Here is a 273,713-nt window from a genome sequence, read left to right on the forward strand (position 1 = left end):
GCTTGCAGGGAGCTGTGTGTCCCCAGGGCAGCGGCAGGGGAAGGGCAGCAAGTGGCAGCATGTTGCGGAGCCGTACGTGTCGCCCCACCATGCTTCCATCTCCCTGCTCTCTTTCGTCTTCACCCACACACTCACACCATCTTCACACTGCTGATTCAGAGGAAAGAGAAGTTGATGTTTTCTGCTTGGACTGGGCACCACAAACTGTTTTTTCATAAGCAGGAGGAAAAAACACCCCTCCCGCCAACCGCCTCAATTTCTCCCCCATCTTCTCTCCTCCCTTCCTCTCTTGTGCGACCCCATGGGCTGTGTGACACAGAGGGCACGAAAGGGTGCTGAGAAGTTTCCCCCCCCCCCAGGGAACATCACGAATGGTGTGGTTGTGCCAGGTTGCCATACACTGACCCCATTCCTCAGAAGACCAAAGAGCCGCGTGTGATAACAAAGAGCCGTCACCACAACAGGGAGCTGCTGAAGTGAGGCACATGGTTTGGTCTCTTTTATCCTCCACCCAGCTGAGGGAAGCTAGAGAGTGAGCAAGGATCCTTCAGCAGCAAAGCGGCCACACTGAGTCACCTCCCTTCCCTCACCCCCTGGAAAAGCCCCAGCCCGGCCCTCGGGGACGAGCAGCTGAGGGGCTTGGGTGTCTGACACCTGTCACAAAAGGTTGATTAAGCCTGAAAGAGTCAGAGCCAGTGGGTTGCTGGAAAGTGTGAGCCACAGCAATGGGGGTTCTCAGGCAAAAGGGGCCCCGAGATGAGGCATAGGAGTGGAAACATACTAGCCTGTGCAAAGCCCGGTTGTGAGCTAGGTGGGAGCTAGAACAAGCCCCCTCACTGCACAAGTTCAGGTGGGTTTTCCCCAAATCCACTGGAGGAGAAGGATCTCCTCCTCCCACCCCTCGCAGTGTCACAGCATGCAGCCCCTCCTTGATGGTGTTGACTTCTCCTGCATGCTCCCACCATGGTCACTTACATGTGGATGACCCTACCCTGTCTTCTCAGACCACCTCAGCTCCATCAGCCCCCTAGGCTCTGGGCTGATGAGTGGCATGTAAATCACCATAGACCCTTCCCTGATGCTGCCTGCAAACTGACCAACAAGAAAAAGCCAAGAAATCAGCACATCTGTGGGATGAAAGAGAGCAGAGAAGGGAGGAAACCACTAGAAAAAAAAAAAAAAAAAAAAAAAGACAAAAAAAAAAAGAAAAGACCAACATGTGCTGAAAAGCCCTGAAACAATTAGAGAGAAGCTGTGAGAGGCGGAAAGATCAAACCAAAAAAGGTAAGAGATAAAAGAAAAACATGAAGGGCACTTGCTGGGAAGTGCCTTCTACACTTTTTCCACTGTCTGTGTAGAAGCAAAACTTGTAAGAAAAACAACAGCGACCAAAAGAATTTCCACTAAAAGATGCTTAGAGCAGTGTCTCTGGTCCCTCCCTCCCCTTTCTCACTGGCTTTATCTCTGCCTTCACGTGCCTCAGACTTGCACTGGTTTCTTAGTCGTGACGCATCTTCTTAGTGATACAAGGAAGTTAGCTGCCCACTCGCAATATAAGGGCATCTAGGGAAATACCTTGATCAGAAAGAGACGGAGATCACAAGAGCAAGCAAGCCCAGCTGCCCCCCACTCGGTTCATCCGCCCACGCCAGCACCTCGCCATTTGTCCATGCCTCGTTTTTTGCTGACCCCTTAAAGCTTCGGACCCCATCGAGCACGGATCTGAGGGGGAAGACGTTGCCTCTCGCCTCTCCTGGGGGCCATCATGAGGCTGGTGTCCCTGGTGCTGCTCCTCACCTTCACCCTGCTGGTTTTCAGTGGTAAGAGGGGCTGAAGGTAGAAGGGAGGGCAGAGTAGCTGGGTGAGCTCAGTCTGGATGTTTGTCCCTGACACACCTGTATTTTTTATCCTTTATATTTATTTATTTATTTATTTATTTCTACGCCCACCGTCGATGGTTGGATATCACCCCCTGCTCCGTGCCTGCCACCCTTTGCTCAGACCTCCTGTCTCGTTACAGCTGGCAACATCCTCCCAGGAGCAGCGGCCGGGGAGCAGAAGGTGTGGGCCAGAGAGGGGAGCTCGGCCGTGCTGCCTTGCTACCTGAGCCCCAGGAAGCAGGGGAGGATCTGGAAACAGCCATCTGACTGGACATCGGTGCTGTGGAAGCGCCACGGGGGAAGGTAAAAACTCATCGTGGGGACTGGGGAGGGTGGGAGCCCCTCTGAGCCTCCTTGCGCTGCCTCCACATCCCCTCAGCTGGCCTTCGACCCTCTGGTCCCTCTTGCAGCGCCCACCAGGAGCCGCACGTGGTGCTGGAGGTGGAGTACACTGGCCTCAGGAAGACGGCGCTGCCCATGAGGCCCCGGGTTTCGGTCCAGGACTCTGCCTTACGCAGCGGCAACTTCTCGCTGCGGATCGACCCCGTCAGGAGCGGGGACGCCGGCCTCTACGAGGCACAGGTGGCGTACAGCACAGAGGTCCAGAGCTGCCAGGTGGAGCTGGGGATTGTTACAGGTAGGAGAAGATGGAAACCACGGAGAACCTTGGTTTTAGTACCAGGGAGGCTGTAAGGGAGGGGGTTAAAATACGGGCAGCAGCCCCCCTAAAGCACACAGTGTCCTGCTGTCTGCTCTTGGCTCTGGAGAGAGGGACAACGCTAGGACAGGAGGGGCACCAAAGAAGGCTTGGTGGCCCTCTTCTGATCAGTTTCCACCTCCTCCTTTCTCTTTGTTGAAGTAACCCTCAGTCCACCCGGCCCTGTGGTGGAAGGTGAGCCTCTCCTGATGAGCTGCAACTCCAGCCACCGGGCCCGCCTGGTGGAGACACGCTGGTTCCACAACGGGCGCCCGGTCCCCACCACCAAGAATTTCTACTCCTTGCAAGGGGCCCTCTCCATCCTCCAGCCCTCCATGAGTGACTCAGGGTCCTGGCACTGCCAGCTCAGATACTCCGATAATGTGGTCGTCTCTGCCACGCACGACCTGCAAATTCTAGGTAAGCTTAGCCTCGACGTTGCAACTCCAGCATCCCCAGGTTGCTTCCTCTGGTGTGGCCACTGGCCAACACCAGCAGCTTCAGCTTGCCAGCTCTCATCCTGCCCTCGTTTCATAGGTGGAGCTCTTTCCAACCACCACTGGAAAGAGCATTTCAGCATTGTGGTCTTTCTCACTCAGGTTTCGATGGCCCTGCCAACCCTGTGGTTTATGCTGCAGCTGGCTCTGCAGCCGATCTGCCATGCACCCTGAGCTACCTGCCCAGTGCTTTTGGGATCAACGTGGTGGCAGCTCACTGGAGCCACCTCGCAGGAGGACACTTACAAGACTGGGTCATCTCCCAGAACCAGAGCAGCAGAAGCTTCCCCCTTCATCTCCCTGCAGTGGGGCCAGACGATGCAGGGCGGTACAGTTGTGCAGTCCCTGTTGGCAGCAAGACAATGAGGAGGGATGTGACCTTGGCAGTGGTTAGAGGTGAGAAGAGAGACAGGGGTGTGCATCATCTCTCTGGGGTCCTTCTCTGATAAGTCTTCCTGTGCATCAGTGCTCTGAGTGTGGGTTGTTCCTGCTCGTGGGTTCCAGCCCCAGGGTGGCTAAGAAGGGCATTGCATTGCACTGCACTCTGCTGAAAGCAGGTGTGTTTTTTTTTTGTTGTTGTTTTGTTTTGGTTTGGTTTGGTTTGTTTGTTTTTTTTTTGTTTGTTTGTTTTGTTTTGTTTTGTTTTGTTTTTTTCCTGGGTAACTCCATTATTCTTCTCGAAGACTGAGGAAGAAAAAGAAAATAAATTAGAAGAGGTAATGAAGGAGGGTTGTAATAGGAGGAATGAGGAAGACAAGTGGACCTGCCTGCTGCCTTTCCTGACAGTAGCTTTTTCCTTTTCTGCAGTTACCCCAAGTATCCCTGGACCAATTTCTGAGGGGTCTCACTTGCTGGTCATGTGCGGTGTCACACACCTCCAGGGGCATGAACGTTTCCAGTGGGAGCTCCTCAGCTCAGCCCCTACTAACAAGAAGGGGGTTACATTCACCTCCCACAACCTGAAGGACCACAGATCCCAAACTGGCCCCACCTTGGACATACCCCAGGTGTCACAAAAAGATGTGGGCATCTGGGAATGCAGTGTGTATGGCCCAGAAGGCAGACTGGGAGCAGTGGAATATGGGCTGCAGATCACAGGTACCACCTCCTGCACATCTGTAACCAATCCCTTCTTCTCACCCTGTTCAACTGCCTTGTCATTTCTTCTCTCTGTCTCACCCCATCCTTCTCCCCTTTGGCTGCTTATATCCCATCTTAGTGTCATCCTATCTATCTCTCAGTTCCTCCTGCTGCTCCTTCCATTTCCTTGCATCCTTTTCCATTTTGCCTCTCTTTGTGCAGTCCCAGTCTTGCTCCGGTGAAAAATCAACCTTTCCCTCCTTCCTAACTGTGCTTCCTCCTCATAGGTGCCCAGGTCTCCAGCCCTCCCACCATCTTCAGTGGGCAAGTTACTTTTGGGCTCACAGTCACCCTCTTCTTCCTGCTTATGGTCTGTATTCTGGCTCTGGCCCTACAGAAAAGGGTAAGTGTTCATCATCCCATTTCTGTTACTTTTTCTGTATATCACCCCTTGGTTGACCTTCCCCTGGGTACTCTAGAGCCAGCGATGGAGCGTCTTAAGGACAAGACAGCAGGAGGATCAATTGGGAAATGTAGAAGGAATGGGACTCGGGCAGCCTGCTGAGCATGCATGGATGTGTGGTTGTATCCTGTGCATCACCAGATCTGGCTAATCCCAGGGTTCGTGTGGTGCGGGTTAGGTACCTCTGAGGAGTGGTAGGAGCCCAGCCTCAAAAAGCTCCTTGTTTACTCTTGCAGAGATGAAGCCACACTGTAACAAAGAAGGGCTAATTTCCAGGCTTTCGTAGGTGTCCTCTCTCTTGTTCTTTGTCTGGATGCTTTGATGCAGCAGTCTCCTGACCCATACAAATGCCTGCTGGTACCCAGACGCTGATTCGACGCAGGTCTGTTGTTGCTGGCTCAGCACTTCTCAGCTGTGCGCTTCCGGCAACTTACTGCCCTTCATTTGTTCAGCTTGTTCCAGTTCTCCTCTTCAGAAAACTGCCCTGCCTTTATTGACCAGTCCAGAACTGATACCTTCCCTGCACACGACTGAAAAAAAAAAAAATGTGCAAACAAATCATGCAGTTTCTCTGCATTTTTCATGCTGTTTCTCTGCAAATGAATTATATGGCAAATTCTCACATCTGTGTTTCCCTTTGCTGACGAGGAACACCTCTTGTGAGCAGCTGTGATGTAGCTGCCTTTCACCTAGCTTCTTGGAAAGGGCCCACTGTGAAAATCCCCTTCCAGTGCTGAGGGAAGCCCAGGGCTCGGAGCAATCTCAAGTGGGGGCGCTCGCCCCAGTGAGGAGGCTGGGTGACTCGAGCCTGCCCCAAGCTAGAGGAGGGACATAACAGCAGTGACGCAGATTTCCAGCAAATCCCTGTGGCTGGAAGCTGAAGCATGCAGCATCAGAACAGAAGCAAGATGGGCTTTGAAAAAACACCACGAGCAGTGCCAGCGCGACTCGTGACTGGTTCTTTGTCACCCATTCTTAATCAGCACTGATGTTAAAGGGGAGTCTGAGGGAGAAATCCAGTTTCTGCAGGTCCCTGGGTGACTCTTTAGACTGTGCAAGGTGGGACAAGATGATCAAAACCCCTCTTTCTGGCCTAAAACCTTGGACAGGAACCTTTTTACAGTGTAAATGTAAATCCTCAGCCAGCAGAAAATAGGATACCTGGGTGTCCAGCTCAGTTAGCTTTAACAGCTCTAATCCAGCCAGGGTATTCACTGCCTCAGAGCATTGGTACATGCCCTGATGGCCTTTCTTTGACAAGTAAGCAAGCCTTCTCTGTTGCAGCACAGGTCCTCCATCCACTGATAGCCCTCAGGCACTTCTCTGCACATACTCCCTACTCGGCTCATCCTTTGTGAGAATGCAGATAAGGTTGAGGAAAAAAAAAAAAAAAAGCTCTTATCTCTTTTTCTCCCTGTCTTTGCTGGCATCTTCTAAGGCTACATTTGCTCTTCTTGCACTGGTTGTACAGCGGTGGCTTGCAGATATGCCTTCATCAGCTTTTGCCAACACAGCAGGCATTCCTGTTCTGAGCTCCTGAGCCTACCAACACGCAGTTGGTACTGTTTCATTTCATTCACCATCATTCATCTTACTGTTGCATTCTCCTAAAATACCTGGTTTTCGGTAACATTTTCATCTTCCTTCTTCCAAATGAGGCTCCTCATCTTTGTATCATCTACAGAATTCATTATCAGTGCTTTCACACTCTCTGTGCCATTAATGATTGCTGCCACAACCAAGCTTTGAAGACCCATACTTACCATTTCTATAAAGCCTGGTAGAAACTTACCAGCAAAATCCCAGTTCCTTCCTCTTAGATGAGATAGCACCTACAATGCCATTCTTCTAATCTCATTTTCCAGTTGTATTAATTGTCTGTGTGGCACTATATACTTTATCACCACCAGGAACAAGTGGGTCTTGTAGATCCACTTGCTTTCCCATGTCTAAAAAGTCTCTTGTTAAAGCAAGATGTGAAAGAGGGTCTGTCTTAAATTGTTTCTTACCTCATTTTGCACAGACCTTCATGCCTCTAATTATTCTCTCGGAAAAGGTACTGTAAAATCAGGCTTAATGTTGAACCTGACAACAGCCAGACCATTGCCCAGATCATTCTTAGATGTCCTGCCTTTGCTATTCTGTATGCCTGTGACACCACAGAGATGATAGGATTGAGCCAGTCTTCACCAGAAGAAGCTGCATATTTTCAGAGCAGGAATGGGGCTCTTCCCTGACTCAAGGTGTGAATGGGAGCCTCGTGGGTGACAGCAGTAGGACTGTGTTTTCCATGGCAGGGGGAAGCCCAGCCTTGTGCCAATCTGTGTTCCTCCAACACCTAATATTGTCCCTTTCTTCTCTTCCAGGCACGCCTTCCCGCTTCCTACCCAGCACTGGAAGGGATAGTTGCAGTCACTGTGCCAAATAAGAAGGATGTGGAGGAGAGCCAGAAAGAGACAATCCAGCAAACTGAGTGCTGATGGGAGCAGGGACACCAGGCCTGGTCTGCATGGGAAGATGAAACTCTGTGTGCCACGCTGCAGAGAGATGAGCACCACGCAGACCTCTGAGGAGGGTCTAGGGATGGCATGAACATTGCAGGAGGCCACGGGAGCTTTGCACCTTCAGAGGGGCTGGAAGCTGCATACCAAGGCAAGATGAGAGTCACTGCTGCAGTAACGGGGCTGGCAGCACAGACGCTTTGGAGCTGTGGGAAGTATTAGAGCCAGTAGCTATCATCTGCTTCAGTTTCACTTCTCTCTCCCAGCCTTTGCTCCTCCTTCATGCCCTCTCCCACAGCATTTCACAGCTGGGACGCTCACACACAGGAGGTGGCCGGAGCCCAGATCCCTGGCAGCCAGCTGGTGTTTTCTCCCCATGCCCACTTCCTTCTCCCTCTCCCCTGCCTGCCCTGCTCCAGCATTCATTCAGCGGTAGAGGGGACCCCACAGAGGACTGTACTCGTTGCACATTTTGAGCGTTTTATTTTATTAGAAACTCATTCAGGAACATAAAATAAACGTCGGTCAAAAAACTCTCTGGGCCCTGTGTGTGCTTGTGGAGGATGCCTACTGACGGTGTGGGGCGAACCTCTGTCTGTGTGAAGCAGCTTCTAAGGACTTTGCTGCCTTCTCTTTCTCTTTCAGTTTGGCTTAACTGAAGTTGACTGTTAATTTCTGACATTTTAATGGTGGGGAAGGGGAAATTATATGCTACCGGAGAAGAAAGGATCGAAGACTCAGCCTCTCCTTTTTGCTGTGCTTCATTGCTTTGTTTTGTTCTGGTTTTCCTGTCTGACTCTCCCTGTTCATTCATTCATTTATTCCTTCTCTCAGTACTCACTTTTTCCTCATTGATGTTAGAGCTCTGTCATTCTCCTCAGGCTCAGGATGCACTTACTAACATGAGTCCACCAGATCCCATCTCCCATGTCCCTCAATATGTTTAGGTTTCATCTGATTAGAGGATTTTCCTCACCTCCAGTCTGAACGGCCACGGAGGACTGGAATATTGCTCTCGAACAGCCGTTGGATGAATGCTAACCTAGAGGAAAGGCTCACTAGCAAAAAGTTACACAAATATCTTCTCCCATATGGGTTACCCGTATGTGGTTGCTCAAGCAAGGAGGCATTGGTACAGAAATTAAGCTCTCTGCTTAGGAAAGGATTATTTTCTTGACTTGAATAGAGGACTTCACTACCAGGTCATCTTGTTGGTATTTAAGCAGTCAGCTGAGGAGGCCTTCTTGCTGTGTGCCTCACCTTCCACAGGAAGGTAAAAGTAAGCCAAAGCCTAGTTTATATTTTCCCTCCAGCTACATGACTTTGGGAGCAGTGATGCTGAATTTCATTTGCCTTCATGTTACTGACGACAACAGTTTTCTGAAGTGTCTCCAAAGCTTTTGTCATTCTCTTGTCTTCTGATGAATTTAAATAGCTTCACGTCATCTATACACTTAGCCCTTTCCTGCTTACCTCCTTAACACTAGTAAATCACACCTTAAGTCAGGAACTGCTGGCCCCCTTGCTGCCTTTGACAGCTGGGTTTGGTTACTCCTTGCTTCCCACCGCTGAGCTGGCATCAGGAGCAGAGCAGGGCTTTCTTACCTGCACCCCTGCAAGGTCAGTCCATGGCCCTGGTTAGCCCTGTGGCTCCACAGGTGAGAACTCTTCAAAGATGCAAAACTCAAGCCAAGCACTGGATTATCTACAACAACTCAGTTACTCTTGCCTCATGAATCTTCGCCGAGAACTGATGCCTGGAGCCAGTGTGACCAGATACACAATTACGTACAGTTATGTGTAATTATGTGTACATACACAGTCATACGTGGTTACGCTCCAAGACCTGAGCATGCAGTAGTCATAATAATCATTATAATCACTATAATGATTATAATACCCATCTTGCAAAGACTTTATAGTAGAGAGCAGGACTATGGTGGCTGAGATGTATAGTCTGTGTGGGTTAAGGTGACACCATCTGCAAAAGCTACAAGGCCTCAGACATGGTTGTATTTATGCCAAATATAAATTCCACCAGCTCTGGGGTGCCAACAATGACACCTGAAGCTTCACAGATGTTGCAACCTTAAGCATTACTGACAAAATACAGGTACCAACAGAAGTGACAAGTGTGGCCATTGAGCTGCTGTGTTTGACAGACCAAGGAAAAATACCCAAAAGCCAGCTGACACCAAGGCAGAAATAACTCTGTGGCCACTGGAAACTCTCCCTCCCAAATGCTGCAGTAAAAAAGATCAGTGAAACACTAGGAAGTAGGAAAATATGTCTGAATGCTGAGGGAATCAAGATGGCACAAGGCAAATTGGTACAAATGAAGCAGAAGGATCAAGTCTATAGAGGAAAGCAAACACATCTGGAAATCTGCCCCAAGCGGAGTCAAAATGCATGAGCAGCAAATAAAGCAAATGTAATATGGAAAGAAAAATGACGGCTTTCCACAAGGATATAGCTACAGGTGTACAGAAAAGTATTTTCAATGTACCAGAGGTAGAAATCTTCAGAAAAACACAGGAAATCCACTGGATTTCCTTGTAGCAGAGGGGAAAAACTAAGGAAGGCAAATAAAGTAGTATGCTTACAAATAACAGAATCACATAATCTGAAATTCGAAGGGGCTTCTGGAGATCATAAAATCCAAGCCCTCTGCTAAAAGCACTACAGTAAGTAGGTTGAGCAGGAAAGCATCCAGGCAGGTCTTGAATATCTCCAGAGAAGGAGACTCCACAATCTCTCTGGGCAGCCTGTTCCAGTGCTCTGATTAATTTGCATCTGACTCCTCCAAAAAGAATGGGTCATTAATCCCAAAATAATCTTCTCTGAGCTTTTCTGAAAAGAAAGACCAGCACTGTTAGAAACAACAACAACAACAAAACAGACAAAACAAAACAAACCAAACAAAAACAAAACAACCAAGCAAACAACAACAACAAAAAAATAGGTCCAGATGTTCTACATCCATTGTTTTTGAGATACTTCAAGTAGCAGGCTAAAAAATTGCTGGCAAATAGTACAATCTGACAAAGAAATAACTAGAAATTACAAGCAGAGCAACAATAACTGGAAACAACAAGTCCACCTTGAGAGAGGTGGTCCTGCACAAACTTCATGAAGTTCAACAAGGCCAAGTGAAAAGTCCTGCACCTGGGCTGAGGTGATCCCAAGCACAAACACAGGCTGAGTGGAGAATGGATTAAAGCAGCCCTGAGGAGAAGGACCTGGGATTGTTGGTTGATGAGAAGCTTAACATGAGCTGGCAATGTGCTCTTGAAGCCCAGAAAGCCAACTGTATCCTGGGCTGCATGAAAAGGAGCATGGCCAGCAGGGTGAGGGACGTGATACTCCCTGTTCTGTGCTCGTGAGACTGCACCAGGAGTACTGTGTTCAGCTCTGGGGCCCCCACACTAGAAGGATATGGATGTATTAAAATGAGTCCAAAGGAGGGCCACAAGGATGATCAAAGGGCTGGAGCACCTCTCCTAGGAAGACAGGCTGAGGGAGTTGGGGTTGTTCAGCCTGGAGAAGAGAAGGCTCCAGGGAGACCTTAAAGTGGCCTTCCAGTACCTACAGGGGGCCTACAGGAAAGGAGAGGAACTCTTTGTCAGGGAGTGTAATTATATGACAAGGAGTAATGGTTTTAAACAAGAAGAGATGAGAATTAAATGAGATATTAGGAAGGAATTTAATATGGGGGTGGTGAGGACAGGTTGCCCAGAGAAGCTGTGGATGCCCCATCCCTGGAGGTGTGCAAGGCCAGGCTGGATGGGGCTTTGAGCAACCTGGTATAGTGGGAGATGTCTCTGCCCATGGCAGGGGGGCTGGAACTAGATGGTCTTTAAGGTCCCTTCCAACCCAAACCGTTCAACAATTCTATGAACAAGTCCATTTTCATCTTGCTATATTCTGCACAGACTTTTAAAAACAATAAAACATTAGAATCAGATCTCAAATGGTCCATGACACTAAAGTACACCGAGTTTTATATCTGCCTGGCAAATGGGTAGAAGCAATATCAGCAGCAATTCTGCAAAAGAAAACCACGTATTGCTGCTTTGCTTGAATTTCATCAGCACTTCAGTGAAGTGGTGAATAAAGCCAAGACATCTGGGGTCATTCATGCTACCCTCCAAGGTTCCTTCAAACCAGTCTACCTACAGGAGTGCTGTTGTAACTACCTCAGCTTGTTTCTTGTGCCACACACTGATATCCAAGGCATCTGGGATGGTTGTTACATGGTTGTTAATGCTATTTCGTTGCAGAATTTCTACCCCTAGATTTCTGTTTTGATGACATGTCAGTTTGGTGCAAGTCGTTCTTCAGTTTTCAAAAGCTGCTGTACAATGTGCTATGAAATGGTCATCACTCCCACCTAAAGGAATGGGTTTTCATGGGTCTTGGTAGGAGAACATAGGACACAGGGGTGTCTATGAAAAACGACAGGGGATGCACAAGGGTTGCTTTTGGAAGCCCTTGTTATTTCTCATTATAATTGATTTTTTTTTCATGCTCCTCTTCTTTTATGAACACTGCGTGTCTTCCTCTCTTGTCACAAGATAGCACCTACCTTTTTTCCACAGAAGACAGCCCAGGTTTCCTGACCAACACAGAGACCCCTCCATCCCTCGTGCATCCCTGGGGTGTGCATCCCACGGGAGCGCCGCGCCGAGGCGGGCTGCGCTGCTCCGTGCCCAGCCCGCGCCTTCTCTCCTCTGCCGAGTTTATGCTGACATCTAGTGTCCAAAGACGGTGGGGATTTCTTCCCCTGCCTCCCACCTCTTCCCTCCCCTCTGAACGGGACTTGCACTGTACGGCTCCTTTTGTGCCGTGACCGTCGGTGGCCCAGCTGCCCAGTGACCGGTTCATTCACCCAGGTCCCTCCATCCATCTGGTTTCGGCTAAGAAAGTTAAAGCAACAATTCTCGCAGTTACTCCTCAAAAGCATGAGCGTATTGCTTACGCTGTTGAATTCAGGGTGCTCTCAGTGCAGGGTTTCAGATCCCCCCAAACTGATGAGATGCCTCCAGCTGTGCATCCATCCGATCAGCTGCTGTCACCAGCTGCTCTCCTCTTCCTCTTCCCAAATTCATTCATGAACACAGTAAGCAAGAGCAGCCCCATGCACGTCCTTAAAATCTCCCACCCCCACCTCCTTCTTGCTGGTGGTGTTTCTGGCATGTCTTTAACACCAGCTTGTTTTTGTCTAGGCTCGCTTTAGTCCCCCTCATTTTTGGTGACGCACACATTTGATAATTCTCTCACTAAAATACTGGCGACCTCTTGCTTGTGAAGAATACCTCTGGAGATCTCCTGATTTTCCACTACAATCAGCAAATTAACTTCCATACTACCTGTTTAGAGAATCTTCTCTTCCAAGCTTAAGCTTCCTCGGAGAGTCCCCAAGTGCCTGCAGACAGGGATCTCCCCACAACACAGCCCAGGAGCCTTCCTCCTTTCCTCTAGCTGTGTTGGGGCAAACTACCAGGCCTTCTTGCCAGATGGCTGGGGTGTTTTAGCTCCCCATGTCTGGTGGCAGAAAAGCCCCTCAAGGAGCTTTTCAACTCAACAAGGAGCTTTTCAACTCAACAGGTGTCAGCTATTCTGTTGCAAAGAGAAGGATGCTGGTCTTTGAAGACTGTGACATTCAGGTGTTTGAAGGTACGATTTTCACACTGTGTCCTTCCCTCTCTCCACTCACTGAGAGATCATCAATTTTCTGGTATATCTGGGTATCTGATATACTACCTGACAGAGTTACTAGGCACACTCCCAGCCCTCACTAACATGCAGGTAATTTGGCTTGTATCAATGACCACCTCTGGAGGTTTCTTGTCTTTCCTATTTCCCCTTTTCCTATTTTTGCACCTTCTTGGAGAGATTTCACATGCCTACAGACAGGGACCTCCACCTAGCATAACCTGGAGGCCTTCTCTCTCCACTGAGGTCAACGAGGATCTGTTACTCACCAACCCCAGCCTGGAAAAAATACTGCTAGAGTTGGGATTAGAACAAAGGGAGACAGCATGGGGTGGGTGGGGGGTGTCTCTGCAAAGGAGAAAATGTGGAAAATGAGAGTCACAGATCTGTCTGTGGGGGAGCAGTGTGTGGTGCTGGGTCTCTACATCCTGCTCAGCCACTGGGTCCATGTGTGATGCTGGATAGGCCCCAGTTCCCCCGTGGGTGCAGTACAGCAACTGTCCCAGTGAGGTGAGAACCAGGCTAACATGGATTAAAAAAAAAAAAAAAAAAAAAAAAAAAAAAAAAAAAAAAAGTTAAATATTTATGAGAAATATTATATTCAGAAGAAAGGCTGACTAATATTATTCATCCCTCCTGGATTCTGATGTTTAATTAATGCTTGCAAAGTGCTTTGAGATGCTTGGATGAAAGCGATACAAACACGTTGGCGCATGCTGTGACCCCCAGTCCCAGAGGCACCTGCAGGGCAGAGGAGGGCTGCTCACCGTACTGCTGCATCAGCTCTGAACTCCCCTTGCATCGAGAACAGGTCCATGTGGGGCCAGGCCTGCAGCTCTGTCACCTCATAACCACAGCCCCACTTCTCCTTGCCACCCTGCAGCAAGTTCAAGTGTGCTTTGGAAGCCTGACCCCCTCTGGGTATGCTATTACTGGCTGGTATTTGCAGTGACATAAACCAACTGCTTAAAAACAAGCTGGTGTTTCTGCATGACAGCATGCTGGAGAAACAAAATGCAAACCAGAATACGTGCGAGCTGCAGCAGCATCTCAGTGCCCCGGGATGCCCTATCCAAGCCCTGAGGTGCCACAGTCACAGCCTGGCTTTGCTGAGCTCCATTTTCCCCAGGACAGCCTTGCTCTGGCAGGTAGGCCCAGAAGGGACACATCTGGGTGTCTGAGAGCATTTGGGAGATACTGAAGTGATGTGGCAGGGTCTCGCAGGAAAGCCATGTCTCCAAATGAGGCTCTCAGATGCTCTGGGCACTGCCCAGGCTGTCACCCACCCCATCCCAGCCTGTCCCATAGTTTCGATCCAGCCTCTGGGAAGTTTCTGCCTCTTGCAGGTGGGCTTTTTCCTGAGATGGGCCAACTTTGTATTTCTCCAAAGATACGATGAATGGACCAGCTGTTGCACTTGAGGCCTGATCGGTGGTGTTCCCTTTACACCTGGTGTTACTTTGAGAACCTCAGCACTGCCCCTGCTCCTCCAGAGCCTTGGTTCTGCCTCTCAACCCCATCCTCTAGACAAAGGGGCAAGTGACGGCTTGGAGGAGAAGAGTGGGTGGCACAGAGATGAAATCTCAGCTGTGTCTGGGGCTCAGTGGGTTTCCGTCGTCTTGGCTGAGGCTGGGATTCAGAGAGATAGACACCAAATGTGGGTGGGAAACCACAAAAGCCCCCCTCCTCCACCCTACAGGGAAGGGAAACAGCTGAGATTCAGTAGTGGTATAGATTACCTAAGACAACAAAGATAAAGAAATAAAAACTCACCCCAAATCTCAGCTGTACTCCAGACGGATGACCCACACACACCCTCAAGGGGTCCCCCTTATCTCTGCCCTAACCAACCCTGGCCATTTCTAAACTGCTAGGCCTGGTGGCCAAGCCCCAGCTGGGCTGGTGGCATGGCTTTGTTATCTTTCTGAGCATCCCCTGGGGATGTGGGCCCCTGGACCACTCCTCAGACATGGTTCCTCTTAGCAGCAATGCAAGTGACAGGCCTGGAAACAGGGGTCAGCTTTCTTTCATAGGTCATTAGAGGCCTGGGTGAGGTCTGGATCCACTCAGCTAACATGTTAATCTGCAAGCTTTCTATGACAATAGAGCCGGACAGGTTTCTAACTGCTCACTTTTCAGTCTCAGCCCTGTCATGGCCTCTCACCAGTTGCCCTATGACCAATAGGCTCTCTCTGTTTTACACACTCATTCTCCCCAGGCATCGCAGTACATAGCCTTCCGTTATGGTCTGCATTATCTGCTCACACCCAGCAGCGAGATCACATGCGTTTGGAAAGTCACCATCCACCTAGAGAAGCTCACAGATGCCAGCAGAACCGGGGCTGGCGATGAGACCTTGCTGATGCTCTGGCTGAAGAGGAGGAGACAAAGGCCAACATCTGCTGAGCAGCTTGCTGAACATCAGCTTCACTCTTCTCTTCTTTCAGTTGTAGCTGCGTCAGATCACTTACGGCAGGTGACAACCAGAAGGAGACAGAAACACGCAGGCAGAGAGGGAGAAAAAGAGGTAAGGAAACTTTCTTTCTTTCTTTTTTTCTCTGAAAAGAGAGGTTGATCTGTTTTCGTTTTTTTTTATGTTGTAACAAACTTTACTATTTCACACGAGTTGCTGTTTCGGCCAGGACGAGGAAGGGATAGGTCTTGCCCCACTTAAAGTTCTGATGCAAAATCTTCTTGAACCTTTGGCTTGATAATGCTTCTGTCTGTGCAATTCTTCAAGGCCTTTTATTTTTAACTAAGAAGTGTTTTTCTGCCTGGATTTTTCCATGAAGGAGGGGGATAAAAAAAAAAAAAAAGGAGCTACGAAGAGATCAACATGCTTTGTAGACTGGGTATCTCAGAGATCTCTTACACACATGTATAGGGACAGTTCTGGGAAATGCCCTACAGAAGGGCTCATCACTGATGACCACATTGACCACATATCCCCAAGGGTTGGAAATGCACCAGGGAGCAGCCTTCCACCACCAGCTGCCACTTGCTATCACCTTCTCCATATGCCCTTCAGGAAGGTGAACTTTATTCTAAAACAAACAAACAAACAAACAAACAAACAAAAAAAAAAACCTGAAAAATAAAAGGATGCCAATATCTAGCTTACTAGGGAAGCCTGTTTAAATGTGTACGTACCAAGACGATGGAGGTCTGTTCTGATAATCTCATCTGCCTGGCTCACTGCGTAACACAGACTGCAGATGCAGCCTAATCCACTAGCTCAGGGCTGGGTGAGCAGTATCTCATGAAGAAAGAGGAGTCCTTTCAATTTAAGGACACCAGAAAAGCTTTATCCCTTCATGGGCTGCCGCACTGTTAAAAACCGGAGTTTCATTTCTGGGTAAATTTTTCATCTTTCGGATGGTGAATTCTGCTCAAGCTTTGTCAGCCACCCCAAAATATTCTGCTACTTGGTACATTGAAGTTGAGCTCAGGTTATTGCTTAATGTTCTCCACTATAAAATAAGCAGTCCTTTTAAGTCGTTACCCTCAATTCAGCTCACAAACTTTTTCCTTATCCTCCCCAGCGTTTCACAAACATGGCTGCCCAAACTGCCTGCGATGCAGCAGCACTTTTCTCACCTAAACAGGGCAAAATCACCATCCCGTTCCCACTCGCTGTTCTTAGACATGCCCTTTCTGCCACAGCCTCACACGGGGACTGTGTATTAATGGGGGAACCACGTCTCCTAGCCACCCCATGTATAAGGTGGCACATTTTTGCTCTGAAGGGGCTGGTATACGCAGCCTTGCTGCGCTGCTGTTATCAGTTTGTATATAGACCCTTTTCCAGTCCAGGCTGCACATCGAGTAGCCTGCCTGTAAGATTTCCATGTTGCTATTTCGGCAGCTGCATCAGTGCTACCTGGCCACATGCTGTGTGTGCACGTGGCTTGGGAGGGCAACGGAGGGCCTGCCTTTGGGGGATGTCTTTGTGCCGTTTGCTAGTAACGGCCTCCTTGAAAGTCACCCCTGGGCTTTAATTGTGAACTTGTGGACAAAAAACTGCATGCAAAGCCAAAAGGAGGAGGGCTAGAAGGAAAGAAAGGGGGCTAGGCAGAAGGGAAAAGCTCAGAAATTGCACGCTGAAATGTCTGTGATGTAGAGGGAGGTCTTGTTTTCCTTTCTTCTGGGCTGCAGATATGGAGCCATTTCTGGTGGTCTCCGTGTGGGCCCAGACACACAGCCAGAGCATGAGGACTTTGTGGCCAAATGAAATTTAGGTGGTTCCCACGTGGTGGCCTCGACACCCTGTCCCATCCTGGTGGTGGGACCTCTCCCTCGGGGGGTTTGGGAGGGGAGGCAGCTGATCCTGCTCGATCAAATTCTCCTAGGAGCAGCTATGAAAGGTCGCTGCTTGTCTGACATGGCAGTGCACTTGAGCAGAAATCAAGGCAGGGTCACAGCTGGTCTCATCTGTGCTGTGTGACAGCTGGGCTGGTTCATGCTCCAGGGCTTAGTGGGACCACGAATCCCATGAAATGACCTCCAATTCTGTTGTCTCTTTGCTTTCACTGGCTGTTTTTGTAGCATTTGGTCTGTTACCCTCTCTGCTGCTCACACATGCCTTAATGTTAATGAGCATTTTCAAGGGAACCACTGATTAGCAAAAGAGCCAGATCAGCTTTGCTTTAGATGTTCAAACTGAGAAGAAGTGACACGCTCCCTACTGAGCAGCTGCACCCCACAGCCCCAAATTCACACCCAACTGAGGCACGGTCGTGAGAGGCAGCTGCATCCCTCAGCCCTTGTCTGGCAGCAGCCCCAGGGGAAACGGGTTGCAGCAGCCGGGGCTGAGGTGTGGGAGCCTGGGTGCAGGCCCCTGCCCTGCTGTGGAGCTGCTGCTGCTGCTGCAAGATCAAAAGCACAGCCACAAGCAAGAGCGAGGGGAGAAAACAAGGAAACCACAAGGCTTGAAAGCAGCTCACAAACGTACCGAGGAAGAGACGGCCTACTCTGCAGGAGGAGTGGTTTCTGTTTTTTTTTCCTTTCTTTCTTTCTTTCTTTCTTTCTTTCTTTCTTTCTTTCTTTCTTTCTTTCTTTCTTTCTTTCTTTCTTTCTTTCTTTCTTTCTTTCTTTCTTTCTTTCTTTCTTTCTTTCTTTCTTTCTTTCTTTCTTTCTTTCTTTCTTTTTTTCTTTCTTTTTTTTTTTTTCTTTAATTTCAGTTTCCTACAGTGTCATGCTGGTGTCAGCCTGGGGACAGCTCTCTGCAGCCACCACCCCGTGAGGCCCTCTGGAGCAGATGTTCTTCAGGCCAGGCTTGGTCCAGCAGGCATCACTCCCTCACTGAATCCACTTGCTTCCACAGCTCTCTTTTTCCCCATCCCCTGGGGAGGCAGGGATCATTAAAAGAAGTCAAGAAGGAAATTAAAGCAGTTTAGTAAGAGGGGGAAGTTAAAATGAAATGGAAATCAATGTTCACTTGGGAGGGAGCCCTGCTCCTCCTTTCCTAGACGTGCTAATAAATCAGGTGTGTGCAGGCTGTTTCTGGCACAGAGTCTGACTAGCATGAGATGGTTTGGGCTATTAAACTCACTTAACCTCCAAAACGAACTGGCTGCGTGCCAGCTGCCTAATGGGAGTGGTGCTGGCCCATCTCAACACTTAAATGGGTCCTGGGATTTGCTTGGGAGGGATAGAGCTGTCCTGGACCAAAAATGCATCAGGAAATGTTCTAGTGATTTAACAGGGCTGGTGGGTACGTTCCAGGGCCTGGAGACGTTCCCTGACACCACTTAATTTATGACTGCCACCAGGAGATACAGCTGGGCTGCCTGTAAGGAGGCTGCAGGTCTGCTACGGGCATCAGCTAATGAGACCTGCTTGCTAAGTTGGCATAGCGGGTGTACTCGCTGAGATCTGCGAACCCCTGAGTGCCACTGCCCACACTCAGACATGGAGGGATACAGAAGGAGGTGGAAAGACAGAAAAAAAAAAAAGAGAAGTGGTGTGAATGAGAAGCCGAAGTAAACAGGGAGAGAGAAGGCATATTAAAGAAACGCTAGCTGGAGGCAACCCATTTTCCCCACTGACTCATCACATGTAGGTGGTCATCACCGTGTTGTAGATACCTGCCACAGATGAGATTAGTGTGAATGGAAAAGGAATGGATATATATATATATATGTGAAATCATCAGAAGAAACAGCAGAACGATGTATGAAAGGTGCCTCAACCTGCATCTACTGAGCTGCGCAAGGTCAGCAGTTCAGTGGTACCATGGCACGTGCTTCGGTTGTGGGGTTTTGTTCAGCAACCAGAGAGAAAGAAGGTGAAGAACAAACTGAAGCCATAAGATGACAGGAAAATGGAGATTCCCATACAACATAATATTATGATAATTTATGATACAACATAAAATGATGGCATGTGACTCAGCAATTTTGCTATTTTTTACCTGATCACCTCCAGGCTTTATATAAAGATTAATGCCTCAAAATATTTGAAACCCAGCACTGAGGCATGTTTTCCTCTGTAGATATCACTGCAGGGTGGGTTCTTGCTTCTCCTACTGGTGCCTCCCTGAGTCCAGGGTCAGGGACGTTGCCAGGAAGCTTCCCAACCTGGTTCACCCCTCTGACTATTATCCTCTTTTGATAGTCCAGGCTGGCAGTGGCGACGTTGAAAAGAGAAGCCTGAAGGCTATCAAACAGGACTTTAGGGGGCTGGGACGGTTAGTGGAGGGAGTGGGCGTACAGGTGGTGTTTTCGTCCATCCCTACGGTGGCAGGGAGGGGTACAGAGAGGACGTGGAAAGCCCACCTGATAAACACATGGCTCAGAGGCTGGTGCAAACACAGAATTTTTTTTTTTTTTGACCATGGGGTGCTTTACTCGGCACCCGGCCTGATGGCCGCAGATGGGTCCCTATCTCTAAGGGGAAAACAGATCCTAGGCCAGGAGCTGGCGGGGCTCATTGAGAGGGCTTTAAACTAGGTAAGAAGGGGGACGGGGCTGAAACAAGGCTTGTTAGAGCTGTGCCAGGGGGAACAATGGCAAGGCTGGGAGAGAAGGCAATGGCCCAACTGAAGTGCATCTACACTAATGCATGCAGCATGGGTAACAAACAGGAGGAGCTGGAAGCCATCGTGCAGCAGGCAGGCTATGACTTGGTTGCCATCACGGAGACGTGGTGGGACCACTCTCACAACTGGAGTGCTGCAATGACTGGCTATAGGCTCTTCAGAAGTGACAGGCAGCACAGAAGGGGTGGTGGTGTGGCTCTCTATATTAGAGAATCTTTTGATGTCGTGGAACTTGAGGCTGGGAATGACAAGGTTGAGTCCCTTTGGGTTAGGATCAGTGGGAAGGCCAACAAGGCTAGCGTCCTGGTCGGGGTCTGTTATAGACCACCGAACCAGGATGAGGAGACAGATGAGGAGTTCAACAGGCAGCTGACAAAAGTTGTGAAATCGTCAGCGCTTGTTCTCGTGGCAGACTTCAACTTCCCAGACATATCCTGGAAGCACAACACAGCCCAGAGAAAGCAGTCTAGGAGGTTTCTGGAGAGCGTGGAAGATAGCTTCCTGACGCAGCTGGTTAGTGAGCCTACCAGGGGCAGTGCCCCGCTAGACCTTCTCTTCACAAACAGAGAAGGACTGGTGGAGGATGTGGTGGTTGGAAGCTGTCTTGGGCAGAGTGACCACGAAATGGTGGAGTTCTCTGTTCTTGGCGAGGCCAGGAAGGGGACCAGTAAAACCGCTGGGCTGGTCCGGAGGGCTGACTTTGTGCTGCTGAGGACACTGGTTGGTAGAGTCCCTTGGGAGGCGATTCTGAAGGGCAGAGGAGTCCAGGAAGTCTGGGTGCTCTTCAAGAAGGAAATCTTAATGGCGCAGGAGCGGTCTGTCCCCACGTGCCCAAAGACGAGCCGGCGTGGAAGAAGGTGATGTGACTATTTGCAGCAAGGACTAGGTTTCCTCTATGGTCTCAGGATGATATAGCTCACGCAAATATTCCCCGGGGATGGATTTTTTTTTTTTTATGTTTATTTTATTTTACTTTGTACAAGGGAAGCTGCAAATTTTCTCTGTCTGTGCCTTTGCCCTCTATTTCTCTTCTGATGGTGTACATGGCTGCTGTCTTACTCTTGCACCTGTATTTTTTGTGTTCATCCATGTAGCTGTCAGATTGCCAGTCACCTGATCTCTGTGTAAACATTACATTGATGTTTTCATCTTCTCTTTGATAGTTTGATGTGTTCTGGTCATTCAAATTAATTTCAATATTAAATTATCCTCTACTGAAATATATTATACTTAATATTGCACATAGTACACATAAATGTAGTATTAAAAAATTATCGTTTTCTTTTCGTTCTTTCTTTCTTTCTGTCTTTCTGTCTTTTCAGCACACTTTCTTCTTCCTCTCTTCTTCTAAGGAGGGGGAGTGAGAAAATGGTTGTGGTGGAGTTTAGCTGCCCAGCAAGGTAAAACCACCACACTGCTACCAGCTATAGCTGAGTGACCTTCCCATCAGCTGTTCTGCTGAGTTCTGTGAAAACTGCTGTGATTTATTTTTTTTTTCATTATGGGTCTAGATCTCTCCTCATGTCCCCACTACATACCAGTCCTGCTTCTGGTATCTGAATTTCTCCTTTGGTAGCAGCCAGAGTGTTCTCCCATACTCCATTAAAACAGGATCTGGTTTGTTCAGGTCGCTCCCCACTGTGTGTCCTCTGAGCTTTGTCAGCTTCTGTCCAGCCCTTCATTTGAGGACACAAAGTTTTCATGTTTTGGATGCTGTAGCTCACGTAATTTGCTCATCTATATTTGTTGGATTTTCCCCAGTCTTTGTTTAAAATGTGCTTCCTTTTAATGTCAGCATACGGGTTCTGTTTTAGTATTAAGCCTCTCTTGCTTTAGATGGAGCCTGTGCTTCCTGTGCAACCCCCTGGTGCTCTCTGAGTTGCCCAGTTCCTGATTTACACTACTTCTGTACACCACTTTCTCCGTTACACTCTGCAACTCTTGCACTCTATCTGGTCCTGTCTGAGGGACCATGGATGCCAGGGACAAGTTGTTCCAGGATTTTCCACTTAAGGTTTTGTTACCGTCGATGCAATTTCTTCTTCCTGACCTCATTCCTTCCTTTGCCTCAGACCTCTTGTTGAATAGACCTGAGAATTCAAGCACGTCTTTCCAAGAACATCAGACTGGGTGGCTATCAAGATTTTTAAGGTAAGAAATAAGTAGACAAAAACAATTAAAAAACATACAAATAAGAGCCTAAAGATGGCGTTAATCATACAGCCATAAAATCACACACAAAGAGATAGATGGAAGGAGACCTCTGCATGTCTCCAGCCCAACCTCCTGCTTACATTTGGACTGACTCTAAAACTATATCACAAGGCCTGAAAATTAACCACTATTAACAGAGCATTTGGGTCTTCCAGGATAGCATTCCTTGGTACCAACAGCATCTCCAGCCCTTTGGCTTGCAGCAGGGAGCAGCATTCCCTCGAGGATGGAGCTGTGTGGTACAGCAGCGAGCAGCATGCGCGTTGTCTTCGTGCTTCTGCAGCTGGGTAAGTCCCCATCTGCTCTGGGAAAACACCCTGCTGATGCTTACAGACTTCCCACAGGCCTCACAGCATTTGGGGTGTTTTTAGGCTCCTCACAATTTGTCATCATAGGCAGGGAGGGGTGGTAGCAACCCAACATGTAGTTGGGACAACGTTGACATAAAAGACAAGACCACCAGCTGGGGAAGATGTTGTGCCATTCAAGGTTCACAGAAGCTGTATAAATGTGAAGAAATGTTTGATAAGGAATTTGTCCTCTGGGCAGAGCCATTTCCTGAGCCAAAAACAGCCCAGGTCCCACATGCTGAGCACAGGGTGCAAAACACTGCCTGGGCAAAAACTTGTGCATTTCTGATCATAGATTTGATGTTACCAGCTTGCTCAGTTTGACTGCTAATGTTACTGCAATTGGTGAACTTTTTAGTGCTCTTTTCCCCGTAATGGAAGGTGACTGAACAAGGCCAAATCTGCATTTCTAAAATACTCAGCTTTGATTCTTCTGGTAGCAGTGAAAAGTCTGAAACTCTTTTATGCACCCTAAAGCCAAAAGTATGGCAAAAGACATCAAGATACTCGTATTAATAAAGTTTATAATTTCTCCATTTTAGACCAACTAATCATTTTCCATTACCCAATGTGTGGTTACTGAAACAACTGCTATTGGCAATGCTGCAAACTATCCACGTTCTTGGGGGAACGTGTAACTTGTGGAAACCACTCACTTAAACTCATGTAAACTTTTCCTTTTACACTTTTGGGTGCTCCAGCACTAGAACAACTGAGAGACTTGCAGCCCCATGCAGGCGAGGCAGTTCTGAGAGCTCACCAGCAGTCGGGCAGGAGACCACAACCCCCTCATTTCCAGTCATAACTCTGGCAACCCCATCTCCTTCTGGCAGTCTCCTGCCAAATTTTCTTTCCAGTGAAGGAAAGGAATTGGTTCTTCCACAAAATCATTCCTAACATTTCTTCAGCCTTAGGCATCTTACTTCTTTTACTCTCACATGTCCCTCAACCCTAGAACAGGAACCTGATGTTAGACAAATCATTTTCTCTTCCTTCCTTCCTTCCTTCCTTCCTTCCTTCCTTCCTTCCTTCCTTCCTTCCTTCCTTCCTTCCTTCCTTCCTTCCTTCCTTCCTTCCTTCCTTCCTTTCTCTCTCTCTCTCTCTCTCTTTTTTCCTTCCTTTCATTTTCCTGGGCTTCCAATCTTACTCCATGTAAAAACTGGAAGAAGGGGTGACCAACTTTTCCAGCACTGCCTCATCTTGACTAGGGAATGAAGGAGAGGTGGTACATGCAGCCCTGCTTTCGCTGCCAGCATGACAACTTAATCTTGTCCAGAGGGAAACAGTTGTTTCAGTAAAACTGTTGATGTCTCAGAATTGTGAGTGTTGGTGAATCTACCATAACCACTGGCGTTTTCCCTGTTTCTAACATATGTAAAACAGAATAGCAATTAGTCAGATAAAAACCTTGAAGTGGAGCGGAGGGAAGCTATGGAGCTGAAAAGGAAAGGGGTTGGTTGATGAGATAAAGAAAGGAAAAAGTCAGAAACTGAGGGTAATCTTCTCAGTAGCTGGAAAAGGGAGGAGAGAAATCTGCATCTTCCTGGAGCAATGGGAAGTATTCACTGAACCATCCTTCAGAAAGCTAATGTATGCTAATTTCTAGGGCATATTGGCTTTCAGGTCTGACCCACATTATGGCTCATCAACAACTGATTGGGGTTGAGGGAAAGGAGGTGATCCTGAACTGTAAAAAGCATGACAAAGATGTGACCTGGAAGTACAAGAATGATGCAGGATCTTCTACTACTATTATAAAGCTTTCAGCAAGGAAGGTATTTAAAGGTAAGTCTTCCAATTCAAGACCCATTCTCCCCAGTACGTGGCTAAGAAATCTCTTCCCTTCTAAACAAGCTTATTTTTCCAAAAGGCAGAGCTCCAATGTCAGATCGATCTGAAATAAACCAGAATAGCAAGTATCTGAAGGTGTCAAACTTGAGGATCTCTGATGCTGGCACCTACATCTGTGAATATGGCTCCGACAGTGACAGCATCTCACTGCATGTCGTTAAATGTGAGTGACTGCAGGGACGGTATCCGCAAGGAGGTGAGGGGGGAGGAGACCACAAAGCCCTGAGAAACATCTCTGCTGGCATTCTTTATCCAGATGCACGTCTTCAGGTCTGGGCTATCAGAGCTCACTTCCCCTCCATTGCCAGGTCACGAAGTCTCAGTGCTCTCTTTGCTGTGACGCCTGTCCTTCACCTGCATGAGGAGGAGTTGATTCACTGCCTGGGCCTTTTCTCTTTACAGTGACCATCTCTTCAAACGGGCACTTCCTGCCAGGTGATGACCTCGAGCTGACTTTAATGCACAACTCACACAATTCTCAGCCCCGTTTTAGCATCACACTGTTTAACAGTCACAATAGCATAGTGACACCCGACGTCGTGCAAAATGAGGTCCCTCAAAAATACGTCCTGAAGGTAAATCAACTGCAGCCTACGGACAGCGGGACCTGGATATGTAACATGCGCTCAGACTCTCCATCGATTAGTGAGAACATCTCCTTTAACGTGAAAGTACTAGGTATGTGACAACAAAAATGTAACCTACATGCAGGCTCTGGAAATGGTGTTCCTTCCAGTTCCTGCGCCAAGACATCATTTTCCAGCTCTGTCCTACATTTCCTTCCATTTCCCTCTCCAGGCTTGGCCTAAAAGGTCTTCCTCTGCTTGGGATCTGTTCTCAGCTTTGGCTCTTTAAACCTATTCTCAGACACTAACTGCTTACCCTCCCTGAGATATCCTGTGGCTTTCCTCTGAGTCCTCTTTCAGCTGAGCACAGGGTGCATCTCTCCAGGCCAAGGGTGCGAATGGGGAAGGACAGCTGTGTCTTTCCTTGCCTCTGTATTCCTGTCTCTTCTGCATTCAGGATTTGAGAAGACACTCTTGGAAAGAATGTATGCAGCTGTTGACAGCACCGTGACCTTGTCATGGCATCTGAACTTCCAGAAGATCGGGTGGAAAGAATTTTTCACAGGACAACTGAATTGGAAACAGGGAAATGCAATCACTCATGAGCTACTTGATTTCAACGCCACAGCAGATGGAGAGCTGCGTGAAACTAAAAAACGTAGCCAGCCTTTGCTTGAGATACCTGAAATGAAACGTGACAGCGCTGTAAAAGTGAAAATCCTCAAAATCCAGCTGAGGCACTCTGGGGAGTACACGTGCCAGCTGCTGTACAACAGAAGATACATACAAAGCAAGACAGAGCTGGTGGTGATGCAAGGTGAGAGAAACAGAAGTGGATTAGGAGATGAGGAGATGAAGAAACCTGGAAGCCGCAAGAGTATGCATGGACCAATCTTCCCATCCTCTCACTCACCATTTTCTTATCTTTCCAGTGTCTGCTAACCCTCCTGGGCCACTCCCTAAAGGGGCTGAGATGACACTGCTCTGCCAGGTGTCCAGTCCCATCCCACCTAATGTCCACTTGCTCTGGGAACGTGTTAATGGGACTAAGATGGACAGCAAGAAGTCAAAACAGAGTGAAACAAAGGTGGAGGTGAAGGTCACTGCTGCAGGGATGTGGAACTGTCACCTGATGGAAGACAATAACATGAAACTCAGCCTTAATTACACCGTGGGTATGGAAATGAGCATCGTATCCCCACCTCCACCCAAAAGCCTTAAAGTTCTCTTTCTATCTGTCTCTGATGACTTTTCTCCCTCCACAGAAGAAGCTCCCGCTTGGATGAGCTATACAGTAATTGGAGTGATTATTGGAGCTGGTGTGTTGATGTTTGTCCTTGCATGCCTGGGCATAATGGCTGGGATGAGCTGGCAGCGGAGAAGGGTGAGTGCCCTGGTTCCTGTGAAGGATAAAGAAAGAAAAATCTCCCCAGACCATAGGAGGAATCTGATTTTCTCCCTGGAGATAGGGCAGAATAGATAAAGGGTCAATCCTTACACTGAAAGAGAATGGTTAGAGATGGGCAGTCTGCAGATAGTGGCAATGTCAGAAAGTACCTTTTCAGTGGAAAATAATTTAAGCATGAAAACATCCAATCGTTATTTATCCCTTCTCTCCTGGCAGCAACGGGCAAAAAGGATGGCACGAGCAAGACAGTACTTGCTGGAAAAGAAGACGTGTCAATGTCAGCAGTAAGTGAGGGCACCTGGAATGGGCGGACTGGTTTCAAGAGAGGGGAGACGGGAAGTCAAGTGGGGAGCAATGGAGCATAAGCTTGCTTGGTGCCTACACTACAGCTGCATTTCAGTACTCTCAGCTCTTTCTCATGTTATGTGTATGAGTTATGAGCTACATTTAATGAATTTCCTGTTATATCCCAAACCCATGGTGGTATTGTGCTGGCAAGCTTTTGAGCAGAAGTTTCACTTGAATGAGTTTGATGTTGAGACATGTTGGCCAAACCCAAGCAGGAGCTCTAGAATCCCAGTAAATCTGGGACCTGGATATCAAGGTTGTAAAGATCAAGGTGAAAGACACACAACCAACCACATGGACAAAACAAAACAAACCAAAACAAACAAACAAACAAACAAAAAGAAAAACAGAAAAAAAAAAAAAAAAGAAAAAAAACTAATTTAAAAATCCATTATGCCCATAATATGGCTCCAGTTGTGCTATCACAGTGCTGAACTGCAATCTGTGAAAATCACCAATAATCTCCTGGGAACAAGGAAAGAGAAGTTCACAGAACACTGTGAGCCATTCCCTCTCCCTAATACACTGGGTGATACGAAATACATCACCATGTCCTAGCCCTTTTCACGGGGGCAAGGACTTCTCAGCAGAGGTTTGCCCTTTTCAGGTCTTTAAACTTGTGTGATATCAGGTCTCAGAAGCAGCTGTGGAGAAACATTGGCAGCTACCTTACCACTGCAAGTGGAGAACTAAGGACAGTATAAATAATTGCATGAACCAGTTCAAGAGGTGGAAACACACAGACCTTGACTTCTGCTCGACTTTAACTGGTGACAGTGGATAACTGTGATAGTTTCACCTATGTTTTTTTTCCCCGTCACTGAGAATTCAGTGAGAATGAATAACTGGCAAATACTACTTCATAGTTAGGATGTGCATGTGATGAAAAGCTGGTTACCATAACATGTGGAAGAATTCACCTCTCTACACTGGGCAAAGGCATGGGGGCTGGCTGGCTTCAGGGTATCACCTCTGCGACATTGGTACTAATGCAATGCCTTTCTCTTGCAGCCGGATGAATAAGTAGTACCGCAGGCTGACGAAGTCTCTGACTGTCCCTAACCACCTGCCAGCCCATAGTGCTCTGTGAATCCACCTCCCCTTCTCTTATTTTGATACCATTCCTTATGCCTTCATTATTCTCCCCATATAATGCCATGGGGGGAAGTCGTCTGATGAGGAGCCAATGCACAAGACAAGAAACCCTTAAGGGTTACGACTGAGCTCTGCAAGGAGGGACACTGAATAGAAGGGTATATATATATAGATATGCTTGTATTTTGCTCATGAACTTAATTTGTCCATCTTGTGGAATTGATTTTATATGCTTCTTTTATCCACCTGAGTTACAATAAATTACTTTGGGATTGTGGTGTTGTTTTTTGTTTGTTTGTTTGTTTTTCAATCTGGACTAATTTTTTATTTTTATTTTTTTCCTGAGGGACAGTCTTCTGGCTTAAACCTGCATTTCTCCCTTTGGTCTAGGAAGTAAGTTTGGGGAAAGGGGTGACAAAGAATTTTGTGGAACAAAGGATATTTGGACTGCGTAAGCCAGCAGATGCTTTTGGGAAAGCCCTCCCTGAAATGTCTCTCTGTTGTCTCAAAGAAATGAGAAGAGGGACTGGAAAGCCCAGGAAATTGACAATGGAAGCAGAAGAAAGAAAAATGCTGTTAAAATAGGTAGACAGAAGTCTTGTCTTTGTATAAGGTAATTCTCCTTTCTGCTAGAGATGGGTCATAGAGGCCTTAAGGTCCTACAGCTGTCACTGACTGTACTCCAGGTTTGCTAATTTGCTCCAGGCTTGCTGGACAGAGGCAGAAAGAGACACAGTGCTGTCCCCACACACAACCCTCTGCGGGATTGCTGGTGCTAGAGGGGGTTTCTCTGTCACCATCATGTCAGCAGGGCACAGTTGAAAAAAGCACAGGTGGCTACAACGGCAGAGCCACCACCTGTGAGCTGGGGGAAGTCTACCAGTCACCCTCCCTGTCTGAAAGCTGCCACAGCCACTGCTGCCCCTGCAGAGGGGACACAGCTGTGGCAGCAGGTGTGGGCCAGCCCCTGAGCAGCCACCACCAGTGCCCTGCTGGCTCCTCCACCACCGTCTTCACACGACACGGTGCGAGGAAGGCACACCGATGTCTTTTTCCTTCCCATAGTCTGTGCTTGTGCACACAAAACTACACTGATTTTAGAAAAGAATAGTTCAGTTGGAAGGGACCTACAAAGGTCATCGAGTCCAACTGCTTGACCACGTCAGGGCTAAAGAAAAGCTGAAGCATCTTGTTAAGGGCATTATCCAAATGCCTCCTGAACGCTGACAGGCGTGGGGCCACCACCTCACCAGGAAGCCTGTTACGGTGTCCAGTTTTGGAAAAACCCCAGTCCACACCCTGCACACGCTCATCTTGCTCTTGTCCTGTCCCTGAACTGCCAGCTTGCCTCGGGTGCCAGCTGATGCCCATCAGTCTGCTCAGCAAGACAGGATGGGGGTTTAAGGAGAGGTCGGCTCTCAGAGCTGTAAGAAGGGAAATGAGCACAGTGTCAGGGGTGCTCAGTGTAACGATTATGCCAAAGTGCTTGGAATATTCCCCTCAGCCAAACCAACAACCTCTGTTGTCCAGACCCTTTTTCTTCTCTAACTGTCTCCCCTGCCTCCCCAATTTATTATGCCTCCCCCTTGACTGCAGTGTGAGGCCCCACTGCCTCGTGCTCCCTGCAGCAAAGCGCTCCCATCCCTCAGCATTCAGAGCCAAATGGCCCCATGTGTTTCTTTCCGTGTCCCCAAGGTCTAGAAGGGAGGACGCTGTGTGCTTAACCCTCTCCTCATTTCACTTTATCTCACTGCTGAAATCCCAACCTATTTTTGAACTTTTTTTTTTTTTTAAGTGATTTCTTGATGTTCAGATAACTCAGACATACTTAGACAAGCTAGGAGAATTGGTAGTAAAATTAATATTGTAATTCTGTGTTACAAATACGAAGCAAAGAAATCATTTTGGCTCCCTCCTGACATTATAGGTTCCCAGATTAACAGGTCAGGAACTTCTAGTTATTCTCTCCGTGTAGTGTTTGGGGATTTTAAAAAGTAGCACAATTACATTCTAAAATGACATCTTTACATCCCTTACGGACAGGAACTCACTGCCTCAGGCCAAAAGCACAGAAGGGATGAAAAAGAGGTCAGTAAAATAGAGAAGACAAGAACATAGAAAGCATGACATCAGGCAGGTTGGGCGTAGGGGAAACAGGAGGATATATACACCTCTGCCAAAGAGCATGTGGCTTTATAACCACCACATGTCTGACAAGCCTATGCTGGTACTTCCTTTTCTCAAGGAAAATATCAAGTACAAATATTTATGAATGGCAGGAAAAAATCTTTTAGAATGTGCCCACCTGAGGAAAAGCATCCAGCTGAAAACAAGCATTCACAAGTTTGAATCTTTTTTTTTTCTTTTTTTTTTTTTAATATGGCAAGCCCTTAATATTTCTGTGTTGCTCATGACCAGCATTAGACAATGTCTTCTGTCTCCCGAGCTGAGCTGTTAGCACTTGCCCATTTTGCAGATGAATTAACCGAGAAATCTCGCTAAATCTTTTCATACAGCGCTAGAAATAGAACCTAAGGTTTGGATATGATAAATCTACATTGCAGTTGCTGTCTTTTCTGGTCAAATATGCTAATGTATCTGCTTGGCTGGCTTACTGTTAGCCATTAACCACACCCTGCTCAATGAGCCAGAAAGGATGCCAGGAAACCTGCTAGCAAGCATACCCGTATCGCCTCACAAGTGGCTGTGTAAACCTTAGAGTTTGCTTTGGGGCTCTGCGCCTGGATTTAACTGAATACATGATCTGTAAGAAACATGGGAAGCTTCCCATGGTCACTAGCAAAGACACAAGGAAGAGCTGCAGACCATCAAAGCCCTGCCATTAGAAGTGGATTTGGTTATTCCATTAATGCTTCTGTTAATGCTTTTGCTTTTATGATGTTGGTGCTTGTCTCTTGTTAAAGAGATCTGTTCCTTTAGGCATAAAAGGCAACCACTGTGTACAGCATTTTCCTTGCTTTTCAGAGCTGCTGTCCGGAAAGAACTGATCTATATGCAGTGAACTTTTCCAGAAAACAATTTTACAATTTGGCATGGTAACAGCAGTGTTTCTTTGGGCCTGGACGCATTAGGATATTCTGGTAGGGTACCGAGCCTTTGGACAGCAGATCACTGGTTGGAGTCCATCCTGACTTTGTAGGCATTAGAAATCACTCCAATCTCTGTAAGTCCTTCTAGGAGATGAGTCCGGGGGGATTCACTTCTAGCATTTCTATCTTTTATTCAGAGGTGGTCAAAGCACCAAATAAAACCTATTTTCATCACAACTTGTGTATTTACACAGATTAAACCATAGAGAAATCCATTCAGATGAGATGGACAAATGGACTAGCATCTGCTTCGGAGTATGACAGCCCTAGGCTAAATGCATTCCTTACCAGAGGGTTCATACCACTTCACAGTAAATCTTCAATTTTGTGTTTCCATGCAAGCTAAGAACCCAGGCACATTTTTCAATCACCAGAAGCCCCCTTGAGAAAGCAGGACCTGTCCCCATCCAGCTTTGCTCACATCTCTCTGGGCAGGTGTAGCCCAAGCCATGAAAAGGGCTACAGGATGCTATCACCTGCAGGGAGCTGAGGCAGGAAGGCAGCGCAGAAAGTGCCAGGAGCTTGGCTTGCAGTTCCCCTGAGATAACAAGAGGATTTATTCACCCACATAGGCGGGCTTACAATTCACACTACGGAGACTCAACTTCTGAATCACGACGGTAACGTGGAAGCTATCACATTAAATAATTCATACAAATGACATTATTGGAGCTGCGCGAGTGTTTACATTTAGGGATATAGACCTTCTCCCTTCAAGGCATAAACCTGCTGCAAATGATAGGAGTTGAGAAGTGATTGAAGAGGTCGGAATGATCGTGGCTGTCCCTTCCTACACGTCTCTGGCTCCTGGTAGACCAGCTGCCGAGATGAACAACCACGGGGCTGTTCCACCGGGCTGCTCCTGCATGCCAAGGAGCAGTCACAGCAGCTAACGCAGGTCGTAGGGAGAGCACCTCTGGAACTGCCTCTCCACTGAGAGCTGGGCCTGAGCTGTCTTGCCCAAGGGTCTCTTCTCCTGCTGATGAGATTCTCTGGTACCCAAGGCTCTTGGGATGGATGCAGCCAACACTGACAGCGGTGCGTGCAATCTGACAGGGTGATCGCGCTGGGCAGGCCCTGAATCCGCTCCCTCCCTCCTTCCCTTCCCTCTTGCCGCTGCCTGCCCGCCCCCCCGGCTGCTCGGCCCCCGCCGTCGCCCCGCCCGGCGGGCGGATGGCCGGAGCCAGGGGCCGGGGCTGCTGCTTGCGGCGGCCGCTGCGGCGGTCGGGGGCGGCGGAGCTGGGCGTCGCCATGGCAGCTCCGGCAGAGGTAGGATGGGGCCCCCACCGCCACCGCGATCGGCCCCCGGCCTCGCCTCCACCGGGATGGGCCGGGCTGGGCTGGGCTGGGCTGGGCTGGGCTGGGCTCGGCCGCCCCCGGCACCCCGCGAGGTGCGGGGCAGCGCCGAGCATCGCACGCCCTGCTCCGGGGGCGCTGCGGCTGGGGAGGGCGGCGGGAGGGGGGCGGGCTGCGAGGAAATGCGGCCCCCCGGGGTTAGCGGGGAGGCCTAGCTGCAAACGTGTGACGGTGTCGTGGGGGGGGGATAGGGCTGAGAGGAGCGGGGACAGCTCCGACAAGCCACCATGGGGTGCTCTGCTGCAAGCGGGGGAAAGCCGCAGGTGGTTAGCGAGAAATCAGGGAGAGCCAAAAAGATGGGGAGGGGAGGGTGGGAGATGGGAGCAGCTCGCACGGCCTCGGGGTCTCAGGGGGACTGAGTTTGGGTCAGTTCGGGGTGAGGCCGCCGTCCCCGCAGGGCACAAGTGCGAGGTGTGTTGTGCTGCAGGGCCGCGGGGTTTCGGTGCGGTGCTGGGGTCGGGTGGGATGGGCAGGTTGGAGTCCGGAGTGCTGACAGTGAGAAGCAGGGGTGCAAAGGGTGGCATGGCAGTGGGAGCTGCACATCGGGAGCAGGGGGTGTTGGCACGGGTGTTTGGGAATGGCAGGGAGCAATGCAGATGAGGGCATTGGTTTAAAAGACGGCATTATTAATATGCTGGGTGGGGAGCCTGAGACTGGAACAGCAGGGAGAACAGGGTGTCTGAGGAGCTCGGGAAGGGCCAGAGGTATGCAGGTACCGGCACAAATCTGGGTCTTCTGTTCCCTGAAAGACACAGGAAGAGCTCTGCAAAGCCTAAGTCATGACAATGTGTTTGTGTGGGCAAGGAGAGAGATCTAGGAAGATGGTACGATCTTAAATTACTTTTTTTTTCTTTTCTCTCTTCTACAGTGAACCTCCTGCCCTGAATCTCCAAGGGAACCTTTGTAAAGGATCTTCCCCTCCCCGCCATCTCCTTATTGTTTGCTAGCTCTGCCCTGCGCTGTGCAGGGAAGCTTGAAAGAGCAGGCTGAGCCCTGGAGGACAGCAAAAAGGACAATGCAGTGAGGGTGCTGCGGGGTCTGGGCTAGGAAACTCCCTGAATCTTCTTCCTCACCCTTCACTCTCCGTCGATGGCTCTCTGACACTCTTGCCAGCACCTCTACCTAGCCACGAGTGTGGCATTTGGTCAGACAGAGGTTACACACTGTGTATACACCACCCTTACCTTTTCTGTGGGACCTTCATCTTCTCTGAAACTCTTTGCTAGTTCCTCGTTCACTAGGGCACTGGGCAACAGGCACCCACTGCTGTCAAACTGTCCGAAGTGCCAGCAGAAGGTGTCCGGGCAGCACGTGAAGTAAGGGGAGCTTTTTCTTTGGGGGAAGAGTAGAGAAAGGTAATGAAATAGATGGAGAGGAAAAGCAAAAGTGAGCATGAGAGACTGAGGGAAGAAGCACCGACAAGTGTTCATGAGAAGGAACGAAGGTGGCAGAAAGAAAGAGAACGGAAAAAACAGGTGAAAGAGTTAGAGCGAGTGAAAGAAATATAAGCAAGCAAAAGGGAAGGAGGGCACCGAAAGTGAGACAGAGCTGAAGGCTGTTACGCCTCGCAGCTGGTGACAATGCCTTGAGGAACCCCCCAGCGTGCGTGCAGCGCAGATGAGGAGGGACGTGGTTCCCCCCGTGCAGAGTCCCTTTGGCCCTCTTACAGTAACCCCGTGGCAGGGACAGGGCACAGCCTAGCAGGGGCGGCAGCATGGGGGACTCTGAATCAGAGTCCACCTTGCACAACAACTCACTGTGGTGGCTGGCATGCGGGATGCTAGCCTTGTTGGCCAACTCTTGGATTATCCTCAGCATCACAGCCAAACAGCAGAAACACAAGCCCCTGGAGCTGCTGCTCTGCTTCCTTGCTGGGACTCACATCCTTATGGCAGCGGTACCCCTCACCACCTACGCTGTGGTGCAGCTGCGGCGCGAGTCCTCCGACTATGACTGGAACGAGAGCATCTGCAAGGTCTTTGTCTCCACCTACTACACCCTGGCCCTGGCCACCTGCTTCACGGTGGCCTCCCTCTCCTACCACCGCATGTGGATGGTGAGGTGGCCAGTCAACTACCGGCTGAGCAATGCCAAGAAGCAGGCTCTGCACGCCGTCATGGGCATCTGGATGGTGTCGTTCATCCTCTCCACCCTGCCCTCCATTGGCTGGCACAACAACGGCGAGCGGTACTATGCCCGCGGCTGCCAGTTCATTGTCAGCAAGATCGGGCTGGGCTTTGGCGTCTGCTTTAGCCTCCTGCTCCTCGGAGGAATCGTCATGGGCTTGGTGTGCGTGGGGATCACCTTCTACCAGACCCTGTGGGCGCACAGAAGGCTCCAGCAGTGCCGCCATCAGAGGGCAGAGGAAGCATCGTCCTGCTCATCAGCACACAACACTTTCAACGTGCCAGCCATTGTGGTGGAGGACGTGCGGGGCAAAAGGAGGTCCTCGCTGGACGGCTCTGAGTCAGCCAAGACCTCCCTGCAGATGACCAACCTCATCAGCGCCATCGTCTTCCTGTACGACACGCTCACCGGGGTGCCGATCTTGGTAAGCAGCGAGCTCTCCCTGCCCCTTTGCAAAGCATGCAGCTAAACTAGATTTCTGTCTGTCTCAGGTTTTAGAGAAGAAGCTCTGCCTCCCGTCCACCAGCCACACAGCTGCCACATCTGAATCTTGTGTTACTCTGAGGGGGGATTTTAAAAAAGGTTGAGGTAGTTCTCTCGCCCTTCCACAGGAACATTTTCCTAAGACAGGTCCGACCCTGGGAAATACACACCACAGCCGAAAGCACTGTGGAAGTTTTAAGTGGCCAAGAAGAGACTGGAGAGGAGATTATTCTGCAAATGTACAGGAATGCACAGGGGCATCTACCCTTGTAAAAAGGATGAGGTTTCTGTCTCTCCAGTTTGCTTCTGGAGAACAGATACACCAGCTTTAACAGCTGTTGTAGAGAGTTGTCTTTTTTCCTTCTGCTAGTGTGTTTGTAGTCAGCATTCAGGTTTTGACTGGCTGGTCGATTCTCTGCAAAACTGGAGAGCTGAGGAAGTTCTTAAAATGAACTATTAAGAGAACAGAGGCTTTAATCATATATTTTTTTTTCCAGTCTCTGTGTCTTTTCTTTGTACCTATTTAGCTTCAGCTCATAATGAGCACAGGGAAGAAGGGATGGTAACACCAAGTCTCATATTAGAGAGATCACAGTGCACAATACGCTCCAGCAAACCATGAACAATTTTTCAAAGGGGCATGGGGTATTAACTTGATGAACCCTTTACTGACAGATGATATTCTACTACAGAAGTGACTCTTGTTATCCTTCTCCTTTGATCCCCATTTCTGTCTCCTTTATTGGCCTTGTCTCTCTCTCCTACCGCCAAGGTTGTGAGCTTTTTTAGCCTGCGCTATGACACGGCCCCCACCTGGATGGTCCTCGCCGTGCTCTGGTGCTCCATGGTGCAGACCCTGCTGCTCCCCTCCTTCATCTGGTCCTGCGAGCGCTACCGAGCGGATCTCCGCACCGTGTGGGAGCAGTGCGTGGCTATCATGTCTGAGGAGGACGGAGATGACGGTAAGCCCCTCACCGCCCTACAGTCACCTTTTCTTCACTAACCCCTTTCCCAAAATACTACAGTGGCCTGCCTTGGGAAAGGGACATAATGGCACTGGGAGAGATGTTGTGGGCGGCTGTATGGGATTCCTGTTAGAGTTTGGATTCAGTAAGCAGGTATTATTTAAAAAATTATTTTGAAAATTTATTCTGGAGCAGGCTCTGCCGTTCGCTTGCTGCCTTAGGACTCACTAGCATCCCAGCAAAATCAATGCAACAACCTACAGATTAGATAAAAGAGTAGAGACAATGTGTAGCTGTCAAACCACATTGAAAGAGACACACCCCCAGGCCTCAGCCCAACTTGCTGATACAAAGGTCCAAGTTCTGGCAGGGAGAGACTGCAAAGTGAGACAGAAGAAACAAGGTGGTCTTTGTATCCTTTAGCCCTGCTGGCAGCAGAAAGAAAAGGTCCTTGTTCAGCGATGAGTCTCGATGGCTGCAAGTAGTGCAGCAGAAGTCAGACAAGCGTTAGGATGGCATCAAGGTGTCCTGATAATGCTCATCTTCTGTCTGAGAAGTGTTGCCTGTCATTCTCTTTGCCAACAGATGGCGTGTGTGACGATTATGGTGATGGCAGGATCTGCAAAGTGAGATTTGATGCCAATGGTGCTGCAGCTGTGAAGCGGGACTCTCGGGATATCAAACTGCTACCCATGCACCACATGTTGTTGCCCCAGGACAAGGTGCATTATCTGCAGGTGAGCTGTCGGCTGTCGGGGCAGCCCCACGACCCACCTCCTTCCCTGTCGGTCTCCCGTATGTTTGTGTTCTGTGGACTCTCCTCTCTCGGAAGGCCTCAGATACTCCCCTTCCGTTCTGCCTCTTCTCCAAGTCTTCCATCAATCACCTGCCTCCTTCTCCATTTCCCAGGTCCCTATCTCCCGGAGAATGTCACATGATGAGACTAACATCTTCTCCACCCACCGCTCCACTCCATCCTTCCTACACAAGTGGTCTTCATCTGACGACATCCGCATTTCCACCCCCCGCAAGCCTGGAGTCCCCAGCTTCTTGCCTCCTCAGCTGCATGACTACCAGCACCGCCGGCGGCCCCCGGAAGACGAGCTGACAACCCTACGGCAGTTTTTGGAGGGGGGGCTGGTGCCGCGGGTGTCCAGCTCCAGCGCCTGCTTCTTCCGAGATGAGATCACCACCTTCATCGACGAGACGCCGCAGCCCACCCCAGCCTGCAGCCCACGGCACTCCCGTCTCCCGCTGGCATCGCGCCGCGAGCGCCGCCTCTCCCTCGGCAGCAGGGAGGAGGAGAGCGCCGACCGGCCGCGGCGCTGCTCGCTGGCCGGCAACGAGGCCTGGCATCGGCAGGACGGGGAGCAGGCGCCACGGGAAAGGACGCCTGAGGCCTGCGAGGCACAGACCTTCCAGGAGCCCAAACTCTGAGAGACAGCATCGGAAACGTGCAGTGCCATCACGATTTTTAAATGAAACTCCAGACGTCCCCCTAGTCCCGGGACCCCGAGTACTAATTCGCATTCTCATCTTTCTCGCCAGCAGGCAGGAAACGTGGCACCCCGTGGTGGTGGTGGGGTAAAAGAAGTGTGACAGACCTGCAGAACGGAGCTCTACAGACACGGACGCGGACCTGTGCCTGATCGCAGGTTACAGAGGCACCCGCCGCCGCCACAGCCACTTGGCACCCTTGCCGGTCCCGTCCCCTTGTGAACTCCACCCTCACATTCGCTCTGCCCTGAGAGACGAGGCAGGCACGGAATGGTATTAAAATTCTATATTTGGAGTGTCGATCGTGTCTGTTTTTAAAATAATATATTAGCAATAATCTTGTTTCCACGGAAACAGAATGATTGGCCCAATGCTTAACGAAGCTAAGCTGGCTTCTGGAAGGGAAAGACGCCAAACGTGCAAGGCTCCCTCCCGCAGCAGTGCGTCCGGAGGGCAGCAGATTCCCAAAAGCCTGGGGAAAGGGAAGGAGGCTTGTGTTGAGGAGTTGTGATGGGGTGACGAGATTCCATGTCAGGGGAGACTTAGGCTGCCTGTAGCTAAACGGGAGCTGCCTCTGTGGTCTTTGAGGCAACCTCTGGCTTGAAAACATGTTATCTCCGGAAAGACCCCGAGCCGTGAAGTTGTGTTTTACTATCCCCCCCCCTCCCCGGTGGCAGACAGCGGGTCGGGGCGCACCGCGCGGTGGCGTGCCGCCCCCACCGACCACCACCTCCAGCCTCGCCGCCCGCCCCGCTGGGCGTGCCCGGAGCCTCCTCCTCCTCCTCCTCTTCTTCCTCCTCGTCCTCCTGGGCGGCTCGGCCATGGCCCCGCTGCCCTGCTTCCTCCTCCTCCTCCTCGGCGCTGCCTCCGCCACGTCCCCGCCGTCTCGCCTGGCCCCCTACGACCTGCTGTACGCCGACGGGGTGCGGGCGTACTTCGCCCGCGACTGGGGGCGGGCGGCCGAGCTGCTGCAGCGCTCCCTGCACAGCTACGCGGGGCTGCGGGCCGCCCGCCGCTCCTGCCGGGCCTCCTGCCGTCGGGAGGCCGCTTTCCTCGGCGATCCGCCGGCCGCCGGGCCCTGGGAAGCGGCGCTCTTCGAGCGGGTGCTGCAGCGAGCCGACTGCCTGCAGCACTGCCTGGGCGGCCGCCTGGGCGCTGCGCCCTCCGCGCACCGCGCCAGCCTGGCCGTCCGCAGGGACTTCGAGCAGAGGGAGCCCTACAACTACCTGCAGGTCGCCTTCTTCCAGGTGGGGCGGCGAGGCCAGCCCCCTGCTCAAGGGGCTGGGGAGGGTGCGAGCGAGGCGGTGGGGAAGGGGGGTTAAGGGGCGCTGGCTTTTCCCCGCAGCTGAAGAAGCTGGATCAGGCCGTGTCGGCTGCACACACGTTCTTCGTCGCCAACCCGCAGCACCTGCAGATGCGGGAGGACATGGAGAAGTACCGGCGGATGTCGGGGGTGAAGGCGGACAACTTCCAAGACCTGGAGGCGGCTCCGCACTGGGTAAGGCTTCGGCGTAGAAGTGGGCATCAGCAGCTCGTACTACATCCTAGGGGTGGCTTGAGACGAGGTACCACACATCAGCGAAGCCACACTATAACGATTCTGACACAGAGGTTTTCCACTGACAATTACAGCAGGCTGCAGGGTCTTGGAGAAGTACATTTAACCCCAGAGGAATCACACTGTGTGGTGGGCAGGCCCCTAGGTATTAGAGGACCTATCCAGAGTCTCAGACTCAAAGTCTCAGGGAGTCCTCTCGTGTCACCCATGCTAACGAGGAGCCCGGGTCTGTCCTTTGTAGGAAGCGTATGAGGCTGGCGTGCAGCACTACAATGCAGATGAGTACCTGCAGGCTGTGGACAGACTGGAGGAGTCGCTCAGAGAGGCACTGTCAGCACTAGAAGAGTGCCGTGCCCTGTGTGAAGGGCCTTTGGAGGAAGAGGAGGAAGAGGAGGAGGAGGAGATGCAGCCTGGCCTCTATGAAGCCATTGCAGGTAGTGTTAGAGGCACAGAGGGATGGGTAGGAAGGCCGTATCTTCCTATGGTGGGCATGCCCCATTCTCCTGTGCTCATATCTGGCAGAGCTGCTGGCTTTCATTGCTTCTCTTTCTTGCAGCCCATTATATTCAGGTTTTGAAGTGCAGACAGCAGTGCGTCCTTGATATTGCCACGAAGCCAGGGCGGATTTCTGCCACAGAAGATTTCATACCCTCTCATCTTGATTTGCTACAGTTTGCCTACGACCAAGGTGAGCGCAGCTACAAACCAGTGGGTGATGCTGTGGCACCCCTAAGCTTGCCACTTGTCTCTGGACCTGGAGGGCAGAATGTCACAGGGAGAAGCAACCCACTTACCTGAGCTCTACCTCTTCCCTTCTTCTGCCCCCATCTCCCCTGCTCTGCCCAGAGCCTCTCTTCTCTTGCTCAAGCCCAAGCCTGAGTCTGTAGCTACCTTGGGAGAGGTCTCTTGTTCTCTGCTTCAGTCTAGTTGTGCAGCTTCCATAACATAAGGCTGTTTCCACTGTGTGTGTGGAAAAATCTTTCCTACAGCACTCTTTAATTCAAGTCCTCACCCCATGTCAGGCCCCCGTGTCTTATCTAGAGCATATGCATGCATCTCCTGTCAACAGTGGTGTTCCTTCCAAGTCAGCCCTGCCTGCCCTAGGTGAAATGATGGCTTCTCCTGACACTGGTCATTCTGTCACTTTTACTTGCGCCTCATCTCTTCTCTTGGACACTTCCACTCCCTTTTATACTCACCCAACTGCCTGTCATCTCCTCTGTCAGACCACTGGAAAAACTTGTATCTCAAAGAAGCCTTCAGGCTTCTTTGCCTCATCATGTCTGTTTGGTGAGGGATGTGGGATTGTCCTTCCTCATATATCTTATACATGCATGTATATATATTATATTTAAGGCATGCATTTAATAAATATATTAAATATCTATAGAAAAAATATTTATTTTAAAAATATATTTATTTCTCTGTCTCCTCTAAATGAGCTCTCACTAAATACTGAAAGTGGGCCCATTCTTTGCCTGGCTTATTCCCTGTATTCTCTGCCCATTGCTCAGCAGAGGCGCAGCAAGGCAGGGATTGGTGTGCATTCAGTGCTAGGCCTCCTACTGCCAGATCCTGACCAGGACTTTGGCTGCAGCTGGCCTATACATATTTGCTGCTAACGCCAAGTCTTTCAGAGACATACCTGTTTGTTCTGTTTTGTCCCTGCCCTAGTTGGGAACCAGGCACTGGCTGCTGAATGTGCTGCTTCCTATTTGCTCTTCTATCCCACGGATGAGCCAGTATTGGAGAAAATGAAGCAGTACCAAACAGAGCTCGGAGAGGACACAACTGTCACGGCAAGAGAGGTAGTAACAACCCCAGGTCTGTACTTTCTGGCCCTCCCCTGTCCCATACAACAGGATCCCAGGTCTAGGAGACAAAAAGGGAAATGTGTCTTAATGCAGATGTATGCCAAGCCCAAGAGTGAAGACATTGGAACCTGAGTTTGCTTTTACTCTGTACCAAGCAGAGTCCTTCTGGGACAGAAGTGGGCCCTCATAGCAAACAGCAGTGTGTGGCAGAAGGTTTCTGCCCTGGATGGGGTTCCCTTTTGTGGAGTGGTTGTTTGACAGCCTCTTTGCTTCCATAGAATATTCACCATTATGTGCAGAGATCTCTGATGGAGAAGAAGTTGATTTACTATGCAGTGGAGCATCTAGGAGGAACTTTTAATGACCCTGTAAGTAACGATACCATCTTAATCCTACTGCCCTGATTTCACCAAGACAGTAGCTTGATCTTGTTTCGGTAGCACCTGATCCAGAAGGGATCAGATGCTGTTGAGCAGGATCCCCAAGTACTTGTGAGGTGGATTTTTTAAGGCTTTTCTGCTGCTTCACAACTGAAGCTGGTTGGAAACTGCTGTAGTAAGCATATACATTAGCCCAATCTGATGGTCCTCAGCTTCAGACCAGAACCATTGGTCTGATCCCCCATGGAGAAGGGGGACAAGGAACTATCTGTTTGTCCTGATCTGCTCTGGGAGAAGTTTGCTTTGTGGTGAGCCGTCTGTATTTGTTCCTACAGGATCTTTGGACTCCAGATGAGCTGATTCCTGAAAGCCTAAAGCAGAAATACAGGTAAGGTTGGATGAGTTGACTAGGACTGAAAATGAAGTTTGGAAGTAGGGGATGGGGGCAGACTGGCAGGGGTGATATAAGGAAGAGTAATACAGAGGAATTGGCAAAGCAGGAATAGCAAGTGAAATGCTGACTGCAGAGGAGGGTTTGACATAGCTCTGTGCTGACAGCCCTGGTCTGTGTTTTTTCCCTTGCTCCCGAGAGAGGATCAAGAGAAGCAAAAGCAGGAAACTCTGGATGTAGAAGAGAGGGAGAAGAGGGGTGAGTAAAAGCATGAAGAAGGATTTGGATGCAGTCAGCTAAGCTAAATGCTGTCTTTGCTTCCATCCTCAGACATTTGAATGCTAGCGTACATGCAGACTGACTTGAATGGCTCGGCACATCTTCTCACTGTTTCTTTTCTCTATCTGTGATGCATGTGTATCTTGAAAAATCTCGCTGCATTACCTCTCTGGGATGGGAACTTAAAGAGCACTGTGGTTGGAGAAGCTGCCTGGATATTTGACGAGCCTGTGGACATGCAGATCCCTGTTCAGTGCAGCTGGTGTGGACAGGCAGGAGCGAAACCTGCACGAAACCTGGTTCAACTCCGCCACCCCATTTCAAACAGCATTTTTCTGAAGGGGACAAAGAGAAGGCAGGGGGGAATGGAAACTGGAACCAGACTATTCAGCTTGGGCAAGTCTTTCCCTGAAAAACACCATTCCAAATGTTTTGTGGCTGAATGCTAAAGGCTGCAATGCAGAGTCCTGTATTCTTGCTGGTCCTGTACTCTTGCAGGACTCTTGTCATCTTTGGTTGAAGTAGCCCCAAGCGATTCTCTTGCTGTGTCATGTGAAAGCAGGTCATTCTGAGAGCCTGAGTGCGTTGGCACTTCTTACCATTCAGAGGTGAGAGGAGGGGAGGGGGGAAGAAGACCAAAGATCAGAAGGTTAAGTTATTACCTAATAAGCATCGCTTCTCTTTGGGACTGGAGAAATTAGGAAGATGCACTGGAGGTACTTCTGTGGTAAGATGGACGATAGACAGGAGGGTTGATGGAGGTGTTTACCTGCTTCTTTTCTCCAGAGCCTCACCCCAGGAGGCTGGACCTGTTCTGCTGCTGCGATCCACAGTGCATTCAGCTGTCCCCAGCTCCCTGCTGCTCTCCCAGCAAGCCCCACGTTTCTGCTGGCTCCTGAAGCACTTGCTGTAGGCCAGCTCCCCCAGCTGATGCTCTGGTTCCCCTGAAGCATGTGAGGGGTGCAGGTGGCCCAGATCTGCGAGGAATTAGCACTTCTGGGGAAGTGTCCTGTCTTCCCAGAGAATGTATAGTGTCTCTCTACTTCCTGGTCCAGGCTGGGGGTTGGTGTCTGAGGGCTTCTTATCCAAAGCGTGCTCATCTCTGTCTGTGCTTCCTGCTCCTACAGGTCCGTTGCCTTTTGAGGGTATCACTGTCACCATGGATTCCCGACAGATGAATGGAACCCACAGGGTTGTGTTTGACAGAGTCCTGACGGAGTCTGAGTGCAAAGACCTTCTCCGGCTGACGAAGGTGAGGCCTGGATGTTGTAGGAGCTGCTGTGTATGTCCTTCCCTCCTCAGCAGGCAAGATTGTAATGTTGCTGTGAGGAGAAAAGGCAACCTAATGTGTGTCCTCTGCATTGTTCTGCTCCAGGCAGCGGCAGGAACAGGAGATGGCTACCGAGCGAGGCGGTCCCCTCATACGCCACATGAGAGATTTGAAGGGTTAACTGTGCTGAAGGCCACTCAGGTAAGTGGCTCTGTGAGTCTTCTTGATTATCCATAAAGCATGTTTACTACCCAAGCGTTTTTCTCCCTGAAGTGCTCTCTGGACAGGGTCACGGGTGTGTTATCTTCCTTACAAGAACACGTGCAGCTTCTCCTGACCCTCCACATTCACATTAAGGCACATTGTACGCGGAGGGCTTGACAAGCACCTTCTCTCTTGTGGGGCAGGATTTCGGGATTGTTATTTGTCCCCATGCAATAGTCTTAAAGACACGCATAGCTTAGAATTGTGGAATAATTTAAGGTGGAAGATTCTCTACTCTAGGCTGAAGAAATGCAGCCCTTTCAGCGTTTCTTCTAAGTCATGCGCTCCAAGCCTCCAGCCGTCTTAAGACCCTCCACTGAAGACTCACACCAGTTTTCCTGTGTCCCTCCTGTACTGGGGGACACAAAATGATGCATTCCAGATGTGTTTCATATGCTGAGTAGAGGGCAAGAATCACTGCACCATATAGGTGCACTCCTGACATGTTTTCTTGAGGAAAACAAGTTCTTTTCTTTTCTGTGTGACCACAGGACTTCATGCAGATCTGTTCTTCTGTGCTGTGTACATGTGTCATTTCTTAGAGTGTCTCTAAGTATTCTAACAGGCTTATTTTTCACTTGTAGCTGGCCCAGAATGGGGACGTGGACTGGAGAGATGCCAAATTGCTTCTGCAGGCCAGTGAGAAATCACGGAAAATCATAGAATCCTATTTCACTCCTGGAAAGAAACTGCATTTCTCATTCACACACCTTGTGTGCCGCACAGCTGTAGAAGGTAAAGAATGCTTCACCCTGATAGTCCCTTTCTCCTGGAGAGTCTCCTTCCCAGCCCCAGCCACATACTCTCAGGAGACTCTCATCCCTTTACTCTCAACGCACCCCTCACTCTATTCCTTATTCTTTCTTGAGATTTAAAATGCCCTTATTCCTTTTTGCAACTTCCCTTTTCAGAGGAGCAGGAAGGTCGCATGGATCTCAGTCATCCTGTCCATGCTGATAATTGTCTGTTGGATCCTGAGGGGAAAGAGTGCTGGAAAGAACCACCTGCCTATGTCTACAGGGATTACAGGTAAGAGAAGGGGATCATGTGGAGATCAAAATGTCTTCCTGGCTCCAAAAGAGGATGAGCTCAGCCTGTAGAAACTAGGCCATTGGTTTGGGTTGTTGGGTCAAAGCCAGCCAGGGCTGTAGCATCAGACAGAAGGCTCCATCAGTGGCTTCAGAATGAGCTGTAAAACTCCTCCTCTAGGCTGGGAAGATCTACCCTTTACACCTCCTCCCTCTCCACATCCAGCATCGGCAGAGAGCGGGTTGAGACTTGGAGGCTTCTTGGACCTAGAATCGTGATATTAAATTGTCTTGTCTACTTGTCTATCACAATACTACCATCCACTTCTAGCCCTTAAGACAAGATATTTCTTTCAATCTTGTTCTGTCTTTCACAGCCTAGTTGCTCCATTGTCCACACGTTACAGGAGAGGGAGAACCAGGCTCCTTGGATTTCCTTTGTTTGAGCTGTCATTGTATTTTGGTGGCTGTTCTCCCATTGATCTCTGAGGATTCACTGTCAGTACTTTGTGTTGGGATTCTTCATTACATGCGAGAGGCTGTTCCAGCTTGTAGCAGGTTTTGTTACACTTCTGTGAAACAAACAAACACATTTTCAAGATAATAAGTGTTGCACGCGGCAACCAGATGAGGCCAGGTCACTACAGTTCATTCTCGCTATTCAACATCTCAGGCAACCAAATATTCACCAGGCAACCAAAAATCTTACATGCCTTTTCTTTGAGTGGCATCTGAACCCAGAGCAGAATTTTTCTGTGTGCAGTCTATAGTAGGAATGTGGGACTTAGAGGTAATTCTGTTTGGTATCATTAATTCCATTTCCCTTCTTCCATGGATGTTGACTTGGTATAGTCAGATCATAAAGTTACAAGGCTCCATCTCATGACTGGTTAGCTCTCTATTTATCTTGTGAGAAGGTTATCCTGTCACCTTACTCCTCACTGGACAATACGATTCTCTGACTTGTACCACAATGCATATTAAAGTGTCTTTCTTGGAACTGTGCCACCGAGCTGTTTCTCGGAATATTCCTGCTCTCTTGCAGAGTGAAGTATGATAGACCAACCAACTCAACAAGGGCTTGAGCTCTTCAGCTGTCTTTTTAAAAGAGGCCCCTATGCACAAGACGATCAAAGAAACACTATTTTAAAACTTCCTCGATCTGTTCTGTGTATTTGTGCTATGGTCACGATAATCAAAATATTAAACAAAGTTGGGCCCAGCAGTCCAAGAGTTCCCGTAATCCTCCTCCCAGTGAACAGTACTGCTGTCAGTGCCACTTGTGCAATATTCAGTGTGTGCTGTTCACACGCTGTTCTTCACCTTCTCTGTGTTCATTAATAACTTCTTTAGTGGCAGTGCTCTGAATACTTTGTTTTAACAGAGTCCAAAACTCCTGAAACAGAGCACGTTGTCTTTCTCTGGGAAATGAACTGTTTTGTCAAAGACTGTGTAACTACCCCAGTCTGCTTTTAGTACACCCATGTTACATTTTAAAACCATTTTCCATTTACCCCTTGTCCTTCAATTACCTGTCTCCTGAGAAATGGATTTGAAAGCCCTGCAGACTGCTGAGGTCAGGCTGATGGGCCTATTTATGCTTCAGCCAATATTGCTATCCTCCTGCCCTTTTGTACAGGTGAGAGCTCTCCTTGCTTTTCTCAAGTCGTGTCACCATCCTGACTTCAGTCTTTTTAAAAACGCTGTGGGGAGAAGATCTGTAACTTTCTGGACTTCAGGGTTGGTAATCCTGTCATTGTCCTTATATCTTTAACATTTTGCTTCACCAGCCATAGTGTTGATATCTGTTTCATACACGGAGTCCATTAATGAGCCTCTTTTGTTCCTCTGGCGTTCTTTGTCAGCTTAATTGAATACCAAGAGGAACTCAGGCTTTTTTTTCTCATTTAGTTGACTGTGGTCTCACCTGCATCTCACACTTACCTTACCATTTCTCTTTTTGTCTAGTATGAGTAAAGAAATTTCTTGTTTTAATTTTCTTTTCCACATGCATCAAGCCTCTTTTTGACCATTGTTATATCACCCTTTATTCCTTAATTCTTAAGATGTAACTTTCTTTGTTAATTAATCTCCTCTTCCAGGCCTTGCATTATTCCCAATATTAAAACATAAAATCAGAACCAAGGTCCATTTAGCACAGGGCATTGTCACAACGGTGCCACAGATGCATGCAGCAGAGTATTTAAAAATAAATAAATAAATCAGGATGAGTGTGTAGAGCTAACTCCATGGAGTATGCTTCCAGCTTCTTGTGGCTTGCAGTTCAGGGACTCCCCTAAGATAGGCACTGCTGTTTTTAAATCCCCAAATGGATTCTTCTGGTAACTGGTCTAGGCACTTTTTGAACCTCTGGCATCAATCAGGTGCCATGCTTTCCTGTGACAAGTAGAGTGGGGAAACACCTCAGATAGATGTGTTTCACTGTCCATATGTCCTTTTTCTTTTCGTCCACAGTGGCATTCTCTACCTCAATGATGACTTCCAAGGTGGGGGGCTTTTCTTCACTGAAATGGACGCTGTGACTGTCACAGTAAGTCTGGGACTGGCCAAAGGAAGGAAAAAGGACTGAGGGTGATTTCTAGGCTGGGTGGGGAGGAAAACAGTTGGTTATTGGATCCCACTACTCCAAAAACAAAACAGTGCTTGTGCTGTGGGAGATTCAAATAGAGGCAGCTAAAGGCAAATTGAGGCAAATCTCAGACAGGGGAGAGATTAACTCCTTTCTAGCAGAGATATTCCAGGCTCTTCCAGTCTGTGGGAGTCTGTGACCTCTGTTTTCCCGTTGGTTTTCTCTGTCCCCCTCCTGGGCCTACTCTGCTCATATACTCTGGCAGTGGATGTCTGGAGGCTCTTTGCTGTTCCACACTCCCAGAGGCAAGATAATCTTTGTAGAAGGACAATGTACCCCAGAGCAAGGGCTTCTGGCTTCATTGTCTCTTCTCTCTCGTGGCAGGCCAAGGTGCGTCCGAAGTGTGGGAGGCTGGTAGCCTTCAGCTCTGGCAAGGAGAACCCCCACGGTGTGCGGGCAGTGAGCCGTGGTAGGCGCTGCGCCATCGCTCTCTGGTACACACACTCCCAGGAGCATGCTGAGCAGGTAAAGGACCATGCTGGAGAAATGTGTACAAGCACCTCCAGACTAGATCAAATCCTCTGGGGAATGGGTTTTGAGTCTTTCCATGGGGCAGCAGTTGTTCTCTGACAAGGTACTTGGTGGAGGGATCAGACAGTGGTGGGTCCTACAAGAGGGAAGGGCTCCAGTGGGGCTGGACGGATGTGGCAAAGACGAGGTCTGTCGTGTTAGCCCCTGCGAGCAGGTCTGAAATCCTAGCAGAGAGGGGTTCATATCGTTTCTCTCCATGGCTGCAGGAGCGTGTGAAGGCAGAGGAGCTGATGGAGCAGAGAGCCACGGAGCAGAACCAGCCTGAAGGAGAAGAGTATCAGGGCGCTGACCACAGCAGCAGGTCCTCCTCAGAGCCCCTCGCTCCCGATGGCAGAGCCGGGCCCGTGAGCCGGCGGCACAAGCCTGGCTCGGACAGGAGGCAGCAACCCAAGCAGACAAGGGCCAGAGATGAGTTCTGAGTACGCAGGGCCCCAGGGCAGGACTTGCACTCACAGGGGGCTGGCAGGTGTTGGTAGTACGAGGACCACGAAGGCCTAAAGCAGTTTATTAGCATGCTAGAGCCGTAGCGACGGGGAGGGTTGCAGCTTTCTTCTCTGTGACATCCCAGCAGCTGAAAAGCAGGAGCGGGGACGGTGTATTAAGGTTAGCAACTCCTGGATCTTTCTTTAATGCCCTGCCAACGTGTTTGTGTCACTCAGAAGAGCACAGGCTCCCCTCACCCTGCTCCTCTCAGAGCCAGCTTGGTCATACAGGGACAAAGACAAGAGCTGGAGGAGGAGCCTGGGGACATTCAGGAGCAAGGGCAGTCTCACATTCAGGAATTCAAAAAGGAGAAGCCTCTGAATTTCCTCGGTGCCTGCAAACTCCAGAACCTCGAGATTGGCATGTGACAGAGTAGATGAGGGACTGTGAATATATATGGAATAAAAGCAAAATGCCAGATACATGTGGTGGGAGCTTGAGTCTGTACACCATGAGGGGACACATGTAGACGGGATCCTGGTGAAAATTAAACAACAGAAGGAGATTGAGCCCTCAGTGAGAGAAAACAAAGTATTTGCCCAGATGCCAGATACTTCCAATAAGGGAGGGCGAGAAAGTCAGCTCTAACTGCTGCCACAACTAACCCACTGGAAAGGGGGTGAAGTACCCTTAAGAAAAAGTATTGTACACTCACATTTCACTGTAGCAAGGCCTCTCTTCCTTCTTTTTTTTTTTTTCTTCTCCATTCACCAAATTGTCCCTGAAAGCAGAAGAGATATTTTGTTTACCATTTTCTATGCTGATATAAAGACAATCTGCTGTCACTGCCCAGGGGATTAGTGTCCAGAGATGGGATTATATTGTAGCCAAACAGGAATTGAATGACGTGGATATGGGGCATCAAAATGAGCAGTGACCCTTTTCCTGGGAAGCACCAGAGCTGTGAAACAGGCCTCGATGAGAGCTATGCATGGAGACTGCAATCATGATTTGAAAGGGAAGAACTGGAGAGTCAGGGCAGGTGGTTTAAAGTGTGCATGCAGGTGTTCCCCTCATTGCTGTCGGCTCAAGGCCCCTGCCCAGTGGAAGCTGTTGTGCTCAGCCCCATCCCCGCAATGCTGGAGGAGCAGAACTGGAGCAGGGAAGCCTTTCCCCATTCTGCATCCTGGCACTTCCTTACCATGCAAGCTGGGGAAACCTGCACCAGCACCTGGTTTTGCCTTATATCCTTCACAAGACCCCAAGAGAAGGAAAATGTGATACATGCTTTTCAAATTCCCCATTCCTAGCAGAAGGTCCTAGCACTCACAGTCCCTCACGATGGTTTATCTGGGGGTGCTGGATGGCACCCGCTTGACAAGCCCCTGTTGGAGGGGTGTGGGACCAGCATCCGCAGCTCTAGGTTCGCTCTGTCCAAAGGTGGCTCGGGTGATTAGAGTGATGGCCTCCTGACGTCAGATGAGATCCGTTAAAAGGTATTTATCTCAGGCTTGGGCCAAAGCCTCGGGAGAGATTAAAAGAGATTGAGGCCAAGATAATCCCCTCGCAGCATCCCACTAAAGTGGCTGCCAAAAGGCATGCCACCAAATCTTTCGCCGCCCCTGGCCCCTGCGCCCAGTTCTGTTTTCCCCATGCAGAGTTCAGCTTGCTGCCCAGAGAGGCTGCTTTCCCACGGGGAAAATGTTGTGGGTTTTCCTTTGGCAGGGCCACCACGGGTGACACTGTCCCCTCTTCTCATCTCGCCCAGGGCATAAGTGGCACAATGTCTCTGGGAAAAAGGGAATTCCTGTGGACCACGAGGTGCAGCAAGCCCTGCCCCAGTGGTTGATAATCCTAGATGGTTCTGGCTAATCTTCGCTTTATTAGTTTGCTGCTAATCTAAACAAAGGAAGTCAAACCTGCCCGTGATGATTTCTTCCCCTCCAGGAGCAGTGTGTGACTCTCTCTTTTCACCCCTCCCCATCCACCTGCTTTGCATTATGTCCCAATCCGATTTCCCCAAGTCTCTGGTGTCTGATTTAATTTGCCTGACGCTGCTCCTGGAATCAGCCCTCCCCCAGCCCCTCCCGTCCAGAGCCTTCCAGCTCCCCATGGGGAGATAAGTCCTGGGAGAGGCTGAGGAGCGGAGAGGGAGCCAGAGGCTCGCTGGCTGGGCGGGCAGCGCTGACCAGAGACTGCAAGGGGACAAGGAGCTTCTGGCCAGCAGGGAGCTGTTCTCAGCGAGGGAGGCAGGCCGTGAGTCCCGTCCAGGTGGGACTGAAACCCATCTCGTGCTGCAGAGCCCGGTAAGGATGCCACCTTGTTATCTGTGAGGTCGCTTTGGTGGATCTGGTAGTTGGGATCCTAGGTTTCCTGGTCTGATGCTGTGGAGACTTTGTACAAGGACTGGCTCCATGTGCAAGTGTCTGAAGATGAGGGAGGAAGAGTGTGGTGTAGAAGAAGCTGGGGCTAATGCTGATGTATCTTTACAGTGATGGTAGGCTTTGCACTGGGATGGGGTTGCTCGTTCTCCCCTTGGCAGGTGAATTGCACCAGTGTCCAGACTGGAAGAGGGGGTCAACGCTTCCCCTGAGCAACCTGGCACTCGCCACCCACACGCAGTCCTGCGCTCCTGGTGGGCTCCTGCACATCTCCTTGCAGCCAGATGCTTTTCTGGAGGGAGAAGCAGCCTGCAGAAAGAGAGGAACAGAGCAGGGTAATTTTACCCTGGCCTTTGATCTCCATGACAGGAGAAGGGGATCATCTCTGCATCCGGCTCTGCAAGGAGCCTAGGGTCACCAGGGCGAGCATGCAAGGCCAGCCAGGGGATTACACAGAGACCCAGGGATGCTGTCTGCTAATATTCAGTCCTCCCTTCTGCACCTTTCCCTTTTCTATTTACAGCCCTCTCCCAGCATCCCACAGAGAGACCGCTCCCTCCTTAGTGTGGGGAAAATAAAAAAATATTATACCCAGGGCTATAAAATTAGGGGGTTCAATTCCCCTTTCTTCCCACCCACTGCTTGCACCCCCCTTCCCACGAGGAAGCGATGTAGGTGCCTTGGCAGGACAGTTCCCCACGGTGCAGCACGGGCCCCTGCTCTGACTTTGTTCAAGGGATATAGCTGCTGCCCTGCAAAGTCACGGTGAGGCAGAAAAAGGCAGGAGGAGGAAGAAGGTGGGGGCATTTGGTCTGCTGTGAGCAGGCACCCAAAGGGCTCTGGACAGGTCTGGCTGCCCACAGAAGTGCTATAGCGGGTGCCTCCAGCAAGTTTGTCAGAAAAGGCAGGAGGGAAAAGAGCTCAGTGTCATCATTGCGTTGGAGAGCAAAAGAAAGGAAACTGCTTCTTCAAAGGTACCTAACAACTTGGTTTCCACTGCTGTCTGAAGAGCTGTTACTTCCAGAAAGCAGGGAGAGTGCACCATTTGGTAGTCTGTACCCATAAAAACAGCCTGGGCAGCTGCCTGAGCCAAGCTGCAGGTCCACAAGTAACGTGCATCCCCATCAGGGCAGTAACATGCCTTGGCCAGGCTCCAACCTCCATTCCACTTTCCCTGTTCCTGCTGGACTCCATTCCCCCATTTCCTGCCCTACATTTACATGGCAAGCTGCTCTCCTGCACACCTGCTGTGGTCCTCCGGGGAGGCAGCTGCACTCGACGGGGGGCTAGGTAACTCACTGCGAACAAATTTCACTGGGACGTGATGGGTGGAAATGACAGGTAACGCTGGAGCTATTATTATCGTTTGTCTGTGGCTCCTTGTCCTTCCGAGGCTGAGAACAATTCCCAACTTCATTTAGATTGTTCCCTCCAGGGGATTTAAAGGTTCGGACGGAGTCCTGACCCCGAGCTGCACCTTCTCTATATTTAGCCCTTTTTATCCGTCCTTCACATCATGCCCCTGCCCTTTGATCTTCCTGTCAGCAACGAAAGCCCCTCATCTGGTTAAAAAAAAAAAAAAAAAAAAAAAAAAAAAAGACAGAAACAGAAGTACACAAGAAGTCCAGAAGAGTGGAAGGAGGGTGTGAGCAGGAAGAGGTGGCCCAGCAAGAAAAGGCATCCAACACTGAGGGCTGTAGAGACATGGTGCTGGGGAGGTAGGATCAGTCCTGGGGAAAACAGACAGGGAAAGGTTTGGACCGTAATGATAGAGCTGGTCTCCAAAGAGTGGCTGAAAATCCAGGTTTGCCACTTGGTGTGCTGGAAGGCAGTGACCAGAGGTGGACACAGCGTCTCGAGTTTGACTGTACTCCGAAGCTGAGGGACAAACACCAAGTTATCTTGTGGAGCCTCCTACTGAAAGCTGCAAGGCCTTCTCCAGTATCCCCCCAGTCTGCCAGTTATCTGAGAGATGGAGGGAGGTGTCCGAACCCTTCCCAAAAAAGCATATTCAGGTGGGCTTTGGGGAGCAGTGTTATTCAACCACGTCCAGCTTTGTCCCCTTTGAGAGCAACCCCATCATTGCTGTTCTGTCAAAACAAAAAATAGGAAAAAACAGTGGAAAGGGGACAGCCCAGGTGCTGATCTCTCTCTTCAGAGTAGCTGCTAGCCTCAGGCCGTCTCTGTGTTATGTGCCTCCAGGCTCTGTCAGTGCAGCCCTGGGCCTCTCTCCTGCCCCATCACCACATGCTGGAGCCAGCTGGCCACCTCCAATGTGGGGCAGGAAGGAGGCAGCAGGGCTGTAACTCCAGCCAGGCCTGCAGGCAGCCTTTCTCTGTGAGTTATTATCTCAAATAGCCTCTCTCTGGGACAAATGTATGCTTTTAGGGGAGCTGGGCGAGACAGCAAAGGGAGCAGCCTGACACAGAAGAAGCGAGGCCTTCAGGCAACAGGCCAGAGGGGCTAGAGACAGCGCGCCTCACAGGGAGTAGAAGGAGAAATTCTGCAGGTGCTGCTGGAGTCTTCTTGGCCCTGGGGCAAAGTGCCGGTTTTAATGATGAAGAACACCTGGAGCACATCTGGACACACACGCCTACCCAGGAGAAAGACTGAAGTAATAAAGAGCATATTTGTCTATAAGAGTGAAGATGCTGGGATCACTGGTGAAGTTTTAAGTACACCTAATGGAAAAGAACGAGAGAACAAAACCGAAATGCTGTGTAATCATGTGGTGTTCCTGTATCTTGAATATGAATTACAGTTCTGGTTCATTGCCTTCACTATGCAAGCACATCATCTGTGCTCTGCAAACAACTGAAAAGGGCTTAGAGAACAACGGAGGTGATGAGATGCAACAGCTCACATGGAAGGAATGACTAAGTGTGCTCCGCAGTCTGCAAAACAGATGTATGAAGATGACTATGACAAAGATCTGTAAAATACTGTGTGACACTGGGGTGAATAGAGACCAGTTATTTGCTAGTTCTTCCAACTCAAAAACTGGAAAATGCCAAGTGGAACCAGTGTCATTTGGGAGTATTAGAACCAGGAACTTCTTCACAGAGCTTGCCACTAAGCTGTGGAAGTCCTCACCATTGTCAAAGTTCGGTATCACTGAGGATATGAAACTTTGGCAAGGGCACAAAAAGTCACTGGACAAAAACGTAGAAGAAAAAAATCCATCAAGGACTTGCATACAGTAATGCTGCCTCTAGCTTTGGAAAGCAGTGAAAATCTGGGGCTAGGAAAGTAGGAGAAATACCACTTTCTGCCTATGTTATTCTTAGATCTTTCCCTAGGCATCTACTTTTTTCCTTTTCCTTTTCCTTTTCATTTTCATTTTCATTTCCTTTTCCTTTTTTAATTGTAAGCTAGAAGGGAACACTGACAGAGCACTTCAACAGACCCCAGATTTCCATGATGGATAAAAGAACTGGTGATCTCTGCCTGTTAATGCTTTACCTACAACAAAGAATAGGAAATCGGTCCCAGAGACACTGGGCTCCTCTCAAGTTTCCTCCTCCTTTAACTGAGATAGACAACTTGGACATGGACAGGTAGAGGATTCAGGGCTTTGTAAGCCCTTACACGGAGATGTCATAAATAAAGAAACGAGGGGGTAAGTGCAGCAGAACCTCAGAAAGAGGTTCTGGAGTTCTTCAGTTTCCCAGTGTTCATGTAAGCAGGACACAGTATCAAATGGACCTTTGATCAGGTCCATATGACCATCCCAAATGCAAAGGGCTTTGACCAGATACAGCACGACATTTCCAATCATTCGACCAAGAAATGGTTGCTCAGGCCTTATCAGAGGCACCTACATTTCCATGACTGAGCAGTCATATTAATGCCCTTTTCTACCTCACACCTCTCTCCTTTGATTTGTCTTCCCAGATTCAAGGTTGTCCCACGCGGAAGAGCCACCTCTAGCTCCGAAAGATGGGGGAAATGGAACAGATGAAGCAGGAGGCTGAGCAGCTGAAGAAGCAGATTGCGGTAATGCTGGCAGCAGTCGTGAAACTGCTGACAGTGTCTACTCCTTGCATCCAAGCCTCCAAGGTCCCCTCCTCAGCCTCAATTTGGAGCTGAGCTTTCTCCATGTACATCCTTGGGGCCCTCTGCAGTTCTGCACAGACCTTTAAGTGCTAAAGGAGATCTTCACAGTACAGGGGGAAGAAGGGGAGGGGAAGGGAGAGACAAGGAGACACTGTAAGGGCGAGAAGGAAGTGGACATGGGCATCATGTCTGCAGGGGTGCAGACTGTAATTCATCCCCAGGCCTCCTCTGTCTGGGAGACAGTGGGTGTTCTGCCAGGCTGAATGATCCATGAAATAATGTTGCACAGGGAACTGGGTGCTGAGCAGCTTGTGACTCACCTCTCTGTTGTTTGTTTGGTGCTGAGGAGCCCTGCTCACAGGCCAGGAGCCCAATGTGCTGGGCAGAGTTTAAACCCTGCAAAACCACAGTTCCTGCCTCTTGCATCCCCCACTCTAAATGAGCCTTTTGGGAATGTCCCTGAACTTCACTTGCTGTTGCCTTCCTCTCAAAGCTTTTTCCTGTTTCATGCTCTGTTGTCTCTTCTCCAGGATGCCCGGAAAGCTTGTGCAGACACAACACTTGCTCAGGTAAGGTTTGGGGACGTTTGGCAGGTGAGTCTACATGTGGGGAAATAGCATCACTCCAAGGGGGACTCTCTCCAGCCAGCAAGAAATCAGGAGGCAGGGATGTGGGGAGCAATCCAGCCCCTGTCAGTCCAAGATTAATCCTTTCCCTCCCCCTACTCTCTCCTCAGATCGTGGCCGGTGTGGAGGTTGTTGGTCGCATTCAGATGCGGACCCGAAGGACCCTGCGTGGGCACCTGGCCAAGATCTATGCCATGCACTGGTCGACGGACTCCAAGTGAGAGATGCTGCTGAGCTGCTGGGTGCCCAGAAGCATGTGGGAAAGAAGGCTCTGACGAGAAGAGAGCTACTAACATGCTCTTGTTCCTCTCTCACAGACTCCTGGTCAGTGCCTCACAAGACGGGAAGCTGATTGTGTGGGACACATACACAACTAACAAGGTAAGGGGCAGGTGGATGCAGCAAACTGCAGTGGGTCCCTCAGATCTAGTGCCCTCGCCCTGCTCCCCCAAATTCTCTGCTGCCAGAGACCAGACACAGCTTCTTGTCCTCCCAGGTCCACGCCATCCCTTTGCGTTCTTCCTGGGTTATGACCTGTGCCTATGCCCCCTCGGGCAATTTTGTGGCCTGCGGGGGCCTCGACAACATGTGCTCCATCTACAACCTCAAGACTCGTGAAGGCAATGTCAAAGTGAGCAGAGAGCTCTCAGCCCATACAGGTGGGTGTGCCTCCTCCTGCAGCCTGGCTGCCCTCTGCTTCCAAAGCCCACTCTTTTAGCCCCGTCCTGTTTCTCACTCTTGATTGCCCCCACTTCCCAGGTTACCTCTCCTGCTGCCGATTTCTCGATGACAACAACATTGTGACTAGCTCTGGAGATACCACATGGTGAGTGTTATCTTCTGTATCTTATAGACACAAACATTCACACTAAAAACTCACATGGATCCCCCAGCATACTGCATTTTGGGAAAACTCCACCTCAGGTGTGACCTTAGGAGCGGACACTGTGCAGCCTCTCTGGCTTCAAGAGCTCAGCACATGATGCTGTTTTCCTCTGCAGCACCCTCCTTTCCATGAGGTGTAAGGAAGAATTGTTTTACCTGGAGGCCACACAAAGCAAATTAGGAAGCCGGATACCTTCTTCCTCCCTTGGCAGAGCAGGTGCTACTTTTCCCTGCTGAGGTCAGGTCGTGATGCAGATCTACTGGTGAAGCAGCAGGGCCCATGTCCCCAGCTCTCACAAAGCACAGTGTTGTTTATCCCAGGACAAAAAGCATTTTAAATTTGCATGGAGCCTACGTTATGTGGTCCTGTTCTCAGATCCTATCCCTTTCAAAAGTAAATAGCAAAAAGCCAGTGCCTAAATCCTTTGTTTCCTGGTTCTCCAGTATCTCTGTGTTGTGACTGAGCAGTTCTGAGCCTTTACTCACCCCCACCCCATCCCAACACCCGCTTTGAAGGAACCTCTTGAACGAGGGTGAGTTGGAACGTGGCATTTCCATCAGAAAGGGACTCATTTGCCTGCCTGTGGCGTGATCCCAGTGACCGTGTCCCATGCATCCAACAAGTGTGGCAGACTTTTTTGGCTGTTTTTCTTTGGGTATCTCTTACCTCCTCTCAGCATCCCCCTTCAGCTGTTGCAGTTATGGGAACCCTGTCAGACGACACGCACCCCCTCAGCCTTAGTCTAACCCTGCTCGGGTTAAGGTATGAACAGCAACAGCTGTGAACATATTTCCTTCTGTATATTTTCGTCCATCTTCCCACGTGGCAGCCAGGTCCGTGACTTCCCTCCTCCTGTTTGTGAGTAGGACAATTCCTCATCCCAGCTAATAGAGTTGTCCTGGCTCTGAGAAGTTCTCTCCTCTGCCACAGTGCGCTCTGGGACATTGAGACGGGGCAGCAGAAGACGGTGTTCCTGGGCCACACCGGAGACTGTATGAGCTTGGCGGTCTCCCCGGACTTCAAGCTGTTCATCTCTGGGGCCTGCGATGCTACTGCCAAACTGTGGGACGTGCGGGAGGGTACCTGCCGTCAGACCTTCTCAGGGCATGAGTCTGATATCAACGCCATCTGTGTACGTATGCCATCTGTGTGGTGGGGGGGGGACGAAGAAAAGGGAGGGTGGGCCAGCATGAAATAGTGTCTCAGGTCAAAGCTGAAAGAGGCTGTCACAGCGACGTGGGGAAGACCATGAGGTTCAGACAGCCCAGTGAGCAGAATTCTGCTCTCATAGCCCTGAACCTTGCCAGACCCCATCTGAGGGATAATGGGAGGATGCCTGCCAAACCCAAGTCTAGGAGATGGGGTTAAAAAGACAATAATCCTTCCTCAAGCACTGGGACATTTTGTAATAGCTCTAGCCCCTTGATCATTGGCTTTCTTAATGTGGAAAGGGTCTACTCGCTCTGAGAAGCATCAGTTTCCAGCTTCAGGAGCCTAACATTTTGAGATCCATTGCCTTGTCTTACTGCCCAGCCAGTCTGGCTTTCTGGTGCTTAGCAGAGGGACGAAGGTGTTGAGGAAACCTGTAAGACGCAGAGGGATTAAAACGCGGTGTGCTCTCCTCAGTTCTTCCCTAACGGTGAAGCCATCTGCACCGGCTCAGACGATGCCACCTGCCGCCTCTTCGACCTGCGGGCCGACCAGGAGCTCATAGTGTACTCTCACGAGAGCATCATCTGCGGAATCACCTCCGTCGCCTTCTCCCGCAGCGGGCGCCTCTTGCTTGCCGGGTACGACGACTTCAACTGCAACATCTGGGACTCCCTGAAAGCAGAACGCGTGGGTGAGTGGCTCCTGGAGGCCCTGCTTTCGTTCTCTGCAAGGTCTCCTATCCCTTCCAAAGCAAGGAAAAGGCCCCAAAAGGCCCTTGTTTTTCTAAAAGGGACACATCCTATAATCAAAGATCTGCAGTACATCCTTGTGCTTAAAGAACACACCATAAATACTACAACTATCTTAAGAATTGTTGGCCTTAAGATTAAGCAGGTTAAGCCTTTAAAAAACATGGCTTCAAAAAGGAAATGAGTATCAATATTCCTATTAGCTAAACTACTCTCAAGCATCATTGTTTCATACTTTCTCCTATCCTCTGCTGTTTGCCTGTTCCAGCTGCTCACAGTGCCACTTGGTGGCCGGGCACCAAACTGAGCGTGGATATTTTGTGGTGCTCCTGCAAAGGATACACCCAAATACCATTTTTCTTCCAGATGTGGCTCCTAGCCTCTGCAAATTGATACCCTAGCCCACCTTTTGATCTGTAACAGCATTGCTATTTCTCAGTTTTGTAGGCCTATTTGACAGTAGCTCTAGGGTGAAGTACGTAGCAGCAATCTCTCTTGTGCTGAGGATTCAGCTAGCTGGCCCCAAAACATTGTTTTTTGGTGAGATCCCAAAGCTGTACACCTTGCACAAATGTTCTTCTGCATGTTTGTTTTATTAGCCATGTTATGCAGGGACAGACAGCCTGACACACAGAGCAGTAGGTACACAGCCTGTGGTGAGCTCGGTCAAGCCCTTCACCTCTCCCAGACCCATTTCTTCTGCTAATCTTTCTTTTTCCCCTCCTGCTAGGAATCCTCTCTGGCCACGACAACAGAGTGAGCTGCCTGGGGGTGACAGCGGATGGCATGGCTGTTGCCACTGGCTCCTGGGACAGCTTCCTCAAGATCTGGAACTGAGGATGACAGAAGAGAGGGAAAGAGCAGCGGAAGCACAGCCCATGGCAGAGAGCATCACCAGCTGAGCACAACAGAAACGCCTACTTGTCACTCCCGCTCGTCTCTACACAACTTGTAGGGGTCTCCTAGAGTGAAAGGAAGAGAGATCAGGGGGTGGGGAAGCAGGAGCACACACACTGCCTCTTCTCTCCACTTCCAAACAAGCCCAGCAGTTCCTAACCTCTTGGGGGCTTGAAGGCTGCAAAACACAACTGTTTGTTACATCTCAGGACTTCACAATGCAGTTCAGATCCCGCATCTTCCTTCAGAGACCTCTACCCATACTTGACATCCATCCCTCTGAAGACCCCTTATCCAACACCCCTGTCCTTGACTTCACCTAGCTTCTCCATGTGGTTGTCAGCTCCCCGCAGACAGCCCCAGAGACACATGGGGTTTGAGATTTATGTCATGCAGCCTCTACCAAACAGGTAGTATAAATTGGGCTCATTTCCCATTGGGAAAACTTAGCTCAAGTCCTATCTATGCATAAATGGGGGAAAGGGTAGCCCTCAGACCTGCCAGAACCAGGGAATGTTATTTATTCTTATTTATTGTTTGCTTCTTGCTGTTCCTTCTCTGTTTGCCTCATCCCTGTGTTGTGTGGTGACCCTGTCAAACCAGTAGCCATCAACCACTACTTCCAAGTCTGTTCTAGATCTTTGTAACCCAGGCTAATAAAGAAAGCTGACATAAGCACCACTGACTATGTTATTCCCAGGGTAGCAGTGAGCTACTGCAAACAAACCTCTCCTCCTGTGAATACTGCCTACTGGTCCTCTCCTGAGAGCATCCCATACCTCAGGGCATTCTTCTACCTCTAAGTCCACGGGGAAGGCGTTCACCTATGCTCTGGGTGAGAGCAATCCATTAGTTCTGATGCCTTGTCACTACTTTCAGCCCTACCATGGGTGTTACAAACAGGCAAAGCTGAGTATTAGAGCTAATGGAAGGCTGAACCATCAGTTCCTGCCTGTTGGTCCACAGATGACATGGTGCACTGGGAAAGCAGGGTGCTCCAACTGTTCTATCAAGACAGATACAGTCACAGCAAGGGTATATAAATTTATTTGCTACAGGTAAGAACTGTACAGTCAATACAGCCTACAGAGAGCCAAAGCCTGTACTGTACACAACACATGCAAAACTATGACAGAATGCTCTTTCCCTTTTCCCCCAACACAGAAAGGTAAAAAGTGACAAGTCTGGAGTTCCAGTCTGTTGCAGGATTCCTCTCCCAGGAAGATACTCAAAGCACAGAAGCAAATTACAGCGAGACCCTGGGAAAGGAAGTCTCTAGTTCTCCACAAAAGGACACTGCTGGTTCTCTTTGTTCAAGTCGCTCCAAGGACAGTTCCCAGCTTTGAGGCTCCTGCTCAGATCTGCTGCCACTATTTCCTTCTCCCCGAGGTTCTCTCCCAACACGTGCCTCTTGACCTAGAGAAGGGAGAAAGAAAACAATGTGAAACAATTGAAAGTTAACAAATCCTCAGTAAAACATATAATCCCTTTTCAGGCCATTCAGCTAGTCTGACAATGCCTGTCACTCCAATATGTGAGTGATGGACTCTTTTCCAGAGCATAGTAGAGGATGTACTGTGGTAAGACAGAAGATACAGACATTGAACAAGTGTTGAAGGGATCTAGGGACAAGATTGTCCCACAGAAAAATACTTGGAAAGTCACCAGGTTCCACAGGAGACCACAGCTCCGGTCTAGAGCCATACAAAACACAGAAAATTAAAGTTTCAGGCCATTCTCCCTCCCACAGTACAAGGCATTAAGCTTTACCTGGCGAGGGGCAGAAGCACTGGGGGAATTATCATCTTGTAGGACACTGAAGGGAGAGCGGCCATTTCCTCCAGATGTTACCAGGATTTTGTTGCCAGCCTTACGTCTTGCATACTTGCTCCCTAGTGAGGGAAGGCAACAAGTCAGTGTGGTACAAAAGAAGCTATTGGGTCCTGAATTTCAAGTGCCTCCTGACAGATGCAAACTAGTCTGCTTGCTTCCACAAATAATGTTATCCAAAATGTAGAAGGATTAATATAAGAAAAGGGCTGAGGTTGGAAGAGACCTCTGGAGGTCATCTGGAGATGACATTAGCAGACATTTTTTCTCAGAAAGAGCAGTCAGGCACTGGAACAGGTTGCCGAGGGAGGTGGTGGAGTCACCGTCCCTGGGGGTGTTCAAGGAAAGGCTGGACCTGATGTTTAGGGACATGGTTTAGGGGGTGACATTGGAGGTAGGGTGATGGCTGGACCAGATGATCTGAAGGTATTTTCCAGCCTTAGGGGCAATCTGGTCCAACCCTCCTGCTCAAGCATGACCACCTAGAACACTTCTGGTTGCCCAGGGCCACATCCAGGCAGCTTTTGGAGATCTCCAAGGAGGGAGACTCCACAACCTCTCTGGGTAACCTGTTCCAGTGACAGAACCTCTCATGCTTCAGTCTGTGCCTATTGCCTCTTATCCTTGCACTGAGGCACTAGTAAGAAGAGCTTCATCCTCTTTACACCCTCCCTTCGCGTATCAGAGAAAATCCCTGAGCATTGTCTGCTCCACACAGAAGAGTCCCAGCACTTTCAGACTCTGCTCATATGAGATGCTCAGCAGTTTTCTGAAGCATGATCTATGCTAAAGACTCACTCACAACACTTGGATGTGCTTCCTGCCTTCTACCCCCAGCGATTCCCCATGGAAAACCTGTAAGGGCCCGCTGGATAAATCACCAGAACTGCAAACCTGTCTCAGACAGGTGAAGAACACTTCTATACATTTAGATTTTAGTTCTAACTGCAGATTACAGATGCAACTTCTCAATTCCTGATGGAAATCAGTTCTGTAGGAGCACAATCCCCCAGGGAGCCTCCAGCCTAATGGTTACAGAGCAGCAAGGACAGGCTGCTGAGCTGGAAGGAAGGGACAAAGGCCAGGTGCCTGTGAGGCAGCCAGCCTTGTGCGTGCTGCAAGAGACCCCCAGGGCCCTGACTGGCAGCAGCCGGTCCCCCCCGCGGCCCGGTGCCCCCCACACCCCATCCCCGCACTCACCCGCGGCCGGGGCCGTCCCGGCGGGGCGCGCAGCCTTCGGGGTGCCCTCGTAGCACCCTGCGGGCGACGGGGGCCGCTCCGCCTCTCCCCGGGGGGCCGCGGCCGGCTCCTGGCGGGGCCGTGCAGCCACCGGCGACTCGCTCTGGGCGCCGAAGGCCTCGCTGAGCTGCTCCACCAGGCGCTGCAGGCTGTCTGCGGGGGGAGGCAGCGGTCAGAGCCCCTCCAGGCCCCCCCCGGCTAATGGGGGTGGTGGGGAGGGGCGGGGGGGCGCTGCCCCGCGGCCGCACTCACCGCTCAGCGCCTCCTTCAGGGGCGTGCGGGAGATGCCGGGCGTCGGAGACCGGGGGTCGGCGGCGGGGCCGGGCTGCGGGCTGGGGGCGGCGGGGGAGCTCAGCACCTGCAAAGGGGGGAGGGGGGGAGCAGCGTGCGGTGAGGTGAGGCGGGGCGGGAGGGCAGGAGAGGAGGGGAGCGGGGCCGTACCTCGATGGGGGTGCGCAGGATGCCGGCGCTGGGCGAGCGCGGGTCGCGGAGGTGCTCCGGGCGCCGGCCGCGGGGCGGCGCGGGGGTGGCGGGGGCGCTGCCGGCGGCGCCCATGGCGGCCCCGCGGTCGCCGCCGCCGCGATTCAAATCTCCCGCGCGCCGCCCGCCGCGCGCTCCCATTGGCTAGCGCCGGGAGCCGGGCCACGCCCCGCCGAGTCAAGCCACGCCCCCGCGCCCCGCCGGGATTGGCCGGCGCCGCGGCGGGCGCTGATTGGTCGGGGTGTGTCCGCGGGCGGGGCCGCAGAGAGCCGCTGTCATGGCGGAGCTGAGCGAGGCGCTGCTCTCCGTGCTGCCGTCCATCCGCGTGCCCAAGGCCGGCGACCGGGTCCACAAGGACGAGTGCGCCTTCTCCTTCGACACGCCGGTAAGCGCCCCCCGCCGCCGGCCCCCGCCGCTCGCCGGGCTCCCCTCCGCTCCCTCCCGCTCCCGGCCCACCCGGCCGGCGGGGGGGGGCGCCGCCCGCGCGGGGCAGCACGGGATTTGTAGTCCCGCGGCGGGCGGGGCGGCGCGCGGCCGGGCGCTGAGCGGGGCGGGGCGGGACTACGACTCCCAGCGCGCCCCGCGGCCGGCCCCGCCCGGCCGAGGCATGCCGGGAGCTGTAGTCCCGCGGCGGCGGCGGCTGTGTCATTAAGATGGCAGCGCCCGGGGGTCCGCGCCCTCACCGGGGGTGGCCCCGCGGCCGCCGCCCTTCCCCTCCCTCCCCCCCAGGAGTCGGCGGGCGGGCTGTACATCTGCATGAACACCTTCCTGGGCTTCGGCAAGCACTACGTGGAGAGGCACTTCCAGAAGACGGGCCAGCGGGTCTACCTGCACCTCAAGCGGACGCGCAAGCCGGTAAGGGGATAAAACGAACAAAATAAAAGAAACACAAGAAATAAAACCAGAGCCAGCCAGGTGCAACCCCTGCACACAGCCCTTATCCCCCCTGGGGGGCTGGGGTGCCCCCGGTCTGCAGCCCCGCTCCTGTTGGGTCCTCACAGGGGTTGCCCCGAAAGCCTCAGCCTGGCCTCGTCCCGTCCTCACGCGACTTTAACGTCAATCCCTAAGTCCTGCAGCGTGCCCGCCCCCATAACCCTGTCCCCCCGTTTCTTCTCCATGAGACAGAAGGAAGAAGATGCTAACTCCAGTGCTGGGGACCCCCCGAGGAAAAAACCGACTCGCTTGGCCATTGGTAAGGAAGCACCCGTGTGCCGTACATTGCTTCTCCTTTCGGACCAGGCCTCTGGAGCTGCCTGGCCGCGTAGCAAGACTCTTTTCCCTCTCCTCTGCTAGGCTGCTCGAAGCTAGCATCCCCAGCTGAATTCAGACTTAAGGTCTTCTAGTACGTCTCAAGTGGGCAGTGACTGCAGAACGGGTGTTGAGATTTTGTTCTGCGTTCAAAATTGCATCGTGTTTTCTGTAGATAAAAGCATTTTGGCTTCTCTCTTAACTCCGTGTGCCTGACTCAGCTGGGTGTGCACATTAGCCTTGGGGGGCTGTAGGCTAATGGGGATGTATCCAGCGTGGGTCAGAAGGGAATTGGAAAATAATGTGTAAGTGTGAAAAAAATTGGTTTGAAGTTTCCGATAGAAAAAGTATTTTTTTAAACTTCTCAAAATTTGAACTGGTGTTATTGGTATAAAAAGGGAAGAAACGACTGGCAAATGGTGTGTGACCGTTTTTGGCTAGATAGCTCTCTGAAACACGAGGCTGATACTGGAGGATGTACATGAGGACTTTAAATATTAAAAGCAAGTCCCTTTTTGGGAGGACAGTGCTGATTGCTCTTTTGCACCAACTGAAAAAGCTGTCATGGGAATCAGTGAAGATGCTTCTTATTTGGGGCAGTCTCAGCTGGTGATTTCTGAACCATTACGGAGATCTGTAAAGCAGAGAGGACAGGAACATTCTCAGCAGTAACAGGTCCTTGGCCTGGTGGAGACTGACCACTAGAGGGAAATCCAGAACCTGTACCACGTCAGTCCTGCTTCTTGCTCACTTTTTCCCTAGCTCTGCCTTGCGTAGCAGTCCTGGTGGATTTCAGCAGTCTGTTTCCCTTTGCTTAGAGTTCAGGAGCTGTGTGATGTCCTGAAGGGTTGTGTATTGCTTTACTTTGTGAAGTGATGACAGGAGATCTCTCTGGGATGTGCTGGGGAGGCGCAGAAATGGATTATTTGCATGTGTTGTTGTGTCATGCGTGTGATTTTTCAGGTATTTCTAAAGTCGTTCAGGCTTGCAGCATCTGCATTGATGTGTGGCCGTTTGTGCGTAGTCTAAACACTATAGGTGTCTGAGGGAGAGTTGCAAGAGAAATTGTGTTTTGATATTTGTTTGTTTTGCAAGAGTGATTTTTGTTTGTTTGTTTGTTTTGGGAGTACCTACAGAAATCAGAGACTGTTTCCTCCATTGCAAATGTAACTTTTGTTGATTCTTTGCAACTGGCAAATAAGCTTTTTCTGCTTGTAGGCAGGGTCTGGAGTTTCCTTCTAAGCATCTATAAAAACAGCTGGTCAAAGCAAGCCCATTCTAGGCTTTTATTTGCTTCTGTGACGTCCACACCTATGGCAGCAATTTTAGGACCCAGACAGCTTGTGGATCACTAAATCAGAGTTTTGCCTTAGTCATGCTGCCTTACTTCATGTCAGCTGTGGGCACAGAAGCCTTGCAAGCTGTTTGGTTCTGCCCATTGCCACAATGCTTTTTTCTTCCTGTAGGTGTGGAAGGTGGATTCGACATCACAGAGGAAAAGTTTGAATACGATGAAGATGTGAAAATAGTTATTTTACCAGAGCATTTGGATATTCCCCGTGATGGGCTGGAGGGGCTCCCTGACATGGTCAGAGACAGGGTGCGTTCGGGTGAAGGGCGGTGATTTCTCTTGGCGGGGAGGAGGTGAAGCATTACGGTGAAAGAACTGCTGCCCTGTAAAAGTGATCCTGCTGAGCTGCTGCGAAGTCTCAGCCTGAAGTAAGCAGGATTATTCAACACTTTTATAAAGCACTTAGGCAGTGCTTTGTCGTACAGAGTCCTGCTCTGTGGCTGAGGCTCCCAAGCACTGCCTTTCCGCAGCCGACTTGTAGTTCTGAGCCTAAATGCGGAGTGCTGTGGCACTGGAAGCTGCTCTTCTTCTGAAGAAAATGCTTTTCTTCATATTTTTCCCCCCCACACTATTCTAATTGTAGATTGCCAGTGCGGTGGAGGCCATCCTGACGGCAGACTCAGCGTCGCGGAAGCAGGAGGTGCAGGCTTGGGATGGGGAGGTTCGGCGCGTTTCCAAACACGCTTTTTCCCTGCACCAGCTTCAGAACGACGTCCGCATCCCACCATGGTGAGCGCAGCGCTGAGAGCAGCTGTACTGCTCTGTGTCCCCGATCCACCCTGATCGCCTTCTTCTCCTGTCCTGGAACTGTGGAAGATGGGATTTCTTTTGTGAGGCCTTGCCCTGTGCCTTGTCGTAGTAGATTCAGGGGAAGGGGCAAACTAAGGCATGTCAGGATGTCCAATGTTTTGAAGTAAGAGAACTGAGAGCACAGAAACCTTTGCTCATGCTATGGCCAGTGGGTAGTGACGGAGAGGGCGTGGGCAGTAGAACCCAAAGGTTTTCACCCTAACAGCTCTTCTCCTCCTTTTCTTCTCAACAGCGGCTGGAAGTGCAGCAAGTGTGACATGAGGGAGAACCTGTGGCTGAACATGACCGATGGAGCCATCCTCTGCGGCCGGCGCTACTTCGATGGCAGTGGGGGCAACAACCACGCGGTGGAGCATTACCGGGAGACTGGCTACCCGCTGGCTGTGAAGCTGGGAACCATTACTCCTGACGGGGCTGGTGAGAAGGGGGCTGCAGGGAGGGGTAGGGATGCCCACGCAGGCTGGCTGTGGGCTCTGACCAGGCGCGTAAGGGAGGATTTCCAGGTACCAGGCTGGTGTTGCCTGTGTTATGACCTGGGAAGTCTGACATGCCATGAACCATTCCCACTCTGACAGCTTCTTGTGGCAGGCAAAGAACCAGCAGATAAAACCTTGCCTTCCTCCTTCCCTCGCTTGTACTTTAAAGGATTTTAGAAATTATCCAGATTGCTCGGTGTGGTGGCATTTACCTAAATTTATCAAAGGATTTTGTGTCGAAAACCTGAGTGGAGTAGCACAGTAACCCACTTTCCTTACTCCAGGCATACATGTAACTCTATATCTTGATCAATGAGAAAGTTGTTTGTCTTGTCACATGTTCTGAAGGAATTTCAATATTCTCTCTGTTGGCTACTCTCCTGGAGGAAAAAAAAAAAAAAAAAAAAAAGAGGAAAATCCAACTGCTCACTCTGTCAAAACTCCCAGTTCTCTCCATCCAGAGTGAATTTTAGATCACAGGCCATAAGTCTTTCCTTTTCCTTTGTGTCCCTGCGTAGATGTCTACTCCTACGATGAGGATGACATGGTGTTGGATCCCAACCTGGCAGAACACCTTGCTCACTTTGGGATTGACATGCTCAAGATGCAGAAGGTGAGGGGGAGTTCCTGCGTAGGCCCAGAGTGGGAGAGAAGCAAGTCTAAGATTTCTTAGCTGGATCCCAGCTTTCTGCAGCTATGCAGAACCGTTCCATAGTGCTGGTGCATGATTTCCATGCCCCTTTTTATAGGATAGTTCGAATTTCTCTCGTGTTCCTTAGCATTCCTCCTTCTGTCCCAGATACTCAAATATTTGAAAAGAATTTTTATATCTTCCTCTTCTTCTAATTTAATCAAACAGGATTAATTCAACCTGTTAAGTTTCTCTGCTGTTGCCCTTTTCATGCCTCAGATGTTCACTTGGGTCTTCACTGAGAGTTTTTTTTTTCCTGTGACCCCCTCAACAGACAGACAAGACGATGACAGAACTGGAAATAGACATGAATCAACGCATTGGGGAGTGGGAGCTCATCCAGGAGTCTGGTGTGCAGCTCAAGCCCCTCTTTGGGCCTGGGTACACTGGCATCCGTAACCTGGGCAACAGTTGCTACCTCAATTCTGTGATGCAGGTGCTGTTCAGTATCCCAGACTTCCAGAGAAAGTAAGTGAGCTTAACCTCTCGTTTCCACTGGCCTGGGATCCCCTGGGATCAGTACAGAAGTCTCCTAGAGCTGTGAGCTTCTGGTGCAGGACTCAGACTCAGAGCTGTGTCTTTACTGGACGAGTCCGTGCGTCCTTCAGATGGCTCCGTCCTGTTTTGCAGGTACGTGGACAAGCTGGAGAAGATATTCCAAAGCGCACCTTCGGACCCCACACAGGACTTCAGCACACAAGTGTACGTAGACTTTTGGTGGGAGAAGGAAGGCCGAGGCTGCCTGGGTGCGTCTCCTCTGCTTTGCTGCAGGTTTCTCCCTCAAGCCTTGCCTCTTGGGTTCCTTTCCATCACCAGACACGCTGATCCTCAGCGATCGATAAGGATCTGAGTCAGGAACCCTCCGCTGATAGCCCTAGACGGAGAGGACAGGGGTTACCCCAGTGCTCATGAGAGGCTCTTAAATGTAGTGTGTGGGGAATGCAGTACCGTCTGCTACCACGGGGGGATTTCTCCTAGGCATATTTTGTCAGCATAACAGCAAAAAAAATGCTGGCATTCTGCAATGGGGGGCTAAGAGCAAAGAAATACATAGATTTAGAAAAATTCTCTCTCTGTGGATAACTTACATATGCTTAAGGAGGCTTCCTGCAAGAGATCTTGTGCAGACACCAGCAGGAGAATATACAGCAGAAGGAGCGCAGGATTTCAGAGGGTGTTTGATTTTAAATACGTGGATGCTCTGCTGCATCTGCTCTAAAACAGCCAAGCAGTATGTGGGGGTTTGGGATGGAGGAATGCAAGGTGGTGTTTGTGGAAGAGAGTCCAGAGGTAAGGGGAGTTTCTACATTTGGACAGTCGGGGGTGAGGTGCTCAGTTAGGAGGGAATTGAGAAAGACTTTTGCCTGGGCAAAGGGCTGAATTGGTTGGGTTTGGATCCAGACAAATGGCAACAGTGATGGGGAAGAACTGGAGTGAGGTGGAGTAAAAGGAGGGTCTGGGCATAGGAGGAAATGACTTGAACGTTGCTGCTGTCCATGCAGTGCCTCAGGCAGTTATTCTTAACCTTCCCCCTGGGAAAATGTGATCAGTCTGCTCGCAGCAATGCTATTTCTGGCTCAGGCAGTTTCAGCGTGCCCTGCTGTCTCCTGTGCAGCCTGTAAGATACACTGCTGCTGTACCCATGTCAGGCTGCGGAATCCTTTGGCTGTTGCACGGCTGCTGTAGGGCTCGGCGCTGGCTGCCCTTCTGCGGGGAAAAGGAAGCTGTTCCTTTATCCCCACGCTGCAAACAATGGCTGAGTTTCGTGTCCAGAAGTCCTAGTAACTTCCCAGTGGGGGATGTCTCGTGCAACCAGAGAGCAGACCAAGACAAGACAATCTGGGCTGGTGCAGCTGAGGAAGCTGGTTCCTGTGGCATCAGCAGTCATGTCGGTGTTACAGCTGGAGGGGTCGTTGTGGCTCCTGGAGTGTGAGGGGTCGAAGAAGATAGGTGGGTGCTAACGGTGACTTCATCATTCCAGAGCCAAGCTGGGCCACGGGCTGCTGTCTGGGGAGTATTCAAAGCCGGTTTCTGCGGAAGGGGAGCAGCAGCCTGATCAGAAGGTGAGCCCTGGGTGCGGTACCCGTGTGATGGGGGGAGAGAGGACCATTTCTAAAGGTGTGTCGTGGGGCTCTGTCACCTGAAGAGCGTGGCTAGGAGTAGAGTGTCACGTGCCATGACACAAACGCTTGGCAAACCGTGACCGCCTTCCTCTTCCACCTTGTTCTGTGCAGGGTGTGCAAAACGGCATTGCTCCCCGCATGTTTAAGTCCCTGATCGGAAAGGGACACCCGGAGTTTTCCACTAACCGACAGCAGGACGCCCAGGAATTCTTTCTGCACTTCATCAACATGGTGGAGGTAACGGCTGAGTGTGTATCGCTAATTTTGGAAAAGCCTGGCTTTGTTTTCCTGCTGTAAGAAAGGGGTGAGGTATGGAGGTGAGATGCTGGCATTTGGAGCAGAGAGAGGGAGAGAATGCAGGGAAAAGGGGCAGGTAGCACCCGTGGGAGAAGAAAGAGATGTTCAGCTGTGTTACATCTGCCCTTCTAATCTCTCCCTTGTTCAGAGGAACTGCCGCAGCTCGGAGAACCCCAATGAGGTCTTTCGTTTTCTGGTGGAGGAAAAGCTGAAGTGCCTGGCCACAGAGAAGGTGAAATACACCCAGCGTGTGGACTATATCATGCAGCTGCCTGTGCCCATGGACGCTGCACTCAACAAAGGTCAGTAATGTGCTGAGGCCGGAATAGCAGCAAACGTTATGGTTGGGTACTGTACATTTCTTACAGAGCTCCTTAAACGGGAAAGGGGCTTCCTCAGGGTAGTGCTTTGCCACTTCTGAAGCCAGATCCTTCACCTGTCTCAGTGGGATTCTGCTGATTTCTGCAGGGGTGGTACGACACAGTGATACCTCTTCAGAGCCTTTCCCTCCTACACTTCAAGCTGGGCTGTGATTTAACTAGAAGCAGCCAACTTTGTGCTGCGTTCTTTAGGACATGTTTGTAGGCCTATCCTGCCTCTGGGTGTAGCTTATACCAGTTATTTTGTTAGCACCTAGAGGTGGTCCTTGACTCCTGTGCCTTATTCTCTAGATGAACTGCTGGAATATGAGGAGAAGAAGCGGCAGGCAGAGGAGGAGAAGCAGCCACTGCCTGAGCTGGTGCGAGCCAAGGTGCCTTTCAGCTCCTGCCTAGAGGCCTATGGAGCTCCAGAACAGGTGGATGATTTCTGGAGCACAGCCTTGCAGGCCAAGTCTGTGGCTCTCAAGTGAGTGTGTGTGTATGTGTGTGTACAGCTAGCTAGGCTATGACAGCCTCGGGATCTCCTTTGTATTGTTTGGGGAAGGAGCATTACCAAAACGTTGCAGTCCTCCAAGCTCTGTATCAGTAGAGCACTGAAACAGAAGCGAACCAGTTCAGCAGTGCTGGAGTGTTTGCCCTGGAAGGATTACAGCAGGCACAACAGCCGTGCTAGTGAAACGCTGACCAGCAGATTTCAAATCCTGAGAGGCTACAAAAACACACTGATATTCCAGAAAACCGGCAGCTTTTATTCTAAATCCAGAATTTAGCTTTAAAATCAGTACAGGGGGTGGCAGCACCAGCCCTGCATGGTCTCCAGCTCTCTGTAAGGGAAGTTTTTAGCTGGTAAAGTTTGAGCAAAACACTGGGCATAATGGACACCACCTGAGTTATTTTAAAGGATGCTAGCTTAAATGCTAATAGCAGGGCTTAAAACATAGCTTTGATTTGTCTTGCTGTCAGCAGCACGTGCAGCAGTGCAAAAGTCTAACTTCACAGACTTCAGCAGCTTCCTTCTGCGATGCTACTGACTGTTCTTCTGCAATGACAGAGCAGTCCTCAAAGAATCCAGTAAATCCATACGGTGGAATGTGTTTTTACAACAAACATAATGCTATTAAGCAATAGCTACTGAAAATGAACAGTCAGTAAAACGATCACTTTGAAAAATACCATTGTTTTGCTTTTAAATAGAGAATTGTGTTCACGCACTTCGTAAGAATTACATTCTTACAACTACCATGGCTTGAGTTAATTTTACAATGTTACAATGATTCCCTGATAATAAGTATCTGTTTCTCTTACTATTGTTTCTCCCTTCGAAAACATTCTCCTCTGTTTCAGAGATGCCAAACACCCTTTCCCTCAAATTGTCTAACTAAGCATTCAATCAAATTCAGTCATTGTTAGCTTGAAATTTGCTGCTTCCACTTCGTATCTGAAGAAGCGCTCTTGCACATGAAAGGTGGTCCCTTTTTGCAGCGTTACCTGTTGGTCTAATAAAAGGTGTTATTTCCACTGCGTTCCTTAAGGATTAGACTTTAATTATTTTAATTAATAGTGAAATCTGAGGAAGCTTGTAAAATGCAGGACTGAGAGACAGAACGTGCTATTTTTTCCTTATCCCCCAAGATTTTGTAAATGCTGCATTCCATCTCGTTTGGTCGGAGCATCTGCTTTAGAAGTTGCTTTGTGCTTGAGGAGCTGTAAGCTCAGCATAGGAGAGCTGCGCGGTTTTGTTTCTCTCTGCCTTAGGGCATCCCTCCACCCCACTGACTGATTTCTTGAACCAACTAGATGTCCTCAATCAGTGCTGACAAAGCATAAAAACTAGCTGTGGTGTTAATCTCTTTCAGAACAACGCGGTTCGCCTCTTTCCCAGATTATTTGGTGATCCAGATCAAGAAATTCACTTTTGGTCTGGACTGGGTGCCCAAAAAGCTTGGTAAGAAGGACAAGAAGTACAGAGCATATAAGGTATCGGGTGTCATGTGTGGGTATTGTGGTTGTGACTGCAGAAAGGAAAGAAACTACCCCAAAAGGAGCTGCAGGCTGGCATGCTGTATCCCCAGCAGGGCAGACTTACCCTTCTAGATCTCCCAACGGGGTCTTTTCTTTGTGGCCTTACGGCAGGCTGAGCAGCGCCGTGTCTTGCAGATGTCTCCATTGAAATGCCCGAGGAGCTGGATATCTCTGCGCTGCAGGGAACGGGGCTGCAAGATGGAGAAGAAGAAATGCCAGACATCGCGCCCCCGCTGGTGACACCAGACGAGCCCAAAGGTAGCCTGGGGTTCTATGGCAACGAGGACGACGACTCCTTCTGCTCCCCTCACTTCTCCTCTCCGACATGTTAGTGATTCTCCTCCTCTTTTCCTGATGCCTGACTCGTTTCCTTGCTCTCCCTGTCTTGTCTCCAATCCTAGCGGTTTCCACTTGCTCAGACTTTCCCTGTCCCTCTGTCAGCGAACGCCGGCTGCCTCCCCTGCGTGCCTGTTATGCAAGGGAGTCTGTCGATTCCTGTACCGTGGAAGACGGGGATGTGGCACGTCTGGTGCATTTAGAGGGGGCAGAGCTGAGGTTTATATGAGGTTTAATTGGCAGAGGCACTCTGTTTCCACAAAACACAGCAGAGGGTAGGGCTTGAAGGTTAGGGAAGAGCCAGTGCTGCTGAGTTCATGCAGTAAATCCCCCTGCGAGTGAGACTGCACTTTTGAAGAAGAAAGTTCGTAAAGGATGAGGAGAGCAGAGCCAGAATTTGCATGAAACAAAGTCAGGAAATGATGGCTTGGGGGACAGTGTAGGATTGCACAAAATGGAGCAGGCAGGACTTGGGTGGGAGAGGGTGTCTCTAACCTGTGTCTTCCCACAGCCCCCATGCTGGATGAGTCGGTGATCATCCAGCTAGTGGAGATGGGCTTTCCCATGGACGCCTGCCGCAAGGCCGTGTACTACACGGGGAACAGCGGGGTCGAGGCTGCCATGAACTGGGTCATGTCCCACATGGATGATCCAGGTATGAGACCACGCGGCCACGACACAGCTTACGGCATCTGGGTCCTTGCACTTCCTGACCCACTTCAGCAGTGGAAACCTAAAGCGGTCTGAACCTCAGGCTGCCTCCCTTTTGGAGGCGTCTAACTGCTCTGTGTTCTGTTTTCCGCTGCAGACTTTGCCAACCCATTAGTTCTCCCGGGATCCAGTGGACCAGGGTCAACTATTGCTTGCCCAGACCCTCCTTCAGAAGACAGCGTGGCCACCATTGTCTCCATGGGCTTCTCCCGGGACCAGGCCATGAAAGCGCTTAGGGCAACGGTGAGAGTCAGGGGTGGCATCAGAGCGAAATGGTGCTCTCAGGATCTGCAAGCTCACAGTCTTTGCCTTTGCCTTCCAGAACAACAGCCTGGAGCGTGCTGTGGATTGGATCTTCAGTCACATTGATGACCTCGACGCGGAAGCTGCTATGGATATCTCAGAGGGGCGCTCGGCAGCAGACTCCATCTCCGAGTCTGTCCCTGTTGGTCCTAAAGTGCGTGATGGGCCTGGAAGTGAGTTCCAAGCAGTGGGAACGTCGATTTTGGGATGCAAACTCAGCATGGCCTTATCCTCCCTAATTAATGCAGTAAACCCATAGGTTTTAGCAGCAGCAGCTCCCACGGACTGAGCTGGTGGTGAGAGCTGGGAGGAATAGAAGGATGGCAAATGTAGGGCCTAACCCTTCCAGCCGGGCATTACTGGAAGCTGTAAGAGAGAGGCAAAGGAAGAGACATCTAGTGAAAGATTGTGCTTCTTTCTCCCCATCTTGCTTGGAGGCCTTTCTGATCCTCAGGCTTCTATTTTAAAAGCAAGTTCCAGTCCATTTGCCAGTGTTGCATGGCAGCTGGACACCGTAGGGAGGCGGAATCCTCACTGTTACCCATCCCACAGACCTGAGCCAAGTGAACACTTGAGAGAGAGAAGGCTGAATGGAAGCTGCCATCTCCTGTTTCCTGTCATGTTTGGCCTTGAGACCAAGCTCTCACAGTCACACTTGACAGGGTCCCATTTTTAAGACCCTTCAGGTCTCACGCATCAGGAATTCCCTAGAGGGAGGGTTGTTGGGGGTGCGAAGCCTTTCCTCTTTCTCTGATAACTCCTCTTTTCCCTCTTCCTGTCAAGAATATCAGCTGTTTGCCTTCATCAGCCACATGGGCACTTCGACTATGTGCGGCCACTACGTTTGTCACATCAAGAAAGATGGCAGGTAAGGGGGATTTTGACAGCATAAGGGAAAAGCTTTATTTAAATCATTGTCTCCGCCGTTTCCTCAGACATTTTGGGGGGAAGCGAGCAGGGACTTGCAGGGATTGCAGCAGCATCCTTGAGCTCCCCCCTTCTGCCTGTTACAGGTGGGTGATCTACAACGACCAGAAAGTCTGTGCTTCTGAGAAGCCCCCCAAGGACCTGGGCTACATCTACTTCTACCAGCGGATCCCCAGCTAGGACGGCCTCCTGCTGCCTGCGGAGAGGGGGAAAGCGGGCTGAAGGCAGAGGGGGGCAGCGGCGGGGGCAGTGAGGATCAGAGCAGGGTCCGTCTCCTCTTACCCCGCTCCTCCCTTCACGCTCTCCCCGTGGAGACCAAGGTGGAAGGAAACTGGGGGGGCCGGAGCCCCCTGGGTTGGGGACGTGAGTGAGGGGGGTTGGGAGGGAGGGGGGAGGGAGAAAATAATCAGTTTCTGTAGGAGATGCCCTCGGTGCCCCCGCCCTGTGCCACACGCCGCCATGGCGCCTCGCTGCCTGAAGGGGGGAAAAAAGGGGGGGGGGCTGCGTGTGCGGGCGGCTTGTACCCCGAGCGGCGCGGGAGGCAACGGGGGGGCCCCGCGGATTGCCAAAATACACGAGGGACGAAATAAAAAAAAGCCGAAATCAGCCCCCGCTGCTCGCCGCCTCGCTCTGTGGGGGCTGCGGGGACGGGAGCCGCCGGCCTGAGGGGGCGCTGAGGGGCTCCCCGCCCCTCCCCCTCCACCACCGCCACTAACGGCCGCTGCGCGCGCCGCCCGCCTCGCCTCAGCGGTGGGGGCGTGGCTTCGGGGAGGGGGCGTGGCCTCGGCCGCCGCCGGGCTATAAAAGGGGCGGCCGCGGGCTCGGAGCCGCCACTGACCTTCGGCTGCGCCCGGGACCCGCTGCTCGCTGCCACCTCCTCCTCATTGCTCCCCGCCATGGCGCCCAGGAAGTTCTTCGTGGGGGGCAACTGGAAGATGAACGGCGACAAGAAGAGCCTGGGCGAGCTGATCCACACGCTGAACGGCGCCAAGCTCTCGGCCGACACCGGTGAGGGCGCGGCCGCGGCCGCACGTCGCGCACGTCCCGCGCGGCAGCCCCGGGAAATGTCAGAGGGCGGCCGCGGGGGGTGGGGGGGGAGCCCTAAATATAAGTATAAATAAATGCGACCGCGCTAAAAATACCGCGACACCGGATCCCGGCCGCCTCCGGTAGTGTGGGCAGTGGGGGCGAACCGGGCCCCGTGGGGTTGGGGCTCGGGCCTCCTCCCCCGGGGCTCCCTCAGGGCGCTGAGGAGGCCCCGCCAGGCCCTGCCCCGCGGGCCCGTGGCCATCCGCAGCCCTTTTGCCCTCCTTTATCGCTCCAGGAGGCCCCCTGCAGCCCCCCTGCCCCGCTGAGGGGCGCAGAGTGCAGCACTGCAGCTGGGGTCGCTCAGGCTGTGCCCCCAGAGCGTGCTGTTATAATCCCAGGTGTAACCCGATGCTGCCCTTTTCCCCCCCGGTTCAGCATAGCCTCTGCAGCAGGGCAGGATTCCTGCCCGGTTTCTTGGTTGGGCCGTTTCCAAGGGACCCTGCGTGAACCGGCTGAGGGGCCTGCCTCTCTGCCTGGTCTCACCTATCTGGCTGCTGGAAAGGGTTTCCTCCTTGCTGTCGAGGCATCAGATAGCAGGGATATTCCTGCTTTCTGATGCTGCAGCAGGTCCCCCAAATGTCATGCATGCTGAGCCTTCCCAGCAGAGGGTAGGGAAGGAAATGATGACCTCTTAGGTCATCAGGCTCAGGGTTGGGTGCAGTTTCTGCCCTTGGCTCTTCCTGAAAGTGGCATTTTTCTCTGCCTTCCAGAGGTGGTTTGTGGAGCTCCTTCAATCTACCTTGACTTTGCCCGTCAGAAGCTTGATGCAAAGATTGGAGTTGCAGCACAGAACTGTTACAAGGTGCCAAAGGGTGCTTTCACAGGAGAGATTAGGTGAGCCCAAAGAGAAGTGCAAGGCCAGCATGGCTCTGCAGAGTTTGTTGCCTCCAGATGTGAATTAATACTCTCACCTCCTTTCTCCTCAGCCCAGCAATGATCAAAGATATTGGAGCTGCATGGGTGATCCTGGGCCACTCAGAGCGAAGGCATGTTTTTGGAGAGTCTGATGAGGTGAGAGGCCATGGGATGGAGAGATGGTACAGATCAGATAGGTCTGTGAAGGCGGGAGGGGTGAGCAGTTTGTGGGAAAGACAGGAGCACGAATAGGTGTGACTGTCACTTGCCTTTTTCTCTTCCATTGCCAGCTGATTGGGCAGAAGGTGGCTCATGCTCTAGCTGAGGGCCTTGGTGTCATTGCCTGCATTGGAGAGAAGCTGGATGAGAGAGAAGCTGGCATAACAGAGAAAGTGGTTTTTGAACAGACCAAGGCTATTGCTGGTAAGGGAAGAAAATGGGCTTTTTCCTCTTCATACACATGGGAAATGGCCGTTATGGCCTTTCTGCCTGTTCCTGGCCGTTCTGGAAGGCCTGCAGATATGTTGGTGGGAGTGCTGCCACAGTAATGATCATGTTAATGAAAGTTCTGCATGTTCCAGAAAGTTTTCCAGGTCTACCCTTCCCGACGTGAAGGACTGTGCTTACTTCTTACACCTTCTCCTTTCTCCCCAGATAACGTGAAGGACTGGAGTAAAGTGGTTCTTGCCTATGAGCCGGTTTGGGCTATTGGAACTGGTAAAACTGCAACCCCCCAGCAGGTACGAGCAAGGGAAGGGTGGCTGACAGGATGGCTGAGTGACCCTGTTCCAGAGGTCCTGCCAGATGATGGAACAAGACAGTTCCTTCTTTGGAAGGGAGCTGTACACAGGATGGTCCAGTCCTCAGTGGGGCTCCTTCTGTTCCATTGCAGGCCCAGGAAGTTCATGAGAAGCTGAGGGGATGGCTCAAAAGCCACGTATCTGATGCTGTTGCTCAATCAACTAGGATCATCTATGGAGGTAAAGGAGTCTGAAGCCCCTTCTCAGTGCAGGAAGCACTTAGATCTCTGCTTATTGCTGCAGCTGTACCTCACTGCTCTGCTAATGAGGAAATAGGAGGCTGGCAGAGTGTGAGGCCCTAACTGTTGGCGCTTCAGGCTGTCTACATCTGTTAAAAATACCACGCTCTGCTCATCTCTTAAAATCCTGTTCCCTCCTTAGGTTCAGTCACTGGCAGCAACTGTAAGGAGCTGGCCTCTCAGCATGACGTGGATGGCTTTCTTGTTGGCGGAGCTTCCCTCAAGCCAGAGTTTGTGGATATTATCAACGCCAAACACTGAAGCTCCAACAAGGAGCAGTCCCTTAACGGTTCAAAGCAAGAAACAGAAGCAAGAAGGGACCTTTCATTGCACATGTCTAAGTACAGAGGCCTCTTCTGAGGCTTTCCCCCCCAACCACGGTCATTGTTCTAGCTGTGCTGCTAACCCCCACCACCCTGTTGGAGTCCTGTTAGTGTCAGCCTGTCTCAGCAGTCTCTCAATTGGCAAAATCCTCGGTTTTCTGTTGAGCTGTTTGAGCCCACAGTCAACTTGGCCGTTGCCTCCCCCTTTGTCTGCAGTGCTACGGGTAGAGATGGCCGCTAGTACTGGGGGAGGAAGAAGGAACCACCATGTGCTGCATCCTTCAGGCCCATCAGCAAGGGGCCTGGTAGCTTAGACCTTTGTGAGACACCTTACCTCACCGATGTCCCGTATTGAACAATAAATGAAAGGGAAATTAAAAAAAGGTGTGTCTTGGATCTTATTCAGGAGTGATTAAGGACAAGGTGTGTCCAGAACTGGCATACTTGCTCCTGGTGAGCTCTCGCTCCTGGCTGCAAGAGAGTAACAGGGTTTGGGTTTTTGGTCTTGTTTGTGGCTGGTGGTTTGGGGTTTCTTTTGTTTGCTAAATTGCTCCAATAGGCATTGCACAGCTTCAACCTGTACTTTGCCATTGCAGCTCTTTGGGCATGCCCCAAAGCACCTTTCATCCTTCCCCTTGCAGCTCTCTGGGTCCGTGGTGCTCTCTCTGTGTGCACCTATTCCTCTTCGCATAGGAAATTTTCAGGCTGTGTGCTGAGACTTTGCTCACAGCCACGTGGTGGGGGATAGGAAAGGAAAGCCAGACCAGAGCTGGGAGCTTTTGGGTAACGCAAAGGGCAATGAAAATGGAAGTGCCTGGCGAGGAGGAGCTTAACCGAGGCGGCGCATCACTGGGTGTGTGGGCAGCGCGCTGCCACACAGCAGGCGTGCGGAAGGGGGACGCGGTTAATGCGTGCCTGAGGGATCCTCTCCCACCTCACGCTGTCCGCTCTGCGGTACTTGTGGGAGGAGGAGGATCCGAGGAGCTTTGCCATGCTGCAGGTCCTCCGGGGAGGGATGGGGCCGGTCCCGGAGCGCCCCCCGGTGCCCGGCCTCTGTCCGAGACACCCCCTGCAGTGATGGGAGCGGCAGGCTGAGCACGAAGGCAGTGACAGCAGCACGGAGACGGCTGCTACGTGCTCTAGGTGCCCGGAGGGGCGTGCAGAAAAGGACGTTTCAAAGGGAACAACAACAAAAAAAAAAAAAATCTTGAAATCTTGCTTCTGCAAACAAAGCGCTTCTGAGCGGCTGTTGGGGCACGGCCTCAATCTGGCCCTGCCACAATTAGAGCATTTGGGGACTTGCAGGGACAGGGACTGTGCTTGCAGGCTGCCAGCAGCCGGCGTGCCGGGGCACTCGCAGGACGAGCCTCAGGCTGCGGCTCCACTGTCAGCTCTGCTGCTGCCCAGCCCTGCCTGAAGAGCAGCTCGGCAAGAGCCCAGGAAAGTGACCTACATAGACAAAACAGATGGGAGCGGGGCAGCGCTCTCGCTGTTTTCAGGGGAACACAGGCACACAAAAACATTTAATGAGGAATAGAGCCGTGGACAATAATCTCTGCATCAGCAACAACCTCGGCTTTCTTCTTTTTGCATGCTTTCTGGCAGGAAGGACCACAGCTCTGTCGAGTGGAAATGCTGCCAGATCCTCACCCTGACTGAGAATCGTAGTAGCTGGATCTTAAATGTGATGCTGCTAGGGGGAGAGCGTACTGTGCCAGATGAGACAGCCCCAGCTCCAACCAGGGGCCAGGCTGAGCTTTCGTTCCCAGTAGGCACAAGCATGAACACACCTGTACATCACATATGTGTATATGCACATGGATGGTCACACAGGTAAAACAGAGCACTCGCATGAACCCAGGCAGTGCTGGCAGCCTTGTCCCATGCCCCTCTGGCTGAACAGGACAGGGGGCCACTAGCAAACACATCCATAGGTAGGCACCCACACGTGGACCCTGGGGCTTTCCCTGGGACAACAGCTACAAATAGCCAGGGTACCATTCTGCCTCCCCCTCCTGCTGTTGTCTCTCTGTGCTCCTTTCTGAGTGTGCAGAGGACTTTTTACTACTTAACCTAGCAGTTGCCTCCTTACTGATCAGTAGTTTGGGATTTTGTTTTATTTATTTATTTTGTATACCCTGAATAAAAATTCTCTTTTAAAGATTTCAATTTCCCTCTATAATTTGTCCTGTCTAAAAAAGGTCTTTGGTCATCTGGAAACAAGACAACTAAACCATATGTTGCTATTGTAAGACTCACGTAAAATGTGCCTACAGACACATTACTTCTTCCAGTCCATTCTTCAACATAAAGGAGAGAGGAATGGGAAGAAAAGCATGTCGTTGCTTTTCTTCCTGCACTGACTCTAAGGATTCACTGAAGAGCTCCCTAAAGCTCCTGGAAAACAAAAGCAACAGCCAGAAAGCTTTCAGTATGGTGGGTTGTTTTTGCAGGAGATATAATGGTAAAAAATAATAATAATAATGTGTGGGTTAATGCAGGTGGAGTAAGAGATCGGCACTGGGGTGTCAAGGGATGAGACAGGGGACACTGGTGGTGGTTTGCTCATGGTCCTGAGCACGGAAGAGTGCTCTGCAACAGGAACAGCAGCTGATGCATGAGCTGCAGGAGCTGAGACTCTCATGCCTGGCAGTCATGTGTTGACCACACGAGCAGCACACACTGAGCAGCAGAGCCAGCGTGGCACTGACCCTGCAGGGACTTTACCCAGGGTCTGTGAGGGAACAAAGTGCAGGAAGGGGGTAGGGCCTTGGACTTTGGCACTCGCTGCAAAACACAGGCAGCCATCAGCTGCGAGCAGAGCTCCTGGCTCTGGGGGTGCTGTGCGCCATCGGCCGGCGCTTGCTCCCCAGCCCATGGGGTGAGCATCACACACCACAACTCCGGGGCTGGATGAGTGGCCTCCAAAATTACCCTTCGACTCTCTGAATGCGCTCCTATGAGCTGTGGATGTCACTGAGCTAGGAAGGGCTGGGAGCACTGGGGAGTGTAGAGGGGGCTCTCAAAGTGATTCCAGAGAAGCCTGAGGCGTGCCCTGAGCTTTCCAGACAGGATTTACTACTAAAAGTGACAGGGCGCTGCAGTTAGGGCGGCGAGCCACGGGAATCAGGCGGGAGGGCTGTTAGCAGAAGGGTGGCGAGGAAAGAAGCCACAGGCAGCTCACATCGCCCAGCAGGGCACAGCAGCACTCCGTGGGAAGCAGGGTACTGATTCCAGGATGCACTCGCTGGGATTGTGTGGAAAATACGGGAAAATACGGGAAAATGTGGGAAAATCAGGGCCGAGGCCCGGCGCTGTCGGTCAGCACGGTTGCTATGGCGGAGGCGCGGGGCCCGCCCCGGCTCCCATGGCAGCGCAGCAGCCGCAGCTCAAGGCCAGGGGTCCGTGAAGAAAGCGGGGCGTAAAGATGGAGGAGGAGGAGCTGGGCGAGGAGGAGCACCTCCGCCAGGAGGAGGAGGAGGAGGAGGAGGAGGACCAGGAGGAGAAGGAGGAGGAGGAGGAGGCGCTGTCGGAGCAGGAGGAGGAAAAGCAGGTGAGGCAGGCCCCGTGCTGGACCTGGCGGGGGCAGCCGGCCTCGCCTCGCCTCGCCTCACCTCTGCCATTTACTGGTGCTCTGTCCCCCAGGAGCTGGTCCCGTGCCCCCTGACCGAGGAGATGCTGCAGGAGGGCCTCTCCCTCCTCTGCAAAACCGGCAACGGCCTGGCGCACGCCTACGTCAAGTTTGAGGCCAAGTACAAGTGAGTGCCCGACGTGCCGCAGGAGGAGGAGGCCTCCTCCCCGCAGCCACTGGCCATCAGTGGCTGGCCTCGAGCAGCGGGAGCATCCAGGACATGTTCACCACACTGCCCTGCTTCCAGTCTGTGCTTCTGCCCCAAGCCTGCACACAACACTGGTGTCTGAGGGGATACTGGTGTCCCCACAGTGTGAGAGGAGCCCATCCCTTGCCCTACCCTGTGGTCTCTATGGGCACCTGAGCAGGGTACCCTCTCACAGACACTTTAAGAAATACCCGCTCGAGATAACTGCTAAACTTTAAAATATGCACTTGTAAGTACGGTGCCATGGTGGCTTTGGGGCAGTTTGGAGCCTCCGCCCCATCCAAATAATCCTAGAGCTAACAGACCTCAGAAAGACCAGCCCTATAGGTGACTAGACTGGCTTTTTCCCACTAGGAAAGTCCTTACTCGCAGTCCTCGGTGTTGCCACTGCTGTCTAACAGACCCACCCCCCAGGTTTATCCTCTTTTCTGTTCTGGTTCTTCCCTCTCCTGACAGCTACAGTTCAATGGGAAGAAGTAATCCCTATGCAGGAACGCAGGTCCACTCCCTGGCATTCAGCCTTGTTTAGAGCATATCTGGCCAGTCCCTATCGCCTGCCTTTTTCCTCCTTCACGCAAGGCTTCCTAGGATAGCAGGGAAGTGGGAGAGGAGGAAGCCCTCCTTCCCAGCATGGTGAGGAGCTGGCAGCGGGGGGAGGGAATATGAGAGGTGTTTTATTCACATCCTCTCTCCCATAGGGACTTGACAGACATCAGCCTCCTCGAATGCTTCATTCACCTGCGGTATGTGGACTTGTCAGAGAACAAGCTGCAAGATTTGTCTCCACTGAGCAGCCTAACCCACCTGCTTTGGCTGAAGGTGGATGGGAATCTGCTTACCAGTGCCCGCATGCAGGAGCTGCCTTACCTCCAGATCATCAGCTTTGCTCACAACCACATCAAGGATATGGAAGGCATTACTCACCCCTGCTTAGCCAACCTCAGCCTTAAAGGTGATACAGACCACCTCTCTTTGCTCTTGTGCACATGGGAAGCTCGGTTTGAGTGGGATTAACTCTCTCTCATTGTTTCTTCCTCCTCTGCACTCAGGAAATAAAATCCGGACAGCGCTGGGCCTGAGTCAAGCGCTGTTCAGCCTGCATAACCTGGAGCTGCGAGGAAACAAGCTAGAGAGCACTGCAGGGCTCAATCTGCCCAAGCTCAAGAGCCTCTATCTGGTAAGGGAGCAGCCAGCTTGGGGAACGGGAGTGAGATGCCGCAAAGCCTGGCATCTTCAGGCAGTGGGAGGAGGGGAAACACTGTCCCCTTCAAAGCAGCATCATTTACATGCTAGCCCATTCGGTTCAGTCTTCACAGCATGAGAGGAACGGATTTCAGAGAGCTGCAGAAACAAATCTCTCTCCTTTTGGGTAGATCCTTCTATTATGTCTGCTCAAACAGTGCAAAAGAAGTAGCAGCTGACCACTAATTGCTCTGCAGAGAGCAGGGAAGTTGGCAATGTTCGGTGCATTGCGTTCTTCCTTCCCAGCTGCCTAAGGGACAGCAGTTTTCTCTTCTTGGCAGTGTTAGGCAAGGTCACACTCCATGTGCTGCAGGACCTCAGAGGTTAGCAGTGTGCTCCAGGTGGCACAGGGGGAGGTGATGCCTCTTTCTTCTCTCTGATGGGCCTAATCAAATATGAGTTTAACAACAGCACAGTGATATGATTCATCTATCTCTTCAGCTGCCAGAAAAGAAACCGATTAAACATCACAGTGAAACTAAGATAGAAGAAGCAATTTCCTTATATCATAAACAATTGCCTCAGGGAACATTCACTCCTAGAGACACAAGTGAAGCAAGTATGTTAGCTTACTCCCATATATCACACAGCACTACAACTTGCAAAGACTAGATTGGTGTCCTGAGTCATTACCTCTGAAAAAGCAATTAAAGATGATAAAGGTTTTCAAAAACTACAGGGTTTCATTTCGTCAATACTCCCTGACAGAAAGCACTGAGGAGATTGCTTGCTGAGATTGCCTTCCATTTTCCGGTGAAAAACTAGATCTTAGGGCTACAGGTGCTGGAAGAAGGGAGGAAGTGGATAAGTCACTAGATACAATATGCAATTTCTAAGTAAAAACAGTCACTTTAGTGGGTGATTGGGGGGAAGGAAAAGCAGCATTTATATTTAAAGAAATTTCCTGAGATGGCTGAGGAATTCCTGAGCTACACATCTGGGGCAGGCAAACTGTAAGACATGAGTATTAAAACTAGAACAACTGATTAATGTCTCAGGAGTCCTGTGGGCCTGAATTTGTCTCTCATGTCCACCTGCTTACCAACCTGTTTTGGAGGGGGATCTCTTCCAGTACTGCTTTGCTTCCTGTGTAAAGATTTTGGTATTACTAGGGCCATAGGTAGCTGAAGCTGATGCCGCAAGGACAGGGTTCAAGGCATCCATCCGTTAGGAATTCAAAGGTCAATTTAAAGGAACTAAATCAAATTTGGTTAATGTATGACGCAGTTACTCATGAAACTTGGAATTCACAAAGTCACAGCACTAGCTGGAAAACCAGGAGCTGAAGTGTGGTGCTTCAAACTGCATCAGCTTCCAGATCACTGCTGTCAGCAGGGCTGTGTTGCTTCCTCTTCATTGTCCAGCAGCGGTGACAAAGACTAGCTACAGCAAGGTCGGGGTACGCAAGAAGTGGAGAGGGAGCCATGGGCAACATCTTATAATAGCTTTCCCTATGAAATGGCGGCATCACATCCATGTGAGGAACTGGTATATTAGGCGAGGTGATGACGTGATCATTTAATTAAAGGTGTCGTTTGAAATGTTCTTTGATTTAAGGAAAAAAAAGGGGGAAAAATCCCTTCTTCATTGTCCTGTTAGTGCTTGCAGGGCCAGAGCCTTTGAAACTATTCACACTGGTGTAACGGAGGAAGCGAGAGTGATAGCAGGTTGCCATTCATTTCACAGCCCAGTGGTCTGTGAGCTCCCCACGCCAATTCCCACGCACACTCCTGATTTCCTCTGAAGTGAAATTTACAAATCCACCCTGGCTTTTTTTAATTTGTTCACACTACCTTCACTAAATATCAGTCTTTCCGTCTTCTCGCATCAAATTATCCTCTTTACTTGGCCCAGCAGGTCCAGAGTCTCCCTTGTCCAATTTCCACTGAAGTCCTCCTTTTGTACAAAATGTCGTTTCCCAAAGTGACCCTGTCCCACAGTGTTCTCCCATCCCACCAGTTCAGACTGTGCCGCTTTGATTGAACGTGGGCATGGACCATATCACTGCCTGGGTGTGAGAAAGGCACAGAGCACAGTGGCACTGTTGTGGTTTAGCCCAGCAGGCAGATAAGCACCACACAGCTGTTCACTCACTCCCCCTCTCTGTAGGACCGGGGGAGAAAATTGTGAGAAAAAGATTTAAACTTGTGGGCTGAGATAAAGAGGGAAGGGAAGGGAAGGGAAGGGAAGGGAAGGGAAGGGAAGGGAAGGGAAGGGAAGGGAAGGGAAGGGAAGGGAAGGGAAGGGAAGGGAAGGGAAGGGAAGGGAAGGGAAGGGAAGGGAAGGGAAGGGAAGGGAAGGGAAGACGTGGTATGGAATATCCCCTTGGCCAGTTTGGGTCAACTATCCTGGTTGTGTCCCTGCTTCTTGTGCACCCCCAGCTCCTCATTAGCAGGGCAGTAGGAGACATTAAAAAGTCCTTGACTCTGCAAGCACTGCTCAGCAACAACTAAAACATCAGTGTGTTATCAACATTATTTTCCTCCTAAATCTTAAACACGGCACCATTCCAGCCACTATGGAGAAAATGAACTCTCCCAAGACAGGTGGTACCTCTCTCCCTGTCTCCTGTTCCCGTATCTGCATCCTTAGAGACTGCAGCCCTAAGCCACAGTTGCAAGTGAAGTCTGCTCAGCTCTGGGCTGGAGTATGTGGCGGGGATGATGTAATTGCCAAGGATTTCCCAAATTTGGCTGCCCAACACCATGAGCATCCTGATCCAGCTTTGATGCTAGCACTGCTGCTGGCCCGGGGCTGGGCAGGAGGCCTCTAGTGGTCTTTTCCAGCCAAAAATGTGCACTGAAACTATTGCTGAAATTAAGAACTTTGTGTTTCCCTATCTCATAACGCAGAGCACAGTGAAGTGAATGAAGTCAATGGTGGGGAATTTTAAACTGGGAAGACAAATACTTCCTGCCATAAAATTGTCAGATTTGTTGCAAGAAGCTGTTCTTTTGGACAGCTAATAAATATTATAGTAAGAAACACTTAAATCAACCAACAGCCCCTAGATCCTCTGCCAGGATTGTGCAGCCTGCCTCTCATTCTAGAGGATTAGAAGGAGAGACTTCTTGGCAGGAGATTTTGGAACTGAGAGGGGCTGCTGATTCACACCTTAAATACACTTGTGCTGTGCTCAGGTCCTTGCTTTCCATGCAGTTGCTCCCTGAGGCCGTAGGGGCTCAGATTAGGCACTGCCATGGATGGGGGTGCTGTGCTGGCAGTAGAGCAGGTGACTCAGTGCTACATGCCCTGGTAAATCTGAATCATGGCATGTCTCTACCAGCATAAACAGAAGCTGTGTTGGGAAAAAAAGGTCTCATCTGGGGTGTTTTTTGTCTTAATCACCAAGAGATGGTATGGGAAACTCTTTTACAGCAAACTTGGTCCCTGAACCTGAATACTTAGACCTCATTCGAGCAAGGCCCTGAGCAACCTCACACAGCCTTGGAGTTAGCCTGATTCTAAGCAGGGTGTTGGACAGAGACCTCCAGAGGTCCCTTCCCATCTCACTTTCTGTGAGTCTAACAAGCAGCAAAGATCCTAAACAGAGGTGCATGCCTAGAGCTGCAGTCAAATTCTCAAGGTATTTCATCCTCTATCCCTAAAATTTCCAGTGCATTTTTTTTTCTTCCCTCCTTTGTTATGTATGTGTGATGCCCAGCTTCAGAGAAGGCTGCTCAGGAGTGGTAGGGAGCCTGAAGGCTAGAAAGAGCTTGACAGGCCAGAAATAACTGCTGTTCCCTCTCCTGTGTGGCCCTCTTTTTCCTGCTGTTTTCCTGTCTCCCTGCTGAGGCCCAGAACGCCCTGAGGAGCCTTGAGGGCCTGGAGGCGCTGGAGCAGCTGACAACCCTGCACCTGCGGGACAACCAGCTCGAAGCCCTGGATGGATTCTGTAGCAGCATGAAGTGCCTGCAGTACCTCAACCTACGGTGGGTCCTCCTTGCTTTGTGTCAGGGCTGGAGCCCCCTTCATCAGGCTGTTCTCCCGTTTAGGTCCTTAGGGTTTTCTGTTTTCTCTGGAAGCTGAATGGGTTGATCTTCACAGCCTTTAGCTAGCGTTCAGGGCTCAGCTGTCTAGCACCGTAACAGCCAGGACTCTTTCAGGCTTCTCAGAAAAGCTCTACCTCTCCAGTCACTCTCTGATCCCACATCATAACTTTTCCTTCGTGTACTGGCCCTGAGCACAAGTGCCCTTTACTTCCAGGCATTTGCTATAAAGGGAAATGGCAGTATCAGACAATTCTGTTTGGGCACAGAGAAATCCAGAGATGCTGGATTTGTCCCCCGCTTTGGGGAGCTCCAGACAGATCTAGATCTTAGATCAGAGTATCACGCTGCTAAGTTTTGCTTTGTCTTGTCAGCTTACTGCTCTGAAGAGACCTTTCTACTTACATATATCTCTACTGCACACTGTGCTGCCTTTTCTTCAGGAACAATGGGATCAGCGCCTTCGAGGAAGTGGCAAAACTGCAGGTGCTCCCCATGCTGAAGGCGCTGGTGCTGCTGGACAATCCATGCTCTGACGAACCCAATTACCGGCTGGAGGTCCTGGTCCTGCTGCCGCGCCTGGAACGCCTCGACAAGGAATTGTTCGAGCAAGATGAGCGTGCAGAGGCAAACGAAATCCGCCAGAAAAGGCAGGAAGAGGAGAAGGTAAGAACAGCACAGGGCAGGGGGTGGGGAGTAAGAAGTGTGTAAAGACAGAGGATCAGACATGCTGGTAAGCCACTCCTCTAGATTACGTGATGAAAGGGCTGAGGGAGGTCAGTCCCAAGGGCAGAGGAGCCTGCAACAGAGTGGGCTTCACAACCTGCTTGGCATTCCTGGCCCCAATAGCACCAAGGGAGAGGTGAAAGGGAAAAAGAAGTCAGGCATTTAACATCTCTTTTCCTTCTTCAGGAAACAGAGGGATCTCTCCAGGGTGATATGACTGAGTGACCCCAGGTTTTAATACCCATCTCCTGTGAAGATTTGGAGATGCCTTCCCCCACGTGTGTGGCTGGCAAAGCAAGAGCTGCAGGTGTCAGCGCTACCTTCACCTCGTTTTGCCCCTGGCGAAGGGAGCAGGGTTACCCGCCCTGGTCCCGGGCGCTGCCCTGAGTTACTGCAGTGTTTTTGCAGTCACTGCATGCATGTATGCTAAGCGGGCCCAAGAGGGAAAAGGGGAGAGTTACAAGTTGTCTGTTTTGCTTTATGGCTCCAAAAATCCCACAAGATCTCCTGATTTGAATAAAAATAATTAATGAGACCGGAGCGCCTGGCACTGTTTATCCTGCCCACCCACTCCTCTTCCCCGGCTCCCTCACCCTCGTCTGTCTGTGTCTGCGCCCTGCCTGCCTCCCTCCCTTTCCCTCTCCATCCCCTACGTGCTGTTTGCAAAGCTGTGCCGAATCCTGACTCATCGCAGCTCCGGGTCACATGCTGCCGTCCCGGCCCTATTAGGGGCGGCTCCATCCTGCTGCTGCCGCCGCTGTTGGCTCAGAGGACACAGCATCTCCCCTTGAGGTCCCGCAGCCCTCCTCGGCTCCATCCTCCCTGCCAGCACCGTCTCAGTTTCTCGTTCACCCCTGCCCTCGGGAGGTAAGTGTCTCCCCGTGGCCAGCTGCATGCACCCCGTGCCCCCCAAACCCCACAGGGACCCGGGTCCCTGCAGGGGAGGACCACGGCTGAGCAAAACTCCCCTCGCTTCCTCCCCCCTGCTCCTCCCACCGATTTCTCCTCACCCCCCACCCTTCTCACTTTGCTCTCGTATTTTAATTTCAGGTGCTCCCTCCTTCCCTATCGTTTCAGGACCGTTTCAGATGCGAATCTGGGCAAATTCGAGGGGAAAGGGGGTTGGGGGGGGGACACACCACAACCAGCAAACACAGGTGGTGCTCCCAAGGGCACTGCAGGGAGATGCTGTGGGATGGAGCTTTTCCCCTGGGGGAAGGGGCTGGCAGTGGGGAGAGGCAGAGCTCAGTTTGGGTACCGCTGGGGGAAAGGACCCCGGCTGAGAGCAGACTCCCCCCAGCCTCCCGAGGTGCTGATACCAACACAAGAGCACAGCCCTTGGTCTTCCTGGGAGAAGGAGGGAGGAGGGGAAACGTTTTCCTCTCATCCCAACCCCACACCGCACGGAGGGAGGGGGGGCAGCCGGGAGAGGAGGTGACAGGCGAGCAGGAGGGAGCTGCATCAGCCACGACACTGCAGCAGTGCGGGCTTCCTGGCAGCAGTGCCCAGCCTGGGGGAACCGCAGCAGCAGCACCAGGGGCCCCAGCAGGCAGGGCTGGTGGTGCTGGTGGCTTGGGGCAGAGGTGCAGTGCTGGCCCGCTCAGCAGGGAAGGGGGCTTCCACGAAGCAGCGCCCACGGTGCAGCAGAGCAATGCCAGGGTGCCCTCTGCTCGAGGGAGGCTGCCCTCGCCTCCTCACTGTGTCAACGGGTTCCCGGCTATGGCTCTGTCCCAATCCCTTATCCCAGCTTATCCGCCTCTGACCTCCTTTCAGGGCAGTGCAGCTGATGTCAGGGATTTTCGGGTGGCTCTGTGCACTGTTCCACAGAGGGCAAACAGCAGGGGGGACAAGGGGAGGCAGCAGAAGTGGAGAAAAGGGTATAGAGAATGGAGGGGGAAGAAGAGATGCAGCGAGTGATGGAGTGGGGCTAGCAAGGTTGTCATTTGGCTTCCTTGGAGCTGCCCCAAAATAGAGCAGGGGGATGCAGGCAGAGGGATGTGACAGGGGAAACATCATCACACAAACAGGGGCACAGCATCTGACACAGGTCTTGTCGTCAGGCCCCCGCTGTGCCAAAACTCACTTTAGCAGGGTGCTGGTCCTCCCTCCCCTGCGGAGGCTGCTGGGGCACAGCCAGGGCACTGCTGCGAAGGCAGCTCGCAGCTGCGCAGGCACGGCTCTGGAGGAAGCTCCTGTGGTGTGTGCCAGATGGCGTGAGGAGCGCTGCCAGCACGGCTGAGGGGATCCCAGCCCAGATGGACACCGTGAAGGGCCCCCGCGCAGGCTTCAGAGAGTCCTGGTTTCCCCCAACAAAACTCCCCAGCACTGCAAGCTTTGGGTGAAACTTCAAAGCAGGGTGATTTCCTTACAGCCCTCTGATTTCCATGCACCAGATGCAGAGGGATCAGGAGCTGCCCCTGCCTTCCCCATCCTGTTTCTTAGCCCCTCTCCCTGCCACGATGCCCTTTTGCAGCAGCCCCAACACACGTGCATGGGCTAAGCTCCCGTGCTGGCCATACCCCACGCACACAGACCGAGGCATGATTCTGGCTGAGATTTAAAAAAAAAACAAAACACCTGATGCCCCAGGCTTGCCCCCCCTGCACTGAGTTCATGTGGTTCCAGCTCCACTTGGTTTTAAATGAATTGTCTGGGGGTGCCAGGGGGAGAAAACCTGGTGAAGGCAGGGGGTGGCAGTGGCAGACATTTGGCAGGATCCTGCTCCCTGACATTGCACAGCCCTGCAGCTAGCTGGGGGACGTGGGGAGACGTGCAAGGCCGGTCTGGGGGGAATAGGAAGGTGGGATGGGGTGGACAGAGCTATTCTGGAGACCCTAGAGCGCAAATTCCAGCAAAAGAAGCTCTCCCAAGTGGCCATCCTCACCCACGAGCATGTTTTCCTCCTCGGGCTTCAATGAGTGCATCCAAAATGTCAGATTCCCTCACCCTCACCCCCCCACCCCTGTCAGACGGAGACACCTCCTCCATCCTGTCAGGCACGGTGGGGCCATGAGCTTTGGGCAGCCCCAGCACCTGAGCCAGCCATGTTTCCCTCCCTCTGCCCTCAGAGCTGTTCCTCCTCTGTGTCAGCACGCAAAATGGCTGCCCAGGCTGCCAGGGGATGGCGCCTTCCTGGGGCAGCTCCCCTCGCTCTGCGGAGGGGTGAGGAGAGGCAGAGGCACAGCATGGGCTCCCCTGGGCCCACTGGGGATGCTCCTCACCCCCCGTGGGGAAAAGTGAGGTGCTGGGAGCCCCGGCACCAGGCTGGGGCTGTGCCAGCTCAGCCCTCCCACTCTGCTGCCCGGGCTTCTGTGGTATTTTGTGCCTGCTGCCCTGACTCCCACTGTAAGCCCTGGGAAGGGCGGCACATACCTGCTGCACAGGGCAGGTGTGGGGTGCTCCCTGTTTGCTGTCTGGGTGGACTGAAACGGAGCATCAGCTCCTGGACAAAATACGGGCAGTTTCACATATTCTGGGCTCTGGACTGCATTTTTCACATCTCCCCTCCAGCCTAAATTTGCTTGGAGTTTGAGCTCCGGCCCCTAAGAGAGCTCTTCCCAGAGCATCCTTCTTGCTGCCCAGACATTAGGAGGGTGAGCACCAGGTCCTGAGTGCAGTCTGAGGCCTCTCAGAGCTCAGCATGTCTTCTCTCCTGCTCACAGAGTCACCATGGCGGTCGAGAGGATCCATGCCCGAGAGATCCTGGATTCCCGTGGGAACCCCACTGTTGAGGTGGACTTGTACACACACAAAGGTACGTAGGTGAGGACGAGAGGTGCAGGTAAGTCCTGCCCATGCCAGAGGGGCTGGGTCTGCACAGCAGTCTCGGCCAAGAGCAGGTGGGATCAGTGAGCTCCCAGCAGACAGCATCCCAGGAAAGAGGCAAATCTGGTGCCTGCTTGTGACTCTGTGAGACACATGCAGCTGAGTGCCGTGTGGATGGCTTGGCCCAGGTGTCTGATAGTAGCAGGGGTTGTTAGCTTCATTAGCGTAGACATAATTATATATATATTAATGTTCTATCCACGCAATGCCCTCCTGTAGCTGTGCTTTTGCTCCTGGGATACGTTACAAGTTTGGAAGTACATCCATGGCCACGCTCATGGCGTTGGGGCAAGGTTTGTCCCTGAGATCTCTGTGCAGGCATATATGTGTCTCAAATGGAAGAGCTGCAACTGCCCTGGGCCAAAAGCTAAGGTGGGCTGAGAGGTGTGAGGAGGCTGTGTGGCATCCAACTAGTCTCTTCTTTCTTCACTGAGGTAAAAATCCAGCCCCAGTCTGGCAGCTGTGTGTCAGTCTGCCTCCGGAAGGGGGCAGGTAGGGGCACCAGGACGAGGGCTGAAAAGCCAGATTTCTGCGTGTTATTTGTAGTTCTGTGAACAGCACAGACCTCTTAGTGGCTGAGATCCAGGTTTCCCAGTCTGGAAACTCGGGGTGGATTTCTTTCTGTTATGTTGGTGTTCCACCTCTGACAAGACCAGCCATATGCAGCCAGTGGGGCTGTTGGCATACATGGTTGCTGTGTCTTTTTGCCAGAAGCAGAATGCATGAGAGCTTTCTCTCTTCATCCTCTGCTCTGCTCACACAAATGTTTTGCCCTCCCTCAGGCATGTTTCGAGCAGCGGTCCCCAGCGGTGCCTCCACTGGTATCTATGAAGCGCTGGAGCTACGAGACAACGACAAGTCCCGTTTCCTTGGAAAAGGTGGGGAGGTGCCTGCTCTGCACCCTGTGTCCGGGGCTGCCTGCTCGTGGGGCTCCACCAGAGGGTACTGCTCATCCGCTAACGTAATGTGACCTCCATGGGACCTTGGAGGCACAGGCTTAGTGTCACTGAAAGATCAGGCCTTGATCCTCCCCTCGCTGTCTCCCTCTCTCAGACTCTCTACTGGTCCTCTCCCTCCCTCTCTCCATTCTCTTCTTTGCCTCACCCTCTCTCTCTCTCTTTCTTTCTCTGTCTATTCCTTTCTTTAGGGGTCCTGCAGGCCGTGGATCATATCAACAGCACTGTCGCCCCAGCTCTCGTGGGCTCTGTAAGGATTTCTCTTTGTTCTCCCTTGTTGAACGCTTACTCTGTTCCGTCTCTTTCCACCTGATCTCTGTTTCTGCCTCTCTTCATCTCACTGGGTTGACAGACACAGTGATGCTCTCTGTGAACCCGGGCACACCCCTCCTGCCCTCCATGCTTGTATGTGTCCGCAGGGATCTTTTCTCTGAGCAGAAAGGATTTAACCCTACCTGGTCCACTGCAGCATCTGTACGGCCTAACTAACGCCCTTGGCGCTCCCCGTAGAGCTCTCTCCCTCTTCCAGATGTGCTCCTCCTCAAGCACCTACTACCACCCACACGTCTGCAGCCTCACACCCTTTCTGTCCCACCTTCTTCTCCTGCAGCACTCACGGTGTGGTGGGCAATCCGGCAGCACCCCCTGCACGGCCTGCGGCCCTGCAGGGCGCTGGGTGGTGTCACATCCGTAAGCCCTTCACAAGCAAAGACCTGCAGCCTGCTCTGAAGAGAGCTGAGCTAATGCCACACATTGCACCCCGTGCAGCCTGCGAGGGGTCTGGCTGAGAGCCCAGCTCCCCTCAGCCCTGAGAAATGTGTGGCCTGGTGGAGGGCTCCCCACGTCGGGCCTCACCCTGCTCTTCACCTCCTTCCCGGGCACGGCTCCCTCCAGTTTACATTCGCTTGCTTGGGGTTGAGCATGTACTGTTTTGCCGAGCTTCTGTGTAGCCATAGCACCACAAAGCTCCCTGGAAGCTGCCAAAAGGCTGGGTAAATCCTCAAGTGAGTCCTGTGTGCTGATCTCTGTGTGGCCTCGCCTGGGCTGCTGCCGATCCTTCATCCAACGCAGGTGCACCTACAGCGCACTGCAGTAACATCATACTGGTTACCTAATCTGACTACGTGCCAAGGCACTGATATCCAGAGCTTTGTGTGTATATATTCCCCCACAAGCCAAAAAAAAAAAGTCCATGTCCCCCCAGCTTCTGCATCAACATCTCCTTCCTCACAGAGGAGAGTCAACAACTCTTCCCAACCTCCCCTTCTCAGGAGCTCCTTCTTTCTTGCAGGGCCTCTCTGTTGTAGATCAAGAGAAGATCGACAATCTGATGCTTGAGATGGATGGCACAGAGAACAAATGTAATTTTTTTATTTGTTTTGGTCTGGGAATCAAAGAGCACAGGCGGGCGGAGGGAGGGTTGGAGTGGGCGAGACCAAGGCTGGCCTGGCAAGGGGACCTGTGGGGCAGGAGGGAGGCACTAGAGAAGCTTAACTCCTAATTTTTGCCCACAGCCAAGTTTGGTGCCAATGCTATCCTGGGAGTTTCGCTGGCTGTGTGCAAGGCAGGAGCTGCAGAGAAGGATGTCCCCCTGTATCGGCATATTGCTGACCTGGCTGGCAACTCTGATCTCATCCTTCCTGTGCCAGTAAGACTCTGTCCTTGGCATCCCCATTCAGAAACTTCTAAAGAAACTTCTAAGAATGTGTTGGGAGGTAGAGAAGGAAGGGATACAGGACTGAAACATCAGCTGAATGTGTTGTCAGGAAAGCAAGCTAAAGCCTGAGATTTGTCAGGGAAGGACTCAAGAACAAAATGCCTGTTCCTGGAGTGGTGCATAAAGTTCTGCCCTCCCCATCACCCCAAGGGGAGAGGGGAACTGAAAAAGGCTCAGGAAAGGATAAGAGAGAGATCAAAGATGTGGACCAGCTTTCGTAAAGGGAAGGACTATGTAAACTAGGAGGTTTCAATATGGAAAGAGGGGCTGAGGAGGACACAGATGTTGTGGTGGAGGTTGATTGAGGATCAACCACTCCCTCTTAGCGCAAGAACCAGAGGGGCATCATGTGAACCCTCTGGGGCACAGTTCAAGACAAGGGTAGCTGCCCTGTGAAGCTCCTTCACAAAGGGTATTATAGATGCTAATTTTTTCGTTGGGCTCAAGGAGAATGAGAGGCTGATGTAGTATTGCCGAATGCACAGATAGACACATACAGCTTGGGAGAGCTCCTAGAGGGAAACTGGTGGGAAAGTCCTCTCTGGTCGTTTGCTTTGAGCCACTGTTAGAAGGAGGATCCTGGGCTGTATGTGTCTGTGGTCTGATGCTCTGCAGCTGATGTGTTGTGTTATTCTGTGGGGTATGGTATGCTATGAATGGACGTAGTTACCCATCTAAGAACCTTGCCAGGTGGTACAAAGATGGGTTGCTTCAGCTCTGATTCTCTTCTGGGCTCTTCCAGGCTTTCAATGTGATCAATGGAGGCTCCCATGCAGGCAACAAGTTGGCCATGCAGGAGTTCATGATCCTGCCTGTGGGAGCTGAAAGTTTCCGTGATGCCATGCGCATTGGGGCTGAAGTCTATCACAACCTCAAGAGTGTCATCAAGGAGAAATACGGCAAGGATGCTACCAATGTGGGTGATGAGGGAGGCTTTGCCCCCAACATCCTGGAAAACAGTGAAGGTGAGAGCCACACAGTGGTGGGGTACCCCTGCCTGCAGTGCTGTGGCCAAGGCCTTTCTACACCCAGCTCACAGCATTCCCCAAACATTGGTTCAAAGTACGATGCCTTGAGGACATGGACCTCCTCCTGTGTTAGGGGATGGCTTCTAAGCTCCTCCTCCTTGGGGTGACCTTGATCTGTTCACAGACTCTCCATACAAATCTTTCATACATGTGCAGACCTTCCCAAGGCTTCTCCGTGACTTGTCACTGAGCTGTGGTATTGTATTTTAATTCTTGCTCATCCCTTTGGATGCAGCATCCACAGCCCCGTGGCATGTTCATGCTGTGCTCTGGGCTCCTTTCTCCCTCTCCCATCACACCATCAGACCGTCATTGTTATCTGGCTCTCAGGATCTTCCTAGGGGAGGTTCCTACTGGAAGTCAGAGCTCTCTGCGTGAGCTGACTCTCCTGAATGCAACTCTCCTCCTTCCAGCTCTGGAGCTCCTCAAGGAAGCTATCGACAAGGCTGGCTACACAGACAAAATTGTCATCGGTATGGATGTGGCAGCCTCTGAGTTCTACCGGGATGGCAAATATGACCTGGACTTCAAGTCCCCAGATGACCCAAGCCGCTACATTTCTGCAGATGAGCTCGGTGACCTTTACCAAAGCTTTGTACGTGATTATCCAGGTGAGCTGCTCTGCTTGGCAGTAGGGAATCAGCACTGGTGTTGCATACGTAACAGGTGCATCCCTTTCATGTTCTGGGGATGGGAAGAGAGGTGAGTTTTGACTCTTGTCTCTTCTGTTGTCCCTTCAGTGGTGTCCATTGAGGATCCCTTTGACCAAGATGACTGGGAGGCCTGGTCCAAGTTCACAGCCAATGTTGGGATTCAGATAGTGGGAGACGACCTGACGGTGACAAACCCCAAGCGCATTGAGCGAGCTGTTGAAGAGAAGGCCTGCAACTGCCTCCTGCTCAAAGTCAACCAGATTGGATCCGTCACGGAGGCCATCCAAGCGTGAGTCCACCCTGCTGCCACTGCTGTTCTGTCAAAGGGCTGGTGGAGAACCGCAGCAGGGTGTCATGCTATTTGTTGGATGAATAGACCTGTGTCTCTAGCAGCGAGGATGCTGAGGGTGGGAGGAGAGGGTGCCTGGATCTCCCCCTACGCAGGTGGTGGGTAGAGGAGTGGGAGCTACTGATTGCCTTTCTTGTTCCTTGCAGCTGCAAGTTGGCCCAGGAGAATGGCTGGGGTGTGATGGTGAGTCACCGGTCTGGGGAGACTGAAGACACTTTCATTGCTGACCTGGTTGTAGGACTGTGCACTGGGCAGGTAGGTGAAACCCAGGCTGTGCGCAGGCTTGGAGGAAAATGAGGTGTGAAGACAGCATCCCCTGCTCCCCCCATGGGGAAACTGGTGCAAGTCCTAGGTGTGGCTTACGGTGTTTTGTTTTGGGAAATGCTTTACAGATAAAGACGGGTGCTCCCTGCAGGTCCGAACGCCTGGCTAAATACAACCAGCTCATGAGGTAAGGGGCTGCAGGGACAGAAACACAGAAGAGAGAATGGGGAATAACTAATTGGTGTGGGAGAAGCTGGAAGCTCAAGGGCAAGAGGGGGAGCTTGTGGGGGAAATGGTAAGAAGACAAGGTACAGAGGTGAAAGTAGGAACCTGGGGAGATCTCTGGAGCAGACTCCTTCCCTCTGCCTTGGCATGGTGGTGTGCTCCCCCCGTCCCCAGCAGCTGGTGGGAACAGAGCTCCTCTGCCCCATTTCAGCTTCCTGGCTGATGCACTCCACCCCTCAGACACTCTGGTGCCTCTGATGCTCCCTCACAGCAAGGGCCTGATGTTTGCTGTCTCTCTCTCCTGCAGGATTGAGGAAGAGCTTGGTGATGAAGCACGTTTTGCTGGACACAATTTTCGCAACCCAAGTGTTCTTTGAACATTGTCCCCAGGGCACAGCCACCCTGCTGCTCTTTCCCACATCACAGACTCTGAATCCCCCTTCCCTCCACCGCTTCCTTTTTTGCTCTTTCTTCCCCCTCTGTCACCTGGTTTCCTCTCACCTCAGAGCCGCATGAGTTCAGGTATCCCTGGCTAGATGTACCCAGGTGAAGGTTGAAAGAGAGGTCTGCACCTTGTCCCTTGCTTTGGGGTCATAAGCATTTCTGGATCTAGGCATTTTGTGTCCTTTATTTTTGTGCGGGGCCATGTCCGAGTCACTCTGTTCACATATTAGACTATGGGAGCGTGCTGCCCAGTGCGCTTACGTTGTACACCAAAGTATGTGCCGTGAACATACGTGCGTCGGCTGGTGTCTTTGGACAAGTGTCGCACCTGTAGCTGTGTTTGGACGAGTGTCGCCAGTGGCTCGCTCTCATCGTGCATGTGTGTAGGTGTGCGTGTACTGGCCTACAGCGTCATCGTGCCCCAGGCGTGTTTGTGCTGAGCCGTGGTGGGACCCAAGCGTCTCTCCCTTCCACTCCGAGTGCTGTGCTGTGTTGAGCTGTGCTTGCCAGCAGCTTGGTGTTGAAGTGCACCACTGTCCGTCACTGGCTGTCTGTGTGTGTGCTGTCAGTCTCCGGGCTCTGTGAGGTCTTGTGGGTCAGCGCATAGTACCGTGGGGCGATATATTAAAACACAGTCATAAAAAAAAAAAAAAAAATAATAACATGCTCTCATTTGCTTCTCTTGACCTTCTGTGTTTCCATCCCTCTTGCACTCCTTCACCCTCTCCTTCACCTCTGTCTGCTTTACCTTCTGGACAGCCCCTGCTCAGCAGAGCAACAGACTACAGAACCCTAAACTCAATTAAAATGTATTTCACACCTCAGATGCCTGGCTTGGCCTGATGTTTCTCTCTCTTATGTCACTATCTGGGGAATGGGAACATTTTGCTATCAGAGCAGAGGAGGATCATGCAGAAAGGTAACTGAAGCAAGCAGAAGGGATTGGCAAGAGAAAGGCGAGGCTCAGGCACCCCTCCCCTGCTCCTTTCACAGGGGAATATCGAGGGAAGGGCAGGTGGGAGGGTGCCAAACCCCCCCCAAACCACACTGCACGAAGAACTGCTGGGCAGGGGTTTTAACCGTGTCCTGCACTGATGCACCAGACCCCCGGGCAGGCCAGCTGCCCACTTGACACCTAGTGCTGGTAAGCTGCAACTGCAGGTTTTTGGGAGAGAAAAAGCAGTCAGCAGCCCCTCTGCGTGCTCAGCTCCTGCAAGCCTCCTCAGCGCACACCCCGAGCCCTCTGCATCGCCTTCTGGGAGCTGTAGTTCGGGCACGGCCGCTGGAAAGCTCCATTTTCACGGGGAAGTGAAATCCCCCAGGTAGCCTGCACTGCACGTTTAAACAGCCAGCACATCATGAGATATATATCGCATTCCCTTTGCCTCGGAGATTTGGTTATGGTCCCTTTGTAACAGAAATGTATAGGTGTGTGTGTGTGTATATATATATACACCCATGTAAAGGGAAACATTTCTGGGGTGGGTTTTCCTTTAACTCCCAAACCATATTCTGTTTAGATGTCGCTTTTGGAGCAGTGTCTAGCTGTTAAAGGGATAATTTAACACTACCCCCCCCCCCAAGCCTGCAGAATCGCTCTTTCAGGGGTAAATAGGTGTGCGTGCCCATCAAGGAGCTGGAAGTGGAAATGTCAGTGAATGAGGGTTGTTGTGGGGTACACAGGGAAGCCTTAATGATGGGTAGCAACTGAATTTCTCTGTGTTTTTGTTTTTGTTTTTTGTTTTTTTTTTTGTCTCTCTCCAGAACGATGGAGTGGTATTAAACCTTCGTAAACCAATGTCTTTAACGCAGGAGGCTGTCAGCGACATTTTTCTGTTAAACATTTGACAAGAGCTCTAAAAAACTGGGTGCTGGGTAGCTCCTATAATGTGCTCAGCACCTTACAGGTGAAGAAGAGTGGTCGGTTCTGTGGCTGGAAGACTAAATGCAGGCATGTAGCACAGGAGGATATCCTGAAGCTTGCTTTGCTGGGCAAAGAAGAGCTCACCGGAGCATTTTATGCCTCAGTGAGACAGCTGAACTGGGGCGATGGGTGAGGCTGCCACCCTCGCCATTCTGCACCTCCTCACTTCTAGAGGTTGCCAGAACCCCAGATGAATAAAATGAACCTCCACAGCTATCAGCTCCCTGAGCTGCAGCCCAGGGCCAATTAGCTTGATGAAATGGGAAGCTGAGGCAGGTCATTGCTCCATTTGGTGTCACCACGCCATCTCCACCGTGGGACAGCCATAGCTGGGAGGTTGTTTAGACGAGGCAATGAAGTTTATTACCTTTTTGGTGTTCCATTTACCAATAAACAGCAGCTCACAAGTATCATTTGTATGAGCTCTGGAGAACACGCCAAGAGACGCCATCTGGTGTGGCCCTAGGTGGGGTCTGTGTGACAGAAAGCCTTTCCCCAGGCCTAGCACAGGCGAGAGGGCTTGCTTGATTATTCTTCTCATCAAGGATATTACTACGTGCTGTGTGTCTGTACTGTCAAAGGGGAATTGGGGCTCTGCGTATTTTTAGAACCACAGTTTCACAGAAGGATTGAGATGGCAAGGGCTGTCTGGGCATCTCCACACCAAGCTCCTCCGTGAAGCAGGGCTGACCCCAGGGGTATATCAGGGGTATATCTCCAAGGGGAGATTCCCCAGCCCCTCTGGGCACCTGTGCCCATGCTGAAACACTCTCAGGGAGGAGGTTTGTCCTTTATCTAGTTAGAATTTTCCTTCTTGCAAATTTTTAAACCATTTCGCTGTCCATCTTGGCAGAAGATCTTGGCTCTGACTTTGCTATAACCTCCTCAGTCCCACTTCCCCCCAATAAAACAACCAAACAAAAAGCTGAAGAGAGCAATTAGTTCCCCCTTAACCTTTCTCTTCTCCAGACAGACAGAATCAGTTCCTTCAGCCTCCCCTTTCATGCCACGGGCTGCAGCACCTTAACCACCTCACTGGACTCCCTTTCACTGAAAAGCTCAGCCTCATTACTGGAGATGCTGCTTCTTGTCCACAATGAAGACCTCAGAAGTCAGGATTACACAAAATGCAAATTGTTACCCTGCTTCCAGTCTTGTTTCTCTTTTGAATCACATCCCTGATGTCATTTCATAAACTAAGATTGCAGGCATCACAGGAGACAGGCCACCACCTTTCAGCAACTTCTGGAAACAGCGCTAAACCTACTAAAATTTTCATGAGGTCTTGGGGTGTCTGCCTGTCCCCCGAAGTAAATAGGGACGCTAACATCTTGATAATGAAATTTGTTTAAACTAAAATTTTGATCTCAGGCACTGACTTAGTTATGGAAGATGATGACGTGAATACTTCCTGGGACTTGGCTTTGTGTTTAAATAAACTTGGGGTCACCAGGCTGCCTGCTGCTACTGATACAAGAAGATTATTTGGATGGAATATGGAGATGTTGAAGCAATAACAGCCATTGTTCGTCTCATTTTGTAGCTTCCACAGCAGCTTTTCCCCAGGTGACATCAGGCTACCTTAGTGATTTGGATATTTGTGTTTAGTGTCCACAAAGCAGGGATTTTGACAAGATCTTCCTCCCTTCTTGAATTATCACTTTGGCCTCTAAGGATCACACTCATTATCGGCTTGGGATGCAAGGCTGTCGAGCTCCTAAGGTGACAGTTTGAAACAGCAGTGACAATTGCAGACACGACTACCTCAACAGCAGTAATAATATTACTTCTTGTCTTCCAGAGCTCTCCTTGGTGAGACACTTCTTAGAGTAGTTAATGCTTACACCTGTGCTTGGGATCAAAAGTGTATTCTTGTCAGTGTAACACCTCTGTGACATACTCAATATGCTGAAATGTTTCAGACTGGTGACCCAAAATATATATATATATATTTTTGCAAATGTTAGCCATAGCTTTTTCAATCCTCTGTTCCACGTAGGGAAAACAGAAAGTAGCAGGGAAGAAAAGCATCCAAGGATCACTGCTGGCAGGGTGGAGGCTCTGAGCGAGGGTCAAGACAAAGAGGTAGGATGAGGAGAAGCACGGATGAAAAAATGAACGACAACTGGAGACAGGAGGCATGCTTATATTGTGCAACGGAGTGCTGTGTGCCAGTGGAGCTGGCGCTGGAGCAAGAGGCACCAAGAGCAGTGCTGTGTCCAGGATAAGTAAGAATGCCCTGCAGTGGTACAGTACCGCTGGGAAGAGGGTGTGGAACAAAAGCATAGGGAGCCATTAGCTTGTAAAGATGTTGCAGGGACATTGTTATGGATATTTTTAAAATGCTTGGGTGCAGCGGCGATTAGCAATACAGAGAAACCCACGGGGGAGATTATTACATCTGTATTCAGTGCCGGGTTTGGATGCTGTACAGTAAATAATGCTTGGAGGCACATAATGGACAATAAGAAGTATTAAATAAATGCCCGTCAAGAGAGCACCATCCAGCCTGTTTGCTGAGAGAGGCCCTGCTGAGGAAGTATTTTGTGACTGCATATTTGAAGGCTACCAGAATGCAGTAAGAGGGCTTGCCCGCGTGCATGCAAAGCCCCTCTCGTTCCAGCTGTGCGGATGCACATGCCTGCATCTTGGTTTTTGCTTATACAACCAGCCTTAGCTTTGAAATCGAAGGCAGTCGGTAAGGGCGGTGTTTAGTCGCTCCTAGCTTCTCCCCCCTGGTTCGTGCTCACCCAAAGTCTGTGCTTGGGTTGGCTCCTCTGCTAACTGGTGAACCGAACCAGCTCCCCGTCCCCTGATTCCCATCCCCAAATGACCACAACTTTTCCAAAATGGCCATTTGCATCTGGAGCCAGCCTGAACTTTGCGAACAACGGAGAGCAGTGGCGGCGGCAGCAGCCAGCCCATTTTCCTGACACAGCGAGGAGCCCACGCACGGTGGGAGGTGTGGGGGGTGAGGGGGGGGAGAGAGAAGCGAGAATTTCTCAGATTGTTAGCATTCTGGGCGAATTTAAGCCCTTTGTGGCAGCAGCTATGGCAGGGCTCCTTCGGGTCCTAAAGGCACATTTCTGCAGCAGCACCACCCGCCGGCGAAGCCCCTCCGGGAGCTCCCGCGGGGCCCACGCGTGCCCGCTCCCTCGGCACCACGCTTTATTAAAAGATATAAAAAAAAAAAAAAAAAAAATTTAAAAAAATGAGGTGCGGGGCCGTGAGGCGGCGGCCTCCCCCTGTGGCGGGGCTGCCGGTGCCTCTCGCGGCCTCCACACGAGGCTCTCCCTTTGTGCCGTTGCCTGGTAACCGGCGGGGGATGGGAGGCCGCCGGGCGGGGGGCCGCATGCTGATGGCGGCCGCCCCGCCTCGCCTCGCCCCGCCCGGGGCTGCCCGTGCTGCTGCTGCTGCTGTGTCCTCCCCCCGCTCCCCTCCACCCTTCTCGTTAATGCAGCCCCCCCCCCAAAAAAATAAAAATAAAAAAAACAACCCCGGTGCCCGGTCCGCGCTGTTGGGCGGCGGGGAGGCGGGGACGGGCTGGTTCTGGGCTGTTCGGAAATGGGAGGTGGCCGGGGGACGGAGCGGAGCGGGGCGGTGGGAGGCAGCGCCTGAGAGCGGGACGGGGGGCTCGGTGCTGCTGCTGCTGCTGCTGCTGCTGGTGGTGGTGCTGGTGGTGGAGGGGGCACCCCCTCGGAGCCGCTGCCCCAGCGCCCCAGCCGTTGTTCCGGAGGCAGGACAGAGAGAGCGCGGAGAAGGAGGAGGAGGGAGGATATAAAAAAAAAAAAAAAAAAAAAAAAAAAAAAAAAAGGGAAAAAAAAAAAAAAAAAAAGGAGGTGGTGTGTGTGTGTGTGTGTGTGTGTGTAGGGAAGGGGCGGGGGGGGGGGGGAGCAGCGTTTAAATCCCTGCCCCCCGCTCCTCTCCTCCTCCATTCCTCCCTTCATTCGACCTCCCCTCCGGAGCCGCCGGTGAGTCTCTCGCCCGCTCACGGCCACTCCCGCGCCGCTTGTCATCGCCCCCCCGCTCGCCGCGTCCCTCCGCGGGTGTCCCCGTTCCCCCCCGTACCCCCGGTCCCCCCCTTTCCTCCCCTCCCCTCCCTATGCACGGCGATTCGGGGGGCGCCCGGCACCGTCGGGGGGCGGCGGTTCCGGGGCGCCCCGGGGCGCGGTGGCTCCTTGGGGAGGGAGAGGGGGGGGGGGGCGGCGGCCGCAGCCCGCTCCCCACCGGGGCTCGCCCCTCGGACGGCGCCGGGAGCGATCGTAAATCACCGGGGGGCGCTGCCCGGCCCCGGCCCCAGCCCCAGCCCCAGCCCCAGCCCGGGGCTTGTTTGCCTTGGCCGGCCTCGCCTCCGGAGCGGCGCCGGGAGGGGAGGTGGGGGGGGGGGCTCCGTGCCCACCGCGGGGGTCCCGGGGCGGGGACGCCCCCCGCGGAGCCCCCCCTGCCCCCCGGTGCTGCCGCGGAAAGTTCGGCGGGGGCCGGGGCCGCCGCTGCCCCCCGGGGCGGTGGGTGCGGGCGGGCAGCGGGAGGAGACGGCGGAGTTTGGGGGGGGGGTTTGCGGCCCGGCACGGTGCGGGAATGAAAATGAAACAATGCTGGAAGGGAGTCAGCCCGCTCGCTGCCTCCCGGGCAGGCTCCGCTGCTGCCAGCTCCGGAGAGCCTCGGCGAAATCCCCTCCGCCCGGAGAGCCGCGTATTGTCTGGGCCCCTGCGCCCAGGTGCAGCGGGGAGCGGGCAGCGAGACCGCCTGGGCACAGTGCATTGGGGTCTGAGTGGGGAACGTGCTGTGGAGTGTGGCTGCTCCCTCCCTGATCCTTAGGATCCCCCCCAGTCACGCCATCCTCCGCCTAGGGACCCGCTGCCCTCTCCTCTGGACCTCGCACGGGGACCAGGGAGCAGGCGAGGCCCGTCCGAGCGGGTGGCATCGCAGTGGCATTTGGGATCCCTCCAGTGCGTTGAGTTGGCCCTTCAGTGGCAATTCGGGGCTCTGGGAGAAGCGTGCTGTGTTTCCCGTGCTGTCCTTCTGGCTGTGCCATTGAGCCGTCGCGCTCTGCTGGCGTCGGGAGGTTGCTGGTTTGTGGAGCTCTGGTGGCTGTTGCCCAGCTGTATTTTGCCAAGTGGCCGCTGTGCTGTTAAGAGGCAGCCATTTGGTCACTGTGGCATCACTTTGTGTGTTGCTTTTGCTTGCAGTTGAGATCTGTCGATAGCTGTGCTACATTCCCAAAGTTGCTTTTGAAAGAGGCAGTGTCTTCATTTGCATGTCTCTCAGTGCTGCGCTGTGGCTGCCATGACTTCTGCAAGGAGTTGGTTGCCAGTATGGCTACTGGCATGCGTGGCTTTTGTTTGTACAGTCTGTTTTGCAGTGCTGTGGCTCTTGGTGAACAGCATCTCCCTATCCAGCTAGCCATTCAAATCTATTTTATTACCTTTTCTGGGCTGGATTGTATGGGAAGCTCGGTGCTTTCTAGCACTGGAGAGTCATAGGCCATTACCTTAAGGTGTATAGCAAGAGAGCAGAGGAGGAGTTAGATATGTCATTTATTTCATGTCCACCTGAATGGTGGAACATGGTTATACATCCTTCATCCTATATGCATTTCAGTTCAGAGTTCAGTCCCGACTTCCCCCAAGGAACGTGTCCATGTCAGCGCATCAGCCCAATGCCTGCATGTTTACCTCAGTTGCATGAGCACAAATCCCACAGATTTTTGAGTTGAAAGCTAGACCCTCCTTACTTCTAAGCTCAAGGCTGTAGTGCATCACTACCATGCCGCACGTGCACCCTTGAGGGAGTGGAGGGGCTGAAGCTCCAAGATCATTGCCCATGGATGGGACACTTGTCAATGTGAATGGTCAGATTGTTTGTTGGAATGAATTTAATCCATCTTTCCCTGCTCTTGGCCAGGTTGTTGTTATGTTTGTTATTGGTGACTGCGTAACCAATTGTTTTTGCATTTTCCCAATTTCTTGGGAGTAGTATGGTCTTTCAAAACAGACTTTTCTCATTGTGATTCATGGTGGAGCTTTTCAAGTATGGCTGTGAAGAAGTGAATTTATGGTACCGTGTTTCTTGCTGGAAACAATAAAACCCTTTCAAACATTTGAAAATTAAATGTGCAGTGAATTCTAATGAAGGAGAGCAACAGGTATAACCTGCTGCAGTGGCCTACCTTTATGTCTTTCCATATGAATTTACCTCCTGCCCCAGATCTTGTACCCCTTGGATACTTCCGAAAGGTTCTTGTATTCTCACCTTTGCATTTGTCTAAAGAAGGAATCACAGTCAAGTTTTCATGTGGGCACACTTTTATTCCAAAATAAAACTGGGCGTGCAAGGAACTGTAGCATAGCAGAATCTGTATGCTAAAGAGCAACCTGATCAGTACATTTCTTTAAGATGGTGAGCCTTTATTTGCAGCTGGAATGGATGAGGCAGGTTTTGTTCTTCCCAGAGTTCATCCTCTGTCATTCCATATATATGCCTTCCTGGTTCCTACTTGATCTTTCTCACGTTCTTCAGCATTTTTCTGGTGGATGGAGGTGGAATCTAGGGGAGCACCCACCGTGGAATTTGGAGCTGTGTAGGGAAGGATTATTTATTTGCTGGATCTGGGTTGTAATACCTTTGCAAATGCAGTCTCTGCAATCTGTCTGAGCATTTATTCAACGCTGCCCCTCCTTAAATATCTACCTGCACGTTTACCCAATCTTTTTTTTTTTTCCTCTTTGGGTATCTGCCTTTTCGTATGAGAATCTGTTTCCCTCCTTTGTCAGTTTGTATCTTCCCCAGTTCTGTGTTTTTTTTTTTTTTTCTCCTCCCAACAGTGTTCTCTTTTGGACAAATGAACCATTTTCTTGACTTCTTTCTTCCTCCGTTAGGAGTTGCTATGGAAGTGCCAACTATATTTCCTGCATTTATCAGTTCATTTCTTCCATCTTTACTTCCTGAGTATTGTTGCTATTGAACTATTGAAGTACAGTAATGCTTTATACATTTCTTAAGGGCTGGTAATCCTAAAGAGAAGGTAACACAAGTTCAGAGTATGTTTAAAAGTGAAAAAGTCATTGTCTTAATGACTCTGAAAAAGTCACTGTCTTAACTACTGTGCTACACCTTGGGTAAGTATTTTCTGCAGAATTAGTTCATGAGATCACAGCCCGAGTCTGCTCACAGTGAATATTTTAACTTACCATAGAATCATAGAATGGTTTGGGTTGGAACAGACCTTAGAGATCACCTAATTACAACCCCCCTGCCAAGGGCAGGGCCACCATCCACTTCAACAGGTTGCTCAAAGCCCCATCCAGCCTGGCCTTGGACACTTCCAGAGATGGGGCATCTACAGCTTCTCTGGGCAGCCTGTGCCAGGGCCTCACCACCCTCATAGAAAATAATTTCCCCCTTATATCTAATCTAAACCTACCCTACTGTAGCTTAAAGCCATTACTTCTTGTCCTATGGCTACACTTCCTGACCAAGAGTCCCTCCTCAGATTTCTTATAGGCCCCCTTCACGTATTGGAAGGTCTCCCCGGAGCCTTCTCACCTTCAGGCTGAACAATCCCAACTCCCTCAGCCTGTCTTCTCAGGAGAGGTGCTCCACCCCTGTGATCATCTTCATGGCCCTCCTCTGGACTCGTTCTAATAGTTCCATGTCCTTCTTGTGCTGGGGGCCCCAGAGCTGAACACAGCACTCCATGTGGGGTCAACTTGAACACGAGGTGCTCCATATCAAAGCCTTGCCTGAGTTACTGAAGCCGTGGTGGCCCCCAGTCGTGTACCTGTTGCCAGGTTGCTCAGGTACATGTCTTATTGTTCTTTGTGTCGCGGTGAACACCGAAGGGTCTTTTTGTCCTTCCAGTCGCGTGGCGGGCAATTGTGGGCCTGCAGCCCATACCCTCCATGTGAAGTGCATGGAGAATGATGCAGTGAAGGGGATGTTTCCAGCTCAGGTGGTTTGAGCTTCACCTTTGCTTTAGTCTGGGTGGGTAATTTGTGCTTAGAGCTCTTGGGGGAGAGGATTTTTGTATATGCTAAAAGTTTCCCACAAGTCAATATCGTGAGGAAATGACCCCTTCAGAAGCATTGCTGTCCTTCCAGTTCTGATGATGCTCCTGCAGAAATTCCTTACAGTCTGTTTTTGGTGTTTGTTGTGGCAGCAAACACAGACTTGTTATTGCCTCCCGTAAAAATATCAATGTTTGATTGATTGTTGTGGCAGTATTTTCACCTACAAACCAAAGGGTAACAGCAATATCTTCTCCGAGCAATTTTAGCCAATGATGTTCTGGCTGGGCTTTGCTGAGGAAGAGTAACTGGTTGCTTTCAATCTTCATGTCTCTTGCCCTGGTGACATTGTTCATCATAGATCAGTTTAGCTGGAAAATTTTAGTCATGTACTTGCCTGCCTTACAAGGCACTTGGCGATACCCTGTTTCTTCCACAAGGTTTCTCTGTGTTATAGATCATTTAAGTGAAGGTTATGTTTGAACAACCTTCATCTCTCTCTTTGTGCAGTTGGTCATATATACTGATGCACACACACACACACACTATATGTATATATTTGTGTGTGTGTATATATCGCAGTATACATAAAATAGTATATATAATATATCACATAAGATACTCATTGTAATGTATTGTATATTAAATTTTAACTCGAATATATATAGTGTAGTGTATCGGATATAAAGTACATCTATAGGATATTATACTGGATACATTTCTGTTTTTCTTTCAGGCAGTGCATCCGATGAAGTGATTTTCCTCAGAATTATTCAGAGTTTGCCAACCTCATTAAGACAGTCCACTCTCTATGAACAGTGGTTTATCCACTCATGATTATCTTGTCAAGCTTTCCTTATGTGTCGTTCAACTGTTGCTTTCAAAGTACAGTTTCACCCAGGACCAGCCCCTGCTCAACCTCTCTATGGCTTCTAACGATTTTAACATTAAAGAACCTGTTCTGGTTAGTTGGCTGGTCCTCTCCCCTACTCAGCACAAGGAAGGGAATGTCACCTGGAGTTTTTTTCAAAAAAAATGTTGGAACATTTTTTTAGAGGAAAAAAAAAAAAACACACAAAAACCTTCTTTAAAGACTTCCAGTGTTATGATAGATCCCTATGCAAGTTTTTCAAGTGATTAATCTATCCCACTTTTCATATTTTACGCTATTTCTGTGTGGAATTTGTCTAGCTTCGGCTCCTATCCATTGGATCTGTAGTCTTTGGCTTGTAGATTAAAGAGCCCTCTGCTATCAGAAATCTTCTTCCTTTGTAATACTCCTAGGCCATGGTTATCACCTTTTAACCTTTTCTCTGATAAGCTAAATATATAGAGCTTCTTAAAGCTCTTATTGTAAAGGGGAAGGTGAGTTATCAGACCTCATATCTTCTTTATTGTTCTTTTTAGGAAGCTTTCAATTTGTCAGCATCCTTTCTGAAGTATGCAGGTTAGAATTGCGCATACTACTCCATAATGGTCCCGCCAATCCTATATATATTCAGGTTAAAATCATCTCTGTATTCCTGTTCTTGAAGAATATTCCTGTCTTTATGCTCTGGTGGATATCATTCATTCAGGAGCACCCCCCTTAGAAGTCTTGTGCTGGGAGCTCGTGTTCATTTTGCTATCAGTTGTTAATTACAAGGCCTTTTCAGTGTTTCTGTTTATCCTTGAATCTTCATCCTTGAAAGCATTCTACATTCTTCTGTTCTTCATGTAAAAATCTTCCACAATCAATGTGCTTGTCTTCCATGCAACCTCATTGCCACAGTAATGCCGACTGGTTGGTGCCAGAGCTTCCCATCCATCATTTACTGTATAACCTGCCTCAGCACCACCTGTAAACTTTATCCATGTTTCTGCAAACTTTGTTCAGCCAATGCCTTCACCAGCTACCACGTTCTGTGTTGTCTGTCAGCGATGAGCTTTGGGGTACTTACTTTTTGGTAGTGGATCCACCACAAGGTCTTTTTGACACGACAGGTCATGCAATGCCATAGGTGTGCACCAAGTTTCAGCTCACAGGTTGTCAAGCGCTGCTTTACAGAGATTACCCAAGGCATTAAAAGTATCTCGGGCACTGGTTTCACTTGCCATTATGCCTTTTCCACTGGCTGTCCAGTTTGGGCTTAATTCTGTAAAAACCATGCCTACAGGTTCAGCTGGCCACGTGAAAAGTGGAGGCCTAGATCTGTGATTCTGTAAGGCAGATTCTGTGTCTGTAGATGGCAGCATTTTGGCACGAATTGATTGCTTTAAATTCTTTGTGGATCAGAGAGAGTTCTAGATGTTTGTGATTTCAAGTATTTTGTTGTATCATGACCTTGACTCAGCCATAATCATCATGTTTTGTGTGTTTATAAAATCATCAGAACTAAAGCCAGTTGTTCACCGTGAACTTGGTGATGTATGTAAGACAAAAACCTCTGCTTCCCTCCCAAGGGTGGTTCAGTGCAAGCACAGGGGGGCAGTGGAAGCTGTTCTCTGAGATGTTCATGACAACCTCACATAGCTTTGCATTTTGCTATGAACAGGGGGATTGGGTGGAGACCTCCGAAGATCTCTTCCCTTGTAAACGTTCCTGTGACACACTGTTGGGTTTCCCTTCTCTCAGCCCTACAGTGAGGGCAGGACCATTTCACTTGGCTAAGTCTGTAGACCAAGGGCGAGCTGTGGGATCCCAAGCAAGGGAATGACTCAAAGCTTATCATTGTCTCCAGCCTGCTGTACAACTCTTCACGTGCCCATCTCCTTGGCCCTATTTCTCTCCCTCCCTTCTGCATCATCATCTGTCTGACTTCTTCCTGTTCGGTGCCTTGGCCTTCGCACAAATGGCTGTCACGTTGGCTTCGTTGTTGGTCACAAACTCGTAGAAACAGGGAATCAAAAATATGTATTTGTTAAATATAAAGATTTTATTTTACCTTTATTATGCTCTAGGGAAAGCTGTTTCAGAGCTTCACCAAATGTCTGAGAGTCCTCTAACTTCCATCTTAAAGTTGTCAGTGGCTTCTTTCATACCCATTTGTTCTTATACCAACCTCCTCCCTTAGCTTACGTACCCCTTCTAACTACCTTGTGTTTAATTTTTGTTGTTTTGCAGACAATAATTGCATCACCTCAGCTTTTATATTGTTCTGTTAACAAACTAATGTCTTTATAGGTCTTGTACATAACAGAGACTCAGAGAGAAGTTCTTATGGCAGATGTGTGTGTTGCTTCTCCTCGGTGTATCACTTAGCTCCTCATGCTGCTGAACTTTTTTTTTTTTTTTAAATACCAGTGACCACCTCGTCCAGAACCCACTGCCCCAGCAGTGGTCACTGTCAAATACCTAGGAAAAAGTGTAAGTTAAGGCAAGTTCATATGCTGTTTTCCCCTGATACTCCTACAGCTTCCAACCATTTTCAGTTATTCCCTCTTGCATGAAACTCTCCAGTCTCCCCTAGACTCTATGCAAACGTATGGCACTCACGATGTCCTTTGATGAGAAATTATGTAGTCAACCATTCATTTCAAGAAGAACAATCTCTTTCTCTTAGCTTTGAACTTTGTAGCATCGTTTGATGGTCCTCAGTTCTTGTAATGGAAAAGACAGTAAATATTTCATAACCAACCTCTACTTTTCATATGTGGCTTTACAGACCCTGATCACATTCTCGGTAACCTTTTTTTTCTGGACAGAGATGTCTAGCTCACTCAGTCATGCCTCTTCAATGCCCTTTCTAGTTTCCGTGGAAAGAGCAAAACTGCGTGCACGTTTCAAGATGTGAGCAAACCATGGGTTTATGCAAGTGCACAATGGCATTCTCTGTTTTGTTTTTCAGTTCATTTCCCAGGAATTTCTACCATGTAGTTTGCTCTCTTGATGGCTGCTGAATGCCAAGGTGACATTTTCATGGGTCTGCCTCTCATACCCCAAGGGTATCACTCTTGAATGGCACTGGTCAGTTCAGAGTCAGTCATTTTATATGTGGAGATGGCGTTGTTTTTTTCTCCATGTACATTGCTTTATATTTGCCTAGATGGAAGTTCACATGCCATTTATTTGCCCAGTCACTCCTCTTGGAAAATCCTTCTGCAGTTCTCCACAGTCAGCTCTCATCCTTTCTTCTGTCTATCCTGATACTTTCAGCACTTCATTCATTCAAATCCATTTACAGAGTTTGATCCTTTTAGCTCCTGAGCTCTTCTCCACACTGACTAGTTTGCCTGGGACTGAGGGTCTGAGCAGAGAGTCATATCCTGGCCTGGGCCTCCCTCTGCCAGCTTCAGAACAACGTTTGTCTTTGCAGAAAGGAGTGACCATGCTTGACATCCATTGGCCTGTTACGGAAGGGTTGGATGGATGGTATGACTGTGTTCGTATGTATGTCCTGCAGCTGCTAAGTTATCAGCAGTCTCCCTCAGTGTAAAGACTTGCAGCAGAAGCTGCAACAAGGAATTTATAGCTGGAGATAATGAACCCCTTCTCCTGCCTCCAAGGGTAATTCAGCACTGGAATGGGTGTCCCAGGCCAGCTGGGGAAGCTTCACGCTTTGCGTTATTTGGGACTTGCCTGGAGAGGGTCCTGAGCAACCCCGTCTAGATTTGGTGCCAGCCCATCCCATCTGTGAGCAGGGGTTTGGAGTAGAGGCCTCCAGAGGTCCCTTCCAGCTGAAATCTTCTCTGTCCCTGGGCAGCTGGCCTCCGATGTCTTTGAGTGATTTACTTTGCATTCCTTCATAAAGGGAAATTTATATATAGAGAGAGCGGGAGGTTGTATGTTACAGTAGACCTTAAACAGTTCCAGAGGTAAGGTTTACTCAGGCATTGCAAATAAAGAAGGTGCTACGCTTCCTAAAATAATGAACATGGAGAGTGTGGTGTGTCCTTTCTCTGAATCATGTGTTGGCCTCCATCCCACTTCCAGTGTTGCATTTTGTGGTCCTCTGCTGGCCTCTGCCAGCCCGTATCTCCCAGTGATCCAGAGTCCCTCCTCTGGGGAGGCTGTATAATTCTACTGAGATTTTAAAGTAAATCTGTTGCATACTTACAGTCATTTTAGTGTGCCCTCAGGAATCATTTTACGATTAATGTAACCTTCTTTAGTACATCCAACCTTCATTTAGTGAATCAAATTTTATTTTCAGTTGCTTTTGCAAAAATTAATATCCTCTTCTATACTGTAAATTAAGCTATTGTTAAATGCATGAATGTTTTTATTATTTATTACCTTGCTCTAGCTCTAATTGTTTCCATCTATTACACTCTGCTCATCAGAAAATATTTTGTTATTCTCAGATATGTTTTTCATTGAATAGAAGTTCCAGAATTACAGCTTTCATACCCAAACTAACATTTTAACACCTCATGGTTGCGCAGGATTAAGAAAAGAAAATATTAACGTAGACTTAATAAAAAGTAGACTGGCTTTATCTCCTTAGGCTGGAAGCACTATGAAAGTTTATCTTTTAGCACTCTTATCTGGCATTACTGCATGAAACGGGAGCATTTTAATTTTCATTTACTATTTTACAGTCGCATGACAAGTGAATTTGTCAGCAAGCACTGTTGTTATGAAACACAAGGGCCAAACCTGTTGGCTGAGGTTGAGCTCCAGCTTCATATGGGAGGTATTATTTTAGACATACGTAGGTAGATCTAAACCCTAGAGTGTTCAATCACAATTTGTATTAAAATTTGTGTAATTTAACCTTCGGAACAGAAGGAAGTTTATGAAAATTCACATTTATATGTACTGGCTAAGTTTATTTTAAAACATTTCATAGTGACCTATTTTATAGTGATGTTTTGGTGAATTTAGTTTACCTAGAAGAATGCAATGAAATTCCAGTACATTGCTAACATAAAACTGATTTATTTACAGAAGATGACAAAAATTGAAAACCATCTCAGTTTTTATACAGAATTCACCTACCCTGATCTCTGAGCACTAACAGCAGTTTCCACGTCCGTCGCAGGCGGTGGTTGCGTGGCATTTCAGTCTACATTTTCCATGCAACACGGTGCTGCCAAGCCTCCCTGCAGAGGTGCTGTGATGCCCTGGCAGTTTGGGTGGGGAGGGCTGTAAACTAGGCTTCAGCCTGGGCTCAAGACGGATCCCCCAGTTTCACAGTAATGTTGGAGAGGGGGATGAAGTTAAACTTCTCCCACTGGACAAGAATTTTAACTGGAGTATGATCATTTGACCAGGTCTGCCATGTTAGTCCTTCACTAATCTGCTCTCCAGCCTGAGTTCACAGCCCCTGCAACCAAGTGTTGTAATTAATTACTCTATAGGAGACAGAAATGTGTCTGCATCGATAGCTACCTTTCATTCAGTGTTACGTAAACATATTTCTTCATAACAAAAGTTACTACATTAAAAGAAAATAAAATTGCAAGTCATGGGAATATTCACAACCAAGATAGCCACAGGCATTTGCCCACTGCCATCTTGGTATTCTACCATTTTGGCATCCTAATGTGTTAATTCAAACAAATGTTTTCACTTTTGCGGTAGAGTCACACTTAGTCTACGTATCAAAGGATTGACAACAAGGCTGTGACATGCAGCCTGAACCCTGACCTACTCATTTATTGCTATCTAACACTGAACACAGCACCTTTTCCCTTCCCTCTCTCCTGCATGCCCTATGCTGAAACACCAGGGTTTGAGCATGAAGTCAGGTAATTAGCCATTCAGAAATGTCATACGTCAGGATGTTTTAACAGCAGTACTGTAGATAAAACTTTATATTTTCAAGGTACCACTCAGTTAACACCAATTAAATCTGAGAATCCTCTCCCCATTTTATAGATAAGGGAAATGGGGACAGGAATTAAAAATGTGTTGCCTGGGATCACTACTCACTGGGCAGTGTAAGATGGGTCAGCTACTGACTTCTCACCCTCAGGTTCATGTCCCCTGGCTATTCTGCTCCAGTGGACGCTCACTTCTGAGTGGTCTTTACCTGCCGTGAGGGATCCATTGGACATCATTCCATCTTGCTTTCAGGACAGTTGCCAGCATCTGCAATGTGTTACAAGGCAGCTGTGTTCATTTTGCCACCCTGATTGCTCCCTCCAGTGCTGACCTGTCCCTTTGCAGAAGGAGGGAGAGAAAAACAGGGATGTGAACATGGGAGCTAATGAATTGCAGAGGAGAATCTGTTTAATTCTGCTAAAAGATCAGATTGATTTTGTTAAGCTGATAAAGTAACAATTGTGGTAGCTCTTTTTCCTAAGTGGTGTGGATACTGGGAGGCTTCAGCCCTCCCTTCTCCTGCCGTTACACCCAGGCAGGACTAGCTGGACCCCATCTGGCATTTAACCTTCTCAGGCAGACTGGAGCCCCGCAGTTGGGCTGCCTGTGCTGGAGCTGACCCTCCTGTTGGGCACAAGCCAAAGTGACAAAGCCTTTCAGCCCTGGGTGTATCCTGGGGGCATCTCCCAGGCTTCCCTGTCTCACTTGAAGTTGCCTCCCTGCTTGGCTGGGGTTGTAAATGACAAATAGGCAATACCCATGTGCCCCCATCCTAGACAAACTGGTACTGTTTCCCTTTCCTCTGCTTCTGCTGCCATCTATAAACATTTATTTTCTCAGAACCGCAATCTGATGTGCAAATGCTATACTGAAACATGGACAGACATTCAGGCAACTTTCTAAGAAAGAGGCACTCCGCGCTGTGAGGGGCAGAGTCTGTCGGGTCCCACAAGAGCAGAGCAGCCCCTGATCTGGACAGTCCTGGGGTGAGCCCTGTCTGGAGCTGGGCAGGGAGGAGGAGTGGGATCCATTTTGGGTGACACATGGGGGATGCCTGTTGAGCGTGCAGGAGGCCGCACCAGGGCTTGCAGGAGAATATGGAGGGGCCTTGGCAGGGTGCCAGGCCGAGCTGGGCTATGTGAAACACAAACAGAAAACAGCAATTCGCAGTGCCTTGTAACTCAATCAAGCCTATAAAGGGCTTCACGGGACCAGGAAAAGGTTATCCATTTGGGCAGCACCACTGTCAAGTATTTCCTTTCCAAAACCACAGAGTGGTAAGAACTCATGAGGCGTTTAGAGGGATCTTCTGTAATGGGAAGTTAGGTGTAACCCAGGTTTTGCCACTTTATTAATTGTCAGGGCTCATACTGCTTTTATTTCACACACATTCAGATTAGAAGCAGCGCTGTGATCCTCTGCTCTGACCTCTGACACAGCTGATGCTACGCTGCGCCAAATAGCGCATGGGTCAATTCTGCTTTAGAAAAGACTTAACCCTCTAAGTAGCAGAAACTTCTGCCCCGGTGATTAATTATTGTCTACTGAAATATACCTGTTTGCCTCTGGCTTTGTTGGTACTTTGTATGCAGCGGCAGAGAAAAATACTGGGTTGGTATTTCCTTTAAAAAGGGAAGTTCCAGTAAGTGGCTGCCTGCATATTATTTCTCCGATTTACTTCTCTGGACAGAAGACCATCGTTGTTGTTATGGAGCTACTGGAGAGCCGAAGTGAGACCTCTGCACCCCATGACAATGCCCAGAGTGGGAGCTGCGAGTGGCATTGCTGCTGAATGTGAAATAAGGCACAGCAAGGTGTCAGTAATGCGCTGTTTGCTAGTGCTGTGCCTTCGGTCGGAGCCGAGCCGATACCAGCAGGCTGCCAACATGGCGTGTGCCGAGGTTGTCTGCAGCTTGGGTCACCTTATCATGCTCATTTCACGTCAGAAATGTTAAATCTAGGTGTTTATCTAGAATAGGGTATAGCAGCGGTGTAACGGGCTGAATTAGCAACCAAAGACCAAATTATGTCAGAAAAGCAAGGCGTTGAAAGATGGCAGTTCACAGGGATCAGGAGAGTGCTCTGTCTCCGCTAGGTCAGTTTTCAACTGATGTGAACTATTTCTCTATTAAAGAAGAGATCTAAGCTAATGAATTGTTGTGTGGGGGAATTAATGCTGGATGAGTCCCCTGTGGCCTTCGTGGTGAGGGTCAGATAAAATATTAATGAAATTAAAACAAACAGTCCCCCGTTCTTCCCAAGTACCTTCTGTATGAGTGTGTCTTGGTGTTGGCCAGGGAAGATGAGGAACCCCATAGGAGGCAGGTCAGGGTAATTACTTTACAGCAGCATCAGGGGCTTTCCCATCCATCCCATACCTTTCCTTTGATCCCTGGGTTCAGCTCCCTTTTGAGAAATGCATCCAGACTCCAGCACTTGCTGGCTAGAAGCCGATCTTTTCAGATCTGGCATGGCCTCTAGGAGTCCCAACCTTCAGGTGGTCTTGCACTTACTCCAAATGCTTCCAGGGCAGAGCATATAACACAAAAGATGTAAGTGGATATGTTCTCCTGATGCCTCATCTGTGGGACACATTTCATCATCTTGCAGATTGTCCATCCCAGATGCTGGGTAGGGGAGCTCACACAACAGGCTGGGGGAGGACAGTGTTTTTGGTTCCACCTCTGCTGTGTGGGGCAATGCAAAGGGTCCTGAACTGGAGCCACGCAAACTGGTTTCAGTAGCAGCAGTACTGAAACACCCCGGCCCAATTCCTGGGCTAACACCATCATGGTGCTTGCATACTCTGAACTAGGAGCTGTGTGGCATCATGAGGTGTTAAATATCTAAATACCTGCACTTTCAGGACACAGCACAAATCTGCAGGCTTATTCAGAGGGAGCTTGGAAGTCTTCCTCCTGTTGCAAAGTGCAAGGATGTGCTGTGCATTTCTGGTACACAGAGAAACAGCCCAGTGTACGGGGAGGAAGGAGGCCCAAGGAGATGCTCCAACCTAGTGTTGATTATTTTCGCATCATGCAAAGTCAAAGCTAAATGTATAATTCTTGCACCTATTTGTGTACTTTGCACTCTGAACAGCATGAGCAGGACTCGTCACATTTTCTGCATAAGATGCTGGTACATGTGTGCATATGCGTATGCTCTAGGGAGGCCAGGGCTGTACAATACTCTTTGCAGCAAAGACTTTGGGGGGCTCATTACAGAGTTAGCTAATGACAGCACATGGTGAGTTAGGGATAGTGTAACTTACTGCACTAACGATGAGTGCAAAAAGGGGCTTCTGAAGTTAGAAAAATAGCCATTAGGATTTTTTAAAGCATTCTCCTTTTTTATTTTATTTTTTACCATCTCTCTCTTAAGATCAAATAAACAAGGAAATGGAAATGCTAAAATGTTTTCAGGGAAAAATCAACATACTGATAACCATTCCTCCCTGCTTCCTCCAAAACATTCTTCTTGCATCATGACTGCCTTGCGTTTTGTGTCTCAGTCCTAGAAATTGGAAATCAGAGATGACAGCAGCCAAATCTTTTCCTCTACTGATGGGAAGGTTTATTGCATTCTTGGTAAAGATCCTTGCATCTGTGAATAATAACAAAAGAAGCAGTAATAATTCTGTCACGTTTCTACTATAACAAACCACAAAAGGATGTCCCACAGCATACTCACTCTTTCTCCCCTCCTATCTCCTTGTCTGCCTTTCAGTACACACCAGGATCTCGTTGCCCTGCTGGTGTAAGCCCTCTGTTCCAGAAGACTTGCACTTTCCCATCTCAGTCTCCCCAGAAAGAGCAGAAGGGAGCTGCAGAGCGATAAAAATTTATGTTTTCATCAAACCGGGCCAAGGAGAATGGGGGTCCCGCACCCAAAAGAATGAAGACCCGACAGAACAAGGACTCGGTACATGGGGTGGGAGAGGGAGCTGGGACCCCAGCAGGAGCAGTGGGGTGGGACTGAGGCTCACAGCAAAGACAGTGACCCTGAGTTTGGTGTGGTGGAGTCCCAGGGCCAAGGGTCCGGGGCTTTGGGAGGCTAGGAGACGGGGCGGGAGTGGAGCAAGGTGCAAAGCGGGACTGATCTGATCATCCCTCCCTAGATGTCAATGCGGAGTGGACGGAAGAAAGAGACTCCAGGGCCCCGAGAGGAGCTCAGGACACGGGGTCGAGCTTCCCCCGGTGGCGTCAGCACCTCCAGCAGCGATGGCAAAGCTGAGAAGTCCCGACAAGCGACAAAGGTAGTATAAGCTGGGAGGCGAGCCTGGGGGGGATCCAGCCATATGGACCATATGGGATCTACTATACAGCCCATGCTGGGTTAGCTACCTGCAATGGGTGGAGCCCTTTTGTCCTCAGCACCCTGCACTTCCCGATATTTCCTACGAACCAGTTTTCAGTCTCACCTGCTCTTTTTAGTACTGATTTCTGCCTTTCTCTGGCTCACTGCTGCATCCTACTATGCCCCTCTGTCTGCTAAGCTCTGCAACACAGGCGTGGTGGTGGCTGTGTCTCTCCTGCTGTGGGCTGGGAAGCCCTGGCAGGGTGGGAAGTCTTCCTGTGGCCCTCCCACCTCCCTGTTCTCCTGCTCTCCCTTACAGAAAGGCCGGGTGGAGGAATCCTGCACCCCCAAAGGCAGCAAGCAGGGGCGAACGGAAGAGATCTCGGAGAGCGAGGGGGAGGACAGCAATGCTCCCAAAAAGACCAAAACCGAGGTGAGTTCTGACTGCAGTGGTTACTGTCACGTCCTGGGCCCTACCTGTGCTGCTCACGCCCACCTAGCTTGAGATTCTGGCTGCTGGGGAGCCCTGGCACCTCGGGTTTTGCTCTACAGGCAGAGCCTAAGCGACATGTGGCTGCAGAAAAGCCACCAAAAGTGATAACCAAGCAGATGGAAATTCTCTTTCTTTATTTAGCCTTGTCTGAGGGGAACTGCTGTGTGCCCTGCCTCTGTGGCAGGAGCTGGGTCACCCACTGGCTCTGCATGCAGCTTTCTGTCAGGTTGGACTCTACCTTTATTGCTCCTGCAGAACAATGCAAACCACAGATGCTCCAGGGGGTGTTGTACCAGCCCCAAAATGTGCAAAATCTGCCCAGCCCTGCACTATGTGTAGTTAAAGCAGGGCTTTTCTGAAAGGCCAGCGCTGGGCTGAGTCAGTGATTGGGCAGCTGGAGGAAGCCTCAGCTCATGTAGGGAACTGGAAGCACAGAAGAGCTGGTAAGGAGTGAGGCAGAGAGAGGACATGCTCAGGGGGGAAACGGGAACAGGTCTCCTTGCCGAGGAAGGGAGGTGATGAGGAAAGCCCTGCATGAAGGGGAAGAGCCACTGTGGGTCTAGGGGCTGCGTGTGTGCTGCTTTGTGCCACCTGCTGGTAGCACCGGGCTGTGCCTTGGCCAATGGCCCATTCCCAGTGGTGCTGGGACCTTTTACATGTGATAATTTTCAGCCTCATCTCTAACACTTACCTGCACCTCCGAATATAAGTCACGCATCAACTCCTCCTCAGGTGTGTGGTCTGGGAGACCACCTAACTTCTGCTTCCTCCTTCTGCTTCAGGAGCTACCCTGTCCTCCATCCCCGTCCGATGTTGACAGCCTCGATGGCCACAGCTTCAACGACGAGATGAGCAGCGACCCGCGGGACATCGACCAGGATAACAGGAGCACCTCGCCCAGCGTCTACAGCCCCGGCAGCGTGGAGAATGACTCCGACTCCTCCTCCGTGCTGTCCCAGGGGCCGTCGCACTCCTACCACCACCCTCCGCTCTTCCCCCAGAGCCCTCCGGTTGCACCCCCTCCTGACAACCTGGCCCGGCCACCCGAGCCTGGCTTTGGCCTCCCAGGCGAGGTCCACCCCCAGGGCCCCCCTGTGGGCCCCTACCACCCCCAGCTGGAGGGCCAGGCCTCCCGAATTTTCCAGGCTCAAGCCCCACAGACACCCACCTCCTCCTCCTCTGCGGTTGCAGCCTCTTCTGCCCCCTCTTCTTCCTCTTCCTCCTCCTCTTCTTCCTCCTCCTCTTCCTCCTCCTCCACCCACGCTCCTCTCTACCCCACGGCCAACGTGGTTCAGGTTGGGGCCAAAATAGCCAGCGGCTCAGGGGGGCTCTCAGCACCAGGGGGTCGCGAGCAGACCCTTGGCACCAAGCACAACCCGCCGCCCACCACCCCCATCTCGCTGGCCTCGGTGGCTGGGGGGCTGCCCCCTCAGAAGACGTCCCCGGTCAACCCCCCGGCTGCCCCCCCAGCCTCGGCGCCTTCCTTCCCCCACGTCTCCGCCAACCTGCCACCCCCGCCGGCCCTGCGCCCCCTCAACAACGTGGGGGCCGCCTCCAGCTCCCCGGGGATGGCGGGACAGGCTCTGAGCGGGCACCTCCCATCGCCCCACGGCATGGGGCAGGACAAGGCGCAGCCCCTGGCCCCCTCGCGCTACCCCTACGCCCCTCCACCTCTGCCAACCTCCAGCTCCTCCGTGCAGTACCCTCAGCCCTCCCCAGCCCAGCCCCTGCCCAGTTACACGGCCTCCTACGGGCACTCCTTCCCCCCGCCCAGTGGTCTCTCGGTGTCCAGCCAGCCCCCCAAATACACGCAGCCCTCCCTGCCCTCCCAGCCTGTTTGGAGCCAGGGGCCACCCCCCTACAGCCGCCCCCTGGGCAATACCAGCTCCCACCCTGCTGCCTCCTTCCCCAGTCAGTCTCCCCATCACCAGCAGCCGCCCCAGCAGCACCACCACGGCCACGGGAGCGGCGGGGGGGTCTCCCCAGCAGCAGCGGCGGCCCCCCCACCATCCTCAGGGGGCTATCCCCACGCCCTGGAGTCCAGCAGCCATCACCCTTCTCATGCCACCTATGGGCTGCGCCTCTACCCTCCCCACAGCCAGGCCACTTATAGCCAGGCTCCCTCTGCCACCGCTCCTTCCTCCTCCTCCTCCTCTTCCTCCTCTTCTTCCTCCTCCTCCTCTTCCTCCTCCTCGTCCTCCACCTCTTCCCAGGGCAGCTACCCCGCCATGTGCACTCACCCTCAGGGGCAGAGCCCTGCCACCTACACCTTCCCCCCGCCGCCGCCCCCCTCCCCAGCCCACGGGGCTGGCCCTCCGGTCACCTCCGCGGCCACCACCCTCTCCACCGTCATCGCTACCATGGCCTCCCCCTCCACGGCCCCCTACAAGACCATCTCACCCCCAGTGCCCCCCTCAGCTGTGGCCCCATACGGGAAGCGGGCGGCTTCCCCCGTCCCCACCTTCCAGCCCCCTGCACCCTACAAGCCAGGCTCTCCCCCAGCCTCCTCGGCTGCCCCTTTCCGGGCAGCGACCCCTCCGGGCTACCGTGTGGCCTCCTCCCCTGTGGCCGGCGGCTACAAAGCCCCCTCGCCAGCCCCTCCTGGCCCACCGCTGGCGGGGACCATGGCTGCCCCAGCCCCCCCGCCGCCCCCGCTGCCGCTCAGTGCTGCCCAGATCAAGCAGGAGCCGTCGGAGGAGTACGAGCCCCCAGAGAGCCCCGTGCCACCCGCTCGCAGCCCCTCGCCGCCCCCCAAGGTGGTGGACGTGCCGAGTCACGCCAGCCAGTCGGCCAGGTGGGGACAGCGGGGTCCATGTCCCCATCCCTGTCCCCATCCCTGTGCCTTGTCCCCCTGCCGTACCCACACGCTTCCCTTCTGGTTCCCAGGTTCAACAAGCACCTGGACCGCGGCTTCAACTCCTGCTCCCGCACGGACCTGTACTTCGTGCCCCTGGACGGCTCCAAGCTGGCCAAGAAGAGGGCAGACTTGGTGGAGAAAGTGCGGAGAGAGGCTGAGCAGAAGGCGCGGGAGGAGAAGGAGCGGGAGCGCGAGCGGGAACGAGAGAAGGAACGGGAGCGGGAGAAGGAGCGGGAGCTGGAGAGGAGCGTGGTAGGTGTGGGGGCAAAACCCATGCTCGAGGACGCCCTTGGTGGCTCCCCGCTGGGACCCTGACATTGTTTCTCTGCTGTCTTGCAGAAGATGGCCCAGGAGGGCCGGCCGGTGGAGTGCGCGTCCCTCGGTCCCGTCCCGCACCGCCCCTCCTTTGAGCAGGGCAGCGCCGTCGCCACCGTGCCGCCCTACTTGGGCCCCGACACCCCGGCGCTCCGCACGCTCAGCGAGTACGCCCGGCCCCACGTCATGTCCCCCAGCAACCGCAACCACCCCTTCTACGTGCCGCTGGGCGCCGTCGACCCGGGCCTGCTGGGCTACAACGTGCCGGCCATCTACAGCAGCGACCCGGCCACGCGGGAGCGAGAGCTGAGGGAGAGGGAAGCCCGCGAGCGGGACCTGCGGGACCGCGACCTGCGCGAGCGCCTCAAGCCTGGGTTTGAGGTCAAGCCGGCCGAGCTGGAGCAGCTCCACGCCGTGCCAGCTGCCGCCATGGATCCCTTCCCACGCCACGGCGGGCTGAGTCTGCAGACGGCCCCCGGCCTTCATCCCGCTTTTCCCTTCCACCCAGGGCTGGGCCACTTGGAGCGCGAGAGGCTGGCGCTGGCAGCCGGCCCGACCCTGCGCCCCGACATGTCCTACGCCGAGCGGCTGGCGGCCGAGCGGCAGCATGCCGAGCGGGTGGCCGCCCTCAGCAACGACCCGCTGGCCCGGCTGCAGATGCTCAACGTGACGCCCCATCACCATCAGCATTCCCACATCCACTCCCACCTCCACCTCCACCAGCAGGATGCCATACACGCAGGTAAGGGCCACCTCTTCAGCCAGGAAGGGTCAACTTCATGGTCATTTGGCCTCCTCCGCACTCCCATCCCGCCAAAGACACCGACCTCAGAAGTGAGGTGTAGTCCCATTTCCTTGTCCTACAGGACAGCGGGGTGAAAGCAGTTTAGTGATGCAAATCTCACAGAAACAAAGTCCAGACTATAATATAAAAGAGTGCTGTGTCTGCTGAGGTACTGGGAGATGGCAGTGGGGTCTGGTAGCTGAGTCACAGGCACCCATGCTCATCATCCACCATTACTCAGAGGTGGCAACAGGTACAAATTAATGGCCTGGCAGCGAGTCCAAAACACTAGAAAGAGTAGGTTTTTTTATATAATAGGATTTTGCTTTTGGGTGCAGACTTGCAGGTCGCTGCAGCACTGGCTCTAGGGATCAGTGTTTCTCCCTGAGGATTACGGGAACAGAGCTATGCCAGACTGCTTCGTGTGAAATTCAGTGCAGGGAAAAGGAGATGTTACTGCATTGCCTGGCCTTGAAGTCATTCATTCCACCCCTAAGACAAAACGACCATCTCCACGTCTGTTTCATTGTTGTGCCTTCCCTGTGTGGCCTACAAGGCATGGGACAATTGATTTCTGATGTCTTTCCTTCCCAGCCTCAGCCTCTGTTCACCCTCTTATTGACCCACTTGCCTCGGGATCGCATCTCACTCGGATACCATACCCAGCTGGAACCATCCCCAACCCTCTCCTCCCTCACCCCCTACATGAGAACGAAGTGCTGCGCCACCAGCTTTTCGGTACGAGTGCTGGTGGGGTCTGCTGGTCTCCTTGGAAGAGCATCAGCAGAGCTCCAAGGGGCAGGGTGGTTGCGAGAGGGTTGTGAGACCCAGCGAAGGTTTATTACAGAGAGACAGAGCTCTGGGATGGCGTAGGACAGGCGTGCAGTATCGGGGAATGAGCGAGTCCTGCACATTGGCAGGGCTGGAAGATTAAGAGCTTGGACTGAGCTGTGGGACCATGGGCAAGGGTGGAGCTGTTCCATTAACTTGTTCGTTCTCTCCTTTGTGGTTGCAGCTGCACCCTACAGGGACCTGCCGGGGTCTCTCTCTGCGCCCATGTCAGCAGCACACCAGCTCCAGGCCATGCACGCGCAGTCAGCCGAGCTGCAGCGCCTGGCCCTGGAGCAGCAGCAGTGGCTGCACGCCCACCACCCTCTGCACGGAGTGCCGCTCCCCACGCAGGAGGATTACTACAGGTGCGTGACCTGCTCACACAACGCTCTTTGCTCACATCCTAATGCTGGCCAGCCTTGGCCTGAGGAGGGCAGAAGAGGGGAACGTGCCCCTGACCCCCCCGGTGGGTGGGTGGCTCTAGCGTGGCCCCACACTGGGTGCAGGGGTTGCTTGCTATGGGGCACAGCCCCCTAAGGGAGGTCGCTATTGGCCAGAGGTTGTTGTGGGGTTTCAGCTCCCATCCTCAGCAGGGGGGAAACCAGCACGTTTCACAGGTCGTAATACAATTGTGAATTATACCTGTGCCAAAATACCAAATGTTCACTTTGGCATGCTTTTACCAAGATGAGACATTCACGAGTGGACAGGGAAGCATGTTGGGAGAGAAATGCAGTATTTTATATTTTGGGTAGCACCTCTTACATTAAAGATTTGCAGGGTTTTCCAAATCTGCACTGTCATGCAGGACTAGGCTAGCGAAAGGCAGTGCACAATACTACGTCTTTTCTCCCCGTGTCTTGTCTCTCATAATCACTTTGTTCGTCTTTATCCTAGTCACCTGAAGAAAGAAAGTGACAAACCCCTTTAAATGGACTCCTACTGTCAACACGACATCCTCATGTCTTTCTCTGAAGAGGAGCAATCAATCAGCCAAATCCCGGGGGAGGGGAAGCTGCGGAGTTACACATCTTGATCCTACCAGGCAGCAGACTGCAAGAGAGGATGGGACCAAAGTGGAGGATGGCATCCTGGGAGCAGAGAGTGGAGAAAAGGAAACAGGGAGGGATTGAAACGCCAGCAACCAACACGAAATGACTGGCACGCGATTTCAGCACGGCTCTGAAGTGACTGAAACCAGCGTCGTGAAGAGCCCCAAAAGACAAGGACTGGTGTGAATTCGAGATTGCAGCAGCTCCATCCTGTGTTTTGAGGGAAGTTACGTCAAGCAAAAAGCGCAGCGCATTGCAGGACCTCACGTTCACGATGCAAAACCCAGCAGAGCCTTTTTTCAAGACGCCTCCTCCCCCCCCCAAACACACACTTTACATGTAAGATACTGCTTCGTGAGACAGAGAAACAAAGCGGAACTTTCCCAGCCTGGCTTCCACATCTCCCACATCCCTTCAGATGCAACCACGGCGTTACCGGACCCTCTCCAAAACCGGCTTCTCTTGCCTGGTGCCAAGGCGCTGGTCCCGGCCAGCTGGGTGCAAAGCACCCCCAGACTTGCCTGCGAGGTGGCGGCGCCTCGAGGGGACGCGTGGGGCCACGAGGTGCGAAGCACCGCCGGCCTCCCCGAGCAGCCACCCCCCCATGGACCTTCCAGCCCCACCGGGAGCGCCGATGGGGGGCCGCCAGCTCGCACCCCAGGGCCACGGCGACCCCCTTGCCCCTCGCCCCCTTTCTCCTCGGTGTACTTTAAGTCATGCACATCCTGTTATAGACGTGGCAGTTTTATGTAGCAACTTGTGACCCCCCCCTCCTCCCCAATCCCTGTTATCCCCCCCCGCCCCGCGTGCGTGTCCCACCTCACGGTTGTATAACCCGAGCGGCCCCCTATATATATATATATATATATATTTACTTATCCATTAAACGGAAGGAGAAAACCACCCGGCAGCAGCACAGCTCTGCAAACGCGCCCGCACCACCACCACCACCACCCCCCCCCCACCCTGCACACTCCTGATACCCCCCCCACCCCAATAACCACATTCTAATAATTTATATATAAAAAATATATATATGAAGCTCTTAAAAAAGCAAACAAATGAGCAAAAAAAACCAAAAAAGCAAAAAAAAAACCCTTCGGGAAGCAGCCTGCGTTGTGTTAATTTATCGCTGCCGGGGGCCAGCAGCGCTCCCCCCCTCCCCCATCCCCTCGCCCACTCCCCTCCCCACTCGCCCCCCCCCCCCGTGGGACCGCGCCGCCGCCAGGCTCCGCCCACCGCCGCCGGGGGCGGGTCTGCGCGAAGCCACGCCCCGCGCCCCGCTCCAGCCAATCGCGGCGCTCGCCTCGACACACCCGCCGCCGCTGCGCCAATCGGGAGAGCTCGATTTGCATACGGCCGGTGCGGCGCTGCGGGGCCCCGTTTCGCCGAGCTGCGGCCGCCGCGGCGGGGACCGAGTGATGCCAGGCACGGGGGGGAGCACGGGGAGCCTCCTGAGGGACACCCCACGGGAAGCTCTTCCCTCACCGTGACCTGGCGGCGGGTGGGCCCGGTATGGGCGCGGCGCGGGCGAGCCCCTCTACAGTGATTTCAGCTCTTTTAGTATTTGTCCAGCAGGTTTCCCGCGCGCGGGAAGCCACCCCTGGCGGTGTAATGATAGGGCGGGGCTGCGCATGCGCAGCAGCGTGCGGGAGAGGGGGGAAGGAAGGGGCAAGATGGCGGCGTCCGCGCAGGGCCCGGTCGCGATGCTGAGCGCCGAGCAGGCGAAGGGTGAGGGGGAGCGGGGGGGGCCGCGGGCCATGCGGCGGGGCTGGTGCTGGTGCTGAGCCCGCCCCGTGTGCCCGCAGTGGTGCTGGGCGAGGTGCTGAAGGCCTTCGGGGCGCCCGAGAACGCGCAGCGCATGGAGGAGGCGCGGGACAACGCCTGCAACGACATGGGCAAGATGCTGCAGTTCCTGCTGCCCGTGGCCACGCAGATCCAGCAGGACGTGATCAAAGCCTACGGCTTCAGCAGCGACGGCGAAGGTGGGTGCGGGGCCGGGCTCCCCGCCCGGGCTCAGCCCTGCCCTGTGCCCGCTGCCCAGCCCGCTCCCTTTGCAGGGGTCCTCAAGTTCGCCCGGCTGATCAAGTCCTACGAGTCGCAGGACCCGGAGATCGCCAGCATGTCCGGCAAGCTCAAGGCCATGTTCCTGCCGCCCATGACCCTGCCGCCGCACGGCGCCGGCACCGGTGGAGTGGCCGCCTCGTGAAACCTGGAGCTCCGCCGGCCCCGGTGGTCTGCGGTGCTCCGAGCGGGGATGTCTTCACGTGGCCGGGGGCTGCTGGCCCGCCAGCTCCGCGGCACGGAGAGGTTGGACGAGGGAGGTGTTGATCTGAACGGAATCGGCTTCGTTGTGCATGGTTGTTTGTCTGTTTGTGAATAAAAAACGTCTTGAAAATGCCCTTAGTGGTTTATGAATGGACGTGAGCTGATCCTCGGGTACAGATCCCGCTCCCTGACGCAGGGGCAGGTAGAGTGATGCTCGCTCCTTCTGGAGTTTCATCTGATGAAACCTGAGCTACTGTTACAAGGGGCTGCTGTGCACCAAGTTACGCAGGAATGCAGCTGCTACTGCAAACCTTAGTATGAAAGCACAAGGCTCGGTATCTCAGTGACTGAATTTTTTAAACGTCATTTGAGAGATGTTGAGCCTCATCTGGAATCAGAACATCCTGAGTTCAAAGGGACCCACAAGGGTCATTGAGCGCAACTCCTGGCTCCACAGAGGGCCACACAAAACTCAAACCATGTGCCTAGGGGTGTTGTTCAAACACTTGTTGAAGATCAACCAGCTTGCTGCTATCACCACTGCCCTGGGCAGCCTGTCCCAGTGCCCGACCGCCCTCTGGGTGCAGACCCTTTCCCTAACCCCCAGCCTGACCCTCCCCTGTCCCAGCTCCATGCCATTCCCTCGGGTCCTGTCGCTGTCCCCAGAGAGCAGAGCTCAGCGCCTGCCCCTCCGCTCCCCTCCTGAGGGAGCTGCTGGCCACCAGGAGGCCTCCCCTCAGCCTGCTCCAGGCAGAATAAGCCAAGTGACCTTAGCCCTAACTCATACAGCCTCCCCTCCAGACACGTTCCTGTCTCCACAGCCCTCCTTTGGACACTCTGATAGTTTCACGTCCTTCCTCTCTTGTGGCACCCAAAGCTGAGCACAGCACTCATGGTGGGGCTGCACCAGCACAGAGCAGGGCTGCACAATCCCTTTCCTCAGCCAGCCAGCAAAGCCATGCCTGATGTACCCCGGGGTGCTGTTGGCCCTTTTGGCTGCCGGGGCACACTTGATTCATGCTCAACTTGTTGCCAAAACCCCAGATCTCTTTCCGTGGGGCTGATCTCCGGGCTCTCCTCCCCCACTCTGTGTGTACAGCCACTGTTGCCTCAACCCAGGTGCAGTATCCAGCACTTGCTGTTGCTAAATTTTATAGGGTTGTTGATAGCCCAGCCCTCTGATTTGCCAAAATCTCCCTGCAAGAGCAAGCGTTTATAACAGTGCTCCTTGAAACGTGCCAGGTAACGCGGTCCCAAGCACAACGTGGTGCTGCTCAGCGCGCGGTTGCAGCCAGACCGCTGTCACCAACAGGTCAGTACCGCTAACTCTCACATGCTCCTACCAGAAGCTTCTGTGGCTGTATTGCTCTTTTCCGCCTGATTGTGTGATCAAAGGTGTTAGACCTAAAGATAAAAATAGCAGCAGGATGTTGCAGGGACTGGCAGCAGGGAGGGATCAGAACAACGCGAATACTGTACATGTATAACCGTGTGCTGCACTTTCTGGGACTGAAGAGAGGGAAAGGCAGAGGGGCAGGTTCTCTCCCCTGTGAAGTTTTCTGCCTTTCCACCTCCCAGATGAAGGGGCACCGGATGCATCTGAGCATTTGTAGCCACCTGGCTTGTGTGCCTGTTTCCCCTGGGCGTGCTGCAGCCTTTGGGAAGGGCTGGTGGTGAAGAAGCCCGGGAGCCAGGTGTGAGAGCGGCGTTGGGTTTTGCACTCTGTGCCTTTTGGTTACAAACCATGTAGGAATGTAGCCAGCGAGGGCGTGAACCTAGCGGATAGGAGGCAGGAAGAGCAGTCAGGCCCTTCCGTCACTACCTACCTCCCCCCCCCAGTTTGGTTTTGGCCTTCCCCCACCCCTCTAATTATTTATTAACTACAGCCCAGGAAGCGTTTTGCAAATGGTGAAAATTAAGCCCTCCGCCCAAGGCCTGCGTTTCACCTAGCCTGGAGCTACCACCTCCCTCAGCCTGCCCAGAAACAGGCAGGGCTCAGGGCTGAGCCTGTGCGGGCCAGACACAGGTGAGTCACAGGATGCACCGCACACCCAGGGCACTGCCAGCTGCTCCTGCCCCAGCCCTGGAATGAGCTGCTCTGAGCATCCAGCCATGTTGTGAGGGTGTGAGGTCACCCCCTGCTACTTCCAGTCTTGCTTTTTTTCTTCTTTTTTTTTTTTTTTTTTTTTTTTTTCAGTAGGACGCCCTGGCTAAGGGCTGTGGTTCTTCCTCCACCAGCTGCTGTTAATTCCCCGTCAGTGGGGACCTGCGAGTCACGGGCCTGATGCCATCCTGTGGGTGAGTGCTGCGTGTGCTACTTAGAGCAAGGAAACAGAGCTGGTGGGAAAAACTAAACTGCTGGCAGCAGGAATCGAGCACAGAAGGGAAAAAATACTGTAAAAAAAGAGCTGGAGGACTGGAGCTTTAGTGGTTTAGATTGCTGTTACTGTTGCTCATCCTTGCTTTGATAAAGAAAGAGCAGTCTGTGATGCCCAGTTCACTGCAGTTATTCTGCGAGCCCTGAAGCTGCAGAACCTCACAATGGTTTTGTACAGAGAGGTGAGGTGGCTGGCTTTTTTAATCCTGGTGACTTTTGTTTTGCTACAGTCTTTATGGAACAGCAGGACAGGAAAAACTTTGCCATCAGTATAGATGGGTGCTCTGCCCTGGGGGCTGTAGTGGCGTGGTGTAAGGAAAGGGGATTCTCATTAGTCCATGGGTAGAATCTGTTTGTCCTGTGGCCCCATGGCCTGGCAGAGCACAGGGCTTGGGCAGGTTACAGGGTGATAGTTTGTATGCCCACTGACCAGCACCAGCTGGCCTTTACTTGGCACTAACACTAACAACTGTCACAGATGCCATTCCCCCAAACGTGAGAGTGGAGCAGACCAATTAAGTCAATATCTGGGCAAGAGGTAACAGAGAAAGCAATGAGTAAGATATCAAAGAAGGAATCAACATCTGCTTTTGTGAAGGCAAATCCTGTCTTGCAGAACTAGATGTTTTGAGGAACTTAGCAAGCTTGCGGACAAGGGAGGACAGCCTTTCCAAAACAGAATTTGACAAGATTTTCTCATGTCAGTCTAAACAAAGCTGAAGCTATGGTATAAGAGAGAAGCTGACACTTTTCTTGAGTGAATAATTTATAGAAAATAGGAAACGGAAGGTGGGAATAAATGTTTGGTTTTTACAGCAAAGGGAAGTTATCAATGGTGACATGTAAGGGTCTGAGCTGAACCATGTGCTGTTCAGCATATTTCCAAATGACCAAATAGAGCTTGAATAGTGAGGTGAAAAAAATAACCCTCCAGCATGTTGACTGCCACCACTCAGCATGGTGTCATTGGCAAATTTGTTGAGGGTGCACTCAATCCCACTTTTTTTGTGTCCATGTTGCCAACATGGACAAAGACATTAAGCAGCACTGGTCTCAATACCAGCCCCTGGGAAATGCCACTCATCACTGGTCTCCACGTGGTCATTGAGACATTGACCACAACTCTTTGATCGTGACTATCCTTGCTCTCTACAACTTTCAACATCAGTTGCTCTTCCTTTATCCACCAATGCCATAACCCCATTGTAGAAGGCCACCAAATTTCTCAGGCATGGTTTGCTCTCGTGGAGAAAAATAGCTCAAAATTTATATGTAAAACATCTGTGAACTACTTGTAACCTCCCTGGAGCAAGACTGTCACCGTCGAGTCCATGCAAATGTTTGCTTTATGCATGGTTGTGGTGAATGATGGCAGAAATCATCGTTGTGTCTTTGTATGCTTATGTCTCAGCAGTATTTTGAACACTGTGCAGTTTTGGGTCACCTTTTGCCCTCATCTCCAAAACAATACAACAGAGTTGGAAACATCTCAAAGAGGGACGACAGAAATGATCAGAAGCACAGGATAGCTGTGTATGGAGGCCATCTAAACAGGGTTGGATTGTTCAGCTTGGGGAACAGCTGAGCAAGGATACAGAAGTTAGAGGTCTATAAAATAATGAGCAGCTTGGGTGGGGTGAGTATGAATTAGGAGTTGGTCATTGATTTATTATTCTTTACAACAACCGTGTGTTAATAAAAACGGGCAGGAAACAGGTTATAAGCAAGCCAAAGGAGATGTTGGTCCTGAGGCTTAGCAGTGGAACTCATTGCTCAGTTTCTTATGGACTTGACAGTTGACTACGGTAGCTGCACATAGAGGCTTAGGGAGCATGCGAGGGTGGGATGACGATGACAACGATGATGGTGCTGATCTCTGTGCGTAACCTCTCCTTCTACTCTTCCTTTGACAGCCATTTCGACCTCTAGATGGCCTAGTCCAAGCCCTTGCTCACAGCAGAGCTGTCTCAAATGTTAGTTATATCAGGTTGCTCTGAGCCTTTTTCAGGTTAGTCTTGCACATCTTAGGGAGTGGAGATTCTTCAGCCTCTCTGGACATGCGTGGCAATTGCTGAACCACCCCTTGTGTATGTGCTTTTTTTCCTGATACCTGATCAGAACTTCCCTTTATGCAAGTTAAGCCTCTTGCCTCTTTTCCTCTTGCTGTGTCCCACAGAGCAGAATTTGGCTCCATCATCTCTAAAACCTCCACTCTCCTTTTAGATATTCTTAGACTGCTATTTAAATCCCTTTATTAGCCATCTTTTCTCTAGGTTGAACAAACCTTGCTCTCAGCCACTGAGCTCCTCACTGCCTTAATGGCCCCGTGCTGGATTGTGCCTGTTTTTGGTGTCCTTTTTACAGCAGTCCAGATGTATGTACCTCTTAATTAGCCCCTTTGTTTATCCTTCCTTCTAAACTTGTGCGTTTACTAGCTGTGGCTTTGCTCCACAAAGAATTTACATGATGAGGTTCTACCATCTGTGTTGGACTAAAAGCCAAACATCACAAGAGCAGCCTCTTTGCTCAAACCTCTTGACCTGTTAATTACATTATGGAGTCTGTTGCATGCTCTGACCATTCCAGAGGGCAACCTGGAAGATACCAAGCAATTGTTTCTCTGCTGTGATATTTCCCTACCTTACCAGCTGGAACTTCTCCTTGGTAGTTTTTAATTAGTTACCTTGGTGTCTTTGGTCTGGTTGGCCAAGGGAAGCCAGTAGGTGTAATCTTTTTGGATTTCAGCAAACGCCTTTGATACCATCCCTCACAGTATACTTCTGGACAAAATGTCCAGAATACAGATAGAAAAATACATAATACAGTTATATATTAATAGGGTTATAATTAATAGGGTTTCATTAGGTGGGTAGCCAGTTGGTAGTGGGGTTCCCCAGGGCTCCATTTTGGAACCAGTTCTCTTCAATGGTCTTATAAATGATCTGGACGGAAGGTTTGAATGAATACAAAGCAGGTTTTCAGGTGACACTAAATTAGGAGGAGCTGTCAGCTCCCTTGAGGGTAGAGAGGCAGAGAGATCTGGACAAGTTAGAGGGCTGGGCTATCAACAACAATATGAGATTAAACAACATCAAGTGTTGGATTCTGCACCTGGGACAGGACAACCCTGGTATATGTACAGACTGGGGTATATATTATCCAATATATAATAATAATAATATCCAATCAGATTATATCTAATATAGCAGGAATTCCCTTTGGGGACTTTTGCCCAGAAGTTTCTGTCTAATCACTAAACAATATTTGTTTTCTGGGCCAGTTTTCTATGTCAGCGGTTCCGATTTAGGTGTAGTCCGTTCTTTGCGTAAAATTGGTTTCTTTGAGTTGCAGGTTTCTGTGCCTTTAAAGTCTTTCTCTTTTTTTTTTTTTTTTTTTTTTTTTTTTTTTTTTTTTTTTTTTAGTATCGGTTTTAAGTCAATACAGCTGGATTCCTGCAGCTCACCACATCCCAGCTTGTCATCTGTGCGAAACTGGAAGCATTTTGAAGGAAGGCGCTGTAGCTGCCTGGGCAGTCTTTCTAGCAATGAAGTTAGTTTCTCAGATCGAGTCCCCTGCACTTCCCTTTGCTGCTGGTTTCTGTATGTCTTGGCCACTACTAGCAGACAGTTCAGCTGTTTGCAGGGTTTCCCAGTCTGGTGGTGTGTAGGGAAGTCTGCAGCTGCAAAGAGTTCAAATGAGCGAGTCTCTTGATGCTCTTGCTGCCCACCCCAAGTGTCTTAGCCACCACACAGGGCAGCTGAGATGGTTCCAAGGAAGAGTCAGGCTCCTTTGCCGCCTGGATCATCCTCTGTGGTCACTGCATTGCTCCCATCTGTTCGTAAGAACTGCAGGCTTTAAAATCAGTGCTATGGAAAAGTGTAGTCACAGGCTGTAGCTGGAAGCGGCTAGTTAACTGGAAATGGTTAGTTTTCTTTCTTTCTCTCTGGGTGTACAGATTTACAGCTTTGGCCTTGGTACGCTGTACTGGGATCTCGAAGCTCCTAGGCTAAGCTCTCTTGATGCTGTGTGGGCCCACCACAGGCCAGAGCTGATCATCCTGCTCTCTGCCTGCTTTCCTGGGCAGCTTCAACCCCTGCCCCCAAGCCTTTTGGAGCTACCCATGCTTCTCTCACGGCTGCATCCTCCAGGCAGGCTGTTTTCAGGATGCTTGTGCTGTGCTTGGGGTGCTAGCCTGGGCCTCTCACAGTCTGCAGGCCCAGGTTTGCACAGCTTCCCTCCGTGGCTGTGCAGAGCACATGGGATATTTATCTGCCAAGGGGGTTCATCAGTGAACAGGGTCACAGAGGTTTTGGCTACGTAGTTGAGGGCGGCCCAGCAGAACCAAGCTGCGTGTCTGTGCGGTCATAACTTGTAGGGTGCTTCGCTGCTGCGTGCGTGTGCTGCCTGCTTCAGCCTTGCAGATGCGTGGCTGACCTTAGGCAGCCGTGGTCCCCCTGGCACCACCGTGAGGATTCGGGGGTAAGAAACACTCATGTTCCTTACTAACCTCTTGGAAAAGATGGGGAACAGAGAGAGGGCTTGCAGAACTGAATTTTGTGGCCATGACTGGAACCTTAGAAACACTGGTAGAGTCAAAACCGATGTGGAAAAAAAAAAAAAAAAAGGCAAAAAAAAAAAAAAAAAAAAAAGCAAAAAGCAAAAAAAAAGCAAGGACCCAAGAATAACAGGGGGGCTGGGGAGGAAAGACGCAAAAGGAGAAGCAGAAGTGTGTGCAAAGCAGCTTGGGGCTGGGGAGCTGATGGCTCAGAGCGCTTCCTGTTCCTGGAGCTGCGCGTGCCCAGCTGTGCTGGGCTGCTCCTGCCCGTGCCCTGCAGCGGTGCGCAGAGGGCCACGGGATCCAGGCACGCAGTGAGGAGCAGGTTGATGGAGAGGGGCCGAATGGACTAGGAGTGGACAGCAGGAGTGATGCATGGCCAGCTCCCGAGGGGCGCAGACAGAGCTTGGCGTCGGGCGCTCCGTCGCGGACCTCCAACTTCCCTTTTCTCACCAGGGCAAAGAGATTTGTCCTCTGTGTTTTCTGAGTCGCTTTGGTGGTAGCTGCTTGGCCTCCTCCTCTTCTTCTTCCCTCCACAATGGTGAGGTAAGAGGGTCTGAGAAACGTGTGCGTGGGGAGGGGAACCAGCGAAGTAGGGCAGCTTGGAGGGGATCACCTTGGTAGCTGGATCTCGGTGGAAACCTTTCACAGGCTGTGGGGGGTAACGGGCACGAAGGAACCCTTCGTGCTGCTGCTGGTTGTCACCTGCAGAGGTATCTCTAGGGATGCTGACTGGGGACCATTCTTCACTGTATGTCTCCACAAGAGTGCCTGCGATTTCTCGTTTACTTGGTTCTGTTTTCATCTCCCTTGCTAGGTGGTTTCACCGTGACCTGAGTGGGCTGGAAGCCGAAGCCTTACTGAAGGGACGAGGTGTCCATGGGAGCTTCCTAGCCAGACCCAGCCGGAAAAATCAGGGGGATTTTTCCCTTTCAGTTCGGTAGGTAACTTGGAGCCCAACTTCTGTCTTTCCAGGTTTGCTTATGTACAATATGTAGAGGTCCTCGTGAGCCCTGGGGTCTCTCCTTCATCACCTCCTTACTCCTTTGACTTCTCTCCATGCCGTAAAAGGATCTGAGCTTCCCCAGTACCTTCTGGACCCTCGCTTAAGTTGCCTCAGGAGCTTCTTTTCCCAACCATGTCCTTCCACTGGGATGCTTTGCTATGGTTCCATGGCAGGACGTGATGCAGGCAGAGCCTTCAAATTTCATGCCTCTTATCCAGCTGCCTCACTGGACTTCTCTGTGCATCATTCCACAGGGTTGGTGACCAGGTAACCCACATCCGCATCCAGAATACCGGGGATTTCTACGACCTGTATGGAGGGGAGAAGTTTGCCACCTTGTCAGAGCTGGTGGAGTACTACACACAGCAACAGGGCTCGCTGCAGGACAAGGATGGAACCATCATCGACCTGCGATACCCGCTCAACTGCTCTGACCCCACTACAGAGAGGTATGGTGAAAAGCAAAGCTGCTGGTATGGCTGTGATGAGACCTCCTCCATGCTCCATGGCCTTCTCTCTGCCCTGCCCACGTCCCCACAGGGCAGCCTGCAAAAAGTGTCTCCTGGCTCCCTGTGCTTCCCCAGGGACAGCGTCCCCACCAGCAGCTGGACATGCCTCATCCCACCACAGCCGACCTCGCAGGGCTCTATTTACACTTTTGTTTTTTTGGTGCCTTTGCTATTTAGGCAGCGTTCATCAAAAGCAACGCTTGTGGTGTAAGTTGCATCCACAGCGGTAGGCAGGGTGGCATGGCGTGGGGCAGCCCCAAACCTCCTTGCTCATCCCAGGCCTGGCTGGCTCGTGAGGCTGAGCAGGGCCACGCTCACCTGCTATTCCTGGCCCGCTCAGCCTCCTTCCTGCCCTGCTTTGCATACGTCTCTGACACCAAGTTAAATCAAATCAGGTGGTTTTTGCCCTCAGCGCTGTGCTTTCAGCCTGCCTGACGCAGCTCCGGGGAGCAGTCGTGCTGTGCCCTGGGGCGGGGGCAGGCTCAGGGGTGGGGGCAGGCAGGTCCCCCCGGTGCACCTGGGGAGCAGGGCACAGCCACGCTGCTCGAGACGTGCCTGGGGACACCCAGGTGTGCTCAGGGGCAGTGGTGCAGAGCGGGCAGTGTCTGTGTCCCGGCTGTCCTCTCCACTCGAGGCCGTTGCGCCGTGGCCCTGCAGTTTCCTCTCTTCCTCCCCTGCGGTTGGAAACTTCTCCCCCCCCTCAAAGCTCTTACGAAAGCTCCTCTCACTCTCTCCCCAAGTGATTTTCCATCACGTGGCTCTGAAGAGCTGGGCTCTGCTGGGGGGGGAGGAAGGGGGGACAGGACCCACTGACTCCTTCCTACATGGGGAGGGGGGTCCCAGAGACCTCTTTCCTGGGCAGGAGGGGAACCAAACGTTCCCCAGGGGACATCTCAGCACTGGCAGATGGTGGCTGCTCGCTTCTTTGGGAAGAGGGTGAGAAACGAGGGGTTGCCATGCTGTGGAAGTCAGCAGCTATTGCTTGCAGTGCACGAGGTGAAGATGAAGAGAAACTGAAGCTGGCCAGCACTAGCTGAGACACAGTAATTGCCTGCCACATCTTGCTCTCAAAATGATTCCTAGAGGTTGCGTAGAGGAGTGGGTTGCTCTGGCTGGAGTGCAGAGGATGGGTGAGTGAACGCCCAGCTGTTTCTGTGACCGTGGCATGGCCTCCTGAGCTAGATTTTACTTCTTGGGAATAGGCAGCAGAGGAGCTGTAACAATTCCAAATTCATCATACCACAGCAGCAAACCTGCTACCATGGCGCATCTAAGCACCTGCCTGGCCTTGGCTGCAGCGTGTGCAGCGATGTAAGGAGTGTGCCTGGTGCTTGCTGCAGTACCTGAAGTGAGCAGCGGCAGGAAGAAGCGTTGCAAGTCGGTCTGATGCAAGAGCTACCTGCTTTTGAAATGCTGCTCACCGGGGAGATGGCCCAAATGGCTGTGGCTGCAGCTGCCAGGGGAGCTTTGTGGAAGCAGGACGGAGCTGTGGTGAGCACGGCCTTTGGACAGGAGCACCAGGGCTGAGACAGGTCCAGACCCAGCAGAGCAGCAAGTGGGGGCAGTGGGAGCAGTGCTCCTCCACCCCGGGGTGCTGCCAGATCCCACCAGGCAGGCACGCACCTCCCTGAGACCTGCACACGTGCGAAGGGGCTTGGCAGTAGCTGTGCCCTTTGCACCATGCTCATGTCCCTCTGCACCCTGAGCCATCCTGCAGCAGGGCAGAGAACGCCTCAGTCTGCAGGACTGTGCACGTGGATCAAGAGTAGTGAAGGCACCAGAAGCAGAATGTGGGCTCCAGGTGGCTCCTGGCATTCATCCCCATGGCTAGGCTGGTTGCTGCGGTGTGACATGTTCAGGGAATGGGAATTATCCTCTGACTGAAGAGGTTCAGAAAGGGGGGATGCTGCTAGAGGTCCAAGGAAAGTATCCTTCCCTAGGTTGGTTCTTTAATGGGTCTGATCTCACCGCAGCCCTCTATGTGCTGATAATCCCACGGGAGAGTTTCTGACTGACCGCGTCAGTTTTGTTCCCTCAGTGCTTGAGTTTCCAAAGCACTCAGCAGCAGTAAGGTTGGAGTCCCAATAATACTGAGAGGTGCTAAAACCCACAAGTGCCCTCCCCGAGCTGATCTCAAAGCCAGTAAGCATTACTTTTTGTAAGGCTCTTCCCTTGGTTTCCCTCCGTTCATCCTTCCTCCATTTCTCCCCCTCTCCTCTCTTGCTTCAAACCTTCTCTTCCCCCCACAGCTTCTCCTTCCACAGCTTGCTGCCCTGTATGTACTCTTCAGCGAGTGGATGCTCGAGGGCATCCACTTGCATCTCCACCTCTCTCCTGACCTTTTCCTGTTTTTATTTTTCTAGATGGTACCATGGGCATCTGTCAGGTGCGGCCGCTGAGTCACTTCTCCAGGTCAAAGCCACACCTTGGACCTTCCTGGTGCGGGAGAGCCTCAGCAAACCCGGGGACTTTGTCTTGTCCGTCCTGACCGACCAGCTGAAACCTGGCTCTGATGCTCCTTCAGCTGGGGCAAGCAGCGCCTCCGGGGCCCGTCTCAAAGTCACCCACGTCAAAATCATGTGTGAGGTGAGCGGGTGGGAGTGCCACAAAGTGGTGCCTGTGACTCTGCACCTCAGCCTTCCCTTTCTCCTGAGCATTGCCAGCTCTGCCTGTAGGGATGCTGTGGGATGTAACATGTTCTTCCTCCGTTTAGAATGGGCGTTACACAGTTGGAGGTGCTGAGAAGTTTGACAGCCTGGCCGATCTGGTGGAGCACTTCAAGAGGACTGGAATTGAGGAAGTGTCTGGCACCTTTGTGTACCTGAAGCAGGTAAATCCCATCTCCTCTGTTTCTCAGGGATCCTTTGGAGGGACCCCCTTGCTGTTTGTTTCTGCTCTGTGTCCCTCTCCCCCATAGCACACAAAGGAGACTCTGAACTCCAGCAGCATCTCTCTCATGCCAACCCGTTGTGTTTTCCTGTCCCCAGCCCTACTATGCTACAAGGGTGAACGCTGCTGACATCGAGAACAGAGTGCACGAACTGAACAAGAAGAGTGTATCTGAAGAAACATCCAAGGCTGGATTCTGGGAGGAATTTGATGTAAGAAACTGCTGGGGAAATTACTTTGGGGAAATTTGGGGGGGAGTTCCTGTGCACCACCTCATTCTCCATCCCTGATTTCTTTCTGGACACAGACTTCTCAGGAAGTCTTGCAAATCCATGCTGATTTATCTCTGAGAGAAGTCTATTTCCTCGGGGGTGGGGTGTGGGTGGGGTATAAGCGTCATCTTTAAGCGATTTAACCCAGTGATATAGAAATGTAGTTGTTCATGGATAGAACTAGTCACCAAGACAGTAAGGACACGAACCTTGGACTTCTCGAGTCTAGGTTTCCTTTTCACTTCTCTGCTCCCCCACAACCATACCCATGTGTCCTAAGAATTGCCACCCTTCCTTTGAGTGTCCACCTTCCCTGTCATATGTTGTGGCTTTACCATAACTTTCTCCTGTTTTTCAGAGCCTGCAAAAACAGGAAGCCAAGCAGCTGTTTGACCGTCATGAGGGACAGAGACCTGAAAACAAGAGCAAGAACCGATACAAGAACATCTTGCCCTGTGAGTCCTGCTCCTTTGCTGTTTTAAAAAATAAAATAAAATAAAATAAAATAAAAAAGGCAAGTAGACAGAGACTGGAGAGGTGTCCAAATCACTTCTGGCCCTGTCTCGGCCTGCCCTGTCTTCCAGAGTGGATTATGAGGCCTTTAATTTGAGGATTTAAGAGCTGATAAGAGGTCACAGCATTTTCATGACCTTGAAGGAAGGAAGAAAGGAAGTTTACAGCAGACTGGATTATAGATTATGGTCTGTCATGGGGGGAGAGAAACGGGAACACATGTTAAAACTGGTCTGACTTCAGAGAAGGAGTTGAAAATATGTAAATATATGAAATGGGTATGAAAATAGACCCATACTGTGTGCATTGGGTAATGTGGGTGAGATGGCATGGGGCAGCGAAGGAGCTTCATGTCACCGGGCACCAAATACCTCATAACTCTGTTTATTCCTTTGCTGCACCCCTAGTTGATCATTCTAGAGTCATCCTCCAAGGAAGGGACCCAAACATCCCCGGATCTGACTATATCAATGCCAACTACGTCAAGGTGAGGCTTTTGAAAGCTGGCAGTACACCCAAGGTGGGGGGGGGGGAGGCCTGCCAACTCCTGCAGCCCTCCTGACCTTCCCCTGTCCACACCCAGAACAATCTGATCAGCCCAGACGAGTGCACCAAGACCTACATTGCGAGCCAGGGCTGCCTGGATGCCACAGTCAATGACTTCTGGCAGATGGTGTGGCAGGAGAACACTCGCATTATTGTGATGACCACGCGGGAAGTAGAAAAAGGGCGGGTAAGTCGCTGTTTGCAGGTGTTGGAGCTGCCCCCTTTTCCCCTTCAACCATGGCTGTTTTTTTTCTCTTTCCTGCATTTTGCCTGCCTTCATCCTCCTGTCTCTCTGCGCAGAATAAATGCGTGCCCTACTGGCCGGAGATGGGCAGCACAAAAGAATACGGTCCCTACCTCGTGGAGAACATCGGGGAGCATGACGCACTGGAATACAAACTCCGCCACCTCTGCGTGTGCCCGAAGAACAACGTGAGTGTGCCTGGCTGGGGGCTGCCGTGGAGCCTGCTGGGTGCTGTGGTGGTGCTGCTCTTGCATCAGTCCAGGGTTGTTGTTCCCCTCTGTTTTGGGCTGTGGCACTGGTGGAATCACCAAGGGGTGCACAAAACTTTGGCTTAAAACCTAGCTCTCTTTGGGACAGAGGTCAGGGTTGGGTCTGGGTTGCAGTTTTACCAGTGGGGTATTTCTGTTATCAGGGTGATGCTGTGCGTGAGATCTGGCACTACCAGTACCTGAGCTGGCCTGACCACGGTGTCCCCAGTGAGCCAGGAGGAGTGCTGAGCTTCCTCGACCAAATAAACCAGAAGCAGGAGAGCATCCCAGCTGCTGGGCCCATTCTGGTGCACTGCAGGTTGGTACAGACCCTAGGGTCTGAGGGGTAAAGTCTCTGTCCTGCTGCACCAGCCGTTCCCTAGGACATGTGAGCGAAGCACATGCCAACCCTTTCTCCTCTTCGATGTCCTCAAACCAAACCCTGCTGCCTGTTGAATCCTTGACTCTTTCATGGCACCAACAAACAGCTGCTATGAGTGCTGCGTGAAACAGCTGCCTCAGAAACAGCTGCGTTTTGTTTCAGCCTGTGCTCAGCTGGGGGGGATGTAGGTATTGATGTACAGGCAGCTCTGATCTCTGCTTGTTCTCTCCTTACAGCGCTGGGATTGGCCGCACGGGGACGATCATCGTCATCGATATGATAGTGGAAGCAATCTCCACCAAGGGTAAGAGGACCTCAGAGTGCCTTGGAAGATACTGAAAGTATCTTGAAAAAGTGCCTTGAAAAGTGCCTTGAAAGCTACTTGGAAGGAGGGGTGGGAGGTCCATAGAGAGGGGTAAGGGAGTTGAAAGCTTCTTGACTGAGCTCCACTGTGACTGCTGCTGGTGCAGAACTGGGAGAGGGGGGTGTCAGCAAACATGTGCAAAGCTTTTCTGGTGCCCCTTGCTAGGGCTGGACTGTGACATTGACATCCAGAAGACCATCCAGATGGTGAGGTCCCAGCGCTCAGGGATGGTGCAGACAGAGGCCCAGTACAAGTTCATCTACATGGCCATCTGCCAGTTCATAGAGACAACCAAGAAAAAGCTGGAGGTTATGCAGGTAAGAAAGCAGAGCCTCCTATCCTGTGAGCCAAAACACATCACAATGAGGCATGTCAGTGCCTCCAGAAATTCATTGCCCCACAGTTCACTCCTATAAGAGAACACAGGTGCGTTCACCTTTGGGCTAGGGGTGGGCAGAAAACACTGAGCCTGAGGACTTCAGTCAACACCAAAATCCACTGAGAGCCTAGCATGATGCATGGTTTAACAGCCAGAATTCTCCTATGGTACCTCGCACACTTTTCCCAGCCTGTACTCTTCTCAGCTTGCATTTTCTCTCCTGTAGTCTCAGAAAAGCAAGCAAACTGAGTCTGAGTATGGGAACATTGCCTACCCGCCTGCAATGAAGAACGCGCATGCCAAGGCCTCAAGAAAAGCCTCCAAGTAAGTGCTGACCCTCTGGCAGTGCTCTCCCTGCTGGTTCAGTGGCTTTTCCCTTCTGCTCACTTTTTCCCTTTTTTTCCTGGTCTAGCAGGCAGAAAGAGGAGTCAACAGTTTATGAGAACTTGGGCAAAAAGGAGGAGAAAGTACGGAAACAGCTCTCCTCAGACAAGAAGCTGAAAGGCTCACTGAAGAAAAAATAAGCATCAATCAGCAGGTTTTGAACACGGAGTGCAGAACCGGAGCTTGGATCCAGGCTGGCCTGTCTCACATTCCCACCTCACGGACTGGAACTAGGCCTTCCCCATTTCTTCCATGCCATCTTCTAGTGCTCTGAACCAGGCTGCTTCACAGCTCAGCTGACCTCACCGTCCCTCGCCCACACAGGCCTGTGAACTCGCTCATTGTGCTTCATCATTCATTAACAGGAAAAAAAAAAATCACACCCTTCTTTCCCTTCTTGTGTGCACACTGGCACCTAAACTCACCCCCTGCTTCAGCAGCTCTTCTTCTTGAGGAGTTACAGAAGAGCTTTACAGAAGCTACATCTCTACCTGCCCGTGAGTTAAAGAGTTTAGCCTGTTTAGCGTTCCCCAAGGGCTCCTGTTTTAAAATACATCATTTCAGCTTAGCCTGCCTGTAATTCAACAGGTAACTGCCTATTCTTTTTATCCTGACCCTCTACCCCCCTCTACCCCCCAGCCCCTCTTCTATTTGATCCTGTAAATATGCCAGAATTTGATGTGATGGCCATGTTTTCACTTGTGTTTGTAAATAAAAATGTATTTGTTTGAATGCTGACCTGGAAATTTTCTCTAGAATTGGGGTATAGCTGTTCTCCTGCTTTCATTTACAGTCCTGCAGCCTTACAACAGCTCTAGCTTAGTTTTCATCAGTTCTGGCAACTTTATGGTGGCGTCTTACTGCGAGACTTGAGTGTTTATAGCCGTCAAGTCTCATCACTGGAAGTCAGGTGCAAAAGTCTGTGCCTGACTTTGTCACAGCTATGTTTTGGTATTTGGAAAAGTTGTGTAGTTGCAAGAATCTTTGCAGAGAAGGCAGACCAGAGCATGGCCACACCATGGTTTCACAGATGAGAGCCAGTTACCTACAAGGGGTTAAGGGAGCTGGCTTGTTTAGTCCGGTAAAGAGGAGGCTGAGGAGTAAGCTGCTCTAATTTTCAACTAAACGGAGGAGCCTCATGCAGATAGTGGCACACAGTAGAGCCAGAGGCAGTGGTTCCAAATTGCAGCTTGGGAGGCTCGGGTTGAACACCCATCTCCTCGTCAGGCACCATTCCAACAGAAGCTCAGCGCGGGAACGCTGTTCTTGCTGCTTTTCAGTACTGCCTGGACAAAGTCACAGCCCACACGATCTGCTGGCACGTTTCCAGCAGGAACCTGGACTAAAGTCCTCCTGAGGCCCCTTCCCTCCACCATTTCGTATGAATCTGAACGCTGGTGAGTGTTCCCAAGTACTGTAGCCTGCCTGTGGTGGTGGCAATGAACCTCAGCACGGCTTTTAGTCATGCCAGTTAGAACTAGGCCCCAGTCCATAAGCTGTACCTAGAAAATGTGGGAGAATGCTGAGTTTGGATAAAGCTATGGCTTTATCTGCAAAAAGTCAGACCCGAACTTTTTTGTGGCAGCTGGACTAGGTAACAGACATGCTGGGGAACCTTTTATTTACAGGCACTGCTTGATCTGTGAGCATTTGATACTCAAAGACTGTTGAGGTGGCCTGGACTAGAATCTGGTTAGAGCTGATAAGTGGAAGAGCTCAGTCCCTACTTAGAGGAAAGTCTGAGATGAAATTCACGAAGTGACCTAGGACTCAGAATGCCTGGAAATGTGGGAGAATTTCTTCTGGTCTGAGACAAATCTAGGCTCTGTGTATGAAGACAACGGCATTTAGGGAACTGAATAATCCATCACTCTCACCTGACACCAGACCACAGTGAGCACTTGAGAAACCTAGCTGTAATTTTCCCCTGCTTTGGTGCAGGGATCCTAGGACCACATTCTTTCCTCTCAATGTGGAGCACAAAACCAGATGGGTGAATGGGGAGAAAAGAGAAGAAATGAGACATACCTTGAGCTCTAGCCCACGTAGCTTGTAATTCAGTGGAAACAGCCAGTGAACCTGCAAGGTGATGTACCTGCCTAAGAGCTGGTAAGGTGCCTGCAACCAAAGAGCTCTACTCCATTTTCCCCTAATGGAAAATAACCTCTTTTTCAGGAACTAAGCACACTTGCACACAGTATAAATTTTGAGGCTTTTAATTTTTATAAATGTTTGAGAAAATCACTGAGCACACAGTGACAGATATTCCAGCAGTGACAGGCACCCAATGAATGACATTATCCTGAATTCAGTCGTGGGACTGACAGTGAAATAGAAACCAATATTACTAGAAGAAGGTCTCACGCTGATGGCAGAACACCCTCACTTGGCCAAAAAAAAAAAGTAAAAAACTGGTCTAATTTTACCCTACAGAAATCCGCAGATTAATGACAATTAGAGGTGAATTACTATATCTGCATGGGTTAGTACCAGTAACCCCCCTCTGCCCCCTCCCCAGATTTAACTAGCGAGGTGAAGAAGGGATTACAGGTACCTTGTGGTAGAGCCCAGTCCCACAACTGGATCACCACAGATGGAGCTGGGGCATGGGAACTAAATCTAGTTACTGGTTTAACAATTTCAAAGTGAGGGCAAACAATGCCAGTGCAGGAAGTTCAAAGCTCCTCACTCGTATCTTATCTTCTCCTGGTCAGCACCGACGGTTCTAGGAGGCTTCAGTTCTTTCATTTCTTCCCTTGTTTGAGTAGGAGACTGTCACTGAAAGGAAGACAGAAGTGAGTCAGTCCAGGAAGTGCAAAGTTAGACCCTTACTACAGATTTGGGGCTACGGGGTGCCTCACCCAAACAAGTTGTCCAAAAGGACAACTTTAAAGTCATGTTTTTTCCAAAATCCCCTTAGGTCTGCTGGAACACATAAGACAGAATCTGGTCAAACAGGGGCAAGGAAGATCAGAGATGCCCCAGGGAAGTAAAAAAGAAGACAGCTCTGATTTCCTTTCTTCATTCTAAGCTTTTTAGCTACATCCTATAAACTCAGCTGGCACTCCATTACCCAGTAAACACAGACAGATTAGACCAAAGCCACCAAACCCTGTCCAGCTCTGAAAGCAGGGAATGAGTTTTTCGAGCATGCACTGGAAAGCTTTTAGAGAATAGCAAGAGCATTTTCCAAGAGACCATTGCCCCAGATCAACACAAATTCCTACAAACATCTAACTACTTTTGTTGAGTCTTCTCAGACTCAACACAGACTGCCCTGTACGTGGAAGATAGACCAGAGGACACTCCTCAGGATATTACTTCTGCCTTCCCCACACAAACAGCTCCAATTACTGAGCATCTCCTACTTGATGTAGATGTTTGTGTGGCTCCTGCAAGGAAAGGCTTCAAGCTTCACATCACCAATGGGAACCGAGACAGAGATAGAATAAACTCCTGACAGATGGAAAGGCCCAAGCAACACCCCAGGCAAACATCAACACTCTTGTTCCAAGTACTAGCAAAAGGATTAAGACAAAGTTCAGTGTCTTACCTTCCTCTGTGCCAGGAGATGCAGTAAGGGTCAAGGGGGCAAGGAAAGAAAAAACAAAAGAAGAGTAAATCAATTAGAGTGGAAAAAAATTAACTTCTGCAGTAAGCAGGATTGCAGCCTCCTTGTCTGTCCTCTAGCATCAGGCTCCTCTCAGAGGAAAGATCCTGAGAGAGCTCCAGATGGAAGAGCAGCTTCACAGGTAAGGTGCAGGTAAATCCACCCACAACAACTGTCCCCTTTACCTGGTAAAGCCCTCATCCTGCAGGTTCAGTACCAAGTTATCTGCTGTGAGATACACGCGGTTTTGTGAACCAGCAATCTGAAAAATAGAGGTGGTATAAAGGAGTATAAATACGTAAGGAAAAATAGCATTAAAAAAGAATCTCTCACTCCCTCTACACACAGCAGTCTTGTTTGTATGCACTTAAGATCTTAGTTCCCAAAACCAACAATATAATGTTATAAAATGGCTTGGGTTGGGAGGGACCCCAAATACCATCTGGTTCCAACGCCCCTGCCATGGGCAGTGATGCCACCCACTAGATCAGGTTGCTCAGGGCCTCGTCCAACCTGGTCTTGAACATCTCCAGGGATGGGGCATCCACAGCCTCTCCGGGCAACTTGTTCCAGTGCCTCACCACCCCTTGAGAGAAGAATTTCCTCCTAACCTCTAATCTAAACCTTCCCTCTTTTGGTTTAGAACCATTCCCCCTTGTCTTATCATTATCTGACTGAGCAAAGAGTTGCTCTCCATCTTTTCTGTAAGTCCTCTTTAAGTACTGAAAGCTCTCAGTGAGGTCCCCCCGGAGCTTTCTCTTCCGCAGAGAAGAGGTTCTCATTAGGTTCACATGGGCCCAATGCTCAAAATGTCCAGGTCCCTTTGATGGCATCCCTGCCTTCTGTTGTATCAACTGCATCTCCTGACTTCCTTTCCTTATACTGTCAGACATTTTAAAGGAAGTGCTCATATTCTGTTTCCTTATCAGACAGACTTTTGATCCCATGCTTATCTGTCCCCTTTTCTCAGTGTGCAGGAAACCAGGAGCATTTGGTGGCTGCAGCTGGGTGCATGTGATGGGATCTGATTTGGATTTGGCCTTGTCATATGGAAAACACAAACTCCTATCACCATATATGAGTGCTGATCACTGCTAACTAAGTCTTTAGCTCTATCTGAACAGAAAAGAGCTTGGCAGAAATAAAGATCAGTACAGGGCAGGTCACATTCACCTTAAATTCGCCCATGAGGCCACTGCACAGGGAGCACAGCAGAATGACTGCAATAGGAAGATGGATATTCTGTGCCCCACCACTTACCGTCTTTGAAATGTTTTGAGCAGCTCGTATCTTACGTAGCTTGATGTAGCCGGGATTCCTGCTCAGAGCTTCACCGAGGTACAGGAGAGCAAAAGTTAAGGAAAAACCCGCTAAGAGAAGCCCCCTGCATTCAGTAAATTCCTCCTATGCTGTATCAACAAGTATCTTAGAGGAAAAAACTGCAGTTGCTATTCCAGTAACTTGAGCCTCTTGGGTAGGGACTTTGTTGCATTCCTAAATCAAGAACAATAGGGTTATGGCCACATGCAGCCAAAAGAAGTTAAACCTTAACAACAGGGAGTGAAGGCTCAGGGTCTACTCTGCTCTGAGCTGTAACCTCAGACAAATACCATTCCAACCAACTGCAAGGAGAAAAACAAACAACAGAAAACAAATAGCAACCTATTTGAGGCTATCATCTCACCAGTCTGCTAAACATGAACCCAATGCAACAGATTCTCAGGATTGCCAAGCTCACAAGACATCCCACAAAATACCCCAGAGCAGGATATCATCTTAGCAGCTGTAGCTTCCCCTTCAGCCTGAACAATCTTCTGCTTCTGCTCCTGCTTCGCCTTCTCCACCAGGAACTGTGCGCGCTGTGCCTCCTGCTGGGCTACAGAGGGAACAGACAAAAGCATTCAAAGCAGATCCCACCTCCTGAACTCTCCACGAGGGTTCTGTATCTGAGGCCTAGGGAGCTCATGCTTCCAACAGAACTGATTGCATTCTAGGGATATATATACGCACACACACACTTTTTTTTTTTTTTAAAAAGTAAAACCAACAGCAACCAGGCCCTCTAAACATAATCCCCATAGAGTAAAGGGTAGTCACACCCTGAAAAGGAATCCTACAGCTCTGGGAACACAGTCCCACCAATGATCTATTCCACGAGCTATAGCCCAAGGTTTTTTGATAATACTTGTGAAATAACCGAGTTAGCTCCATTACTAAGCAAGCTGAGATTTGCAATGCTGTAGCTGTATCAATGCAAGAGCAGTGACATACTAACTCAAATTCGCTACCTTGTTTAAAACCTCAATACAAAGGCAAAAGCAACCTACTCTTTCCAGGCGTAAATTGAACTCACCCACTTGCTTAGCTTCCACAGCCGCTGTGTATTCACGACTGAAACTCAGCTCTGTGATAGCCACATCATCAAGGATGAGGCTGAAATCCTTGGCTCTCTCCGTCAGTTCTCGCCTAATGAGCAGAGACACCTGAAACACAAGTATAGCAAAAAGAGTACCACACGCAGGCTGCTTCTCCCTTCCTGTGCACTATAAAACTGAAGCACAACTGCTCTTCGCAGTTCATTCACACCGCACCTGAGAGACATTCCCTAAAACAAAGCTTGAAACATGGACATTAATGCCTGTTCTGTGAATCTGTCACCTCTCAATAACTCTGCACATTCACAGCTATAATGCTTACAAAGCCAAATCACAGCTTATTTGTAATTATCATTTAACCACACTATACAATTAATATTGGGGAAAAAAAACCTTGAAAGTGTTTTTTTTTCTTTTGTTTTCACATCCTATGCTGTGTAGTTCCATGTTCTCATCCATGATCTGGCAATAAGTATTTCCTTCTCCATCTTGAATTTGTTTGGAATTTGACTATCTCCTTAGATTTTCAGATAGGCTGATAAATCCTGCACGAAATAATGATTTAAATAAAAGTTACTGCTATGGTATCACACCTTTGACCCGTCTAGTATTTGCTTTTATTTTTATTGCAGCTATTTCTAAGCAGAATTCTAAAATGATGACAGAACCCTTTACTGAGTGAACTGCAAGCATGTAACCATGTAAAGTCACTTCATTTTCTTCTGATTATCAACTACTTCCGTACATATCCCTTTACAGTAATGCTGGAAATACGAAAAGAATGAAATTCGATTTAGTTTGTTCTGAACTTTCAGAGATACCTATTCTCTGCTTTACTTCACAATATCTAAATCATTTGCAACCAGTTTTTTTTTCTTATTATATTGTCCCTTTCCACTAATTCTCCTTATACAAGACATAAAAAATTATTTAATTTCCTCAATGCAGACCACATGGCAGAGGACAAACCCCTGAAATTAAGGATGAATTCTCACAAGAAAATCCAGACACTCATCTATTCTTTGCTTTTTTTTTTGTTGTGGATCTGAAACAAGTTAAGAGGTGCTTTGTTTCATCTTTCTGCCAACTCATCCTCTTTAGCAGTCTCAAGTAGGATCTCTTCTAAAGCCTTTTAAAAGAAGATCAGCAATTTCTCTCTCCCTCATCTGGAATAGGTGACAGATATTCTCAGAATCTCTGGCAATCAAATTATCAGAACATAAACTTTCAGGTATGGGCTTTTAGAAATTAATTATTTCTATAGTTTTGAACACCGTCTCCCCCAGATAGCCCTCCATGTTTTTCTAAACAGAAATATTTTTCGCTTTTCTGTAGCATTTATCACTTAATGTTTACAACTCTTTTAACTGTTCATCCATTTCTCTCTTCAGATCCTTTCAAAGCATTTGATTTGCTCTGTAGCTCTTCTGATACACATGAAGGACCAGGTAATTTTTTTTAAAGCCAATTTTACTGTCACACACGTACCACAATGTAAGTCAACTCTTTCTCCACCAGTGTTACGTTACATAGTGCTATATATCATGAATGTTTCTATATATATGCTATATATCATGAATGTGATTTTCTTTGCTGAGGCTGGTGGTACAGCCTCAGTGTTTGTACCAGAATTGAACTGTAATCAGTAAGTGTTTTTGTGTTCTTTCCGTTTTGGATGCATTTACTACAAAACTTATGTATTTATCCTTATCCTGCTATAACATTGCCAGCATGCAGGGTTTAAATACCCCTTTGCAAGGCGGGCAGAAGCCTGCTCGGGGAGAGTCACCTGAGCTCTCTGTGTGATGAGCTGCGAGGCGTTGAACTTGGCGACCACGCTCTTGAGCACCTCGTTGACGATGGAGGGCAGGACTCGCTCCTCGTAGTCCAGGCCCAGGCGCTGGTACATGCTGGGCAGCTCCGCGGCGTTGGGGCGGGTGAGGACGCGCAGGGAGATGTTCACCATCTGCAGGTCTGAGGAGGAGACGGATGAAGAAGGGAGAGGAGCTGGCGTGCCAGCCTGCAGCACATGGGTGCCACCAGGGCCTCGTGGTGCGCCCTGTGGAGCCATTCTCACCTTTGGAGCCGGTGGGGGAGGAAATCTTGCGCGGCCGGGCTCGGATGTCGTAGATGATGGGGTACTGGAACCAGGGGATCCTGAGGGGGCGAGGGGCGCCCCGTCAGGCGGAGCCGTGCCCGGCGCGGTGCGGTGCGGGGCGTCCCGGGGGGGCGGGGAGGGGGAGGGAGAAGGGTGCCGTGCCCTACCTGAAGTGCAGCCCCTCGGCCAGGATGGTGTCCTGCTGCACGCCGCCGATGCGGTTGAAGAAGATGGCCCGCTGCCCGCCTTCCACTGCGGGGAGAAGGAGTCACTCGGTCAGTCAGTGAGGCAGGCGGGCAGCGCGGGGCCGAGGAGCGGGCGGGCACTCACTCACCAATGAAGACGGACTCGCGGACGCCATACGCCAGGGCGCCCGCGCCCAGCAGCAGCTTGAGGGCGGTGCCGACACCGCGCGGCCCGGCCGGCAGCCGCCCCGCCAGGTCCTTCAGGTTCTGCGCCATGGCCGCGCCGGGAAGGACAGCGGAAGGGGCCGCCCCGCTCCCCTCCTCCCGCCCGGGGCCGCCTCCGGAACCGGCCGCCATCTTGGCGGCGGCAACCCCGGGGCGGGGACTGCGGGCGAGCGGGGCGGGGACGCAAAATGGCGGCGGCCGGCGGGCCACGAGGGGAGGCGGCCGAGGAGGCTCCGCCGGCGGCCAAGCGGGCGGCGGGGCAGCGGCGGCTGCTGGTGGTGCTGGAGGGGGCGAGCCTGGAGACCGTGAAGGTGAGGGCGGGCGCCGTGCCTCGTCCCGCCGCGCCGGCGGTGCCCGGTGCGTGTCCGTGTGAGCTTTGCCCCCCTCCCCGCAGGTGGGGAAGACGTTCGAGCTGCTCAACTGCGACAAGCACAAGGCTATGCTGCTGAGGAGCGGCCGGGACCCCGCGGGGGTGCGGCCCGACATCACCCACCAGGTACCGAGGGGGAGAGGGGCTGGGGTCTGCTGTGTGCAGCGGGTGGTCGGGGGAGACGGCCCCTGGAGGCTGGGGGGCGGTCTGGGGGCTTGTGGGGGTGAATTTGGCCTTGCTCACTGTGCTAATGTCTAATAACTCCTCTAAGTTTGTGTCTAGATTTATCTTCTTACAGTAGCAATTTCTATAGTTAAGTATGGTATTCCTTGCCTCAGCATTACTTCTACATTCACATGTTCTAAACCTTAACTTTTCCAATCTTCCTTTCTTCCCCTTTCTCTAATTCAACTACTACCCTTTTTATATATATATGTTTTGTTAGACATTGGAACAGGCTGCCCAGGGAAGTGGTGGAGTCACCATCCCTGGAAGTCTTCAAAAGACGTTTAGATGTAGAGCTTAGGGATATGGTTTAGTGGGGACTGCTAGCGTTAGGTCAGAGGTTGGACTCGATGATCTTGAGGTCTCTTCCAACCTAGAAATTCTGTGATTCTGTGATATATATATATATATAATTGTTTTTCAGAGTCTCCTGATGCTCATGGATAGCCCCCTGAATCGGGCCGGTCTTCTGCAGGTTTACATCCATACGCAGAAGAATGTCTTGATCGAGGTCAACCCGCAGACCAGGATCCCAAGAACTTTTGATCGGTTCTGTGGTCTAATGGGTAAGTGATTCAGGCTTTCTAGCCATCATGAAATAACACAGGAAGGTGGTAGGAATGGAAAAAACAATGTGAAGAGTAGAAAAAAAAAAAAAAAAAAAAAGCAACATGAAAAATAGAAAAGTGAGAGAAGAGGAAGAAAAACACTTTTTTGTGTGAGTTTCTAGATGCGTATTTCAAATATGCGTTCTTTAACACAGTTGGGAGTTGTCTGCATGGCACTTACTGGCAAAATAACTCCCTGATCAGTGTTTTTGGATCTTATAAAAATAAAATTTGGATCGGGCTACTTCAGAAGATGCGGGGAACTACTTCTCTAGCTGTCATCACTAGGTAGAGTATAGGATTGTTCCAGCCAGAGAACAGGTTGCTTAACTAATGTTCTTCTCTCGTCAGTTCAGTTGCTGCATAAGCTCAGTGTCCGAGCAGCTGATGGGCCTCAGAAGCTGTTGAAGGTAAACGATCCTTGACTGGTTATAGGTAATGGTGCAGTGTTCCTTCTTTGCAGCTAGTAATGCACGTGCTGTAAGTGCATTGTTTATACAGTGAACTTAGAGTCCCTGTCACGTAACTTACCCTGCACTCATGAACTTTTCTGTCTTCTCGAGGTGATTAAAAATCCCATCAATGACCATCTCCCTGTGGGCTGTATGAAGATAGGCACCTCTTTTTCAGTTCCAAAGGTGACAGACCTGCGTGAACTGGTTCCTGCAGCGGAGCCAGTAACTATTGTTGTGGGAGCTTTTGCCCATGGTTCGGTACGTACATGTATTCTTTACCTGGGGTTGGAAAAATCTTTGCTACAATAGATTCCAGTGTTACTCTGAGCGTTTTTCCTACCTTATCTTCTGTTTGGGCATTTTTCCCTCACCCAGCCCCTTTTCGTAAGCCTGGCAAGAAATTGTCTTTTAACACTTGTGACCTTGCTACCTCTGGAGAGAGGGGAAATAGTGAGGGCAAGTAGTTGTCCTGCTGTGCTTTGCTGTGGCTATGTCAAGTCTTGGATGAAGCACAGGCATGTAGGAGTAATGGTGTGCCTCTCTGAGCAATGGAAGTAGATGGGACTAAGTGATAAGATATGGTTTGATATGCAGATAAATATGTACTTTCCTGTTTTCTCCCAGGTCAATGTTGACTATACAGAAAAAATGATTTCTATCAGCAACTATCCTCTCTCTGCTGCCTTGACATGTGCTAAAATTACTACTGCCTTTGAGGAAGTCTGGGGAGTGGTATGAGCTTCTGCCTCGTCTGCTGTCATGGTGGACTACTCTACAGTGACTCCAGATTTTGGAGAGGCTTTTTTACTTCTGTGTGGGCCTGGTGCAACTTCGGAGTCCGGGAAGGGAAAAGGCTTCAATTTTGTCCTTGCAGCTTCTGGAACAACGTGACTTTAAATTGACTGCCCTAGCAACCCTTTTTCCTCCCTATTAAAGGTAACTTTTGATAAGAGTGTTTGTGTACTGTACTTCATGTTTCATAAATAGGCTGGATTTGCCTACAGCAGGTGCCCAGCCCAAATTCCTGATGGACCTGCAGCTCTTGCTCTGCAGCACATGACAGTTTTTAACTCCCGCACTGATGTACCCAAGAGGAAAGGAGCTGAAGCGGATTTGAAAAAAAAAAAAGAACAGGAGCAACTTTTATCTTGGATGACAAACGTAGAAAAGTCAGAAGGTGGCTCCATTCCAATATAGTGCCTGCGCTGAGTGTCTTACAATCATCTGAAATCAGCAGGGAGACAAGAGTGTCCACTGGAGGGCGGCAGAGAGATAAGGCAACATACAGAAGGTGGAGGTTCTGGAACGAGACCGACTCCAATCCCCTCCTTTTGGGTCTCTGACCCTGTGCTTTCTCTTTCCCCCTCCTCGCGTTGAAAAAAGTTATACTTCAACACAGCAAACTTGGCAGGTGATGCTTTGCTTCTGGAGTGTTAAATTAACTCCTACAAATGCACAGGTGGTACAATCTGAAAGAGAAAAAGCTATTAGAGTTGTTTCATTTGTTCTTACATTCCCCTTTCACCTGGGGCTGTAACACTGCTGCACCACTTCACCTCCTAGTCTAAGTGTGGGATTCCTACCACATGTCCCTAAACATAGGATAGCCTTACCTTTTGGCTGTTACTCTGCTTTTTTTAGCTTTTCTTTTCGTGGCACAATTAACTTGCGAATATAAGGCAACACCAATAATAAGGTGAAGAACAACACGTGGCCAAGGAAATAAATAGACCTGTACACCTGTAAAGAGAGAGGCACGGTTGAGAATCAGCAAGCAGAATAAGAAAAGCAAGGAAAACAGGTTGGTTGCGTGGATTGTCTGTTTATGGCTAGTAAATACCTTCATCCATTTGTCCCACGTAAAAAGGCAAAATGGCACCAGAGAGTAACCCATAAACATCCAGTGGTTAGCCTGTTGTAGCACGTAGAAAATAGGCTGCAAGGCAGTGATGGAGGCCAAAGTGCTTAAGGGAGGGCTGTCCCGAATGAGGTTGATGACCTAATTTAAAAGGAGAAAAAAAGAAAGCTTTTTCTCGGTTGGATGTCCTATGGGTGTATGTGTGCTCTGCAGCCAAAGCATCCACCTAGCTGTGTTAAATTAATCTTAGTGAACAGTCAGTCTAAAAAAGTAATTAAGTAGTAACCTGCTTCAAGCTTTAATCAGAAAAAAGCCTGGATATCAAGAAAAGGTTCTTCAGAGAGGGTGACTGGGCACTGGAACAGGCTCCCTGGGGAAGCAGTCACGGTACTGAGCCTGACGGAGCTCAAGGAGCATTTGCACAGTGCTCTCGGACCCATGATTTTATTGGGTGGTCGTTTGGGGACCCCGGAGTTGGACTCTATGATCCTTGCGGGTCCCTTCCAACTTGGATATTCTATGAAAAGGATTTAAATATAGAATATCGTTCTCTCACTAGCGGGAGATCTACTGGAGGTATTTGGCTCGTGTGCTTGTCTTCCAACCTTCCCAGCTGCCAAGCACTGCCGTTGCCCTCTACTCATATGCCAAGTTCTCCACTTTTACCGTAGAAGCTGACAGGAGACTTACAACTTGCCCGTACAGAAGCCAGCGACCTACTGATCCCTCAAGAGCAGAACAGTACTGCTTGTGAACACCAATTCCAAAGTGAGCAGACATTAAAGCCTTCAGTGGGGTAGTTTCCAGACTCGAGGGAAAAGGCTAACACAGGTGACCCCCTTCTGGTAGGTCTGACAAAGCGCACCTGTCTTTCGACGATGACTATGAGCAGCTCCATTTGGAAGCACACCAGGTAGCCAGAGTGCAGCCCATGCCAAATGGCCAGGAAGAACAGGGCCAGTGCCTGTGACAGCAGTTTGTTCCCCAGGAACTTCAGACGCTTGAAGATGTAGCTAGAGCAGAGAAGAAACAAACAAGAGAGTGCTGCTGGTTTATTGTCTGCCCTTCCCTCACCGTGTCAGAGATGCAAGGCCCAGGGGCCCATACACCTTTGCATATATCCCTGTGGTCTCCCTGTAGTTCCATTCTACACTCTGCCCTCCTGCTTCTACCATCTTCAACTTCTTGCCTGTGTTAAGGAACTGCCCTTTTAGATTGGATCAAAAAAATCGATCCAACACAGTAGCCTGTTTCAAACAGGACAGCAGCCAGTAGCAAAATGTGGAAGGCATAGTGTAAGAACTGAAAAACAGCATCTAGCACTCCCTTCTCAGCCTAGGACCTTGGTTCTCTGGACACAGACGTGACTGACACAAGTTTCTCCTGCTCACCGGGCCACCCAAGCGTTGGTGTTGATGTTGAAAGAAGCAATGGTCCCTGTGAACAAAGGTGTTGTCTCATACAGCCAGACCTTCATGTTGGCACAGGCATCCCACATAGGCTTTCCGTTCTGGTCCTTGCCATTGTACCCCAGGCCCACAAGGATGCAGACACCCTCCTACAAAAAAAGACACAGAAGAAAGATGAGGAAAAAATATTTTTTTTGGGGGGGGGGGGGGGGGGGAAGTTCTGACTCTGTGCTCAGTGGAGAGTGCCACTGCAGATGGAGAAAATGGATTAAAAGCCTGATGCCTGCTGTAAGTTGCTAACTTACAGCAACTACACTGATGTGAGCAACTTGATCTAGTGAAAGATGTCCCCGTGCATTGCAGGGGCTTTGGAACTAGATATTTAAATGTCCCTTCCAACCAAAACCATTCTGTGATCTGCACTCATCTCTAGATATTTGGACTACTTCCATTCCAAGACCACACCATGTAGGCTGCAAAGACACTGCATCTGTTCGTTTGTCTTATTTCTGGAAAGACTTGACTCACCGTAACAAGCCAGCAGGTTACATATTTGTAGAGTATAATTTTTCCCCAGATCAATATGTAGCCACAACGGAACCAGAAAGGCTTCTCCTGCAGGGATAAGAGTGAAACAAAGTAAGTGAGTTTACCAGCTATAATGAGACAGGGTAGATGAGATCTCAACACTGTTTTTCATTTTAACCTGATCTATATGTTGAGACTACTATAATGACTGGACTGCCAGGCTACTGGATTGTGTGGATTCATATACGATTTTATTTTCTTTGATAGTATTTGGCTGTACTGAAATAAATACTTCAGGAATACTCCGGGATTAGCATAATCATTGCTGGCATTGATACCCTCATTTATTCACACTGACATAGAAAACAGATAATCTGCAGGCAGGAATTGCTTGTTAGTTTTCAAAGAACCTCAAAGATTTTGGTAAGTTTCTAATTCAAATATGTCAATCTGCAGAATGTGCTGCTGCAAAATAACACTGTTGAGAAAAACAAATCTAGTTGTTCGTTTAAAGCTGATCTGTGCTCGAGGGTAGCTCGCATTACCAAGTCTACAAGATGAATCTCCACCTTCAATTTTTAAAATGCCTTGCAAGTTACTCTGCCAGAGTTCTTTGCATGTAATTGTTAAACAGATGGTTATTAAAAAGTGACAAAATATGTATGTTATGATTCCAAAAACAACTGTAACATCTAAGATGAATTTTCTATTTGTAAAAGTTTTCATTTGGTTCAGTTCATCATGACACACTCCTGTTCTGCATCAAATTGAATTTATAGGACAGGCAGCAAAGCCAAATCAGTTGTGGGAAGGCATAGCACTAGCTGCTGGCTTATCTCCTTTTTAAATTGAAGCAAACCTAAAAAAAAAAATCCTTCCTCTACTTTTGTAGATCTAGTGCCCTCGCAAGAAGTAGAATCTTCCACATGCCAGAACTGTCAAATATATACATACCATGTAATCATCTGAGATGAGGTATTCATCAGAGATGTACGGGCTTGACAAAGTATAGGTCACTAGAAAGAAGAGACCCAAACTGAGGCGCTTGAGAGCAGGTACAAAACTGAGAAAGAAAAATATGAAGGTCAAAGAAAAGCCCTGGAAAGAGACCTTCAAACTCATAATTTGAACAACAGAAGTGGAGATGAGGAGCTTGGGGAGATAGTGATAGGGAGTCACCGTATTCCACTGCAGCAGGTGCCTCCATCTGAAAGATGGGATGCTAATATTGCCAGGTCAGGACTGAGTCTGTACTAAACATGTCAAATGGTTGTTGACATACATGCTGGAACAACGCTAGGACATTATGCAGAGTTTATGAGCAACTTTTGAACGACTGCATTCTCTTATAAATCAGTTTTGGTCACAGTACTTCAGTCCAGATAAGAAGGCACTCTGCTGCAGGGAGCGCATGGGGGATTCAGCGTTCTGGGATCTTAGGAAAGCGAGGGACTAAGTGGCTCTCATTACCTATTGGGTCTCTGGCCTTGAACGTCAGTCATCTCACCCCTTGCCAGTTTCTGATAGTCTGTCATGGAGAACTGAGGTCCCACCATGAAGGCACCATAGAAATAGGAGAATCCTGAGACTTCCAACAAGGTAGGAACTCCCCGGACAGCAAATCGCCGCTGCTCAGGGGTCAGGAACTCCTGCACCAAAGTGAGTGGCATTAACATCATCCTAGGGGATCTCATACTAGCTCTGGATGTTACGTTCTCAGCCTAAATTCTTATTTCCCATGTATATGGCTTTGTACTTCATTGTTCATTCCCCTCCCCACCCCTCTCTACTCTCAGCCCCCTCTAATTACCAAGATCCAATAGTTGAGACCAGTTGCACACATCTTTATTCCCCTAAAAGCTCAAAACAAGGGAAAGATCTATTAACATGCATCCCCACCTGCACAGCAGACATAGTAAAAACACTGTAAAACCCCTTTTCTAGTCCCTTACTGAAATGTCACGTACCAAGACCTTACTGTCCTACAGTTCCTACCTCTTGATGCAAGAATTCATTGCCATTAACTATTTGAAACTTCAGCTTAGGAGATTTTCAGATGCAGTGACTGCATGGATGCTGAACACTGGGTCAGGCTCCAAACAGAAGGTGGGGAGCACAAATACTTGAAGTAGCACTGAGAAACTGTAGCAAGTGTTCTGTCCTTTCCCACACCTTGTGCTGTGTGACTTCTCTCACCGTTTCATCTGCCCTAGTAATAGGGTCCTAACACATGGTAAAGAGTAACCATCCACAAGGATGTGATATGACTAGACGAAAGGAAGATGGAAACTGAAATCTACTGCTGATGCTCTGCAAGTTAAAGGAATACTACCCACAAGACAGAGCACTAGGGATCAGGGATCTAAAGCAAGGGATATGGAAGGAGGCGATGGTGGGGAATTTGGAAGGGGGCAGAATAATATTCTGACACAATTCAGTGCTGAAGCAATTTTTGTCCATCTGTAATCACTACTCCCTCTGTTCCAAATTGTCTCTTTCCACTCTGGAATTCAGTGCCCTCAGATACTCACAGATGCTCTCCCTCTCAGCTATGGCTTTTACCAAACAATGGATGCAGCTTAATAACTAATAACCTTTAAACCCGATTTTCTGACCTCTACACCATTGGAACAGCAAAGAAGAAGGAAGGAGTGAAGGAGAAATGGTGTTTTACTCACCAGGTCTTTTCCTCCATCATAGTAATCGATGGCCAGACCTGGAGGTGAGAAACAACCATTTGAAGACCTGAGCAAGCAGCCCTCTTTTACCTGAGCCATGGCTTGCACAGTCTAAAAGATAGGACGGAGGTACCAACTCACCGATCAATTTGAGAGTCAAGACACAGTGTGGCATTGTCCACTTGATGTCGTAATGCTCTGTGGCTGTGAAGTAATATCCAGCCATAAGGTATGTCTGAAAGAAACCATTGTTTGTGTTACTTAAACTAATTCCTCCAGCTGTTTTTGATCTGTCCCCACTTTTCCGCCCACATTCACTACTGGGAAGCCCAAAACTGAACAGCAGGCTCTTCTCTACAAACTGATGCAGCAAGAAAGGGAATTTTACCATCTGAAAGAGGAACGTGGTGAAGACAGCAGTGATTGTGCGGCCCATAAGCCTCAGGATGAGGAACTGGATTAGAACACACAGCAGGGAATGAAAGAACTGCATCCCTGTGAAGAGAGAGAGAAAGCGAGTGAGAGGGATGAGGCAGGAATGACGTTTCCCCATTACAAGTCCTCCCAAACTGCAGCCAGCCGTGGGACAGGTCGCTCTCTCTTCCCAAGCTCATCTTACCAAAATTGAAGTACGCAATTGAGAGTCCTGTCAACGCATTGTAGAGATGAATGAGGTAGGTCTCCTTCTGGAAGAGGAAATAGCGCTGGAACAAGGCAAAAGGATACCCTGAGGAGAAGGGGGAAAAAGAAGGAAGAGTTATAAGTTCGTGTAGACAAGCAGCGATGTTTGTAATGGTCCAGATTATAATTTTGCTGAACATGTTATTAAGAACATGTACTTTACATAGATACATCATCAATAAAGGTCACGGTATACATTCCTGATACTTTATTTCCCTCTCAGGGGATAAATGCCAGATGACTTACTCTTACAGAATACTTCAACAGGAACATTATTATATCACAGTTGATGTTGAAGCGTAAGAAATTCCAGGATTAGTGAATACATGAGGATGGGTAATGCTGAAAACACATGAATCAGACTTCAGTGGACTACTCTGACTCATTTCCAAATTCACAGTGACTACGGTAAAGAGACAAATTGAAAAAAAAAAAAAAGAAAAAGGAAGAAGGAAGGAAATGTTATAGTTTAGAACATCACACTGTCCTGCAAAATTCAACCCCTGCTTCCCCTCAATGAGCTGAGTAACTTTAATCCCAGTGTTCCCCAAGTGACTTCCAGTACTATATTCTATTTTTTTTTCTGACTCTCCAACTTCAGATTTGCATCTGATTTGTTAAGTACTAGGCACACGAAGCTGTAACTAAAATCCACTGGGACTATGCATGTAGCACTTTGAAAAAATCAGAAGCATTTCATAGCAAACAGCAAAGTGGAAGGAGGTGTTTTCCTTGCATTTTCTGCACGTTAGATCCTGACCCAGTTTAGGAATGCCTACGGATTATTCATCTGTGGCTCCAGAGAGAAGTAAACATTTGTGAAGCACTCTGGTAGGATGGCGACAAGGGCCCCACAGAATCCCATAAGTAAATTAAATTCTGTTGTCTTAAGGGTTTAGGTGAGGTTCACAAAGCATGCAATAAACATTGCCACATATTAGACAATAAGTACATTATGTTTTCATACGTATTGATGCAGCAAGTGTTGTCCATCTCCTGAGTATCTGAAGTCTAACCATGCAATTGCTGTTTTTAAAGGCGTATGCATAAGGGAGCTGGATTGGAATAGCAGAAGCAACCTTAATTCTGGCATTTCATGGCTCAGGATTGCTTTATTTTGCAAGCTTGTGTTCAACAAAATAAAATCCATCCTACCAAAAAAAATAAAAGGAGTGACTTTGCACAATAGTGGCACCCACACTGCTTATTAGCCCAGCTGAAGTGTGTAACCATGGGCAGCTGTCTGCTACCTGAACTAATGGGGTAATAGTAGCAGTAGGTAGTCCTGCTTTATATGCAGCAATAATAAAAGGTGATGAAATGCAGGCTTTGCTGAGCAGCATTTGATGGATGGAAGCTTTCCAATAGGCAAGGCCACAACTAGTCATTACTATAAGAGGAAAAGAGAAACTCTGTCATGCTATGTCAAGTGTATGTATTGCAGCCTGTCAGTGCTAATGGGCTGGCAGGTGGGAACTAGAGATGTTTTATGGTCCTTCCCTTCTGCCCCAAATCCACTGGGAGGGAATTACAGCGTTTGGGACTTTTGGGCTCCCTTCTAGATCCTAGAGGGCAGCGTGCCCTACCGAGCCCAAATGTATACCTGTTTCTTCTTGAAATGAAACTGCTTTTCCCCATTTCCTCAGCCTCTTGCCGTCTCTCTTTCGGTCCTCCTTTCCTCCTTGTTTCTGTTCCTTCCTCCTTTTGTGTCCTGCACCAGTTTCCACTCTGCAGACTCTTTATCGGGCTGAATGACTGTCCAGCCTCCACATTCCACAACTCTTTGCCCACAGACCCTGGCAACCTTGCTCCTGGATGCTCATTCAGTCTTGCTCTTCCCTTCTGCACAAACAGCTCCAATTTCCCATGCCTTACCCAGAGCTTCCTTTTCCCTTCTTGTATTTTTTTCCCCATTTCCCCGCCTCTCTAGACTCCTGCTCTTAGTACGTGTTTCTTTTCTCACCTCTTTCACCCCTTATTGCCATGTCCCAGGGTGACCAGCTATTTTTGTCCCGCTCCAGCCCTTACTCCCCTCCACCACGGCATTCACCCTTCAGCACTAGTCGGAGGCACGCTCCTCCACGATCCCTGAATGCCAGCTGAGGAGGACAGAGGTAATCATCAAAGAGTTGATCACGTAGGCTCTCTGGGATGCAAGAGTAATTCAAGCAACTACAACAATTTGCATGATTAAAAAAAGATAAGGTATTGCCTATCAGCCTCATACTCAGAAGCACATAGGTAGAGAGTCTTCTTCCTCATTTCAATCTTCCTGGGACAGATACTGGTTGAAGTCTAATAAATATACTAAAAACTGCCCACAGCTTTGTACAATGGAAAGTGGTTAAAAGAAAATAATTAAGAAGTGGTACCATTGCTTTAGATTGAAAGTTAAAATACTGAAGTTTACAGTGGAAAAACGTTTTCCCCTTTTGAGCAAAGAGGGAGAAAAATCACATCAGAAATACAGACAAAGTACAATTTATGGCTGTTTGCTGACACATGGTTTTAAATGTTTTCTCTCTAAAATCAGTGCAACCTGGCTAAATGCTCAATTTTCATTAGAAAAAAGTGTTTTGTGGGGCTCCACCCATTTCTATAGACAGAATTAAACACCGTAAGGTACCTCCAGTTTCTAAAAGCCAGAAATGTTATCCACTTTTTCCTCATCCTCAACTAGTGTTCCTATTATTTAGAACAAGCAAAACACAGACTATCTCACTTGTCACGCCTACCTCTCTTTAACTCCACATAGGAAATCATATCATGGTTTGAGTAATGTTGTTTCGAAGAAAAAAAAAAACAAAATTACAGGCCCTTGGAAACGGAGAGCTCCTGATATGCACAGGAGATAGGTTTTAAGAAAGCTACACACTTAAAGCTCAGTCTTGGGCTACATGGGTGCTGTTCCAGGTCAAAAGTCACCAGGTCAGCCCACATTCTTCTGATAACCAGCAGCCTGCTGGTACTCTGGACTTTGCAGCTTTGCTGCACGTAGATCATTTTCTCGGTTTTACAACAGCACCAGTTCCACGCTGCAGCTACAAACTTTAACTCACACGTGGCAGTGGGTACTGAGCATCAATGGACACTCCACTGCGGTCTGTGTATTTCGGAGCACTCCCAAACCAGCCACTAAATAATTAGCTATTCTCACTGATACAATGGCAGTATTCCCTCCCCACCACAGTATCCTTCAAAGAGCATGAATTAGCACAGGAAAAGCCAGAAAGCTGTTTTTGAAGCTGCCGCTGCCATGTGGAAAGCTTGCTGTCAGATATTTCAGTCAGGACGCCACGCAGCTTTTCTTTCACCCTTCAGAAACAACAGGAACAGAATCCCTGCTCCTTGCTCTCGAGAGATCCCGAGTACCAGCTCCCAGTCTGCCAAATTCATTGTTCACAGCTTTTTTTGGGCAGAGATGACTGAGGCAGGAAACCAGCTGGAACACACTCCTGGAGAAAACAGAAGGTGACCTTCTGGTCCAAGGTAGTTCTCCTTTTCTGTGCAACATGAGGTTGAAAAGCTGCCTGCACACAGAGCCGATTTTTGCCTCCAGATAGGCTTTTTATAGCAGAGAATTAGCAATTGATGCAAGTGTGACAAGTTAGCCAAGACATGCCTTTGATGATAAACTCCTCTTTTCTTCCTCGCTTTCTTTTTATTAAAAATAAAAGGAACAAGAGGACAATCTATGGTTAAGAGAACCCTGGAGCTGGTAGTTTCTTTGCCACAGGCATTTGGGAAAGTAATGGATTGCTGCACAACATCCAGGTTATCTACAAATACAATTGAGCAAACAAAGTAAACCATCAAGAGGGAGGACTAATTGTAAGCAAGAACAGCATCGTTAAGTTTGTTGTGTTGTAGAATATGTGATTAAGATGCCTGTCTTTTTTTTTCCAGAAATAAAGCTGCCAATAAGAAAACCAGAAACATTTTTTTTCCTGTTCCTTTTATTTCCCTTTTTCTATAAGGTAAGTCCTAACTCCATTTCATCTTCAAGACTTTAGATGATACTTTTTTTTTTTTCCCCTCCACTTTTTCCCCTTTGCTGATCAGTTAACTCCACTTAATTAAAATCTACCAGATGAATCGTCTTCCTTTTAGTTTTAGTACTCTTATAAGAAAATGAAGGGGACAACATGGAAAAAAGGCATGTCCAAATGTAAGCCTTCCCTAGTATTTTGACTTCAGAGGTGTTCTCTTTTTTCTGTCTATAATACTGCAAAAATCACACATCTTGCTTAACAACGAGTGCATTTTCATGAGTAGTTTAATTCAGCACTGGAGCATACTTTTGACATCCACTCGTGGTGGTTTAGTGTGTACACAGCAGAACCACCTCTAATTATGTGAATGGGATTCCTTTAAAGTGAAACTGAACTGAAAAGGCAGCACAAGGGTACAGTCTCACAGAGTACCTTTTAGCACCCATGGTGGGACGGTGCTGGCTTGTACATGTTGAAACTAGCTGTTTGCTTCCCCTTCAATAAGGTTCTTGTTTGGTTGACCAGCTGGGGACTTGATTTGGGATAAGTTATATCAATTACGAATGACCCACAGAAATTTCAGCACGCCTAAAAATCTTCAAAATGCAGAGAGCAGGTGGAAGCAGAGGATGTCAAAAATTGGTGAGGTGGAAGATGAGGAGATCAGACCCAGTTGCAAGCAAAGCTGCTAATTTCTGGCACCTGTAGAAAAAAAAATATCTTCATTTCTGCAGGTCACTGCTATGTGTGTAGATTAGGAAACCTTTCCCCAGCGCTGTTCTTGGCAGGTCTGGGTTGATCAGCAGGTCAGTTCTGGTTCGGGATTGCAAACAGTGTGTTGGCCCCCCTCCATAGGAGGCAGCAGAACGTGCCAGGTAGCTTGCAAGATGCTGTGTGGTTGTACGGCCAGACCTGCACCTTTAATTCTTTGGGACTGTACTTTTTTTTTTTTTTTTAAATACAGTTTTTATACTCTAAATCTGAAATTTGTTTTTAATCCTGTACAGCCTAAATAACAGACCCCATTCTAGTTTTAGTCTTTGTTTCAAAGGTGTATGATGTAAAAAAGGTGCCTCTGATTTAAATATGGTGCTTTGACTAAAATCCCCATAGTTTACTCAGCACCATGCTGTTACAATCTCTATTTCCCTACTGAGAAAGTGTTCTGCCCTGTAGGGCTACCCAAATTTTTGTTCTCTTTTGCTCTTCCTTCCCCCTTCTCATTCTGTCCTGTCTTTATTATTTATTTTTTTAATTTTTTCCTCAATAGGTATAGATTTTTAACAGTTTTAAATGACATCTTTTGGCTATTTCAGATCACACCTAACTGAACACTCTTACTGTGAATCAAGAGAGTCCATGCAGAATATTTTTTCAATGATAATTCAGCATTCTCTGGAAATTAACGTAAGAAGTTGCAAAGTCCTTTGCAAATCTGCAAAGTATTAGTTGCAGACAATAAAAATAACTTTCTTCCTGAATCTGTGAACACACCTGAAATGGAGGAAGTCCAGAAAAAGCAGAGCTTTGCCTGTTCTAACACAATTTCCAGCTTCTTGAAATGCATTTCAAATGCATGACCCCTCCTATGAAGTGGTCATCAGTGCCAGTTTCATTACTGAGAGGCTTAAAACCATAAGTCACAATAAAAGGGCTGTAAGCTAAGCTGCAATGAAATTGGCATTAAAAGAAAGGCTCGTGACAGGTTCAGGAACTCTTCTCACTCTCACGTTGCTCTAGAGTGGTGCTTGGCACTCTGAGTATAATAGTGTAATGCTTTACTACCTACCCATTAAGTGGGAAAGCTGGAGCCGGTCCTCTCTGCCTGGCTGCCTACCTGAATTGCATGAGTACAAAACCATGGGCTAGGCTGTTTTGCATGCCCGTAAGCCCTCTGTCTGAAGTTATGTCTTCTCCTGAATGCAATTATGAGACACTGAGGCAGGGAGAAAGGAGAGGGAAACATGCAACTCCAGCCTCTTGTTTGGTAAACGTTTTGGGTACGCAGGGAAAAAGAGATGCGAGTGTGCTCCCAGCTCCCGATCCCAAGACTTTTAATGCAAATGATAAGGACTCACTGAGACTTGATGCAACTGTGCATGGAACGCTTCCAGGGATGCCCACAAATCTTGGGCTCAATCTACTGACTGCAGTGGGCATCTCTTCTTACCATTAAGATGGTAATTACTGCTGTTCGTTTCATAGCAGTGAGAGATTTTGTTTACCCACAGGACACCAAGCAGAAAACAGAGCCCCCTGATGTCACATTCCAGCTAACTGCTTCCAAAAGGGAGAAGAAACTGAGAACACGTTCAGGGCACCTGCTACAAATGTGTGTCTACAGTGTGTGTCTGAATATACACACACACACTTCCCAACACCTTTTCTGCATCTGTTCTCGTTAGACTAGTCCCTTGTTTGGTTGGCTAGCCTGGTAGTAACCCATCTGCTTTTTCTGGTTTAGGTTTCTGCCAGGCAAGTAAACTGAATCAGCTCGTAATTAAAGTGCCAGAGACAGATGTGGAGAGCTGCTACATTAACTCACGCTGACCTAGATGCATGTCCTATATGCGTTTCCTTTACTTTATTTAAAAAAAAAAAAAAAAAAAAGATGGTTTAACTAAAGCCTGAGTTGAGTTCAGTCTGTTGTACCTACCGTCGATGTGAAGAACGTTACAGTTCATTTACACAGTTAATTAAATTAAAGCCTAGACGAGCGTGCTCCAGACCACGGCTATGAAGCGGAATGACTTTTCCTTCAGAACGTGCACTTTTCGTTAGCCCAAAACACTTCATTTAGACAGCCCATAGGCTCACGGACAGCCTTCAGGCTCGGAGCAGAGCCCTCCCTGCCCTCCCCCTGGCTGCCTACCCCGTTAATCACCCTTTTCCTGCAGCCCTTCCCGCGGCACCCCCAGAGAGGCACCCACACCCCCCCCGAGGGGCCGTTCCAGCAGCCCTAACGCCCTCCCCACCAACCCCAACGCCCCCCCAGGACCCCCCCAGGACCCCCAGCCCCCCGCTGCCGGCCCCGCCGCCCCCCGCAGGCCGCCCTCACCCATGAGGATGGAGAGGATGAGGCGCAGCGCCTGCTCCGACGAGCCCAGGGCCTCCGCCAGCTGGGCCAGGCCGGAGCCCGAGCCCGAGCCCGACCCCGCGGCCGCCATGTTGCCGCCCCGCCGGCTGCCCCGCCGGCCGCTCGCGCCTGGAACCCGGCAGCCGCGGCCCCGCGGCCCCCGCACACCGCTCCCGGCTGCCGCTCGCCGCCCATTGGCTGCGCCCCGCGCGGCCACGCCCCCGCGGCGCGCGGCGATTGGCCGGCCCCTGGAGGAGGGGCGGGGCGCCGCGCTCACTAAGGCAAAGGTTACCCCGCGGGGGGGAGGCGCCGCGGGGATGTCCCCGCGCCGGGCGGGGATTGGGCGGTGAGGGTGAGGGGGCGGGGCCCGGCCCGCGGGGGGCGGGGCAGGAGGGGCGGGGCGCGGCTCCCCATTGGCTGCGACGGGACAGGAGAGAGCAGGGCGGGGGAGGGGGCGGGGCGAGGGGGCCGCGGGGTTACTGGCGGGCACGCGGCGCGAGACCAACGGTCCTGAAAGGGGGGGGGGGAGCGGGCACCATGACAGGGATCGTGACAGGGACCGTGACAGGGACAGGCGCGTTGTCGCCTGTCAGGGGATAAGCCTGGCTCCTCGCCAGGCCCGGCTGGGAAAGGGAGCAACAGGCGACGTGCTCCTGTGCTTTGTGGGGCAGGCTGAACGCCTCCTCACCCATCGTATGTCGTGTGCTCCCGTCATATCACGTCATATCACGTCATATCTTATCACATCACGTCATATCACATCATATCACGTCATATCATATCACGTCATATCATATCATGTGCTCCAGCCCCCCAACTGCTTCACCAGTCCTCCGCTGGGCGGTGGCCAGTTTGCTCCCAGCAGAGCCCGTAATGGGCACAGCCACCCAGATACCGCTTTATCAGCGCCACATGGAAGGGAATAATCATTTGGCTCCACCTGTTTCACCAGGGTATCGCTTTAAACAATATATTTCCCCCCCCTCTCGTGTCTTCCTTTCTCTGCACCATAGTGGCAAAGGTAGAGACGCAGAAGAGGAAGAAGAAATGGTATTGAAAGGAAGCAATTTGCCCCAAACAACGGGCGGTACAGCAGAAGTTAGTGGGAGTGCGGAAACTAGCCTAGATAAGGAGAGCAAAGGGTGAAGTAATGGTTTAACAGAAACCTCACACAGCTCAAGAAAAAATAATGCCGTGGGCCTGAGATGAAAGACGTGGTATCTTGCAAACATAAGGAACTTAAAAGCATAAGGAACTTAGAGCCAGACTCCCTTCAGACGTCCACAGTGAAACTGTGAGATGCAATGCTTTCAAGCTGCCACAAGGGAAATTTTGGTTGGACTGAAGAGTGGTTCACCAGGGGAACAGGTGCTTAGAGAGACTGGGAAATTTTCAGCCTTGGAGAAGTACAGAAGACACCTCAACAAGTCCCAGAGGCAGACAGAAGGTGAGAAAAATGGAATTGAAAAGTAGTCGATGCAGTAAGAAAGCGTGTGAAGAAGGGAAGATCTTGGCCATGACTTCCATAAGTCCCTGGAAGGCAGCGTAAGGTGTGGAGCAGCAGGTCAGGAGGGTCAGCAGGTGTTTAGAAGCAATCCTGGGTAGCCTATTTGAGTTTACAAATTTTGAGTTTACAAATGGGCTACTGTATTTGTTCACCCTAACCGGTCACTGTTAGCCAAACTTTTTGCAAAGTCCATGCACTGACTGTTTAATTGGACATGTATGTTTTTTGGACCGGTTTCTCAAGTCAGCGAGGTCTACGTGTGCATACTGACTTTGTCCCACCCCTGGTCATATTTGACAAGGAATGGGCATCTCAAACTGCTCTGTTTGCAGAAGTTTAATGAAAATGGAGAGCCAGATTGGAGAGAAGGGCCTGCTAGCATCACTGCTGAATGAGTCCACTCCATAAGCAAAGTTCCTCCAATGTTTGATAAAATTAAATTATCCTACAGATTTAACCCTTCTGGGGTTATAACCTCTTAAAGTTTCCATCCTGCTTGAGTGTACTGGTGACCAATAAGGGATTGTTATTGTCATGTCATTAAAAGTCCATGTTAAAAAGTGATGAGAACATTCATGTAAGAAGGACCCACTGAGGACATGTAAACAGTAAGATGCAAATATGACTTCTGGCTCAGAGAGTCTTTCAGCTTTATATAGCTGAAAATGGGAGAATATCCCAGGGCAAGATAACCAGATGTTAGCATTTTACACACCATCCTTAAATCCCCATCTCTCTCTTCTCCTCCCCTCATCCTACCCTTTTCCTCATTCCTTCCTTTTCCTTGCTCCTTTTCACCCCTTTCCGTAAAACCTGAGACCATACTGCAATAATGAGGATTATTGCAGATTCTGTCGCAATGGCCTCGCTATGGAGGTCAGCCTGTAACTCGGCACCAAATATGCCACTGTTTCTGTGGCATGCCTTACCTTTCCTTGGGCCACTTCTACTCTGTTGGGCTTGCCAGTAGGGCTTACAATGGTGAGTTTGGCTTTCTGCCCACAAGACTGCATCTCCCAACCAGACAGAACTCTTGTTCCCAGCAGATGCAAACCCCTGCTTTCAGAAGGACAAGATGCTCCTCCTGGTTTTGGAGGCCACATCTGCAGCCAGCAAAAATGGCTCTGGACTGCGGTCTCTCTCCACTGGTGTTCTCCTGAAGTTTTCTGTCCACAACTCTGACATGCAATTGCAGACAAAAGGAGCGTTAAGGCATCGTATGCTGGGCTGGAGAAACCTCTGGTCTAGGTCCTTCATGTTCTTGAAGTAGCTTGGGGAACAAACCTATGAAACACGCCTTTAGTGCACAGCGTAACTTATTTGAGATGTCTACTCTTTGTAAAATAAATAGAAAGCACTCTAGTGTTTAAATAGTCTTGTATTCAGTTAGCTATATGTATAGTGAGATTTAGACTTGTTTCTGCAATTTGCTGTTGTCACAGAAGGGTTTCAGAAACAGCATCTGCTGCTGAGATTGCCTAACAGTTTCCGCTGGAAAGTTCTGTTTTTAGTTGTTTGAAACTAACTACATTTGACCTGTTTAGATTAAATGCTAGATAACCACTCCGGGGCAGTGCATAAGAGCAGATTTTGAGACTCAGATCACGAAGAGTGCCATTACTTTTCATTGTTATTATTACTTTTAATGGCCGAGGCACTGCTGTGCTTGGGTAAGTATAACCAAAAAAAAAAAGAAAAGAAAAGAAAAGAAAAGAAAAGAAAATATATAGCGATTTCATGACGCTCTGTTGGCATCGGCGTCAAACCTCAAGTCCACATAAGCTCAGCTGTTGATAGAGCCATGTAGCTGCTGAAGCTTCTGCAAATTGGTTTCCATTGACGGCGCTCGGGTCTTTCCCGCAGCTTTGCCCAGGCGGGGATGCACCCGGCGGTCTCTGCTGCCCTCTCGCGGGGCTGGCTCGTCTCGGGGACTTGCATATCCTCGGCTCCCTGCTGATGGATTTCACCTAATTAATGTTAGGTGTTCACTTTTCATATTTACTCCCTCTGTTTTATGTACTGACTCGGTGATTCCAAATGGAAAAAATGTGGCTTTTCTTAAGAAATCAGGGGCTTTTTTTTTTTTTTTTTTTTCTCTAGTCTTCCTGGAAAGACGGTGGTGGTGGTGGTGTACAAGCCAGTCAAGCTTGTTCGAGATGGTAATTTTATGAAAACATGAACATTACTACTCTTCAGAGCATCTGGCAGGAAAGTTTTAGCTACGCAGCTCTGAGTCATCTTAAGAAAAGGTTTGTCTTACACAATAAAGGAAGCAGCAGCGCTTTGGGAAAAGTAGTATGTGGTCACATAACCTAGGAATTTAAAAGAGCAGAATTACAGTGCATTGGCAATCTTAATAGTATCATTTATTGACCTCAGTTTTATGATTTTGCTTCTTTTAAACTATTATTTAATGTAGTTTCTGACATAGTTTCAGTGAATTGTAAAATATAGTACCTAACTGTTTCATCTTATGAATCATTACAGCAACACAGACCAAGGCAAACGCAAACAAATGCTTTATGTTTATTCAGTTTAAATATACACATCAATATCACTGCTCTTCTGCATAAATAGTTGGCATTATAAAGACATGTACCCATACAGAGTGCAGCTGCCACTTTATTTAACTAACTTTAGCAATCTTTTTTCTTCTTAATAGGCGTTTGGCTTTCTAAGAATTATTAATATTCACACACGTATCAATTTACCACTGCTACAGACCAGTTGAGTCAGGTTCTTATGAACATATACAATTCCCTTGTGGTTAAATGACATGCAAAATATATCAGCACTCATTTGTTTTACTTCTGCTATGCCATTTTAGAATGACATTGTGACTCGGAGAGTCACTGGCAGTGTCTTTGCCCAGTTCAGAGGAGAAAATGTCTCCCTGATATTTGTTGTGTGTCTTTCATTACTGTTTTCCCCGTTCTCAAAACTCCAGTTAGAAACATCATGATATGATCCCAAGAGACATCAGAGGTGAGATGACAAATTATTTTCTTTCTCTACCTATTCTCAGTTTGACAAAGAAAACAGATTAGGCACGTTATTCAAGTAAAACCTTTTCGCTGACTACAATGAAGTCAGTTATGATTCATCTGTAGGTGTTTCTCTCCCTTGACAATATAAAGGAGCCTTTCACATGGGCTTTGCTAGAACACTTTACCCATGGCCTGTTGAAACTTGATTTTTTTTTTCTCTTGGCCAAAACAAGCTCTGGAGTGGATGTGCAGCCTGTAAAGGGTAGCATGTGTAATGGAGTTTTACACGGCCGTTTATAGTCCTGTCCCAGTGTAGCTGGTTTGTGAGGAGGAGGGGGTTTTTAGAGTATTACTGACAGGTCTTTTAGCTTGTGCTTGTATTTTGTTCTTGGCTTAGTTTGTGGTCATTGGCTGATTTAAGGGCCCTACCTGGCACAAATTGTGAATCTCCTTTCCTTAAAGGTCGTAGATCTAACTTTCTCCAGGGCTAAACCTGATGAACAGTTGTTTCTACATCAAGTTCACTTGGTAAATCGTTATAAAGAGATGGGTAGGTGTTCTTAGTAAAGTTCTTATATGAGTGAGGCCATAATAAAGAAATAGCCAAGCAATGCATCCTAACTCCTGGTGGTAGCCTCAGAGAGGCACAATATTGAAGGGCCACTGTCTTTATTTATGTATTTATTTATTTTATTCCCCCTAAATGGGTCTCAAGCATAAGATGAGGAACAATGGCAGCAGCCCTGTGACCACCAGGTTGCAGTCCCAGAGTGGATTACCTCAAAGTGGTCTCTGGGATGGATGATTAAACTTTTTTTGTGCTCATGTGGTCTTTCCTTTTGCTACACCCTTTGAATTTTGTTCATGACTTTCAAAGGGGAGGAGGGAGAGGGAGAGAGGGGACGCTGACCAAAACTCCGTTCAACTCCTTTTTTCCCCAAAGTCATCTGATTTCCCGAAAATCCGTAACACAGACCAAATCGGTGCACGCCCCCACGTAGCCCGAGCCAACGAGGTTGTGCAACTTGTTTTGGTAATTCCCCTTTCGGCCGAAAGCCGGCAAGCTTTTTTCCCCCACATCGCATCTGGCACAGAAAACTGGAAGCTACATCGTGCTGCTAGGGGGTGCTGCGCTATTGCAGATTACAGCTCTCTTACCCAGACCACGGGCTTGGATCCTTTTGGAGGGTGTGAACAGGAAGAAAAAAAGAAAACGAGAAAAGAGAAGGCAAGAGAGAAGAAGAGCAGACACGAACTAGGGAGAGAAGGTAAATATTGCAAGCATTAGAAACGGCAAAGGAAAATATTCCTGAGTGTCGCTGACAGCTAGAAGGGTCAGTGCATGCTTCCCCCATGCCCAGGGTCTTAGTATAATTTTTGGGGTGCTGGGGAGAACGAATTGGGTACTTCGGGGGCGGGGGAGGTGCTGTCTGTCAATTTGCTATACACCTACATGATCTTTGGAAGCGCTGATGAACATAAGGGGAGAAGGTGAGGATCAGTGACTAACAAGCTGGAGATACCTGCCCCATTTTGTCAGCACTGAGCCTAGCATCCCTTGTTGAAGCTTGGGGTTGCTGTATGCATGAAAGAGCGAGCGGTGATATAAATTTGCTTTTGAGGCAAATCATTGGTGAATTCTCCACAAGCTGGGGTGTTAGGGCCTTTGACCTGCCTAGCAGACACACAGAAACACAGGCAACGTTAATCAATCACACTGTTGTGTTGTGTTTTTTTTTGTCCCAGACCATAACTCCAAAGTCCAAATCCTGAAAGTTTTCGGAAAGGAAGATCAGCTTTTTCCAGATGTGGTGAGTTACTGAATCTCCACGGGGAACTCCGTTTTATTAATAATTTCATTTTATGAATTAGGTGTTTTTCCTGTAGTATTGTACTGATTCTCAAATCTGAATGTATCTGTAGCCCAAGCAGCTTCCAGAACAAGGTAGTGAAGTATGGTATAGCATTTAAGATCCTTCTGTTCAATTGCTGCAGCATTACTAGTTCTTCTACAGCTGGAGAGGAGCAGAGAGCAGGATGGAGAATGTAGTCCTGTTTGAAAGGCTACAGGAGAAGGATAAACCCCACACAGTCACAGCACTGGTCATTAAAACTCCAAAGCCAGGAGCCGTGCTGCATGCTACACACAGCCAAAGACATGCCTTTTCATTAGGGACTGTGTTCATATGCAGACAGACTTCTGCAATATCATCTTCCTCTTTTCTCAGGTACCTTATCTTCTTCTGTCTCCCTGTCTGGGCTGATGCAGCCTCCATGTATGGTGAGATCTTGTCACCCAATTATCCTCAGGTGTATCCAAATGATCTGCAGGAATCTTGGGAAATCGAGGTCCCTCCAGGATATGGCATTCACCTTTATTTCACACATATGGATCTTGAGCCATCGCACAACTGCGAGTACGACTCTGTGAAGGTACTGTCCCTATTCTCATCAAGTGAGAAAAAGACAAGAAGGTGAGGTATAGCATAGATCAGCAAAGCTGTGTACAAAGCCCAGGGCTGGAAGAAGAGATGCATCCTTCCTGATGTGAGCCCAAAGAAGCCTGAAAATTACTGCATATCTGTGCACTAGCCATCCCTAAATTGACTTGAGTTTGCTTCCTAACTACACAAGCACTGTCTGCCAACTTAGTGTCCCGTCTATACCACCATCCTCATGTTTCTCCTATATCCTTAGGAAGATTACATCGCTATTGCAAGGCACATATCGCAAGGTCAGTGAGCCATAGGTTTGAAAGCCAATTTTCGTAGAAAGGGCATTGATTTTCTGTCCATGAAATTATTCAGAATAAATCAGTGAGTGGACTTAGACAATTTAATGCAAGAGGATAATTATTGGGAATGACTGAAGTTAAAAACAATCAAGAGATCTGGGTATGGATAGTGGGTACTCAGACAAAGTGCAGTGGCCTGTTGTCACAATCTATGCACCACAGTTTTCCTAAAACTCAGAGCTCCACTGTGCCTGCTCCATGTTGTTCTACAGGGCACAAAACATAAAGCATTTCCACACAAAAAGACCATCCCAGCTGCAATAGCTAAGTGTGAAAAGGGGCAATAAGATCAGGCGCAGCATCAGAAGGAGGCGTTGGAGAAAGACCAAGGTGGGACTGCAGGATGAATGGGCTCTGCTGAGAGATGCAATAACATGTCCTTTGCAACAAACCAATGTACCTGTTAGGATGCTCTGCAGCCTGCCAGTGATGGGTTTTGAAACAAAGCATTGTTGTTGTTGTTGTTGTTGTTGTTGTTGTTGTTGTTGTTATTATTATTATTATTATACAAATGGGCCTGAGGAAAGGCTGTTAACAGAGAACTCTCACTTAATTTGTATCTGGAAAATGAAGACAGGTATTTCAGAGCTGGGAAGTTAGCAATAGGGAACACACCCCAAGCATCTTACAAATGACACAAAACTTGTTCTCTAGGGACTCTGTTCAGTTGAATGCTGTCTGCCTGTCTTCCAACCTTGGCCAGATCTGTGGATTACAAAGTAGTCTTGGGCCCTTCTGCTATCTGTGTGACATTGCTGTGTCCTGGGATATCTACATGGATATTGTGTCAAATGCATGCAATTTAGAAGCCTTTAGTTAGCTGCTTGTAAGCTGAAAGACTCAAGCACTGGTAATTACATATATTCCAGTAACAAGATAAGACCTCTCTGCATTCTTTCACAGATCCTGTCTAGTGGCCATGTTGAAGGCGTGCTTTGTGGGCGAAAGAAACCTCGTGTCCCTGGCTCCTTGATTGTGGAGGAATTCCGTGTCCCTTATAACACCCTGACTATGACCTTCCAATCAGACTTTTCCAATGAGGAGCATTTCACTGGTTTTGCAGCCTACTATGTTGCAGTAGGTAAGGTTAAAACAGAATCTTTCCCATTTCACTTTCCCATTTTCCCCCTGCCCTTAGCTCCCATTTTACTAACATTGGCTGACATCTTTTCTTTTCACACTTGCAGACTTGGATGAGTGCACAGATTTTGTGGAGGAACCTTGCAGTCATTACTGTAATAATTATATTGGAGGTTACTTCTGTACCTGCCCACCAGAGTATTTCCTCTATGAGGATATGAAAACATGTGGAGGTGAGAAATCTACATGAACGGTGGCCAACAGCAAGAGTTAGCTTAGGCCAAGTGAGATATTGTACTTGGAAGACGTTCTCTATCAGCCTTTTCAACCAGTCATGACAGATATATTTTAAAGAAAAGTACATCCCAATGCAAATCTGAACTGGAGGTAGACTTTGTGAATTTCTATTAACATATTCTTAACATTTCCATTTATTTATTTATTTATTGTATCAAGAGAATCAAGAAACTATTAAATGACCTTCTCTAAAGTCTGTGATGGAAACCCTTCTTAGCATACTGCTATCTGTGAATCTTTTAATTCCTGACAAAGCAGGGTAGTTCAAAGAAGATACAAAAATGGCCAAAAATTTGCCTCAAATCAAAAAATTGCAAAGTCACAAACGTGATATGTTGAAAGGGGTATAAAATGAGAACCTGCACAAGAGAGAAGAGAGCCTAAATCACAGATGGAAGGTTAAAAAACAAACAAAAACAACAACAACAGCAAAAAGTGGAGGGAGAAATAGAGAATACTAAAAGAAATTATGCAAGTCTGAGCAAGATTAATGATATGCTGAAGCTGTTTGCTAGTATTGAGAACACCAAGAAGTTGTCTTCCAAATGATTGACAGGAAGTCAAGGTCAGTCCACTAGAAGTTAAGGTCCCTAGCTAACTGGATAAGGAGTTGCCCTGATGTTCAATTTCTTGGAAAGATGCAGTGTTGAGGTGTGGTTAATTCAGGTGACTGGGTAGACTGGGGAAGCAGTGAAAGAAGGAAAGCTTGTCTGCTTCGTAGGTGAACCATTTCCTTTCTGAGTCCTCACTGTGTTCCTCCCTTAATCCTAGTGAACTGCAGTGGAAATGTCTTCACTGAGTTATCAGGGGAGATTGCTAGCCCAAACTATCCCAATCAGTACCCAGAGAACTCACGGTGCGACTACCGAGTGGCTTTGAGGCCAGGCTACTTTGTGGCGTTGACCATACGCAGCGAGGACTTCGACGTGGAACCAGCTGACTCAGAAGGGAGTTGCCGTGACAGCTTAACGGTAGGTGTAGGGTGGAAGACAGGATGCTCTGGGTCTCCCCTCGATGTCCTCATATTCAGAAGACTCTCTGACTGCTTAACTTTAATTTCATCTACTCTGTCTTTTGAAGTTCTTGAGAATACTTTTGGTATTTTTTCATTTATTCTTGTTTGTTATTTTCACAGCTTGTCTCTGGAGAGAAGCGTTTTGGTCCCTATTGTGGCAGCAAATTCCCAGGTCCTTCTGAAATCAAGACTAGGAACAACATTCTTGACATAATCTTCCAGACAGACCAGGCAGTACAGCATAAAGGCTGGAAAATTCGCTACTATGCAGATCGTGAGTAAACACTTGTGAAAGTATTCCTTCTGCTGCTGAGTTAGGGAGACCTTGCTCCAGATCAGATTCATGGTACAACATCATGTTAACATGCTCACACGTGCTGGGTTTGCTAGTCAGAGCTGAGGAACTATTAACTAAACTGAGGGTGCCTGTTAACTAGGGGGAATAATCACTGGTAGGAAAGAAGTTGGGAACTGGAGGGAGAGTAAATCTTGAACCAGTGAATCATTGTTTTCTTCTTGTCTTTTCACAGCCATAACCTGTCCCCCAAGTGTCATCTCCAACTCTGTTGTTGACCCAAAGAAGGACAGGTATACCTTCGAGGACAGTGTGAAGGTGACCTGTGTGGAAGGCTATGAAATTGTAGTGGTAAGTTACACACAAAAGCATATACCCTCTTTGCCCCTCTCAGCAGCTTCCTGCTGCTATTTCCCATCAGGTGTCCTGAGCACCTTTGGGACTCAAAGGTTTTGCCACACCTGTAGAAAGTGGAAACTTCTTCCAGACACTGCAGCATTCTGAGAACCCTTCACTGAAGTGCCCATGCCCATTTCAGGTATATTTCATGGCCAGTTACTTACATAGGTCATATTCTTTTCCCTAGAAACAAGACAGCATCAGGACATTTTACTCCAGCTGTCAGGACAATGGTGAATGGAGCAACTCCCATTTCAGCTGTATTCGTAAGTGAACTCTCTCTGTATTGTGGGAAGCAGACTGAAATGGAGTGTTTAGGCTCTAGACACGTCTTCACACTAGTAGGACAGTGAAGGACTGGGATGTAAGAATGCTGAAAGAACAAAGGAAGTAAGCATGGATGACCATACAGGGACCAGAGGAGCTGAGTAGTTCCCCATACTACAGAATAATACAGCTTGTTGGGTGGAGTGCCCCTTCAATTGTCTTTGATCATTTGTTTTTCTTCTCTACAGCTGTGAACTGTGGTGAACCACTTCCTATTGAGAATGGACAAGTTGAATATGTCTCTGAAATTCATGAGCCTCTGTACAAAGCTGCTGTCCGGTATCACTGTAATGCACCTTACTATACCCTAAAAAATGAAGGGGAAGGTAAGTATTGTGTCTGCTACATAAACAAATTTATTTGGTGAAAGGCCTAAGAAATGGTACTGGCATTGCCACGGGACTAGGATTATATCCCATCAGGTCAAGACTAGACAAAGATTCTTATTGGTGCAGGGTTGCAGGCAGTAGTTTTGTGTTGCCTTTATGTTCAATACACTGTCATATTGCCTATGGATGGGCTGTTGACCTTAGACCTACTAGCAAGTCCTATCTCCATTTGCCTGGTGTATGAACCATGGAGATTTTTGCCACACATTTCTGGTGGAGAAATAAATGACTCAAGAAGCATATTAGAGGAGGTCTCTCCAAAACAGGGGCAGAAGCACCGTGGTGGGGTTGTCAACTTCTAGAGAGATCTCAGCAATGTTTAGCAAGCTGTGCTTACTTTGGAGTTGAGAAGGTTAATACATCATCTTATACAGTAACACTGTCTACCCTCTCTTCATCTCAATTGTATACTTCTTGCACTCTTTTTTCTTGTGTTTTCCAAGTGGTGTATGAATGCTCAGCCAGTGGACAATGGATCAACAAAGAAATGGGAACCGAGCTACCAAAATGTGTTGCAGGTACTATCAAAATCTGTGCATATATGCATGTAGTATGTGAAGACTACTACTTCATTAATTTTTTGTTCCTGCACCTGTTTTCCCTCCTTCAAGTGTGCACATTCTCAAGTTGTTCGGTGCTTTAGATCTCTGACAGTTTTGAAGGTATCAAAAAGGTTTAGGGGTCAAAAGAGATGTCCAACAATGTCAGACCTTTCTTTCTTCAGTCATTCCTAAGCTACACTGAGAGCTGTAGCTTCTCTTCAAACCCTCCCTGGGTTCAGCTGTCCATTGAGCACTAATGATGCAGCACTACAAGGAAAAGACTTACAATGCTTTCACTTGAGGCCTAAATGCTTAAAAGAGCACATGTCCTTCAGTATTTAGTAGCACTCAGTGGGTCTGAATACTTAAGCAATATCCCTGTCCAGTACTTTCTCACCCTCTCTTTGTACATATGAGGGAAATTGAGGAGGAAAGTGCATGGGTACTACTGCTCCTGACTGCTGGTAGTTATAGCTGGGGCTTAACTTCCAGCTCATAAAGAGGATTTAAAATCTTATATATTCTGGACACTGTTTATCAGTTTATCAACCACTCTTAGAGGAGGCGGCATCCCTACTGCTATTTGTATGTGATGCGTTTTTGCTACTCCAAACCCCCAAAACCTCATGGGCATTTTAAAGTACAAGACTCAGCTGAATGTGACTTGGACTATGACAGCGCATAGTGCAAAAGACAAATTGAAAAATGAAACTCAGGGAGTTTGCAACCTAAAAGGGGGTTACAAAGGGTGTGAAGACAGACTTTTTTTAGAAGGACACGGTGATATAAGTGGCAATGAGCACAAGTTGCAATGAAGTAAATTTTGACCATATTTAAGGTAAAATGTTCCCCCAAAGCACAAGAACTGTTGGCCAGAGTGGCTTGGTAATAACCATCGTTGGAGATACTCACAAGCCACTTTGGCAAACCCCCTGAGCAACCTGGTTTACAGATAGGATGGTGGGGGAAGGGCAGTTAGGGATGAGCAGGGGGTTAAACTAGAGACATTGAGAGGTCCCTTCTTCTTCTTCATTTAAGTTGGAAGCTACCTACCAGCTATAATTCTTTGATCTCTGTTAATATGACACAGAGTTCAATGTAAATCAGCAGATGTGTAAAGCAATCAGTTTCCTAGCTATGTAAGAATAATCAGCCTTATTCTTGCCCTTATGCTCACCTTCTGCAAGACCTTATAGAACATTTTACTCAAAAAGCACAGATCACCTCTGCACCAACAAGACTCACAGATAGGATCTCCTTTGAACCCTTGCTTAAGATTTGACACACTAAAAGAATATAGAGAGAAAATGGTAAAACTTCAATAACAAATTTGAGCACTTAAACTGAGACTATCTGTAGTTCCCCCTCCCTCCCCAAAAAATCATTTTAAATAGTAGTGTCATAGCTCTGAGAACTTAAACAAATATTTTTTTCTAATATTTTAAAATTATTTACCTATACCTATGGAATGTAACTCAGCAAAATAAAAATGCTAAGTAGAGTGCAATGAAATTGTGAGCTTTGGCATACCCAACCCTTGCTGTTTGACAACGGTGTGAATATTTGACTTTCCAGACCAAGAATTTGAGAACAACCATTTTCAGCCTCAATTGAATGTTCATAGGATTTTTGCTTGTATTTTCTTGAATTTCTCTGTAAATGTTTGTTGCAAATTCTATGACAGAATATAAACAAAGACTACACAGCATCAGAATAATTTAGAAGACAGAGGAAGGAGGAGACTGGGCTTTTTAGTAGTGCCAAAGAAAACCTATTTGTAACTGCTAATTTTCTCGTCTGGTTCCTCTCTTTTCCTTTTCCTTCTAGTCTGTGGGGTGCCCAGTAATCCCGTCCGAGAGACAGCAAAGATTTTTGGAGGCACTCGTGCAGAAAAGGGCAACTTTCCCTGGCAGGTGTATTTTGATCACCCAAGAGGAGCTGGTGTGCTTATTTCTGAAAGATGGGTGATGACTGCAGCTCATGTGCTGGAGGGATTTGACAAGCCTGACATGTTTATTGGTGTAATCAATGTCGGTAGAGAATCTTTGTACCGGGATGCCCAGCAGCTGGTTGCAGAGGCTTCGTTCATCCATCCGGGCTGGAAGAAGCTGTCCAAAGACACCTACAGGACCGATTTTGATAATGATATTGCACTACTGAAGCTGAAGGATCCCGTGAAGATGGGCCCAAACATCTCGCCCCTCTGTCTTCCTGGTAAATCACCTGAATATGAGCTACAAAAAGGGACTCTAGGCTATATAGCTGGCTGGGGACAGAGAGAGAGAGGAAGACTACCTATTTATCTTTGGAAGGCTCAGATTCCTGTGGTGGACATGGACAAGTGCCGTTCTGTGAAGCCAGAGGGCCCTGCTGATTCCAGTGCTTACCGATTCACTGACAACATGATCTGTGCTGGTGGTGACAAGGACAGCTGTAAGGGGGATAGTGGTGGAGCCTACTCCATCCAAGATCCTCTGGATAATAGCCGGTACTATGTGGCTGGGCTGATCTCCTGGGGACCAAGATGTGGCACCTTTGGTCTTTACACCAAGGTAGTACGTTACCTGGACTGGATTACAGAGACCATGAGTAAGCATGAGAATACAGAAGCTTTACAGGATTAGCTCTTTCTCCCTTTAGCGCAGTCACGCTTCCTAAATGTGATCGTCACCTGTTCTGGTAGGAAGGCTGGCTACAATCCTGTTCAATTTTGTGTATAACAGGACAACTCATTGTGTCTGTGCTGAGTGGGGAGTCAGGAATATGTATTGGTTTTCCCCACTGTCATCGTGACTGGGAAAGGAATTTCTCTTACTTCTTCCACTCATAATAACATAACATGAAGATGCTATTCTGCATAAGGAGCCTCCTTCTTCTGCTTCCTCTCATTTCTTCTATCCCATTTTTTCCCGCTTGGAGAAGAACTACTCATGCCCTACCTGACAGGGAGATTACGATGAAGACGAGAGAGAATAATTGTTGGTTTCCAGGATAGGTTCAAAGCCTGGTTTCTGATTCCTTTATTTCCTGTATTGTTCAGAATATCTAACAGCATTAAAGAATGTCCAAATTTGCTTCCCATGTGTGTATTGTCTTATTCTCAGTCTAGACCTATTTCTCATTGAAACTCACTTAATTAAGAGTCCAGTCACATGTTGAACCAACATGTTGACAGCTTTTGGCAAGCTGTAACTTCTGCTACCTTACTCCTCTACCTGAGTCTTTAAGAAGTTTTTCTGAGCTGGTTGCAGCTCATTAACCAACCATTACCAGCATCAAGGGCTTCAGGTTTCTGAATCAAGCTAAGCATAAGATATTCAAAGTTCATTCAACTGGAACAAGTGCTACAAAAGACTGGGGAATCTCTGTCCCTGGATATCTTCAGAACTTGCCCAGGCAAGGCCCTGAAGCTCTGAAGTTGTTCTTACTGTCAGCACAGGATTGGATTGGAGACCTCCTCTTCCAGCCTAAATTTTTATGAGTCTAGGAAATAGTGAGGAGGATGTGTGCAACTCTTGGGATACTTAATATAGAATCTTGCATTCAACTCAGACACCTTAAATTTCTTAATACATGTAACAAGCAAAATGTTAGGTAGGTGGGCTCATCTCAGCTTTCATCTTTTGGAGCACAAAAGGGAATTGTCCATCCTGGACAATTCAGGCTGTAGTCTTAGCCCATGTTGGGGATTCTGGTTGATCGCAAGTTGAACACGAATCAACAGTGTCCTCTGGCAGCCAAAAAGATCAAGATTATCCTGGGGTTCATCAAGCACATTGTTGTTGCTAGCTGATTGAGACAAGTGATTGTTCCATTCTGCTCTGCACTGGTGCGGCCTCACCTCAAGTACTGTATGCAGTTTGGGGCACCACAACATAAGAAAGACATAAAACTATTAGAGAGTGCCCAAAGGAGGGCAACAAAGATGGTGAAGAGTCTAGAGGGGAAGACATATGAATAGTGGCTGAGGTCCCCGGGTTTGCTCAGCCCTGAGCAGAGCAGGCTGAGGGGAGGCCTCATGGCGGCCTGCAGCTCCCTCACGAGGGAAGTGGAGGGGCAGGCGCTGAGCTCTGCTCTCTGGGGACAGCGACAGGACCCGAGGGGACGGCACGGAGCTGGGACAGGGGAGGGTCAGACTGGGGGTTAGGGAAAGGTTCTGCACCTAATAATAGCCTAAGAAATAGCCCAATAATGTACAATACTGGAAAATTTAATCCAGTAGAAGCTCTGAAAAAATGACCTTCAGTCTAAGGTATGACATTTTCTTAGCTTCTATGACTACAAAACCACTCAGGCAAGCAACACTGCATGATTACTCCCTAGCCCACTGATTAACTCCAATCTTTTTGGAAAAGGACAAGAAGACAAAGTGCTGAAATCAATTCAGGAGAGCAGAGGAGAAGACAAAAAGAAGTGTGGTTGAATGATCCAGGAGCAGGAAACAGGAAAGAAACCTATTTAGCTGGGATTGCTATTCCTATGAGAGTCACAGTTTCTATAGAGACTTGGGGAAATTGTATATTTTCCATGCCTCAGATCCCAAATTTTCTTAGCCTATTGCAAAGCAGGAGATTCTTAAGATGTCTTCTCATATTTTTTCCCAATTTTTACATGGACTGAAGAGTTGAATATATTGATGGTTTTGTCACTTGAACTCACAGAGCATCCCATAAATTCTGTTCCTGGAATATGGAATACCCACAACTGTATATGCCTCAGTCTCCCTTCTTACCCCAATGACTGTGGTTTATCCTTTGCTCCTGTGCAACTGGACACCTTATGTTTACATGCTCTTGCTCCCTTTTGCCCATACAAATCGCAAAATCAACAGAGTACGGACTCCTGGAGATCACAGGTGAATTTATATAAGGTGTGAATATCATAGATCACTCCCCACAGTATATTATCTTAAAATCAAATGAGACATCCTGACGCTGGAGAAGATCTGGAGGTGGATCTCACAGAAAACAGAGTGAGAAGGCAACTATGACCTCACAGGGTTCCTCTGTCAGAATAAAAAGGTAGGGCATTCTGCAGTAGCAAAACTAGTTAAGACACAACTGCAGAGAATACCCACAACAGTAGACACATCCCTCTGAGTCAGTCGGTTTAGAGCTACTGTCCTGCAGTCAGAGCTTTATTCCATATAGCATAAAAAACCCATTGGCAAATTCTGATCAGGAAATGTTCCTTGGATCTTTTCTCCACAAGACTGATTGTTGTATTCCTTGCCTTTTGAATGTGGCATTACACAGATGACTTTTTCCTCCCTTGGGGCCATTTAGCGTTTCAGACCGGGTAAGATAATAGTAGCTTTGTGAGAGATGAGTAACTGCCACTTGCCTTTGCACAGCTGGAAACACGATAGCGGTAGATAGAGCAATCCCTATATAGATAAAGTCCATAAGTTGCTCTCAGTTATGGGGAATATTTAGTAGCTGTAAAAACCAAAGACAGAAAAGCATAACACACCTGGTTTCTCCAGCAATTATTTTAATATTCATAGAATCTTACTGTTGCCAATGGGCATATACACACTGTACTCAGCACAAAGCACCACAGCCTTCAAGAAGGTTTGCTGCACTACAAACTTCCCACACAATGGGGACTACAGATGTAGACTGCAGTAGTCTGATGATATTGCCAGCACTTCACACAATAGCATGTTTGCTGTCATGAGATTTCTGATATTAAAGCTTCATCCAACAATAAGATTGCTTTTGGAAGAACTGGAACACCCACAAACTGCTAATGGGACACACCCTTTGGTAACAGTGTTACCAAGAATTTGCCAAACAATATGTTGGCTTTCAGAAGTGCTCATGATGAAGGTTACATGGTCTCTGTGTTTGAAAAGCCTTTAGGACATCATTGAAAGCTTTGGATATGATTTGCTGTGTCTGGAAATCTATACGGTATCAGTGATTCTTCAGCTACACAGGAATATTTAGATTGTATCATCCCTTATTATCCCTTTGATCCAGTCCACATAGTTGAGGATCTTGGTGTAGAAGCCATACCCTTGGGCACAGCCAATACCCCAAGAAACGACCCCCGTAGCCACCCAGCGTCCACTTCCTGAGTCTAGCACTGTGAAGACACTCCCACTGTCCCCCTGGCAGGTATCCCGCTTGACTGTGAGGAAGCCAGCACAGAACATATTCTCAGAGAAAACCATAGGCATCCGTCCACTCTTACTATCCAGCCAGCTCTGGCACTTCTCCCGGGAAACAGCTGGTAGGTTCACGTACTTCAAGTGATTTGAAAGAAAGTTTTTCTCCACACCAAAGCCGCTCACATAGCCCATATGCCCATCCATGTAGAAAGTGGTGTTGGTAGTATCTGGGAGACAGATGGGCAGTACGTCAGGGCCCAGGGTTACTGGGTGCTTCAGCTCTAGCAGTGCTATGTCTCCGTTGAAGTTGTGCTCATCTTTAGGGTTGTAATCTGGATGGATAAAGATCCTGCGCACAGGGTGGTTACCCATCTTGTGGAGCTCATCTACGTCCGTGTGGCCGAGGAAAACATTAGCCTCCTCTGCTAGCTGGTCTAGGCTTATGTCGTTTCCTCCTGACGCTTTGGGCAAGATGGTGTGGGCAGCAGTCAAGATCCAGCGATCGCCCAGGAGTGCTCCACCTCCACGTCCATGGATGCCAGTCAGAGCCTGCCAAGGGAAACTGCCTCTCTTTGCTTGCTTGCCGCCCAAGATCCGTTGGATTTCAGCAACAGGATGGTTTGGCTTCCCACACACTGTAGAGAGAGACAAGGAGATCATGACATCCTTCGTTGTCCTGGCTTGTCTCTCTCCTTCCTATACCACCACTGTTCCACATCACCTTACTTTTGCCTCCCTGGATGAATTTCCCTGTCCTTCCTCACTGACAACATTATCCTCACTCTCCTTCCTGCATGTTGTCCCTGCTTGGTATTGATGATAAGTATGGATTAGTAAAAACCAGTCAAAAATCATAGTTTTTTACTAACCTGGCAAGCAGGCAGGAATCCTCCCCTGGCCGGCTTGATCCACCCAGGTTCCCTCAGGAGAGCAGGTGAACCTGCCTGTAGGATGAGACAGGAGTGAATGAGGCCCAGCCCTGTCACCACAGGGTGGGAAGAATGAAGGGGTTCCTCTCTTCAAGGTGTCCCACTCAGCCCTAAGATCCCAGAGGCACCCTTTCCCAGGAAAAGCTGCCTGTGGTGTAGTCTGAAACGTGTCCATATGGAAGAGCCTGTGTATCTCAAAGCACTTCATTTCCAAGTGAAGAACAGGAAAGTTCAGGCACCGCTTCTAGAGACGTAATGCCTAAAAAGCCAGCTGAGTGAACTTCATGTGCTTACAGAGCACTGTTTGACCTTATCTAGCCCAAAGAAGGGAGAGAAGTAGAGACGTGGATTTCAGATTCAAGTCTCTGGTTGCTGCTGTTTGCAAGAATAGGATAGAGTGTTTTGTTCCAGAACCAGGAAAAATATTAATCTGTTAGGGTACACAATCAGTAGCTTCTTCTGAGGCAGTATTGCAGGTCAGCTAACTTGCAGGTCATCTCTCAAAGCAAATTCCACAACCTCCAAAATTATTGCTTTTCTTAGAAAGTTTGTGTCAGTGACTAAAAATAATTTATATGCCATTTATACAATGTTTACTGTATTAAATGTTTCCAAGAAACTCTTTGCTGCTCTCTTTGAAAATTGACTAAACCACAATCACTTTTTATCAGAATTTTACACGTGCTAGTGCTGATATTTACTTGCTCCTGTTCAGATTGAGCTCTGACTCTATAGTAAGGAGTTAAACTCGGGTGCAAAACTAATCAAATTAAACATTAGTACCAAATTAAAGCACCCCTCAGCTGCTTGATCCTGACCCCAATGCCAGTGTGCAGCTCCCTGAGGCATGCTGCACAACTGTTTGTGAGTCTGTGCTGGCAACCATATCCAGGAACTGAATCAGGTTAAAAATTTACTTCTTTTGTGTGTGTGTGTGTGGAGGCTACATGAGCAGTCAGGGTGAGGAAATCATGAACTTTTTATACTTTTCCTGTAACCTAAGCTCTTGTGTCATCAAATCATGTCTCAGGTGCAAAAAGAAGGTAAGTGAATGGTTTTGAATATTGCCTTAACTTTCCTGACATTCTACATAAAAATAGATTTTTCTGCATGTATGTTATTAAGTCCCTAGATGTCTCTACTGTTGGACAATTTTCCAGAGAGAGTAAACAGCATTACAGTGGAGTGGAGTTTGAGTTTATTTATTTGTATCTGTAGCAATTTGGACTTCTGTGATCAAGTTTCAGCATATTATTGATTACCTCAAGCTTCAGTGAAAGAATGAAATCCACCAGAGAAAAATAAATCATGACTATAGATGGCTAATATGAGAATCATGACTAGGACCTTCCACAAAAGTTAACAAGAGCCTGGAGGAGAGATGTAAAGGTCTCTAGGAATGAAGCAGGGTAGGAATGGGCTGAGACAGCAAGCCTCAGAACCTATGCTGCAGAGCCAAGGAAAGGTTGGGAGAGTCTTTTCAGGAGGAAAGCAAGAGCCCTAAGCCTGGGGAGCAGAGATTAGGACAATTCTAACTGGATATCTGAGCAGGCTTTTCATTAACATATTTCATTATCTGTGTGGGATTGGGACTCACCACCTCCTCCTCTGGTGACAATGTGGTAATATGGCTCATTGCACTGGTACTCGATCACTGACTGGTAGTTGTTGTTTGCAGGTTTGTTAACATAGTTGAATACCCCATTGGTCAATTCTGCAGGATTGTCACATTTCACAACTACAAAAAAAAAAAAAAAAAAAAAAAAAAGATGAAACAAAGACAGACTTAATACCTGCAGGTTTAGGCTTGACTTGGATTGTGGCCATGATATGAAGGATGGAAAGGACCAGTTAGTACAGGGGGCAGTGAGTGGCTTTTCCAAAATGGATCCCAAACTGGGATCTTTTGCTTTTAAATGTTATGCGTTGACTTTTTTTTGTGTGTGTGTTATGTTATGCATTTTTGAAAGGGAGGGAAAACTCAAGTTTTTGCAAGCAGGAGGTGTAACAAAAGTTAATAGTGGACTAGATAACCTTCACAGATCCTTCCAATCAGAATGAGTCTCTGTCTGAAGACAAATTGTGTCTCTGAGGCTGAACACCCCCATGTACTTGGGAGAACAATGCACAGCAAGGGGGACCACCCCAGTTCCCAGCTCACTCACTTTCGCAGCGGGGCATGGATTGATGCCATGTTCCATCAGCCTGGCAGACAGCAGTGAAGGACAGCAGTTTCTGGCTGCCCTGCATGGAAGAGAAACAAACAAACAAAATATTGCTGGCTGTGCAGAGCCTTATATTCCCTTCTCCACGTAGATATATTATCCTATCTGTCCATCTTCCCATTGCTGTCCAAGAGTTTCCCTGCAGCAAACTGTTCCAGTTGCTGGCCTCTCCCTTTGCTGCCTTTCCTCCATCCTGTGTTTGCCACAGGCTACAAATTATTCATAGTAAACCAAGGTATAAGCAGCCAGCAACCCTAAAAACGTGACAGGTCTGGGGTGCTACCCAGTCCTGGCATTGGGACGAGTAGGGAGGCAGGTAGCATTTTCTGCTTCCAGTCTGATTTCATATCCTTCCAAAGAGAGACTCTTGCTTACAAATATTTCTTGGGATCTTTGTTCTTTCATCTACCAGGGCTTGCCTCTTTGTGGGAAAGTAAATGCACAAAGAAGGGGGCTAGGAAAAGAGAAAACACTGGGAAAAAAAAAAAAAAAAAAAAAAAAGCCTGAATAGGCAAGGGGAAACAGAAACCGAAAGATTGCCGGGAGTGAAATCTCCAAAGAAAATTTTACTGGAAGTTAAGGACTTGCTCAGACTGAAGAGATGCCAGGAAATGGCTGAAGGGAGTGGAGAAGGGGTCTTACCTTCATCAGGTTATAGCCAGTCTTGCAGGTGACGATGAAATAGTCCTGATATCGATACACAGGCTGCAGGTCTCTGATGACAGTAAACTGATCCAGTGGGACAGGCTGCGGGCACCGTATTTCTGTTAGAAAATGGGGTGAGGTGAGTGGGTGTTAACAAATGCTGTACATAGGCTGTAGTAGTCTCTGGAGAAGAACATCTTACTCTCTGAGGTGTAGTGGATCTTCCAGCCACGGCTGAACCCTGACTCGTCGGTGAGGAAGAGTATGTCCACCTCATTGCTTTTGGTTTCAATGCTGCCGGGCGACTCCTTGCCACAGAATTCACCGATCTCTCTCCCTTGTGCTTGGATCTGGTGATGAAGACATGTATCACGGGGACAGAAAAATACACAGCTTTGCTCTGGTTCCCCTCTCTCAATCCAGACTAAGTTTGCCAAAGTGCCCGTGGTGGTGGACAGGGCTGTCTGTCTGACTCATCTTTGTTGATGTCTGCACTGTCAGATCAGAACAAAGGACTGACCTACCACAAGCTCTGCTTCTCCTCTGTCATGGCAATCAGAGCCCTTTGAATCCTGAGACTAAAGCAAAGGAAGATAAAACTGGAAGAAGGGTGATATTTTTGGCTCCCAGGAGCCTGTGACCTAGGGCCTCTTGATCTCAGGACAATGGCAATTAAGTGAGCTGAGGGAGGGACAAGGGAACAGATTAGTTTCTCATTCTGGGGCATTCTTCTTGTATTGATCCTAAATTTCTTGTGCCAGTAGTGGTGGTCTCACAGTTCCTGCCCAGGCCTGGCAGCAGGGCTGGAAGGTGGGTTTGCTAATGACCAGTACCTTGAGCTGATCGTAAGGACAATGAACTTGCTGGTGGTCATCAATCTCAAAGGGTTTCAGGAACTTCAGGATGATAGACAGGCCTTTTTCCAGGCGGATGCTGTAGTTACATCGGAGGTCTTCAGGATAGGGCTGGGGATACTCAGGGCTGCTCAGGTACCCAGATGGCTCTGTGTACAACTCACTGCTGCACTCCACTGGGGTAGGGGAAGAAAACAGATTTAACAATGTGGGGCTGTACCACCTGCTGCCCTGTTAATTGCATCCCCACCCTTCCTGGCTGTAGGGGTCCTGCCCTGGAACCCTCCTTAGTCCATCTGATCTTTCAAGCTTTCAGTTTACCTTTGCAAGAGTGGTGGTCACTTTGGAGCTGGTAGCCAGGCCGGCAAGAACAGAAGTAGCCGCCCACGTAGTTGTGGCAAATGTGCTGACACCGAGGCCCCTCACTGTCCTCAGCAGCATTGTTAGGGTCACATTCATCCAGATCTGAAAAGATAAGAGATGCTGGGATAAGGGGGGTGAAGTGTCAAAGCTATCTGCTGGACACTGAAAGGACACAGAGATCCATATCCTTGCTCAAGGCTTCTCTTGATTTGCCTGTCAGGGAGGGAAATTAGTAGGACCCACATAGGCATGATAAGGTATCTCCTACTCACCCACAGCTTGGTAATAGGCAAGGAAGCCTCTGTAGCGAATGACTGTGCCATTGTCTTCATTGGAGAAATCAGAGTGAAACTCCACATGCATTCTGTTTCCCTGAGATATAAACTTCTTTCTTCCCGGGTGATTGCCTGTGGTTGACCCAAGCTGTCCACAGTATCGGCCCAAGTTCTTCTTGTCTGCTTTGATCTGTCAGAGTTAAGGGGAAATCTCTGTAGCCTCAGAAGAATCTTCTCTATGCATCGATATTACCCAGCCACAACTGCCTCCTTCCCCGGTTACCACCTTTAGCTCCCTCCTTCTGTGGGAAGCATGAGAGGAGGCTTTGTGAATGAGCAGATGAGCAGTGGTTTCATGCAGGTGTCACTAGACTCCCACTTCTATCTCCCCACTGGCCCAGGGATCTACCCACATACCTTAACATAGTCATAGAAGCAGGACTCAGATGGCTCCAGGTCAAAGTATCTGAAGGTCAGCTTCACCACATAGCCTTTTGGGACGATGATATCCCAGCTGCTGATGTTATTGTTGGGGTATGGCTTGGGATAATTTGGGGATCGGATTTCCCCAAAAAGTTTTCTTGGCACTGGACTGGAACTGGTCACTCCAAAAAAGAGGATGGCCCACAGGAGAAAAGGACTGTGCCTGTAAACATGGCAACTACATCATGACATAGCACAAAACTCAGTCATCTGAAATCAGGGGAGACTTTGCAAGTGACTTGCACACTGCCTAGCAGAATGCAAAAACACGGGAGGCCTAGCTGCAGGTCCAGATTTTGGCTTGGATCGCTCAGGATCACTGAAATGAAGACAACAGCACGTAATTCCAGTAAGGCTCTGCGATCTAAGCCAAAGAGATTCATCAGCCCAAGAAGCAGTTTGAAGAAACGTAGCTGATTTCCTTGAGCAATTGCTGTTTCTTGCCACCAGTCATGGGGCTCAGTTTCTTGGAACCAGCAAAAGTGTGGTTCCCCTTGGCTCTGGGCCAGTGGGTCATTTCTGATTACTAATAGATAGCTTAGGGTCTTTGCCCAGTTAACTTGGTCAGGGTCTGAAGGTCTCAAGCTCAGTTTGCTAAGGAGCAATACTACCCGGTCATGCCTGAGCCCCCCTTCTTCAAAAATTGGCTTTCATCTTTTTTTCTCAGCCCGCAGACCTTCCCTCTCCCTCTCTGGGGAGCAGGACTATGTGCTCCTCCAAAACATGCTCATTGCTCAGACCTCATGAAAAGACTGGCCAAGAAGATCCTAAACTGTACGTGCTAGCAAAGTTTTAATGGAGAGCTAGTGAGCATGTGTTTAGCCTTTCTGACCTCCTTCCTGGAACAGTCTGATCATCCAGCTCCCTCCCGGAAAGATGTCACCGTGTGTCCCCCTTCCCCAGCTGGCCACACTCACATCTCCATGCGCTCCTCCGGGGTGCTCACAGCTCTCCCGTCCTGCCTGCTGTCCGGGCCGGAGCTCCGAGCGGCTGCAAGCCCTTCGCCCCGACAGATGTGGGAAGAGGCAGAGGGTGGGAAGAGAAAAGTCGGAATGCACACAGCCTGGACGGGACGAGGCTCTCTTATCCCGGAGCCTGCTGCCCTCTGCTGCTGAATTGCTGTAGCTCGGGTGCGGGCACCGACCTGGGAAACATTCAGAGGGCTTTTGGGGGCTGTTAAATCCCGGCCAGGCAGATGCCATCCTTCCCTTCTACAGAAAAGGGCGGAAAAATGATTACCGGAGACCTTTGGCGATGACTTTATCTGCATCCTAGCAGCTGCTGAGAGTTTGTTTGCTCCTAAAGATGCCGTCCTATAGCCTCTCCCACTCCTTCTTGGAAGTCTTCTGACATAAGAAGTCTAGAAATTATAGTACTAACAAATTGTTTAATTTAAACAATTTCTGGTTTGCTGAAGAGTGCTTCATTTATTTTTATTTATTTATTTATTTATTTTAACTTTTTGTGATGGGAACTGGTAGCTTCTTCAGGGAAAGCAAGAAACTTCAGACTTTTGAGCTGAATAGGTATGAATAGAAATGAACAGAATTATAAACCTTCTGATAACAAGTCCTTTTTCAAGGCCTCTTTGCTGCATGTTCTGCAAAAGCCTGAAGCATGTTTAGGAGAAACAAGATAGATAAGGCCTTAATTATTTAACGAGGGAATGAGAAAAGATAGCAATTTACAAACACATTTCAGGCTTTTATCAGGACAGTGCCCAAGCCCTGTACTGTGTGCCACCAACTTCATGAAGTTTAAAATTTCATGGCTTTCAGATTTTGGAGTAACAGGTAAAACAGCATTCTAGTGTTTTTCCTTAGAATTACAGATACAGAGAAGTTAATGACAATCTTGCTTTGAAATTATAGGGAATAATCCACAGCTACAAAAACATATTGAATATGGGTATGAAAATAGTGTTAAAAAGAATGAAGATTTTTTTCCCCAGGATATTTATGGAAGTGTATTGAAGACTCAAAAAACTGTTCATCAAAATGTCCTTGAGTTATTATCTGGAAAAGAGCACATAAACATGTAATTAGTGCTCCTGCAATAGTGCATGGCCTCACACATCAGAATTAAGATTAAGCAGGGGATGTTACATTGATACTTCCTGGTTTCTGAATATATCCCCTGCCTGATGAACAACTCTTGGGCAGCCTCACTTCTGTGCTGCACTAGAGCAGGTTCTTGTGGCTTACTGTCCCACCAGAAGGGAAGCTTTTACTCAGAGACCACCATTTCTGAAAAGAAGCTGAGAAGCACTAGAAACTACTGAGAGATGTGTTACCAACAGGTTGCTGGTGGGAAGAGGGTGTTCACGTGCAAAGAATAGATGGGCAGAAGTGTTTTAGGATCATTTTTAAGGAAGCTGATCATTTCAGTGTGTTCTTGACAGGAATCTTACATCCAAGGGGCACTACTAGGAGTTCCCGGTGGCACTTTCATGTCAAATATCCCATGTGTTTGCTGCCCTCCACCCTGGTGACACCATCTGGAGTACTAGGAGAGCAGTTCAGCTGACAAAGCAAGGGTGGATAGCTTGAGACGCGTCTATCTGGAGCAGCCAGACACATGCCCCATAGGCCTGCCTGTTTTGGCCAGCTTTTGGTGCAGAGCCTGAAATTAGCTGTTGATTGCACAGCCCAGAGGATATCAGGTTTGGATGTGGTGAAGTGAGCTTGGTGTTGAGGATCAGAATCAGCTCAGAAGGACTCCTTGTATGCAATGCAGGAGCTTGAAAAAGGGTCTGTATTTTCAAGGGCTATGCTTTAGGAGCTTGAAAAAGGGCCTGTATTATTTCTCATCTTGAAAAGGGCCTGTATTTTCAAAACCTGCCTACTTCATGGCTCTTTGAGTGCCAGTAGCTATGTATTTCTGAGTAGTGAACATTTCAATCTTTTGTTTGGGGGAAACCCCAAGTTTCTTTCAGAAAGAACTCCCCGAGGGCTTTTGGGTGACATTGGTAGCAGGGTGATGGTTGGATCAGATGATCTTGAAGCTCTTTTCCAACCTTAATAATTCTATAGGTGCAGGTATGTGATTTTTTTTCCTGTCTTTGCACATCCCATCAGTTGTCCTCACTAAAGGACACCTCTGTCTCTGGCACTGGTCCCTCTTTTCAGGGGACCTCACTGCCTTTGATTCTCTCCCTCGGTCTCTGAATGCAGAGAGGAGCTGTGGAGCGATGAGAGCCAAGGGGGGCAGTGCAAGGGGTACTGGGACTAGAGGCAGTGGTTTCTTACACCTGGAGGTCAGCCCGAGCCTCCCTCCCCCTATATATTTTCTCGAGTGCAGTGAACATGGTGAACACAGGACTAGTCCCCTTGCCCCAGCCCTTGGAATTCACACCCAAATCCTCGCGGTCGATGGCCCATTTCTCTTTCATAGCTTGAGGACCCTGGTACCCTGAGAATAAACGTGATCCCTGCAAGCAACATGAGCCAAGGATCCCCATCGGCGGCCGCAGCAGGGGCAGCCTCAGCCATCCTCACTGCCCCGGGGCACCACAGCCGCTTTCCGCAGGGGGGCCGGGGGCTGCCTGGGCACTGCTTCGGCCGGGGGAAGCAGGAGGGGAACAAGGAGGGAGGGGGAGGGCTGCGAGGGGCCGGAACGGGATCAGCAGCACCGAGTGCCCGCAGCCGCACTCCGGGGACCCGCGGTGCTGGGCGGTGGGGCGGCCCCCGTCCCGCTCCCTCCTTCCCTTCCCTCCCTCCTTCCATCCCTGCCTCCTTCCAGCCCTCCCTGCCTCCCTCCCGGCTCTTATTCTGAAAGGAGCCTCCGTGCCCATCTCCCCCCACCCTCGCCGCCTCCCCCTCCCCTCCCGCGGGCCTGGCCCCGCCGTGACCGCCGGCCCCGGGGGCCCCCCCCCCGGTCCCGTCCCGTCCCTTCCCTCCCCGCAGAAGGAAGGAGGTCGCCACGCATGGCTCGGCTGGCTCCGGCCGTGTTTTGCTGCTTTAATCCGCGGCGGTTCGCACTCGAGAGCCAAGGGCATTCATCCTCTTCACTTCACTTTCTGGAAGACCTGGACGCAGACTTCGTCCTCGGCCGTCATGCGCTGCAGGGGGGGAAGGAGGAGACGGAGCTCAGGCTGCGGCCCTGCCTGCTCCCCCCATCCCATCCCCCCGTCGGGGCACCCCGCGGGCTGGGAAGGGGCACGGCCGTCAACTTTTGAACCCTGCAGGCGGATGTTTATGGGAGGTGGTCATTGCTCCCGAGGAGCAGCTGCTGGAGCCCGAGAGGAGCTGGAAGGAGGCCACGCAGGCTCGCTCGGGGCTCCCAGCACCTGCACCGTGTGCGCCCACCGCCGCTCGCTGCCCCCTCACCAGGTGCAGCCGGTCCCCCTCCAGCCAGTGCCTCCAGCCTCGGTTCCTCTTCTCTCCCAGCTGCTCGCACACCAGCTGATCACCCTCCCAGGACACGGTTGTCTGAAAAAAACAAAATAAATAAACCCAAATGGAGGAAGGCATGGTCCCAACAAAAGCAGGTCCTGACAGTACAGATTTCCAGCGATGACATCGACTGTTCCCATCAGACATGTTTTCAAATGCATTCCTGGATCTGGTGTCTTTTTGGTAGCTCCTTAGGACTGATGGTAGGAGTTTGGCACTCTGGTAGTCCTCAGGACTGACTCTTTGTGGGGAATGGATGTCCCTCTGCCTCCCATGTGCAACCGAGCACTGACAAATGGGCTATTTCTATCTTTTTAAGGGCTTTATCCCAAAAGACTAGTACCCTCTGGATCCCAAAGTACTGGGCCTTTGGCTGTGTGGTGCTCATCCCCTTTGCTGTGATGTACTCATAGAAACAGTAACTCCTGGACCTGCCGGGGCAGGCCAGCTCTGACCTGGGCTCTCACCTTGTTTGTGAACCAAAACCTAGACAAGTCCCTGAGGTCCTAGCACACCCCGGTCTGCCTTCCTCCAGCCCCGCGTGGGCTTCTCACCTGGCACTTGCGTCCATCCACGGGCCCCAGGTCCTCCTCAAACTGGACTCCCAGGTCGAAATCCATAACGTAGTCCCGAAGGGAGGTGATCGTGCGGATGACCATGTGATCTCCCGTGTGGATGATCTCCTTATCGGGCTTCAGGAGGCAAACCACTTTGCGCAGGACCACGTTGATATCTGGAGGACGAGACGGTGGGGAGATCTGAGGGCTGCCTGGGCCCCCCCGCAGAGCTGCTTCACTCTTTAGCCAGGGAGCCCCAGCTCTGGGGGTACCTCCTCTCCCCCTCCCAGGGACGGGGGCAGACGGAACAACCAAAGATTTGGGGTTGCCCAGATCCCGTCCTCCCCTTCCCAGATCCCGCGGGCTGACGTTTTTGGGGACCGAGGGGAGTAAAAGCGATGAAGGAGGACGGGGTTACCTAGTGCCCGGAGGTAATTGTCCATGTTCTCCTGGGAGACGAAGCGGTAATACCCGGTGAGGTTGGGCGGCATCCCGGGGCAGAGCGGCGGGACCGACGGCTAGGAGCAGCGGAGAGCGGAGCGGGGAGCGGGGACCGGCACGGAGCGGGGCCGGGGCGAGCCGCCGGGCCCCTCGCTGCGCTAAAAGTCCCAGCTCGGGGAGGCGCGGAAAAAACCGGGACTGCCCCCGCTTCCCGCACCTCCGCCCGGCCCCGGGGGGGCGGGGGACAGCAGCGGGGCATCTCCTCCCCGCCGCTCCCGGGGACACGCAGCCCGTCGGGGCGGCTCCGTGTCCGTGTCTGTGTCCGGCTCCGGTGCGGGCGTCGGGCGCGCCCCGTCGAGCCGCGCGCCCCCGAGGTAGAGGCGCGCCCCCGCCGCACCTGGCCCCGCGCCCCCCCCCCCTCCGTGCTCGCCGCCGCGCCCGTGACGTCACGCTGCAGTGCCGGGGCGGGGCCGAGCGGCACCGGGCGAGCGGAGCGGAGCGGGGCCGGGTGCCGGCAGCTCAGGGCGTGCCCAGCCCGCGCCGGGCCCCCGCCGTCCAGCACCGCGGCCGGGCAGCGACCCCCGCCGCCGCCGCCCCCACCGCCGCCGCCGCTGCCGCCGCCTCCGCCATGGGCGAGCCGCGGCCCCGCGCCGCCGTCCTCCTGCCGCTCCTCTGCCTCTGCGCCGCGCTGCCCGGCGGCGCCGCCAACAAAGGTGAGCGGAGCGCCGCGGGCACGGACGGCGGCGGCGGGGCAGGGGCTGCCGAGCTCCGAGAGGAGACCCCCCCTCACCCCTCCCCGGCCGCCCCCCGCGGCGGGCAGAGCGGCAGCTGGCAGCGCCATCCGGCCGTGCATCCGTCTGTCCGGCCGTCCATCCATCCGTTCATCCACTCGTCCGTCCATCCATCCATCCGTCCACCCACCCATCCATCCACTCATCCATCCACCCACCCACCCACCCATCCGTCCGTCCGTCCGTCCGTCCATCCATCCATCCATCCATCCATCCACCCACCCATCCATCCATCCATCCATCCATCTGTCCGTCCATCTGTCCGTCTGTCCATCTGCGGTTGCGGTGCGGCTCCCCGCTGTCATCTCTCACGTTTTGCCAGGGGGGCTCCGAGGGTCCCCAGCCTCTCGGGCTTTCTTTGCCCTTCCAAGCGCCCTCATCCCATTCCCCTCCCTCTACTTTCTCCACCCGGCTCTTTTTTTTTTTTTTTTTTTTCCTATATTCTCTCTCCTTTCAGCATTCTCGCCTCGTTTTCCCCATGTCCACCCGCTTGCCTTGCTTTTGTTTCAGTTCTTGCCGTGTGGGTTTAGCTTTCCTTCCTTAGCATGCGGAGAGGGGATGTGTTGCATCTCCACAGATCCCTCTTGTCTCAGAAACACATCCTCTTATCTCCATTTTCCGATTCTAGTTCATGCATCTAGAATCTATCAATAGGAATTATTCCACGGTTACGTGTTAATTGTGCAGGTTGCTTATATAAGGCAGTATCTTATGTGCCAAATAAAATAATAATAATAATAAAAAAGACCAAAACCAAATGCTACAGCTCTAGTGTTCTGCATGCAGATGTTCTTTGAACACGTAGGGTGATGGAGAAGGATGTAGGTTACTAGATCTGTGGCCATAGACACAGGCACGAGAAATTCATTCTAGGGGAGTCAGCGAGACAATAATCGGATGGGGTGGGGGAATCTGAAACACGCAAGGGTCATCAGGGAATGTGACATTTTAGCGTGCTTTCGGTGCTCTGGACAGAGCTACAGACAGTGTGCAGCACAGGGCTCTGTGTACACTGATGCTGGCAGGGGCATTTTTTTTCACTGCTCGGGCTCCAAGGGACCCAGCTGCAAGGCAAGGCCCCTTGTGCTCTGTATTTTCTCTCACCTTTGTGAATTGACACGCTGAAATATGTACCCACCTTTGGCAAATGATTTCGGTTTTGTAGGAGCTTTCTTGAAACTGGTGGGAGTCTGTATCCTAAAAATATCCCCTGAATGCACTTCTAATCCCCAAGAACTCGCATACCAAGAAATCAGATTGGTGATTCCCAAGTTGCAGGTGGATGCAGCAAAGGGTTTCTGTCTCTACCACCAGCTTGTTACCCCAGCAACAGGGCACATTCGGCATTTGTGGCTCTGGACTCCCACCTCGGTGCTGTGGTGCACGGGCTGGGACTGGCACAGAGCGGAATCTGGTGGGGGCAGCGGAGGGGTGGCGTGAGACGTGGGCACTCGCACACAGGAAGGATTCCTCCTGCATACTGAGCAGGGTGGATGTTGCTCTGGGTTTCCTACGCAATGCTCTATAATCTTAATATGGGGAGAGAGAAATGCCAGCCCACACTTTTCGCTTCCACGCCGAGCTGTGGCCACCCGCTCTGAGCTGCAGTCCTGCCTGCTGGCCCATCACCCAGCTCCAGCAGCACGTCCTGGGCCTGATGGGCAGGAGCGATCGATGGGAGGGGATGCTGTCCCTTCTGAGCCAACACAGACGCCGTGGCAGTACGTGTGCTGCAGAGACTGAATCCACATATTGGCAGTAGTGCCCTTGAGGGGAAGGGCTCGGTCTCCTGCTCCCCACCAGCCATGCTGTGCTCAGAGTATGGCTTGGTTGTAATAAATCTCGGTCTCCAGGGGGGTGGGAGAGTGGGGGATTATCTGGGAATGGGGGTTGTAACTAGGACATGTAATATAATCTCTGAGGCCCATTTGGCAGGGAGTGGGCATGGGGGAGGGGTTTTTAATTTATAACGATATTTTCTCCTCTCTCTCCCTCCCCCCCCCGCCCCATCCCCCTTTATTTCTCCCTTTCCCTGCCCTGGAGCCGATGTGATAAAGATTAATTTGCTATTTCTGGGCCTGTGACATTTTTCAGAGCCTCCTGCTGGCGGCTGCCTCCATGCCAAGCCTGGCTGGGCTCCAGCCAACGGGATCAGCAAGGAGGGGCCAAAGGAATATGGTGCTCACCAAGGAGTGGGGAAGGAAGGAGCAAGGGACTCAGCAGATTATATTATACGTGTAGGGTGACTGTCTGAAAGTGTACCTGGACATATGTGTCAAGATCCTTGGCCTTAGTCCAGAGGGTGGAAGGCATAGGTGGTAATGGCTGCGTGCAAGACTTATCCCCTGGGGACACCCCAAGGGAAGGTGTCTCCTGGATCCTTTAATTATGGCTTCAGTGAGCCAAAGGCTTTAGCATTTGGAATCTTGCTCCAGAGTCAGACTACTCGTGTCTATTGCTCTCATTTTTGTAATTGCTCCAGCTTTCCTGGGCACCCAAATGCCTCTCCACGTGCTTCTAACAAGAGAGTAATGACAAGGCCAGAAGGAACACATCGTTTCGGGGGAGGTCTCCCAGGAGTGAGGTAGAACAGAACTGAAGAAAAATAGCTGTTTCTTCTCAGCCTACTTCAGCTTTCTTTATTTCCAGAGAAGGAGGTGGGGAGGGGTGGTTGCTACCTGCCACTGGATGATATGCTGCACTTTTTCTATTGAACCTGTCATTTTTGGCTAATACTATCCTGTGCTCCATCCCTTACCCCAAATTTTGTCTCAGCAAATAAGCACAAACCCTGGATTGAAGCTGAATATCAGGGCATCATCATGGAGAATGACAACACAGTCCTGCTCAACCCACCGCTGTTTGCACTGGACAAAGATGCTCCACTGCGCTATGCAGGTAGGTGGGCAGAGCTTTGGGAAGGGTGGGAGGCAGGGAGAGACCTCCAAAGAGGCAGGGTCACATTCATCCCTGTGCTGGATTCTGTTCAGGAAACGATCACCTCCAAACCTCATTTCGGAGGAGGTCCCCAGTGAAGTCTGGAGCCAATTTGGGCACAGCTTGATTTAGGATCCTGTGAGCTGTTTCCCTTAGGGAGGGGAACTGAGGGTGGAGCCAGCTACTTTTTGACGCAGTTCTGCTATTTCCAAAGATCACATGCACAGCTCTGTGTCTGTGAGGGCTGGAGGAAGCTGGTAGGGCACAATTTGCTGGCAGTTCCACATCCCTCACAGGAAGCACGAATCCCTGAAAGTACAGCTAATGCTTTGATGCTTTTACAAGGTTTTTTATTCCTAGTGTTTGCTCCATGGCTGGAGCTTCTTCATGCAAGCCCCCTCAGCTTTGGAAGAGGAAAAGGGGTCCCTGTGAGCTGAGGTCTCAGATTTAGGTGACCTTATCTGTAATTCCCTGAGATACTGTGCACATCCCGTATTAGAAGGATGGGGCATCATGGATCTTCATGCTTTGGATGTCTGTCTGAAATATATGGCCTGTTTTGCCTCCTTGAGGGGTGGAGAGATGGACTAAGGTGCTCTCTCAGTACTTTGACAGTATAGCCCTCATACCCCCAGCTTAAGCCTTGTAGCCTCCAGCTTTCCTTGATGCTGGGCAAGAGATCTTGCTGTGGGAGTAGTCTCCAGTAGAGGGCAATCTACATCATGGATGTCTGTCTGTAAGAGCTGGTAGGAGGAACTCCTAGGAAACGAGCAACTGCACCACAATAAGATGATAATGAAGGAGAAAGGAGAGTGTAAGTTAGAAAGGAAGAAAATCAGGGAGTGGGAAGCAAAGGGTCATGTTATGCTCTCCTCAGTGCTCTTTATTCTTCCCTTCCTCTCCACCTGTGGGTGCCAGGTGAAATCTGTGGCTTCAGGATCCATGGGGCAGGGGTGCCTTTTGAAGCTGTGATCCTCGACAAAGCTACAGGTGAGGGACTGATCCGGGCCAAGGAACCAGTGGATTGTGAAGCCCATAAAGAGCACACATTCACCATCCAGGCCTATGACTGTGGAGAGGGACCTGATGGAGCCAATACCAAGAAATCACACAAGTAAGTCCATGCAGTCGTTACTGCATGTTACAAAATGTCATCTGTCACATAAGTGCAAGTGAAAAATGCTGTGGGACCCTTCCTTTAGCCCGGGTTAATTTTTTTTCTAGCCGTGATGCTGTAACTCGACATGTGAATATGACCAAACAAAAATGTGATGGCCCTGTGCACTGGCTGAGTCACACGAGTAAATACACCAGAAACCAGGACTGCTTGACAGTTGTGTCTGAGTGGTGCCTTACATTACTGAATACAGGCAGAAGGTCCAGATGACATTATCAGTCTTTTTACTCTTCCTCTGCGATGGGAAACCATAGTACAAGCTCATATGTACCAACATTGCTGGGCTGAAATCCAGGTCTTTTTCCTTGTCCTTGCCTTTGACATCTGGAAGTCAGACTGGTACATTTTATGGGAGTGATGTAATCTGAAATTTGGGTGGTGTATGGTTCCTAATCAGGCAATAACTTCTTACTGATGTTTCTCTGCATCAGGGCCACAGTGCACGTTCGAGTAAATGATGTGAATGAGTTTGCTCCTGTCTTTGTGGAAAAGTTGTATCGTGTCGCAGTGACTGAGGGAAAGCTGTATGACCGCATCTTGCGCGTGGAAGCCATTGATGGAGACTGCTCACCACAGTACAGCCAGATCTGCTACTACGAGATCCTGACCCCCAATATTCCCTTTCTGATTGACAATGATGGTAAGTATCTGAACCTGCCACGAGCACATCACTCTCCCTTTTCTTCTCTGCTCTCCCTCTTCCAGTCCCATTTGCTAGCAGAACTGTGATACATGAACCACACTTCCTCTAGTACCGCTCATCTCTCTCATGAAGAGACTCAGCAGCCATTTTGTGGGATGCTGTAGCATATAGCAGAGTGTCACTGTGGGGTAACTCTGCCTTCATTTGGTTGTTTCTGTAGTTGATCAAAAATAGAGTGATTTCTAGAAGCAAAGTGTTTGAAGAGACTTTCTTCTTCCTTGATTTCTTTGTGTTGCTAACCAGGAAACATTGAGAACACAGAGAAGCTGCAGTACAGTGGAGATCGTCTCTACAGATTCACAGTAACAGCCTATGACTGTGGAAAGAAGCGGGCTTCTGATGATGCTGAAGTGGAAATCCAAGTGAAACCCACCTGCAAACCCAGCTGGCAGGGTATGAAACCTCCAGACATACTTTTGTCTTGCCTTTATGCTGCACTACTCAATCCTACTGATTGAAAATGTTTGTGTATACACATATAAATTTGTATATATATACATGGTTAAATTCTGGCACCAAACCACAAATCCTGCCTAAGGTACTGCAAAGCTACTGGAAGGCAATTGAACATGGGAAAAGCATTTCTTAGATTACTGTGAACTACTATGTATTTGATAAGCCTCATAGAATTCAATGTAGATTGCATTTGAGGCTGCTCATCTTGAGGATCTTTGGCTTTTTCAGAGGTGATGTCTGTCTACAGGGTCAGCTAAGTCAATGGAATTAAGGGGAAATCAACACAGCTAAATGTCAACTCTGCCTGATGAGAGACTGAAAATCCAGGGATTGATGCTACACTGGCACCAGCTGTAGAAGATGAGAATTTGGACTTTCTGTGCTTCCAGGAAATCTTCCCTTGCACTGATGCCAGCTGCATAAAGTTGATTTTCAGTGCAGAAGGGGCCAAAAATCTCTCTGTTTATGGGCTGGTGCATAGATGCCATTTGTGTGTGCCAAGCGTTCTGGCCCTGGGTCCTTGGCAGGACCTAACCCTTCTCTTCTCTGTCACTCTTCTTCATTAGGCTGGAACAAGAGGATTGAGTACACACCGGGTGCAGGCAGCCTCGCGCTCTTCCCCAGCATTCACCTGGAGACCTGCGATGAGCCCCTGTGGAACATCCAGGCCACGGTGGAGCTGCAGACCAACCATGTGGCTAAGGGCTGTGACCGGGATAACTACTCCGAGAAGTCACTGCGCAAACTCTGTGGTGAATCGAGTCTTTCCTGAGTGAAGGGCAATGGCAGCAAAGCACCCTGCCTGTTTCCCTGAAGGGATTCACGGTGATACCTTTGTGCCTCACGCAGCAGAGCTGCTGGGACACACTCCTATCTGCTGTAGTTAGCAGGGCTGTGAGGACACCTAGCTCACGTGCTGTATTGAGCACAGGCATCCTGCGGGCACCCTACCTGTGTTTGTAAGGGGCTCCCAGTACTTTCTGGGAAGCCGGAGGTTTATGTGCATTGTCTCATTATGCAGAGTCTATGGGATATATCCTTTGGCACAAATGGAAAAGTCATCATCCTCCTCCAGACAGGAGAAGGCCTATAGGCCACTCTCCCTCTCCCTGTGCCCTAGGACGTTACAATGAGCACTCTGCCACCCTCTTCTTCTGTGCCCTAGATCCCAGGCTTCTCAGACTCCTGTCCTCCTGACTCCTGACTCCTTCCCTTCTTGGTAGGTGCCGCCTCAGGAGAGATTGACTTGCTGCCTGTGCCTAGCCCCACGGCAAACTGGACTGCACGGCTCTCAGTGCACTACAGCCAGGACAGCAGCCTCATCTACTGGTTCAACGGCAGCCAGGCTGCCCAGGTGCCTGTGATGAACGGGCTGCATGCCCATGAGGGGCTGAGCGACCACTTCACCCTGTCCGTCTGGATGAAACATGCTGTAGTGCCCAGCAAAGGCAGGCGGGAAGAGGAGACGGTGATCTGCAGCACAGTGCAGAGCGGTGAGACACTTTTCCTGGGGAGGTGATGCTGAGCTGTTAGAAGGCATTGTCCATGCAGGTGGAAATCCCTGTGTTCCAGACATTCCCCAGGCCTGGGAAGGGGTCCCTCCTTAGGAACATAGCTTCCTCAGCCTCCACATTTCCTAGGAGCAGTCAAGCCCACTGTGAACACACAGTGCTGAGTGCCAATCATGCAGTCTAGTGTGTGTTTCTGGGCTCTGGCTTTGAAGTATTGTATGTAATGCCCTTTGCTTGTCCCCTGGCAGAGGATGGCTACTCACATTACTCTCTGGCTGTGCATGGCTGCCGAATTGCATTCCTCTACTGGCCATTGCTGGAGAGTGCAAGGCCTGTGAAGTTCCTCTGGAAGCTTGAGCAGGTGAGGAAATGTTAACCTCTTCTCTGTGCTCTTTCTCCTCCTTCCCCTTGCTGATTCCTTCTGCTGCTGTATGCCATAGGTCTGTGATGATGAATGGCACCATTATGCCCTCAATCTTGAGTTCCCTACTGTCACACTCTACGTGGATGGCGTCTCCTATGACCCTGCCCTCATCCATGACAATGGCCTCATCCATCCTCCACGGCAGGAGCCTTCACTCATGATCGGAGCCTGCTGGACTGGTGAGTGCCCACTCCCTGAGCTGTGCTGTTTCCTTGTGGGAAACAAGGGAGTGGAGGGAAAGCCAGAAAAGATGAAAAATGGTGTCCAATACTAAATGATGCAAACCACATTGCAGCCATCTTTTCTCCTTGTTACCAAAGCCAGTGTGGTTCCTTCCCTCCTTATGGACCAAGCCAGCAGGCCGTGTTGATAATAACTCAGGTGCCAATGGCAGCTTTGTAGACAGCAGCAGTAGAACATGTGATGACAGTTAACCAGCTTTCATGTGGGGGAGAGTTGAAAATCTATACCTCATTCAGGTGTTGGCCTTTCTATCAAAATTTTTCACCAGAGAGCAGAGGTCATTATTTATGCTGCTGGTTGTATTGATGGTGATTTGTGTGTCTTGAGTTTCTTTATGGAGAAGTCACAAAGCAGTCTGTGCAAGAGCTGGGTTGGAGAGGAAAGATCAGGTTAAGAACGTAGTTAAGCCACTACCAGATTAAAACCAGTTCTGTGGAGATGTAAGTCTGACGTCTTTCAGTTTTCCTGTAAGACTGGAGCAGAACAAAACTTAGGGACATGGTTTTGTGGGTAATATTGGTGGTAGGAGACGGTTGGACTAGGTGATGTTGTAGGTCTTTCCAACCTTAATGATTCTATGATTCTGTTCTATGAAAACTAAAGGAATATGCCTGCTCCTTGACTTCATTCCAGCAGAAATTGATAGTAAGGTCAAACTTTTAATGTAGTCTTGCTTCTCCACAGCTCTGTTTTCTACTGGCCTTTTGCATCCAACAAATACTAATCAGCTTGGGACACCCTTCTGAAACCATCTGAATTTCAAAGAGTGCGGAGAACATGGCTTGTTGAGAACACAGCAAGGACCACATTGCATAAATGGGAATCACTTAATTCCTAGAATAGATATTGCTGTGAAAGGAGGAAAAAAAATCTTATATTTTCCTCTTGTATTAGTTACAGTTTCAATATCCCTTTATGAGGGGGACACTGTGCTCTTTCATCTGTGTTGTGCTGTCTCTAGGGTTGAAGGGTGCACTGCTTGGTACGTGAGTCCAGAGATGTTCTTTCACACTGGCTGATATGGGTAATTGTGTAGAAACATGCCTGACCCTGTAACTACCCTCTTCCAATGTATAATTGCTTGTCTGAATGTTCTCCTTTTACAGAGGAGAAAAACAAAGAGAAAATCAAGGGAAATGAGAATTCCACTGATACTGTACAAGGTAGGGAAAAGAAAGAAGATGATTCTCTTCCCCTCTTCACCATGCATGACTATATCACTTCTTGCATGGTGCCTTCCTTATACAGCTCCTTGATCCTGTCCTGCCACCTCCTGCCATTTTGGGAAGAAAACCCTTATTATTTGGCAGATTGGTCCTTGATACCTCTAGAGCATGAAAATGCTGGTAGGACTACAGCCTGCTTTGAGAAATGGAGTACGCTTTTGATGTGAAGAAAGTGTCCTCATGCCTGGTCATTAAAGTTGGTCTCTGAAGAACACAATAGCCATTGGAGACATCAGGAGATGTCACCTCATCCCTAACTATCTGTGGAACATACAGTTTCTTTTGAAAGCCCTCACAGGAAGCAGAGTTAGAAGGGGACAAGAAATTGTTTCCATCTGGCATTCAGTGGTTTAGCAGAAACTTCTCTATGCTACCTACCTGTCACTGCCCTGGTCTTTCTGTTCATCTTTTCCCCACCTGGGATTCCAAAAATTGTCATCTACTCGCTTCAGTATTGTCTGTCTTTTTACTGCCTTTTTCATTTCTATGTTCTGTGCACCCCTCTGTTCTCTCCTACCTCCCTTAACATCTCTGTGTCCCTCACACTGTGGCTTTTGTTGTCTTTGCTCTTCCGTGTCCCATGCAGTCATCTGTCTCTCTATCTCTCTCGTAAGGGAGACAACTGTGTGTCCCTCACTTTTCTGTTGTCTTTGTTCTCTTCCTCACCATGTCTCTCACACCCTCCACGTCCCATGTTTCCCTCAGGAGATCCTCTGTTGATACACCACTACTTCCATGGTTACTTGGCTGGCTTCACTGTGCGCCCTGGTAGCTTGGAGAGCCGGGAGGTTATTGAATGCCTGTATGCCTGCCGTGAGGGGCTTGATTACAGTGACTTCGACAGTCTGGGCAAAGGGATGAAGGTATGCCCATCTGCCCAACTTGCATGGGTCTCCTCCACTCTCCTCCCTGGCCTTGCTTCCCAGGACTTTGCCTGCTCCCCCACCTCAGACAGCTCCCCACCTTTCTCCTTGGTGTCTCTCATAGCCTGGGTTCTTGGCATTTGCCAGGGAATACTAAGTATTTTCTTCTTGTCCGCTTCTAGGTTCATGTGAACCCCTCTCAGTCCTTGCTCACCTTGGAGGGTGACGATGTGGAAACCTTCAACCATGCAATCCAGCATGTGGCTTACATGAATTCACTGCGCTTTGCTACCCCTGGAGTCCGCCCACTCAGGCTCACCACTGCTGTCAAGTGAGTGAATAAAGCAATACCCCTGGCTAGGTTCAGCAAGGGGATTACATCTCTTCTGACTAAAATTAAACCTCACCTTGTATTTAAATTCTAAGTGATGGTCTTGAAATGGGTAAGAGTCTTTCTGGAAATAATTATTAAAGTATCCATTTGGGTACTTTAATACTGGGGTAATAGAGTCCATGGAGGTAGCAGAACTTCTGCCTTTGCTGATGGTGTTTCAGGCATGTGGGCTGGTTTTAATTTTCTCTGTGGTGTGCCGATATGACCAAGTCACCTGAAAGCCAGTGATTACTACCATACCTCTCTGTCTGGCACAGCAGGCCACAGGGAAGACTACCAGAAAAAAAAAAAAAAAGAAAAAAAAAAAAAGATATTGCCTTTGCTGCCAGTAATGGGCATGCTCTTTCACAATGCTCTTTCACAATGTTGGTGGAAAGCTGGGCCAGCTGATGCTTTCTGCTTCTCTCCTTCAGGTGTTTCAGTGAAGAGTCCTGTGTCTCCATCCCTGATGTGGAAGGTTATGTCGTGGTGCTACAGCCTGATGCCCCCCAGATCCTACTGAGTGGCACTGCCCACTTTGCTCATACTGCATCAGACTTTGAGGCTCCTGATGGGGTCCCCCTTTTCCCCAACCTCCAGATCACCTGCTCTATTTCTCACCAGGTGGAGGCCAAGAAAGATGAGAACTGGCATGGTACTGGTGAGTGGAGTATGGAGAGAGTCAGAGGAAAAATGGAAAAACCTGCAAGTGTTGCAGAGGAAGTAGAACCCCTGGTTGCACCCAAAACAGGAGGGAGTTTATAAATACAGAAGCAAGGCACACTGTGTGTTAATATGTAGGCTAATTGGTTCTTATCCCTTTCTGCTCCTCCCTGTACATTTTCCATCCAAACAGTTCCTTGCCTCACTCTCTGCTCCATCTTTCCCATGCTCATTCCTAATCCGTTTTACATTTTACCTACATTTCTCTTTACTAAATCCAGCTCTGGATATCTTGCCTGTTACTTTCTCCACTCCTGCACTTACTCAGTCTCCTCCTGTTTCCCTTATTTCTTGCCCCCTCCCACAGCTATATCAGGGGAAGTTCAGATTAGGTATTAGGAAAACGCTCTTCACTGAGAGGGTGGTCAGGCACTGTAACAGGCTCCCCAAGGAAGTGCTCACGGCCCCAAGTCTGTCAGCATTAAAGAAACATTTGGCGAATGCTTACAGATACATGGTTTAACTCTTAGGTTGCCCTCTGTGGAATTAGGAGTTGCACATGATGATCCTTGTGGGTCCCTTCCAACACAGAATATTCTGCGATTTTGTGATTCCTGTATCATTTGTTCCTTTGAATTCCCCTGTCAGTTTCCTCACACCCTAAATTATCTTTTCCCTCAATTCCCTCCATCATCCTCGGATTACTTCTCTGCACTCTATGCTCCACATATCCTTTCACTCCAGTTGCATCCCTTCTGCTAATAGGATTTTTTTTGCTCATAGCTTTCTGTTCAGCAGCTTGAGCTTCTTAGAGAAGGTTGGTCTTGCCCCTGCTGAAAGCGATTAGTCTTTGAAAGTGGTTGCCATTTTAAATAAGATAAGATCTCAAACTTGGTTACCAGCAGTTGTGAGAATGGAAAGCTTTCAAGAGCACTCAGGGTCTGTCAATGTGTGAAAATTCGTAATTTTCAGTTTGCCAGTGCCAACAGTCATTACAGCCAAGATATGTTACCATGAACTAGTCCCATAATAGTATGTTGTTCCAAAATATAAGTGACTTAGTCATGTACACAAATAATGTCGTTAGAACCAGGGGGACTCTTCCAGCAAGTAATTAGACTGTCAGTGATTTTACTCAAGAAAAGTGCTAGCCAGAGAAAGAGAAGTCATTACTTAGGATATGAGTATGTCTAAGTGGGTACCATTCCTGCTTTCATTCCTGGCTGACTGGCTTCTGGCTGTTTTCTTTCCTTTTGCATCTCAGTGACAGACACACGAATGTCAGATGAGATTGTGCACAACTTGGATGGCTGTGAGATCTCATTGGTAGGAGATGACCTGGACCCAGAGAGGGAGTATCTGCTCCTGGATGGGGCAGCGCTGCAGCAGCGGGGCCTGGAGCTTGTTAACACCTCTGCCTACCTCACTATCACAGGTATGTCCTCCTTGGCCACCAATGTCTATTTATGCCTCTTTCACTACCTGTTAGGTATCACAGGGAGAAGCATTTAGGGCAATGTGTTGGTGTACTTTGTGAGACTGAGATATAACCATGTGCTGAACTCCTGGCTTTTGAAGTCCCAGGCTATTTCCCTTAGGAGGTGACTCCTCCAGCACACAGTGCTAGGATATGGTATCTGAGCTCTGATTCAGGCTTGTATCACTCCTCCTGACTTAGTCCCATTGCCCTTAGGGTCTGGTTTTCTTAGATGCCAGTAGTATTCTGTGTGAAATGACTGGGGGACAGCACATCCCAGAGGTTGTGGACTGCTGCAATGCTTACGTACTGTGCAGAATTTAACAGGGTGGTTGTCCTTGATCCTTTCTTCCCTTAAGTGTGTTCTAGCAGTGCAAGCTGGGATTTCATCAGATCATTTGCAGACAGCTCCAGTTCTAGTCCCTTTCCATTAACCTAACCTTGGATTTCTCTATAGCTCCTAGTTGCTACAGGGTTATGAGACCAGATGACTTTCAAGCAGGAGCTTCCTGACCCTACAACAATTATTTCGTCTTGGTTTTAGGGGTAGAGAGCATTGCAGTTTACGAGGAAATACTACGCCAGGTCTCATACCACATCAACCATGGTGCTGCTCTTTATGAAAGGAAGTTTCACCTGTCCTGCACGGAGATGAATGGACGCTACTCCAGCAATGAGTTTACTGTCGAGGTACAAGATCAATACATGCACAAATACATTTGTACATGCATGGGGAGATCACTGTGGATAGGAATGCACCCAGTGTAGACTATCACAGTGAACACAGGGCTGAATCTCTCTCACTCTGGTCTTTCTGCAGATGAATGTCCTCCACAACATGAACCGAGTTGCTCATCCTAACCATATTCTGAGTTCTCAGCAGTTCATACATCGAGGCCATCATTTACCCCCAGAGCTATCTGGCCACAGCTTGGCAAGCACCCATAACAACGCTAGTATGTAACACACTTTTGGTTTTACTCCTTTAGGTCAGGATGTTGATTTTGTGATATCCTGTTAGAACTTACAGCAGGGCATTGCTTGCAGACTCCCTTTACCCATCTTACTGTCTTGTCCCACTCTTCATTAGCAAATGGACTGCAGTCTGTGTCAAATTGTGTTTTAGAGCTTGGAGCAATAATTCTCCTCTGGTGCATTGCTTTCCTGACGCAGAAGCAGTCTGAAACCTACTACTTGTCTAAAAAGAGCAACTGTAAGCTTGTACTATTTCATTCATGCATCTTGCAAAAGTGCTCTCTGGGGCTGGGTAATGTAGTCTCAAAAGGAAGTTTCAACAGCGGGAGACAAATGACAGTCAAGACTGCCACTGCTCCAAAGAGAGATGGGACCAGGTGGTGATCAACGAATGCAGAAAATATGATAGTGATAGGACAAGAGGGAATGGCCTGTAGTTGTGCCAGCAGAGGTTTAAGCTGGAAATTAGGAGACATTTCTTCTCAGAAGCAGCAGTCAGGCATTGGAACAGGTTGCCCAGGGAGGTGGTGGAGTCACCGTCCCTGAAGGTGTTTAAGGAAATGTACCTGGTGCTTAGGGACATGGTCTAGTGGGTGATAATGGTGGTAACGGGACGGTTAGACCACACGATTTTGAAGATCTTTTCCAACCTTAATGACTATATGATTCTAATTGGCTCTTCTGAAAAGCTCTAGGAGTGTTTAAGAGGACCCTTTGTTGGTTTTGGCCCCCTGTTGTAGAGAACATGGAAAGCACCTTTGTTTCTAGCTTTTACTGCAGTTTCCTGCAGCAGCTCACCCAAAGCTGATCCAGCCCTGCAGCTGGAACTGAACCACTGCTGGGACAGCACGTGCTGGGAGAGTGCTGAAAAATCACCCCTTGCTGTGTCCTTCCCCAGCTCTGCTTGATCTCAGCAGAAGCAGTAGGAAAAGTTGTCCCTGCTATATAGAGTTCCCCAAAACAAATCCATGGAGGGCCTGGGTAAGTTTTCCAGGAAACGGGGTTATCTAGGGAGTGAAGGCTAGACATACAGGCTTAGAACAAAGAGGAGAGAGCTGGTCTAAGGCTCTTAGATGAATTTCAAATTTTCTCTTGTGGAGAAGCCAGGCTTTGACTGTGGTACTAAATTAGAAGGCTATTATAGTATTCTGACCTGCGTGCAAAGCACACTTCTGGGTTCCTTATTTCTCTGCTGCTTGCACAGTATCACACTATGAAAACTGTCCTCCTTAGAGACTCTCTCTAGTGAAAACCTCTCCCTCCCAATGAGCAGATACAATGACAGATGACCACTATATGACATATTCTGGTAACTTCTGTAGATGAAGCTACGCAGAGTCTACAGGCAAGCTGACATTAGAAAATGCCTGGACCTAGGCATCCTGGGAAACATCGAGCAAGGATAGAGCAGCCAAAGGCAGGAACTGCCTGCGCCCAGAGGAGCAGAAGAGTCAGGACATGTGCTTGCTTAGACCAAAACCCCACACTCTGTCCAACAGCTCCAGTTCCTGCAGGTTAGGCATTGGTCAGATTGGAAACGTTTATGTGAGAGACGGTAACCACACCTTTTCTTTCTCCAAAGTGGTCCCCAGCGCAGCCACTATCATCATTGTGGTGTGCGTGGGCTTCCTGGCACTCATGGTGATCCTGGGCATCCTGCGCATCCACTCCCTGCACCGAAGGGGAATGGGGCAAGAGGTCCCGGGGGCTGCTGCAGGGGGACACACAAGCACTGGCAGCAAAGATAGCGACATGTTCTGGGACGACTCAGCCCTTACCATCATAGTCAACCCCATGGAGGTAAGGAGCAATCACAGAAACTTGGGCCTCCTGGGTTGCTAGATCCTTCCCCTTACATGTCTCATCTCCACAGTCCTACCAGAGCTGCCAGGAGAGGGCAGCAGAAAACAGTGAGGGAAGAGCTAATAAGGACATGGAGGAAGATGATGACAGCACTGACTCGGAGACACCCGACTCCCCAGACAGCAATGACGTGGACGACCGACACATCATTGGCAAAAGTGACAGCTCTCACCGCTATTAGGAGCTTTAAAACACCCGTCCAATGGATCCCCAAAAACATATGGCTGGAAGGAGGAGGTGTCTTACTTTAACTTCCTCCTTCCCCCACCTTGTACATGTTCTCCTCCCTCATGTGTCATTTCTGCCTCCCGTGTTCCTTCATCTTCCGCCATTCTCATTGTGGACATCCCCCACATTACTGACCCCACATTTGGCTCTCCTGAGACACATATTTGGGCACTTGCACATGAGAGTGGCACAGTTCAAACTATGGTGAGGAAGGAGGGGCTTGGAAAGAACGGAAAATTGGAAGGAGGAGCCAGCCACAAGGCTCAGAGTGGGCTCTCTCACAACCCTTCCCCAGATACTATATATATATATTGTATATTTTTCCAATGTTGTTGTTTGAGGTTTATTCTCGTTTCATGCAAAAAAAAAATATCAAAAACTAAAACAAAAAAAAACAAACACCAGAACACTGCAGCTTGTGTCGCTTTGTAAAATTGTCAATACTCCTAAACTAAATGAATGATGATAAGAAGGATGAGGAAGCAAAGTGGATTTTAAAATAAATGGATTTCAAATAAAAGGTTCAGGGTTTCTGCAGTTTTTCCACTATAAGCCGGGAAATAAGCAGCCTGCGTAGCCGTTAATGTAAGACTGGAGATCATCCAGACCATGTATTTACCAAATTATTGCCTTATCTTGGAGATGTGTTGTATTTTTAAGTGTATGTGTTGGAACAATTGAGACATCTCCGCATCCCTCCCCCCCACACCTTTTTGAGTCAAAATACTCTCTCTGTAAAGACAGTGTAGCCTTCCCCAGCACACGGGGCTATGAAACCAGAGGAACAGAAGGCATCCCAGCCTGTCACAAACGTTAACACATGCAGCAAAACCTTGATTACAGAAAAAAAACAATAAGGCTCTTTCCATATAGCAATAGAAACAGGCCAAATACTCAGCTTCATCCACCTTTTTACATGATCCACTTTCTCTACCAGCACAGAGTGTAATTCACAACAGGGACTTCAGCTTGTAATAGAACAGCCCCAGAAGTTCTGACGGAAGGTGTGCTTCCTTATGTTACTTAAGAGGGAAAGCAAAAAGAATAGATACGGTCAAGGCATGGCTATGAGGCCAGTAGCATAAGATATTAGGGTAGTGCTTCATAGCAGGTTGTGTTTCTTCTCCTGATCTACTTGGTCCAACTCTTCAGACCCAGCAGGGAGAAAAGAGGCTGTCAGCTGCCTGACGTTTCTTGGGGTAATGGCAGTAACATGTTCAGGACCCAAAGGAAGGTTCTGCAACAGGACATTTGTTGGTGGTCAAAGTTGAAGGACAGCACAACAGGTGAAAGTTGAACGGCCCCTCTAAGGACATGAAAGGTCTCAGCACAAGATCTCTGCTTGCTCCAGCTCTCTCAGATGTCTCAGCCCTAGCCTGTCTTCACAGCCATGTTTGGTTGTTAATGGGTCCAGATGGCATGAAGATGCTGAAGCTAAGATATAAACATGCCTTCTCCTTTATCTCCTTTCCAGTAAGTTTCATGTCCTTGTTTCATAGAGGAAGCTAAGAGCAGGCACTGTCAAATCAGTGCCTTGAAATCTTGAGGCACTGGTAGAATTCAAGTCTCCAGAAAGAATGAAGGTGACATTGTACACATTGGAGCCGAAAACTTTGTATAAAACAGTCTTACATCCTGAGAATGCTATGCCTGACTCAGCCCCAGTCTGTGATGAAAAGCACCACCTCTTGGAGCATGGGAAAAGACCATGTCTCAGAACTATGAGGTCCCTGTAACTCTCCAGCAGCTCATTCAGGTGCTACAGTGTTCTTACAAGGTGGAAGAGGCCAAACGTACAATGAGCTCATAGGTAGCCATCATGATAGCTGTGTTGGGGATCTGTCGGATCAAGTGGGCCAGGAGCCCTCGGTATAAAGCCAAGGGTCCCTCTTCACGGACTACAAGCTGCAGAGTCTGTATAAAGGAATGATACCGTGACCCTTCTTCTCGCAACCGTGTCCGAATTACCTCTGGAGAGACAAAAAGGAAATTGGTATTAGCAGATTGATCCTACAGGCACGGCATCTCCCATCAAGGGGAACAAAAGCAAGGAGTGCAAACACGCTCACCATGCGGATATGCAATGCACGAGGCACATGTTTTGGAGACAGCAGCAGCTCCCATTAGTCCGAAGAAGTCACGGCTGTTTGGTGAAAGTGTGAGCGGTGTGGAAAGGGAATGATGGCCATTTCTCAGCTGCTGTTTCAGTGCTTCGTATATGACAAAGTGTATGATGGTCTCTGACACGCCAGCATAAGAGGCAGTGATTCCACGGTAAAATCCACGAAGGCCTTCAGTGTGGTACACATGCATGGCACACTGGAGGGCATTACTGCTCAGCTCCCCTTTCATCCTGTACAGGCAAAGGGAGGAGGGAGGGTTAGAATAGCATGTCACTTCACTGACCAAAAACGCTCTTCTGAACATAACTGTAAGACTCTTCTCTGGCATGCCCTTGAAAAAGACTCTTGTTCTGATTACCTGTCACAGACCTCTTCCCAATCCCACCCCCAAAACAATCACGGTTTGACGTGGAATGGCTCTGTACTGTTTGCCTGCCTTACCTGGCTTCCAGCTGCATCCTGGTTTTCACCAACCAGATAGGGTTGGTGAGTGTGGAAGAGGTAATGCCTAGAGAATAGAAGAGAAACACAGCAGTGAGAGCCAAGATCACACTGGCAGTTTGTGAGGAGTTGCTCATCTATCAGCTCTCTGAATTTTGCTTGGAAAACTGTGGTAGGTTGCAATTTGAGAGTGACCTTGAGCTCCTGTGGGAGAGGAGACATTTAGGGTAGGCTGATTTCCCTCCTCCCTCATTCTAGCCTTCGTTTGGTAGTAATTACCAACTCTGCCTTCTACATCACCCTGCTACAGGTGACAAGAAACAATAGGCTAAACTTGCAAGAATGGAAGATTTTGTTAGAGAATTGGAAGACATCAAGAGACATGATTCTGAGGGGTTCACATTACACACTGCCTTTCCCACCTGCACTCTTGAATGGAGCTCTTTTCCTGATTGCAGCTGGAGGGGAAAAGACTAGAACCAGATAAGAATGGAGAAACCTTACGAAATAATCCTAAGAAGAATGAAGAGTGAGAGAACACTTTGCACAAGGAGCTTACTGCTCCAGATGGTGGAAGGACAAAGCTTCAGAATGCAGCAGCAATGGGGAAAGGATGAAACCTGTTTACAGCCACACGCAGAAGGACCCCTTGGCTCTGATTTGAGACAGAAGAGGCTCACCTGCGCAGGCTGCTGATAGCATGTGTACTTTCTTGGACTCTGGCACAAGGACAGTATTGAGCTTCTCCTTAACACCAGAATAGGCAGCAAAATATATAGCCCTGGTTGGAAAGAAATACAAAAGATATTATAGCTCACCTACAAGGAGCAGGGACAACACTGCTGTGGGGCATCAGTCCAAATTTTATTCTCAGCACAAGTTTGTCTAATGTGGCATCAGATACCACCTACACTCAGCGCACAGCAGTCATCCTGCAGCTATCATCAGAAGGTCCCAAAAATGCTTGTACAATGGGGGCACAGTGGGCATAGGGCCCTGACTGCTTTCAGAATGTGGAGCAATAGCTTTCATGAAGGTCCTTTATAAAGTGTTCAGAATAGGCAATCCTCAGGGAGCAGTACTTACCGGGAAGGGGCAACCCCAACAAGGTTTGGGCCCAGACCTCGGAACAGTGATCGTATGCCTTCCTTCTCAAGGATGGTCCTACAGAAGGAAATGAACAGAAGAGTCAGCAGAACAAAGCTGGAGGCTCTCTTGGTTCCTCTTCCTTTCTTCAGTACTTCTTGCAGCATCTGCTCCTCACCTCCAGTGTTATTATTTTCTGCCCTAGTCTCATTTTCTTTCATGCCACTTTTCTCTCCTTCAGCCATTTATTCCTATTTTTATTGACATCATCACACCGAGTCTGATCAAACTAGCTGTGAAGCTTCACACAGTCCCCAGAGCTGCCTTGCAGAATCAGGGTTCAAATCATGGATCAGCTGTGAGGAGTAGCTGTACCTGTGCTCTGATGAAACATCACTGCACTTGCAGTTTCCGGAGCTTCAACCCAAATGCTACTTTAATCTCTCCACCTGATGGCCAAACCTTCACTTCCCTGTTGCTAACAGGCACCCTGCCCTACCCTACTCACCTGAGCAATTTGAGCACTCCAGGGGATGGTGGTGTGGGGTTCACCAACCTCACACTCATCCCTGGCAGCTGAATCTCAGAGAGGCACAGGGGCCGCAGAGTGAGTTGGGATGACTGCAGACGTGTCTTCACCACTTCCAGAGGACAGGTCAGGATGGCTCCTGCTGTGCCACCACATCTAGGGCATAACAGCATAGGTAAAGATGACCCCTGTGCAGGAACAGGGCAATAATTCCGACCCAACTTTTCCACTGCCTCTCCCCTCTAGGAAAGGAGGAGGGTAGGTCCCCCGGCCTGCGTCACACATGACCTCTTGCTCTGATATTGATTAATGCAATAATGGCGTCTCTTGGGACATCTCCTGGCAGCCTAACTCTGAAACCAGTATTTGAGACAAACAGTCCCAAGTTCATAGGGATTCAGCTCAAAGTTGCTGAACTTTGCATTCAGAATTTCCCAGAGCAAACAGTTCTGCTGCCCAGTCTCCCTGCAGTGCTTTCAGCTGACATCTCCAGGCACCGTGCCTCATACCCTGTAAAAGCAGCATTGGCTCAGACAAGGGTAGCACAAAACTCTCCCACCCCTCAGCCTGCCTGCGTGTTTCAGCACGTAATTCATTCAGCCCCACGTTTTCAAGGCTGTATAAGCAGGACCTGTACTTTCTGCCAACAGCCACGCTCACCCACAGCCCAAGTTGCTTAATGAAAGAAGACCCTGACCTTCACCAGACAGAAGCTATTTTTGGAACTTATGAACCATAAATCAGTAACACTGAAAGGACACGTAGCCCCTTTTCCCCTTTCTGCCACACAGGGACACATCAGAACCAGAGTACTGATATGCTCGATTCTCAGCTTTTACCCATTCAGATCCTTTAACTGAGAGCTACAGGCTGCTCAGTACCTGAAAGACTTTTTTGAGATGAATTTGTATGGAACAGCCATGACTCGAATGCTGTAGCCAGACAGAGGCGTTCCTATCTGCTATGGCCAAACTCACTTTGTTTCATAAGAGACAAAGGGTAAAAAATCCCTCACTCTGCTCCAAAGAAAGAAAAGCCAACTAAAGAACTACAAAGTGTCAGGGAAGAATCATGTTTGTCAAGAGAACTGCATATGAAGATGTAGGTCAGTGAATGGCTGGAGCTCTGAAGAATTATTCTGAAACAGTCTATGCAGCTAATACATTGCTTTTATAGCCTTTACTCCTGGGGCTTCATTTATTGCTACCCGCAGGTTAGAGGGAAAAAAAAAAAAAAAAAAAAAGAGGCCTGGATACCTATTGTAATGAATTCCACGAGTTAAAGATCTAGCTGATGAATTGGTCTAGAGACAAGTTACACATTTCACAATGCCAGCAACTAGTTATGCCACTCCATTACACTCGTGCTGCTTTGCCAAGCCCTCTGCAGACCTTCAACGGTGATAACTTGCAGAGCAGCTGATCAGGAGCAACTTTTCCCAGCAGATGCAAGTGGTGGGAGTTAGGTAGAACATGACCAAAGAACTTAACTTGGAGTCAGAAGACAACATGAAGCAGTAAGCATCATGGCTCATGTTCTCTGGATGATCAAGCAAACCAAGACAGCCTATTTAATGATCCAGGAGTCATGATTTATAAAAGCCACATTGATTTTTCCCACGTAAACCATACTCATTCAAGGTTCTGACAGTTCTATTCTTTTCCATGGTTTGTACCAGGCAAATCAGTAGAAACTCCAGACTTACAGGTCTGTTTTTTTCTTGATCAGAAGTGCACTATCCAGCTCAGGAAAGGACTGAGTACAGTGGTGGGAGAATAATAAGTTTAAATAAATGCTCTAAATAAAGCAGTTTCAACTTCTCACCTAAATGCTGGACAAACACTGTGACAGGACTACATATAGAGAAGTTGCTTGGTACCCTAAAGATTGTTTAATGATACATAAGGAGGTACAATTTTATGCAATGTTCTTACAACGTTTAATTTCTCCAAGAAGCCCCTACCTGAGCATGGTCAGGATATGAATTTGAACCCGTGTCCCAAGTACATAGAAAAGTTTCCTAAGTTCAAGTTCTTCAAGCTACTGACATGTATAGCTACAGAGAAGAATCCAAAAAACAACAGTAAGAGCTGAAAAAAAAAGTTATTCCTTTGCATGGTGTTCATTTAATCAGCAGTAAGAGTCTGAGGTAAAATATTCTTCCTAAGCCAGTATGGCTACATTGTAAGACTAGAGCATTTTTTGAAGAGCCAAGAACTCTGACTAAACAAAGCTAAGGAAATAAGATGTATCAGTTGTTCAAAGCTAGAAGAAATCTTAACTATAATGCCTTACTATGCACTTAAAAAAAAAATAAAAAAAAACAGCCTCACTTTCTCCCCCTACCCCTAAACCATTTTGTCAGTAAAAAATCAAAGAGCAGTGGCCCTGCAAGAGTCTAATCACTTCTAGACTAGACCTAATATTTTTTTTTTTTTCCACCAAATACAGGAGGTGACATTTAACATGACAAAATCCATGGGTGACAAAGACTGTCACAGTGGCAAATAATAAGCAAAGCTGCAATTAATGGCAAACAATGAAAAAAAACATGGAACTCAGCAGCCACCAAGGGTCATTAGGCCCTGCATAAACAGATTGTTTTAACAAAGACAAAACCCTGAAATCACTATTCCAGAAAAAAGCAACAGAGGCAATTCCTGCAAAATATGATGGAAATAGCAGTGGACAACCAGTACAACACGTACTCCCAGAACAAAGCAGTGCCAAAAAGGGCTAAAGGAAGAAAGCACATAATTTAACTCCAGAAAAGAGTACTTGCTTCTGCATCTTGCTTTCACATTTTAAAGTTTGTGAAGTTCACTGCAAAGCTTGAGGTGACAGAAAAAAAAGGATTAGTACAGAGAAATATATATAAAAAAAAACAACATTAACATTTTCTAATGATCTGAAAAGGTTATGAGAATGTGCACAGGTGTGACAAGGTTAACTGGTAATTCACATCTCAGTCCTTACTTTGGCAAAAATGCTGATGACTTGAAGATCTTCATTTAAGTACTGCAATATTACGTCAGGCAAATTTCCATCTAAACCAGGATTCTGTCTAAGACACAGGGTAATAACGACGGCCACAGAAGAGTACGAGAAGAAATATTCTTCTCCGGAATAGTCTCCCAGCTCTCTGCAATTTTCAGCTCAGAAATTTCCTCAGCCAAAAGTGTTGCATTGCATTTAATAGCCTTCAAGACATTCTTTTTTATTCTTCAGTCTAAATGCTTTCTGGACACTTAAAAAGCTTTTGCCTTCTCATATCCTGTGGCCAGGAGTCCCCCATTTTAACTGAACACTGTGTTAAAAGCTATGTTCTTGCACTAGTTTTGAATAAGTGCCTCAAGTTTTATTTAATAGTCCCTAAAAGATAAAATGAACAACTGTCCCTTCATTAATGAGATCTGCTTAATTAGATGAAACAGCATCACTAACTATACACTGCAGCAATAACCTGAACTTCTTTATCTCTTGGGTTTTAACTAATTGAAATCCAAAGATTACTGTTCAATTGGCGGGGACAGGGTACAGCCTGACAAAGTTCCCACCAGCAGATGTTCTGTTGCTAGCTAAAGTCTCTTAATTTTTCAAGAACCAAAGTGGAAAATGAGGATGAAAAAAATGTTAAGAAGAAAGCTAAGAAATATGAAGACATGTATAAGAAAAAGGCTTTGCCTTCTAGATGCTGTGACTATCTAATTCAAAGGAGAAAGTAACAAAAGAGAATAGCGTATACAAAATAACACGGGGAACAGACATGGCAAGTACACAGAAGCAGAGACTGACATTGCACAGCTGCATCACCTGCAGAAAATTGGAAATTTACGAATCAAGTGCAACTCAATTACGTGTTTTATTGTACAGGCTGCATTAGGGGCCTTACTGTCATGCAGACTCCAACAGGCTGGTGGAACTGGGAAGCGGATTAGATGCTTGCCTGGACACGGGACTTCCAGCAGTTACTCAAGGAGTCTGGAGGACCCGTTACACCTTCTGTTTTAGGACATCACCAACTTTAAACACTTTACTGTTTTGCAATTGAAATGAAAAACGGTTCTTAAAGTGAGGAGGGCTGAAGTGCAGCGGGAGAAGGGCCTTGCTCAAGGGCACGCTGTGAATCCGGCGGCGCTGCCAGGATGCGCGCTCCAACCCCCTGACTCACCAGCCCCATGCGGAGCTATTTAAAACCAGAGAAGCCACGCAGGAATCTGCCACCAGCCGCCACTAAGGGCTGGCTGCCCTGCTGCACATCCTACCCCTCACCCAGCACCCTACATCCTTCCCTCCCCCTCCACTCCCAGCTGAGGCTCCCGTGACTCCTCCAGGAGGCTCCCCCTCTCCCCGCAGCGCACAGCAGAAGGGGCAGAGCCGCAGGGCACTCACCCTCCGGCGACCAGGTGGAGCAGGGTGCTGTGCTGCTGCTGCATGGCTGCTGATCTGCAGGCACAGCCCCGACCCTTCGCTGCAAGCACCCCGGGGTGGCGGCCCGGCCTGCCCGCCCTCCGCCCAGCATTGGCTGCCCGGCGCCGGAGGAGGTGCCCGGGCGGTGCCGGCAGCTTGGGGACCGGGGGGGTGGTGGCAAAAGCAGAGATAAGGAAGAAATTCTTCACTCAGAGGGTGGTGAGGCGCTGGGGCAGGCTGCCCAGAGAAGCTGTGGGTGCCCCATCCCTGGGGGTGTGCAAGGCCAGGCTGGATGGGGCTTGGAGCAACCTGCTCTGGTGGGTGGCATCCCAGTAGATGCCATCCCAATTAAATGATCTTTAAGGTCCCTTCCAGCCCAGACCATCCTATGATTCCATGACTCTCAGTTCATTATATCAGTTTGTATATATATAAATATAACCCGTAGATCAGATAAAATAAAGTACTACTGACTTCAGCACTCAGTACTGAGTGACACAGGACTGATTGTCTAATTTAGGCACCACACTGCTACACAATGGGTAAATGTGGGGAGGGTTCAAAGAAGGGAATAAAGAGTCCAAGCCTCCAAGGAGGAACCTTGGAAAAAAAAAAGAAAAAAAAAAGAAAAAAAAAAAAAAAAGCTTAGTCTGGAAGGAATGGAAAGAAACGTGACAATTCGCTTCAAGTGCATGCAAAAGCACTTCAAATAGAAAAGAAATCATTAGCTTGTCTGTGGTGGAAAAGAAAAGAAGTATCAGCCCATAAATAGCGCCTGTCGATACAAAGGCAGTAAGGGGAAGACCAGTAAAAGGATTGGCCTTCTGTTCAGTGGAAAGGAAAATCTACCAGTGATACTAAGAAATTGCATGCATTTTCCATCTGTTTTCACTGTGGTAGAGACTAGACTAATACCATAAATAGCACAAATGACAAGTGGGTAAAAAGTCATTCTGCAGTAGGGAGATAATAGATTTTTAGGAGCTAAGGTAAATTCAATGCTTTCACACCAGTTATGATTGATGAAATTCATCCTTTGATGGCTGAAGAACTGGATGAAGCAAGATCAAACCAACTGGCAGTTTTCTTTGAGATCTGTAGAGAATAAAGAGGTTCAGAAGATTGGAAAAGGCCAAATATACTGGCTATTAAAAATAAGATAATCTAAGGAATCCAGCCGGGTTTATTTTACTGCCCTTCCCTGTGGTAATAGAACAAATACATATTAAATCTTCAACTTACATTCTCCATTTGTCACCAAAAAAAAAAGTCAAACCAGTCTTTCACAGTACAGTAACAGGCCTAGTGGATAAGTAAGTAACAGTAGTTTGAATTTATTAAGGATTTTGATTCAATTTCATCCGACAGTCTTATAAGCTAGCTAGGAAACTTGGGAAACCAGATGTATTGAAAATAGTGGTAGGAGAATTTGATGTGGATTAGAAAACTTTAAGATTGGTTTTCACAGAAGATTGGATATCACAGAAACACAGAATGGTTAGGTCTGGAAGGGATCTCTGGAGGTCATCTGGTCCAACCACCCTCCTCAAACAGGGACGCTTAGGGCAGGTTGCCCAGGACCATGCAGAGGTGACTTTCGAAAATCTCCAACGAGAGAGACTCCACAACTTCTCTGGGCAACCTGTGCCAGAGTTTTGTCACCTGCATGGTAAAGAAGTACTTCCTGATGTTTAGACAGAATTTGGAAGACAAAATAAGTATTAAAATGATCTTAATCAATGGGAGAAGGAGTCTGAAAACGTAGGGCACCATTTATTACAAGCATGTGCAAAGTTCTGCACTTGGAAAAAAATAATGACTTTCATAAATTTAGGATAGGGAATAGGTATGCAGAGACCTCCATTTTCTCACTGGTTTCCATCAGGCCCGGCACCTTCTGTAGAGTACTGGCTACCATCAAACTGATAGTGACGGAGGGATGCAGAGCACAACATACCCTTTTCTGGAACTTTACAATCTGCTTTTCTCATCTCTCCAAGAATTTTTGAGGTCCCATGATATTTCAGTTCTTACCGCCAAAACATTTACACTTTGCAGGTAAGGGGCCATTGATTGTGCTCCTCTTCCTCTTGACTTTAGATCAAACCCTTTGTTTTCTACCTGCAAACAGAAATGATCTCTGCCTCAGCAGTCATTTCTGATTCCTCTAGTTGCATCACAGTCTTTTGAGACTGTGAGGGGTAAGTGGACCTACCCAACTTCTTGTCTAAGGGCTAGAAAGTCTCACTCTGCAGGTTTTTTTCTGTTTCAGCAGGTGGAGGGACATCCACTCTAGCCTGAGGCAATGACAAACCGTGATTGAGCCATGGAAGATGCTCTCTCAAGGCCTCTTACAGGCTGTATTCAGACTGTTGTAGATGATGCTATGTCGTTTGCAGTAGATCAAAAGATTGCTTAAGGTTGGAACCGGTTCAACGGTGTATGCTGCTTTTCCAGAGTCTTTAGTGAGCCTGGTGGCCACCAAGAGCCAAGGAAAAGGCACCACCTTCCCAGAAGAGAAAGAGAGGGAGAGGAAGAGAAAAAAAAAAAAAAAAAAGAGAGGATACATTTTTCTTTAGTGTGTCTTGTCCCTGCATGTAGCAGAAATAAGCCTGGGTGCATTCCTTGTGGGGCCTGTTTTTGCTGTTCAGACTAAGACAGGAATGCTGTGGGGACATTTTTACAGATCAGTCTTTGAGACAGTATCACGGACATACCCCGAGACACTGATGACAAATGTTTATAAATCAAAATTGCTGAATCTTTACTTCTTCACTTTCCAGTCTCTGATTGCTTTTGGATTTCTGCCCATGCCATATCTCAACACCTACACACCCCTTCTCCTTGTCTTTGGGCAGTCTATTTTTTTTTTCCTAGGAGCAGCACCGTATGTCTGTTCTTCTTGAATGTACTTCAGGATTACGTCCAAAACCCTCCTCCTCCTTTTGCTCTCTTAAAATGCTCTTGCTAACCCTTGACCCCATTGAACGTACACAGGACTAGCATTTTATAATAGAAAGTAAGTCTTGTTTGTCGTCCTTCACTCCGGATGAGTCAGCTCGGTGCAGTCATGCTGCTAGGCTGACGGTGACTTACAGGCAAGTAGAGAGTGGTCTCATAAGGCAGACATCTGAAAGAGTGGGATGTATTGTGCCAGCGTTACATACCATGCGCAGCCTGGGGCTTTGTGTGCAAGAGCCCTTGTGTAAAAGTCCTTTCAAATGTTGCCATCTTCATGCAGCTGCTTGCCAGATGCAGGACGTTTCAACATCAGTGTCTGAGCTGGTATCTGAAGCGTACTTTCAGCGTGAATCCTGCAGCCATCCTCACTTGCTGTGCTCTGATTTGTGTCGTAGAACAGTCTCAGCATGTGAATTAGATTTCTTCCAGGTGGAACTAGGCTGGTACATGAGCAGTACATAGGGGCACACCTAGTGCATTTTAACCACTGACAGACCACAGGGCCAGGGAAAATATAACCCCAAATAAAGTTCCTCAAACATATTTGGTGTTGGTGTCGGATTTCTGGCTCTATCACTTTGGAGATTTGCTCCTGTTGAGCCAGGCCTGGCTGTGGATGTCACATGCATTTCAAAGCCACGAGGAGAGCAGTCACAAAGACTTAGTGCCAAGGAGCAGTGCCCGAACCAGCACCAGACAGCAGCTTTTGGATGGATGAGCTGCGTTTGGGAAGGCAGGAGGGGACGCTGCAGAAGAAAATATTCCTTTTGAAAAGAAGAAGGTGGGATTTCGGGTCTGAAAACGCTTTATTTCTAGCACATCAATTTTATGGGAGACAGCATGCTTGGTGTAAACACACAAAGTTCCGGGTCCCTTTAAGGCGCTGGGCCGGGGACGCTGCGCCTTTAAGCGCTGGCCCCGCCCCCTCCCGCCAGCCTCGCGAGCGCTGCGCGGCAGGTAAGGGCGCCGGCGGGGCGCGCGCGCGCGCGCTGCCGGGGGGGGCGCGCGCGCGCGCGGCGCGGTGCCGGGGGAGCGCGCGGGGCGGGCGGCGGGGACGCGCGCGCGCGCGCGCGCCTGGACGACGGCAGGAAAGGGGCGGCCGGGCCCGTCCCGTCCCGTCCCGTCCCGTCCGACGCCCGCCCCCGTTGTCGCTGTCGCCCCCCTGGGCCAGGTGCAGCCCGGAGGAGGAGGAGGAGGAGGAGGAGGAAGGGGGGGTCCCCGTCCGGCGCCATGGCCATGAGGGAGCTGGTGGAAGCGGAGTGCGGCGGCTCCAACCCCCTGCTGCAGCTGGCCGGGCACTTCACGCAGGACAAGGCCCTGCGGCAGGAAGGGCTGCAGGGAGCCCTGGCCTGGCCACACGGGGCTCCCGGGGCGGCTGCCGTGAGTGTCGGGGTCTGGGGGGGCAAAGGGGGGACGGTGCTTTGGGGGGGGGGTCGAGGGGATGCGGGGATGGAGCTGGTGGCCTCGCTGTGGCAGGGAGGGGGGAGGTTGGGCAATGCTGGTCGGGATATTCGTGCTCCCCGAGTTGCCACATAAACAGGCAGCCAGCGAGGCTAATCTCAGGGGAAAGGAGGAGGATGGGAGATGGTCACGGAGTGCGTGGAGGGGTATGGGATCAAAGGTGTTGGGATAATTGTCCACTGTTCCCTCTAGGTATCCAAACCCCTGGGAGTAGCCTCTGAAGATGAGGTAAGAGTGGGCCAACACATCCATCTCCTTACTACTTTCCTCCTCAACGCTTAGACCTTTTTTCCCCTTACCTGCTTTTATTCTTCCATTAAGTCCCTTCTCATCCTCCATAGCTCTGCCTGTTTCTCTTCTAAGCTGTGTTCATTAATCCTGATCACTGTCTTTGGTAGCTGGTTGGAGAGTTCCTGCAAGAGCAGAATGCCCCTTTACTGTCCCGCGCGCCGCAGACCTTTAAGATGGACGATCTGCTGGCTGAGATGCAGGAGATTGAGCAGTCAAGCTTCCGACAGGCCCCTCAGCGAGGTAAGGGCAGCTGGAGTACGTGGTTACTGGAAAAGATCGTGGTGTTGCAGTTAAACTCTTAGCAGGGTGGCTCCCTGGAAGAGAAGTCTCTGGGGGGGAAGGGATGGATCTAGTTGTTGTCTTCAGCAACAATAGCTGGGATCTTTGTGATAATAGACAGCAAAAGGATGAGAGGCAACAGGCATGACTTGCAGCAATGATAACTGGCTAGATATGATGAAACATGTCTTCCCTTGGTGGGCAGTTGAGCATTGGAGCAGGTACTTAGGGAAGCTGGGGAATCTCTAACCTTGGAGAAGTTCAGAAGCTACCTGTTCGCTGTCCCGAGCAACTTTGGTGGTAACCCACTCTGCGAACACTTAACAACCTCCAGAGATTCCTTCCAAGTTGAATCTACAAGTCTCTTTATTCTAACAAAGAGAAAAGGACCTGATCAGAGGTGATGAGGGTTATCTGAAGGAGCATGGGACACTTAAATAACATCTTCGAGTTCTCCCATCTTCACTTGTGTTTTTCTTCTAGCTCCAGGTGTGGCAGCCTTGGCACTGTCTGAAAACTGGACCCAGGAATTCTTGGCTGCAGCAGATAATGCTGGTGATGTCTCTTCAGATTACAATGAGACTGACTGGTCGCAGGAGTTCATTGCTGAAGTGACAGGTGAAGGGCTGCTCTGGAAATTATCGTTGAGATGTTGTCCAGTCACATGCAGAGTTACTGAATGTGAGACTGGAATAATGCTTTGGGACCAGCAGTCAGTGTTTACTGGGGTGGCTTTAACAGGGAGGCAAAAAAAAAAAAAAAAAAAAAAAAGCTGCTTTGGAATGGATTAGCTAAATTGTTCATAAAGTGGTGTGGAAGCTTTTCTTCAGGTGAAAGGCTCTTTTATTTCTAGTTCGGGTTACTTGGAGAACTTGAGAGAATCAGGCTATTCATATTGCTTTTATGAAAATTATTGTGATTCAACTGATGCAAATTGTGGAGATGGTCTGGTACTGCTTCTTGCTTACATATACTCTTAATTCACTTTGTTAAGGCTAGGTTTGCCTTTGGTACTAAGGTAAAAACTGTTTATAGAGTGCTTTGGCCAAATATTTTTTCTTAGTTTGGGGGAGGGAGGAATGTTTTAGAAAAAAAGTGGATATTTTGCAAGTTGGAAAAGTGAAATGTGAATGTTTTTGGGACCAGAGGATAAGCTGTCTGTTCTAAGCAAGGTAGTAGTTTATCTGAAAAGCCATCTCGTATTTGTGCATAGAGCTTGGGCTTGGGTATGATCCTGTGACCATCTATGACTTCACCTGGAAATTACGAGCAAGATTTAACTAGATCCTATTCTGTTCCCTATGGGTGACACTGTAGAGAGTCAGACAGTCCCACTCACTGACCGTCCCTCTTTGTATTCCTGGGAATATAAATCAACACATGCCACGGTCTGAGAGAGTTCACATGAAGAGCTAGTGCTTTGTAAGTTGTAGTTTTGACAGAGACTTGTAATGCGTTGCTGATTTCCTTGACCTACATAATATCCCACATGGAGCAGCTGGTTAAGTTGTGAAATTGAAATAGAAGATTGATGTTGCCACCACAGAAGCGTTTGTATTAATAGATAGTCTGAACCTAAGGCTTGATTATTTTGTATGTTTTAGATCAAAACAGTTAGAAACAAACATTAGCAATCTTTCTTCGAGGAGGGCTTTCCTGTATGTGTTAGATAACTTGGTGTAAAGTAGAGAGAGCAAAATCTGACTTTATTCTTAGTGAAGTTCTGCCTGTCTTACTATTCTTTCCTTGTACTGGTGTTTTATGCAGATCCGCTGTCTGTGTCCCCTGCCAAGTGGGCAGAAGAATACCTAGAGCAGTCAGAAGAAAAACTGTGGCTTGGGGAGTCAGAAGACCAGTCATTGGCAGATAAATGGTGCGTCTCTATTTTCAAGACTAGTTACTGCTGTTGGGCACCTGGGTGGTTTAAGTCTGGATAGGTGATAAGAAATCTGCTATGGTTTGAATGCTTTGCAGTCATGTACCTAGACTGATGTTCTCCAACCTTTGGTTTCAGAGAAGGGAGAAAATGATGCTTGGACACTGAATCTTTTAAGAGATGTTTTCCTTTATTCTAGTTCCAGCAAATACTGTGCTTGTGTAGTCTAACTTAATCTCATGTGAAGTGCGGAGCTCCTTAATGTGATTTCAGGAGTGAGTTCAATAACTCCTACTCAAGCAGAACTTGTTTTCTACAGTAGATACTTTCTTAGATTTAGAGATCTGAAGTGCCAGACTCTACTAGCTATAAACTTCTATCACTTTGTTCTCCCTATTTGGCAAACAGCATTTAGCTTTTCCTTAGCATATTTTTAGATTCAGCCTTCCAGGCATTATCTTCATGCGTTTCTGTGTGGTAGATTAAAGAACAGTCTATTGCTACTAAAAATCTTCTCTGTGTAGATGCTATGGCGGACCACAGTCAAATACTTTCAAGTAAGCTAGCAAAACAAAGGCAAGTGTTTGAGCTGGTTAGATCTTTAGCTAAAACAGGCTTTGCATATTTGGATTCTCTTTTTCTCCTGGCTTTTGCCTTTCCTGATATCTTTCTGCAAATATGGATGTAACTGAGTTACTGCCCTCAGTTTCAATGACTTCACCAAGACTTTCTGTAGTGGTAACACCTAGAACTGGTCCTATTCTGCTGTAAACCAGAAAAAAAAACACATTGAATTGCGTGGTTGCTATGAGTCCTCAGTCCTTTTCAGAGCCACTGCTTTTCCAAGATGCTGTTCCTCTTCCATGAGAATGACCTGCTTTCTCTTTTCCTGAATGAATGACCTTGTAATTGGTGGTGCTAAAACTTCTAACGTTTGATAGCATGTGAGCTTGCCAAGTAATCCAGACTGTGCTGCGGAATTGTGCTGGCACAGTAGTCATTTTATTCCACTACTGTTTTTCAGACTACTACTGCAGTCATTTCCACTACTGTCATTTGCAGACTTAACCTGATAGTAAATTTGAATTTTTTTCCAGATGAATAAAGGTGCTGAATGACTTCAGCGAACCCTAGAGTCTGTGGAGAGGGTTTGTGTCCCTCAACGCTTTAGTGCCCCATTGTGTGGACTATTGTTAGAGAGAGTTCACTGTTACCCAGTACCAGATTATCTCTTTCCCTTTTACTGCTACTGCAGGTATGAGGAGTATCAACCGGAGGATGATCTTAAGAAAACTGCTAGTGATTTTCTTTCTAAAGTGGATGATCCCAAGCTCAACAGTTCTGAGGTGAGGAGTTCTGTGACTGGGGCTGACAGATACCTGGTATGCATAAAGGGTGTGTGGGGAACTGAGAAGGGGAAAGACAGTAAATAAATACAGCATCTTGCTGTCCAGTGCTTCTATTTCTTCCGTGTTTCCTAAAAGTTGAACCCAGTTCCCTCCAGATATTGTCCCTTTCTACAACATCACTTTGAAGTGCTCTCCTGCCCACCTTTTCTGGCCTTCTGTGCTCAATTTGAGGAGAGAAATCCTCTTGGTGAAGGAGGGGGGCATGGACAGAAGGATTATTGGCAAAGCATCTGCCCAGCTCCACCCTTGTTTCATTTCTCTGCCACAGTTCCTAAAGTTTGTCCGCCAGATCGGAGATGGGAGGGTATCGATCGAAGCTAATAAGGTGACCCACAGAGACCAAGATCAGGCAGAGCAATGGGCAGCTGAGTTTATGCAGCAGCAGGTAGGAGCCCCAGCTATGTGTGCGCTGAAGGAGGAAAGGTCTTTGGCACAGTGCACAATCTGGGAGCAAGGGAGAATGGCAAGTCCAAATTTCAGCAGTGCTTTGCTAATGATTAGGCTGGGGGAGGCCAGGGAGGGGCTCTTGGACTCTTCAGAGCAGAGTCTAGCCAGAAGCTGGGAAGGTATCTGGGCAGAGTGAGCGGTCTCATCTTCAGTAGTGCCTGGGAGGAAGGGTGTGTCCAAAAGAACTCATCTCTACTTTCCAGGCCATCAGTTCTTGCTGATGGGGAGGAGTGGTCATCACAGACCCTCCTGCTGGTTTGGGATGTGCACTGAGTTTGCCAAATCCTAAAAAGAAAGGTGTGTTTCTGTTTCCAAACTCCCAGGGGGCATCCGATGCCTGGGTGGATCAATTTACGCGATCTGGGAACGTGTCAGCTCTTGATACGGAATTTGAGCAGGCAAAGACTGCTGTGGAGGTAAAGCTGGAGGAGGAGGAGGGCTGGGGTACCATCTGAGAGCCTGTGATAGGGTTACCTCTCTACTTTGCATGTTGTGAGGAGGGCTACAGACACTTAAGAGGGTGTTCTCTGGGGTGTCTGTAGATCTCAGTTAAAAGCTGTACTCTAGTCACTTCCTGTCCTTCCTTCAGTCAGATGTGGACTTCTGGGACAAACTCCAGGCAGAATGGGAGGAGATGGCCAAGAGAGATGCAGAGGCTCACCCTTGGCTCACTGATTATGAAGACCTCAGCTCCTCTTCATATGACAAGGTAACAGAGAACAGGGTTTCCTAGCACTGTGATGAACTGCTTTGAGGAAACTGGCAGACTGTCTACCTTGTGTTCTTAGGGTTCCTTCTCATACCAATCATTCGCTGTCACTTGCACCCTAATCCCAGGTCAGCTAGGGGCTAAACCTACTGTTTGTACTTGTTCTGGTTTGCAAGTGCTGTCTAGTTCTTGTCTAACATCAAATATCAGTTGGTGCTGGGATTCCTTGTAATGAGTGCAAGTACCTACTCCCACACAGATCTGATGAGACGAACACCAGATATATCATCACTGCTGCGATTTATTCCATGTCTGCTGTAGTCCAGGTTTGGAGGAATTTTTCAGGACAGAGCGGGCAGGTAGAAGAGTTGCTGTTCTGCTCCAAGCTAGCAGAGGGGTTGAGGTGCTGGCTACTCTGTAGTTGGAATGTTTCTGATGCAGCAAGATGTGTGATGTCTTGTAGAAAGCGCTTTTCTCCCTAAGCCTGTCTCCTGGCATTAGCCCTCTGCTTCTCTTCCCTGCTAGGGTTATCAGTTTGAAGAAGATAATCCCATGAGAGATCACCCTGATGCTTTTGAAGAGGGGCGGAAGCGCTTGGCAGAAGGCGACCTCCCCAATGCTGTCTTGCTCTTTGAGGCTGCAGTACAACAGAAGCCAGATCATATGGAGGTGAGTGAGACCAGAGGTAACAGGCCTTGGCTAGGTGTCCTGCTACTTGGAGCCTTCCCCTCTGAGGTGTCAGGGTGTGTGTAAAAAGCTCACTTCCATGTTACGAACTGTGCAGAGTGCATGAAAACATCTTGGTTTTCTCTGTCTCTGGGTATGTAGCTGATAATCTCTTTACAACTACCTGAAAGGAAGGTGTGGGGAGCTGGGGGTCAGCCTCTTCTCACAGGTAACTAGTGATACGACAAGAGGGAATGACCTCAAGGTGCGCCAGGGAAGGTTTAGGTTAGAAATTAGGAGACATTTCAGAAAGAGCAGTCAGGCACTGGGACAGGTTGCCCAGGGAAATGGTAGAGTCACCGTCCCTAGGGGTGTTCAAGGAAAGGTTGGACGTGGTGCATAGGGACATGGTTTAGTGGGTGACATTGGTGGTAGGGAGATGGTTGGATCAGATGATCTTTGAGGTCTTTTCCAACCTTAATGATTCTATGAGATAAGTGAATCCCAAGGAGGGCTGTGGGCTTATAACTAAAGTCAGATGCACAAAGCCTTCTGGCTTGAAGCTGTGTAAAATCACATGAGACTGACACAGAGCCAAGACAAGGAGCTTTCATCTGTGTAAGTTGCTTCTGTGGAAGTCTTGGCATTTCAGGACTGGAGATGCTTCTGGTAGTAATGATGATTGCTTTTAATGTTCGTATTGAAGACTAATTTAGAGCAGCTCATTAAACTACAGATTCTGGTTTGGATCTCCATCTGCCAGGAGAAAATGTTACCTAAAAGGACAGAGATGACATGAGTGTCTTCACAGAAGCTGTAGACCAGAGTATGATTTTTATACGGAAGAAAATGTTCCAGCAGCTAATTCAGTGAATACTTATTTCCATGAAACGCTTCAGCTTCTGCAGGATGGATCGAGAAATCAAAGTCTGTGTACCTTTCCCCAGAAGTAGAGCACATAGATATTCTCAGGAGGATGAGGAGGAATCAAGCACATCCAGTACTACCATTTCTGGAGTGCCTACCTCAAAGATCCAGGCATGCTGAATACTTCGTGTGCCTGATTCAAGTCCTACTATTTGTATATGATGGGAAAATAATGAGTTTGTTAGTCCTCTTGGAATGGATTTCTTTTGGCTGCTGGGAATACGGGCATCTGATCTTCTAGGGTACTGGGAGTAGGTGAAAAGTAAGCAGATGTTTTGAAGATCTGCTTTTGCTTTAAACTGTTTTGCTCTAAAGGTGTGTTGCTAGTACTCCTTAAGAATCTGATACTCTGAGGCTGTGTGGGCTGCAGGCTGAGTACAATATAACTACTCAGAAGTAGCTGAGACCTTAGGAGTAGAAGTCTTGAACTTTTCCTGGCTAGCTGTATTGAAAATTGCTCTAAATTGTTCTGCCGTGACTCTGAAAAAAAGTACAGCAGAAGTCAAGTTCAGGTGGTGCAGTGATCAAATAGACTTGTACAATTGTTTCTGTGAAGGAAAATATCTCAGTTCCCTTGGTCCAGATCACAACTTTACTTTCAGTCTCTACTTTCCTCACTTCAGAACCCAATGCAGGCATGAATGTTGAGTTCTGTGTAGGATCTAGTTGTAAATCTAGAGATTTGAGGCAGTAGATTGCCTCTTACTTGTGGTGGCTTGTGCAGGCCATTGCAGTATGTTTTATGTGACTTAGGTTCAGTGAGCAAGTACTTCATGCTGACAACCTAGCCAACTGTGCAGCCTATTTAAGACCAAGGGGTGTGATTATCAACATAAAGTGAACAGGTACTTTAGGTTTAGTGCCTTAAATATTCCATATGTCAGCAGCCTGGAAACTGAAGTTTTGTTTTGATGTTCTAGTGTCATGGTTAAAGAAACAACAAAGCAACAGTGCTTCTACTTTCAGGTCTTACGGTTAGTTCCCCGAAATTATCACTTGCAAGTGGGCCTCTGCACAAGTATATGCAGCTGCATACCTTGAGGGTCTCATTATTAGCACTGCTGCTATGCTATTTTGTTCTTAAGAAACCTGAAATCTACTTTTCCCTTCTTCCTCTGCAGTTTGACCACAGTTAGCAGCTAAATGTGGAGATTATGGGACTTAAAAGTGCTAAAATTGCAAGCAGTTGCATTATGGTAGCTTTCCAGATAGAGATTCACCTGTTTTCACTACAACACCAGTTTTATTGGCTTTGAGAGCATATGGACCATGAAGTGTGTACATCTTTCTAGGAAATCCATATGCATCTGTAGGTAACGTGTGTAGTTGCATATACTTGGCCTCACTCTGAAAATGTGTGGGATAATGCTGTGAATTTAATCTCTGTGCCTTTGGCTTTTTTTTTTTTTTCTTTCTGGACCTGAAGAAATTTGTCTTAGTACATCTTTGTCTCCTCCAGGCCTGGCAATATCTGGGAACCACCCAAGCAGAGAATGAACAGGAGCTCTTGGCAATCAGTGCTCTCAGACAGTGAGTGTTGTAGTATGTGTTCTGAGCCACACTTCTTGTCTTGTGCATGATGCCTCAAGGACCATGTGGCTAGCGTTGTGTGCTCTGCCTTGATCGTATTATCTCCTGTATCTGAGTATATCCCATTTTGCTTTAATACTGTAGTCCCTTATCTTTCTGTAACCTGCAGGTGCTTGGAACTGCAGCCTGGGAACCTCACAGCACTTATGGCTTTAGCAGTCAGCTTCACCAACGAGTCCTTGCAGAAGCAGGCGTGTGAGACTTTGCGGGAGTGGCTCCGCCACAAACCTGCATATGCTCACCTGCTGGAGAAGGAGCCAGAGGAGAGTGCCTCAGGGCCTAACCTTGGGCATTCCAAGCGTGTGCTTGGTTCTCTGCTGTCTGAGTGAGTTGGGGGTGTACCAATTTCAGCTTTCAGCTGAAAGGCTTCTTGGAGGGTTGGGATTGGGCCGGGCAGATGTTAGCGGGCAACCCAAGGTCAGCTTGCTCTACCGTGTACAAATGTCCTTGTTCCATGCTTTTGCAGCTCACTTTTTGTGGAGGTGAAAGAGCTGTTCTTAGCAGCTGTGCGCAGCAACCCCTCAACTGTTGATCCTGATGTTCAGTGTGGCCTGGGTGTCCTTTTCAACCTTAGTGGCGAATACGAGAAGGCTGTGGATTGCTTCAGTGCCGCACTTAGTGTGCGCCCCAATGTAAGAAAGGGCAGAGTGGGGGTGCTGGAGGTACCTGGAGGTTTATGGGTGGAGATGCTGTTTTATGAGAGGTACATCTTTCGAAGTGGAGGAGTGAGGCAGATGCATTGGTTAGGGAGGGCTGGCTCGGAGCTTAAAAAGAACCAGTTTGTCTCAGCCATTTATCTCTGTCCCCTTCTCTAGGACCATCTTCTATGGAACAAGCTTGGTGCCACCCTGGCTAATGGGAATCGGAGCGAGGAAGCTGTGGCTGCATATCGGCGGGCACTGGAGCTCCAGCCAGGATATATCCGCTCTCGATACAACTTGGGCATCAGCTGCATCAACTTAGGTGCCCACCGGTGAGCATAGGATGGGCAGATCTGCTGTGCCCTGTGAGTGTGTGTATGTGTGTCAGAGAGAGACCGCAGCAGGTTACTAGGGCGGTGCTGTGCTATCTGCAGCCTTCCCATGGCACAGGCAAACAGAGGTTGTGTGAAATCTGCCCTGAGAACAAAATGTCAGGCAGATCCACTTGGATTAGGGGCTATCTGGACTTCAGTTTCTGTTAAGAGGGACAAGAGGGAACTCGGGGCTGCGGGTGGAGGGGGTTGGAGTGGGGGAAAGATCCCCTGAAGAGGGTGAAACTGTTTTGGAGGGGAAGAAGTAGCAGTTTAGAAGCAAATCGGGAGGGGAGTTTGAGATGTGGCATCTTCTCCAATAAGCGTGTGTATGTTCTCATGTTGACAGTGAAGCTGTGGAGCACTTCTTAGAGGCTTTGCACATGCAGCAGAAGAGCCGAGGTCCGCGGGGGCAGCAAGGCGCTATGTCTGACAACATCTGGAGCACCCTTCGCATGGCCCTCTCCATGCTGGGGCAGAGTGACCTGTACAGGGCAGCTGATGCCCATGATCTTCCCACACTGCTTCAGGCATTTGGCCTCCAGCAGTGACACTGGGATGGGCTCCCCTGTGAGTGCAGGTTTGTCCCAGCCCCGCAGTGACCTTCCCTAGAAAGAAAATGTTCACTAGGGTTCACACACACCTGTGCTCTGGTAGGGCAGACCAATGGCAGCCGTTTCTTGAAGGACTTCGTGCTGAAGTGTGGAACTTCCCCTACCTGTCTGTTGTGGCCTGAGCATCTCTGAGCAGTTCACACTACCATATCCGAGGCTGACTGGCGCTCTGCTAGGCAGATGATCAAAGTGGGAAAACACCAAGTCTTGCCAGAGCGCATCTGCAGTAGTAAACCAGCGTGGCTTTGAGACATTACGATAGCCATTCTGCAGAGACTACCTGCTGGACGTGTCTTGAAGGCTGGTTGCTTTGGTGGGGTGGGATTGCCATTTGGTGAAACGCTGAAAAATTCTGGGTTTTCAGTATGCTTCCCCCATGTATGTGCTTGCATGTGTGTATATGTGGGTTGCTAGAGAAAAAGCTGAGGACAGCTGTTCCCTTTTTGGGGTAATAGTAAAGTCATGGTACAACCAGATGCTAATTTCTCACTGTCTTCATGGGCCTTTTGAGAGCAGTGTGTCGTACTTGTGCTAGGGACGTGGCTGGAGGCCCTTAGCCTGTAGGGGTAAGAAGAGATCCTAGCGCTCAGACTTGAGGCAATGCAATAGGAATAAAAGCCTAAATGTAATCTCCCAGAATATAGTGAGGAAAGGGTCAAGTTTTAATTTTTCACTTGATCGTCTGTCATTGTTTTTCCTTTGTGCAGAAGTTCCCCATCTTGTCTGTACTGAATCTTGTTAATTATAAATATCTGTATATGATTCTGCTGGGGAAAATGTTTTTAATTGTAAAATATTTTGTATAATAGAGGGGGGGGAGAATTAAAATTGCCAAAATGACATCTTTCTCTGTGCCTCTGTTGAAGCTGCATGAAGTGGGTAGTGTATATCTCTGAGGGTACAAGCCCACTCGATTTCCAAACACAGATCTGCATTTTTGTCTCGCATTTCAACTCAGGTTTTGTTCTACTGATAGCTCATGCAAATGAAGCTTAAAAGGATCTCATTTTGCTGTGGGCAGAGGCTTCAGTTCTGTGAGCCTGCAAAGGGGCTTCACTGTACCAAAAACACTATTTCCCTGCTTAGGCTTAGGGGTCAGTGAAGCACCTTTTTTTCTTTTTAATTGTTATCTGATATGAGGGAAGCTGTTACATTTATCACTTCTTGGAGGAACCTGACCGCTGCAGTAGTTGAGACCAGGAGCACTTATCCTTCCTTCTCCACCAGGCACCTGTTTCTTCATACTTCTACCCTACAAGCTTGTTTCTCGTGCTATATTCTCTGCAATAACATTGAGGAGCAGAGTGTGTGTGGAGGGAGCAGTTCTGGCTGTATGTTTTCAGATCCCCTAGGTTCCCTTGAATCTCATCCAGCACTGTGGCACTGAACATGCATGCACCATATTGAAATTGCTCTAATGCATGTGAAAAAATTTGCTGCTTGTGCCATCTGAAAGAAAGGAAAATGCTGCCTCTGCTTCCAGCTCACATACCCAACTCTTCTCATAGTCAAAGTTGTGCCTTTTGCTTTTTACTGATTTCTAACATTCTCTGGTCAGTGAAAAAGTTTCTATCCTTCTTTGGTCAGTGGAAAAAAAATCAGTGCCTGTGCTGTACAGCACAGTGCCATGTGCAAAGTACACGAACCTGCTGTTCATGTACTTTGCCTTTTTCCCCATGTGATCCTCTCTGTTCGTACTCTCACTGTTTTACCTTTTCTTTTTCTCACCCAAGTGCCATTACTGCTTTTCTCCTCCGTTACTTGTCTGTTTCCCTCTATTTTGCTCTCTTGGCCTTGTGTTTTGTGTTCTTTGCATCCCCTACTGCCTCTGCAACTAGAGTCATTGTCAGCATTTGTTCTTTTTCTGTGTAAATTGTTCTCACTTCCTACCATGTTTCCCACCTTAAATAATCTCTACAGTATCTGTGCTACTTTTGCTATGGTCAGATCTTCACCAAGATACTAGCCTGTCTTTCTCCCAGGGCTGAGTAAAGGTTGAGCTGCCTCTGTCCAGATAATGTCTAACCTTGTCCTGTTAAGAATTCCCTTTGGAAACAGAGTATTTGTGCTGAGAAGAGCAGCCGAATGATATCTACGTTCTGGTTTACACCTTTTGTCTGCTCTCTGCAGCACCACATCTCTGACCACCTTGAAAACAGATTTACAGTGGGGCTCTAAGTGGCTTGATGGGTGGGAGGGAACAAAACCTAGTTTGCGTTTTAATCCATATCCACATCTTCTCTTGCTAAGCCCTGCTGTCCAGTGGAGGTGGGTAGCAGGCACTGAGTATTTTAGGTTAACAGAAAGATAAGGTAGTGAGGAACCTTCAGAGGTCTGTAATCGCCTGCTCACAATAGGCCTAATGTGAATGCTAAATCAGGGTGCCTGAGGGCCTTAAACGACTCTGCTCTACAATTTCCATCTTTAGTTTTTGTATTTTTTTTCTAGCAGATGAAGCAGTGGTAGGGCTTACCACCACAAAAAGCACGTCAGGAATCCAAGCAGGGTCCTTGTTCTTTACCAATTACATGGGCATCACAGGGCACAAAGCAGGTCTTTCATAGGGCACTAGGCGTATAGTTGAAAGGCGGTGCGATACATGTCATTTCACCTTCTTTCTGTGCTTCTTCTGTATTTCTTCCCTCAGTATTTTATTTATTTGGTTCCTAAGGCTGCAAGAAGTCCTAGAATCTCCTGTCTCTTGGTGTTGGCCTTCCTGAATACACAACTGAGGAGGTACCAGCAAATGAAAGTTTGTTCTATGAGATCCCTTATACCTCTAGCTGCAGTCAGCTTCCATACTGCTGGGGATTTGTTGCCATTATATACTTTCCCTTGAGCTGCTGATCATTGTTATGATTCTGGGTTTTCTTGAGTTACAGCACTCTGAGCTCTCATTTTGGATCCCAGGCTCCTCCTGCTTTTGTCTGTGAGTGCTGTGTCTTTTCAGTTCTGGAGGGGCCCGGAGCCACCCTTCTCTAGAAGAATGAAGGCTCTAGGATTAGTAGTTTGAGGAAGGAGTCATGGAAAGAGCTTAAGGGCAAACGTATAGTGGATACTATTGTCCAGGAACGTGTGCTTAAAGGCTACCTGATGTAGAAGTTACATACTTCTGATGTTTGTTTAACAGCCTTTGGTGAATTTATTCTGTCTCTTCAGGTTTTAAACCAGCTGGTGGTTTTGGTCTCTCCAAAGCACTGTGGGTGCACAGAAGAACCGTATTTAGATATGCAAAGTATTTTACTTTGTTTTAAGACTGTTACCTCTTGTGGTCCCCTACTTCTAGTACTGTGTGATGTGGCAAATAATTGGTCTTGGGGTCAACCTCCAGTAGTTTTATCGATCTTTTCACTCCCTTCTTTAGTGTCTTCTTTCTAAATAGGATGGCGCTTGTACAGCCCATTTCTCTCCAGGGGGAGCCCTTTCCCTAGCTCTGTACCCTGTGCTTCTGTATCTTTTCACTTTTACGGTATTATTTCTAATATCCTACATGTCACAACTTGCTTCAAGGGCTCAGAACACAAACACCGTGCCTCTTTCTTCTCTGAGTCAGACTCAGATCCTCAAAAATCTTTTGGCAGGCAAGGTCGTTGCTGTGGAAGAACAGAAAGCAGAGCCCCCACCTGCAGCAAAAGAGATGGGCCAGCACGAAAGGACACTTTGTCAGAGCAGACTTTGGCAGCTTCCCCGTATCTCTTGTTTACCTAGGCATGTGTTTCACTGCTCCCACAGCAGATAAGGAGAGAACCTTTTGCCCATCACCATTTTGCCTAGTGTAGCAAAACTTTGGTATTTTCTGATGCCTTTAGATGCCTGATTTCAGACATTTGGAACCTTAGAACTCAGAACTCTGGCCATGACCTTAGGAAGAGTTGTAGTTAAGTGATCTCCTGAAAATCTGATGCTGAACAGATAGTTTTTTGACTCTTTTTTTGTTTGTTTGTTTGTTTTCCTGCTGTATTTCTTAAGCAGAAGTGACACCTAGTGTTGACTCGAGGACAGCTCCTTGTCTGTCGTATTTTTTGCTTGGACCAGGGCAATAAACCTCAGGAGCACAACCTGATGATAAAATTTGTGGGAGGAACAAAATGCTGGATGCCTTTTCTGAATGCAAGCCTTTTGTGAACAGGAGAGTCTTTTTTTAGCCAAATGTGCTTTGTGGTTTGTTTCCTGGTATTGAACATCAGATTAGCCTAAGCCTTCATGTTTGTGGATTCCAAGTTAGCAGCCATGCTATGGAAACCCAGTTGAACGTTTAATAAATGCAGGGACAGAAAGTGATCTTGTTCTCTGCCATTTTGAACTGAAGCAATTATTTATTGAATCTATTGTCTTTTCCTTTATCTGTGAAGGGAACATTCTGGGAAGGAAATAACTAGAAACGCTCTTCCCTTTCCTTGCTGCCTTCTGTATCTTGTCAAGCAGACTCATGAGGCTTTTGTCAGTCTGTATTTGCTTTGCCTTTTTACAATGCATCGTTTGTGGAGCTTACTCCCCATGCAGTGAGTGGATATATGCAGCACCCATTCAATAGGGTGCTATTGTCCCTCCTCCAGTCTTTGCTGTAAAAGTAGTGTTTTTCAGTCCAAATTAGTGAGCGCTGGCAAAGGGGGAATACAGTGTTATAAATGAAGTCTCAACTCAACCTGAAATTTGTAATATTTATTATTACAAATTATTATATTAATATTTATTTATATGTAGAAGGTATAAAAAGTATAAAAGGCAAGTAAACAGCGCTGGTTTTGCAGGGAGTTTACAGTCCACCAACACACACACGAACATCAAACATTCTAAACATATAGAACATTGCTTTTACATACTAAACCCGAGTATGCCTGTACATACGTACACTTAGGAAAGGTAACAAACAATCCTTTAAGTTCCATGACTTAACAGTCTCCGTTTTCCATTCCTTTTCTTGATTACCAACAGGTCTCCATTCTCTATTCCTTTTGAACAATACGTCTTGCTTTAAGTTGTCAAGCAACTCGGTCTTCGGCCTTATGTATCCCGTACTTCCCGGATTGAAGAAAATCATATCCATCTCCTTTCCAAGGCCAATAGGCCTGGGTCAAAAGGCACATCCAGGTCAGCAGGGGGCGTAACAGCAAAAGCCTTCGATGGCTGTAGCAGCAGAGGGGCCCATGGCATAGCAGTCGGATCAGTAAAGGAGCCCGCAGCTCCCTCACTATCTGGCAAGCCACACGTTTCTGACTGTGGTCCCACATGGCTCTTTAAGGCCTCAGAGACTGCTCGCTGGGTGCTGAGCAATCCTGCTGCAACCTTGTCGTTTTTAGTTGCAGAGTGCCACTCCTTGACCTCAGTTTGGTCCCATGTTTCAGGCTCATAAACTGTCTGATCGTGAAGAAGGAGAATAAGCTGTAAGGTTACCAGGACAGTCGTTGTTCCTAAGGACATATGATTCCCCATAATGCGCAGCTGCTTACCAGCGAGGGGCAGTTGTGTGCACGGGTTTGCTTCTCTCAGCTTGAGCTTCTTCCCAGCTCCGGTGTGCTCATTTCCAGCGACTTTCTGTATGAGCTTCTCTGAGCGGTTTGTTGAGTTTGATTGCCTCATGAAGATAGGTTTGGCCAATGTGCCTGTTCCCGTCCTGGTCCCCGTTCTGCTAGCCTGTTCCTTTTCATTCCTTCTTTCTGCTTCGTTATTGATGACATAACTTCATCACATCGTGTTGCCCTTTTTTTTTTTTTTTATCTTGAGGGCAGGCTCCCTTCTTATACCCTTCACCCCACAGCAGTTCTTTTCAAAAAAACTTTTCATTGATCAAACAACTTTGCCTATAACAACAACAGCAAACACCCAGAATCTTCCCTGCCTTAATGGCTGGAGAACAAGAAACCCAAGACTGCATGGAGTCTCCAGAATCAGCCTTCTTTGTTCCCTCTAAACTCTTTTACATTCCTGATGGCCTCATTGTTAAGAGTCTGATGTTACCATCAACCACAGGGCTTTCTGACCCCCATGGCTGGGTCTTGCACCTGGGATGGAGTAACCCTGGCTATACGTACAGACTGGGTGACGACGCTGGAGAGCAGCCCCACAGAGAGGGATCTGGGGGTTGTGGTTGACAGCAAGCTGAATGTGAGCCAGCAGTGTGCCCTGGCAGCCAGGAGGGCCAACCGTACCCTGGGGTGCATCAAGCACGGCATCGCTAGTCGGTCGAGGGAGGTGATTGTCCCGCTCTGCTCTGCGCTGGTGCGGCCTCACCTCAAGTACTGTGTGCAGTTCTGGGCACCACAGTTCAAGAAGGCCATTAAACTGTTGGAGAGTGTCCAGAGGAGGGCAATGAAGATGGTGAAGGGCCTGGAGGGGAAGACGTATGAGGGGTGGCTGAGGGCACTGGGCCTGTTCAGGCTGCAGAAGAGTACATGTAGTAGTAAATCTAGATAATTGGGGCTGCTGGTGATGTCTGGACCACTTTCAAGCTGTATGTGTGGAACTCTCCCATTCTACTCTATTCATCAGCAGAGATGACTGGTCCAGAAACACTTTTGCTGATATGCAAAACGTTTTTAGTCAGGCAGATGTATCTGCTACTCAAAAATGCAATGATTACACGTTCCACAGCTAATTGGTGAGGACTCCCTCTTCTTGGAAATGGCTTGTATGATGTTGCTCAGTTCGAGTTCAGCAAGGATCAGTCATTGGTCAGTCTTGTGTCTTCTGTTTATTTTTGGTCATTATGTTTTTTTTTTTTTTTTTTTTTTTTAATTTTAAGTTATTTTATTTTAACCAAGATCTGCCTGATCTGCCTGCGGACTTTTCCTAGCAAGGTCTGGCAGGACTGAGAAGGAAGAGCGGGTCTGGAGGTGGATGAAGCTTAATTCAGTTTTTCTACCATTTTATCTTTTCCAACACTGTGAAGAGATTGAATGCCATCCACAGCTTAGCGTTAGATTATTTTATCACCCCTCAATCCACCAGAAAATAGATTCCAACAGTGCAATGAAGATGAAGCCAATCTCATAGGAAATAAAAGTAAGGAAATGCATGAGTCTTGATGTATTTGTAAATGACTCTCTGGGAGAAAAAAAAATGCACTTGTTAAAAAGAAACTCTATTTTTGTCACAGTCTCCTGCCAAATTCGATAAATATATTAAGATCAATATTGAGATACTGAGAGTAAAAAAGATAAAAGGTTTTACTATTAATCATTACAAAACAACAACAACAACAAAACAGCACACAAACACACTGTAAATGTTTAACAATGTTTAACAATATTTAATAATATTTAATAAACAATCTCCAACTCTTAGCTTCCTTTGTGGTATTCTACTATGTTCAGTGACTTTTACTTCCTTGTGCACAAAGCACAGTGTAAAGGAGATGAGAGATTTGAAAATCCATTTTGTTTTTATCCTCATAACAATGGAGAATATGGTCATTGAAACAAAGACCTTCTTTATTTATGAGCTCGTAAGTATGGACACAGAGATCCTTTGCCAAGCTTTTGTGTCAACCTATTTCATATGTAACATGTTTTGATTTTCCTCAGTGCCACAAGAAGCCCCACTGCCAGCTTTGGTGCCCTGCAAAGAGAATGTGGGGGACTTAGGAGCTCCCTGTTGCCTGCATCAAGCAACATAATAAACAACATACGGGCATGCTAACAAGAAAATTTATATTTTTTCTGACAGCATAAATTCATCCTAGTCTGAGCCATTTCAGTCCTTTTTGTTCTGAACTTTCCTCCCTTCTGGGCGCTCATTCTCCCTTCTCTTACCGTATGGTGGGCACCGTGGCTTAGGCCGCAAAACCACTCTTTTTGCTTGCGATGTTTTCTACCAGATCAGCATCCTGAAACTTGCTCATTGCATAAAGAAATTACCATTACATTCTGCACAAAAAAAAGTAAAATGCCCTCTAAATAATTAGTAGTGACAGCAATACCTGAAACACAGCTGTTGATATTGATGCTAGTAGCTGGGATGGAGGTTGCCTGCTAAAGGGTGAGTGATCTTTTTTTATAGATAAGTATAAAATATGCCAATGATTTTTCAATGTATGTGAGTCCAGATGATTGAAAATACCTAGTGTTTTAATTTTTCTCTTGTACAAAGGTATTAAAAAATAAGTCAGGAACTTGGTTGGCAAGTTACTTCCATTTCAGGTAACCCAATATCATGCGGCTACCCAGTTAGTGGAAATTTTATATTGCATTTGTTGACTAAAATGGAAGTATTGAAGTGCTCTTCTGTGATGTTGGAATGTTTGTGTGGTTTGGCAGGGTTGTTTTGTGCTAGTGATGAAGTAATACTTTGCGTTGTAATAACAGCAATGTGACAGCAGCGTAACAGAGTTACGATGCAAGTTTGACAGCGGTGCTTTTTGGAGCCAAATATAATATTAGTCTATATTCTTCAAAATACTTTAGAAATTACTAGTTATGTATGTTTGGTAAAATAAGGTCTAAGAAAAGGGGTCTTTAGGTCTTTCTTTGGATTGATGCCTCTGCATGTTGGGGCATCCTGCTTCTCTTGCATGATGTTAACATCAGCAGCTGCTCCACTTTTGTCAATAAAGAGTGTGGGTTCAGCATCTTGCTTTTTGGCTTAAGTAAATTTTTGGCTTATGCTCATTCAGAAATGAACCTATCAGTGATAATGAATGTATGAATTTGGATATACCTAATCTCAGTCTTGTCTGGCAGTGAGTGGGGCCCTTGGTTCTTCTTCGCTCTCTTAAACTCTCATGGACCCAAGTCTTGGTGCTAACCTGACCAGTGACCAAGTACTGGTGAGGCCTGGAATAGAAGCAGCAGGCAGGATTGAGAACCAGGATGTAGTAGTGCCCTGGCAGGGACTTCTGTCTGTTTTATCCAAACTGAGGAACTGTCAGTGTACATCCCCCCAGTGTCTGACGGTATACATAAGAGCTTGCAGTGGGTCCATTTTATTAGCTGGTGTTGAACTGCTGGGGACAATTACATGCCTGCAGTGCTGAGGCGTGAGGAAGGAGGGGCACTTCATGGCCTGCAAGGAAGCAGCTTGTGCCTGTTTCCCACTGAGCCTGCCCTGCATTCCTGGTGTAGCTGTTCTGGGCAGTGGGGGAGGTGGTGAGGGAAATCCTCAGGGGCAGAGTGGCCAACCTTGATGCTCTCAAGTAACCAGCACATGATTTCACAGAGGGTCTGTCCAACCTGTACTCGTGTCAGGTGAGGTGGGAGCCCTCATGGTGGCCTTTCATGTCTCCAGGTGAGTCTGGAGGAGCCAGTCCAACCTAGACCCCTAGGAGAACATCTGGGAGCAATCTGTGGCTGTTGTGCTTCAGTTGGCCTTGTCTGAGGGAGAAGTAACGAGGCAGAGTGTTTTGGAAAGGAAAGGGAAGCTGCACATTTCCTGAGAAATGAGGATGAGTGGCTGTGTGTAGAGGAGTGCTGAGGTGCAGTGAAGGTTGACAGCAGGTCAGGTCCCTGGACTTTGTCTAGCAGACTCTGAGCGCAGAAATCATCAAATGAATTAATGTGTGTACTTAGATCAGTATAATCATGCATGGAGAGCAGGATTGGCTTGTACCTTTGTGAAACACCTTGTTTATGACAAGGTATATCTGAGGGAGAGGTGTCAATAAATATTGATAGTGTATATTACTCTGAGGAATTTGCACAATGCTTTCCTTTATATTAATGACAGAAATGCCAGATGCCTTAATCATCTTTTCAGCCCAGGGTGGTGTGTTTTTTTTTTTTTTTTTTAAATTTACCATGGAAGCAATTGCTTGTAGGATAATACAGCAGTCCCTGATAAGCAGTTTCAAATGTAAAATATATCATAGGGTAAATAATAATAATAAAAAGGTTGTCAATGTGTAAAAAACGTTTGCTGCATATGCTACAGTTTTCTTCCTTCAGCCTCTGCTGGCTAGGCTGCAGGCCCAGCCAGATAGGAAGGAGTTCAGCTGCTGCTAAGAGGACAGACAGCAGGAACTGCTGAACAGGGAGCAGGAAAGAGAGGGATGGGGGCTGGAGATGAGTACCCTGGACTATCAGTTCCTCATGTCTCTTCTCAGAGGGATGAGGAGACCGAAAGGGGAGGACTTGAAGAAATAACAGATCATCAACAGAACAAGAAAAGCCATAGGTTCATAATGATATTTGGGAAAACCTTCCTCTTCCTCAGACAGAACTGAGCTTCCAGGATGTTGATTTGAGGCTTGCAGAGCTCCAGGATTAGTTTTTTTACCTGGAGTTTCTAAATAAAGCTGTTTTGCTGCTGGAGGAGCTGACCTTCGTTTTCTCCAGCTGCTGAAGGTCAGATCCCAGTGCAGAGTTCTCATCTTGGAGCGCACCATTAAGATGTGATGCTGGCGTGCTTTTATGTTCAGACTCACTTAACAAGTGCAAATCAGCAGAAACCAACCCAGCCCCAGGGGCAGGCTGGTTCCCTTCTAGCTGAGAATGGAACAAGTAATGTTGCTACACAGTAGCATAAAGCATATGACATAAAACTCAGTGCAAAGTGGCATAGGAGGGGAAGGTTGATTTAGTTTTAAAATGAAATGACTGTTTTTATGTGGTCCTATTGCTACAGCTGCAGAAGCACCAAGATAAATTTGTCCCGGTTTTTGGGTGTGTGCTACTTGTGATGACATGGAGCATAAAAGATGCTGGTATCATGTCTCCAGGATTATCCTTAAGTTAGTGCCCCTTAGTTTTGGATGCATCTTCTGTATGCTTTTGAAGCTGACAGTGACATTGTTTTTATTCTGTCTACCTCTGCCAGTCACTAGGATTTACCGTTTTTGTCTCCTTTCGTAGCTGTTTTATGGCTCCACCCCTGTTCTTTATCTTCCCACAATGACTTGGTGCTGTAGATCATCCTTTTATTTAGTCTTGGTGGAGGCCATCCCTTTGTTTTAGGTTGTCCCTTGTTTGTTCTGTCTTCTAATCTGAATTTCCTGAGAAGCTTCATGTTGATGTGCTTGATGACATTGATCTAGGTGCTGCCAATACCTGCCACACTTACAGTAAAGCTCCTGCTACGCATTTCTTTTGGTCCTTCTACTCACAGACCGACCCTTTCATTCTCCACTCAGGTCAATCTTAATGTTTCCATGACAAATGGAAATGTGAAAGGAAAACTGAAGAAGTGTAGCTTTCTTCAAATCCAATTCCTGGCATTTTGACTTCTCCTTCCAGTGAGCCCACGTCCTCCTCACAAAGTTAAAAACTCAAGCTTCCTTTCTGCTACTGTGAATTACTGTACCTCAGTAATCTTAAGTACTGTCCCTTGTTACTTAATCCCCCCCAGCATCTAAATTTTGTAAATGTGGACTCCATGAGTGGCCTTGATCACTTTTGGTTCCCACTCAAACTGTAGTTGTATTAAAATTGGGCACTTGAGAGGGTGCTCAGATGATTTTCTTGCTGTCTGAGCCTTTGAGTAGATTCTCAGATCCTCTTCTGAGTATCTTGCTGAAAGCATTGGCACATCTCAATTTGTATTTGCTGATGGTAGAGATTTTCCTGTTTCTGTGATACTTTCCATATAAAATACTTTTTGATTTCAAAGAGGAATAAGGCTAACCAAATGTTCTTTTCCTGTTTACAAGTAATTTTTGTGCAGTTGCATTCAGAATAGAAAATATAGAAGGTGACTTTTGTTTTTTAAATAGAAGATATCCTAGCAGGAAATACCACATCTCAACTGCTCTGAAATCCCCTGAACCATACAGTCATCCTGCCAGGGGTGATAAGGAGCCACAGGTGGAGAGGAGAGGGGGTGAAATCCTCTCATGAGTGTCATGCAGGCTGTGCTGAGCAGGATTGGCGAAAGACTGGCAAGTTGGGTCCTCCATGGGCCTGGTAACTTTCTGGAACAGTAGAAAATTCCTTCCCACCTCCAACCTCTGTTTTTTGTTTGTGGATTGTTTTATTTATTTTTTATTTTTTTAAAATGAAGTGCTAGTTAAACTTATGGAGAAGCCCAACAATTACCTCAAACCCCTGCTCTTTGGCATGAAATAAGAGTGGCAAGAGAGGAGTGAGAGGGTGGCTAGAGTAGAGTGGGAACTTCCACTTTCCATCAGGAACGAGTTCAGTAGGGAGAGATCATTGCAGCACAAGAAATGGTGCGATTTGGCAAAATTGCAGTAAAGCACAGTAAAGCTGATTGTGCAACTAGATGCTGTGAGAAACTGAGGTCTTGCTGCTTTCCTCCAAAGCCCAGAATGTACATTCCTACTGCTCTGCTTCCAACCTCTGCAGAATAGCAAAGGAATGAACCATGTGGAAAACCAAACCAAAGTAAACAAAAAAGAAACAAACAAAACAACCAAATCTACCAAGCAAATAAAACCCCACATTTTTGTGCTACTTTAGTTCGGTGAGTTTGGCACACCATTGGCTCAGACAAGCAGTAACAAAAGAGATGCAGCAGGAGGGTTTGGGTGAGGCTAGTGGCCGTCTTCTTTTGGTGGAGGTGAACTCTCTCCCTGCCTCAGCTTCCCATGTTCTCCAGCAATATGCTACCTGGTAGTAGGGGTCACTTAAACATCATCCTAAATCTTTCAGTGAAGCTAAACACTTACTCATTTTCTTTTACCACTATTGCAGTGTGGTTTTTTTTCTCTCTCTTTTTTTTTTTTTTTTTTTTTTTTTTAATATTTTATAAATATATATAAATACATATATTTACACCATCATTGTAATTTATCAGTCTATTACTAGATTTCAAAATTCTCAGATGGATTTTCTGGAAAAACAGTCTTCTGTTTTTCACTGCTGTGGATATTTGCAAGATCTGGATTGCTCTTGAACTAGCAACAATCTCCTTATTTCCTTCCACAGTAGCATAGCTTGTCAGCACGCTAACCAATTAACATATGTGAAAACATGTCTCAGAGTAAAACTGCAATTCAAAAAATAAGTAAAAATGTTCCTACTGGAGCTCTGCCAGAGCTGCCTCCTTCTGTTTTACTAGCTCTGCATCCCTGTGACTTCTCAAAAGGCTACATAGAAGGGTAGGGGGAAAGTGAGTTTAAAGCAAGCTATTCAACTGCCACCTCTGTCACCTGAATATTGTCAGAGAATATAGGGACTCCAAGTGAGTAATAATGCAAGTCCAAGGTAGGACAGGTCAGAGAGAAGCTTTTTTTAAACTATGATTGTATTGAAAGCACATTCAGACAGCAACTTCCCCTATACCCCTGTTCTTTGCCAGGTGACTGCAGAGACCTGACTATGCTATTTCAAAGAAAAGGAAGAGGTAAGGAGAAAAAATCATTCTAATGCAAACAAAGCTAGGTCTACATCCTTGGGATGGATGGATTCCAGAAGTTAACTTACATGTTAACAAGGCATGTACTCATGCATGGGGGAGATGGCAGTTAACAAGGTACTTGAGGAGTTCTCAATTGTGACAATATGGATATGGCTCTTGGTGGAGCCTGTAAGAGTGGCACATCCAGTATGAGCTTAGCTGAGAAGTGTGGATTGGAAACAATCACAGACTGCTAGCTTTTAATCAAATAATACTGTTTTAGTTATTGCAAATTTCTTAGCAAGACCTCTACTATCTTAAATAGTAATATTTTTGCTATCAAATTATGTCACATGGAAACCCTTTGGAAGACTACTGCATATTAGACTCACTTCACAAGTAAGCAAAAATGTAAAATGCAGCAAGAAAAAATTTCTACAGTCTATCCATCACAAAATGTTTGATGCGCTTTTATTATTGTGATCTGGTTGACTTCTAGAGAGTAAAGAAAAACAAGAATCAAGAGACTAAATTTTATCAAGGTTGTTGCTGATCAAAGGACTTTTGAACCAGAGCAGGAAGTAGAAATAGAAAAACAAAATAGGTTCACTAGGTTTAACAAGAATCCTTATCCTTGAGGGTGATATCAATTACTTCTCACTTCTGTTGGGGTGTTTCACAATACTTCTGTGCGAGCTATAAATCTGGGTGAGTTGCATCTTGCGACTGAAAGCAGCAGACTGGAGGAAGTGCCAACAACTCTCCACATCTGATAAGCTGGCATTGAGGTGAGATGCATACTTTTTTATGTGAAAACTTTAAATGGCTTCTTGGGTGGCTACTATGAAATTAAGTTGAAGATGTTTTAGTTTGGGATGAGAGCTACAACCTGTATGTGTGGATCTGATGCCTGTCATTTACAGAAGTTTGATGCACCCCTCAGGTAATGAGAAGAGCACTACAGGATAACCATACCTAGTAAAGGGAGGGCTTGGAAGGAGACATTGCTACAGAAATTCCAAGGGGTGAAATAAAATATTTAACAAGAGAATGTTGGGACTAGAATCTGTATGTTGTCAGAAATTAACTAGTTTATTTAATAATAATGTTATTATTACTAGCAGTAGTAGTACTGATAGATAAGTTGTTAAATATTATCAAAGTCATTAAAGTCATATAATAGTGTTCTAGCAACCAACAAATTTCACTTTCATTTAGAAATTAATTGAATGCCTCACTACATACATTGTATGTTTTTTACATACAGTATTGTGAGTTGTGAAATGCTGCCAAAACAGCCCACACCTATTTCTAAAGTAATTCTCAAATGCAGTGTCAGTCATGAATTGAAAGACTCGTTGTAAGAGACAAAGAAGCTAAAACAAAAGAATGTCTCAAAAACTCAGCAGAAAAGGGTGATATGGTCAGAAAAGAGGATCCTGCTAGGGCTGGATAGTGCTTTTCTGAGGCCAACGTCCTTATCCTGGGTAACCTTCTGAGATACCTTCTGGCATCCAAGGTTCTGGCAGCTGTGGTAGGAAAGGTATTAGCAATCTCTCCTCCCACCCCCCTGATATTCCACCTTCCCCTCAAGAAGTCTCTGGGACACAGGATGCACATATTACCATACAAAGCAGGAACTGGAGGTGGGGACTAGCTGTAATTAGTATAGAAAGTGAGAACTGGAGCTGAGTCTGGCGCATAAATAGTGCGACTCAGGAGGGCTTTGTGTGCACCCACCACCATTGCAGACAGAACAGGAACTGGACCAGAGACATCGCTGGAACCCAGGGTGGTAATCTGGACGTTTCCTCTCCCTCTATCTTTCTCTGTCTCCCTCTCTCTCTCCTATGCTATGGCCCATTCAATCCTCTGCGAAATAACAAGATTTAAATAGTTCGATAGCAAGGTTTAATCAGTTTCTGTCAGAATAGCATTAGCTATTTTATTAACTTTTCCTAAAAATTAATAACACCAAACAATTGATTGAAAAGTTTTATGTCACTTAAATTTACTCCAAGTTAGTTACACAACTAACTAAGACCTGATACATTTGATGCATATCTCATTTTACTCTTAATTTTTTCTTCCAAATTCAAATTTCTACATCATGCCCTCATTCTTTGAGAATTCTTTTCATTCTTTGCTAAAACTGTCCTAATTGTCCCATTCTTCTTGTTTCCTCTCCATTGTATCTTTTGTGGAAAGGCTTCTTACAAGTGTTGTTTGTTTTCTGTTTTCCTTTTCTGCAGGCTGTCATTGAACTTCTACAGCAAGAAATCTAAATTACAGAAACACTGCTGAGATGGGGAAAATCATCATTTATGAGAACACCAACTTCCAGGGGTACTCAAAAGAACTCACCAGAAACGTTGCCAATCTGAAAGATGTAGATTGGAATGACTGTATCTCCTCAGTGAAAGTAATTGGACAGCCTTAGGTGGCTTATGAACACTTGAACTATACAGGCCGGTTACTGGTATTTGAGGAGGGAGAGCATAGCTTTGTTGGTAAAGAGTTGAATGACAAGATCTCTTCCCTGATGTTGATTACTGAAAATTTACACAATCCACAGATCACTATCTATGAACATAACCAATATCAAGGGCAGAGCAGGGTGATAACAGAAGCTACCAATTTGGCTAGGGGTCATGACAATGACATGGCGTCTTCTCATAAAGTGCAGTGAGGTGCCTGGCTGTTGTGTGAACATAGCGATGGAAGTGGTTTTCGCTACATTGCACGAGAGCATGAACACCTTACAAGTTATAAAGCAATCAATTTCAATGACAAGCTTTCATTTCTGCGTCCCCTTCTTCCAGGAAAGCATTGTCACTGATGGATAGCAAATTCTGAAGTCCTAAGGGTAGGTGTAGCCCTAGGAAGAAGGATGAAACATAGATCTCTCTGCTTTTTTATTTATTTATTTATTTATTTATTTATTTATTTTATTTCCCCCTGTGGCATAGAAATACTGAACAGGAGAGCTCTCTTTTATGCTATGCTGCTGATGTGTATTTCTCAATCCTGTCTGGCACTGTTCTCCTTCCCCATGATCCCAATTAATGCAAGAACTTTCATATTTAGTAATACGAAAAAAAAACTCAGTGATAAGAGATGAACTTGTGGTGCCTAACCTATTAAAACTTTTAACTAGGACTCCAAAGCACTAGACCATGTAATGTGAAAGTGTTGCATGTTGCTTCTGTTGCTATATGCATAAGCACATACGTAGTGTATAACCAGAACTGCTGACTTTATATTCTTCTTTAAAATGCTCTTGCTTCACAATGACCTCTGCAATTTTTTTTTTTCTATTCCATTTTGTGTTGTTACCAATAAACAAGATATTGCAGGCAACAATGGCTCTATTTTATGTCTTCTTTGTGGTTTGACAGATAAATATTGCCCATATATGATGAGATTTCTGTGCGTTAAGAGAATGGTTCACACAGTCAGATCCATGAAAAAGATTTTGAAGTCTTCTGAAAGGTTTTATTTTCTTCCATTTTCATTTGTCAGTAACATTAGTTTCAGACATGACTCAGTGTGATGTCACTTAACGGTGATCTTGTTAAGTCACTGTCTTATTTATGATTAAGTTAGAGCATTGCATTGTATAAATAAATATATTGCTGCTTCTCTTCCATGAGGGAAGTGTATAATTGCATTTGTGACACTCAGCCAGACTTAAAGTCTTGGTAAGCATACTGATAATGGTTTTATCATGGCCAAACACAAACTTGGAAACTTTACTGAAGGATCACAGTACTGATTGTGTCTTAAGGCACTGATCATACTTACAATTTATTGTCTTCTAATGCTCTCAAATATATATTCAAATGGAAATTTCTGATAAATTTGATTTGATTGGTTGACTGCAATATGAAATCCCTAGTATTTTTAAACTCTTCATCTCGATACAAGATGATGTATTATTTTGAAATCACAGTGTTTCAATCAGAATGGAAAAACCCTTTCTTCCAAACCTTTATAAAAATCTTGAGAAGGGCCATGTGGTACATTCTCCTTCTATCAGAGGGCTGACTGAAATGCTATATCAGGTAGCTATGTGCCTTCTGAAGTACTGAGTAGTGATGTGGTTTATCACCACCAAAAGCATGCAAGGAATCCCAATAGGTCCTTCTTTGTTCTTTACCAATTCCATGAACATCACTGAACGCAAATGACACCTTTTGTTGGGTAAAGAGGCAAATAGGGCATGAAGATGCAAGCTACCAGAAGCAGAGAGATACAGAAGGAATGATGAAGAATCTGTAGTTCAGTGTTTTGCAAGCCACAGAAGCGCCCGGTGGATGACCCATCTACTGTTCAGAGTTCATTCAAGATTATGATTGTATTTTTACTCTTTACTTCCAAAGTGGCACACTGAAAACTTCATGACAGAATAACTTTCAAGATAATTTGCAATTAATTACGTTTGCACATGAAATATGCAAGGTCTTATTGAAGATGTGGGATCACACATTTCAGAAACTGTTTTGCCATATACAGGTTTACCTGGAGACTGCAGAATTGCAGTTCTGCAATATCATTGTTGAATGTCAGCTGAGTCCTATTGTGGCAGTTGTGCAGCTTTGTATTGCAAAGTTTATCTATCTGAGTGCTGAGCTCCTGTTTGCGATTCTGTTCCTGGATTCTGTTCTTGTACTGTATTCTGTTCTCGTATGTTCTTTGCTAGAACTAAGATCTACAGCATGCAGTGCTATCATCTGCTGGGCTTTGTCCTGTTTTATAACAAACGTCAGTCACTTGTGGTCCTTTTCCAGGCTCATGTGTGTGGATGCAAATATACAATAAACAAATATACACCTCCCTGGAGGTGTTCCACATCAGGTTAGATGAGGCCCTGAGCAACCTGATCTAGTGGATGGCAGGGCAGGGGAGTTGGAGCTAGATGATCTTTAATGCTCATTTCAACTGATGCTGTTCTATGATTCCATGATTCTGTGATCATTCAGGCTTCATGTGTGATGGGACAGTTCTTACTACTTTGGAGACAATTTCTGGTTTCCTTGCTTTACTCACCACACATCTTCTTTTATAGGGATTCCAGAACTCAATTCAAAGTACATTGAAAATTGTATCTACTCTAGGCCAAAATAATTTGGACACAGAGAAATTTTCTGAGAAAGCTAACTGTACAGAAAGGAACTAAATAGTTAAATCTCTTAAACACTTCCAGAGATGGGGCATGCACAACTTCCCTGGGCAACTTGTTCCAGTGCCTCACCACCTCTGAGAGAAGAATTTCCTCTTAACCTCTAATTTAAACCTCCCCTCTTTTAGTTTAAAGCCATTACTCCCAGTACTATCACTACACTCTTTGATGAATAGTCCCTCCCCAGTTCTCCTGTTTCCTTTAGGTATTGGAAAGCCCCTATAAGGTTTCCCCTAGTCCCTCTTAAACTAGGCTTAGCATAAATATAGAGTAAAAACAGTGATTCCAAAATAAACAATCATTTTAAAACGTTCATAGAAGGGATTCTTACTTATCTGACTTGTGGAAAATGGAGTCCTCAATCAGTAAGATTGTAAAGTAGGTATATTTATTGAGTGCTGGGCAGCATGGGGGGTAGTCTCACCAAAGTCGTGCACACCTGATGCGGCAATTTGCCATGGTTATATGCAGCAAAGAGTTACATATGAATGAAGTTTCACAATGCACCTATACATATCGCTCTTTTTAGGTACCTCAAGGGAGGCTGTAGCGAGGTGGGGGTTGGCCTGTTCTCCCACGTGCCTGGTGACAGGACGAGGGGGAATGGGTTTAAGTTGAGCCAGGGGAGTTTTAGGCTAGATGTTAGGAAGAACTTCTTCACTGAAAGGGTTGTGAGGCATTGGAACAGGCTGCCCAGGGAAGTGGTGGAGTCACCATCCTTGGAAGTCTTCAAAAGACGTTTAGATGTAGAGCTTAGGGATATGGTTTAGTGGAGGGCTGTTAGCGTTAGGTTGGAGGTTGGACTCGATGACCTTGAGGTCTCTTCCAACCTAGAAATTCTGTGATTCTGTGATATGCATAACCTGTCCCCACTTCATGTTAAAATTAGTTTCAAGGAGTCATTTCCATAAGCTCATCCCATCTGCGCTTCCGCAGTGTCTCCTGGTGGTGGTCACCGGGGGTTGTGGGGATGAAGGTTGGTGACTCTTCCTCATCACCGCTAGTAGACCTCTTGTCTTTGCGCAGACTCAGTTGCTCCTTGGCTCTTGTCCATCTGCAGGACCAGTTTCTGCCAGTTTCTTAAGATAGGTTCACACCCTTATCAAGAGACTAACCTTGGTAAGGGGCCCAAGGCTTCTTTATTTAGTTTGCACAGTGCACAATAATTAGCAAAGACATTAAGCAGCATCCACTAGTTTAATATTGTCAGTGCTCTATTTCTACTTGATAAGATTCTCCTAAGTGTCTCTTTTGTATCCACAGTTAAGTACAATAGACATTTGAACAGAATTCTGAATGAGGAAAGCTTGTAACCTGTGTTATTCTAGAAAGAGATATCTAGAGAGGGTTCAAACAGGATATACATCACTAAGAAGTGATACACAAACGGGCTGAACATTTTTCTGCTTAATTAGAAATGTCTGCAGAGCAAGTTCAGACATGTTTGACTGATCAGAATGTGATATATGGAGTAATAATTCATGTAAAGAAGATGGTTGGTATTAATAAAGAAGGGGGAGATGTGGGAGTGTGGCCATGAGGGTCGACAAGCCCCATGGTTGGTGATAACATCAGACTCTTAACGATGAGGCCATCAGGAATGGAAAGAGTTTAGAGGGAATAAAGAAGGGTGATTAAGATGAAGCCTTGCCGTCTGGGGTTGCTTGTTTTCCTGCTGTTAAGGCATGGAAGTTGCAGGGGGGTTTGCTGGTTCGAACTGTTAAAATTTGTTGTTTAATCATATTTTTAGTGTGGTTTCAAGGGTTAATGAAACGCGGGAAAAGCAATCAGGTTTTGTTGCTTTCGGGAACCTTGTGGAGGGCAGAGCATGTGCAGAAGAAGAGGGAGGCAGTCGAAGCTGCCCCTGCAGTCTGGAAAAGATCCAGGAACAAAAGGTCACTAGTGGTGATGGGGGGAACCATGAGCTTTCATCCCCACGACCCCCAGCGACCGCCACAAAGAGAATTATAATACAAAGTGCGGATAGGATATACATATGTATAGGCGTACTCGGGTTTCTTGTGAATATGTAAAATAATGTTGTATATATATTTGGAAAGTTCGATGGTTGGGTGTGCATGTTGGTAGAGTGTAGACTCCCTGTGCACCCAGTGCTATTTACTTGCCTTTTATAAATATTACTAAATTCAGATTGAATTGTATTGTTATTTATAACAAATTGGTGACCCCGACGTGATCTTCTTGGACCGGTAAAGGGAGGCACCCCACCTAGTGGCCCTTGCTGATAGCGGCGCTAGAGTCCAACAAGATTTTGAACATAAGAGGCAAGTAAAGAACCGAGAGCTCTCCCTTTGTGACCCATAATTCTGCATGCGAAGACCTGAACTAAGAGGATTTGTGAGTATACCGTTCGGTTGGGTGGGATTCAGCTGTGTGACTATGTGTAAGGGTGTGACTGAGATGGAACTTAGTTCTGAAGCGAGCATGGAGGTCTTCTAACCGTGGTTCTGATCTCCCATGAGGGACTCGGCTGGTTGGAGGGACTCGGCTGGTTGGAGGGACTCGACTGAAGTGATTGGTCTAGGAATTCATGGGTGGGTTAACCACTTGCAAGACACCTCCAGACACAGGCACAGCCAGGTATTCAGAACCTCTTTAAGGGTTCCAGGGATTTGGAACTTGTTTGAAGCTTCCAGGGATTTGGCCAGGGATTCAGAACCTCTTTGAGGGTTCTAGAGATTCAGAACCTCTTTGAGGGTTCCAGGAATTCGGAACTTGTTTGAAGCTTCCATGATGGGTCAGGAGGAAAGTAGATTCTCAGACCTGAGAGGCTCAAAGAGCCCAGACATTCCACCAGAAAGCCCATTAGGGATAATGTTAAAATATTGAGATGATTGGGAATCAAGGAAAGGAAAAAAAAAAAAGAGAAAACGGCTCAATTTTGTATGATAAAATGGCCAAAGGAACCTTTAAGGCCACATGTTTTTTGGCCAGTTTTCAGATCCTTTGAGGATTGGGTATGTCAGGCATTGAACTTCTATGTTAACTCTAAGGAGCCTTTTAACCAAGAAGAAAGCAAATACATGGCTCTATGGATAGGAGCCTCAAACTCATTTCCCCCAAACCAAACATTCACTTTAAATACGAGAACTGACAGGGGAAAGGAAGAATGGGAACCTCTGGGTAATATACCCCCTCCCTATTCATGGCAACCAGAACCACCACCTGTTGAAAGTTGATTGCCCATGGCCCCTGTTCCCTCTCCCTCTCCTCCTGCACGAAGGACTACAAATAAGATAAGAGCCACAGAAAGGGAAGAAAGTGAAACACGAGGTCGGACTGACGATTCAGGAGGTCTTTACCCTTTGAGGGAGGTACCCCTTGGGGGGAGCCAGGGGGAATAGGGTTTGTAGCGGTTCCTTTGAACATGTCAGATGTAAGAAATTTTAAGAAGTAAATGGGAAGCCTTTTAAATGACCCTTTAGGAGTTGCTGAAAGATTGGACCAGTTCTTTGGTCTGAACATGTATACCTGGGAAGAAATGTAGTCCATATTGGGGAACCTCTTCACTACAGAAGAAAGAGGAATGATCAGGCAAGCAGGAATGAGACTGTGGGAAAGACAAAATCAGGGAGGTCCTCCAGGGGATGTGAAATAGCCAAATACCAACCCTAACTGGGATCATCAGGCTGCTCAGGGGTGGCAAAATATGAGGGAACTTAGGACCATAATGATACAAGGGATAAAGGAATCAGTTCCAAGGGGACAAAATATAAAGAAAGCTTTTAACGAGTATCAGTGTAGAGACAAATCTCCAACTGAATGGTTAGAAAGGCTGAGAAAAAGCCTTCAGGTGTACTCGGGGATAGATCCTGATTCCCCTGCAGGAGGGGCACCGTTGAGAACCCAGTTTGTAGCAAAATCCTGGGAAGACATCCGAAAGAAATTGGAGAAACTTGATGATTGGCATGAAAAAGGATTATAAGAATTATTGAGGGAAGCGCAAAAAGTCTATGTGAGGAGAGATGGGGAAAAAACAGAAGGCAAAAGCAAAGATTTTTGTGGCAGCAATAAGGGAAACTCAAAAACCAAGTGGACAGGAAAGCAGGAAAGGATCAGGGAGAAAACAGGGTGAAAGAGAACTGAAGGATAAATGGAAAGGACAACAAGATGAAATCCCTATCTGTTACTATTGTGGCAAAAAGGGGTATCTTCAGAGGAATTGTAGAAGAAAAAACACAACAGGATGAAGAAATGTTTAAGGAAGACTAGGGGTGTCAGGGGCTATATCTTTTGGGGACCTGAACATCAAATGAGCCCTTGATAAAATTATTAATATGTCCTGAGGGAAGAGGTGTAGATTAGATTTGGTAGATTCTGGGGTGGAGAAATCAACTATTCGAAAAGTACCAAAAGGGGTTAAGGAAGGAAAGAGGAATACCATGGTAGTAGGAGCAAAAAGGGACCCTTATAAGAACCCTTTAAGGTTCCTATATTGGAAAATACAGAAATAGAATCAGAAAAGAACCTATGTCTCAGTGACCTATTGCTGGTGCCTGAGGCTGAGCACAATCCTAATAGATTGTGCTCTTCCCTAATGGAAGGGACTTAATAATAAGATTAGGGTTGGAAATCAAGAGCCAGATGGGAGAATTAAAAATTCAGCTTTATACCCTAACCCAAGAAGATGAGGGAGAAATAGATGCTCAGGTATGGTATCAAGAGGGAGATTCAGGAAAATTAGATGTGGACCCCTTGGGAGTAGAAATAGTGGATCTGCAACAGCCAATAAGGATTAGGCAATATCCTATCCCATTGGAGGGGAGAAGAGGACTCAAACCAGTTATAGACAGGTTGCTCCAAAAGGGGATGCCGGAACCGTGTATGTCCCCACATAATACCCGTATTTTGCCAGTAAAAATGCTGATGGATCATGTAGGTTGGTTCAGGATCTTAGGGCTGTGAATCAACGAACCATAACCAAATTCCTAGTGGTGGCAAACCCATATACTTTATTAAACCACCTAACACCTCAGCATAAATGGTATAGTGTAATAGATTTGAAGCATGCTTTCCGGGCCTGCCCATTAATTGAAGGATCTCGAAATTACTTTGACTTTGAATGGGAAAACCCCAAAACAGGAAGGCAACAACAGCTCAGATGGACCGTACTTCCTCAGGGAATTACTGAATCCCCAAATTTATTTGGCTAAATCTTAGAAAAATTATTACAACTTTTTGAGGTAAAGGGGGAAGTGAAATTGTTGCAATATGTAGATGACCTATTAATAGCTGGGGAGACTGAAAGAGAGACACAGAGAACCACTATTGAATTACTTAATTTCTTAGGAAAAAAAGGGTTGAAGGTCTCAAAATCTAAATTACAATTTATGGAGAAGAAAGTAAGGTACTTAGGACATTGGCTTAGCCGAGGAAAGAAAAAATTGGATCCTGACAGGGTATCTGGGATTTTAGCCCTATCATCACCCAAAACGAAGAAGGAAGTGAGGCAACTGCTCGGCCTCTTGGGATATTGTAGATGCTGGATTGAAGGGTTTAGTGAAAAGGCAAAGTTTTTATATGAAAAATTGACCAGAGAAAAGGTTAAGTGGAACAAGGAAGATGAGGAAAAGTTGAGGTTGATATAGAAAACATTAATAGAAGCTCCAGAGCTGAGCCTCTCAGATTTAGAAAGACCTTTTTATTTATTTATAAATGCTTCTAATCAAACCGCATATGGAGTACTAACTCAGGAATGAGCAGGAATCAAGAAACCTGTGGGATATAGTTCCAAAATATTAGACCCTGTGAGTAGGGGCTGGTCGGTGTGCTTACAGGCAATTGTGGCTACTGCCTTACTGATTGAGGAAGCTAGAGAAGTCACTTTTAGGGCACCTCTGAAGATATATACTCCCCATAATGTTAGGGGAGTACTCCAGCAAAAAGCTGAAAAATGGTTCACTGATAGTAGGATGCTGAAGTATGAGGCCATCCTGATTGACTCCCCTGATTTAGAACTAAAAGTAACTGCTGCACAGAACCCTGCACAATTTCTGTATGGGGAACCCCTAACAGAACTACAACATAACTGTGTAGAAGTGATTGAATTGCAAACCAAAATCTGACCCGATCTCGAGGAGACAGAATTAGAGACAGGGGTAAAATTATTTATTGATGGATTGTCCAGAGTAGTAGATGAAAAAAGATCAGGGTATGCCATTGTAAATGCAGGTATCGTCCTAATAGAATCAGGACCACTCAGTGCTGCTTGGTCCACTCAAGCATGTGAACTCTATGCATTATTATGAGCCCTAGACCTATTGAAAGGGGAAAGTGGCAATATTTATACGGACTCTAAATATGCTTATGGAATAGTCCACACATTTGGGAAAATTTGGGAAGAAAGGGGACTCATAGGGTTTGACTGTGGCCCTGGGCATTAAATGGGAATATCATATGCCATGGCATCCTCAAAGTTCTGTATGAGTTGAGAGAATGAATCAGACAATTAAACACCAATTGGCCAAATTGATGATTGAGACTCAATTATTATGGGTAAAATGCTTACCATTGGCATTGCTAAACATAAGAACCATGGCACACGGTGAGACTGGAGTATCACCTTATGAGATGATTTACGGTATGCCGTATTCCCAAGGAATGCCCTTAGATCATTCTTTGATAGAAGACTATGAGACACGGAAATATGTGATAACTCTGGGAAAACAATTGAAAGAACTTCGGGAGAAGAGGGTGTTGGCTCAAAATGTGCCCTTGGGGTTCACAATTCATAAAATACAGCCCGGAGATAAAGTGATGATAAAAACTTGGAAAGAAGAATCGTTGTCTCCACATTGGGAAGGTCCTTATCTTGTCTTGCTTACTACAGAGATGGCTATAAGAACAGCGGAAAAGGGGTGGACACATGCATCGTGAATAAAGGAACCTGTAACAAGAACCTGGAAGGCTGAGTCTACTGCTGGAGATCTGAAAGTTAAGCTTAAAATAACTTGAAGTATATCAGGGCATAGCTACCCTTTGGATGCTAATTGTATGTATATTAAAACTTGTATTGATTAGAATATTAGCAATCATTGGAAATTCATATAAAGGCCCTAATAGAAGGGTTTGGGGACCCCAAAACCCCATAGGGGGAGTGCCACTGCTGGTAGAGATACCTGCAACATCTTGAATTACCGTGGTCCTGAACATTTAAAAGAATAGGGGGGAAAATTTACCTAGAGGATTGGTTATCTGCTTTGAATCAAGCCTCCGCTAACTTGTGGAAAAGTTGAACGCAAATAGGAGAACCATCAGGTGTGTAAGCCTGGACCATTTCCTAAGAAGTATCAGGGAGAGGGCAAGACCGGAGAAAGGACAGGTACTCAGGTTCAAGAGGTTTACTAAGGGCTGCAACACCTTAGGGTAATAATCGCCAGATAACATGGCCTTTTCTGGACTTCTCCTGTAGTGGTAATTTGTGTCGAGAAAATAGTTGATATTAATAAAGAAGGGGGAGATTTGGGAGTGTGGCCATGGGGGTCGACAAGCCCCATGATTGGTGATAATGTCAGACTCTTAAGGATGAGGCCATCAGGAATGTAAAAGAGTTTAGAGGGAACAAAGAAGGGTGATTCTGGAGACTCCATGCACTCTCCAGTTTCTTGTTCTCCAGCCATTAAGGCATGGAAGTTTCTGGGTGTTTGCTGTTGCTGTTATATGCAAAGTTGTTTGTCCAATGAAAAGTTGTTTTGAAAAGAACTGCTATGGTGTGAAGGGCATAAGAGGGGAGCCTGTCCTCAAGATAATAAAAAAGGGCAACACGATGATGTTATCACACAGAATCACAGAATTTCTAGGTTGGAAGAGACCTCAAGATCATTGAGTCCAACCTCTGACCTAACGCTAGCAGTCCCGACTAAACCATATCCCTAAGCTCTACATCTAAACGTCTTTTGAAGACTTCCAGGGATGGTGACTCCACCACTTCCCTGGGCAGCCTGTTCCAATGCCTCACAATCCTTTCAGTAAAGAAGTTCTTCCTAACATCTAACCTAAAACTCCCCTGGCTCAACTTAAGCCCATTCCCCCTCGTTATGTCATCAATAAAGAAGCAGGAAAGAAGAATGAAAAGGAACAGGATAGCAGAATGAAGACCAGGATGGGAAAAGGCACATTGATTGCCTCATGGAGATAGGTTTGGCCAAACTCAGCAAATCGCTCAGAGAAGCTCATACAGAAAGTCACTGGAAATGGGCACACCGGAGCTGGGAAGAAGCTCAAGCTGAGAGAAGCAAACCCGTGCACACAACTGCCCCTCGCTGGTAAGCAGCTGCGCATTATGGGGAATCATATGTCCTTAGGAACAACGACTGTCCTGGTAACCTTACAGCTTATTCTCCTTCTTCATGATCAGACAGTTTATGAGCCTGAAACATGGGACCAAACTGAGGTCAAGGGGTGGCACTCTGCAACTAAAAACGACAAGGTTGCAGCAGGATTGCTCAGCACCCGGCGAGCAATCTCTGAGGCTATAAAGAGCCCTGTGGGACCACAGTCAGAAACATGTAGTTTGCCAGACAGTGAGGGAGCTGCGGGCTCCTTTACTGATCCGACTGCTACACCATGGGCCCCTCTGCTGCTACAGCCATCGAAGGCTTTTGCTGTTCCGCCCCCTGGTGACCTGGATGTGCCTTTTGACCCAGGCCCTATTGGCCTTGGAAAGGAGATGGATATGATTTTCTTCGATCCGGGAAGAATGGGGTACATAAGGCCTGAAGGCCGAGTTGCTTGACAACTTAAAGCGAGTGCAATGGTCTAATCCTAGTGCAATGATCGGGTGGATAACATAAACTGTGGCATTACGTATAGTAAGCACGAAGGCAGTAGCCATGTTAACAATGGGATCATAGGTAAAATTTATCAGAGTCCACCAAGACTGTAACTTCTTCTCAAAATCATTGGCATTGTCCCAAACAGTCTTTCAGACTTTGCCGGAAAAATGCCTTCACTTCCTTCCCTAATGATCAAGGCAGCTGTTGCCTGCAGCCATAACTGTGCTTGCATACAACTAAGAGCTAAAGATACATTATCTTGAACCATACTAAGTGCATCTATTATTAGTTTGTGGTCTTAGTCTTCATCATTTTCCCATCTCGGTAACACCTTTGAAACTTGCCATTGGCTAATTCCCAATGCCAATAAGGATGATTGTAGGGGTTGTTTTAGTTTTGTCAAATCACTAGTTGCTGTGGCTAGCTTATTCATTAATATTTCTGAATCAATACCATTTAAAACTCCTAACCCTGTTCCTAGCATTCTAGTTAAGTCTCTTTGCGTTCTGCCCCTGAGGTGTGCTTGCTTTTGTGACCATATTGTCCAGTCTTCAGATTATGTCTTTAGGAAAGGAGAGGAGTCTGGTTGAACTTCCAAGACGTTAATTTGTATTAGCAATTCAACATGCTTGAGAGACCATTCTGGATTAAATAACAATTGTTGTTGACCTATGTTCCTTACTACATATGGGCCTGTTTCATAAATTTTGGATTCCACTTTGGTTGGGGGTAGGGCATAGGTAATATGAGGCCCTGACCCTCCTTGATTTTGAGCTTTTGGCCCTTATTAGTCCAAAACCAGCTGATTACTACATTCTGTGTTAATATAAAATTATACCAGCAATCTAATTTACCTGGGCGGATACAACCTTCTTGTTGGCCATTTTTGGAAATCAGTTTTACTAAAATCCCCATTACTTTCTTGTGGGTTGTTCCATTAATCATTCAGCATTCTATTTTAAGTTCGTCCCCTATGGTTCTTTGGTGTGTCCACTCTTCCCCTAACTTTCGCGATTCTGATGGTGTATATAAATGGTTACCATTTGTTTGCCAGATGACCATAACTGCTAACTTTCCATTAATGCTCTTATCCTCTGTTGTTACGGCTTCGGTCCAAGGCCACTCACCGTTCTCTGTTATCATAGAGGCACCTTCTTGAATCACAATTACAACTATAAGCCATAGAAACAAAACAATTCTATCAACAAAATTTCTGCCAACTATATTACTAAATACTCCCAACTGTAATGTCCTCATTTTGTTCGACTAAGTTTTAGTTTCAGTTCATTGTCACCTGGCATTACTTTCCAGGGGGCTTCTGGAGCTTTCTTCACTCAGGAATGGTGGATGCAAGCGGCTTGTTCTCTAATCTTGATAGCAGCATGAGTTGTCAGCAACACTTGATACGGTCCATTCCATTTTTCCTCTAGAGGTTGTCCTGAAAAAGTCTTTATATATACATAATCCCCTGGCTTAAAGGGGTGGATTGGTTGATCCAACCCTCTAGCCGTGGTCCCTAAAACAAATTTTTATACTTTATTTAATTGTTTCTGAAGTTCAGTTATATATCCTAACTGCGTTAGGTCCTCTCCACTAAATAGAAATTGATACGGCCTTCCATATAAGATTTAAAAGGGACTCAAATTCTCTTTTGTTGTAGGTTTAACTCTTATTGTAAGTAATGCTAAAAGGAGGGATTGAGGCCATGACAAATTAGCTTCTTGTCCGATTTTAGCTATTTGTTGTTTAATTAAATGGTTCATTTTTTCTACCTGTCCACTTGCCTGCGGTCTGTAAGGAGTATGCAGTTGCCAATCTATCTTTATTTATTTATTTATCTTTACTTATCTGTTGTACCATTTGCGCACAAAAATGTGCGCAATGTCTTCTCTATCAGAAGACATTGCTACTGGAATCCCAAAGCATGGTATAATTTCATTTAACAAGACTTAAACCACTTCTCTTGCTTTGTTTGTTCGACAGGAAAAGGCTTCAGGCCTTCCTGAAAAACTGTCAGTCAGAACCAGTAAATAACGATACCCCCGTTTTCTAGGGAGTTCTGAAAAATCAATTTGCCACTGTTGCCCCGGATAATTTCCTTTACCGATTATTCCAAATTTTATTCTATTCTTGGTATTGGGGTTATTGTGTAAACAAATGCTACATTGTTGAATTACTTGTTTTATCATTGCATATATATTTCATCCCGCTAATGTCTGACTCAGACTCTTATGCAATGTGTCAGCTCCCCAATGTGTTCTGTTGTGTTCTGTAAGAACTACGGGCCATGTCAAATTAGAGGGTATTATTAAGCAGTTATCTTTTAAATATACCCATCCATCTGGTTTCATTTTACCTTTCAAATCTTCAATTAATTTTAAGTTTTCTTTTGTATAATTTGGCTTTTAGTTCATGTATATAGCAGCTTGGATTTTACTGTCTGATATCAAAGACAATGCCTTCACCTCAGTTATTTAAGCTGCCCGCTTAGCCTCCTGATCTGCCAATCTATTTCCAATTTCAAAATCGTCATTCCCCCTTTGGTGTCCCCGACAATGCATAATAGCTACCTTTTTTGGTTGTTTTACAGCCTCTAACAATTTTAAAATTTCTTCAGCATGTTTTATCTGTTTTCCCTGAGCGGTCAGCAATCCATGTTCTTTCCAAATTGCTCCATGAGCATGTACCATGCCTAATGCATATTTAGAATCTGTCCAAATATTTATTTTCCTTCCTGCTGCTAGTTCCAGTGCTCATGTAACAGCAATTATCTCTGCCTTCTGGGCAGACGTTCCAGGGGGTAATGGTTTGGACTCAATTACCTGTTGAGTGGTTGTAACGGCGTACCCTGCCTTACGTTGTCCTTGTTTCACAAAGCTGCTTCCATCAGTATACCAAGATTTGTCATCATCTTCTAAAGGTTCTTCCTTAAGATCGGGTTGACTAGAATACACAGTCTCCATTGTTTCTATACAATCATGGGTTATGGGTTCATCCAGAGTTCTGCTAGGGAAAGAAGCTGGATTTATGATGTTAGTGACCACAATTTCCACATCATCTTGTTCTACTAATATTGCTTGATATTTTAAAAATCTCTGTGGTGAAAGCCAATGGTTTCCTTTTTGTTCCAAAACTGTTGAGACTGTATGGGAGACTAACACTGTCAATTTCTGTCCCATTGTAAACTTCCGAGCCTCTTGTATATTGATAACAACAGCTGCAACAGCCCAAAGGCATCCAGGCCATCCTTTACTTACTTCATCTAATTGTTTAGAGAAGTAAGCTACTGCTCATTTATAGGGACTCAATCTTTGTGCTAGTACTCCCAAAGCTATCCCTTGTCTCTCATGAGAGAACAACCAAAAGGGTTTTGAGAGATCCGGTAATCCCAAAGCCAGAGCTTGCATCAGTTCTCATTTAAGTTGTTTAAAGGCTTTTCATGCTTCTCCAGTCCAGACTAACTTTGACTGATTACTCTTTATCAATTCATATAGAGGCTTTACTGCTATTATATACTTTCCCTTTTCCTGAGCTGCTGATCATTGTTATGATTCTGGGTTTTCTTGAGTTACAGCACTCTGAGCTCTCATTTTGGATCCCAGGCTCCTCCTGCTTTTGTCTGTGAGTGCTGTGTCTTTTCAGTTCTGGAGGGGCCCAGAGCCACCCTTCTCTAGAAGAATGAAGGCTCTAGGATTAGTAGTTTGAGGAAGGAGTCATGGAAAGAGCTTAAGGGCAAGCATATAGTGGATACTATTGTCCAGGAACATGTGCTTAAAGGCTACCTGATGTAGAAGTTACATACTTCTGATGTTTGTTTAACAGCCTTTGGTGAATTTATTCTGTCTCTTCAGGTTTTAAACCAGCTGGTGGTTTTGGTCTCTCCAAAGCACTGTGGGTGCACAGAAGAACCGTATTTAGATATGCAAAGTATTTTATTTTGTTTTAAGACTGTTACCTCTTGTGGTCCCGTACTTCTAGTACTGTGTGACGTGGCAAATAATTGGTCTTGGGGTCAACCTCCAGTAGTTTTATCGATCTTTTCACTCCCTTCTTTAGTGTCTTCTTTCTAAATAGGATGGTGCTAGTACAGCCCATTTCTCTCCAGGGGGAGCCCTTTCCCTAGCTCTGTGCCCTGTGCTTCAGTATCTTTTCACTTTTACGGTATTATTTCTAATATCCTACATGTTGCAACTTGCTTCAAGGGCTCAGAACACAAACACCGTGCCTCTTTCTTCTCTGAGTCAGACTCAGATCCTCAAAAATCTTTTGGCAGGCAAGGTCGTTGCTGTGGAAGAACAGAAAGCAGAGCAGTGCTCCACACCTGCAGCAAAAGAGATGAGCCAGCAAGACAGGACACTTCGTCAGAGCAGACTTTGGCAGCTTCCCCATATCTCTTGTTTACCTAGGCATGTGTTTCACTGCTCCCACAGCAGATAAGGAGAGAACCTTTTGCCCATCACCATTTTGCCTAGTGTAGCAAAACTTTGGTATTTTCTGATGCTTTTAGATGCCTGATTTCAGACATTTGGAACCTTAGAACTCAGAACTCTGGCCATGACTTTAGGAAGAGTTGTAGTTAAGTGATCTCCTGAAAATCTGATGCTGAACAGATAGTTTTTTGACTCTTTTTGTTTGTTTGTTTGTTTGTTTGTTTGTTTTCCTGCTGTATTTCTTAAGCAGAAGTGACACCTAGCGTTAACTCGAGGACAGCTCCTTGTCTGTCGTATTTTTTGCTTGGACCAGGGCAATAAACCTTAGGAGCACAACCTGATGATAAAATTTGTGGGAGGAACAAAATGCTGGATGCCTTTTCTGAATGCAAGCCTTTTGTGAACAGGAGAGTCTTTTTTTAGCCAAATGTGCTTTGTGGTTTGTTTCCTGGTATTGAACATCAGATTAGCCTAAGCCTTCATGTTTGTGGATTCCGAGTTAGCAGCCATGCTATGGAAACCCAGTTGAATGTTTAATAAATGCAGGGACAGAAAGCGGTCTTGTTCTCTGCCATTTTGAACTGAAGCAATTATTTATTGAATCTATTGTCTTTTCCTTTATCTGTGAAGGGAACATTCTGGGAAGGAAATAACTAGAAACGCTCTTCCCTTTCCTTGCTGCCTTCTGTATCTTGTCAAGCAGGACTCATGAGGCTTTTGTCAGTCTGTATTTGCTTTGCCTCTTTGCAGTGCATCGTTTGTGGAGCTTACTCCCCATGCAGTGAGTGGATATATGAAGCACCCGTTCAAAGGGGTGCTATTGTCCCTCCTCCAGTCTGCTGTAAAAGTAGTGTTTTTCAGTCCACATTAGTGAGCGCTGGCAAAGGGTGAATACAGAAAACACAGTAGCAAGCAGGAGGAAAAAAAAGAGGGGTCTGTGTAAGATACAAGGCAAAGAAAAAAAGGTATCTTTTTCCTCAAGAGCTTAGCAGCAAATGTAGATTTTTCTTCTGATGAGTGGGCTGGAGTTCTGTGTTCCGGTCATATTTTGCATTTTCAGGGATGTTTTTTTTTAATTTTATTTTTGAGAAAGGAGTCTGAGGCAAAAGCGTGAAGGAGACTTTTTGGTGAATAATTCAGATGGCTACTAACAAGTGCGAAAAAAAATAATTCATCGAGGGACCTCTCTCAATTATATTTCAATGATCTTGGGAATCTGGAGAGGTCCCAGTAGACTGGAAGCTGGCAAATGTTGTGTCAATTTTCAAGAAGGGTAAGAAAGAAGAGCCTAGCAATTACAGGCCTGTCGTTCTCACATCAGTTCCTGGTAAAATTATGGAGAAGATGATCCTTGAAGTTATTGAAGCACACCTGGCAACAATGCTGTCATTGGTCCTGGCCAACATGGGTTCATGAGGGGTAAGTCCTGCCTAACAAATTTGATTTCCCTTTATGACAAGATCACCCGTCTAGTCAATCCAAGGAAACCAGCTGATGTGATCTTTTTGGACTTCAGGGAGGCTTTTGACACGGTTTCCCATAGGATCCCACTGGAAAAAATGTCCAGCGTACAACATAACAAAAACATAACAAACACGATTCTTGAGCAATTGGCTGACGGGCAGGGCTCAAAGGGCTGTGGTAAATGGGGCCACAACTGGCTGTCAAATGGTCACTAGTGGGGTCCCTCAAGGCTCCATGTAAGGGCCAGTCCTCTTCAATGTTTTTATAAATGATTTAGATGGAGGACTAGAAGGTGTTTTGAGCAAATTTGCTGACCACATGAAAAATTGGAGGAGCTGTGGACTCTGATGAAGGTGGAAAGGCCTTGCAGGGAGACTGGGACAGATTGGAGAGCTGGGCGATCACCAACCACATGAAGTTTAACAAGAGCAAGTCCTGGGTGCTGCATCTAGGATGGGGTAACCCTGGCTATATGTACAGACTGGGTGACAAGACGCTGGAGAGCAGCCCTGCGGAGAGGGATCTGGGGGTTGTGGTTGACAGCAAGTTGAATGTGAGCCAGCAGTGTGCCCTGGCAGCCAGGAGGGCCAACCGTATCCTGGGGTGCATCAAGCACGGCATCACTAGTTGGTCGAGGGAGGCGATTGTCCCGCTCTGCTCTGTGCTGGTGCAGCCTCACCCCTAGTACAGAAAGGAACTAAATAGTTAATTCCTTTAAACACTTCCAGGGATGGGGCATGCACAACTTCCCTGGGCAACCTGTTCCAGTGCCTCACCACCTCTGAGAGAAGAATTTCCTCTTAACCTCTAATTTAAACTTCCCCTCTTTTAGTTTAAAGCCATTACTCCCAGTACTATCACTACACTCTTTGATGAATAGGCCCTCCCCAGTTTTCCTGTTTCCTTTAGGTATTGGAAAGCCCATATAAGGTTTCCCCTGGTCCCTCTTAAATTAGGCATAATATAGAGTAAAAACAGTGATTCCAGTATAAACAATCATTTTAAAACGTTCATAGAGGGCATTCTTACTTATCCGCAGTGAAGTACAATAGACCTTTGAAGAGAATTCTGAATAAGGAAAGCTTATAGCCTGAGTTATTCTAGAAAGAGATGTCTAGAGAAGGATCAAAGAGGATGCACATCACTAAGAATTGATACACAAACAGGCTGAACTTCTCTGTGCTTAATTAGAAGTGTCTGCAGAGCAAGTTCAGACATGTTTGGGTAATCAGAATATAAAATTTAGGCTTAAGGTCAGGACTTCTCTGAACAGAAACAGCTTGATGATTAAGCATACCCACTTATTTTGTATCAATGCAGTGTTGTATTGCTGAAGAAATAACTGGGTGAGGGTGGAAAGGCCTTGCAGAGAGACCGGGACAGATTGGAGAGCTGGGCGATCTCCAATCACATGAAGTTTAACAAGAGCAAGTGCCGGGTCCTGCACCTGGGATGGGGCAACCCTGGCTATACGTACAGACTGGGCGACAAGATGCTGGAGAGCAGCCCTGCGGAGAGGGATCTGGGGGTTGTGGTTGACAGCAAGCTGAATGTGAGCCAGCAGTGTGCCCTGGCAGCCAGGAGGGCCAACCGTACCCTGGGGTGCATCAAGCACGGCATCGCTAGTCGGTCGAGGGAGGTGATTGTCCCGCTCTGCTCTGCGCTGGTGCGGCCTCACCCCTAGTACTGCGTGCAGTTCTGGGCACCACAGTTCAAGAAGGCCATTAAACTGTTGGAGAGTGTCCAGAGGAGGGCGACAAAGATGGTGAAGGGCCTGGAGGGGAAGACGTATTAGAGGTGGCTGAGGGCACTGGGCCTGTTCAGCCTGCAGAAGAGGAGGCTGAGGGGGGACCTCATTGCAGTCTACAACTTCCTTGCGAGGGGGAGTGGAGAGGCAGGTGACCTATTCTCTGTGAACACCAGTGATAGGACCCACGGGAATGGTGTTAAGCTGAGTCAGGGGAAGTTTAGGCTGGACATCAGGAAGAGGTTCTTCACTGAGAGGGTGGTTGCACACTGGAACAGGCTCCCCAGTGAAATAGTCACTGCACCAAGCCTGTTCGCATTTAAAAAGCAATTGGACTGTGCACTTAGTAACATGGTCTAAACTTTTGGATAGACCTGTGCGGTGCCAGGAGTTGGACATGATGATCCTTAGGAGTCCCTTCCAACTCGGGGTATTCTCTGATTCAATGATTTCTTATAACTTGATGTAGATAATGACTTGATCTAGATAATTGGGGCTGCTGGTGATGTCTGGACCACTTTCAAGCTGTATGTGTGAAATTCTCCCATTCTACTCTATTCATCAGCAGAGATGACTGGCCCAGAAGCATTTTTGCTGATATGCAAAACGTTTTTAGTCAGGCAGATGTATCTGCTACTCAAAAATGCAATGATTACACGTTCCACAGCTAATTGGTGAGGACTCCCTCTTCTTGGAAATGGCTTGTATGATGTTGCTCAGTTCGAGTTCAGCAAGGATCAGTCATTGTTCAGTCTTGTGTCTTCTGTTTATTTTTGGTCACTGTATTTTTTTTTTTAAATTTATTTTTAATTTTAAGTTATTTTATTTTAACCAAGATCTGCCTGATCTGCCTGTGGGCTTTTTTTAGCAGGGTCTAGCAGGACTGAGAAGGAAGAGCAGGTTTGAAGGTGGAAGAAGCTTAATTCAATTTTTCTACCATTTAATAAACAATCTCCAACTCATAAAAAAAATGCACATGTAAAAAATAAACTCAGTGTGATGTCTATTAAAAATCAAATTTTATGAAAAATATAAAAATCCTTTAGTCATCTTGTTCCAAGTCAGAATAAGTCTTTATTTGTTCAAGTGGCTTTTGCATAATATAGTTCTGCACATTTTCAAAAATTTTGCATGTTTGTTTTTCTCTTGCTCATTCTTCTCTTTTGTCCATTTGGGGCATAGAGGAAGAGGAATTTTATCTTTTTTATCTTTTACTTTTCTTTTTATTTTTGTCACAATCTCTTGCCAAATTTGATAAATATATTGAGATTAATATTGAGATACTGAGAGTAAAAAAGATAAAAGGTTTTACCCATTACTATTAATAATTACAAAAAACAAACAAACAAACAAAAAACCCACACAAATACACTGTAAATGTTTAACAATATTAAATAATATTTAATAAACAATCTCCAACTCTTAGCTTCCTTTGTGGTATTCTGCTACGTTCAGTGACTTTTACTTCCTTGTGCAATAAGCACTGTGCAAATGAGATGAGAGATTTGAAAATCCATTTCGTTTTTATCCTCATAACAATGGAGAATATGGTCATTGAAACAAAGACCTTCTTTATTTATGGGCTTGTGAGTGTGTACGCAGAGATCCTTTGCCAAGCTTTTCTGTCAGCACATTTCATATATAACATGTGTTGATTTTCCTCAGTGCCACAAGATTCCCCACTGCCAGCTTTGGTGCCCTGCAAAGAGAATGTGGGGGACCTGGTAGCTCCCTGTTGCCTGCATCGCTCAATAAACAACATACGGGCATGCTAACAAGAAAATGTGTACTTTTTCTGACAGCATAAATTCATCGTAGTTTGAGCCATTTCAGTCCTTTTTGTTCTGAACTTTCCTCCCTTCTGAGTGCTCATTCTCCCTTCTCTTATCGTATGGTGGGCACTGTGGCTTAGGCCGCAAAACCACTCTTTTTGCTTGCGACGTTTTCTACCAGATCAGCATCCTGAAACTTGCTCATTGCATAAAGAAATGAGCATTACATTCTGCACAAGAAAAAGTAATCGCCCTCTAAATAATTAGTAGTGACAGCAATACCTGAAACACAGCTGTTGATTTTGATGCTAGTAGCTGGGATGGAGGTTGCCTGCTAAAGGGTGAGTGATCTTTTTTTATAGATAAGTATAAAATATGCCAATGATTTTTCAATGGACGTAAGCCCAGATGATTGAAAATATCTTGTCTTTTAATTTTTCTCTTGTACAAAGGTGTTGAAAAATAAATCAGGAACTTGGTTGGCAAGTCACTTCCATTTCAGGTAACCCAATATCATGCAGCCACCCAGTTAGTGGAAATTTTATATTGAATTTGTTGACTAAAATGGAAGTATTGAAGTGCTCTTCTGTGATGTTGGAATATTTGTGTGGTTTGGCAGGGTTGTTTTGTGCTAGTGATGAAGTAATACTTTGAGTTGTAATAAAAGCAATGTGACAGCAGCGTAACAGTTACGATGCAAGTTTGACAGCAGTGGTTTTTGGAGCCAAATGTAATATCAGTCTATTTTCTTCAAAATACTTTAGAAATTAGAAGTAATATATGTTTGTTAATTAAGGTCTAAAAAACGTGGTTGTTAGGTCTTTCTTTGGATTGACGCCTCTGGATGCCTGCAGTGCTAAGGGGTGAGGAAGGAGGGGCGCTTCACGGCCTGCAAGGAAGTGGCTTGTGCCTGTTTCCCACTGAGCCTGCCCTGCATTCCTGGTGCAGCTGTTCTGGGCAGTGGGGGAGTGGTGAGGGAAGTCCTCAGGGGCAGTGTAGCCAACCTTGATGCTCTCAAGTAACCAGCACAGGATTTCACAGAGGGTCTGTCCAACCTGTACTCGTGTCAGGTGAGGTGGGAGCCCTCATGGTGGCCTTTTATGTCTCCAGGTGAGTCTGGAGGAGCCAGTCCAACCTAGACCCCTGGGAGAACATCTGGGAGCAATCTGTGGCTGTTGTGCTTCAGTTGGCCTTGTCTGAGGGAGGAGTAACAAAGCAGAGTGTTTTGGAAAGGAAAGGGAGGCTGCACATTTCCTGAGAAATGAGGAGTGGCTGCGTGTAGAGGAGTGCTGAGGTGCAGTTAAGGATGACAGCAGGTCGGGTCCTGAAGCAGTGTCTTGCGCAGGTCTAGCAGACTCTTGAGAACCGAGTTCAGGAGAAATGGGGAGATGAGCACAGAAATCATCAAAGGAATTGATGTGTGCACTTAGATCAATGCAATCATGCATGGAGAGCAGGATTGTACCTTTGTTAAACACCTTGTTTATGACAAGGTATATCTCAGGGAGAGGTGTCAATAAATCCCGATTGTGTATATTCTTTTGAGGAATTTTCCACAATGCTTTCCATTATACTAATGCCAGAAATGCCAGATGCCTTAATCATCTCTTCATCCCAGGGTGGTGTTCTTTTGCAGTCCAGGAAGGGATTAAGGGATTCTGCTGGCTAGGCGGCAGGTCCAGCCCGATGGGAAGGAGTTCAGCTGCTGCTAAGAGGACAGACAGCAGGAACTGCTGAACAGGGAGCAGGAAAGAGAGGGATGGGGGCTGGAGATGAGTACCCTGGACTATCAGTCCCTCATGTCTCTTCTCAGAGGGATGAGGAGACCGAAAGGGGAGGACTTGAAGAAATAACAGATCACCAACAGAACAAGAAAAGCCATAGGTTCACAATGATATTTGGGAAAACCTTCCTCTTCCTCAGACAGAACTGAGCTTCCAGGATGTTGATTTGAGGCTTGCAGAGCTCCAGTATTAGTTTTTTTACCTGGAGTTTCTAAATAAAGCTGGTTTGCTGCTGGAGGAGCTGACCTTCACTTTCTCCAGCTGCTGAAGGTCAGATCCCAGTGCAGAGTTCTCATCTTGGAGCGCACCAGTAAGATGTGATGCTGGCGTGCTTTGATGTTCAGACTCACTTAACAAGTGCAAATCAGCAGAAACCAATCCAGCCCCAGGGGCAGTCTGGGTTGGTTTCAGCTAATTTCCCTTCTAGCTGAAAACGGAACATGTAATGTTGCTACACAGTAGCATAAAGCATATGACATGAAATTCAGTGGAAAGTGGCATAGGAGGGGAAGGTTGATTTAGTTTTAAAATGAAATGACTGTTTTTACGTGGCCCAATTGCTTTAGCTGCAGAATCACCAAGATAAATTTGTCCCAGTTTTTGTGTTTGTGCTACTCGTGATGACATGGAGCATAAAAGATGCTGGTATCATGTCTCCAGGATTCTCCTTAAGTTAGTGCCCCTTAGTTTTGGATGCATCTTCTGTATGCTTTAGAAGTTGACAGTGATATTGTTTTTTTTCTGTCCACCTCTGTCAGTCACTAGGATTTACCGTTTTTGTCTCCTTTCGTAGCTGTTTTATGGCTCCACCCCTGTTCTTTATCTTCCCACAATGACTTGGTGCTGTAGATCATCCTTTTATTTAGTCTTGGTGGAGGCCATCCCTTTGTTTTAGGTTGTCCCTTGCTTGTTCTGTCTTCTAATCTGAATTTCCTGAGAAGCTTCATGTTGATGTGCTTGATGACATTGATCTAGGTGCTGCCAATACCTGCCACACTTACAGTAAAGCTCCTGCTACGCATTTCTTTTGGTACTTCTACTCACAGACCAACCCTTTCATTCTCCACGCAGGTCAATCTTAATGTTTCCATGACAAATGGAAAACCGAAGAAATGTAGCTTTCTTCAAATCCAATTCCTGGCATTTTGGCTTCTCCTTCCAGTGAGCCCACATCCTCCTCACAAAGTTAAAAACTCAAGCTTCCTTTCTGCTACTGTGAATTACTGTACCTCAGTAATCTTAAGTACTGTCCCTTGTTACTTAATCCCCCCCAGCATCTAAATTTTGTAAATGTGGACTCCATGAGTGGCCTTGATCACTTTTGGTTCCCACTCAAACTGTAGTTGTATTAAAATTGGGCACTTGAGAGGGTGCTCAGATGATTTTCTTGCTGTCTGAGCCTTTGAGTAGATTCTCAGATCCTCTTCTGAGTATCTTGCTGAAAGCATTGGCACATCTCAATTTGTATTAGCTGATGGTGGAGATTTTCCTCTTTCTGTGATACTTTTCATATAAAATATTTCTTGATTTCAAAGAGGAATAAGGCTAACCAAATGTTCTTTTCCTGTTTACAAGTAATTTTTGTGCAGTTGCATTCAGAATAGAAAATATAGAAGGTGACTTTTGTTTTTTAAATAGAAGATATCCTAGCAGGAAATACCACATCTCAACTGCTCTGAAATCCCCTGAACCATACAGTCATCCTGCCAGGGGTGATAACAAGCCACAGGTGAGGGGGTGAAATCCTCTCATGAGTGTCATTCAGGCTGTGCTGAGCAGGATTGGCGAAAGACTGGCAAGTTGGGTCCTCCATGGGCCTGGTAACTTTCTGGAACAGTAGAAAATTCCTTCCCACCTCTAACCCCTGTTTTTTGATTGGGGATTGTTTTATTTTTATTTTTTTAAATGAAGTGCTAGTGAGTTAAACTTATGGAGAAGCCCAACAAATGCCCCAACCCCCCTGCTCTTTGGCATGAAATAAGAGTGGCAAGAGAGGAATGAGAGGGTGGCTAGAGTGGAGTGGGAATTTCCACTTTCCATTAGGAATGATTTCAGTAGGGAGAGATCATTGCAGCACAAGAAATGGTGCGATTTGGCAAAATTACAGTAAAGCTGATTACGCATCTAGCTGCTGTTAGAGTGGATTGGGTAAGGAGACATAATTGCAGCAGAAGAAATCGTAACTTATTGGTGCAATTTGGCAATACAGTAAAGTAGATTGCGCAACTAAATGCTGTTAGAAACTGAGGTTGCTGCTTTCCTCCAAAGCCCAGAATGTATATTCGTATTGCTTTCCTCCAAAGCTCAGAATGTACATTTCGTTTTCTCTGCTTCCAAACACTGCAGAATAGCAAAGGAATGAACCATGTAGAAAACCAAACCAAAAAAACAACGACACCAGGAACAACAACAAAACACACAAAAAGCCAACAACAACAACAACGAGAACAACAAAACACCATGAAATCTACCAAGCAAATAAAACCCCACATTTTTGTGCTACCTTAGTTCTGTGAGTTTGGCACACCATTGGCTCAGACAAGTGGTAACAAAAGAGATGCAGCAGGAGGGTTTGGGTGAAGCTAGTGGCCATCTTCTTTTGGTGGAGGTGAACTCTCTCCCTGCCTCAGCTCCCCATTTTCTCCAGCAATATGCTACCTGGTAGTAGGGGTCACTTAA

At 48.3% G+C, this 273,713-nt stretch overlaps 22 protein-coding genes and 1 long non-coding RNA gene across 34 annotated transcripts; 16 read left to right on the top strand and 7 right to left on the bottom strand.

The window, feature by feature from the left end:
- Positions 1-1,287: 1,287 nt before the first annotated feature.
- On the top strand, positions 1,288-7,632 carry LAG3 (lymphocyte activating 3). The gene is made up of 8 exons (XM_082751717.1): positions 1,288-1,820; positions 2,021-2,183; positions 2,291-2,517; positions 2,740-2,997; positions 3,177-3,470; positions 3,882-4,172; positions 4,442-4,557; positions 6,984-7,632. Exons 1-8 carry the CDS (start codon positions 1,766-1,768, stop codon positions 7,095-7,097), a joined length of 1,518 nt encoding a protein of 505 aa, XP_082607843.1. The 5' UTR covers positions 1,288-1,765; the 3' UTR covers positions 7,098-7,632.
- Positions 7,633-15,130: 7,498 nt separating this feature from the next.
- Positions 15,131-28,156, top strand: CD4 (CD4 molecule). The gene is made up of 11 exons (XM_082751587.1): positions 15,131-15,360; positions 21,945-22,023; positions 22,242-22,373; positions 24,060-24,221; positions 24,307-24,450; positions 24,690-24,965; positions 25,311-25,670; positions 25,786-26,028; positions 26,119-26,237; positions 26,478-26,545; positions 27,621-28,156. The coding sequence occupies exons 3-11, from the start codon at positions 22,313-22,315 to the stop codon at positions 27,634-27,636; spliced, it is 1,449 nt and encodes a 482-aa protein (XP_082607713.1). The 5' UTR covers positions 15,131-15,360; positions 21,945-22,023; positions 22,242-22,312; the 3' UTR covers positions 27,637-28,156.
- A 3,801-nt stretch (positions 28,157-31,957) lies between these two features.
- Positions 31,958-37,542, top strand: GPR162 (G protein-coupled receptor 162). The gene is made up of 5 exons (XM_082764587.1): positions 31,958-32,083; positions 33,039-34,721; positions 35,553-35,742; positions 36,331-36,482; positions 36,655-37,542. Exons 2-5 carry the CDS (start codon positions 33,885-33,887, stop codon positions 37,180-37,182), a joined length of 1,707 nt encoding a protein of 568 aa, XP_082620713.1. The 5' UTR covers positions 31,958-32,083; positions 33,039-33,884; the 3' UTR covers positions 37,183-37,542.
- Positions 37,543-38,059: 517 nt separating this feature from the next.
- P3H3 (prolyl 3-hydroxylase 3) lies at positions 38,060-48,303 on the top strand. 2 transcript variants are annotated; one of them, XM_082752679.1, is made up of 15 exons: positions 38,060-38,489; positions 38,588-38,740; positions 39,042-39,234; positions 39,357-39,488; positions 40,475-40,608; positions 40,893-40,982; positions 41,330-41,382; positions 41,585-41,643; positions 42,792-42,916; positions 43,040-43,135; positions 43,783-43,933; positions 44,110-44,227; positions 46,702-46,777; positions 47,201-47,341; positions 47,614-48,303. In XM_082752679.1, exons 1-15 carry the CDS (start codon positions 38,064-38,066, stop codon positions 47,824-47,826), a joined length of 2,160 nt encoding a protein of 719 aa, XP_082608805.1. In that variant the 5' UTR covers positions 38,060-38,063; the 3' UTR covers positions 47,827-48,303. The 2 variants fall into 2 exon arrangements, with proteins under 2 accessions (XP_082608805.1, XP_082608806.1); XM_082752680.1 differs by having other exon boundaries at positions 38,648-38,740.
- Positions 48,304-50,023: 1,720 nt separating this feature from the next.
- GNB3 (G protein subunit beta 3) lies at positions 50,024-59,055 on the top strand. The gene is made up of 10 exons (XM_082752972.1): positions 50,024-50,136; positions 54,106-54,207; positions 54,798-54,836; positions 55,004-55,110; positions 55,211-55,274; positions 55,390-55,552; positions 55,653-55,719; positions 56,710-56,911; positions 57,406-57,622; positions 58,411-59,055. Exons 2-10 carry the CDS (start codon positions 54,151-54,153, stop codon positions 58,515-58,517), a joined length of 1,023 nt encoding a protein of 340 aa, XP_082609098.1. The 5' UTR covers positions 50,024-50,136; positions 54,106-54,150; the 3' UTR covers positions 58,518-59,055.
- Positions 59,056-59,608: 553 nt separating this feature from the next.
- On the bottom strand, positions 59,609-62,267 carry CDCA3 (cell division cycle associated 3; the record flags this gene model as incomplete). The annotated part of the gene is made up of 5 exons (XM_082773421.1): positions 59,609-59,993; positions 60,348-60,469; positions 61,608-61,799; positions 61,899-62,004; positions 62,088-62,267. 5 exons carry the CDS (start codon positions 62,265-62,267, stop codon positions 59,853-59,855), a joined length of 741 nt encoding a protein of 246 aa, XP_082629547.1. The 3' UTR covers positions 59,609-59,852.
- Positions 62,268-62,316: 49 nt separating this feature from the next.
- On the top strand, positions 62,317-74,219 carry USP5 (ubiquitin specific peptidase 5). Of its 2 annotated transcripts, none has more exons than XM_082773388.1 (20): positions 62,317-62,511; positions 62,856-62,981; positions 63,252-63,318; positions 64,841-64,974; positions 65,309-65,454; positions 65,768-65,952; positions 66,530-66,624; positions 66,977-67,170; positions 67,333-67,404; positions 68,684-68,765; positions 68,937-69,062; positions 69,271-69,424; positions 69,794-69,968; positions 71,359-71,447; positions 71,660-71,782; positions 72,372-72,515; positions 72,669-72,814; positions 72,894-73,047; positions 73,658-73,742; positions 73,888-74,219. In XM_082773388.1, the coding sequence occupies exons 1-20, from the start codon at positions 62,404-62,406 to the stop codon at positions 73,979-73,981; spliced, it is 2,499 nt and encodes an 832-aa protein (XP_082629514.1). In that variant the 5' UTR covers positions 62,317-62,403; the 3' UTR covers positions 73,982-74,219. The 2 variants fall into 2 exon arrangements, with proteins under 2 accessions (XP_082629514.1, XP_082629513.1); XM_082773387.1 differs by having other exon boundaries at positions 71,660-71,851; positions 73,888-74,217.
- A 400-nt stretch (positions 74,220-74,619) lies between these two features.
- TPI1 (triosephosphate isomerase 1) lies at positions 74,620-77,490 on the top strand. Its single transcript, XM_082773405.1, has 7 exons — positions 74,620-74,809; positions 75,601-75,724; positions 75,817-75,901; positions 76,036-76,168; positions 76,400-76,485; positions 76,638-76,725; positions 76,927-77,490. Exons 1-7 carry the CDS (start codon positions 74,698-74,700, stop codon positions 77,043-77,045), a joined length of 747 nt encoding a protein of 248 aa, XP_082629531.1. The 5' UTR covers positions 74,620-74,697; the 3' UTR covers positions 77,046-77,490.
- Positions 77,491-80,534: 3,044 nt separating this feature from the next.
- Positions 80,535-87,332, top strand: LRRC23 (leucine rich repeat containing 23; the record flags this gene model as incomplete). Its single annotated transcript, XM_082751505.1, has 7 exons — positions 80,535-80,660; positions 80,753-80,865; positions 81,645-81,898; positions 81,996-82,123; positions 85,984-86,120; positions 86,621-86,843; positions 87,090-87,332. 7 exons carry the CDS (start codon positions 80,535-80,537, stop codon positions 87,126-87,128), a joined length of 1,020 nt encoding a protein of 339 aa, XP_082607631.1. The 3' UTR covers positions 87,129-87,332.
- Positions 87,333-87,684: 352 nt separating this feature from the next.
- On the top strand, positions 87,685-97,222 carry ENO2 (enolase 2). Of its 2 annotated transcripts, XM_082781947.1 has the most exons (12): positions 87,691-87,770; positions 90,566-90,657; positions 91,511-91,606; positions 91,876-91,934; positions 92,976-93,045; positions 93,199-93,332; positions 94,144-94,366; positions 94,843-95,040; positions 95,170-95,371; positions 95,578-95,686; positions 95,824-95,882; positions 96,228-97,222. In XM_082781947.1, exons 2-12 carry the CDS (start codon positions 90,573-90,575, stop codon positions 96,295-96,297), a joined length of 1,305 nt encoding a protein of 434 aa, XP_082638073.1. In that variant the 5' UTR covers positions 87,691-87,770; positions 90,566-90,572; the 3' UTR covers positions 96,298-97,222. The 2 variants fall into 2 exon arrangements, with proteins under 2 accessions (XP_082638072.1, XP_082638073.1); XM_082781946.1 differs by lacking the exon at positions 91,876-91,934 and having other exon boundaries at positions 87,685-87,770.
- Positions 97,223-102,189: 4,967 nt separating this feature from the next.
- ATN1 (atrophin 1) lies at positions 102,190-124,670 on the top strand. Of its 2 annotated transcripts, XM_082781925.1 has the most exons (10): positions 102,190-102,259; positions 116,769-116,963; positions 117,160-117,297; positions 117,658-117,771; positions 118,614-120,625; positions 120,718-120,940; positions 121,028-121,745; positions 122,382-122,525; positions 122,803-122,983; positions 123,516-124,670. In XM_082781925.1, the coding sequence occupies exons 2-10, from the start codon at positions 116,886-116,888 to the stop codon at positions 123,547-123,549; spliced, it is 3,642 nt and encodes a 1,213-aa protein (XP_082638051.1). In that variant the 5' UTR covers positions 102,190-102,259; positions 116,769-116,885; the 3' UTR covers positions 123,550-124,670. The 2 variants fall into 2 exon arrangements, with proteins under 2 accessions (XP_082638051.1, XP_082638052.1); XM_082781926.1 differs by lacking the exon at positions 102,190-102,259 and having other exon boundaries at positions 116,922-116,963.
- On the bottom strand, positions 116,506-118,637 carry LOC309889203. The gene is made up of 3 exons (XR_014319208.1): positions 118,523-118,637; positions 116,733-116,865; positions 116,506-116,645 (listed from the first exon to the last, which is right to left on the bottom strand). It is a non-coding gene; the product is annotated as an uncharacterized lncRNA (long non-coding RNA).
- A 573-nt stretch (positions 124,671-125,243) lies between the features above and the next one.
- On the top strand, positions 125,244-126,066 carry LOC309880164 (protein C10). The gene is made up of 3 exons (XM_082764728.1): positions 125,244-125,401; positions 125,479-125,655; positions 125,731-126,066. Exons 1-3 carry the CDS (start codon positions 125,305-125,307, stop codon positions 125,877-125,879), a joined length of 423 nt encoding a protein of 140 aa, XP_082620854.1. The 5' UTR covers positions 125,244-125,304; the 3' UTR covers positions 125,880-126,066.
- Positions 126,067-127,828: 1,762 nt separating this feature from the next.
- PTPN6 (protein tyrosine phosphatase non-receptor type 6) lies at positions 127,829-141,338 on the top strand. Of its 4 annotated transcripts, none has more exons than XM_082751646.1 (17): positions 127,829-127,964; positions 128,139-128,236; positions 133,327-133,416; positions 133,688-133,810; positions 134,131-134,325; positions 136,749-136,971; positions 137,099-137,215; positions 137,373-137,486; positions 137,905-138,001; positions 138,467-138,546; positions 138,643-138,792; positions 138,906-139,037; positions 139,262-139,416; positions 139,716-139,783; positions 140,009-140,160; positions 140,449-140,546; positions 140,635-141,338. In XM_082751646.1, exons 3-17 carry the CDS (start codon positions 133,409-133,411, stop codon positions 140,744-140,746), a joined length of 1,824 nt encoding a protein of 607 aa, XP_082607772.1. In that variant the 5' UTR covers positions 127,829-127,964; positions 128,139-128,236; positions 133,327-133,408; the 3' UTR covers positions 140,747-141,338. The 4 variants fall into 4 exon arrangements, with proteins under 4 accessions (XP_082607772.1, XP_082607773.1, XP_082607774.1 ...); XM_082751647.1 differs by having other exon boundaries at positions 127,857-127,964; positions 128,136-128,236; XM_082751648.1 differs by lacking the exons at positions 127,829-127,964; positions 128,139-128,236 and having other exon boundaries at positions 133,083-133,416; positions 140,638-141,338.
- Positions 141,339-144,339: 3,001 nt separating this feature from the next.
- Positions 144,340-149,203, bottom strand: PHB2 (prohibitin 2). Its single transcript, XM_082781528.1, has 8 exons — positions 149,024-149,203; positions 148,857-148,941; positions 148,669-148,748; positions 148,381-148,565; positions 146,570-146,699; positions 145,989-146,092; positions 145,477-145,554; positions 144,340-144,478 (listed from the first exon to the last, which is right to left on the bottom strand). The coding sequence occupies exons 1-8, from the start codon at positions 149,148-149,150 to the stop codon at positions 144,398-144,400; spliced, it is 870 nt and encodes a 289-aa protein (XP_082637654.1). The 5' UTR covers positions 149,151-149,203; the 3' UTR covers positions 144,340-144,397.
- A 56-nt stretch (positions 149,204-149,259) lies between these two features.
- Positions 149,260-151,709, top strand: EMG1 (EMG1 N1-specific pseudouridine methyltransferase). The gene is made up of 6 exons (XM_082781540.1): positions 149,260-149,410; positions 149,494-149,595; positions 150,119-150,260; positions 150,654-150,712; positions 150,866-151,015; positions 151,382-151,709. The coding sequence occupies exons 1-6, from the start codon at positions 149,288-149,290 to the stop codon at positions 151,493-151,495; spliced, it is 690 nt and encodes a 229-aa protein (XP_082637666.1). The 5' UTR covers positions 149,260-149,287; the 3' UTR covers positions 151,496-151,709.
- Positions 151,710-151,862: 153 nt separating this feature from the next.
- Positions 151,863-165,129, bottom strand: LPCAT3 (lysophosphatidylcholine acyltransferase 3). Of its 2 annotated transcripts, none has more exons than XM_082781502.1 (13): positions 164,962-165,129; positions 157,850-157,957; positions 157,619-157,725; positions 157,372-157,465; positions 157,231-157,268; positions 156,023-156,201; positions 155,507-155,615; positions 154,553-154,639; positions 154,007-154,173; positions 153,481-153,628; positions 152,598-152,756; positions 152,371-152,497; positions 151,863-152,226 (listed from the first exon to the last, which is right to left on the bottom strand). In XM_082781502.1, the coding sequence occupies exons 1-12, from the start codon at positions 165,068-165,070 to the stop codon at positions 152,381-152,383; spliced, it is 1,422 nt and encodes a 473-aa protein (XP_082637628.1). In that variant the 5' UTR covers positions 165,071-165,129; the 3' UTR covers positions 151,863-152,226; positions 152,371-152,380. The 2 variants fall into 2 exon arrangements, with proteins under 2 accessions (XP_082637628.1, XP_082637629.1); XM_082781503.1 differs by lacking the exon at positions 164,962-165,129 and adding an exon at positions 158,158-158,423.
- Positions 165,130-170,575: 5,446 nt separating this feature from the next.
- C1S (complement C1s) lies at positions 170,576-179,685 on the top strand. The gene is made up of 12 exons (XM_082758148.1): positions 170,576-170,741; positions 171,220-171,284; positions 171,702-171,906; positions 173,171-173,348; positions 173,455-173,580; positions 174,416-174,615; positions 174,780-174,933; positions 175,190-175,305; positions 175,541-175,619; positions 175,869-176,006; positions 176,513-176,587; positions 178,439-179,685. The coding sequence occupies exons 2-12, from the start codon at positions 171,280-171,282 to the stop codon at positions 179,233-179,235; spliced, it is 2,073 nt and encodes a 690-aa protein (XP_082614274.1). The 5' UTR covers positions 170,576-170,741; positions 171,220-171,279; the 3' UTR covers positions 179,236-179,685.
- Positions 179,686-182,072: 2,387 nt separating this feature from the next.
- Positions 182,073-189,563, bottom strand: C1R (complement C1r). Its single transcript, XM_082751657.1, has 11 exons — positions 189,418-189,563; positions 188,435-188,663; positions 188,015-188,207; positions 187,701-187,844; positions 187,359-187,555; positions 186,728-186,875; positions 186,523-186,644; positions 185,821-185,899; positions 185,253-185,393; positions 183,596-183,670; positions 182,073-183,361 (listed from the first exon to the last, which is right to left on the bottom strand). Exons 1-11 carry the CDS (start codon positions 189,423-189,425, stop codon positions 182,559-182,561), a joined length of 2,139 nt encoding a protein of 712 aa, XP_082607783.1. The 5' UTR covers positions 189,426-189,563; the 3' UTR covers positions 182,073-182,558.
- Positions 189,564-192,431: 2,868 nt separating this feature from the next.
- RBP5 (retinol binding protein 5) lies at positions 192,432-194,217 on the bottom strand. Its single transcript, XM_082754687.1, has 4 exons — positions 193,870-194,217; positions 193,449-193,627; positions 192,829-192,930; positions 192,432-192,560 (listed from the first exon to the last, which is right to left on the bottom strand). The coding sequence occupies exons 1-4, from the start codon at positions 193,940-193,942 to the stop codon at positions 192,507-192,509; spliced, it is 408 nt and encodes a 135-aa protein (XP_082610813.1). The 5' UTR covers positions 193,943-194,217; the 3' UTR covers positions 192,432-192,506.
- A 175-nt stretch (positions 194,218-194,392) lies between these two features.
- On the top strand, positions 194,393-210,485 carry CLSTN3 (calsyntenin 3). The gene is made up of 18 exons (XM_082755726.1): positions 194,393-194,605; positions 197,459-197,581; positions 198,539-198,734; positions 199,229-199,437; positions 199,744-199,893; positions 200,523-200,708; positions 201,180-201,449; positions 201,716-201,828; positions 201,908-202,070; positions 203,241-203,297; positions 204,066-204,223; positions 204,406-204,554; positions 205,031-205,257; positions 206,524-206,694; positions 207,281-207,426; positions 207,557-207,692; positions 209,294-209,511; positions 209,585-210,485. The coding sequence occupies exons 1-18, from the start codon at positions 194,521-194,523 to the stop codon at positions 209,753-209,755; spliced, it is 2,928 nt and encodes a 975-aa protein (XP_082611852.1). The 5' UTR covers positions 194,393-194,520; the 3' UTR covers positions 209,756-210,485.
- Positions 210,486-210,516: 31 nt separating this feature from the next.
- On the bottom strand, positions 210,517-218,461 carry LOC309875944 (solute carrier family 25 member 33-like). Its single transcript, XM_082755740.1, has 7 exons — positions 218,374-218,461; positions 213,961-214,137; positions 213,453-213,530; positions 213,047-213,147; positions 212,367-212,433; positions 211,872-212,155; positions 210,517-211,772 (listed from the first exon to the last, which is right to left on the bottom strand). The coding sequence occupies exons 1-7, from the start codon at positions 218,415-218,417 to the stop codon at positions 211,573-211,575; spliced, it is 951 nt and encodes a 316-aa protein (XP_082611866.1). The 5' UTR covers positions 218,418-218,461; the 3' UTR covers positions 210,517-211,572.
- A 4,006-nt stretch (positions 218,462-222,467) lies between these two features.
- On the top strand, positions 222,468-233,475 carry PEX5 (peroxisomal biogenesis factor 5). Of its 4 annotated transcripts, none has more exons than XM_082784475.1 (16): positions 222,468-222,732; positions 223,006-223,041; positions 223,212-223,344; positions 223,867-224,001; positions 225,151-225,256; positions 226,515-226,605; positions 226,937-227,053; positions 227,439-227,531; positions 227,705-227,824; positions 228,350-228,493; positions 230,877-230,947; positions 231,117-231,332; positions 231,474-231,639; positions 231,823-231,980; positions 232,369-232,599; positions 232,677-233,475. In XM_082784475.1, exons 1-15 carry the CDS (start codon positions 222,583-222,585, stop codon positions 232,568-232,570), a joined length of 1,938 nt encoding a protein of 645 aa, XP_082640601.1. In that variant the 5' UTR covers positions 222,468-222,582; the 3' UTR covers positions 232,571-232,599; positions 232,677-233,475. The 4 variants fall into 4 exon arrangements, with proteins under 4 accessions (XP_082640601.1, XP_082640602.1, XP_082640600.1 ...); XM_082784476.1 differs by having other exon boundaries at positions 232,369-232,589; XM_082784474.1 differs by having other exon boundaries at positions 232,369-233,475.
- The last annotated feature ends 40,238 nt before the right edge of the window (positions 233,476-273,713 follow it).

Source organism: Aythya marila, assembly GCF_965140915.1.
Source record: "Aythya marila genome assembly, chromosome: 1".
Lineage (NCBI taxonomy): Eukaryota > Metazoa > Chordata > Aves > Anseriformes > Anatidae > Aythya > Aythya marila.

Bases quoted from the DNA above. Each gene is read 5' to 3' on its own strand.
- LAG3 (XM_082751717.1), top strand. From the start codon at position 1,766: ATGAGGCTGGTGTCCCTGGTGCTGCTCCTCACCTTCACCCTGCTGGTT. The intron at 2,184-2,290 runs GTAAAAACTCAT...TCCCTCTTGCAG, and splicing joins TGGAAGCGCCACGGGGGAAG to CGCCCACCAGGAGCCGCACG. The intron at 2,518-2,739 runs GTAGGAGAAGAT...TCTTTGTTGAAG, and splicing joins GGAGCTGGGGATTGTTACAG to TAACCCTCAGTCCACCCGGC.
- CD4 (XM_082751587.1), top strand. From the start codon at position 22,313: ATGGAGCTGTGTGGTACAGCAGCGAGCAGCATGCGCGTTGTCTTCGTG. The intron at 24,222-24,306 runs GTAAGTCTTCCA...TTTTTCCAAAAG, and splicing joins AGCAAGGAAGGTATTTAAAG to GCAGAGCTCCAATGTCAGAT. The intron at 24,451-24,689 runs GTGAGTGACTGC...TTCTCTTTACAG, and splicing joins CTCACTGCATGTCGTTAAAT to TGACCATCTCTTCAAACGGG.
- GPR162 (XM_082764587.1), top strand. From the start codon at position 33,885: ATGGGGGACTCTGAATCAGAGTCCACCTTGCACAACAACTCACTGTGG. The intron at 35,743-36,330 runs GTAAGCCCCTCA...CTTTGCCAACAG, and splicing joins TGAGGAGGACGGAGATGACG to ATGGCGTGTGTGACGATTAT. The intron at 36,483-36,654 runs GTGAGCTGTCGG...TCCATTTCCCAG, and splicing joins ACAAGGTGCATTATCTGCAG to GTCCCTATCTCCCGGAGAAT.
- P3H3 (XM_082752679.1), top strand. From the start codon at position 38,064: ATGGCCCCGCTGCCCTGCTTCCTCCTCCTCCTCCTCGGCGCTGCCTCC. The intron at 46,778-47,200 runs GTAAGTCTGGGA...CTCTCGTGGCAG, and splicing joins TGGACGCTGTGACTGTCACA to GCCAAGGTGCGTCCGAAGTG. The intron at 47,342-47,613 runs GTAAAGGACCAT...CCATGGCTGCAG, and splicing joins CCCAGGAGCATGCTGAGCAG to GAGCGTGTGAAGGCAGAGGA.
- GNB3 (XM_082752972.1), top strand. From the start codon at position 54,151: ATGGGGGAAATGGAACAGATGAAGCAGGAGGCTGAGCAGCTGAAGAAG. The intron at 55,111-55,210 runs GTGAGAGATGCT...CCTCTCTCACAG, and splicing joins CACTGGTCGACGGACTCCAA to ACTCCTGGTCAGTGCCTCAC. The intron at 55,553-55,652 runs GTGGGTGTGCCT...CCCACTTCCCAG, and splicing joins AGAGCTCTCAGCCCATACAG to GTTACCTCTCCTGCTGCCGA.
- USP5 (XM_082773387.1), top strand. From the start codon at position 62,404: ATGGCGGAGCTGAGCGAGGCGCTGCTCTCCGTGCTGCCGTCCATCCGC. The intron at 65,455-65,767 runs GTGAGCGCAGCG...TCTTCTCAACAG, and splicing joins GACGTCCGCATCCCACCATG to CGGCTGGAAGTGCAGCAAGT. The intron at 66,625-66,976 runs GTGAGGGGGAGT...CCCCCTCAACAG, and splicing joins ACATGCTCAAGATGCAGAAG to ACAGACAAGACGATGACAGA.
- TPI1 (XM_082773405.1), top strand. From the start codon at position 74,698: ATGGCGCCCAGGAAGTTCTTCGTGGGGGGCAACTGGAAGATGAACGGC. The intron at 75,725-75,816 runs GTGAGCCCAAAG...CTTTCTCCTCAG, and splicing joins GCTTTCACAGGAGAGATTAG to CCCAGCAATGATCAAAGATA. The intron at 76,726-76,926 runs GTAAAGGAGTCT...TTCCCTCCTTAG, and splicing joins AACTAGGATCATCTATGGAG to GTTCAGTCACTGGCAGCAAC.
- ENO2 (XM_082781947.1), top strand. From the start codon at position 90,573: ATGGCGGTCGAGAGGATCCATGCCCGAGAGATCCTGGATTCCCGTGGG. The intron at 91,935-92,975 runs GTAAGGATTTCT...TCTTTCTTGCAG, and splicing joins CCCCAGCTCTCGTGGGCTCT to GGCCTCTCTGTTGTAGATCA. The intron at 95,687-95,823 runs GTAGGTGAAACC...AATGCTTTACAG, and splicing joins TAGGACTGTGCACTGGGCAG to ATAAAGACGGGTGCTCCCTG.
- ATN1 (XM_082781925.1), top strand. From the start codon at position 116,886: ATGTTTTCATCAAACCGGGCCAAGGAGAATGGGGGTCCCGCACCCAAA. The intron at 117,298-117,657 runs GTAGTATAAGCT...TCTCCCTTACAG, and splicing joins AGTCCCGACAAGCGACAAAG to AAAGGCCGGGTGGAGGAATC. The intron at 120,626-120,717 runs GTGGGGACAGCG...TCTGGTTCCCAG, and splicing joins CACGCCAGCCAGTCGGCCAG to GTTCAACAAGCACCTGGACC.
- LOC309880164 (XM_082764728.1), top strand. From the start codon at position 125,305: ATGCGCAGCAGCGTGCGGGAGAGGGGGGAAGGAAGGGGCAAGATGGCG. The intron at 125,402-125,478 runs GTGAGGGGGAGC...GTGTGCCCGCAG, and splicing joins GAGCGCCGAGCAGGCGAAGG to TGGTGCTGGGCGAGGTGCTG. The intron at 125,656-125,730 runs GTGGGTGCGGGG...CTCCCTTTGCAG, and splicing joins CTTCAGCAGCGACGGCGAAG to GGGTCCTCAAGTTCGCCCGG.
- PTPN6 (XM_082751646.1), top strand. The intron at 137,216-137,372 runs GTAAATCCCATC...TCCTGTCCCCAG, and splicing joins CCTTTGTGTACCTGAAGCAG to CCCTACTATGCTACAAGGGT. The intron at 138,002-138,466 runs GTGAGTCCTGCT...CTGCACCCCTAG, and splicing joins ATACAAGAACATCTTGCCCT to TTGATCATTCTAGAGTCATC.
- PHB2 (XM_082781528.1), bottom strand. From the start codon at position 149,150: ATGGCGCAGAACCTGAAGGACCTGGCGGGGCGGCTGCCGGCCGGGCCG. The intron at 146,093-146,569 runs GTGAGTTCAATT...TTCCCTCTGTAG, and splicing joins TGTGGAAGCTAAGCAAGTGG to CCCAGCAGGAGGCACAGCGC. The intron at 145,555-145,988 runs ATATCCTGCTCT...GCTCTCCTGTAC, and splicing joins AAGCTACAGCTGCTAAGATG to CTCGGTGAAGCTCTGAGCAG.
- EMG1 (XM_082781540.1), top strand. From the start codon at position 149,288: ATGGCGGCGGCCGGCGGGCCACGAGGGGAGGCGGCCGAGGAGGCTCCG. The intron at 149,596-150,118 runs GTACCGAGGGGG...ATTGTTTTTCAG, and splicing joins GGCCCGACATCACCCACCAG to AGTCTCCTGATGCTCATGGA. The intron at 150,713-150,865 runs GTAAACGATCCT...TGTCTTCTCGAG, and splicing joins GGCCTCAGAAGCTGTTGAAG to GTGATTAAAAATCCCATCAA.
- LPCAT3 (XM_082781502.1), bottom strand. From the start codon at position 165,070: ATGGCGGCCGCGGGGTCGGGCTCGGGCTCGGGCTCCGGCCTGGCCCAG. The intron at 156,202-157,230 runs GTGAGTAAAACA...ACTTTGGTGCAG, and splicing joins ATGATGGAGGAAAAGACCTG to GAGTTCCTGACCCCTGAGCA. The intron at 152,757-153,480 runs GTGCGCTTTGTC...CTTTTAAATTAG, and splicing joins TAGTCATCGTCGAAAGACAG to GTCATCAACCTCATTCGGGA.
- C1S (XM_082758148.1), top strand. The intron at 173,349-173,454 runs GTAAGGTTAAAA...TCACACTTGCAG, and splicing joins AGCCTACTATGTTGCAGTAG to ACTTGGATGAGTGCACAGAT. The intron at 174,934-175,189 runs GTGAGTAAACAC...GTCTTTTCACAG, and splicing joins AATTCGCTACTATGCAGATC to CCATAACCTGTCCCCCAAGT.
- C1R (XM_082751657.1), bottom strand. The intron at 186,876-187,358 runs GTACTGGTCATT...CTTCATCACCAG, and splicing joins GTCCTTACGATCAGCTCAAG to ATCCAAGCACAAGGGAGAGA. The intron at 185,900-186,522 runs GTAAGACCCCTT...TCTTCCATGCAG, and splicing joins CTGGCTATAACCTGATGAAG to GGCAGCCAGAAACTGCTGTC.
- RBP5 (XM_082754687.1), bottom strand. From the start codon at position 193,942: ATGCCGCCCAACCTCACCGGGTATTACCGCTTCGTCTCCCAGGAGAAC. The intron at 193,628-193,869 runs GTAACCCCGTCC...CTCGTCCTCCAG, and splicing joins CAATTACCTCCGGGCACTAG to ATATCAACGTGGTCCTGCGC. The intron at 192,931-193,448 runs GTGAGAAGCCCA...TGTTTTTTTCAG, and splicing joins TGGATGGACGCAAGTGCCAG to ACAACCGTGTCCTGGGAGGG.
- CLSTN3 (XM_082755726.1), top strand. From the start codon at position 194,521: ATGGGCGAGCCGCGGCCCCGCGCCGCCGTCCTCCTGCCGCTCCTCTGC. The intron at 204,555-205,030 runs GTGAGTGAATAA...TCTCTCCTTCAG, and splicing joins AGGCTCACCACTGCTGTCAA to GTGTTTCAGTGAAGAGTCCT. The intron at 206,695-207,280 runs GTATGTCCTCCT...TCTTGGTTTTAG, and splicing joins TGCCTACCTCACTATCACAG to GGGTAGAGAGCATTGCAGTT.
- LOC309875944 (XM_082755740.1), bottom strand. From the start codon at position 218,417: ATGCAGCAGCAGCACAGCACCCTGCTCCACCTGGTCGCCGGAGG. The intron at 214,138-218,373 runs GTGAGTGCCCTG...GTTATGCCCTAG, and splicing joins CTCCACCTGGTCGCCGGAGG to ATGTGGTGGCACAGCAGGAG. The intron at 212,156-212,366 runs GTAAGGCAGGCA...TTGCCTGTACAG, and splicing joins AGGATGCAGCTGGAAGCCAG to GATGAAAGGGGAGCTGAGCA.
- PEX5 (XM_082784474.1), top strand. From the start codon at position 222,583: ATGGCCATGAGGGAGCTGGTGGAAGCGGAGTGCGGCGGCTCCAACCCC. The intron at 227,825-228,349 runs GTAACAGAGAAC...CTTCCCTGCTAG, and splicing joins GCTCCTCTTCATATGACAAG to GGTTATCAGTTTGAAGAAGA. The intron at 231,640-231,822 runs GTAAGAAAGGGC...CCCCTTCTCTAG, and splicing joins CACTTAGTGTGCGCCCCAAT to GACCATCTTCTATGGAACAA.